The sequence below is a fragment of the Ostrinia furnacalis genome, unplaced genomic scaffold (genome assembly GCF_004193835.3).
Source record: "Ostrinia furnacalis isolate ACB-3 unplaced genomic scaffold, ASM419383v2 OfSCF1172, whole genome shotgun sequence".
In the NCBI taxonomy this organism is placed as follows: domain Eukaryota; kingdom Metazoa; phylum Arthropoda; class Insecta; order Lepidoptera; family Crambidae; genus Ostrinia; species Ostrinia furnacalis.
In genome coordinates, this window is record NW_021131411.1 from 1,145,123 (window position 1) to 1,424,372 (window position 279,250).

General features: G+C 36.9%; 17 protein-coding genes across 22 annotated transcripts; 7 read left to right on the top strand and 10 right to left on the bottom strand.

Annotated features, from left to right (window-relative positions):
• Window positions 1-33,857: 33,857 nt before the first annotated feature.
• On the bottom strand, window positions 33,858-56,684 carry LOC114351681 (ubiquitin-protein ligase E3C). The gene is made up of 21 exons (XM_028302974.1): window positions 56,519-56,684; window positions 56,285-56,409; window positions 55,895-56,098; window positions 55,590-55,709; window positions 55,071-55,197; window positions 54,844-54,997; window positions 54,225-54,445; window positions 53,762-54,143; window positions 53,120-53,394; window positions 52,521-52,756; window positions 51,906-52,104; window positions 48,290-48,404; window positions 48,021-48,139; window positions 47,828-47,939; window positions 47,479-47,611; window positions 45,639-45,851; window positions 44,930-45,024; window positions 40,556-40,716; window positions 36,695-36,825; window positions 35,690-35,861; window positions 33,858-34,454 (listed from the first exon to the last, which is right to left on the bottom strand). The coding sequence occupies exons 2-20, from the start codon at window positions 56,405-56,407 to the stop codon at window positions 35,691-35,693; spliced, it is 3,291 nt and encodes a 1,096-aa protein (XP_028158775.1). The 5' UTR covers window positions 56,408-56,409; window positions 56,519-56,684; the 3' UTR covers window positions 33,858-34,454; window position 35,690.
• A 209-nt stretch (window positions 56,685-56,893) lies between these two features.
• LOC114351726 (uncharacterized) lies at window positions 56,894-63,394 on the top strand. Its single transcript, XM_028303024.1, has 6 exons — window positions 56,894-57,164; window positions 57,263-57,448; window positions 57,547-57,676; window positions 57,752-57,900; window positions 58,369-58,473; window positions 62,869-63,394. The coding sequence occupies exons 1-6, from the start codon at window positions 57,117-57,119 to the stop codon at window positions 63,019-63,021; spliced, it is 771 nt and encodes a 256-aa protein (XP_028158825.1). The 5' UTR covers window positions 56,894-57,116; the 3' UTR covers window positions 63,022-63,394.
• On the top strand, window positions 59,952-62,079 carry LOC114351725 (insulin-like growth factor-binding protein complex acid labile subunit). The gene is made up of 3 exons (XM_028303023.1): window positions 59,952-60,348; window positions 60,467-60,709; window positions 60,895-62,079. The coding sequence occupies exons 1-3, from the start codon at window positions 60,127-60,129 to the stop codon at window positions 61,705-61,707; spliced, it is 1,278 nt and encodes a 425-aa protein (XP_028158824.1). The 5' UTR covers window positions 59,952-60,126; the 3' UTR covers window positions 61,708-62,079.
• Window positions 63,395-71,057: 7,663 nt separating the features above from the next.
• LOC114351704 (uncharacterized) lies at window positions 71,058-72,544 on the bottom strand. Its single transcript, XM_028303006.1, has 2 exons — window positions 72,326-72,544; window positions 71,058-72,112 (listed from the first exon to the last, which is right to left on the bottom strand). Exons 1-2 carry the CDS (start codon window positions 72,542-72,544, stop codon window positions 71,444-71,446), a joined length of 888 nt encoding a protein of 295 aa, XP_028158807.1. The 3' UTR covers window positions 71,058-71,443.
• A 399-nt stretch (window positions 72,545-72,943) lies between these two features.
• On the bottom strand, window positions 72,944-91,248 carry LOC114351668 (tyrosine-protein kinase Shark-like). Of its 2 annotated transcripts, none has more exons than XM_028302956.1 (16): window positions 91,001-91,248; window positions 90,376-90,472; window positions 90,216-90,292; window positions 89,700-89,908; window positions 87,413-87,611; window positions 86,767-86,907; window positions 86,414-86,519; window positions 86,036-86,157; window positions 85,744-85,851; window positions 85,279-85,419; window positions 81,914-82,253; window positions 81,471-81,577; window positions 81,024-81,146; window positions 80,405-80,604; window positions 79,132-79,309; window positions 72,944-73,045 (listed from the first exon to the last, which is right to left on the bottom strand). In XM_028302956.1, exons 1-16 carry the CDS (start codon window positions 91,034-91,036, stop codon window positions 72,959-72,961), a joined length of 2,271 nt encoding a protein of 756 aa, XP_028158757.1. In that variant the 5' UTR covers window positions 91,037-91,248; the 3' UTR covers window positions 72,944-72,958. The 2 variants fall into 2 exon arrangements, with proteins under 2 accessions (XP_028158757.1, XP_028158756.1); XM_028302955.1 differs by having other exon boundaries at window positions 72,944-73,080; window positions 78,996-79,309.
• On the bottom strand, window positions 77,813-78,900 carry LOC114351670 (tyrosine-protein kinase Shark-like). The gene is made up of 2 exons (XM_028302957.1): window positions 78,757-78,900; window positions 77,813-78,031 (listed from the first exon to the last, which is right to left on the bottom strand). The coding sequence occupies exons 1-2, from the start codon at window positions 78,856-78,858 to the stop codon at window positions 77,828-77,830; spliced, it is 306 nt and encodes a 101-aa protein (XP_028158758.1). The 5' UTR covers window positions 78,859-78,900; the 3' UTR covers window positions 77,813-77,827.
• Window positions 91,249-96,906: 5,658 nt separating the features above from the next.
• On the bottom strand, window positions 96,907-174,682 carry LOC114351758 (uncharacterized). 4 transcript variants are annotated; one of them, XM_028303069.1, is made up of 10 exons: window positions 174,256-174,682; window positions 162,803-162,860; window positions 108,401-108,551; window positions 104,029-104,178; window positions 102,710-103,438; window positions 102,186-102,422; window positions 100,773-101,004; window positions 99,845-100,077; window positions 98,872-99,287; window positions 96,907-98,704 (listed from the first exon to the last, which is right to left on the bottom strand). In XM_028303069.1, the coding sequence occupies exons 1-10, from the start codon at window positions 174,279-174,281 to the stop codon at window positions 98,408-98,410; spliced, it is 2,529 nt and encodes an 842-aa protein (XP_028158870.1). In that variant the 5' UTR covers window positions 174,282-174,682; the 3' UTR covers window positions 96,907-98,407. The 4 variants fall into 4 exon arrangements, with proteins under 4 accessions (XP_028158870.1, XP_028158871.1, XP_028158872.1 ...); XM_028303070.1 differs by lacking the exon at window positions 108,401-108,551 and adding an exon at window positions 110,661-110,811; XM_028303071.1 differs by lacking the exon at window positions 174,256-174,682 and adding an exon at window positions 173,124-173,208.
• A 90-nt stretch (window positions 174,683-174,772) lies between these two features.
• Lipt1 (Lipoyltransferase 1) lies at window positions 174,773-179,015 on the bottom strand. Of its 2 annotated transcripts, none has more exons than XM_028303072.1 (4): window positions 177,691-179,015; window positions 177,400-177,507; window positions 176,570-176,783; window positions 174,773-176,287 (listed from the first exon to the last, which is right to left on the bottom strand). In XM_028303072.1, the coding sequence occupies exons 1-4, from the start codon at window positions 178,234-178,236 to the stop codon at window positions 175,893-175,895; spliced, it is 1,263 nt and encodes a 420-aa protein (XP_028158873.1). In that variant the 5' UTR covers window positions 178,237-179,015; the 3' UTR covers window positions 174,773-175,892. The 2 variants fall into 2 exon arrangements, with proteins under 2 accessions (XP_028158873.1, XP_028158874.1); XM_028303073.1 differs by having other exon boundaries at window positions 175,714-176,287; window positions 176,570-176,771; window positions 177,691-179,014.
• LOC114351761 (uncharacterized) lies at window positions 178,224-178,721 on the bottom strand. Its single transcript, XM_028303075.1, has one exon. The coding sequence runs from the start codon at window positions 178,517-178,519 to the stop codon at window positions 178,367-178,369; it is 153 nt and encodes a 50-aa protein (XP_028158876.1). The 5' UTR covers window positions 178,520-178,721; the 3' UTR covers window positions 178,224-178,366.
• A 6,413-nt stretch (window positions 179,016-185,428) lies between the features above and the next one.
• Window positions 185,429-186,233, top strand: Uccr (ubiquinol-cytochrome C reductase complex 14kD subunit). Its single transcript, XM_028303076.1, has 3 exons — window positions 185,429-185,585; window positions 185,673-185,723; window positions 185,918-186,233. The coding sequence occupies exons 1-3, from the start codon at window positions 185,558-185,560 to the stop codon at window positions 186,163-186,165; spliced, it is 327 nt and encodes a 108-aa protein (XP_028158877.1). The 5' UTR covers window positions 185,429-185,557; the 3' UTR covers window positions 186,166-186,233.
• A 2,844-nt stretch (window positions 186,234-189,077) lies between these two features.
• On the bottom strand, window positions 189,078-194,402 carry Snx17 (sorting nexin 17). Its single transcript, XM_028303028.1, has 8 exons — window positions 194,130-194,402; window positions 193,836-194,025; window positions 193,405-193,759; window positions 193,071-193,233; window positions 192,208-192,429; window positions 190,968-191,120; window positions 190,624-190,773; window positions 189,078-190,043 (listed from the first exon to the last, which is right to left on the bottom strand). The coding sequence occupies exons 1-8, from the start codon at window positions 194,187-194,189 to the stop codon at window positions 189,897-189,899; spliced, it is 1,440 nt and encodes a 479-aa protein (XP_028158829.1). The 5' UTR covers window positions 194,190-194,402; the 3' UTR covers window positions 189,078-189,896.
• A 4,210-nt stretch (window positions 194,403-198,612) lies between these two features.
• Lis-1 (LisH and WD40 domain-containing Lis-1) lies at window positions 198,613-200,658 on the top strand. Its single transcript, XM_028303025.1, has 6 exons — window positions 198,613-198,788; window positions 198,933-199,249; window positions 199,338-199,554; window positions 199,765-199,897; window positions 200,005-200,169; window positions 200,289-200,658. The coding sequence occupies exons 1-6, from the start codon at window positions 198,724-198,726 to the stop codon at window positions 200,583-200,585; spliced, it is 1,194 nt and encodes a 397-aa protein (XP_028158826.1). The 5' UTR covers window positions 198,613-198,723; the 3' UTR covers window positions 200,586-200,658.
• A 64-nt stretch (window positions 200,659-200,722) lies between these two features.
• On the bottom strand, window positions 200,723-207,457 carry LOC114351705 (uncharacterized). Its single transcript, XM_028303007.1, is given in 19 exon segments — window positions 200,723-200,820; window positions 201,542-201,652; window positions 201,746-201,897; window positions 201,969-202,097; window positions 202,197-202,286; window positions 202,386-202,876; window positions 202,878-202,998; window positions 203,086-203,201; window positions 203,286-203,322; window positions 203,426-204,131; window positions 204,208-204,269; window positions 204,427-204,516; window positions 204,656-204,722; window positions 205,101-205,218; window positions 205,348-205,479; window positions 205,626-205,735; window positions 205,813-206,059; window positions 206,391-206,610; window positions 207,195-207,457. Coding segments are annotated over 19 exon segments (3,093 nt in total). The 5' UTR covers window positions 207,223-207,457; the 3' UTR covers window positions 200,723-200,754.
• A 2,630-nt stretch (window positions 207,458-210,087) lies between these two features.
• bwa (alkaline ceramidase) lies at window positions 210,088-215,889 on the top strand. The gene is made up of 5 exons (XM_028303054.1): window positions 210,088-210,419; window positions 210,505-210,661; window positions 211,344-211,443; window positions 212,408-212,545; window positions 214,905-215,889. The coding sequence occupies exons 1-5, from the start codon at window positions 210,327-210,329 to the stop codon at window positions 215,224-215,226; spliced, it is 810 nt and encodes a 269-aa protein (XP_028158855.1). The 5' UTR covers window positions 210,088-210,326; the 3' UTR covers window positions 215,227-215,889.
• A 1,234-nt stretch (window positions 215,890-217,123) lies between these two features.
• purple (6-pyruvoyl tetrahydrobiopterin synthase purple) lies at window positions 217,124-218,475 on the bottom strand. Its single transcript, XM_028302988.1, has 4 exons — window positions 218,076-218,475; window positions 217,849-217,928; window positions 217,613-217,758; window positions 217,124-217,455 (listed from the first exon to the last, which is right to left on the bottom strand). The coding sequence occupies exons 1-4, from the start codon at window positions 218,138-218,140 to the stop codon at window positions 217,252-217,254; spliced, it is 495 nt and encodes a 164-aa protein (XP_028158789.1). The 5' UTR covers window positions 218,141-218,475; the 3' UTR covers window positions 217,124-217,251.
• Window positions 218,476-221,723: 3,248 nt separating this feature from the next.
• On the top strand, window positions 221,724-227,954 carry wal (electron transfer flavoprotein subunit alpha wal). Its single transcript, XM_028303034.1, has 7 exons — window positions 221,724-221,879; window positions 221,988-222,128; window positions 222,267-222,531; window positions 222,704-222,919; window positions 223,479-223,630; window positions 224,181-224,291; window positions 227,756-227,954. The coding sequence occupies exons 1-7, from the start codon at window positions 221,838-221,840 to the stop codon at window positions 227,819-227,821; spliced, it is 993 nt and encodes a 330-aa protein (XP_028158835.1). The 5' UTR covers window positions 221,724-221,837; the 3' UTR covers window positions 227,822-227,954.
• Window positions 227,955-260,523: 32,569 nt separating this feature from the next.
• On the top strand, window positions 260,524-262,226 carry LOC114351764 (fork head domain-containing protein FD4). The gene has a single exon (XM_028303079.1). The coding sequence runs from the start codon at window positions 260,609-260,611 to the stop codon at window positions 261,371-261,373; it is 765 nt and encodes a 254-aa protein (XP_028158880.1). The 5' UTR covers window positions 260,524-260,608; the 3' UTR covers window positions 261,374-262,226.
• The last annotated feature ends 17,024 nt before the right edge of the window (window positions 262,227-279,250 follow it).

A 279,250-nucleotide genomic window follows, 5' to 3' on the forward strand; every position in this document is an offset into this window, starting at 1 on the left:
TCTGAAGAGTTATTACATTCCCACAATTACCACAAAGAGAGGGCGTTTGCTAACTAAACATTCACTCTGTATACAGATAATAAAGGCGGATCAAACATTCGGACGCACCATATCATTTTGTTTACAGAGTTTTCTGAGTAAAAAGTCGAGCGAGCTCGCCCCCGGCAGGGCGGCGGGTGCAGACCGGCCTTTTGATGTTACCGACATAAAGCGCCGCCAGCGGTGATTTAACTAATGAATTTATTTAGCGGGCATGCCGAGTGAGTGCCGTCGAGTCCTCCAAGCGGAGCTACTAGCGGCAGCTAGAGTAACTGCCTATCAATCAGCTAATCTAATCCACTTACTTGCTTTCATTTGATATTTGGTCCTTCAAGCCGGATATTTGCGTAAATTTTATAAATCTGGAAGATAAAATAAACGCACTAAAAGAAGAAAATAACATCTAAAATTGTCTAGTAGGTATTATAAAATATACGGATGACTACACACACAATCACATCATGCTAAACAATATTTGAATTTTATGCAGTTGTGTAAGATGTATGCAAAAATGTGTAAGAAGTCTGATGTGCTGTCGACTGTACATAACCATGATCACCTTTTAAACAGACATTGAAGTTATCTCATAATGTAACATACAATATAGATAATTTTATCAATTAAAACGATCATTGTCAAGTTGAAGAATTAATGTGGCACGATAAGAAAAGTCGCCGAAACACGTATAGCAAGCTGAATCAATAAACGTACGGGTTTCGGCTATACGCGGGCCGAATATAATAGAATGTAAAACAAAGAATTATACCTAAGTAATATCACTGTTTTATGGCATACTAAATCAAGTGTCTGCGCTGAAATTGTGTCTGTATTTTAAGTACCAACCTAATTTATGATCGTATCATTAAATTTAAATGTCGGATAAGAAATAACAAAGAAATGCCCTTCACAGATTTTTTTCTTGTATCATGTAGTTATAAATAGTAATTATATTGAAGCTAAAATATTTTTACTATGAAAGATCTAGGTAGAGCTTACGAGTAATATGACTTAGACCAAGTTCACAAACCCAAACTATCTCGACGCTAAAATTATTAGAGTTATACGTATGGTGATAATTTTACTGTATTCGGCTTTATTATTATTATTAGTGCGGACTACACTTTTTGTCTTTGCTACGTTTGCCACTGCATGAAAAATGGGAATGAAGATTAAAGCTTTTTTAAATAATAACTGAAAATAATTTACCTAATTTTAATTCAAACCATTACTTAAGTACTACGAAATCAGAGAAGAAAGCAATCTTAATCTGATAACCGTCTGTCAACCAGGATTGTATTAAAATGTACGTATGATGTGAAAAGCTCTCGGATAAATCGATTCTACGACAAAACTTTCAGATCGATAACCATTGTGTTGGGAGAAATCCGATCACTTAAAAAGTCAAGATTTATAATAGAATCGGACAAACGGATTAACATCTCATAGCACATCTGTCGACAAGTCGAATTCACCTTCCCGGAACCGAAAGAGGTGTAAACGTCCCTTTATACTACACTGTTCAAAACGCACCCATAGATCGATCGCGAGATATTACCGCAAAGGCAACCAATAAACTATCAATAAAACTGTACAATTTAACTCTAAACTTTGCACCAAGGTTATAAAGCTTACATTTGCGCTGAGCTTTTGGAATTAAGAGGTTTTGGTTCCTATGGGGTAGTTTAACCTGGCCATTTTGACACTTCGGGCGAAAACGCAGCGGGATATCGCTTTAGACATCTTCTTAGAACCTGTGTGAGGTACGGAATTGAGACCACATTGTGGAACATTTCAATTATAATTACTGGCCAAGTTAAAGCATAAGCACAGGTAGACAGGTCGAATGAAAAAAATGATGAAGATACCAACAAATCAATATGAAGGCAATTAAAATGATTTTTGAATTGGAACGTAAAGGCGTCAGTCAATGATGCAAAGTAATTTAAAGTTCACATAGATACTGCATTGCTTAATGTTTTGAAAGTAATACGTGAGTCATTAATAATTTATAATGCACATGGTCAGTGCCAAATCTTCCCCAGAACCTCGCATGCATTTCAATACGTTTTGGATGCGTAAGAATCCGTATCCAGCACGATGGAATCTTGGCATCCGCGTCCGTAAAATTCGCTACGTGAATAAAATTTAATAATTTAAGATTTCAGGAAATATAAAATATCTTCTGAAACAAAAAGCAAAATCAAGCTACCTGAAAAGGAATTTACCTTTATTTTATTTTCCTTACCTTTATTTTCCTACCTGCTTTCAAGTTACGAGCTCTAAAATTATAAACATAAATAAAATCACTTGCAATAAACAGTTCCTCAAATAATGTTGAATAATCTGTTGCTCAAAAATCTACAAATGTGTACTAGGTCTTCGTCTAATTTTATTTGTTCCATCTTCTTATCATTACATACTACGCTCTTAAATATGAAGAACTTACGTAAGCACTCGTGTAGAGACTAAATAAGTTAATTATTATCAAACGTTAATGGCAGGTTACTGGCACAAGTGAGTGGAGGTGCGATAAATATAAAAAATTCTCACGATTTAAGCATTAAACCACGTCAAAGTTAAACAAATACCAAACAAATGATTTCATGTCTCTATTTAATCACTCAAGACTGTTGCGGCGAATTTAAAAGCTAGAGAAGTTATGCGTTACACATGGCGCTTAGGGTTTAGGCATGCTGGTCAGTGCTGTGCTGTACTGCGGGGCACCGACAGCTTGACAGTGACGGATTTATGGCGGGACATCGCGTCACGGCGGCGACTTGAATTTTAGCTAGATAACCTTGTTTTAGTAGCCAATGCAATAAATGCTGGAAATGCCAATGCATTATAAGATACTAACATAGCCTAAGTTTTTACTAACATTATGGATCCATGTTATCCGAAATAAATATTTTTTATTTTTTTTTTTTTTTTTTTATTATAATGTATATGAGTATGCATTTTTCTAAACTGAATGAGGAATCTACATTAAATCGTGGGATAACTTTTCACTAAAGAATAAGTTTGGCACATTGACTGTTTCAGAATAGAAATTGGTATTTTATTCTTCAGTTGAGAGATATCTGATGACTGAAAAATAAGCCCTAAAACAATTGAAAATGAGATCAAAATTTTTGAGGACGTACTATTTTTTAACAGATCTTTAAGATCGTACTTTTATATTACTTCATAGTTTGTTATTTCAAGATACGCTTATAATCTTTTTTACTGACCAAATCTTTTGTATGACTAAATGCTATCATATGCTTACCAGACGTGTGTCGGTCCAACTTGATATCTAATATCCGGTCTTCTCTTGACGTGAGAAATTGGCAAATTGATTTGACACGATCGGACAAATGTGAGGTCTAAATTGACGTACAGTTTTCTTACTGCATAAATAAATACTTTTTAAATTGTAATTAAACTGTCACTTGTTTCAGTTTTGAAGTCTCGTTGGGCACGAATGTTAGTACGTATAGTAAACTAAGTTCTCGCAAATTCATCCATCTTTGTCATTTTCTCCTTTTGTAAGAGAGCCAGAATGCAGTCTCCCCTTTCTCATCAATTTATTTCCAGAGATCGTTTATGTTTTCTTAGCTTAACAGTTCCAGTGCCACTCGTACTTATATCTATGATCGATGGCACTCCAGTTGACGAGACGCGTCAGTCGGTTGCGCCGGCGCAAGACGCGTGTCGCAGGTTTTATTGCCATCGTAAACTCCGGAATGTGTCTAAGGAATATAGATTTTGAATCGTTGCTAAGACATAGGATCTGCGATTCACAAAGCTGATAACGTCGGAGTTTTGTTTGTGAAATACCACATAGAGACTTGCCATGAATTTTGGAATAAAATACTGAAGAATGACTAACGCATACGAGGAGGCTTAAAATTCTTCATACCGCCTTCTTTATATGATTTTTAATGGTAATTAAGTAATTCATGGTTTCATTTCTTAAGACACGAAAACAAACATAACATTTAGTATTTATGACACGTTATTGATGATCGCGGTATTTCATTAATTATGTCTTATTACTAAATGTGACTAAAGAATATCAAATTAAATACTTACGCTTTACAGGCAGATGTAAAGACTTTTGTAGAGCCTTAAAGTATCTTTAAAAACTGGTCGCTTGATATAGTACGGGTAGGTATCTGAGCAGGATGTGGTTGACTATTTTCCAGGCAATAAAATCTCGGTTTGTAATAAAAATCAAAAGCTTTGACAGAAGAAACGTTAAACCTGTGTAATACCTAAGAATATGATAGCATTAAGCAGCGATAATGCGGATTAGAGTTGACGCGGAAAATAAACCCCACGACGAATTGACATCCACCGTCGCGGCCGTGTATGAGTAGTAAAATGTGTTTACAGCAATATTAACAGGGAAAAGTACAATAAAAGTTGTCATGGTCTACAGACGGTACGACTTTTCGTATAAGCACATAGTATTTTGCGGATTTTCGTAGCACTTACGCCATGCTACGACTTTTCTACTCGTAAATATGTGCTACGTTAGTTTTATTTACTTTAACATGTATTCGGACACTATTTGGCATTATTGTTGACTGCAGTTATGAGTAATGTATTAATTTTTTTTCTATGTACTCACGTTAACATGTAGAGATGGACGTGTCGACAGAGATTTACGATTTTGAGCCATGTTTTGCGTCTAATTAAAAACCTTTGTCAATTAGATTTTATCCAATTTAGAAGTTCTTCCCGATGGTGTTTTCGAAGGGGTTAATAAATTGCAACCTTTTTCTTTCACTTTTTTCAGAATAGTCGTGAAATCTGAACGTGAATGGGCCGCGAGTGTTTTTGCAGACTCCCGCGCGGCGTCCACGCGTAAATCAATTCGCCGTGTTTTAATTGCGCTCTTCGGTTTTGCACCTCCGGCGACATCTGATAAAAAACTTGTCACGGGCTCGTTAAATATTACTGCAGTTGTCGCCGTAAATTGCTTGATTTAGAACCATGTCTTCGATTCAAGATTAGCCAATAGATGGTTTGGCACTTTAGTGTGTAGACGCGTCGAGAATAATTTGAAAACTGACTATAATAAAGTGTTTAACATTGCATATCTCATTTCTTAACTTATTATTTGTGTATCTTACTAAATGTTCAGTAATCGAAAGTTAAATATTGTAATGATACTCTTGACAGCAGCAGTCATACTAATATGTGTCCTAATTAGATAATCGTTACAATAATAAGTTTAATGAAGATGAAGCTATTAAGGTATAATCAAATCTTTATATCCACTCAAATAATTATTCAAAAATAAACCGTTGCCATAATTACATATTAATTACAGCAATAACATTCTTTTCCGCGTACCAAATCACATATTCAAACAGTTTTGTAGCCCCAGATCGTATGGCAAAGCAAATGTTACCAAATTATTTATAATTTATCTTTAATAGCTCACCGTCGTGGGTGGTCCGCCGCGAGCGGGGCCCTAATTGGATAAATTGCCGACTTAGACGTACGATAAACAGAATTAAACAATTTGTTGCCTCCGTCATTATGTAAGAGCTGGCGCTGTAATATCAACTTCTAAAGCTACTTGCAACTTAAGTGCGTATCACTTTGCGACAGCCATAGAGTATAATTACTTGTTGTTTTTTCCTAGTCTGTTTAAACTGTATAAAACTATATACTATAACTTAAACTAGCTCAAAGCGTTTATTTTTAAATTGCTTATCATACATTGGGTTATAAATACGGTTAGCAATAGAAAAAAAATCTACGAAGATGACAGTTACATTTTTGATAGATTGTATTCTACCGAAAATTAATGTGTTAAATTGTAAACAGTATGTTCCTGCTCACAATCATTCGGCAGTTACAATCAACAGATTGTACTATGTAATCTAACGTTCTTACAATCTTACGGTGACAGAGTAATATTTACAATCACACCTACTTAAGCCTTACTGATTGCGTATATTATCAAAATTTTACGCAGTAGGTATTAAATATACGGTGCCAATACCGTAAAAACGTAATAACGATATACGTATAATAATAACTTAATACGGTTTTTGGTGTAATATCCGACGAAATGCGTTGAATTACAGAAATTACAGACACGAACGAAATGGAGTAATATCAGTATTACTGCATTTAATTGCACGCTGCCTGACATAATTTAGCTACATGAGAGTGTTGCGTAACTTATTCGTAGTAAGTTGGGAATATGAAACTTTACAAATAAGCGTTTAGAATAAAAAAGCTCCGTTCATTTGTTTTAAGTGTATGGTTTTATGTAAGCGAACATTAAGGTTGAGTTGCACCACCTAACTTTGACCGTAACTATGACGATAACGTGGGACGTCCACCCACAAGGTGGACCGACGACCTGATAAAGGTAGCGGGAAGGCGCTGGATGCAGGCCGCTACCAACCGTGCGATGTGGAAGTCATTGGGGGAGGCCTATGTTCAGCAGTGGACGTCCTGTGGCTGAAATGATGATGATGATGACGATAACTGGTGCTTTTTATATGGAATTTGACAGATTTTTGACGTTTTTCAAAGTTAAAGTACGATGGTGCAACCCAGCCTAAATGTATTTTATAAAGATTTTAAATGTTTTTGCGATATATCTAATAGGTTCTCATTATATCTATGGTAAAATTTCTTCTTATGAATCATGGTTATTGATAGCAGCTTATTAGCGCTAAGCTGCGAACACGATTCACCACTTAGAGATTTCCTGCGAGTTTTTGCGGCCTAAATCTGCCAATCTTGGTAAATTTTTACTGTAGCCAGTTGGTAAAAGCTAATTTGTTTTAACAAATTAGTCAGCCAATGAAAGTCGTGTACATTCAAGCTTTTTATAAAAACTTTAACAATGTGGATAGAAAATTATAATGAATTTTACTGTATTTTTACATCATTTTGAAAAAAATTCAGTTTATTTTTTGTGCATATATTGTCAGACCTTGACATATACTCGTAGTACAAAATGACACAAATAAAGAGATTTCTAAAGGGTGTCCAAATACAAATAAGTCTTTCTCAACTGGAAGTCCAAAATACGAGGAAAAAATGTGATATAATATTGTTGTAGCTCTTAAAAGCATCGCAGTGGTGTATGATAGGTTAACAAAGGGCGTATTTTATTTTCATTTATCACTGTTACATCAACAGTAACAGCGATTTCTGAGTATCACAGTGTAGCGCTCCGTGGGTGGTCTGTGCTGGAGTGACGTCTCTATGCGGCTACGAGCGAGCTAAATATCCTTATAATTCACTACATCTGCCACTTTGGTCGCCGATACGGTCGCCATCACGTTTTTCGACTTGGGACATTAACATTACAGTTACAAGTATCTCTGATGATGCTAGATAAGGAAAATAGAACTTGTAAAATGTGGGTACAGTCGACAGACTACATTTTTGTTGCAAATCGCTCCAAGACTTGTAAGATACCGTATAGTTACCATATTTCTGTACCATGTTCTTATCCATATTCTTTTCTTGAATAAATTAACTAAAACCTAAGATACCTTCACATAGATGGTAGAGTGCGTACAATACAGTCAAATTGTAATACGATTGTCCGACAGAGAGTGAAAGTGGTGTCACCATGGTCCCGCGCGGCCCGCTCGTGAGACTGACATTGCCGTTAATGATACCCACAATTTTTTACCCCGGCCCTAATTAATACTTAATGTATGTTTATGATCCCTTAAGGTGTATCCGCCGATAGATTAATTATTTTAATCAATACTCGCCATAGCTCAGCCGATTGTATTACTAAGAATTATAATGTTCATAAATAATGCATGTAGAGTCAGTATTTTGCGAGTGTAGTAGCAGAATCCAAAACGAGTTTATGGTGCCGCTACGATAGCGTAACATGTTCATTAAATTTTATGCTAATTTTTCACAGAGCTGTCCTGTGCTGTTAGCAGTTTCCGTATTTTTAGATACATCTCATTATGATCTCTCACTTTACTGAATCTAGCTAGTAAGACGAGCCACACTCTCACATTAATCCAAATCCTTTATTGCTTTAGACTTTAGAGCGACACAACAGCGCCCGCCGATTCGTACTGATTCTGTATACTTAGAAAAGAGACACTAACAGCGTCGAACATATTTTTAAGATTTGAATTTTATGTAATCCTCCACGCTTCATAATAAACGCATGCTGGTGCTTACAAATCGTTCACTACCGCAACATTTATTGTTCATGAATCATCACAAAATCGGTCTGAGGCCTCAATGCGTGTCAAAGGTTGTAAACCGCTTCGTATTTGTAAACCACAAGAGACTTATAAACGCAATTACCTGCGAAAGATTACTAAAAAGTTAAAAACTCTTCGGTAACAAAAATACCCTTATAAATAAAAACATAAATAGCCATATGGAGCAATAAATTTGTTTATTGTACAATAAAATAATGTAGCGAGCGATCTGGGTGGTCCCGACAAAAAGTGGGCAGAGCAGAGCCGGCGCCGGCCGGGGCGCGCCTAGCCACCAGCGCCAACAACTTCATTAAGCACCCGCCATAAACATATAAAAATCTAGATTTACTAAATACTTAAATAAGCCATTAAATATTTATAGCCTTTTTTAAGGATTGCACCATGTATGAATCCATGACTAAAGCCTGGTGGTAATAAATCATGCAATAATAATAAACCACCATATTGTGTACAACATAGTACCTACAAGTTCCCTACAAATATTTTTTCAAATGTTAAACTTACACAGGAATCATTAATTAAATGAAAATTAATAATCACACTTACTAATAGATTAAGAGCTAGTGAACGCCAGACCTACGTCATTTTATAAAAGCTGAAAGTTTGTCAGCGTATGCTCCCAATATAGGTTAGAATGCTGGTGAATCATGAAGTTCGGGTCATCGTGGCTTTGGCAGCTATCCTAAAAAACTGTCTAGCAAGGAGTTGGAACTGTCAAAACTATCTGGCTGATGTGGAAACAACTTGAAATCATTGCCCAAATATTATGCATAAAAATCAGATTTTTTGGTATAACGTAAGAAGAATTACTAACAGTCTATTGAATATACAGAAAAAGCCGCCGTAAAAGTTAGGCTTAAATGTAAAATTGTTTTATTAATAAAAATCTCCAGCAAATTAAACTAACATTTTAGGCAAGACCAAGTACCTACCTATGTGTCAAAAGGGCGCTCACTCTGTTCTATGCGTCAGTTTCCAATGGGATATCCATCTGCATACACATAAAGGACATTGTTATGTTAAGAAATCTATCGTTTATTCTGAGGTTTAATACGATTTTTCCAAAGTTCATAACACGAAAATATTAATAAAAAATAACAATTCTCTAATAAAAGAGTTCAACGCGTTAGATCTCAGTTTTTCACTGAAAAAATAAAAATAATGATACTTTCGATTACTTGCATAATTATCATTGTTTAAACGATACTAAAGTTAGGTAAACATGTTTAATGATGTACCACAATTAATTTCGTTTTTAAAATGGACCTGATTAACCGCTGTTTAACCTATTCACCTTATAATATGGAAATGTTGATTGGATCGAAGAAGTAAACAGTAATTTACAGAAGTAATAAAAAAAAGTATGTAATAATATCAATACTTATTACTAAATCTTACGGACATGATAACAAATTGCATTTATGATTACTCAATCATTCCAAACGTAGCAAAGTGCTGTTTATTTGCAACATTCATGTCTTATTTACAACGTATTGCCAATCCTAGCTATAATTCTTAGTAGTGCTGTTTACCTCGTCCTCTTTTACTGGTTTACACGGATCTGTGTAGGCTTTAGTCTTGTAATGCTGTTCATTTAAGGGTTTGTCTGTGAGTTAGTGGGACCAGTTAGCAGTTATTACTATTTACTTTATGTGTAAGATAAGCAATATTTAACCGCCCGATTAAAGTCATAGCAACCGGTATCGATTGTGTAATTCGTGCAAAATATAAGGAAATCTCAATATGAAATCAATATCATAAATATTTATGGAATTTATAGTATTGTAATGTTAATTTTGACACCTGCAGCAATGAATTCGAATTTACTTACCGTGACTTAATACTAATCATAAATTAAGTTGTTTAATAACTTTTGTTCAATAAAATACTTTGCGAAATACGGTTGTAGGTATCAGTTGTATGGATTTGTAGTTATTGCATGCAATGTGATTGTATAAAAAAATAGAGACTACACCTCTCGACAACTTGACGAATATAATCAACCATGCTTGTCTTAATTTTCGTGTTAAATCAAATAACTAGATAAAGTAGTCTATGAAACACAAGGATGTGGCTTTTACCTTTGGAGTTTTAAAATGTTCAAGAACTTATTCTGGTGCATGATTTTACGTTCTAAGACGTTACTTTATAATTATTAAAGGGTTTTATTACTTCAAACCATATTTGCATTAAATATGACTAAACCTTATCTCTGAATGGGTATTTTATTTTCATAAAATGTAAACCTCAGTTTACTATCTTCCCTATCCCGGTACTAAATAGATTCGTCCTATTTTATTACAGAGCAGTTCGCGTAATCTGCCAGTAAAGGCGCATATCGCGGTAATCTCAATGAAGTGGGACATTCAAAGCTTGTGGTCGCCGACAATTGGTACACTCAGATCGCAAAATTCATTAAGTTGTTTTATATCAATGTTATTCGGATTAATTTTGTTGCGGGTCCAATTACAGTTTAACTTTCCCTCGGGATAAACTTGACCTTCACTGGTTGGGTTTTTATTGACCCCAGAAACCCTAGCGGTCAAGCTGTAGATCCTGGCAGAGAAGTTGCAGCGGTGGTGGGAACGAGAGATGGGAATAGTAACAATATTTCATATTTATTTACAAATACTCATCCTACTATCCTACTAATCCTTCCTACTAATATTATATATGCGAAAGTTTGGATGTCTGGATGTTTGTTACTCTTTCACGCAAAAACTACTGAACGGTTTTTGATGAAACTTTGCAGTATTATTGTTTATAACCCAGTTTAACATATAGGCTATAATTTATGACGATTTGTGACAAACTAAATTTCACGCGGGTGAAACCGCGGGCAAAAGTTAGTAATAATATAAACGTTTGAGTTACCGTCCAACCGACTTCTAAGTTTTCTAATGGTACCTAAATAAATAAGTCATAAGAGTTGCATTGCTAATGATATAATTTAAGTTTTCTTTTCTAATTAACTGCAGGCAACATAATGTGATTCAATCATATTGAACAAATTAAACGTTATTTTTGCTTTTACAGGATGTTTAAGATTTTGGATTCCAATATACTGTCACGTAAGAATACTTTAAAAGCTCTAAATTCGTTAGATGATCATTTAAGCTTCATTTTAATTACTGAAATGAACTGTTGTGAATTGAAAAATCGCAGCTTAAATGTATAAAATCCAACTGTACACGAATATGCATTTCTGAGACCACACCGCGCTCAATTAGTACCCGGCTATATGTTAACCAGTTTATTACATATCAATAAAGTAAACGTATGCAATTATCACTTTTCTGGAAATAACACCGATAACTTAGTTACGAGTGGGATTATTAGGTAGTAAACTTTTATTATTTATTTGGTCTGCTAAAAACTCGATATAATTACAGTAGGTATGTTTTACTGTGATTTTATTACTGTTAGTATATTAATGAATTTATGTTTAAAGTGTTGAAGCTATAATTTTGGTTTTATATACCTGCAGTAAATAAAACCTTTTGTTTGTTTTGTTTATCGACAACTCTTGTTAAACGATGTTATTAATCTTTATGGATAACTAAGTGAATATTCCGTTAAAATTACTGTCGTTTAGTTGTTTTAATTTATGTTATTTAGTCCAATGTCTTTACGCTAGGAACAGTAGGGTAATTCAAGTGCAATCTGTCATTTCAATCTATTCTATTTGTCATTTAGCTTGTTTAATCTGTGCTGAATAAAGTGCACAATATTTAAGCAGGATATGGTTGCACGCGGATTTTTAGAGAGTTAAATCTTTNGAACAGGAAGCACGTTCTTCGCTAATCGTTCCTCAAAATTCTGCCAGCTAATGTCTCTATAGGGCAGAGTGCAGACTGATGCGGCGATTGGGCACGCCCTGGACACAGCCTGGATAGAAAATCTTTACCACAGAGAGCAGGGTCCTGAGATAAAAACCATGCAATAGGTCAGATATTTTCAAGTATTTTTAAGTTTTTGTTCTAATGGAGCGTGTCCATTACAAGAGTACAGTAGGCTTATTCTGAAAATTTTAAATTATTCAGATGAATTGCTATTCAGCAATTTTGCCATGGTTTTTGCAATGAAATAGAGATGATAATGAATGAAGAAGTTTAATGTTCTATTTAACCTTGTCAGTAGCATGGATGTACTGATTTATTTTAACTGTGGCTTGTCCTTCTCGGTAATCGCCGCACAAAGAAGCCGCCGCTACATTTACGATTACATGTAAAGCTACAGCTGATGCCTTCAGGAACATGCTTTCGGGAGGTAAAGAATTTCGGTACGGAAGTAAATTCCATTATCTGTATAACGTATTTTAATGGTTTGTATAGTGTTATGCAGCATATTATCGCTTTTCTAGCATAATTCTACACAATTTGTCGAATTGTAATGCTTTTGTACTATAGATGATATCAACATACCTACAATAAATATGATAACGCCATCAAAATTATAGATGTACCTATTATTAAATTTTACTTAGGCTTTTTTTGTTAAAATGTAAGTAAGTGGGTATGTGGTAGATAACTGGGCATTTCTTCACGACTGAAACAAGACTACAAAGATTGTTGTGCTTAAAATTGCACTTTCGTAATATCACTATGTAAGTATATTCTTCGTAATCTTTCTTTTAGCGACCATCTAAGAGCGGAGATAATTATACGATCGGCGACGGACGAAGCTTACCCAGATTGTTTTGCTAATATGAATGGCGACATTCAGGAGTCCTATAATTGCATAGCTAACTCTACAAACAACCGTCATAAAAATTAATTGTATTGTTAACCACTTTGCTCCCAATTTAAATTCTTGCGATAATTTAAAAATCAGCGGAAGTCCGTCCCGAACTAACCGTCCGAAACTGAGTAATGTCTCTATAGGGCAGATTGATGGCGATATTTTAGGACACGCCCCGGCGACGCGGGTCTCAGTAGCAGGGCAAAAGACGCCGACCGCCAAAGGGAATGACGACAGAAGGTAACATTTATCCTGGTATCAATTATGCCTACAACGGACACGATTCTGAGAAGTTAAGAAGTTACTATTGTAACAATTTCTGTAGTGGGAAATATTAGAGATGCTGTAAAAGCTCTTGTAGCTTTGAAATGGGTTTAATTTGTACGAGTTTTTATATCTTCATCACAATCATTACGTTACTGAACAGCTCTACGATTACAATTTCATAAAGTTGGAAGCATTCAATAAATTAATTAAATCATCGTTTACTAATTAGAAAAAATAATACGACTCTCCTTTAGTTTTTAGAATATTAAATGAAAGTGCAGATATTCACAAAAATAGAGTCTAAACATGCATATTCCTGAATAATGAAATAAGTGGGCACTGGGCAGCTNTCTCACTCACAATAAAATTCCAACCCGATGAGTCCCAGTTTCTTGAAATTAACCGAGGACGCGTTCCTGGAAGACTTCTTTAGGGATTGGCTACAATACCAATAGGCCCAACTAGTTATTGCGATTGTTAATGATCGTGATAACTCTTGTTTACTTCGAAGAATAATCCAAATATTTATAGAACCCCATTCATCCGAGCTAACCGCAAATTTGCCAAACATTTATTGATATTGAATCACAACCAAACGAAGGCTCATTCTTTTGATCCCAACAAAATAAAGGATTCCGTATGATTGCTTGTTTACTTCAACTTTAAAAGCTAAAGTCGTATTATGAGTGCCAAGTGTTTAGTAATCTAATAAGACGGAACAGTCATGTAAAACCCATTTGTGAAAACAATCTTCTTGTGCTGAATGAAGTACGTTTTAAAACGATAACAGAGCAAGATTTTTGGCAATTGTTTAGCTTAAAAAATAAAGATTTTAACATATGTTTCCATAAATAAAATGATTGTCCGCTTCGACTCATAAAGCAAGCAATAACAAGATTGTGGGATTCAACAAACATGTATAAAGGTGATGAACTCGTTGCGCGGGTTTTCACTTTTGATGCACTTACGACGAACGCTTCAGGGTTATCGATGGAGATTAGATGATATTGAAGTAACTAAATAACTTTATAACGAAACTTATTTTGTTTACTAAATGATCATCTTGATAAAAAATTATGACCTAGTAGTTGATAAAAAACTACTATGTAATTACCTAGCATTTTTGAAGCAAAAGGTAAATAAAACATGACATCACCTTGGCAATATCATAGTTAAATTACTCGAGTGTGTTTGAACTGGCAAGTATTTTTTTTGTCAAGCAATGCTCACGTTTAATATCCCGAAGATCATAACATAATATCAAAGATTTTTAAATCATGCATTTTTTACTTAAATATTGACAAATTCATGAAATGAATATGATAATAAACATATTAGTTTACAGTCCGGATGCTAAGATAACCATCAAGATAAGGCAAGTTCTTTTGCAGCGAGTGCATTGAATGAAGGCACCTCAAGGAATTATAATGCTTGATCAATGTATGAATGAGTGCGGCGCAGGCGGCGCGCGCGCTCCAAAATTCGGCAGCGATCGCGCACGCGCTATTTCGCGTCAGGCGTTATGCAATACGGGTCGCATTCGAGATTTTCATTAGAAATTATAATTTAAATCCAATCGGTAAATACAGAATGCACAATATTTACGACTAAAAACATACGATGTAGAGTCTTTTTTTTCTGTCTTTCCACTTTTGCATAAAAAGCTCTATTAATTTGAAAAAGAAAATGATATGTTTTTGTCATAAAACAAGATTAATCACCCACTTGTTAGATTTAAGAATAATAAAGCGTAATAAATTATACATTTGTCTCAAGTAAACTATGCATAGCAAGTTTCTATAACAACCCATTAACATTTAAACATGAATAATGTGGGTCCATAGAAATAATGCGGCCCTACGACACTTGCCTCTTACGTCTGTCATTCTGACCTTTTGCCCACAGATTATTCAAATATGCAACTGTCCTCTTCTAAATGCGTGCTTCTGTAACTAAGACTTTTGACGTGAATTATGACAGAATGCTTAAATTCTCAACGTTAAACATAAATTGTATTTTAATCTTTCGTTGGAATCATTTCTACTTTACTGAATTGATCATAGAATAACATTCAGCAGCTTGTTTATTATTCCCATATCTCCCGCGGTGATGTAGTAGGCCTAATCCGTCCTCAATTAAATCGGCCGGATCGAGTGGCATGTGTCAATCAGTGCGCGTATCGATGTCCAGCAGTAGCGGGTAGCGGGTTTGGCAGCGTGATACGGCGATAGGGCTGCGGACCGCGGTGCGGCGCCCCTGCCACGTGGGTGGGCCACGCGTGTGGCCGCGCTCTGGGTGGCCACTGCCGCTCACACACCCGCGCTCACCAACACACGCGCGCAAATAAACACAATAATCAACTAGCGATACTTTACTCCGTCACCGGATAGAGCAACTGAGCAATCGCTCGAGGAGATTATTGCAGGAATCGCGGCGGGCGACACGCGCCGCGCCCGCGCATTCGCCAACACCACCGGACACTTTTTATTGTTCCGCGAATCTAGCACGCCCGATAATTTTCAAATGACATTGTAGACGCGAGAAACAAAGATTTGCATTTAAATGTCTTTTCGAATTCCGTAGGCGGTTCGTAGCATTGTCTAGAATAGTATTGTGGTGCTCGTCATAGCAATCAACATAAATCTGACTCTATTTTGTTTATGAATAAAATTATTTAAAACAGAAAAAGGTCGAAAAATATGTTTCAATCTTACATAAGTCACTGAATCAACTTTTATTTTCTACGGAATTCTTATCATTTTTCTTGCTCACTCTTAATGGTATTCTTATTTCATTGAAACTAATACATATAACTGAACAAACAATGACCTATCAATGTAGAGTTCGAGAACTATAAAAATCTTATCTTACCCACGTATTCCACGTGTTTGTACCATTACTTTATCGAGCTCGGAATACCTAAAACATAATGTTCCTGTTAACGACTCCGCGAAAAGGTCTACGAATCGAAATTACAGCATTACCAAGGATATGAGGCTTACATGAAGCCAAAGAATGCATACCTTCCAAAAATGGTGGCAATTTTACCATTTGGATGCGTTTAAGTATGGACAAGTTTGCAAACTCTTGTAGAAGGGCTTTACTTATTCGTAGCTACGAGTTTGAACACCACTCGTTTGAAATGCTAATAAATTCTTAACTACCAACGCAGAAAAAATGGCTCTTAAGTTAATATAACTTACTTATGTAATATTCGATTATGAATCGAAATGTGACCAGTTAACTTCCATAGATACTCAGAAACCTAAATAAAAATAACGAATTTTAAATTTTCAAGAAGCACTTTGATTTATCTGAAGAAACAAAAGCGTTTTAAAATTGCTTGTAATTTCGTTTTACTTTACCTATATTACGAGCCATTCACGATTAATAGGTAATTCTTAATGACTCTTAAGTTACAGCTAAAAAGTTGCAAAAATGCATCTCGACATCGCCACGTCTCTGCTGATTTACGTTTTCATATCCGATCGTAAAGCTAAGAGACATTTTAAAAGACCTCGCTAAGATAAACAACTTATATTAACGAAGGCTACAAGGCCCTTAACTCCCAGTTATCTTTATCAAAACAACGATTAAGATTATGAAAAGAATCATGACCGGTACATTGCAGGTTTAATACAAGATACGCAAGTAATAACACAAGCGGGATTTTTAAAGTCTTGTTTAGTGTTGAAAATGACTAAAGCGGCTGGATTTGACTGACCGTCATTTACGGTCAAATTGGTCAAAAACGGTCAAAAACAAGTCATAAACTGTCAAAAACGGTCAATTTCGGTTAATTTGATTTCAGTAGTAGTTAAGAACTTTTTTAGTTTTTTCTTAGATTTTATGATTGATAAAAGCCTACAACATCTTAACAGTGGCGTAGCTTGGGGGGGGCAGGGGGGGCCATGGCCCCGGGCGGCATATGAATGGGGGCGGCGGATAAGAAAAAAAACATTGCATGAACAAGAAAAAAAAATTTCTACGTTGCAAGCGTGCTTATCGTTGACCTGTGATCAGTTTCGAGCCTGTGTCAGGCCTTTTTGGAGTCAAATTCTATATTTTAGACGAACTGACCACTTGCTAACAGCTATCCTACGAATATTTTTGAGCTCTTGCTGGACTTCGATACCAGTCAAATGACGATTTCATAGAGAGGTTGACATGAAAAACGGTCATCCCTCTGCGATGTGCACCGGCGCTGTTCAGAACTTGGTCTCGAGATAAAGCCACCAGTCTCCCGAAAGCGTCCTAAAACTTTCGAAACCCAGGACTGGCTTATGTGGAGCTGACGTGCGACAGCCCGCTGGTTGAGCCCTTCTTGCAATATTGCAACGATTTGTGCTGCTTCTGAAGGTAGAATCCCAGGTAAAGTGTCAAAAGAAGCGGAGATGTGTATGGATCAACGTGTGAAAGCAAAAATCCGAAAACACGTGCTTTTATAAGGGGTAAATAGGCCGCAACTCGCGATGTATCAAACAGTTGATACATGTCTTTTTCCTTACTTCTTCACATCAACCGCGATATCTTTTTAAATACTGCTGTGATTTAAATGAATTTGGTATCAATTTAATGTTAAAAGTTTGATATTTAAAATGGTGCAACTTTTTTTGTTACTAACAAATTCGTTAGTACACAAGATCGCGTGGAAACAACTTCATGTAAGTGATTCCATACTTTTGCTCGCGAGTGTATAATTTAAGATAATATTTACTCTCAATTGACAAATAAATACTTTAATACTTGTTATTATTGTTTATTGTTATAGGTAGACCTAGTGTTACATAATAAAGCTGAGCTATTTAAGAAAATCAAACTTCCTGTGGGTTTTTTAAGCAATTGCTTCTCTTTAATGTATTTTCCTTCTGAAGCAGTGCGTGGTAGTTTATTTTGACTTTCAACAAATAAGGTGAATAGTGTACCTGAAGTCCATTCAATATAATATTTAAACTTTAAAATATTTATAATGAAAATAAAGGGCGGCGGATTTCCGGACGGCCCCGGGCGGCGAAAAGCCACGCTACGCCACTGCATCTTAATTGAATTAAAATAAAACCGACTCCAAAAAACCTACACTAAAAAGTTGAAAAATAATTACTAATTACCTACTTATTTATTAGGACGAATTAATATTTATGTAGGTATTCCATGAGTGATACTTCTGGAGTCGGTGCCAAGATTNTTTTGGTTAATTTGATTTCAGTAATAGTTAAGAACTTTTTTAGTTTTTTCTTAGATTTTATGATTGATAAAAGCCTACAACATCTTAATTGAATTAAAAGTGGTTTGTCTTATTCTCTCTTAATTTATTACAAATTAACTTATTTAAAATTGCATATAAATTAGGTAGTACAGTAATATTGAATGTGTATTGACTGAATTTGACCGTTTTTGACCGGTCATTTATGGTATTTGACCATCGTGACCAGTCAGATTCAGTCAATTTACATTTCTAGTCTTGTTACATTGGTCATTGCCGTAATGTAATCTCGAGCGACCATAACATTTGTTTACCCAGAGATACCCAGAGTCTACCGTTGGTTTTACCTCAGGAAGGTACCTATAGTTATGTCAGAAACTTTCGTGTTTCTGATGTTGGTTTCCGCAAATTAGTTTTTGATGTTATAATCAAATTCTTTCTCTTCCCATTTCCTAACATCACACACTTTTATTTTGGAATCTAACTAATGTTAAGTCTTCCGCTTCCCTTTCGCTACCGTTAATTGGATGTTTGCGGATATTAATTAGGTTTAACGATGTTATATAAGTTTTTTATGAACATAAAAATTGAAAATACTCGACAGAATCAACTTTTTAAAGACTCGATCAAAAGAAATCGGTCATAAATAAATGTTCCTCAGAAGGAATATCACAACTCGTAGTATTAGTAGAAAAAAGATGACCAAACTCATGAATGAGACCCGGAGCGAAGTCCTTAAAGTGTTTTCCTATTCGGACAGGAGTACGATGATATTATATTTTATATGGCATTCACATTCATGAGTAGCTAAATAAATATCTTATATTATAGTCCAGTAGCTAAGTGTCGTTTTTATGAGCCTGTAAGATCCTCAATCGAATTGATCGTCACTTTGCTGCGCGGATGTAAGCTAAGCCTTATAGCAAGTAGGACGGTAGAAGTGCCTAATAGGTGGTGTCACCACAAATTGCTGTGACGCTGTGACGTCAGTGCCCCCCAGCTCGCATGGTACAATGGCTAGTAAAAGTTGATGGCTGTGCCTGACGTAGGTAGACAACCCACTTGCTTTTGTCGCGTATCCTTTTATCTGATACTAGTATGATCAACTTTGTAACTTGGAAATACTAGCTTAAGATTATCCTTTAATATCAGATCAGATGAGATTCAATGATTATATTAATTACATGCACATTTTATTTAGGTATATGCACTTTTTATGAGGTAACTCAGGGTTATTCACACAGGTTGACTATGTTATGAGTGCAAGTAAAGGGTAGGACAGAAAACGCTATGACACAGCTAGTCTAAGCGATTACACTCACGTGCATATCAGATATTCCGTTATAAAACACATGTTCAAGAGCCTCTTAGCTGAAGCAATATCTAGTCAAGCACCACCGCGAGCTGAAAGGCTCCTTATAAGGAGTCCGGCGGCCGCGCAGGCATCCGAGAACTATCATTACAGCGCCATAACGTCCTTGCTGCAGCCCGCATGCGCGCGCGCCTTCCTTATTACCGCTGATGACACGCTTGCGCATCGCACGAGAGCCTTACACATTCGCGACTCTTGGCTACGATCGCTCAATTAACATAATGAACTGAGCATTCATAAAATTTGCTGTGTAATGACACGTTACAGGCTTTTAGGCGGACATTACGATATGTTGTGTTTGTGTGATGGATGATGATGACGTAATTAAAATCTGCATGAAGTATTTTAAAATGATATCTGACGTGTCATGTTTTACAATATTGTCTTTGAAATTCTGGTACACAATACCAAAAGACTAATTTAAAATCCTTCCAACACCGACATTGTATGTTCTGCGTCGATATTGCATATTGTCGATATGGCTATTGTTTTGCACCTTTCGCTACCTTTTGTCAACTCCGGCATCATTGTGTGCGCAAAATTTGGAATTTTTATTCGGTATTGTTTAAGTTCTTTATTGCCCAGTAGCCTCCCAGGGCGTCAGAACAAAAGAGCTACCGCTACGTTGAGTAAGCTCACAAATCAGGGGGCTTTAAGTTCCGTGCCTTCGTCCTTATTGGCCCTTTCGTCAAGGTTCATTAACTTAATAAGACTAAACACCGAGCTACTGTACTGTACAAACAGAGCATGAGGAGTTGTACATACGTTCACTACCATTATGGATATGCAAATACTCTTCTAAGATCATGGAAGTTTTAAAGTTGTTTTCATTTGATCAAAATAAAAGTTGGCCTTTTTAATTTCGGGGAAAAATGCATGAAATTGCATACATACCCCGCGAGGTATGTGAGGCTAAATAACCTCGATGCTCCGTCGATCGCCTTAGTGGGAAGGTCTATGGGAATCCGGGCAAAGCCTTCAACTGCCACATAATAAAAGTCAGCCAAACGTAACCACTACATATGTTCCAATTTGTATGTATCCAACATTTAGCATCCATCATACCTAGCACTTCATTTCATAACCTAGCCACCTATAAATTAAGTTGCGACGTGAACTAGGCCTGCTAAACAGTTAATTAGACATTACAGTCTATTAAAATGCCGTAGACAAAGTTGGGGCCAATAAACGATGGACCACCAACACCCGATTACAAAACCAATACAGGGCACAAAAAACAGATAGTCATAAAAACAATTAGGTTTGACCGCGATACCATAAAGGAGAGTACATGACCAATCCTGGAGCAATTAAGGATCTATAAACAAGAAAGGATTGCGCACGTGAGCTGCCTTTCCCTCGGGTGGAGCCTTCATGTTTATTCTATGACCCTGGACTACGAACCTACACGAAGTGTAATTTTATGACTATGTTACCTTAGAGGAAAATGTAGGTATATTTCCTTTACGATTGTAAAAGTCCGTTAAAGATGTTTTTTGTAAACAGCTTTGTTTGTAGACAAAATCTTATACTTACACATTTTTTTCTCTTACGACAAGTAAGATAAATGAAAAATAAGATGCTGTATGACAAAATATTAATTAATGTACCTTTTAAATTAAGCATGACTAACTAATTATTTGAAAGCGTAAATACTCTACAAATAAGCTTTGGTTTATTGCTTTGAAAGCAGCATGTAGACCAGACAGCTTTCTAGACTAGCGCGACAAAGCAACATTTCCAACTTTCTGGCATTATTATGATACATTTTTAGTAAGGCTGTGTTGCACCACTTTATTTTAACCGTAACAATAACATTAACCGATGCTTTTTGTATGGAGTTTGACAGATTTTTGACGTTTCTCAAAGTTAAAGTAAGGTGGTGCAACTCAGCCTTAGACTAGGCTTAGCAACAAATCCAATCAAGAAAAACTTTAATATCTCAAACAACAAGTAACGGTGACATTAATGTTTTTGAAAACAGGATTAAAAAGAAAAAGGGAAAACTTGTCATGCTAGATTTCAAAATCAAATAGGTATTGGAAGCTCTACATTTTTGGCTGTCGGGTCAGATCTTGGGCACCATAAATCAATGCTACCTGTCAGTGGAACGAATGTCTCGGCTACCGAAGCACACATAAAACCTTTTCGGACAAATGCCAATATGTTCCCATGAGAGATGCAATAGATCGCTCATACAACTGCCATCATACATTTTTGATTTCAATCAGAGTGAACCGTGAAGGGAGTTTGAATGTGCAGTACAATAGAGGGGCAGTTGCATCAGAGCTGTAGTTCTGCCGTCGTGGGAGGTCTGGTTGTCAGTCCGTCACCGCGCCGTAATCAATTTGTACGCCCTTCGGTGCGCCCGCGCCGCACCCCCCACCCCTGCAATATGGCGGATAGAAGCGCCTTTCGTCACGCACCCTGTCTGCGCATGACTTTTTTAATCTCTTTGTGATGCGAGATTAGAAATGGCGGCTGTAATGGCGTTATGATTATTTTGTAATTCATTGAGTTGATTAAATCAAACACACCGTAACTTATTACATCAAATAGGACAGAAAGAACTTACCTACCTCAGATCCTAGGTCCTTGCCATGCAATAATTCCGCATGTTCTGTCCAAGATAGACTTAGGTACATAAATCTCTCCAAATAGCTGGATAAAAGTTTGATTTATAAAAGATCTTATTATCTCCCATAATAAGTAGCTCGTGACCTGAAAATGGAATCTGTATCTATGTATCACCGATGCACAACGACCACCCACATCGGCTCACCGCTATGGCTGAGCCGTGCTCAAGTTTTGCAAACAATACCATTCTGGTGTAGGATGACTCAATTAGTAGGACAGAAGATAACAACGAACACAATGGGCTGTAAATAGCTCTCGACCAAAGCCTTCAAAAGGGAAGATTTATCTTTGTAATCTCGAGATAAAGTCATATTGCAAAAATTACATCATAGGTCTATAGACCCTTGGTCACACTTTCTTACATTGGCATCTTTTGAAAAGTTCTAATTTTAAGCCAATTTAATTTGATATGCAAGTATTTTAATGCACGTGGTGTTTTTAACATCTACTTGTGTAGTTTTGTACGATTGATTTTATTCTCGTACTTGCAAAACTGTCTGTGTTAAACTGCTTAGATATCAGTGATTCTTATTTTCGTAGCATATTGAAACATTTGATAATGCTCGAAGAACCAAACTTTATCGATAAACAAGATGACGACGCTTGACGATTAGGAACTGGATAGAATTGAGTCAAGAGCGGTTCAATCAACTCGGCGATCGCTAATCTCGTAATCGAAAGTAAATATCCGACAATCGATCATCGCCGGTAATTGTGTCAGCGCGGCTCCTGAGAAAACTGAAAGTCGATGAATGGGCAGGAAGTCTCAACTATGTTCCCAGATATTTTTTACCACCGCGGCTGAACAAACTTTGCCTCGAGCGTGACATCGATTCACTCTTCAATCTACGATTTATCTTACGATCTGTTTCCATTACCATTGACTTTAATTAATGCAATAAACTATCGGAATTCAATTAGCATAAAATCGATTTAGATAAGCAAATGAATTAAAATTACCTTTTAATGTTTACTTCTTGGATGTCTTCCTGTGCATACGCAACGTAAAATTAGTTTCGGAATTANTAGAATTAACATTTCATGATTAATTAGTTTGGTGTCTCATCATGTTAACTACACATGTAATTTCTTAGTGGGAATAAGGTATTCATTTATTTATTTCCGCTTATTGTCAACAAATGCATAATTAAAACTGAGAGATACGGAAGTGATATGTTAATGAACAACATGGAAGAGAGATCGATCTTTTCGATGGAAGAGAGGCCGAAAGCCTTTAAGGCTTTTATAAACTGAAGACTTATTCTTAACTTTGATGTATTGATCCCACCGCCGCTCGACTATTGTGGTGAGCCCACTCGTAACACAAGCTTATTTAGCTTACCACGAGGGGCTAATGGGACTATTACTAATTTGGGCAATACAAATTGGTAATAATCTTTTCAAAAAAAAAAAAAAAATGTATGCAGCAACTGAAACCATGTTTACTCAACGAAAGACCTTTAGTGCCGTCATATCTAGACAGTGGACACCGGTCAGCACATCACAGTGCAGTCACGGCAGTAGTAGTACCGTGNCGGAATTAACATTAATTTCATGATTAATTAGTTTGGTGTCTCAGTCATCATCTTAACAATACATGTTATTTCTTAGTGGGAATAAGGTAATATTCATTATTTGTTTCCGTTTATTGTCAAAAAATGCTTAATTAATACGGATGAACAACATGGAAGAGAGTTCGATCTTTTGTAAAGGCTTTTGAACTGAAGACTGATTCTTAGCTTTAGTGTATGCAGCAACTGAAACCATGTTTAAGTACTCAACGAAAGACCTTTAGTGTCGTCACATCTCGACAATGGACACCGGTCAGCACATCACAGTGCAGTCACGGCAGTACCGTGCTTCCTGAGTTTACGTCAAAGCGGCCGCGGGCGGTGCAGCGTGATATTTACATTAATCCGCCACGCCGGCCACTGTGACCAGCCAAACGCGACCCGAGGCAAGACCCACGATGATCACCGGATCTTCAATGACAGCTGTCTTTCTTACTCACCCCTACAATCTGGCATGAGAGACAGTGACAGGTAGAGCTAAAAATACAGACATTAAATACAGAATCCCAAAATCTTCCCGAGACGAATTGTCAAACAGAACCTGGTCAATGACAACTCTTTCACCTCTTTTTATCTATTGCGGATGACGATGATCATCTTCATTATTAAACGTTTTTTTTAATTTGTCTCTATAAAAGAAACCTTTCTAAAGGTACCGCTCTGTTTTCTTATTTAGCTTGAGAACTAACGCGATATTAGAAAATTAATAGATGGCAATATTTTTTCAATTAACAAATCCGACATTTATTCAATTAAACGCTTAGAGCGGTTAATTTATTTTAATTTAAAACAAATAACTCCAAGTCTTGTGTAAACTTGTCTGGCGCCGGTTATTATCTACATCATGGGTATCTAGGTTCACTAATAGCCCGTTTCAATAACCTGTCTCAAGACAGTTTGACGTTAGTGGGGCGAGAAAATGTATGACCCGCGGCAGAAACATATTACCAACGGCTCGACGCCCTAAATAAACGAAACTATTGGCGGACACGATGGCTTACTGTTCATATTTACATTAAACATGATAGCAATATCTAACTTACTAGACTTGTCTTTAAATATGAAAAAATCAAGATCAACATTACGAGCTTTCACGAAAGTTACATTTGTGGTCCAATTTGATTATTTTAAGTNTATTAAGTAGGTACTTACTTACAAATCTTACAATTCATAAAATATGCCAGCTCAAGTCGTCTGCCAATTTTCATTGTGAGGTGACATCTGCTAGCTCCATTTAAACTTGAAAGAAAGTTAGTTATTCTTGCAGCTGAAAGTAAAGGGTTAAATTGAGTTTTTATTATGGTTAAGCAAGAGATCTCGTATGTCAACAATGTGTACAATAATTGCATCCGCACTTCATTTTACAAGTAGCATTTCCCAAAATAGCATAAGCGTTTCTAATTCCTCGCATTTTTTTCTAGTCATTGGTAATCTCTTGTCATCAGTTTCGAGAAGGCCTCTCCTGAGTAAATATAGGGTGAAAAAAATATTAGTACACAAGAGTTGGACAGTGGGCTGTTTAAGCAAGCGTTTAGCAGGCCGTTGTTACTCGAGTGGCGCAGTTTAAACAACAAGCTTAATTCCTCCACGGAATTGCCCGGTATGCTTTTCGCAATGGTCACCATGATTTAGACTATCGTTAGGATAGTCAGATACGATTTCATAGCTTAACTTTAGGATTCAATAATGATACACATAACTTAATAATGATGCTCGGAAGTTTTTGATAAAAATGCAAGTTTAGAGCTTTTGAAATCAAATATTACCTGCACAAGATTTATCAATGGCATGATACTTTACTCCAAAAATAAATACTACGAAGTCCCGTTCAAACATATTTATCTAGAAGGCTCGACTCGATTTATCATCCCTCAGGCAGGGTTGCCACGTTTCATCTGACCTTAATACGGATAATGTTAATGTACTCGTAGTTTCATTAAACCCCGTGGGTAGTAGACATGATGTTTAAAAAAACATGTAAAACATATTATTATAATGAGACTTAACGTGGTGGAAATTAGCATATCAAGCAGCAACTGGTAAAATACTAGTTTGACAAATGTTGACAAGCTGTACAGAAATATACTGAATAAATAATTTATGTTATTTACAGTTAATTTGAATAAATTAATGAAGTAGCAGGCGTAAATCTCATTAATAAAATTTCCACAGAATTTTAGGACCAATCCAGCCAATAAAGAATGTCTCACCAAACTGTAGTGCCATGGTGTGCCTACAGCTTGCATTGTATAAGTAAGCTGTGTACTCAGGACGCGAACAGTAGCTGTTTGCGCTACCTGTGCTACGCCTTACCTGCGCACCCCACGCATACGCGCCTTATCATCCCGTAAAATACTAGAGAATCCCCAGACAAATACATTAAAGAAGGGTTCTGATCAAACAAACCGGTGCAATAAAAAATTAAGCATCTTGTAGAGCCTGCTCTTGACGATAGATTATTATATTTTTTAAGTTAACTACACTTATAGGGCAAAAAAACTTTATTTTTTAATAATTTTATCCATACCCATCCTATTAAATACTAGAATCTGCCTGCGGCTTTGGTGTGATTTCTGTTAATTTATTATTCATGCACAAATTACAAAATTTTATAATTTTATCAAATTCGGCCAGTACTTAGTTATCCTTATAAAATTTCATAGTTAGAATATTGTGCATGTAAAAGCTTAAAATATAGGTAATTCAACTGAAACTTTGATTAATTAATGTTGAAGAGCTCTACTATTTTAATTAAAACTCAAAAAATACTTTTACTTGACCACAAGTTCGGAAAGGGAACCAGACCATAAATCTTGTCCAGAGACATGTTTAAAGCGAAAAAAGTAACACATGTCCGAACGATGTTTTAGAGGGACTAATTTCCTTTGGGGATTTAAATATTTTTTGGTTATTTTGTGGGGAAACAAGAGCGATGCCACCCACGACGCGGCGACAGCCGGCAAGGGAGCAAGATACTGCTTGTGTACAGACTCCTCTATAACACTAAATCGCAGAATATAGCAAAGAAAGGTACAGTCGCGAGTTCGTGTTCAATACAGTTCTTGATTGTTATTACATGCTAATGACAAAATAGTAACTATCTTTACATATCGTAAAGGAAATCCTTTACGATGTAATTACACCACTTGAATTGATTTTAAGTCAATTGGTTTAAGTCTTTTGGGCTTATCACCTTGAAATTTAGACATGTCAGTGGTTAGAGCAGTCACGGAAAATAAAAGGTCATGAGTTCAATTCCCACCTAATTTTTCCAAGTGAATATGTTGTACGTGCTTTTGTATATCAAAACTAAAATAAAATTGTATAAACTAAGTACTGTAATGCAGCCAAATATAAAATGTATTTTAGAATTCCAACAATGATTACCAAAGTGGCGACCAACGTGCATCGTGTATCTAATTAGGTATGTCATGTTTCCCTTACATAAAATATTATTGTTACAACTGTTCTTAGTACGAACTTAAGATGTAGACTGGAAAAATGGTGGCAAGTACCTACACTATTGTCTGTACCTAGTCCTACTCTTAGCGTTTGTTATAAAGCGCAAGTTAACTGTTAAGTACATACTTGAAAGTGATAGCACACCACAGGCATTACATTGGGAAATCTAAATAATTGTATATTTTGTATTCATGTGCGTTACGTTGCCTTTGATATTAGAATTTTACATGTTTTTAATGATTTGAATGATTAAAATAATTTAACCCACAGAAACGAAATACGCAATGTGAATTTATAACTGTAATAATCATTTAAACCCACCCAGTCGTGAAATTACTCTCACAAGTCGTGACTAACCATGCATCTAATTTTTATTCGCCCTTAAAACTTGTTACATTAAGCACTTCTCGATCGACGTACACGCAATACAATACCCAATAATCACGGACAATTAAATTTTATTTCGCCTTTCCGCGTTGGCTGCGCCTGCGCACCACCACAGTGCGGATACACACAGTGCGCCTGATCCCGAGAAGATTGACTAAACAAAAACTTCTTGACTTAATACAAATTAGTTCAAATAATTAATACTTTATCATCGATTTCATTTAATAAATTGACTCAAAGTTATGTCAAAAAGGTATAAATATGCAAAAATCAAGCATTCTAAGTCCTAACGCGTTTGGCCATCATGGGCAGTGTTGCTACACTGGTAAATTAGAGAGTCCGTCCTCCTTCGGCAGTGGGGACTCTGACTTGATGATAATGAAGTGTCAAATATTTCTTGATCTTTTTAAGCTTGTATTATAGAAATTATCAAGTCCTTCATGGAACGGTCCAACTCTATGTTCCTGTATTGGAGTAAGTAACCCTATTTCTTTAAGTGCCGTCCTGTCGCGACGGATGGAATGACTGCCTTTCCCTTCGAATTTGCCGATTTCTTTCAATCCGGTTTAAAATCACATAAGATTACTTCATTACTTCGACCCAAACGTAAATATTAAAAAACAACACATTTGTCAACACGCATTCACGCAGTGAGAAATTATAATATTGAGAATCTTAAGAAACAAATAAAAACTTATTTCGTGATAAATATTTCTTCATCATCTGGATCGTAGAGAATATTATAACCGTTCCTCCTAATTTACGGCATGCTATAAATTGCTGAGATATTATACTGTCGAATATCAGACATTTCATTTAGACGTCCCATTGGATGCCAGCGGTTGGGAGTTTCGGGCCGCGGTCGCCTTGAACATGCGACCGCGACGAGCAATTCCCTTTGACCAGACTTCGTGAAATATGAGGGTCCGAAGCGCAAAATAAAAGCACTACATTAACAACCAAAATCCGTTTACAAACAAACGAGTAGGATGACAGACATACCTCATTTTATTACCATCTAAATTAAGTGCAGCAATGTTGTTTTGTTTGATATAGGGTGTAATAAAGTCAAATTTTTTCATATTATACTATGTACTTATATCATTCTGTACAATCTTCTCATCTCAACAACTCAATCTCAGTTCATCAGCATACCTACTACAGAGTAATTCCAAGAAAATACAGACGTTTTTACTAAGTAAGTAGGTAGATAATTATAGTTATCATCCTGTAAATGCACCCGAGTTATTGTTATTTATGATGACTTTTTTATTGCACACTCATTGCGCTTCATGGAGCGATCATCAAAAATGATGGCCGAAATAAGTGTTAATAAACGGAGCGAAATATACGTTTCCGATTTTCGTGTCTGTCGGAATCGGTCTTAGTATAAATAATAAACGGTTCTATGTTTAGAAACGACTTGGGTGGTCCCCGGGTCGGCGCGGCTGCGCGACTCTGATATTTGTGAGATATCGCTCGCTCCAATGAAATTGAAATAGATAGCAAGTGCGGATTTATCTTACGTCAGATGAAAATCTGGTGCAGCGGTGCGCCCGCGTCGCCTGGGTGCACTTTACACGCCGCGACTGCGGGGACTGACAACCGTAACTTGCTTTAAATTGTGAAAGCCATAACACCTTAGAGAAATCAGGCTAACATTGATTAACAACATTTGACTTTCAAGTTAGGTGTTGTTCGCAAAAACAGCATTTATCATGTATCTAAATCGTTATTATTATCAATGTGCTTGTATCTCTACTGAGCTATCAGCTTCTGCTGTGTTAGACAGAGTGAAAGGCAGTTCATTTCAAGACTGACTTTTGTTCTGAATCAGTTGAGCGTAACTAACCAATAGATACCTATTAATATTATGTTCTACACAGTTGCTATGGTAGTAGGTACCTATATGATTAAATACTTACATATTGTTATACCACATAAACCGTGTCATAAATTTTATTCGTCTGATTGATTGGCTTTACATTGTAGTCCGTAAAATTTATGAAACGAAATCACCTGAACGGTCATTCTAAGAAGCGGTGCCCTATCATTATGCGTTTCTATTTTCTATACTTAGGCCGACTTCCTCATGTGCGGCTGACTGAGCGCTGCCTATAATTATAGGCCTCGTTTACGATCCTAGGCAAAGGCTTTACGGCATACAGCCTACGTCTGGCTGACCTTCCGAGAAATGGAGCGTTCTGAACAATGTCGGTAAGCGACCACCCGCGTCGCTCATTGTCACTTAAATTTGTAGTTTGTAGGCAATACTCGAGCCCTCAATACGTGACAGGCCCGAAACAATTAGCCTGACTGCCTTTTTATGACGCCTTCGATGACAAGCTTAAAATGTTTAACGATCTCGTGCTACACTCGACTTGCAAATTAGAACTCACGAAGTTCTGGTTACACTGTTAGTGCAGGCTTTTGTTCTTTTGAGTCGAGATAACCTTCTTGAAACAATGGCTATGAGCGTTTCCAGTAAGCCATATTTAGCAGTAACCAGTAAGTTTTATTTGTAGGTATGGAATAAATAAATACTTCAAAGAAATTGTAATGAATCACCGAAATATTTATTTCCAATGCATAGATACAACGTCATTGTTCCATTATTGCCGCCTGACCCGGTGGTTTGCGGACTGTGTCATCACATGACATCAATTTAGGTAGCGGGTTCGAATCCTGCCTGTGCCGCAGTAGGAAAAAAGTATGGTAGGCCGATGTAAATTTTATAACTCTATTAATAACAGCAATTCCCTGTTATTTTGTACAACAATTATTTTTGCTCTTTATGTTGATTTGTGTCGTTTTATTTTTGGTAACTACCAAATAAATATTTTTTCTTGCGTTGCGGTGAAGCTCAAAAAGTCTCATCGTATATTCTATTGAGCTGTCAGAACCTAGTCCTAGTAACTTTCCACACATTTCAAACGGTCAATGTCGCAAAGCGAGCCTGTGTCCAAATTCGCGCCCGCGGTCGGTGCGCGTGAGTTGCCTGCAAACGCAACGATAAATTACTATAATGAAAACTTTTACAATATTTTTAAAATGTAGAGCGGTAGTAAATGCATGTTTTTCTATTATTTTAACTATATTTAGGTAGTTTAAATTGTAAAAATTGCTCGTTGAGTAAAAGTCACCAAAAATTCAGTTGTCTTGTCACTTAAAAAAATGCTTTACTGGCAAGTAAAAAAGAGCAAGCAAAAAACGCATGCACTGAAGAATGTAAAAATATCGCAGTGACTGGTGATTTTGAGCATCATCAATTAATTTATTTGAAGAACATGTCATAGCAGGGCATGCAGCGCCGATCCATCATAATGTGTCTTATTTGCCGTCACTATCTCTGAGTCGCGCAAACACAAGGCATGCAGTCGCTTAAAATAAAACTGTCAGTCCACCGTGTTCTCTAGGTAATGTTACGTTTTATTCTTTTTTATTTTATTCAATAATCCTGGCATAAATTAGCTTTAAAATTAAACCAAAGCTATATGAGACTTGAATTTTCATGTTATAGTTTTGATACGCAGCAATACCGACATCTAAACTAATATTATAAATGCGAAAGTAACTCTGTCTGTCTTTCACGCCTAAACCGCTGAACCGATTTTGATGAAATTTGGCATAGAGATAGTTTGAGTCCCGGGAAAGGACATAGGATAGTTTTTATCCCGGTATTTGAAACAGGGACGCGCGCGATAGTTTTTCTGTGACAGACAAAATTCCACGCGGGCGAAGCCGCGGGCGGAAAGCTAGTTACTAGATATTTAAACTTACGTAGATACCTACACATTCATGTACAACCTGCAGTCATTTATTTCGCATTACGAGTATGAGCAGTCGTTCCCCCATATCTACACTATACACAGCGATATCTACGTGCCTTAAAGAGCATGGTGCTCTAAAGGAATGCCTTTCTTCAAAATATGGGTATGGGGGTGGTCTGCCCGCCCTAATCAGCGATAGAGCTTTTCCCCCAAGACAAACAAATTGAAGAGCTTTCTTTTGTAATTCCAGAAATCCAGATGTATGATAAAATTTCTGTATTGCAGTTAAGTTCTCATGTAAAAGGTATCTATCATGAGCTGTTGGCCGTCGTCACTGTTCCATATCCAAGGCTTGTTATCTTCAGATTTACGGAGTTACACCGCCAATAGGGAAGTCACTATCAGTCTACAGTGCATGCATGTTACAGTGGCCATTGCATGCATCCTGTTACGTCACCTGGTTATATTGGAGGCTTAGTATGATAAATGCCTTGCGGATTGAGGACTTCGTCTATACCCAAAAAAGCAAATGGGTATCTCATGTTGTAAGGCAGGTGTCAGGAATACTGTCTCACGCTTCTGTAATTTATACGGCTTGGTATTTCAGCTTTGATTGGCTTAAAAATGATGTTTTGACACGACAACAATTTAAGAATTATTGCACATCGCTCACTTAAATGGTCTCTCATAAATAACTGAAGTTATCATTCTTCAAAGTTCTGTTCTTTCATCAAAGATAGGATTCTTTGCCGGATAGGGATTAAGCACCGCTTCTTTATGGGGCTACCGCACACGAGCACACGCACGCTCGCGAAACCCATTCATCAGCTGAGATTGATTGCAACTGTCAAAAGCCTAATGGCGGCGAGTGGCCGCCATATTGGGACCGATGAATGCACCTAAGCCAATATTAATGCACGTTATTGATGAGCCTCAACTCAAGTTCACGGTTAGGTACTTATTAGATATGTAATTTATTTAACATTGTATACGCGTTTAGAAAGAGGTAAATGAGCGAACGATAAAGTCTCGTTAGCAACTCGGCTAGGTACAGTCGCTGACAAAAGTATTTGGAGTTTTGATGCTAATTTTCCTACTAGGTCGACTTCGCTAGATGAAAACGCTGGCGTAAGGTCGATTAAGAAAGGCTCGTTCCTTATCTCTAAAGTATATTGATGACGTTTTCTGATTAATGTATCTGGCATCTTTTTCAACCAAAAACTGGGCTCCGAAAATTTCCCTCCGAAAAATCGTTAAAGGCTTAAAGGTAAATTAAAAAAAGTATGTTAAATAGGTACATTATATCCCTTGCTGGCAGTTGGTAGTGAATGTACTAGTTGATGCTCCGGTATATCGCCGAGGTGGCGCGGCAGCCGGGCATAAATCTTTAATTGAATCCGCATCGCCTATTCAATCTCTCTGAATGATTGACTCAGTCAATCAATGATGCGATTGCGTTTGCGGAGCTACGGCGTAGGCTCTAAAATAAGTACAAAGTAACCAGCGAAGTATTTACTGTAAGAAGTAAGAGAAATGATGTGCTATTTGTAAAAAAAATGCTTTTAGACGAGGCAATATTTTTTTGTTTCATACACTTGGTTCTCCATCAAAGCGGGTACCGGCAAATGCGTTAAACAGCATGTACCTAATATAAAATTAATAAATAAACGCTTACCCGATTCCAGCAATCTTTATAATGCCAAACAAAATGTTCAATCATTCAGGCCACCTCTGTAGTGGTATTCTTCGTGTCCTGTTAATTTCACTATTTTATTCTCGTTTGTCGGGCATGATTCATCTCGTGATCTTCGCGCGACAGACAACACTAGAGGAAGGATGTCAGGACGCATGAAGCGGAACACCGTGACGCCAGTGACGCGATAAACATCACTTTCTGAGTGGACAGAGTCTTAGTTTCTCATAATAATAATGACTAGTCGAACAGCTAATAAATACCTTTATTAAAATGCCATAATCACTTGGCGTACTCAAACAAAAAGACAGAACATTTGTTGCGTTTTGAGGTTTTAACAATTGAGCCGTTGAAGTAGTGTTTTGATCTTCAGAACATAGGCTTCATTTTGTTTTATTCCACTGTGTATTTAAAAAAGGGAAAGTTTCCCTTTTTCCTGGGAAACAGTAATATTTTTATAAAAATACGAAGAGTTGTTCAATAAAATACGAAAATCAGGGGTGGACAACTTTATTTATTAGGTACTAAAATATAAAATCGCAAATTTGACACAACTGGATTGTTCTATGCGACAGTACCTACAAGACCGATATTTATATGAGACAACACGTACCATTTACATAATAAGTAACTACTTACAAAATTCCGTAAAAACAAAAATATTCCATTTCATTTACACATTCGATTCACATCTTTTGAAGTACATAACTATAAATTCGACAACATTTCTCTATATTATTTACATTAGACTATGACATCAAAATATTAATTTTAATTATGTACTTACCGTATCGTAATTTTAAAATGATAAACAGTTCTGTATGGCAATTCACCACAATTTCATGAAACTATAATAACACGACAAATGATTTCATAGAGAAATAAATAGTAAATTTCATACGTGAACTTCATGCGATATAGTATGGTACATATAAATAGATTGATATTCATTTTTACAATAACTAATCAACATTATTTTATCACATTGAGATTTTTAGCCGACGTAATGATAATACAACGGTGGAAAAATAGTTCCTAAATATTTTCATGTAATAAATAAGTACAGTCTAATAACCACTTAACATAAATACCTGAAACAGAAAGGGACACACATATTAGAAACTGAATTTATGACCTTTTATCTGTATATGTGATTCATTGACATAATATTATATCATTATACAGGGTGGAATTTTGTAATGCCACCTGGAGGGAAAGTGCTCTTAATACTGTAGATAGAAAAATGTATTGAAAGAAAACATTCCTTTATTTTTGAAAAGAAAGAGAACTGCATCCCAAGATTTTCGAAAATTCACTACCATACCATACAATTTTCTGTACATAATTAAAATAATTTAAGATTTCATGGTTTTCCTTTCATTAGATTTATCAAGTTTGTTAGAGAGATTTCATCCTTATACTTAACCCTAACGATCGATGTAATAAAAATACAGGGTGTAATTTTTAGCAGATTTTGTTTGGTTCGATTCCCGGGTGTGGGGCAAGCAAATTTTTGGAAATCTTTGCAGTTCTATTTCTTTTCAAAAATAATGGAATGTTTTCTTTGAAATTTTTTTTCTATCTACAATATTAAGAGTACTTTCCCTCCAGGTGGCATTACAAAATTCCACCCTGTATGTATTAACACTCTTTAATTATAAATAAAATGACGTACCTATCTTAAAAAAATGCTGTACTTTTTTATAATAAAGGATGATGATTGCACGGCTATAAGGAGAAAACATGTTTTGACATAAATCATAAAGAGAGCGCCAATTAAGGCCTATACGCCATTAAGAATTAGCACAACTTTTCTGAACGTGTGCCATGGAGCTTATCTTAGTATCAAATGACGTAGGGTTTCTTGGTCCCCTCGAGGGCTATCGTTTTTATACTTAACAGTTGGCACCCCTGGCGATTGACAGGACCTTACTCTACAGTGGCGCCATCTTGATGAGTGCAAATGCAATAGTCCTCCTATCACTTTAGCGCTCACCAGTTGGTGTCACTGTCTTCGCTACTAGCAAGTGACAGGACCTTACTCTACAGTGGCGCTAACTGGTGAGCGCTAAAACGATAGCATTAGGCTGCGGCTGTGGCTGCGGGTAGGGAGACACTCACCAGAGTAAATACAAATGAGTAGTTCATCTTCATAGAAACGCACCGAGCGCGGTTTGTATGTGAGCGCGCCAATACGTATGCGGCGTGCACGCACCCACTGACAAAATTTAGTGTGGATTAGCGGGGTGTTGCGTCGAATGCGTGAACCGCGCTCGGTGCGTTTCTATGAAGATGACCTACTCATTTGTATTTACTCTGCACTCACTCTAGCTGAGCTCGAAGCCGGCACCGGACTGGATGGCGTAGAGCAGCTTCTCGGCCATGAGTGGCTCGTGCGGGATCTCGGGCAGCTTGAGCAGGTTCATGCAGGTCGACGACGACGGCAGCCGGTGCCCCGACGGGCCCGACGACTGGATGCAGAACGGCGGCTGCAGGTCCTGAGTGAAGGGAGTGATGTTATTCCATGATAGCGCGTTCATACCATAAAGTTAATCCTAGCGGAATAGAGCAACAAAGAACTGAGCGTCCGAGACGTCACTAGCAGCAACACTGCTTGATAAAAAGAGATGCGTGATGCCGTCGCCGTCATCTCAAACAGAAGCATTTTTTGCAACTATTTGACAGTTCAGAGGCACGCTGGATGTTTATGAGAAGTGTTTCAAACGTGGTGACTGGTTCAGTGATTGATTTATTGTACAAAACAGCGAAATAATCCTGAAACTGACACATAAGTGTCATCCAAAACTGGTTTCGTTAGAATGCTCGTGGTTGTTGCTTTATTCCGAAGGAATATAACTTTATGGTTCATACACTACGCCGCGGCACTGCTTGCACTAGCTTCCCATGCGGCGGCTTAAAACGCGTCGGTGTAGTATAGAAGGCCCCATACGAAACCATGCAAGCGGTGCACGGGCCACCACGGCCTAATGTGTAAACACACATATGAAATATGCATCGGTGTCGTAAGTTAATAAATTATTTTCATAAATAAATAAACACTTTAGTTACATCCTAGAATTTGTGTAAAAAGTAATTGAAATCAGAGGTGGAATTGTGTAAAGCAGTCGTAATCATTTGACAGTTCATAACGTACGATTATTCTGTCAAACGCTTTGTTTAACTGACTTTATCGTACGTTATGAACTGTCAAATGATTACGATTGCTTTACACAATTCCACCTCAGACTGGAAATAAAACAAACTTTTTAGTGAAATAGCTGAGCGTGACTTCACTTGAATTTACTAGCAACTACTAGGTAAGCGAACTTACCTTGAATCCAAGTAGTGGAGGTCTCGAACAACTGGTAACGAATTTTAATAGTTGTCTTCTTTGATCGTCGGTGAATTTCTCTACTACTTTCCAGAAACATTGGACGACGGGATGATTTGCCGAAAATCCACCTGTGCAACAATACAAATGAAATCAGTAAAACTTGTCAAATTTCTTTGTGTATCGCTATTATCTCATTCAAAAGACAGTTGCAATTATTGTCAACCTACGAATATCTAGCGACAAATCGTTGGCAACAAGTAAGTTTACCATCCCTAGACCGTGTTTCACCAGTGGAGTTTGGACTTTATTCCTCCAAAATAAAGTTAAAAATCGATGCCCCATCTGCGTACCAGTCAATGAACACATGGGAACTTTTGAGTCGGCCGTATTCCCTTACAATAAGGTTCAGTATAGATGACACCAGCAGTTGTAGCTCGCGGCTAAAGACCATGCGCAGCCCTTCCGCGTCACCCGCGCCTTATGTCCCCTCAATAAGGTTCAGTGTCGCGTCTCACCTGCGTACTGCGTGTGCGCGCGCAGGTCTTCCAGGTCGATGGGCACTTCTGCTCCGGACACCACCAGTTGCAGCTCGCGACACGAGAACATTCGCAACCCTTCCGTGTCCCCCGCGCCTTATGTCCCCGCAATAAGGTCCAGTGTCGCGTCTCACCGGCGTACTGCGTGTGCACAGGTAGGTCGTCCAGGTCGATGGGCACCTCTGCTCCAGACACCAGTAACTGTAGCTCGTGGCACGAGAACATACGAGCCATTCCGCGTCCCCTGCGTATGTCCCCGCAATAAGGTCCAGTGTCGCGTCTCACCTGCGTACTGCGTGTNCATGCCGTGAAAGATTGCATTGTCTGTCTTACCCTAGTCTATCTAAATTAAGTATGTTTTATAAAAAAAAATATCATCGCAAAACGCGCTTTACTAATTTCACGGACCAGCAAACTTAGCGCGAACGGGTAGTACGTATTTGGTATTATTAACATGCAGTCATAAAGAAAATTTTTATCAAAGCGAGTACCTTGCCGGTATGCGTCGATATCATACAGTAGGTACTTACACAATATGTTAGTTAGACGAAATGCCAACAAATGCTCGTTAATCTAAATAAATAAATAACGCTTACCCGATTCCAGCAATCTTTATAATGCCAAACAAAATGTTTAATCATTCAGGCCACCTCTGTTGTGGTATTCTTCGTGTCCTGTTAATTTCACTATTTTATTCTCGTTTGTCGGGCATGATTCACTAGAGGCAGGATGTCAGACGCATGAAGCGGGACACCGTGACGCGATAAACATCACTTTCTGAGTGGACAGAGTCTTAGTTTCTCATAATAATAATTACTAGTCGCACAGCTAATAAATACCTTTAATAAAATGTCATAATCACTTGGCGTACTCAAACAAAAAGACAGAACATTTGTTAGTCCAGTCAATGAATGCCTTAACGACGGTGTAGAGAGAAATTCGTGGAACACAATTTCTGACCTCGGGACTTTATTTAGCCTAGTTAGGTGGTGAACATAGCAAAAGTCCCCGCCCTTAGCCCTTGAGCCGGCGGGGAGAGGGGGGTTTAAAGGTACCACTTTTCGGTTTTTCGCTTAATCCTCGGAAACTATGCGTCCTAGTGACATGACTACTATGAACCAAAAAAAGCATATTCAATTTGCTACAGGTGAGACCGTCAAGTTTTTCTATATCTTGTATAGTTTTTGCGGCATCTGCTTTAGAAGGTCTGTAAAATTGGAAATTTTATTTTATTGATGGGGATGATTGTGAAATAAATATTTTTATTTAAATAAGTACTACCCCCTTATTAATAAAAAGTTACACATAGGAAGAACCTTGGATTAAAATGTCATTTCTACACCAAATGACAATTTAAGCCAGAGTTCAACTAGGGTGTAACTTTTATTAATAAAGGGGTTAAAGTTTTATTACTTCTTAAGGGTTTTATTATGGGTTGCTAAAGCGAATAAACCCACAAGACCCAACAAGTCTACCCACAAGATGGACTGACGACCTCACAAAGGTAGCGGGAAGGCGCTGGATGCAGGCCGCCACCAACCGGCCATTGTGGAAATCATTGGGGGAGGCCTATGTTCAACTGGACGTCCTATGGCTAAAATGATCACGATGATGATGATGAAAGCGAATAAAGGTCTAATAGCTTGGGTAGTTCATCGTAGGTATAATCCTTTCCTTTTTAATGCTTCTTTTAGTTATATTAATAGATTGTATTCATAATACATACTCGTATACATGGATGATTGTGTTATACTTTCATTATAATACTTAGTGGAATTACTGCTTTCAAAACGTGAATTAGATCTGGCCCCATAGCAGACATTTTCCTACAATCAACAGTTGCAGCTCGCGACACGATAACATTCGCAGCCATTCCGCGTCCCCTGCGCCTTATGTCCCCGCAATAAGGTGCAGTGTCGCGTCTCACCTGCGTACTGCGTGTGCGCGCGCAGGTCGTCCAGGTCGATGGGCACCTCTGCTCCGGACACCAACAGTTGCAGCTCGCGGCACGAGAACATACGAGCCACTCCGCGCCTTCATTCACCATCATTATCTCAGCCATAGGACGTCCACTGCTGAACGTAGGCCTCGGGACCAATGCTTTCCATGCTGCCCGGTTGGTAGCGGCCTGCGTCCAGCGCCTTCCTGCTACCTTTATGATGTCGTTGGTCCACCTTGTGGGTGGACGTCCCACGCTGCGTTTTCCGGTACGCGGCCTCCACTGCAGAACCTTGCTGCCCGCGCCTTATGTCCCCGCAATAAGGTCCAGTGTCGCGTCTCACCTGCGTACTGCGTGTGCGCACGCAGGTCGTCCAGGTCTATGGGTATCTCTTCTCCGGACAATAGTTGCTGTAACTCGCGGCACGACACCATGCGAGCCACTCCGCTTCCCCCGCGCCTTATGACCCCGCAATAAGGTTCAGTGTCGCGTCTCACCTGCGTACTGCGTGTGCGCACGTAGGTCGTCTAGGTCGATGGACACTTCTGCTCCGGACACCAGCAGCTGCAGCTCGCGGCACGAGAACATTCGCAGCCATTCCGCGTCACCCGCGCCTTCATTCACCATCATTATCTCAGCCATAGGACGTCCACTGCTGAAGGTAGGCCTCGGGACCAATGCTTTCCATGCTGCCCGGTTGATAACGGTCTGCGTCCAGCGCCTTCCTGCTACCTTTATGATGTCGTTGGTCCACCTTGTGGGTGGACGTTTCACGCTGCGTTTTCCGGTACGCGGCCTCCACTGCAGAACCTTGCTGCCCGCGCCTTATGTCCCCGCAATAAGGTTCAGTATCGCGTCTTATCGGCGTACTGCGTGTGCGCACGCAGGTCATCCACGTCGATGGGCACTTCTGCTCCGGACACCAGAAGTTGCAGCTCGCGACACGAGAACATTCGCAGCCATTCCGCGTCACCCGCGCCTTCATTCACCATCATTATCTCAGCCATAGGACGTCCACTGCTGAACGTAGGCCTCGGGACCAATGCTTTCCATGCTGCCCAGTTGGTAGCGGCCTGCGTCCAGCGCCTTCCTGCTACCTTTATGATGTCGTTGGTCCACCTTGTGGGTGGACGTCCCACGCTGCGTTTTCCGGTACGCGGCCTCCACTGCAGAACCTTGCTGCCCGCGCCTTATGTCCCCGCAATAAGGTTCAGTGTCGCGTCTCACCTGCGTACTGCGTGTGCGCACGCAGGTCGTCTAGGTCTATGGGTATATCTTCTTTGAACATCAGTAACTGCAACTCGCGGTAAGAGAACATGCGAGCCACTCCGCGTCCCCCGCGCGTCTTATGTCCCCGCAATAAGGTCCAGTGTCGCGTCTCACCTGCGTACTGCGTGTGCGCACGTAGGTCGTCCAGGTCGATGGGCACCTCTGCTCCGGACACCAAAAGTTGCAGCTCGCGGCACGAGAACATTCGCAGCCACTCCGCGTTTACAACCGACGTCAGTCCGCGCTTGAACGCGTTGCATTGTGACCGGATTTGTCTAAAAATATTAAGATGGCAATAATATTATTTATTTCAAAAGACGAGGATAAACCAGACGATAGCTTTAATGGAAATTGACTAGTGGCGTTAACAACCCTCAGAACTCACTACGAACTCAGAAAAACGATATGAAATGTTCACATACCTGTTTAACTTATAATCTGCGACTAGATGTATGTATTCTATCCTATTTTCGGCAGTAACAGGAATGTTCGATCCTCCAGGCTTCAATTCCTCTATCTATAAAAGGTAAAAACTAATTTTATTAGCGTGTAGTAAGCATTTCTCGCGCGACTTCGAGCGGTTGATGCAGGAATGTTGATAAAATATTTTCTAAACTATATTATTATGTAAGCAAGGACCCAAGATCTGTGCTAGTGCCACCACTACTGGCACCGTGATTCTTGCTTGCTTCTCTTCTGCTCGCCCGGGAAGACCTGTGCGCACCAATAGTCCCGCACTTGGGCTGGTTTTAGAATCGCGCTGATCGTCGGCGCTGACAAATCAAAATGTATGTAAAGCCTGACCAGGAACATAAAAACCCTCGCCATGTTGCGGAAAACTAATGGTACTAATTTCTTTTAATGGCAACAGTAACTGAAAACTTCATTTACATGTCACCTTGAATGTCAATAATCAAGCTGTCTATTGCTGTCAAAGTGTAAACAAACTTTATTTTAAATGTGTGCAATTGATTTTGTGAATTAAATTGCTAAAATCTTTTTATAGTCGTGAAAGAAAAGTGGTTCACAATGTGTTAAAGTATTTGTCGAAGATAAATATTAAGGGTTCGGACAATATTTTCATTGAATAATGTTTCCGACAAAGGTTGTCAAATTGACTGACATGTTTATCGTATAGTACAGTCCGCTATGAAAAATTAGCTGTGGTTTGTTTCAACTACCTATTTTAAAGTTATCTGTCACTTTCTAAGTGTTGAATTTTATAGAATTGGGTAAGAAGTACCGAGTTTGAAGCGTTCTTTAGCAGATATTGTAGTTCTGAATTTGATTATTGATGAATAATAAAATAAATCCTACTAGCTCGATTGATGGTTTCATTTAATTTATTTAAACCAGGTTACCTATAATATAATCTTTTTTCATTAATTTATGAGAATATCAAATTAGGCCGTAATCCTGAATCCTGATACATAAAGTTAGCCTATTAATTTAACACAGGTACGACTGTACTCAGTGTTGCACTATCAAATGCAATTGACGCGCCTCTATGCCAGGGTTTTTATGTTCCTGGCCAGGCTATAATTAAACGGAACGTTCCTGAGTGACGCTGATCGCTCTGCGCCGACGCTTTACACATTTCGGCTGTCAGCGCTGACGGTCAGCGTGCGTCAGCGTGATTCTAAAACCCGCCTTACCCTCTGCTCGCCCAGCTCATTGCTGACGATGGTAAAGTCCAGTCCGAGATCGGGCACCTCACTCCGGCCGTGCGCCTTGAGCATCAGCAGGCCCCGGTATAGCCCCGGGTCCAACGAACCTAGTGCGTGAACATCAGGCTCTCATAACAGCTGGCCTAGAGACCTGTGCTAGTGGTGGCTGCACCAGTAGTCCGCACTCACCCTCTGCTCGCCCAGCTCGTCGCTGACGATGGTAAAGTCTAGCCCCAGGTCGGGCACCTCGCTGCGGCCGTGCGCCTTGAGCATCAGCAGGCCCCGGTATAGCCCCGGGTCCAACGAAGCTAGTGCATGCACATCAGGCTCTCATAACAGCTGGCCTAGAGATCTGTGCTAGTGGTGGCTGCACCAGTAGTCCGCACTCACCCTCTGCTCGCCCAGTTCGTCGCTGACGATAGTGAAGTCTAGCCCCAGGTCGGGCACCTCGCTGCGGCCGTGCGCCTTGAGCATCAGCAGGCCCCGGTACAATCCCGGGTCTAACGAAGCCAGTGCGTGAACATCTGGCTCTCGTGAAGAGCACATTTTGCCCAGGAAGAACTCTGCCAGTGGTAACTCTACTAGTAAATTCTCGTAGATCGCCTGAAATTAGACAATGTTGGTTGGTTAATTGTTGGTCTTGTAAATTTTTAATGATAGGTATGTAGAATGTATTTGAAATGATGGAATGATGGAGTCAGATGAAAGACGGGTCATTCCGAGGTACGAATCAGTGGCGAAGGTTCCTGATCTAATAGGTGTTATTAACAATAGAAATGGTTGATCCATCAAAAATATAAAAGAAAATATTGACGAAAGTACCTTTCCTAACATCCTTCCGACGAAGAAGTAATGCATCGGGAAGTCATCGTATAATAAATGCACACCGGGATTGGGATACAACATGTTGTCTTTTGTCAGTCTAAATAAACCCCTGTTTGGGTCAAATGCAGATCTGAAACACACAACACATCGACTTTATAATATTGAAAGAAATAATGGAAAAATAAAGCCTTTGACTTCTTAACTTTAAAGACTTTATCTTCCTTGCAAGCCTAAGGTTCAGCCAAACCAACGTATGAATACGTAATGAATAACGTGTATGAATTTGTAGTGATGAATTCACATCAACGCGACCTGTCATCTATGCTCGCACAGAGATCGTCATCGCAGACGCGAACTAAACGCGTTGATTTGGCCGAAGCTATAAGGAGTTCAAATAATGAAACTTACTTGAGTAACTCTGATAAGAATTCCCTAAAGAGGCCGCCACCATCGACGCCTGCCTCTTCCGCGCCAGCTTGGTTTATCAACTGCACACGGAGTTTTAACTTCATATCAGGCTCTAAAACACAATAGATGTTCCCAGTCTTACAATTACCACGTAGATTTTTAAACAATTGTATCCAATAATATCTCACCATTGTCCGGTCTTAACTTATCGAAAGCGTCTTCGTATAAATGCGTGCGTCGAACACTGATGTTTATTGACGGACCTTCATTGAAGTTCGACAGTTCATACCAGTGATCGTGCTTTTCCCTAAAATAGTAAATATTAAACAGTACATAGATCAATCAAGTTTATTATGAATATTTTTTATAAAAACTATCAAACTAAAAATTTAAATAACTGAAAGTCGATTAACAATCTTCTCGTGTCCCATACTTAATAATGTAATTTAGTCTTACCTAACTAGAAGCCCTTGGAAGATAAGTACTCGCGTTGAAAAAGGCACAACAAATGGAATTTCTCGTAAGATCGTTACTGTTCGTAATTCTTTGATGGTTAATGGTGGCCCTTCTTCTGCAAGTAAAAAAAAAAACAAATTATTTAGATATAAAATTAAGAATCAAGTTGTTCGCTATCGAAACATAAAATTTGCGTCAAAACAACTCAACATACAACAAAAGGTGCTCTGAAAAAGTGCTAGGTATTTGACAGAAAGGATATCAAACAGCAAAATAGCCTCTAAAAACTAGTTTGACGTACCGTCGTCTGTACTACAGTGCTACGTATTCTATAAAATGGTCTACGTAACCTGCGATAGTGTTACGTAGTCTGCTACAATGCTACGTATCTTGTCGTATCTTGTAACATAATAATACGTACTCTACGATAGTGCTACGTAACTGCGAGACTGCTACGAACGCTACGATAATGCTACGCATGCGGACGGAGCGTTACGTACACTATGAGAGTGCTACAACAACAAGACTACTAGCATTTCGGGAGTGCTACGAACACTGCAAAAAATTACGAGCAACACGAGAGTGCTACCACAGAATAATAATAAGTACTACGTACACAAGTTTTACTTCGCGAAGGTATTTAAGAAAATATATGCTCAAGGTCATTAACAATATGGTGTAATTTAGCTTGTCTCAAGAGTCAAGCACCATTTTGTTGACAAACGTCAGTGATCGGCACTGCGCCGAAGCTATAGGGCTGACTTCGGTAAAATGATGTGACGTGAGGTGCCAAACTGCGGAAAATGGCGGAGGAAATACATGATTTAGCATGAATTATCATGNCTGCGTGTGCGCACGTAGGTCGTCCAGGTCGATGGGCACCTCTGCTCCGGACACCAAAAGTTGCAGCTCGCGGCACGAGAACATTCGCAGCCACTCCGCGTTTACAACCGACGTCAGTCCGCGCTTGAACGCGTTGCATTGTGACCGGATTTGTCTAAAAATATTAAGAAAGCAATTACATATTTATTTCAAAAGACGAGGATAGATTAGATGACAGCTTTAATGGTGGCGTCAACAATCCTTAGAACTCACTATGAACTCAGAAAAACGATATGAAATGTTCACATACCTGTTTAACTTATAATCTGCGACTAGATGTATGTATTCTATCCTATTTTCGGCAGTAACAGGAATGTTTGATCCTCCAGGCTTTAATTCTTCTATCTATGAAAAGAAAAAAATATTTTTATTAGCGTTTAGTAAACATTTCTCGCGCGACTTCAAGCGGTTGATGCAGGAATGTTGACATATTTTCTAAACATATTTTTCTAAGAAGAACTGTGCTAGTGCCACCACTACTGGCACCGTCATTCTTGCTTGCTTCTCTTCTTTTCTGTTCGTGAGGGAAGACCTGTACCCACCACTCACCCTCTGCTCGCCCAGCTCGTCGCTGACGATAGTGAAGTCTAGCCCCAGGTCGGGCACCTCGCTGCGGCCGTGCGCCTTGAACATCAGCAGGCCCCGGTACAATCCCGGGTCTAGCGAAGCTAGTGCGTGAACATATGGCTCTCGTAACGAGCACAGCTTGCTTAGAGACCTATGCTAGTGGTGGCTGCACCAGTAGCCCCGCACTTACCCTCTGCTCGCCAAGCTCGTCGCTGACAATGGTGAAGTCTAGCCCCAGGTCGGGCACCTCGCTGCGGCCGTGCGCCTTGAGCATCAGCAGGCCCCGGTATAGCCCCGGGTCCAACGAAGCTAGTGCGTGAACATCAGGCTCTCATAACAGCTGGCCTAGAGACCTGTGCTAGAGATGGCTGCACCAGTAACCCCGCACTCACCCTCTGCTCGCCCAGCTCGTCGCTGACGATAGTGAAGTCTAGCCCCAGGTCGGGCACCTCGCTGCGGCCGTGCGCTTTGAGCATCAGCAGGCCCCGGTACAGTCCCGGGTCTAACGAAGCTAGTGCGTGAACATCTGGCTCTCGTGACGAACACATTTTGCCTAGGAAGAACTCTGCCAGTGGTAACTCTACTAGTAAATTCTCGTAGATGGCCTGAAATGGGACGATGTTGGTTGGTTAGTTGTTGGTCTTGTAAAATTTTAATGTATTTGGATGGATGGAGTCAGATGAAAGACGAGTCAATCCGAGGTACGAATCAGTGGCGAAGATTCTAGATCTATGTAACAGTCCAGTAGAATTAGATTTTAAATCGGAAATAATTCCTACAAAAGATTTTATTGCTTTAATGGCTTCATTGGTTGCCCATTAAGACTCTCCTAGGTTTTCGACTTCGACGGAGTTGTGCTTAAGTGGTGGGGGCCCCCGAAAGGGGCGCTTTTTCGGTTTTCCGATTATATCGCGTAAAGGACTTACCCACCCTATCGCAAAGTGGTCTTCCTGACGGTTGAAGGGCATTTAATCCTGCATTAAATAAGACCAAATTCATATGTTTTGGACAAAACTCTCTCGTGCAAATGTTCGGCAAAGTAGAAAATATATGTATAATTAATGACCCTCTCCACGTCCAATAGCTCGTCACCCGTAGGCTCCCAAGCCTTGTAAAGGGTCGCCTTAACCAGCGTATCCCTGTCTAGGCTCACGAGTTGGATTCGCTTATCCTTGTTCGTTCCAGCCGTTCCTTAACTGCGGTTGCTGCACCTCTTCCTGGCACTCTCCTGACCGACTCTGTGTTACCTACTGTGGCTGCCCCGATGTACGATTGCATTGCTTAGCCATATGCCTGGTCCAAGGTTCGACGCCACAAAATCAACTTCGTACGCGTGAAAATAGTTTAAATACTATTTTCCGTGCTTGCAACATTTTTCTTTACTGCTTCGCCTCTATTAGTCGTAGAGTGATTGTATATATCCTATAGCCTTCCTCAATTTATGAGCTATTCAACACAAAAATAATTATTTCAATCAAACTAGTAATTCTTGAGATTAGCGCGTTCAAACAAACAAACAAAAAACTCTTCAGCGTTTTAATATGAACTTGTTGTTGTTGATTTTTGGCGTCGAACCTTAGACCAGGCATACGGCTAGGCAACGTAGTCGTGCAGGAGGACACAAGGAAGAGGAGCAGCCACAGTAGGTAACACAGAGTCGTTCAGGTGAGTGCCAGGAAGAGGTGCAGCAACCGCAGTTAAGGAACGGCTGGGACGAACAAGGATAGGCGCATCCAGCTCGTAAGCCTTGATAGGGTTACACTGGTTGAGGCGCTTCTTTTCAAGACTTGGAAGCCTGTGGGTAACGAGCCATTGGACGTGGAGAGGGCCATTGATTATACACATATTTTCTACTTTGCCGAACATTTGCACGATAACGGTTTGTTCAAAACATATGAATTTGGTCTTATTTAATGCAGGATTAAATGCCCTTCAACCGACAGGAAGACCACTTTTCGATAGGGTAAGTCCTTTACGCGGTATAACTGGAAAACCGAAAAAGCGCCCCTTTCGGGGGCCCCCACCACTTAAGCACAACTCCGTCGAAGTCGAAAACCTAGGAAAGTCTTTATGGGCAACTAATGAAGCCATTAAAGCACTAAAATCTTTAGTAGGAATTATTTCCGATTTAATACATTTTTGTGTTTAATTCTACTGGCCTATAATAGGTGTTATTAACAATAGAAATGGTTGAGCCATCAAATATATAAAAGAAAATATTGACAAAAGTACCTTTCCTAACATCCTTCCGACGAAGAAGTAATGCATCGGGAAGTCATCGTATAATAAATGCACACCGGGATTGGGATATAACATGTTGTCCTTTGTCAGCCTAAATAAACCCCTGTTTGGGTCAAATGCAGATCTGAAACGAAAAATGTCACTTCACATTGACTTTATGATATTGAGGAAAATAATAAAAAAAAATCCTTCGACTTTAAAGTCTCCAGCGCGAGTTTTGCCCTATACAATCAACAAAATTGCACACAAAAATGTGTAGTGAAACAATGTTTTTTGTTGATTGTGTAGGGCAAAACACGCGCTGGTGCCGGATTTAGGGAGTTCAAATAATGAAACTTACTTGAGTAACTCTGATAAGAATTCCCTAAAGAGGCCGCCACCATCGACGCCCGCCTCTTCCGCGCCAGCTTGGTTTATCAACTGCACACGGAGTTTTAACTTCATATCAGGCTCTAAAACAGAATACAATAGATGTTCCCAGTCTTACAATTACCATGTAGATTTTTAAACAATTTTATCCAATAATATCTCACCATTGTCCGGTCTTAACTTATCGAAAGCGTCTTCGTATAAATGCGTGCGTCGAACACTGATGTTTATTGACGGACCTTCATTGAAGTTCGACAATTCATACCAGTGATCGTGCTTTTCCCTAAAATAGTAAATATTAAACAGTACATAAATCAATCAAGTTTATTATGAATATTTTTTTATAAAAACTATCAAACTAAAAATTAAAATAACGGAAAGTCGATGAACAATCTTCTCGTGTCCCATACTTAATAATGTAATTTAGTCTTACCTAACTAAAAGCCCTTGGAAGATAAGTACTCGCGTTGAAAAAGGCACAACAAATGGAATTTCTCGTAAGATCGTTACTGTCCGTAATTCTTTAATGGTTAATGGTGGCCCTTCTTCTGCAAGTAAAAAAAAAACAAATTATTTAGATATAAAATTAAGAATCAAGTTGTTCGCTATGGAAACATACAATTTGCTTCAAAACAACTCAACATACAACAAAAGGTGCTCTGCAAAAGTGCTTGGTATTTTACAGAAAGGATATCAAACAGCAAAATAACCTCTAAATAACTATGTAGTTTCACGTGCCGTCGTCTGTACTACAGTGCTACGAATTCTATAAAATGGTCTACGACTCTACGTAACCGACAGTGATACATAGTCTGCTACAATGCTACGTATATTATCGTATCTTGTAACATACGTACTCTACGATAGTGCTACGAACACTGCGAGACTGCTACGAACGCTACGATAGTGCTACGCGTGCGGACGGAGCGCTACGTACACTATGAGTGCTACACCGCTACAAGACTACTAGCATTTCGGGAGTGCTACGAACACTGCAAAAAATTACGAGCAACACGGGAGTGCTACCACAGAATAATAATAAGTACTACGTACACAAGTTTTACTTCGCGAAGGTATTTAAGAAAATATATGCTCAATGTCATTAACAATATGGTGTAATTTAGCTTGTCTCAAGAGTCATGCACCATTTTGTTGACAAACGTCAGTGATCGGCACTGCGCCGAAGCTATAGGGCTGACTTCGGTAAAATGATGTGACGTGAGTTGCCAAACTGCGGAAAATGGCGGAGGAAATACATGATTTAGCATGAATTATCATGAATAATATTAACTACTTATTTACCTCTCAGTGTCTTGAGGCAACTTAAAAAAGTACATTCTGTGTTTTTATTATTATTTAGGCAGTTAATTACTGCACAGTATTTAGTACACCATTTTCTTTATTTTCTTCCATCATACACAAGAATACGCGTGCGTGAGTCAATGTTCGCTCGTATGTGAGGCCTTGTCGAATAGTATCCTGTAGGTGGGCCATCGTGCGTGTTTTGTTTTCGATGTAAACTCGCGGAGATGAACAGGCCTGGTGCTACGTAAGCTGCAAAAGTGCTACATAAACTGCAAAAGTGACACCATGCGAGCTTGCGACAATATTACGTTTAATATTTATTTATTGCTTGCAGTTTATAAACATCCTGCATAAGCGTTACGTTTTATGCCACGTGAGTGATAGCTACGTACCCTAGTGGAGTGCTACGTACCCATCAAGCGCGCCGCCCTGGCGGTGATCATCCTGGGCGGGCGGCGCAGCTGTTCCGGGTCGATGCCGTGGTAGATCACGAGGGGACCCCCGGGCACTACGTACGGACGACAGCACATCAAACTCAACACTGCGGCATCTTACACAGTTTGTCGTATTTATTTCTCCCGACAAGATGTTCCAACTGTCCAATATTATTGTAAAGATCCTCCGTACTTACTAAAGTTCCTCTATCAATTTTGTCCGCCACATAACTGGGTAAACCAAATGCTATAAGATCTATAAGTGTTCCAGTATCAATAGTTTTCCTTACTTCCAGTATCAGTTTTTCTTTTTTCAAGGCATAATCAAGCAATGAACCTGCTTGATACTTAAACGCGAAAGCATATCTAATGGGTGACCATCCTTTGTTTGCAAAAGTTTCACAAAAATTTCTCTCCCATTGTTCCCATTCTGATTCCACTGTAAATTTCATAATCATGCAGCTATACCAATCTATGCTGGAATTTTCCATAAAATTCTTCAATATTTCAATCTTTTTCCTATCCTCTTTTATTTGAAACCGTTCACATTCTTTATTAAAATTCTTAATCCACTGGTAGGGATTTAAGTTTCTGCCAGTGAACTTTTCAATGGTAAAGTCTCTTGCAATTTTCCCTAAATTCTGAGTTTCAGATTTAGTTTGTTTACTCTCAAGCAATCTTTCCAATAATTCCTCTAATGTTTTATTCGAACCGCTGGGCATAGGTTCAGTGTTATTCCTTTCCTCAGAAATTTCTTCTAAGTAAAAATCATTAAACTGTAAATTCTGTTCCTCATCCAAATATACATCTGAGATATCTTTCGTCAAGGTTATCCAAATTCTCCTTATTTGANGTATTTAGTACACCATTTTCTTTATTTTCTTCCATCATACACAAGAATACGCGTGCGTGAGTCAATGTTCGCTCGTATGTGAGGCCTTGTCGAATAGTATCCTGTAGGTGGGCCATCGTGCGTGTTTTGTTTTCGATGTAAACTCGCGGAGATGAACAGGCCTGGTGCTACGTAAGCTGCAAAAGTGCTACATAAACTGCAAAAGTGACACCATGCGAGCTTGCGACAATATCACGTTTAATATTTATTTATTGCTTGCAGTTTATAAACATCCTGCAAAAGCGCTACGTTTATGCCACGTGAGTGATAGCTACGTACCCTAGTGGAGTGCTACGTACCCATCAAGCGCGCCGCCCTGGCGGTGATCATCCTGGGCGGGCGGCGCAACTGCTCCGGGTCGATGCCGTGGTAGATCACGAGGGGACCCCCGGGCACTACGTACGGACGACAGCACATCAAACTCAACACTGCGGCATCTTACACAGTCGCAATAAGAGCGAGTGTGCAACAAAAATGTAGTCTGATGCGCTGTCGACTGTACCTTGCGAGGGTATTACGTACCCTGCGAGAGCACTGAGTACCTTGCGAGACTAACGCCCGTGTTCACAAACGATGCTTGTTTAAGTGAAGCAGCAAATTGAATACACNAATACAGCGTTGAATAGAGCTCTGTGATTGGTTCGTGTTTTACCCTGTGCGTCCACGCGCATTGTGAGTCCTACTCCTCATAGTATTGTGAATACGGGCGTATACGTACTCCGCGAGAGTACTAAGCACCCCGCGAGAGTACTACGTACCCTGCGAGAGTAAAGGTCGCGCGGCGAGAGTTGAGGCGCTCACAAAAGCAGAGATTTTTATCCGTATACTAGCTAAAGTCTTGCGTATTTTGACGGATTTGTGTATTCTGTATTCAAAAATTACATCAGGGAGATGGTTTTCGCATTAACTTTCGTTGCGCGAGCTATACTGCGTACCCAGCGAGAATATTCCCTGCTAAAGTCAGCAGATAGAATTTCGTCCAATGACCCCAAGCTACCCATCCTTATCACTCGCACGTAATTATATTTTGTCAATCGTGCGACGGGCGGCCGTAGTAAGTGTACGAACGCGACAGCAATATAATTACACGCGAGCGATATAGACTAAAGAGCTAGTGAACGCCAGACCTACGTCATTTTATAAAAGCTGAAAGTTTGTCAGCATATGCTCCCAATAAAGGTTAGAATGTTGGTGAATCATTAAGTTTGGGTCATCGTGGCTTTGGCATACTAAAAAAATTGTCTGGCAGGGAGTTGGAACTGTCAAAACTGTCTGGCTGATGAGGAAACTACTTCTAATTATTGCCCAAATATTATAAAATCATCTTTTATGGTATAAAGTCTAATAAGGATGGGTAGCTTGGGGTCATTGGACGATATTATATCTGCACGGCGACCGGACTTTAGAATGCTACGTACCCTGCGACAGCGCTCGGGCGGCGGACAGGCTGGGCGGGCGGCGCAGCTGGCGCGGGTTGGGCCGGTGGTCGGTGCCGGCGATGACGAGCACGGCGGCCGCGGCCTCGGGCACGGCGCCGGCCGCCGGCCACTCGTCCGCGCCGAAGAAGCGCAGACGCGAGTCGCGCACGTATAACGCGCGTAGGAGGTGCGTGCACACCTAGAAGAATATTGCGTTTACTTTGAACACTTTTGCGTCATATCTGATGCGAATTCGTCAAAATACAGATCTAGAAACTTTTTTTCTTCCTCTTAGTATCGGCCATCTATAGCCTTAATTAGATAGCTTCTGGAAGCGGATCTAGATCTAGAAAACTAACAAGAGAAATCCGATCTAGTGCATAAACTGCTATACATTATAAATAGTTCTACGGCTACTCCGGCTACTACGACTAGTCGTTGTTTGTAACTTGTAACATAGCATGTAATACTATCCTATTAAGTTTGTCATAAGGTTCAAAATCAATTGGTATTTTATCATCAGTTTATGTGTAAACTACTGTATATTTTTTTCGTCTATTATTCAAATGATATAATTCTACATGACATAATTCAGTAGTTGAAAAGGACGCTTACTTTAAACAAATGTGACCAAGCCGGTGTTTGTTTCTTCCCGGACAGCTCAATCTGATTATTTCCCACCGCGTCTTTGTAAAGTCCTCCGATAACAGGTCTGGTTTCTGGGTACGCCAGCTCCACGAGACCAAGGCACACTTGTCGCAGCGTCCGACACAGCCCACCGAGTTCAGAAAACTCGAATGCGTGGATCCGACCGCCGGTATTGTTTGAGATAACTGAAGGACTTGATGAGACTGGAAATGATAAAATACAATCAATATACCTACTATGTATAATAAAAATGAATAGCATAAAAAGGATTCGGACTACTTTACATTTGACACTTTTTCGTAATAAAAATTATGACTACATTTAGAAGCAATCTATACTAATATTATAAATGCGAAAGTAACTCTGTCTGTCTTGCTTTCACACCCAAACCACTGAACCGATTTTGATGAAATTTGGCATAGAGGTAGTTTGAGTCCCAGGAAAGGACATAGGATCGTTTTTATCCCGGTTTTTGAAACAGGGACGCGCGCGATAAAGTTTTTCTGTGAAAGACAAAATTCCACGCGGGCAAAGCCGCGGGCGAAAAACTAGTTTCTCATACTTACTATACGTCATTTTTATGTCTTCATCTTCAATGTCGCGGCAGAATTCCGTGTCATGCAGCGTTCCGATCAGCAACGAGAATAGCGCACAGAAAACAGCCAATGGCGCCAAAAGTCTATGGACCCCTATTTCCGCGTAGTCCACGCCCATGCCTCTAGAAAGAGCGGAGAGGAGCGGAGTGGCGGAGCCCCCGAAAGACGACTCGTGGCTCATGTTGCTGAGCCAACGCCACAGCCCTCGGATAAATATTGGCTTGAACGCCAATGTGTAGAGTAACCTGCGAAGTAACAGTCATCCGTGTAATATTCCTTTAGTCCGGTCGCCGAGCATGTAGAATTTTGTCCAATGACCACAAGCTACCCATCCTTATCGCTCGCGCGTAATTATATTGCTGTCGCGGTCGCACACTCACTGCTGCCGCCCGTCGGACAGTCGCGACAGCAATATAATTACGCGCCAGCGATAAGGATAGTTAGCTTGGGGTCATTGTACGAAATTCTACGTGCTCGGCGACCAGACTTTAGTTTTAAAGAATATTTTTACATTTATGAGGCAAATCATTTTTGACCATGATTTTGACATGTAAAAATCTACAGTCTCATGAAAGTTTTAAAACCAAAATTGCTCAGAACATAATAACTCACCTATATTTATGTAACGCCATCCTATGACTTAAAAGCAGGTTATGGCATATTTCTGACATGTCATCCAGAAATTCATCACTGAGGTCATTCTCTACGATCATACAGCACGTCATCATGACGCAGCGGTCAGGCTCATTCAGCATTTCTATGCACTTGGTCAGCAACAGTTTCTCTCTTACTGAAGTGGGGTTCGGTTCAATCTCACTGTCGCTGTCATTATCTTTATCTGCTGCGGTCTCTTGACTGTACAAAGAGTCTTCATATTCGTACGTTATTTGCTTATTACAAACGTTAACAGTTAACTTAGCTATTATTTTAAGGTAATTCAGTATGATCGGGTTGTTCGGTAGCTTTGTATTGTTCAATTGGCGTATATCGTCAACTGAAACAAAATATCAGATAATTTAGACTCAAGAGTTTAGAAAAATTAAAACTTCTAAGTAGTTAGTGGTTAGATACATACCAAATCCTGGAGGTTCTAGTGACAGTACAGAATGCAATAACCATGAGTCATTTATTAGTAATTTGCTATGAAACTTGCTCTCCTGTAGGCATTGTATAAGCGACAGGAATGGGAACTTCTTTCCCGGGTCGTCATGAAGGGCTGGTATTATGAACATCTCCACAGGCTCAGGGTAAGGGTTGCATAGGAACGCTGCAGCAAACTCCGACATCACTGTGTCCCTGGAATAAATATATAGACATAAAGTTGGAAAATAGTCACTTATGTCAAGTAACTAACTATGCTATGCTATTTTGACAAACAGTACAAGAATATTATGCATATTTTACTAATTTTTAAAACTAAAAAAAAAACTCATTTAATTTTGCAAATAGGCTTTTACAAAGCAATTTCATACGTCCCAGTATTAACCCTACCACTTCTTCGGGACAATAAATGGGCCAGTGCTGAGAAGAAGCAGCGCAAGAAACTCAGTCACTATTTCAAAAATAGTCCCCTCTTATTATATGTAGTAGGTTGACAGTTAAGGGTAGTTTAATCTTAAAAATAGCTTATTTCAATTTCATGTTAATCTAAATTCTTCCATGCACCTGTTGTTCATAAAACCTAAGAAACTTACTCATATTGAGGTGAGTTAAATTTTGTAGTCAAATTCAATGGTCTTTGGATTAGGTCCAGTAAAGCCCCACAGAGTGGTGTTGGAGGGTTGGGCGACGGTCCATAGAGGGGAGGGGTTTTTTGGCACATTAAGTGACATAAATCCTTAAAGAAGCCTGCAAGAAAAAAGCAATTTTAATAAAAAAAGCCAGTTTTAACATAAATAATAATGATTTTAAAAATTATCACCTCTTTTTATCAGGTACATAAACGTGTTTCCCACAATTTTCATGGCTTCCTCATTATTCATTACAGACTCTGCTAAGGACACAGAAGTGAACACTTCAAACATCCTGAGAGGTACTGCTAATGGGACCTAAAAAAAATTATCATAATGACACAGTTAAGTGATGCATACATAGGTCAGAAATAAATAGATGTAAAAGGCCTAACAAGGAAAAAAAATCAGTTTAATTTGTCATAAAAATGGTTTAAAATTATTACTTCAGTTCACACATGTGAATAAAATATTTGCCAGTCATCATGACTCATACTTAGCCATCATTTTGTTATTGTCTTTAAAAATAACTCAAGGCTATCATAAGATAAGACTATAATTTTGAAGCAATAAAAGAATAAATTACATAAATATAAACTTGTGCAAGTCTAGGTTGTGTAACAAGTATGTCATTGTATGTTATATAACTACTACATACTATCGGCTAAAATATCTTTCTAAAATAAATTCTACTGTATTGGTATACAAACCTCAGTATTGTCTCTCAACAATCGCAGATGCAGTGCCAATAGACGACGAATCTGAATGCATGAACCACCACTTTCAAATACTTTTTGCCATTGTTTTAAAAGCATTTGTGATATTGAAATCTAGAACAGTTAAGACATCATGGTTAATTTGTACTGGGTGCATAATTTGTAATAAAATACCAACTCAAAACATACAGATACAGATTCAAGTGTGAGAAGTGATGATGTGATGTGATCAGAAATAAAAAATATTTATTGTTTTTACAACTCTATGTTGAGCTGTACATGAGTGACATATATCTTACCAATCTTGAGGTATCTTCCCTATGATCATAAAAGAATAAAATCTTTACAATAAGGGCTGACATTGCAGTTTGATCCTCAGCTTTAGCCCCAGGGAATAAAGCATCAAACTGCTCTCTCTCATGCTGCTTGCAATGTTTGCGCACTAAATAGCTTCTCACAAATGCCTGGATCTTGACAGTGCTGTATTCTCGCTTCCTGCGCTCCTGAAAGAAGGAAACATGAGTAATTTAAACATATTTTTAAGTCTTGGTTGCTTATTTATATTGTACAAAGATATAACTTGGTCAGAGGGTATGCATGCTACAATATCCTATAATGCTTAATAGATCTATTAGGAGAGTAAAAGCCCTTTCATATTATGATATAACAAATATAACGTTCAATTTAACCTCCCGTTTCTGCCTTTGTTGCTGTGATTGGAGAATCAAAGCATCCCTTTGCTGGCGCTGGGAACTTGCACCAGCTAAATTCTGTTGTGGCTTACGCCTGAAATCCCCTTCGAAGGAATACATATCTGAAATCAATTAGAATAGTGATAATTTTAATAAGAATTTAACAACAAACAAGAAATAAACACTGATCAGCTGAACTATGATTACATATTAATCTAAGCTAATACTTACTTGATTGAAATCTTTATTCTTAACACTATAATATTATAGTCATAATTTAAGCTAACAATTCAAAATTCACAATTTATTGGCACTGTGATGCTCAAAATTCTAATGGAAAAGCACAAAGTGTTGTTTTTTTACAACAATGACAGCGTTTTTTTCTTCGAATGAGTGACTGACTGCAAGTGACTGATGATGGTTTCTGTCAGAGCCAAAGATATGATAATCACATGAAGACTACTCACTCATCTTTCTTTCCACAGTCCTTTGGAGTAATTAGTTGGAAACTATTTTCAATAGCGTTATTCAATAACCTTAAGCATTTATCGCTAGTCTGTGGCTTTGTCTGTCACTGTCAAAGTCAAACTGTCAATAAATGTCGGCGGTCAATTTGCTTTGTTTGTTGAATCGTTTTTCAGCAATATTTTCCAAATTTTAATCTAATTTAGCATCTTCTATTTGTTTGTTTTTGTCAGAATTAGTAAGATTTTGATCATACAGTGTTGTTAGATTTAAATAAGGAGGTTTTGTGTTATATTTATTACTTGTAGTTTACGTGTTTACATAAACCTATATTTACCTCTTTCTGAAAAGGATTTTATTAGAAATGGCAGAGATTTTCGTAGAATATGAAAAGACGGACAGTGGAAGTCGGGTAAGCTAGGTCATGTATTATCAAAAAACAAGTACAACATAACATTTCCTTCCATAACCCATTGTCCTCTCAACATCGTAAACTTGGGTTATTTTCAGGTCTGCAGGCCTACACTAGCACAAGTGAAAGCAGTGGTTGATTTTATGCAAAAGCACCCAGACTTAGCCCACCGAAAACTGAGGTATGGTGTTAGTCACCAAAAGTTCAAAAAACTATGGATAGAGTTAGCCAACATTGCTAATTCAATCGATGGTGCTGCTAAATCGACTAAAGGCTGGATCAAAGTAAGTATACTTTAGTAATTTTATGTATGATTTCATTATTTTCCTTCATAAATTTGTGAATTTGCTTAATTAATAATCTTGAATTCTTCCTTTTCAAGTTCTGGTCAGATAAAAGGCGAAGTATTATTAACAGACAAAAACAGATTGAGCAAGGAAAGATACAGGGCAAGCTGTCACCCTTGGAACAAAAAATCCTAGACCTCTGTGAAAGCAAAACTACATCAACTAGTAAGTAGAAATTAAACAACACTGAAAATTTTTAATTTGTTTGAAAATAAACTGTAACTTACTTAATTTTTTCAGGAAAGAAAAAAGGTGTAAAACAGGAGCCACTCAATGGTGATGATGATAATGACTCCCTTGATGATGACCTTTCAAAGGATGATGATGAATTGGACAATTTATTTGGGAGTGAAAATGATGAGCGACAATTAAATATGATGGAAAAACTGGTTTGTATTATCTTACTAACATACTTTTGTTTCGTCAATACTTTGGTTTATACTGTGAGAGAGGTAAATTCATTTAAATTAAATAAATTGCCTTCAAAACTACCTAACATTCTGGTGCCCACCCCAGAATGTTGGGCTACATGACATGTCAGGGGTCAGGCCCTCCCCTGAAAAATGACCTTAGATATGCCAATGAAAAGGCAATAAAATCCTAATTAAATACCAAACTAAAAACAATTACTGTTGAACTTTTATTTGACTAAACAAGTCAGAATTTATATTTTTTAACTTCTAATAATTAAATAAAAAAATAAATTATTAAAATTTACATGCTAAAATCTTGGCAATCTTGGCATCATCATCCTTATAAATATGTGCTCACTATCACAATGAAATGTAACACCTTTATAACATGTCTTATGCAAATAAACTTTTATCATTATCATACGATATATTATTTTCTTTCAGGTAGATGTGATGGGTCAGCAGGCAGCAGCTATGACGCAGATGGCCCAAGCTCAAATGGATAACTCAAAGTCACTAGAACGGTTGGCAGAAGCCTCACACATACAGGTAATTCACACATTCTTTATGTTTTCTATTACTTAGAACAGTATCTATGTATTACAATAAGAGAATTATGGGTATCTAGATGAGTCATATTTCATGATGACTAACGCCCGATTCCCATATTCAATCCTTGTCCAAATCCGGATTACAACTGTCAAATTGAATTCAGTTTTAGATTATGTTTCCAAAATTTTCGATGCATTTACACTTTAATATTGTTTAATAGTCTTATCCCAACTAATATTATAAATGCAAAAGTAACTCTGTCTGTCTGTCTGTCTGTTACGCTTTCCCGCTTAAACCTCGCAACCGATTTTGATGAAATTTGGCATAGAGATAGTTTGAGTCCCGGGAAAGAACATAGGATAGTTTTTATCCCGGTTTTTGAAACAGGGACGCGCGCGATAAAGTTTTTCTGTGACAGACAAAATTCCACGCGGGCGAAGCCGCGGGCGGAAAGCTATAAACAATATAAAAATGTAAAAACATCAAAAACCGCAGTTATTTTGGCCAAAAACATATTAAAATTTGACAGTTGACAATCCAGATCCGTATAATTTGGATTAGGATCACAGAATAAGTAATAGTACAGGTACAGAAGGATTACTCCGCACGACGATTTAAATAAATGCGAGTCTTGCTGCGACGCGATACAGTGGAATTCAGCTCGCACAGCACTACGTACCTACAATTTTATTCACCTACAAGTTTTGTCTCTTTCTATCGCGTGCCTCTGAACTCTTCTTACGCTGTTAGGGTTGCTGTCTAGTGAAAAAATAATTAATCTACTTATTTGTAATGAGGTACGTATGTAGGTAAGTANAATCATAGTTGTTACACTCAAATTTTAATATTCTAAATTTTTCGCACTAATTGTGGATTTCGCTGGTGGACTACTCAAATATAGTAATTTAAGAAAGAGTGTATCAATTATCTGAGCCATTGCAATAACAATTTATGTATTATTGTGATCATAATCTTAAATAGGTAAGAAGTTCTTATTATGTTAGAAGTTGTATTCAAAACACTTTCTCTGAAGTGGTTCTTGTTTATCATAATTACATACATAATTCAACATTCATTATAATCTTTGATGCTCCAATTTAAATCATTGCAGGCTCAATGAGCATTTGCGCGCCATTTTTCTTGAAATCATAAACAAGGTTCATTTCGCAATTATGTGAAGGTCGCAATCTCGTTTCTACTTTAACTTAGCACATTTTTATCAGTATGTTGTATTTTATCGTGATGTGTCGACATTTAAAGTAAAATTAATATTCGTTTTATTTATATCAAAAAGAACAAGAACATTTTACTTTTGACTATAATTATGTAAATAATAAATTAAGTATAGATTTAGTTATTAAAATTTATTTATATTTTAATGCTTAGCTTTTATTACTAACTTTAATTCTACCCAAAGTGGTCCATTAGATTTTAATTGGTACTTTTTATCAAAGACGTAGTTATCTAAGTATAACCATACAAGTAATACCTTATCAGGTGCACCTGATAACGCTCGTTTTATCAACTTCGCTGTCATTCAGTTGTTCTACTTAATGTTAGCATCAGTGCAATACGAATTATTAGAATCAGATTACTCACCACAATGCGAATAAACATCCCCAGTGAAAGTATTGTGCGAAATTGCAAAATATGGAGTTGAAATATTCCTACGTTCTAGTTCTGGTGGTTTTGGATTGTGTTTGTGGCGAATTGTGTCCGAAAAAATGTGACTGTGATCTATACTATGGCATGAATAGAGCAACATGCGTCGATCAGAACATTATCAGTATTGAAGTGGGAGTGCCCAATGCTGTGCAAATATACAGCCTTAGTCACAATATGATCAGTGAATTGGAAAATTTTTGTTTTAAGGTAAGAAATTCTCTACGTACCTTAAAGTGTAGCCATTATGTTTGCAGCAGAGAACCACCCACACACTTCATCATAATAAAGTCACAAGTAATTAATTATTTAAATTCTTTCTTTTCAGGAGGCAGGCTATTTATACATAGAAGTTTTGAACCTCTCGTACAATGTTATATATTGGATAGGTTTACATGCGTTCTCAGGATTAGACAAGTTGGCCCATTTGGACCTCAGTAACAATAGGCTGAGGTACATACCCTCCGATCTTTTCTGGGACACTCCAGAACTGATTTCGCTGGACCTATCGTCGAATATATTTGAAAATGATTTGAAAAATGAACCATTTATAATGCATGAAAAACTACAAGTAAGTTGCTAATTTTATAACCGCTAATATTATTTTGAATGTTACACTCGTATCTAAATAATTTATTGCACAAATAGCATGAAATAATAATAAATAAATATTGAAAACAATTGCCGGTCTTATTGCTGAAGACGTTTCCTTCCAGACATCTCTAGATTTTATACATATTATGTTAATCTTTACAGGTGCTTAACATGAACAACTGCAGAATCAAATCACTCCCAGACCGACTATTCATCAGATTACCCGAACTTAGAAAATTAGACATCAGTGAAAACAACATTATAACATTAAATACGAAATTATTAGTTCCTCTAAAGAAATTACAAAGGATAGAACTAAGAAACGATTACTTCCAATTAAGGCAATGCACATCCGATTTTGTAGCTGCCGAATCGTGGATTATTTCTAGAGGTATAACTTACCAGAAGCAATGCAGAAAAAAGGCCCCTAATATGTCAGAAAAAATGATATCCATGGTTCCAGAGGAAAAAGAAGATGTTGATGTGAGCAGGGTGTGGAATATAACAGGAACAACAGCTAAAAATGATACAGGTCCTGAGATTAGAGCAACAACTCTCACACCTTTCGAGAAGTTTGACAAAGAGTTTTCGTCAATGCAGGCGTTCGTCATAGGCATTGAACTAGGTTTAGCTATCGGTATAGTGGGGACGTACATATGGCTTAGAAAGTTCTGTCACTGTGGTCAATTAAATTGCATTCGGTCTCAAACAGGTCGGCAAAGGAGACGAGCTCAGAGAGTGAGAGAGACCGACATGAGGACGAATTTACTTTGGAGTAACATGATCAGTCCTGATTTAGATACGCCGCCATCTTACCGAAGGCATCCGTCGTTGCCTGATCGAAGCCCGCCGCTCCGTACTTATGGAGTGCCGATAGTAGAAGCGGCAGCGTTGCAAGTGGACGCTATAAGGCCGCCTGAACGAGCTGAGACTCCTCCACCACCCTATAATGAGTCGTGCCGCATCGTCGTATAAAACGGTCACTATATCTAAATAAACCAGAACAAAAACTGTTATCTAAATGGGACAAAAAGTAGTATCGGGAGTATGTTATCAAAATTGTGATACAGTGTTGTGAGACGATTTTTCGTGACACTATCTATGATTAGTATAAATTAGTCAAATATTTTTAGCACTAAGATTTTGAATTTGTACTCTGAGAAAAATGACTTAGGTACCTACATATTAATAAGGATAACATCCTCATGAGTGTATTAATAGCTAGCAATAAATAATAAAGGTTGTAGAATCTGTAAGATGTTTAACAAGATAAATTTTTATAGTGAAATGATTTTTTATAATAGGTGCACGATTAGTGTTTCCATTTTGTCTGTAATTATATTCTAATGTAGTGTCCGACCGAAACTAGTTTTACGACCGAAACCGAAACCGAATTTCGGCAACGGTGTCTATTTCGGCCGAAACCGAAACTTCCTTACAAGGCTCATATTTTTAGGGAAAAATAAAGAAAACGTTATTATAATCAGTCAGTCTTTATTGTTTTCTCTTTAAACTGCATTAAAATTAAACTTATAAAGCGCCTTTTTACTCTAAAAGGTCAAATTGTGTATTAAAAAAGAAAAATAAGGATTTATAGTCTAGATTTTTTTTGATTCGTCATGTCTGTCTGTCCGTATGTCACAGCCATTTTTTCCGAAACTATAAGAGCTATACTGTTGAAACTTGGTAGGTAGATGGTATTATGTGAACCGCATTAAGATTTTTATGCAAAAATAAAAAAAATAATAGATTATAAATATTGGGGGCTCCCAATACTTAGAACTGAAACTCAAAAATGTTTTTTCATCAAACACATACGTGTGGGGTATCTATGGATAGATCTTCAAAAATGATATCGAGGTTTCGTTAGTACCTATCTACTGTGTACTTGCCACTTGGATACCTTGGTGATAAATATTAAAATGAACTTTGAAACTCTGAATCCATAATATTATCACCAATGCACTATATTCATTACTAACTACCTAACTAATGTTTGTTTACGTATAGCATTTGCGAACCAAAAATTTTTTTTTAATGTTTACTACCCGCTCTTATGTTATAACGACATAAAACGAGATAAAACTTACCAAATTAAAAATAAATCACTCGAAAACTCGCTACCACATTCATCAGGCATTGGCAGTGGACAGATTGGCTGGCACATTCGAAACTATAACTTCGACAGTACATGATGTCAGGAATGCTCTTCTTGGCATCGACTACACAATGAAGAGGTGCTACCCTGCAACGGCATCACAGCGGCAGAATTCTAATATATTTAGCTAGAATAAAATCTACCATATTTATTTGGCAGTGATATGAACAATATGGGGAAATGGGTGGCCCTTGTGGTCGCCGTTTTATTTGTTGTAAGAATAAGGGTGGGTTGCACCATCTAACTTTAACTGTGACAAACATCAAAAATCTGTCAAACTCCATATAAAATACACCGGTTATCGTAATAGTTACCATTAAAGTTAGGTGGTGTAACTCAGCTTAAGTCATGATTTAAATAACAGTATTAGTGGATGATGTTAGATCTCTAGTCTCACATCAGAAAATCACAAATATTAGGTGATATCTAAGTAACTATCATAATATTCGAGTAGTCTACTTGCAATTCCCACTAAGTTAACAACTATGAAGTACAATCATAGTTGTATTAGGCTAGTTGCCTTAAAAAATTTTTTTAGTCCGTAATGTTTAATATCAAAAAATATTGGACACATATATTTTTATTTGTCAATCTAACAAATAATTACAAAGTTATGGTGCGTTGAAGTTGCGCACGACGTCACAACGTGCGGCATTTTTAAGCAAGCGTTGACGTCACGGGCCTCTTCTTATGAACTTTGGGGCGCTTTATCTCTTTAAATTTTCATTAGTTTGAAAAAGTGAAAAATACGTGTAGAGTATTTTTTTATAAGTTAACTGACGGACTAATTAAAACTCTTGCTCTTTGACCCAGGCAACATCCCCATTAACAAAACTAACAGCAAACAAACAAGCGAGCGAATCACGACATTGGCTCTGATCGGATTCATTCACTCTTTCAACGCGCCGAACATGACCGATAACAGCGCGGAAACTCCCGAATGCACATTCGGTTTCGGTCGTAGTTTCGGCAAGTTTGCCGCCGAAAACGAAACTAAACCGAAACTCGTGTTTTTACCGAAACTCAACCGAAAACGAAACCGAAACCGAACATTCGGTCGGACACTATTCTAATGTTATGATTATTTAAAAAATCTTATAATTTATGTAAAGTTTATTTATTTTTATAAATACCATTATCACATTTTGATTAATTAATATAATAATAATATGATCTGTCAAAATATAAAATTATCATTAAAATCATAAGCTAAAATTCAGACTCATGCAGAATTTAATATAAATTCTTAATAAAATAAACAATTTCGGTAACTATATAAACTTTTGTACATATCGTAACACAACCTCATGGCAATTAAATGTTTTAACTATGGCATGTAAATGGCCCATTCCCCAAAACAATCCGAATTGATTTAAATGCTGTTAATTAACTAATTTGTATTATTACTATTTTAAAGGTGAATAAAGTACAATAAATTTAAGCGGATACAGCATTTTCACATCTCATGTAATAATGCTACTATAAAAATGGAATGTAAAAATATAACTACTCTGGATTTTTATTCTAATAAAAAAATATTCAATTCATAATATTATTTTGGTTGTAAAGGAACAAAACATTAGAAATGCTCAGATTAGAGAGAGAAGAGAAAAATGCTGCTAATACAGTAAGAATCAAACTAGCCTAGGATGAGTGATACATGGAAATGCATTATCAATCTATCTATAATAAAATCTTATCATTATCATAAAATTAACATTGATTACAAATACATAATTTAAATATCTAAATTATATTTACAAGTGGTTGAATTATATTAATACTAAAACAATACGTTATCAGGCACATCATGGCATTCCAGCTTTCACCATCTCACCCATTCATATAATCAAAACATTTAAACAACACTCTAATGTAAATTATACAGCGTAATTGATGCGTCTGACAATTTTTGGAACTGAAAATTAAATGTCTGTGCATAGAAAATCTATGAAAAAATTTAGTTCCTAAAATTCTCATTTAGATCTCAATCACGCTGTACAATAAAAAATACTAGCGGGATCATTCATAAAACGAAGATAATAATTCACTGATGCATAACAGCCTATCATTGCAATAAAAGTAAACTAACTTCAGTAATTTGTTCAAATTCTGTTGGAAAAGGAAGCTCGTTAAGATATCTAGTATCAGTGTAATTAAACTATTATAATGTGAAATAAGCCCGTAGGTTACAATGTGTTCAATAAAATTACTTGCATTCATACACCAAGGCCCCAAGTCAAAAAATAAAAATTTCGAAAAGCGACGTTACACTTATTTCTAACAATGTTTTCAAATCAGTTTTCAGTTCATAAGAAGTTTGTATTTTTGCAGCGAATTAAACTGCACTCAAAAAAAATTATACATTACGTACCTAGGTAGCATAAAATATTTACTTGGCGTTAAATCGCCGTGTCAAACCACCTGTTATGTTAGATATCAACATACCTATTACCAGTTATTTAGCGTAACAACATGATATAAATCGGTCAAACGTCTTTAATCTGAACGTCGGAAGACCAGTAGTGGTATAGATAAAAAACTGTTACCTATGTAGATGTCTTTTCAGCGTTTATCATAATTTAATAAGTTATTTGATGTAAACTTTACAGGTCTCTTATTCACCCGATACTGTAGCAGGTTTTAAATTATGCTGGGACGTGTAAAATTTCTTTTCAAAAGTCCAATAAANATTTTCAAAAGTCCAATAAAGTCCCAAAAATAAACATTTAGAAAAAAACGATAAGAGCTCTTATGCCGTATAGTCGACACACATTATCGCACATCATATTACAAACAGCTTAGTGAATGTGCCGTCGCCTTTACATCAAAACGATATACTAATTGACTATTATGCTTCAACGACACCAACGCGTGCATATCGCCATCGTCGGCGCGATCATCGGCCAATGACAGGTCGCGCGACCCATGACAGTCCAATGAGGGTTTTCGCGATTGAAAAATCCGCCAGATGGCAATACGTAGATGGGAGGTCCAAATGCTGCATGATTGGTTATTTTTGACATGACATTGACAGATATGTCAAAATCCACCAATCACGCAGCAGTCAGACCCCACATCCACGTCCCGCCATCTAGCGGATCTTTGATACGCGAAAACCCTCATTGTTGTCCACGTTGGTGTGGTTGAAGCTTTATAACTTAACCTGTTCACGCGAGCGCGTCGTCGTTGTCTAGCGCTAGCTGGCTGATATTGACGTAGTCTGGGTGGCGTGAGAACACGTCTACCAACTCGCCGAAGGAGGGCCTTGCGTCGGGACAGTAGGCCCAGCAGTCCAGCATGACTTGGTAGATCTCGTCGGGGCAGTCTGCGGGACGTTCGAGCCGCTGACCGCTCTCTACCACTTGTATCGCCTGTGGGAAGAGGAATGGTTAACATTTGCAATGCTAAAAGTTAAAGGTAGTAATTGTTATTTTTGCGACTTTATCTGCGTGAAACTGAAGATGCTGTATTTTTATGATGTGGCCAGTCCTGCCAATATATTTCATGGAATAATCAGTCAACAAACAAAGTCAGTCTAACTTTGTGCAATGCACAAAGCAATGGAGATTCTACAAATCACAAACCACTAAAATTAATATAACAGAAATGACGTTATTTGTTTGTAATATTAAGAATCTATAAATGATTGCATGCATTTTTGGATTATCTGATATAGATAATATGACTGAATGTGGTATCATATAAAACGGATGTCAATGCAACTTTTTGAAACATGAATCCATTTAAGAGACTATTGTATCATTCATTGTCCCTAAGCAGTGGTAGAGATAATGTGAAAAAATGCGTTGAGACCTCTAAAGTGCTCTCCATCGTCAGCATACACACAGCCACAGGACGTGTTGTACTACTGTTACACACATCCTCCAATGATTTCCAGCTGAGCTAGGATGCGCGCCATGTTAAGAGAGTTTACGCCGTTTGGCGCAAAAACAGTACTTTTTCAACTCGTTACAATCATTAACCAGTAATACTACAAATATGTTATAGGCATAAATAGTTAGGCAATTTCGTCGTCTAAATAGTTAATTGAGAAAATATTGCGATTAGTTTAGTATTTAAGAATTCTATCAAGATAAGTCCACACAGGTTTTGTAAATTTCCACTTTAGCGTCAGTTTACAAGCTGATTTTTTTATAAAAATACTGTGAAAACGATTTAACAAACATTTATATCCTATAGCATAGATCCTTGGGCAAATAGTTATCTGAGAAAATTTTTAGATTTAAGCATTTTACAATAAGAAATCACAAATTAAAAGAACGTGAAATACCCAAAAATCAAAGTGATTTTTTCACCAATATTTTTTCTTTATTCAACATAAAAATAGCTTAATTTAATAAAACATCATCTTCTTTAAAATATTTACTTTGAAACGATATTTAATTCATTGTTATTGTTTTGCTATAAACATTTGAAAACTATTAAAAAACGCCGCGCGCGAATAATTTCCAATGATGCCCCTTGAAACGCCGCGCTTCGCGTAAACGCTCTTAAAATCTATCGATGAAAGCTTATCGCGGCGCGCATCAGATTATTCCACTTTGTTTTCGCATCTGTTCACCTGGGTGAATTAATTCCTGGGCGAACAAAGGGTGACCTGGGTGAAATAGTTACGATGTGAAATGAGGACACTAAAAATCCACCCAGGTGAACAAAGTGGAATAATCCCGCATCCTATTCTACTGGTAGCCTCTTTGGAAGTGCTCTTAGAATGAACATTTTTTTCTCTCACCTCTACGCCTTTTGCGTCTCCGTAAGACAGCTTGCCAAATGAGAACATCCCCCAGAGCGTGACGCCGTAGTAGGACTGAGGCGCGTACCACTTGAGCTTAAAATAACAGGTTTTTTCTGGTTGTCACGTACCTCCACGCCTCGTGCATCGCCATAGGGCTGCTTGCCGAATGAGAACATCTCCCAGAGCGTGACTCCGTAGCTCCACACGTCACTCGCGTGGCTGAAGGTGCCGTAGTTGTAGGACACTGATGCGTACCTCCTAAAGTTAAATAGAAATGTTTTCTCCTCGTTGTCACGTACCTCCACGCCTCTTGCGTCTCCGTAGGGCTGCTTGCCAAATGAGAACATCTCCCAGAGCGTGACGCCGTAGCTCCACACGTCACTGGCGTGGCTGAAGGTTCCGTAGTTGTAGCTAGTCCGACGCGTACCGTTTAACCTTTACAATAACTTTTCCTCGTGATAACATACCTCCACGCCTCTTGCGTCTCCGTAGGGCTGCTTGCCGAATGAGAACATCTCCCAGAGCGTGACGCCGTAGCTCCACACGTCACTCGCGTGGCTGAAGGTGCCGTAGTTGTAGGACACTGATGCGTGCCTCCTAAAATTAAATATAAATGTTTTCTCCTCGTTGTCACGTACCTCCACGCCTCTAGCGTCGCCATAGGGCTGCTTGCCAAATGAGAACATCTCCCAGAGCGTGACTCCGTAGCTCCACACGTCACTGGCGTGGCTAAAGGTGCCGTAGTTGTAGGACTCCCGTCTTGTACCACTTGAGCTCAAAATAAATGTTTTTCTTCCGGTTGTCACGTACCTCCACGCCTCTTGCGTCTCCGTAGGGCTGCTTGCCAAATGAGAACATCTCCCAGAGCGTGACGCCGTAGCTCCACACGTCACTCGCGTGGCTGAAGGTGCCGTAGTTGCAGGACCCAAGCGCGTACCACTTGAGCGTAAAATGACTTTTTTTTCGAGTTGTCACGTACGTCCACGCCTCTTGCGTCGCCATAGGGCTGCTTGCCGAATGAGGACATCTCCCAGAGCGTGACTCCGTAGCTCCACACGTCACTCGCGTGGCTGAAGGTACCGTATTTGCAGGACCCATGCGCGTACCACTTGAGCCTAAAATATCTTTTTTTCTGGTTGTCACGTACCTCCACGCCTCTTGCGTCACCGTAGGGCTGCTTGCCAAATGAGAACATCTCCCAGAGCGTGACTCCGTAGCTCCACACGTCACTGGCGTGGCTGAAGGTGCCATAGTTGCAGGACGCCGATGCGTACGGTCTAAGCTTAAATATAAATGGTTTTTTTTTCTCTTGGTACGTACCTCCACGCCTCTTGCGTCTCCATAGGGCTGCTCGCCGAATGCGAACATCTATCAGAGCGTGACGCCGTAGCTCCACACGCCACTCGCGTGGCTGAAGGTGCTGTAGTTGTAGGACAATAATGCGTACCTCCTAAACTTAAATATAAATGTTTTCTCCTCGTTGTCACATACCTCCACGCCTCTTGCGTCGCCATAGGGCTGCTCGCCGAATGCGAACATCTATCAGAGCGTGACGCCGTAGCTCCACACGTCACTCGCGTGGCTGAAGGTGCCGTAGTTGTAGGACTCCGTCTTGTACCACTTGAGCTTAAAATAACAGGTTTTTTCTGGTTATCACTTACCTCCACGCTTCTTGCGTCTCCATAGGGCTGCTTGCCGAATGAGAACATCTCCCAGAGCGTGACGCCGTAGCTCCACACGTCACTCGCGAGGCTAAAGGTGCCATAGTTGCAGGACGCCGATGCGTACCTCCTAAAATTAAATATAAATGTTTTCTCCTCGTTGTCACATACCTCCACGCCTCTTGCGTCTCCATAGGGCTGCTTGCCGAATGAGAACATCTCCCAGAGCGTGACTCCGTAGCTCCACACGTCACTGGCGTGGCTGAAGGTGCCGTAGTTGTAGCTAGTCCGACGCGTACCGTTTAACCTTTAAAATAACTTTTCCTCGTGGTAACATACCTCCACGCCTCTAGCGTCGCCATAGGGCTGCTTGCCAAATGAGAACATCTCCCAGAGCGTGACGCCGTAGCTCCACACGTCACTCGCGTGGCTGAAGGTGCCGTAGTTGTAGCTAGTTCGACGCGTACCGTTTAACCTTCAAAATAACTTTTTTCCTCGTAGTTACATACCTCCACGCCTCTTGCGTCACCGTAGGGCTGCTTGCCAAATGAGAACATCTCCCAGAGCGTGACTCCGTAGCTCCACACGTCACTNCTGATTTAAGGCATGTAAGTTCAGAATTTAATTTATTTGATTTGCAAGTGTACGTTAGTGTTTTTATGTTTTTCCACAGAATTTTATTGTTGTTTATGGAGTTTTCAATGAGTTGCCTTTCATATTTTCTTTTAAGTTTCTTTATTAGCTTGTTACAGTAATTTCTATATTGAGTAAATGTTATTTTTTTTATTTCGTTTAATGGATCATCTCTAGTTTCTTTTTGCAGCTTATTACGATTTCTAATACATTTCAAAATTCCATTTGTCATCCAAGGTTTTATTATTCGCTTGCTTTTAGGTATTTTTATCGTTATAGTATTTTCTGTGGCAACACTACCGCTAACAGCTGATTTGAACTTGTCCCAATTTATTTACTGATTTTTATTTAATTTAATATCATAAAAGGTCTCTAAACTCATCACTGTTACTGTTTTATGTAATTATAAGTGAAATAACGTTTAAATCTGTGTATTGCATTGTGTTTATGGTGCAAATTGTGCAAATACTTAGGACCGATTTGACAGTGCAATTACGAAAATATTACGTTGGATTTTGTTAACATTTCATTCATTCACATTCTTTCGAAACAGGTTGTTTTATATTTACAACAGTAGTGCATATTTTAGAAACGAAATACTATTATTGTGACCTTATACTGTCACCCGCGTAAGAGGTTATATTTACCTACATTTNAGCTAGATTCGTATCATATAAAACGGATGTCAATGCTACTTGTTGAGACACGAGTCAATTTACGAGACTTATCATTCGTTGCCCCGAAACAGTGATAGGGTTAATTATGTTGAGACGTGGAAAGTGCTCTTTATCATCAACACACATACAATCACAGGACGTCTACTACTGTTACCCACATCCCCCAATGATCTAGCCGGGCTAGGACGCGCGCCGTCATAAAATATTATCGATGATTTTAGACGTCAAATGTATGGGCTAAAATGGGCTTATCGCGTAATGTCGATAAAATGGCGCGTAAAAGCTTATCGCGGCGCGCATCCTAGGCCTAACTAACTGGTTGCCTGTTTGGCAGTGCTCTTATGAACATATTTTTCTCTCATCTCCACGTCTCGTGCGTCTCCGTAGGGCTGCTTGCCAAAAGAGAATATCTCCTAGAGCGTGACGCCGTCACTCGCGTGGCTGAAGGTGCCATAGTTGTAGGACTCGGGCGTGTACCACTAAACCTTCAAATAGATGTTTTTTTCTCCTGGTCACGTACCTCCACGCCTCTTGCGTCGCCATAGGGCTGCTTGCCGAATGAGAACATCTCCCAGAGCGTGACTCCGTAGCTCCACACGTCACTGCCGTGGCTGAAGGTGCCATAGTTGTAGAACGCCGACGATTGCTACTTTCTAAGCTTAGATATAAATGTTTTATCTCTCACGTACCTCCACGCCTCTTGCGTCTCCGTAGGGCTGCTTGCCGAAGGAGAACATCTCCCAGAGCGTGACGCCGTAGCTCCACACGTCACTCGCGTGGCTGAAGATAATTGTAGAACGCCCACGATTGCTACCTTCTAAGCTTAGATATAAATGTTTTCTCTGTCACGTACCTCCACGCCTCTTGCGTCTCCGTAGGGCTGCTTGCCAAATGAGAACATCTCCCAGAGCGTGACGCCGTAGCTCCACACGTCACTCGCGTGGCTGAAGGTGCCGTAGTTGCAGGACCCAAGCGCGTACCACTTGAGCGTAAAATGACTTTTTTTTCGAGTTGTCACGTACGTCCACGCCTCTTGCGTCGCCATAGGGCTGCTTGCCGAATGAGGACATCTCCCAGAGCGTGACTCCGTAGCTCCACACGTCACTCGCGTGGCTGAAGGTACCGTAGTTGTAGGACACTGATGCGTACCGTCTAAGCTTAAATATAAATGGTTTTTTTTTCTCTTGGTACGTACCTCCACGCCTCTTGCGTCGCCATAGGGCTGCTTGCCAAATGAGTACATCTCCCAGAGCGTGACGCCGTAGCTCCACACGTCACTCGCGTGGCTGAAGGTGCCGTAGTTGTAGGATACCGATGCGTACCCTCTAAGCTTAAATATAAATGTTTTTTTTCTCTTGGTACATACCTCCACGCCTCTTGCGTCTCCGTAGGGCTGCTTGCCAAATGAGAACATATCCCAGAGCGTGACTCCGTAGATCCACACGTCATTCGCGTGGCTGAAGGTGCCATAGTTGTAGAACGCCGACGATTGCTACTTTCTAAGCTTAGATATAAATGTTTTATCTCTCACGTACCTCCACGCCTCGTGCGTCGCCATAGGGCTGCTTGCCGAATGCGAACATCTATCAGAGCGTGACGCCGTAGCTCCACACGTCACTCGCGTGGCTGAAGGTGCCGTAGTTGTAGCTAGTCCGACGCGTACCGTTTAACCTTTAAAATAACTTTTTTCCTCGTAGTTACATACCTCCACGCCTCGTGCGTCGCCATAGGGCTGCTTGCCGAATGAGAACATCTCCCAGAGCGTGACGCCGTAGCTCCACACGTCACTCGCGTGGCTGAAGGTGCCGTAGTTGTAGGACTCCGTCTTGTACCACTTGAGCTCAAAATAAATGTTTTTCTTCCGGTTGTCACGTACCTCCACGCCTCTTGCGTCGCCATAGGGCTGCTCGCCGAATGCGAACATCTATCAGAGCGTGACGCCGTAGCTCCACACGTCACTCGCGTGGCTGAAGATAATTGTAGAACGCCACGATTGCTACCTTCTAAACTTAGATATAAATGTTTTCTCTTTCACGTACCTCCACGCCTCTTGCGTCGCCATAGGGCTGCTTGCCAAATGAGAACATCTCCCAGAGCGTGACGCCGTAGCTCCACACGTCACTGGCGTGGCTGAAGGTGCCGTAGTTGTAGCTAGTCCGACGCGTACCGTTTAACCTTTAAAATAACTTTTCCTCGTGGTAACATACCTCCACGCCTCTTGCGTCTCCGTAGGGCTGCTTGCCAAATGAGAACATCTCCCAGAGCGTGACGCCGTAGCTCCACACGTCACTCGCGTGGCTGAAGGTGCCGTAGTTGTAGCTAGTCCGACGCGTACCGTTTAACCTTTAAAATAACTTTTTTTTTCGTAGTTACATACCTCCACGCCTCTTGCGTCACCGTAGGGCTGCTTGCCAAATGAGAACATCTCCCAGAGCGTGACGCCGTAGCTCCACACGTCACNGAGTTGAAAAAGTACTGTTTTTGCGCCAAACGGCGTAAACGCTCTTAAACCGGTTTCTGCCGTTTTTTTTGTATCAGCCCAGTTGGAGCCAGTGAAGACGATTGCAGTATCATCGGCATAGGAAAATATTTTTGCATTGTAAAGATTTAAGTTGCATAAATCATTTATATAAATGAGGAATAGAGTGGGACCTAAAACACTCCCTTGTGGTACGCCACATGATACCTCTATGTCCTCACTCGTGCAGTCATCTATCTTTACTTTTTGCTTTCTATTAGATAGGTAAATTTCAAAAATCAAGAGCTGTCTACCTCTAATGCCAATTTTTTCTAGCTTTTTAACGAGGATAGAAGAGGAGACTGTGTCGAAAGCCTTTTTGAGGTCTATAAACACTGTGAGACATTTCTGACCATTATCTAGGGACTGTGATATTAAAGTACTTAGGGGAGGTAACTGCATCCTTAGTCGACATTTGCCGTCTAAAACCAAATTGATTTGGGGAGAGAATATTCTTAGCATCAAGATAGTTTAATAGTCTAATGTTTAACAACTTTTCAAGAATTTTCGCAAGAACTGGGAGAACCGAGATGGGTCTATAATTGTTGACGTTATCTTTTTCGCCACCTTTGTAAATCGGCGTGATTATAGATTTCTTTAAAGAGTCAGGGAAAATACCCATCTTAAAACAAACATTAGCCAAATGTGTTACAATAGGAATAATTTCATTTCTAACGTGTTTGATAAATTTTGTAGAAATGTTGTCCCATCCTGGGGCGCTATCTGATTTAAGGTTCGTTATTATACTGTTTACCTCCTTGTGGTCAGTATCCAGCAGGACAAAGGATTGTTTCTGGTTAGATAGGGTGTTTAGATAATTACTTATGTCATCATTATTTACAGATTGTTTTATTTCGCAAGCAAGCTGATTTCCAATATTTGCAAAAAACTTATTAATATAGTTAGCAGAGTCAAGAGTGGATGATTTAAGGCAGCTATACTCAACCTGCGGCCCGCGGGCCGCATGTGGCCCGCCGGGCCTTTATCAGTGGCCCGCGTACACTCAGAGATAATTGTATAGGTACTATTTTGAATTTCGCGCCCATTCGCGACGCGTCGGCGAAATAGTGCACGAGCAGCAGAGAAAAACAATAGGTAACTAGATAGCCGGCCGCGGTCGGCGGTGCGTTCCATCCAGTGAGTGTTTGGCAGAAAGGGAGGTCCGCGAGCGGGAATCCCTCTTCTACGTGAGCGCGTGTCGTTCTGTTTGCCGGTTGCAACTTGTTTTGAGTTTGACTTATTGAAGTTGTTCAGTGTTTCGTTATTGTTTTAATTTAAAAACAATGTCAGGAGTATCTTCTAAGTATAAACGAAAGATATCTGATGAAAATAGATTGTTTCAAGATGAGTGGGAAACTGAATATTTTGTTGTGCCTAACAAAAACAGTGCAGCTACTTGTTTGATATGTCGTGAAAGTATTACATTGAAGAAATACAATATTTCTCGTCATTTTACTACAAAACATAATTCGTTCAACGACACGTTTCCTCCTGGATCGTCTTTAAGAAATGAAAAATTGCAGTTTTTTAAGAGATCATTAAATCAACAACAGAATGTTATGTCTGTTGCATTGTCACAATATTATTTAGGCAGTTAATTACTGCACAGTATTTAGTACACCATTTTCTTTATTTTCTTCCATCATACACAAGAATACGCGTGCGTGAGTCAATGTTCGCTCGTATGTGAGGCCTTGTCGAATAGTATCCTGTAGGTGGGCCATCGTGCGTGTTTTGTTTTCGATGTAAACTCGCGGAGATGAACAGGCCTGGTGCTACGTAAGCTGCAAAAGTGCTACATAAACTGCAAAAGTGACACCATGCGAGCTTGCGACAATATCACGTTTAATATTTATTTATTGCTTGCAGTTTATAAACATCCTGCAAAAGCGCTACGTTTATGCCACGTGAGTGATAGCTACGTACCCTAGTGGAGTGCTACGTACCCATCAAGCGCGCCGCCCTGGCGGTGATCATCCTGGGCGGGCGGCGCAACTGCTCCGGGTCGATGCCGTGGTAGATCACGAGGGGACCCCCGGGCACTACGTACGGACGACAGCACATCAAACTCAACACTGCGGCATCTTACACAGTCGCAATAAGAGCGAGTGTGCAACAAAAATGTAGTCTGATGCGCTGTCGACTGTACCTTGCGAGGGTATTACGTACTCTGCGAGAGCACTGAGTACCTTGCGAGACTAACGCCCGTGTTCACAAACGATGCTTGTTTAAGTGAAGCAGCAAATTGAATACACAGCGTTGAATAGAGCTCTGATTGGTTCGTGTGTCTGCGTCCACGCGCACTGTGAGACCTCATAGTAATGTTTGTGAATACGGACGTATATGTAGTCCGCGATAGTACCAAGTACCCCGAGAGAGTACTACTTACCCTGCGAGAGTAAAGGTCGCGCAGCGAGAGTTGAGGCACTCACAAAAGCAGAGATTTGTATCCGTATACTAGCTAAAGTCTTGCGTATTTTGACTGATTTGTGTATTCTGTATTCAAAAATTACATTAGGGAGATTGTTTTCGCATCAACTTTCGTTGCGCGAGCTATACTGCGTACCCAGCGAGAATATTCCCTGCTAAAGTCAGCAAATAGAATTTCGTCCAATGACCCCAAGCTACCCATCCTTATCACTCGCAGTATTATAATGTGCAACCGTGCGACGGGCGGCCGTAGTAAGTGTACGAACGCGACAGCAATATAATTACACGCGAGCGATATAGACTAAAGAGCTAGTGAACGCCAGACCTACGTCATTTTATAAAAGCTGAAAGTTTGTCAGCATATGCTCCCAATAAAGGTTAGAATGTTGGTGAATCATGAAGTTTGGGTCATCGTGGCTTTGGCAGCTATACTAAAATAATTGTCTNACTTAAAAAAGTACATTCTGTGTTTTTATTATTATTTAGGCATTTAAATACTGCACAGTATTTAGTACACCATTTTCTTTATTTTCTTCCATCATACACAAGAATACGCGTGCGTGAGTCAATGTTCGCTCGTATGTGAGGCCTTGTCGAATAGTATCCTGTAGGTGGGCCATCGTGCGTGTTTTGTTTTCGATGTAAACTCGCGGAGATGAACAGGCCTTCTATTAGTTTATCGATATAAAAGTGTACAAACAAATTACTTATAATACCAATAGGCCCAATAGCTTCTCGAAACAAGCTAAATATGTATTTGCGAAGTGTGTTCATTACAACAATAATATTGGATCCAGCGGTCGACAGGAATCGAAGGCCTTAGAATCGCCAGTCTCATGCCCATAGATTCATCGGACTAGGTATTCTAGTAACGAGCCCCGCGAGACGAGCTTTTGTACCATCGCTACAGCTAGACCCTTGACAACACTAATAAACTCATCAGCTAGCTAACAGTATGTTCCTAGCAGCCAGGTCTCGATGCACGAACCGGCGGCGCTCCAGGAATCTCATGCCGGCGGCGATCTGACACGCCCAAAGCCGCAGTTCGTAGCCCGCCGAAACTTTGTCTGGATATCGGACTAGATACTCTAGTAGCGAGCCTAGTGGGACGAACTGTTGCACCATCGCTCCAGCTAGACCCTTGAAAACACTGATAAACTCACCAGCTAGCTAACAGTATGTTCCTAGCAGCTAGGTCTCAGTGCACGAACCGGCGACACTTTATCCGGGTAGCGGATTCGGTACTCCAGGAGCGTGTCGAACGGGACGAGCTTTTGTACAATACCTAGAGGTGCATCCTTGACAACCCTAATAAGCCTTTGACAATATAACCACAGAATAATAATAAGTACTACGTACAGAAGTTTTACTTCGCGAAAGTATTTAAAAAAATTTATGCTCAATGTCATTAACAATATGGTGTAATTTAGCCTGTCTCAAGAGTCAAGCACCATTTTGTTGACAAACATCAGTGATCGGCACTGCGCCGAAGCTATAGGGCTGACTTCGGTAAAATGATGTGACGTGAGGTGCCAAACTGCGGAAAATGGCGGAGGAAATACATGATTTAGCACGAATTATCATGAATAATATTAACTACTTATTTACCTCTCAGTGTCTTGAAGCAACTTAAAAAAGTACATTCTGTGTTTTTATTATTATTTAGGCAGTTAAATACTGCACAGTATTTAGTACACCGTTTTCTTTATTTTCTTCCATCATACACAAGAATACGCGTGCGTGAGTCAATGTTCGCTCGTACGTGAGGCCTTGTCGAATATCCTGTAGGTGGGCCATCGTGCGTGTTTTGTTTTCGATGTAAACTCGCGGAGATGAACAGGCCTGATATAACCAATAAACTCACCTGCTAGCTAACAGTATGTTCCTCGCAGCCAGGTCTCGATGCACGAACCGGCGGCGCTCCAGGTATCTCATGCCGGCGGCGATCTGGCACGCCCACAGCCGGAGCTCGTAGCCCGCCGATACTTTATCTGGATACCGGACCAGGTACTCTAGGAGCGAGCCCAAAGGGACAAGCTCTTGCACCATCGCTATAGATGAACCCTTCACAACACAAATAATAAACTCACCTGCTAGCTAGCAGTATGTTGATGTTCCTCGCAGCTAGGTCTCAGTGCACGAACCGGCGACACTTTATCCTCGTAACGGACTAGGTACTCCAGGAGCTTTGGTACAATACCTAGAGGTACACCCTTGACAACCAACACTAATAAGCCTTTGACAATATAACCAATAAACTCACCTGCTAGCCAGCAGTATGTTCCTTGCAGCCAGGTCCCTATGCACGAACCGGCGGCGCTCCAGGTATCTCATGCCGGCGGCGATCTGGCACGCCCACAGCCGAAGCTCGTAGCCCGCCGACACTTTGTCTGGATACCGGACTAGATACTCTAGTAGCGAGCCTAGCGGGACGAGCTCTTGTACCATCGCTAGAGGTGGACCCTGCGGAAATAATATGAATGTACTGCCTGTGTAAAATGAATAAACTATGACAGTTTGTGGCCCCAGTTGTTTCTTACACAAGATAGTAGTAGGTAGGAAGATTTAAAGAGCTGCATACCAAGGGTTAACACTGATGATATGGCAAAGTTTATTCAACTGTGCTGTTTCAACAGTCGATTTCTTTAAGGCTTCCACAGACCAATCGCGGGGCAGTAGCAGCGCAGTTTGAATGCGGGCCCGCGCAAGTTGTAATACAAGAAAATGTTTGAAGTGTGTCACACCAAATTTGAACGCGCTGAAGACAAACCAGGCGGCGCGGGAGCGGGACAGAAGCGGCGCGAACGCGGGCCCGCGCTGTTGTATTACTATGGCGGCCATATTAGCATGACACACCGGAGGCAGGGCGGTAGCAGCGCGTTGAAAGCGGTTTTCGAATATTTAAATTTTTTGACAACCGCCCGCGTTGCAACTGCGCTGCTTTCAGTGTGCCTCAGCCGCGCTGCAACTGACCCGCATTGCTTCTGACCTGCGTTTGGTCTGTGGAAGCCTTTACAGTAGCATCTCAAGGTGTATGAGAGACAGATAGAGCCGTTAACTTCACGAACTTGTGACAACATGAATTTATTGGTTATCCATTTATTGGTTATCTAACAGTAGCTAGTTTAAGTGCAACTAACATAATAAAAACACGTTTACACATTATTTAAACTTTTTGAATAACTTACCAAAGATATTCCAATCATGCGCACTATGCATCGATGCCTTAACGACATCATGGTCTTCGCTTCCGATAAAAATTCTCGCTTGTTAGTGTCTGTGTGCTGCATATGGAGTGTCTTCACGGCAACCTAAAACAATTTGTATAATCAATGCTGTGCTACTTGTAAAAACTTGGTAACTAAACTAAACAAAAAAATATATTGTACTAAGCGACCGCCCGCGNTGCCGTAGCTCCACACGTCACTGGCGTGGCTGAAGGTACCGTAGTTGTAGGACTCCATCTTGTACCACTTGAGCTCAAAATAAATGTTTTTCTTCCGGTTGTCACGTACCTCCACGCCTCTTGCGTCTCCGTAGGGCTGCTTGCCGAATGAGAACATCTCCCAGAGCGTGACGCCGTAGCTCCACACGTCACTCGCGTGGCTGAAGGTTCCGTAGTTGTAGGACTCGGGCGCGTACCACTTGATGGGCCACTTGCCGCCGCGGCTGGCCTTGTAGTAGGAGCTGTCGGTGGACAGCGCCCGCGAGAGGCCGAAGTCGCTTATTTTTGCTTGTTGTCTGAAAGAAATATGAGTTCTGTTGTAGTTGGAATTTTTTGAACGTATGATTGTACAGTCTTAAATAATACCACCTGGAAGGAGTTTAGACGCGTATAGTGGAAAGCTTAGCAACCCTAACTAAAAATTAATTTAACATAGTTTATTTGGCTGCTGTGTTATCGAGTCGATATTCTTATTAGTTTCTCGATATGAAAGTGTACAAACAAATAACTTCTAAAAACAATTGCCCTTCGAAACAAGCTTAATATAATTATGCTTATTAGAAGTGGGTTAACTACAATAATAGTCATAATTCTTTATCACATGGGATCCTGTCAGACAGGAATCTAACGCTCTAGAATCGCCAGTCTCATGCCCGTAGCTTTTGGGCTATTATGCGATCTGGCACGCCCACAGCCGAAGCTCGTAGCCCGCCGATACTTTGAGTGGATACCGGACCAGGTATTGCAGTAATAAGCCCAGCGGGACGAGCTCTTGCACCATCGCTACAGTTAGACCCTTGACAACACTAATAAACTCACCAGCTAGCTAACAGTATGTTCCTAGCAGCTAGGTCTCAGTGCACGAACCGGCGACACTTTATCCGGTAGTTTTGTCCTGTAGCGGATTCGGTACTCCAGGAGCGAGTCGAACGGGACGAGCTTTTGTACCATACCTAGAGGTGAACCCTAATAAGCCTTTTGACAATATAAATTTACCTGCTAGCTAACAGTATGTTCCTCGCAGCCAGGTCCCTATGCACGAACCGGCGGCGCTCCAGGTATCTCATGCCGGCGGCGATCTGGCACGCCCACAGCCGAAGCTCGTAGCCCGCCGACACTTTGTCTGGATACCGGACTAGGTACTCTAGGAGCGAGCCCAGTGGGACGAGCTGTTGCACCATCGCTATAGATGAACCCTTCACAACAAAAATAATAAACTCACCTGCTAGCTAGCAGTATGTTGATGTTCCTCGCAGCTAGGTCTCAGTGCACGAACCGGCGACACTTTATCCTCGTAACGGACTAGGTACTCCAGGAGCTTTGGTACAATACCTAGAGGTACACCCTTGACAACACTAATAAGCCTTTGACAATATAACCAATAAACTCACCTGCTAGCTAACAGTATGTTCCTCGCAGCCAGGTCCCTATGCACGAACCGGCGGCGCTCCAGGTATCTCATGCCGGCGGCGATCTGGCACGCCCACAGCCGAAGCTCGTAGCCCGCCGACACTTTGTCTGGATATCGGACTAGATACTCTAGTAGCGAGCCTAGCGGGACGAGCTCTTGCACCATCGCTAGAGGTGGACCCTGTGGACAATATAATGAATATATTTTTATGTAGGAAGAATAAGAAAGGCAAATGGAGCATCACACCAGGATTGTGGCCCTATTCGTTTCTTTCACAAGATGGTATAGTATTAATAGGTAGGAATATTTATTTATAAGGCTGCGCGACCGTTCCGAAAACTCAGGGTTGACACTGACATCGAAGTTCATTTAACCGTAATCTACCGTTCAACTATCGCCACTGTCAATTTCTTTACAAAAGCATGTCACGATGTGTGAGAGAGACGAAATACTTGAGGCAACAGTAATGTCTCAACTATATATTTTCCAAGGTGCAAGAAAGTCGCTAAGTATTTAGCCATTGATTGGTTATGTAACAGAAGCTATAAAATGAAACTGAAACTGATTTTAAAGTAACGTTAGCTTTTTGAACAACTCACCAAAGATATTCCAATCATGCGCACTATGCATCGATGCCTTAACGACATCATGGTCTTCGCTTCCGATAGAAATTCTCGCTTGTTAGTGTCTGTGTGCTGCATATGGAGTGTCTTCACGGCAACCTAAAACAATTTGTATAATCAATGCTGTGCTACTTGTAAAAACTTGGTAACTAAACTAAACAAAAAAATATATTGTACCTACTAAGCGACCGCCCGCGACTTCGTACGCGTGGATCCCGTTTTACCCCCATTTACATTTTTTTTAGGGGTGGAGTTTCGTAAAATCCTTTCTTAGCGGATGCCTCCGTCATAACATCTACCTGCATGCCAAATTTCAGCCCGATCCGTCCAGTGGTTTGGGCTGTGCGTTGATAGATCACTATGTAAGTCAGTCAGTCAGTCACCTTTGAGTTATATGTATTTAGATATTTAGTAAGAACTTACCTGTTGTGGCGGTTGGTCTGGAGGAGAATAAGTGGCGCGCAGCACGGAACCGAATTCGCCTTCGCCCAGAACCGCGCCTAACGTCAGCTCACTCATAGGAATAAATTCTGGAATAGAAGTAATTAAGACTTGTAAGACATCTGGAATCTTCCCCCGTTTCCTCATTATGTATACCTCGTGGTCATACTGGTATGACAAACTAGTATGACCACGAGGAAATGGGGGAANCGGGGGAATAAATGAAAACAGGGACTGGACGTCTTGATACTTGATGGTAACTCGATACAATACGTCTAATTTAATCCAACTAATTACGCGTACCTACATTATGCTTTGAAAAATGTATTAACTCTCAAGTAGGTACACCAATACCAAACCTAGAATCTTCTCTGTAATGATGATGAATAAGGAACTGACTTGCTTTAAGTAAATAAGGAACTAACCTTGCAACGTCGACAGCTGGCCCTCCGAATTGATCGATATCTCATTATAATTCTCCGCCAGCGTCACCACCGCGCTATTATTCACGGGCACTTTGTACGTATCGTTGTCATCTTGCGGCTCATCGTTGTTGTTCAGACTGTCGTTATTGAAGTCAGAAGAGAAGGACAGGTTGCGAGTGAGCAGTTCGAAGGCATTGTTGGTGGTTGGGATGGCGGGGATGGGAGGGGAGTGCGGGTGGGACATCTTGTCGCTGAGGATGTCGTGCTTGACTAGGGATAGCGTCTGGTTCATGGCGGCGCGGCTCGGCGATGGCTTCTTGGTCCGTGGCATTGTGGAGAACTGGAAAAAATGGTGGATCAAGATATTGTGTGCCAATATACAAATAAATAGGGATGTTATGGATATGTAGTTTCGGTAATGGATACGGTTACGGATATCAGATTAATATTATACCAGTTACGGTTACGGATATTTTTTTATTTCGGATAACCGAAAGTTTCGGTTACAGTTACGGATATCCATAACATCCCTGCAAATAAACTAATGCCAAGTAGTTTTCGACCTTGAGACAAGCTCATAAGGATTCGTTTTGTTTATGGGACATTGAAAGTAGTTATGTATCTGTAGTGTTGATAAATTCTGTGTAGGTACGTGTGTGAGCTTTAAATATAGGAAAGCAAATAAATTGTAAGTTTTCTGAACTATACTCACTTCTGGCAGAGGTGGTTTAGGCTTTGGGGGAACAGCGGTCATCAGGCGAGTCGGTAAACCATCAGGAACCGTGTTATAGTGTTCGATCAGTCTTTCAAGAGATTCTAGGTATGGGCCGTCGTCAATAAAAAGCCAATTGCCCTGAAACAAAACAAAATACTTGCTATTTCTGGTGGTCTACGAGTATATTAACCATGGTATAGTTTAAAAAAAGATTCGAACATATCAATTCGCCAGTCTAGCGACGCGATGGAATGTGGCAAAGGGATGGCACAGAACCAGAAATCTTGTGCTTGTAGCTCAATTGTGGCGGTATTTTTTTGGGGTTCACCAAAGTTCCACCTACCGCTCTATCAATACGCGCTGAGCTGCCCGAATCATTTATTTCAGTTTTTACAGTAGGGGTGGGCAGTGCTGTTAATTATTTGCATGCTATTTTACCTCTTTTCTTATAATGAAGTTATACGGCGTATTTTCGCTTAGCATAGTCAGCACGTAAGCGCCCGTGTGTCGCTCGCTGTAGCGCACTAGATACACGCCATCCGCCGCCTTGTCGCGGAGCGAGCGCTGTCGACAGTAATCCTCAAGCAGCTTGACGGCTTCGTCCCGATTCAGGGTGCCGTGGTACCACTGGCTTTTTGATGTTGAAGACGGCTCTGGCTTGTGGTTTTCTAGGAAAAAAATATGATTACGTCAATCAAAAGGTACACCATTAAGGTCAAAGCATATTTTAACATTGTTGACTAAAAAAACATAATCCTTCTTCTGCCGCAGTCGGGTAAAAAACACATTTTCGGGGGGCTTCTCTTTAGAGGCGTGTCTATATTTTCGAAGCGAGTTAATGACGGTCGAAGATAATGTATTATTAATTAGAGAGCAGACCTGTAGAACTACATGCCAAACATACATTTCCTAATAATGACTTACTCAATAGCTGATAACATTCTACGTGTCCGTAATGCTTTGCCAGGTCTGCTGGGGTGTCCTTTGCTAAAGTTCTCGGGTGGGCTGGTGCTTTCAGTTTCAGGAGAACCTACAAAAACAATACATAATATGAAGTATATAGAAAATCCAAGAGTAGTGGTAAAAGACCCACAAAAATTGGTTTCAAAACAGTTGTGTAGCTGCCGTCCTATCAATGCCCAAGCAACTGCACTCAGGAGGATTTGATGAGTGCTACTGACAACGCCACTCTTGTGGCGGAGTTTTGGGCTGACATTGTGTAGGTTTGTTGTCGACACGAAAAGAAGAAGAATGAACCGTAACAAATTTTGGTACAGGGCTTTTTTACGGCACACTACGCCTTGTCTTAAAATTTGAAGCTACAGGGAAGTAATGTGGGTCCTCTAATAATTATAATTAAAAATGAATGTTTATTTATTTATTTATATGAAAACCTTGTTTACCTTGATACAGTCGATGTGTCCCCGCTGCGCTGCATCGTGTAGAGGCACCTTCCCGGTAGGTGCGTGCCGCATCTGATAGTTCGCGTTCCCCTTTGTAATCAACAGCTCTGTCGTACTCGGCAAGTTGTTCTGGCATGTGTACTGTAGATAAAATAATTTATTGAGCGACTGAATTTGAAACAACATATTTTATATAGTTGGCGATTCTAAAGACAGACAGTAAAAGTGCTTTTTTAAGCCTATTTACAGAAATAAATGAGTTTTATGAGTTTTTTTATGAGACATCCCCTTTGTGTCATTGATGAGGCAAACGCGCGGAGCGGCATTTCTGCATCGTCTTACATAAAAATATCTGTAGCATGTCACACTTGCAACGGACCGCTCGTGTGCTCTGGCGATACAGTGAAATCTTTGCGGTACGGCACCGCAATGCATCGTGTGCTCTTACACTTAGGTGTTAACCCCAGGCTAGGCCCAAGCAGAAGCAAGCTCATTTAGAATTCGTTTTGACTCAATTGACGCCACCATTATTCTACCTATTATATTCATGGTACTTACGTGTAGAGGCGTGTACCCGAAGGAGTCTCGCACGTTGACAGCTGCAGTGGCACCGCTCTCTATCAACTTGGCAAGGATGATGTCGCGACCGGCGCGGGCGGCGATGTGTACCGCAGTCTGTCCGTCTTGGTCCTTTGCGTCTCGGTTGCGGTAATTAGTTCCAGTATTGTCCTATATTCATAGTACTTACGTGTAGAGGCGTGTACCCGAAGGAGTCTCGCACGTTGACAGTGGCGCCGCTCTCTATNTACGTTTGGACGGCGGAACCCTCGGTGTGAGAGCCCGACTCGCACTTGGCCGGTTTTTTTTTAAGATTATTAGCAATTGGTATTGCACAAATTACTAATAGTCCCGTTAGCCCCTCATGGTAAGCTAAATAAGCTTGTGTTACGAGTGAGCTCACCACAATAGTCGAGCGACGCGACGGTGGGATTCGAACCCGCGTTCCTCGGATCTCGAGTCGGCCACTCCGACCCCTTCACCGTTCGGCTATCGTGGCTATAATATTGTGCCAATATACAAATAACTAATGCCAAGTAGTTTTCGACCTTAAGACAAGTCAATATGGATTCGTTTTGTTTGTGGGACGTTGAAAGTGGTTATCTGTGGTGTTGATAAATTCTGTGTACATGTGTGAGTTTTAAATATAGGAAAGCAAATAAATTGTAAGTTTTCTGAACTATACTCACTTCTGGCAGAGGTGGTTTAGGCTTCGGGGGAACAGCGGTCATCAGGCGAGTCGGTAAACCATCAGGAACCGTGTTATAGTGTTCGATCAGTCTTTCAAGAGATTCTAGGTATGGGCCGTCGTCAATAAAAAGCCAATTGCCCTGAAACAAAACAAAATACTTGCTATTTCTGGTGGTCTACGAGTATTAACGAGTATTAACCATGCTATAATAGGTAGTTAAAAAAATATTCGAACATATCAGTTCGCCAATCTAGCGACGCGATGGAATGTGGCAATAGGGCCTACTAAAAATCTCGTGCAGTTTCACCGCATTTCTTAGGCTCGATTGTGGTGGTATTTTTGTGGGGATCACCAAAGTTCCACCTACCTCTGTCAATACGCACTGAGCTGCCCGAATCATTTATTTCACTTTTTACAGTAGGGGGTGGGCTGTGCTGTTAATTATTTGCATGCTATTGTTTACCTCTTTTCTTATAATGAAGTTATACGGCGTATTTTCGCTTAGCATAGTCAGCACGTAAGCGCCCGTGTGTCGCTCGCTGTAGCGCACTAGATACACGCCATCCGCCGCCTTGTCGCGCAAAGAGCGCTGGCGACAGTAATCCTCAAGCAGCTTGAATAAATCGCTTAATTATGTCGTCACTTACCTCTTTTCTTATAATGAAGTTATACGGCGTATTTTCGCTTAGCATAGTCAGCACGTAAGCGCCCGTGTGTCGCTCGCTGTAGCGCACTAGATACACGCCATCCGCCGCCTTGTCGCGGAGCGATCGCTGGCGACAGTAATCCTCAAGCAGCTTGACGGCTTCGTCCCGATTCAGGGTGCCGTGGTACCACTGGCTTTTTGACGTTGAAGACGGCTCTGGCTTGTGATTTTCTGTGAAAAAATAATGATTACGTCAATCAAAAGTTACATCATTAAGGTCAAAGCATATTTTAATATTGGTGATTAAAAAAACATAATCCTTCTGGCGCAGTCAGGTAAGAAAAACAGTTTTGGGGGACTACTCTTTAAAGGCGTGTCTATATTTTCGAAGCGAGTTAATGACGGTCAAAGATAATGTATTATTAATTAGAGAGCAGACCTGCAGAACTACATGCCAAGCATACATTTCCTAATTGTAATGACTTACTCAATAGCTGATAACATTCTACGTGTCCATAATGCTTTGCCAGGTCTGCTGGGGTGTCCTTTGCTAAAGTTCTCGGGTGGGCTGGTGCTTTCAGTTTCAGGAGAACCTACAAAAACAATACATAATATGAAGTATATAGAAAATCCAAGAGTAGTGGTAAAAGACCCACAAAAATTGGTTTCAAAACAGTTGTGAAGCTGCCGCCTTATCAATGACAGGTGCCCCTAACAAATTTTGATACAGGGCTTTTTAAAGGCATATTACGCCACTGTCTCAAAATAATGCTACAAGGAAGTAATGTGCTTCTAGTAATTATACATATAATTAAAAATGAATATGAAAACCTTGTTTACCTTGATACAGTCGATGTGTCCCCGCTGCGCTGCGTCGTGTAGAGGCACCTTCCCCGTGGGCGCGTGTCGCATCTGATAGTTTGCGTTCCCCTTGGTGATCAACAGCTCTGTTGTACTCGGCAAGTTGTTCTGGCATGTGTACTGTAGGAACAATGATTTATTAAGAGACTTAACGTTAAGTGATCTCACTCGATAATTTCTAAACTATACAAGATATCAAAAAACTGATTACTGATTCTGAAAGTGCTTCACAAGCTCTTTCAAACGGTACCAATAATAGGTTACAGAATAAACTGGATCTATCCGAAAATTCAATGTTTCAGAGCTAGCGAAGCACTTTCAGGATCAGTAACCAGCTTTTCGATATCTTGTCTAGTTTAGAAATAATCGAATGTGATCACTTATCGTTTCCACCCTGTATACCTACTATGTAGGTCCTACTTCATGTGCCTCAGGATGGACATAAAAATATGAAACCAGTTTAGACATTGATATCACCAACAATAGAACCTTTTACTTGATAGATATTACAGATATCAAATTGCGCGCGCGGCGATGTGTACCGCAGTCTGCCCGTCTTGGTCCTTTGCGTCAGTCTCGGTTGCGGTAATTAGTTCCAGTATTGTCCTAGCCTCATAGTACTTACGTGCAGAGGCGTGTACCCGAAGGAGTCTCGCACGTTGACAGTGGCGCCGCTCTCTATCAGCTTGGCAAGGATGTTGTCGCGGCCGGCGCGCGCGGCGATGTGTACTGCAGTCTGCCCATCTTGGTTCTTGGCGTCTCGGTTGCGGTAGCCGCAAGCGAGCATCTGAGACACTATGTTGAAGTCGCCGGCTTCGGTTGCCCTGTTGGGTAGAAATCGGTGGTTAGTTAATTGACGCTAGTGTCAAAAAGGCCGATTTTTTTAAAAGAACGAATATAAAGCTACTATAATTCTGGATTAACACATCGGGTCTTGTACCATGGGCAAACCCAGATAGTCGTGTTTTCTTAAGCGGTCTGTATTCATGACATATCAATGCCAACCGCACCACACAGGAACTGGTTCAGGGGTAATTAGAATTTAGATTAAGGGCTATACTTCACCGGGACACCATGGCGGCGCAACCAGTCGCCGCTACCAACAAAATGTATAGAGCTTTGCGCAACCAAACGGACACCAGGTGAGTAACTCTTTATAGGGCTGTATACATTTTGTTGGTAGCCGGCGACTGGTTGCGCCGCCATTGTGTCCCGGTGAAATATAGGGCTAAACCTCAGACTATTCTGTAGGCTTCATCCTAGTATGGCAGGGTTTATTAAAACTGTGTGAAATTATACTTGGGGGGGCACATGACGAAACGGTAGTCTACTACTTCTAGTACCCACCATAAGTATAATTTTACAAAACAATAAACTATCATTCAATCATCCAATGGAATTTGCTTTCAGATAAATAAATAATACAATTAGAAATGATAATATTTATATTCAATGAATCACTAATATAAACAGTGATTCATCTTTGCCAAACACAGATGTGTCTTGAATGAATATGGTTGCTATGATATTTTGTCAGCTACATCTTCAAAACATTCTTAAGTATGACTAGTGTTACTCATCGTGTAATTAACATTTGAATAAATATTAGTTTGTAAGTTAATAACAGTCGTATCGTACTAGCCTTAGGCAAAATTGTACGTGCGTCATTTGTCTTTTATCAAGGTTTTCTTATTTTTCTGAACTTAATTCCTTTGTAACTTTCCATAAAAATTGGCCAAGATAGAGATTCTCAGATCACGAAATGAATGTTACATTCGTATTTTTTTATCGAATGAAATCGAATATTTTAAAGGACAGTCGACTCGATTAGTCCGCAACAAGTGGTAGCACTGGAGATGTGTATTTCACCCAACGCAACGTTTATCTCTATGTATTTTGTGATAACGCAACGCTAATGTCTATTGCAAGAAAACACAACTTGATGCCCTTCAAGTGCCAGCTTCCCGCATTTGAAATAGCTCTAAGTAGCTCCTAATTAAGATCTAGTTTTATAATTACTTCCAAAACTATGATACCTACATTTAATTGTATCATTACGACCACATGGCATTATAATGAACATGCGTGTGTAAGTAATTATCACACTTTAGACTCATATGGTATTCCAATCAGAGTTCAATGCAGTGACTAGTCGTGTTTGGTATTTTATGAAAGGAAAAATATAGTAGCTACATACATTAGTACATAGTATTGTATTATTGTCATCACCCTGTCTTTGTTGCACATGATTTAGTACAAAGTTTGTACAGTGGGGGCTTTCAAATTTATCCAATAAATGCATTCAACAGGAAATCGTCCATAAAGTGTTGTGTATTATGTACTTGTGTGGCTGCGCTGTACTTCAATGCAACATGAATAAAACAATGAGTTCAATGACCCCAGAAGAAATTCTATTGATTTGAGTTTGAGAAAATGTATTTAAGTATGTGACATATATTTTAGCAAAATCTAGAAGTATCTAATCGAATAAGTTTGATACAAGTATTTACTTCTTAGAAATTTAAAAAAGCACAATAAAACAGTACAGTAGTAAGAAAAAACACAACAACAAAATAATGTTAAAAGGTATTTGTAAGATGCTTTGTATAGTCTGTCTAGGTATCTTCTGTTACTCAAACAACGAAACACAAATGAAAAATTAAGGGCAATTTGAGTTGCTATCATCTTAATAGAACTTCCTACTTCAACTGATAAGCCCTATTGAGCGATGAGAGCTGGAGAATAACAAAAACATTGTCTATTATGGTTGTTGATTGAAACTTATTAGATTTGATAGCATGAGAAATACTTTCCGTTTAAATAAATCTCTCTTTTATAACGGGTTCGACTAAAAAGGTTAAAGAATAAAAATAATAGTAACCTAAACGTAATAATCACAATTATCAACTCACCGATGCAAAAGATTTGTTGTTCCCTGAGTACGAGACTCGTGAGGTGGAGGTTGCCCTTTGCAAACAACAGACAGTCGGGTGACGAGCCCATTGGAGTCCCCACGGTAATGTTGTATGAGAGTATCCAGTCCGTGGACTGTTGTGTGCTCTTCGATGGAGAAGAATGCATCTTCACCATGTCTCCGAATTTGATAATGCACTACTTCCCCCTGCAGCAAATGTTTTATTTTTAATCTTAGTATTTTTAATAATAACAGAATAGAATCATAAGGAAAATATAATACTAAATCTCAAATAAGAGGATAATATGAAACAAAGCAATTTTTTAATTTAACTATGAATTATTATTTTTTTTCCTTTCTTCAAGTACATAAATATTATGCTAGGATTATTATTATATTAAACATTATTGAACAGTTTTAAAGATTTTTAAAAAATAGTTGGAAGAACTGCCCAACACAATGAAAACTTTACTCTGATAGACTTTGAGGTTATAACATAAAGAAAACTTCTTACTTGATGTAAAACAGAAAGCACATAATCTCCAGGCGAAGTGTTGCTCTCACGTACCAAGAAAACACCATCCTCACCTTCTACAACCAATTTAAAATAATGTTTAAATAAAAAACAGGCTCAAGTAAACAAACAACTTTTCCAAATGATTAACATCACTTACCTTCCTTTAACAAGTTTTCAGCAGTGTCTCGTGATATTTTCCCATGGAACCAGTTCACGTTATCCTCTCTGTTCATCCTCAATAAGAACGAATTTGTCTGAAAAGTTAATTGAAAACTTGTTCAACAAGTATCAGATGACTGACAAACTTCTCCTTGAGCATTTCATAGCGCGGAAATGACAATTCACATTAAACTAAACTGTGTTTGAGACGATTGAATAAAGCGTCACTCATTCACAAACCCATTTATGAAATTAATTTAAAATATTTTATTGTGTTAATTTACGCGTAATCAAACTTTACAAACTACTCGCCATATTTCATTCTATTTCTTTCTAACACTATTATTTACACGTTCAAGAAACCAAACAAATCGTAAAAACAGGAACAGAATATTGCTATCTCGTTCAGCAGAAGCGTACTTAGTAAAGGGAAAAAGAGACAGAGATAACTTTGCTGTCTCTTTGTATTAGTCCGATTAATATTGTAAACGTCACATACTACAGAACTCAAATAAGAAACTGATAAGAACTTCAATGATGATTCATTTATTATAAAACCTAATTAATAAGAGGTAATTAATTAATGGTTTATCGTTAATAAATATTTTAGAAATATTACTTACCTTCAACAATATGAATGACGTCATGGTTGTTATCATGATATCCACTTCACAAACACCAAAATATTGACAATATTTAAATTGTTCTAACTTATTTATTTTCCCCGCGTTTATTAACACACATTTTCGTTGATAATTAAGATTAGATTTTTAACACGAATTATTCAGATTTAGTGGTGGCGGTAAGCGGAGTGCGTCTAGCAAGCAACCGGCAGACAGGCGCGGTATCCCCGACTCTGCCTTCCAGCGAATGACTCATAGCAAGGTCAATTCCGAGAAATGAATCACCAACGTACTCAGTTCTACAATGGTATATGTAGTACGACGCATTCCCTCAGTCACAGCACAACTTCATTATTGTATAGTGGCTTGTAAATATAGCCATAAATTAATAGAACACGAGGTAATAGATGTAACTATTAGGAAGATAACTGTAGGTTAGACAGTTGGTTAAATTTAATACGTTATGCTAGTTATTTAAGTATTTATTTTAACACTATCTCTCACTGATGACTTCAGATACCTTTTAAAGCAATACCTAATTCCTATTTCAGCAGCAAAAAGGCGGTCTTAATGATTTACTAATGGTGCATCATGGTTATGTTTACTTACTTTAGTTAGAGAGAAGTACTTAACGCGTGATGGATCTTGTAAGAATCCTTTTGGATACGAATAGTTAGTTATTAACATACGTTTTAACTATTGTCATCCATAACATAATGGCTTTCTGTGTTGGAAATGTTCTACCACCTTACCTACTGAGTAATGCTAGGTTTTACATTACTTTAGTTGCCTTCATTTAGAAAATTATGGGTTATCTTATCTTAATATTAATTGGTAGTCTATCACATTATACTGTGGTGGATAGATGGACGGACTTGGGGAAGGGAATCCTGGATGCTTTGTTATTTTAAAATGTAATCTTTAAAGGCTTTTACTTAAGTCCAAAGGAACCCTAACAGCCGTCCGTATGACTGCGCAATCAGATACTGGTGACTCATTATATCTCTACCTATTTCATTAAGTCTCGCGAATAATAAGATCTCGTGTGAATAAGCTTTATAATGCTCAATAATCTCAGTGGTTACCTAGTTACCTACCTATATTTTGAAATATTTGTGTGCAAACCTTACAGAAAAGTTCGTGCTTTTATCGTTTCTAATTTCGCTACTCTATTTATTGGCTGCTCAGTGTTTACTTTTTGCCTTGTTTAACGTAATATTTATTTCTTAGTGTGTAGCTAATAGCTATACTTACATATTTCTTTTAAAACATTATTTATAACAATGAATAAGAAATATTATTCTGTGAAAGTTTGTAAGCGCCATGCGATCAAGTAACGATCAGTAAATGGCGACTTTTTTAGATCGTTCGAAATGCGGGATAAGGCCATTTTATGGATCAACATAGGCACCTCTTTAGAAAGCATTCCCCAGAGTTCTAGAAGCGGTGGACAAACCAGTCCCCAAGTTTGTTTACCTCACGAATGCTGTTTATTTACTTTCGTTCGACGTTCGTCCGCGACTGTAACCTGTCTCTATTCTGTGTGCAGGCGCAACCATAAAGCGTTCTTACGTAAATGTTAGTCGTTTTGTTTTGTAATGGCCAGGCTATTGCGCTTGATCGGCTTCTAAGACTCATAAGTAGTATTCTTATAGTGTTTCAAAGTAGGTTAGGTAAGAAACTGCGACTCTATCTTACGTGAATTCGAATTAAAATGGGTGTGTAGGCACGTGCCCATAATGCCCCTTTGAAAATCTGTAGGTAAATGTCCAATTAACTGTCCTAGACAAAACAATTGAATTTTCTAATGTAGGTAAGTAAGTAATACCTCTTTTTTCAATTGTTTTCTAGTCAAATTAGGAGAGTTGGCGACGGGCATTAGGACATGAGCAATCAATATTTTTTTGCAATGAATCCAAGTCAGTAAGTCATCCATAAAATAGACTTCTGTACCTCCTAATGCACAGACTGTTCTGCTGAGCTATTGCTGACTAAGTTTGTAACACCATGGATTTAATATAATTAACATCATCTCATCATCAGCTCACTTAGTCGATTGTGAGCTAACGAGAGGAACAGACTGATGTGTTTGGCACGAGCTGGAAGGACGAATAAGTCGACAAACTAATAATAACGCTCATATCAAATTCACGCCCACGCTTTGAATACACTTTAATTAGAATTAGATGTCAACCAGTCGTAAAAGATAAGCACTCTACAAAATACTTAAAATATTTTTTCCAAACCGGTTGTCGCAAAGATGACTTTAATTGGTATTCTGCTGATGAAAACGCTAATACCTATTTGTTCTATTAAAGTAATAGTTCCTAGAAAACCACTACCATAATGAGTAAGATAGTTTAGCTTGACTACATCGTAGTATCTGGTAGATGGTATTTTACCGTGTATGGATGTCGGATGTAAACATAATTTGTAGGTACCTAGGTACTTAGTTAATACTTACATAAAGGTACATCATACAAAACCTTTTCTTGTCATAAATTAAATTACATAATAGTTTTTTTGTGATGTTATCATGCGATAAATAATTAAAAACTATAAGCAGATGAGGCGAGTTCTTTTCGTTTCGTTTAGTGCACTGCTCCCAGCGGAGACATGCCTCTCGTTTTCATTAAGTTCAGGTTTATTTTCAGACCCTATTAGGGTCCTATTATACTTAGCTTAAAGAATAAATACACCACCACAAAATAAAATGTTTCTACATAATTAAAAGTAAAAAAGTAGGTATAATTTTGGCATTCCAAACCCCAGTTAGTCCCTCCCTGGCATTCGATATTATTCCCTCCCTATTATCAATATTTTCAAACAGGTATTCTATTATTGTATTATATGAATCAGACACTTATTTTTATAATAGAAATTAATCCGGTTTCTCACGAGTTCGTAATTTCTGTCATAAACTAGACAAGAAAAAGTTAATTAGCTTCTTGAGCGGAAGTTCTGGATCAGACATGGTACTCGTACATGCAGATACGATTAGAGAAAACTCGTTATATCTCATTATTGAGTATAAAAATATATTAAAACGAGACCAACGCTTTGCAGCGCATGGACCGAAGCTGTAGTTGTACCTTAAATTAGGGGTGGGTTTAGTTATAGGTACGTGTAAAGTCTATTTTCTAAAATAGAGACTCACATTATCTATTCACGGAAAATCGTACTAAGTAATGATGTAGGTAAAAACTTACATGTCTCTCTATTAAGACCTCTCATTTTAGAGTTTTGCATTCAGCAGAGGGGTCTCATCTCAGCCCTACATTATTTAATTTGATTTAAAACGTAAGTACCTACCTACTCTACATTTCAAGATAGGAAATTAGTGTAGGATTCGAATAATGTAAGAATCAAATATTGTACAATTATCTAGCTGAAACATTTTCTACATAGGTACTCTTTATACCTGGTAAAAGTTGATAAATTCTTAGGTGGACATACAACAATTTTAAAAGATATTTACAAATAATGTTTTCTTTTTTCTTTACAGAAACACTTTGACATATTCAAAGATGATAAGATGTCCCCAGACTGGCGAAAGTAGCGGTCGTGACGTTTAAAAATAAATTTCAAAATGAGGGAAATTAGACTATCGCTAGACCGTTTAATGTGAGATGATTATGAGCACGAGCAAACTCGTATTGCATGGCTAGTCCGTCAAGGCAGCTTGGAGCCACGTCGCGGTGACTCACTCCACTTTCTACGGCAGTGGGTAGCGGTCGATGACACCAGCCTGTTTGCTCCCGATACCCGTACTGGGCACATACTATTGTGAACTGCTGATCTAATCGATTATTTACCTACCTACTTACACACATATTAAGCTATCCCATGTATGGCTGTCACTGATTAACGACGTCAGTACGTTTCTTATGCGAAAAGAAAATACTAGAGAACGTAGACTCTACATTTATGTTAACTGCGTATTCGCTGCATAGTTTGCTGTGTGTACCCAGGAACATGTGTCTGACGTATTTGAGTACACGATTCAACACGTGCTATAGTGCATATTAATTAGGTAATTCATATACGTGACTGAAAACTTGATAAATTTCCATGAAATTAAATTTTTATGCTATGACTCAGGCATTAGGGTAGCGCGTTTTTCGACTGTCTTAGCTTGTAAAACGTATCGTCTTTAATGCCATTGTTTATGCGAGATTTAAGATAAAGACATTGACTCGACCTCACAACCAGTGCAAAACGAGCTTCACTAAGCAACGACATTGAGCTTGAGTCAGAGATCCGATTGTTTGTGCAAAAACTGAACGGTAGCGCCGATGAGGTAATCGCCGGATCTATGAATGAAAAAACATATAAAAAACCCACCGAATATAACTGTAAGCTTAGCAAGAAACGAGAAAGATTAGTTTTGCAACAATAAACTCTATAATAGAGGTCCAAAGACGAGTTTTAGTAATCATCGCTAAGACGCCATTTGATTTTGATAGATCTTGCAGATACGAATAGAATGAGTCACCTGCACTTCTAATGCGTAAAATTGGCTAAAAAAGCTTGGCACCGGCTCTTAGTTCTTTCAAAAAACCTACTTTTATTTATTTATTGAGATTCTTTTTGAGACTTCTTACTCCTAAGTACGAACTTTTAAATGTTAATAACATTAACAAAAACCCAAGGCTTCTGTGTGGAATNGTGGAATTCTGATTTTTACGGAACCATGCAATTATGCATCAGCGGTGCAAAGTTTTTTTACAGTGGACGGAAGCACTCCTTTAAAAAATAATTCTAGATAATTATTCACACGCGTCTTAATTTTGGCGTATCATCATCAATCAATGAAATCCAGGCTATGCACGGCTGGAACAAAGAGCTACAAACAGATGACAAAGATTTCCCACCGTTTTCAGGAACTGCTACTGCCAGCCTATTCCTTCTTCACCTTTTCACCCAAAGTTAATTTATAACCAACTTAAGTGTTGTAACGTACACACATAGGGAGAGGTTAACAGGTCTTTAAATAAACTAATTACAGCTTAATTACAGTTTTATTTTAACATGGCATAATATTGTTTAATCATGTACAAAAAACGATAGCTAACATGGTAAAAACATGACCATATAGTAAACATTTCAACGTAAAAAATAATATTATGAAATAAGCAGTAAATAATAGCTTATTGAGATTCTTAAGATATAGAAATCGTTATATAGTAACTAATTACTTATACTATTATGTATCGACGCAATATCTACGTAGAGTAGATTTTTAATACATAACTCACTTTATTATGACATTACTTTGGACTTACATTTAAGCGATCATAATTTGTATGAAATAAAATGTATCATTAGTAAGCATTATAAATTAGTTTTNTGTGGAATTCCGATTGTCACGGACGGAACCATGGAATTATGCATCAACGGTGAAAATGTTTATTTTACAGGGGACGGAAGCTCTCATTTAAAAAATAATTTTACGTAATATTTCACACGTGTCTTAATTTTGGCGTATCATCATCAATCATTGTAATCCAGGCTATGCACGGCTGGACATAAACCTCAAACAAAGAGCTACAAACAGATGAGACAAGATTTCCCACCGTTTCCAGGAGCTTTCTGCCTATTCCTTCTTCACCCACGGTCAATTTATTACCAACGTAAATGTTGTTGTAAAATACACACATAGGGAGAGGTTTACAGGTCTTTAAATAAACGAATTACAGCTTAATTACAGTTTTATTTTAACATGGCATAATATTGTTTAATCATGTACAAAAAACGATAGCTAACATGGTAAAAACATGACCATAAAGTAAACATTTCAACGTAAAAAATAATATTATGAAATAAGCCGTAAATTATAGCTTATTGAGATTCTTAAGATATAGAAATCGTAATATAGTAACTAATTACTTATACTATTATGTATCGACGCAATATCTACGTAGAGTAGATTTTTAATACATAACTCACTTTATTATGACATTACTTTGGACTTACATTTAAGCGATCATAATTTGTATGAAATAAAATGTATCATTAGTAAGCATTATATTTTAGTTTTACTGTCCAATATAATTTGAATGTAAATACCTTAAATACAGCAGCAGTACAGATTTTAAGTTTGATTGATAAGTTTTTCGATAAAGACCTAAACTAAAAACATTTCACTTGATTAATAAATAGGTACAAAAGTATTTAAGGTGAAAAAACTTCGTTGTACCTAAATATAAATACTAAAACTAATTTAACCTACCGCTTATCACAAGCTACATATTTACAAATGCTTATTTATATGAAAACAATAAATTTTGAGATTCACTTGTAGAGCATTAATACTTGTTCATATACTAATCTATTTGGACATAAAAAATCAACGAAGGGTGGTATCACTAATTTATTGACTTTCTGTAAGCCAACAATGCGAAGAGATTATTCTGGTTTTACTTGATTTAAGTGTTAAAGCTGAAAATGACTAAACAAATACGTTTAAAAAGCATTTATAATAATAAAAGTAATGGAATAGGAATGCTAATGGTAGTCATATTGGATACAGGTACATTTAATTGGACGGAAATATTTTTTAATCTAATATTTTTATACACTGAGTTTGTAAAATGCGAAGATTAAAATCAAAGGAATGAGTATTCAAATGTAAAATTAAACAGAGTAAAAAGCCTTAATTACTTAAATTTCATGCATTGCTTTATCACAGCATAAAATATACCTTCAAAGTCATTTCATTAGCATTTGCCTTTTAAAAATAAGAAGATAATAAACAACTTTTCAAACCAATTTTCGTACGATTTGCATAAAATTTTAACGAATCTGATATAGATTAATAAATTCAATAATAATAGGCAAGTTATTACGAAGACTTTTCAGCTCGTATGTATTCTTAAAGTTACCTTATAATTAACTTAAAATACCTACGTCATTCGTAACTAAAGCTACTGTGCAACTAATTAACTCGTGACAAATAGGTTTCGGAAATAATAAGCCAAAATGACATTAAGTAATTAATTAATCATTAACTAAAGATAAATATTTACATCACTTAAACTACGTATTCGTAATAAACGGCATATTTTTGTTTTGATATAAACATTTTATCGTACTGAATTTGTCATTTTTATTACTTTTAATTTTGTTTCAGGAGATAGGTACCAAAGAAATAACCAACATAATTTTTGAGTGTTCTGAATAAAAATATTTCCTCTTGCGATGTGAGGGGAGAGGTCTTCATTTTCTGTTTTCGATGTTCACGGCATGATTCTGATTATTTTGTAGCTGATACATTCGATCATTTCAGCGATCACGATTTGAAAATTTAGACATAAGTCGCGTCGTTCTTATTCTACCAATAAAGATCAATTCTCATTTGTTTTCATAACTCCCTATTTCTTAATCAATAACTTATTCGCGTGGTGGTCACGTGTAGCAGTTATCCTCGTCAGCGTGGTCGAAGCAGTCGATGGTGCCATCACACAGCTGCGCGAGAGTGATGCAGCGTCCGTCCACACATCGCAGCTCTCCACTCGGGCAGGGGGATGCGTGGGAACTCATAGACGACATCCCACCAGGCGCACCAGATCCTCCTGGAATACCCGGACCGTTGGAATCGCTCAGTCCACTCGGCCCACTTTGTGGCGGGGAATAATCATCCTCTTTGTCTATGGTCGTGCCGTTTGTTTCGGGAGAGTCTGGTGGGTCTTGCTGAGCTGCTTTCTGGAATCAGAAACATTATCTTATCTTATTAGATACCTAATAATTTTGAAATTATGTAATGTTGCGTTAGTTGGATCTTAAATCTCTTTTAAATCTTAAATCTCTCTTAGATCTATAGGTACTCGTACGTACATATGAAAAGATGAAAATATAATCGAGATACTCACCCTTAATAACGCTGCACCATCGATGACCTTCTCGAGTTTGCTTATCGTTTTATCCAGGTGCGTGAGCTCAGGTTCGGCTTTGATCGCAGCTGGTTCGTTTGCAGGCGCCTTCCGCGTGCCTTCGTCTCGTTTTTTCTCGTCTCCCTTATCAATATCATCGAAGAACCCTAGATCCCCGATGTTCACGTCTTCCGCTGATTCCGTCTTTTGTTTCTTTTCTACTACTTTTCTGCCATACTGAGGCTTCCTGGTCGTTTCAGGTTTTTCTTCTTCAGGGTTTTCTGGGGGGCGAACGAAGCTGACCTTTGGTCGGGTGTACGGCGTCAAACGGGAGAGCGAAGGACGTCGAGTAAAGTTCCGCTTGAGCGCGTTACTGCTGTCACTTGTGACCAGAAGCTCCTTACTGCTTTCTGCATCTACAGACAAAAAATAATAAAAGTTTTAGTGTGATTTTTTTTAAATTTTCATTGGATAACAGCGCGTTGAAATCTTTTGTATGGAGTCGAATTTTAAAATATTTTTTATCCTTATTTACTACTATTTATTTCTGTGTGACATGTTGAAACTACAATATTTATGTAATGCACATGATGTGTAATATAGTAATAATTTATTTATCACTCTGGCCAGAGCCATCTTTCTCATTCTTTCAGATTATTTACTGTACTGCGCGTTTTTGAGATAATAAATTTTTGCGTTGTTTATTGGTCCCTCAAATAAAGGATAAGTGGAAAAGATATAAGATTTTAAACTTTCGCGTTCCATTTCGACTTAAATAGAAAGACACGGGTCCTAAAGCGATCCAAATGCTGCAGCCGTGGTCACAAGCAGACTGGCGGCTCGCGGCGTCGTCGGCAGCATAGCAGCCGAAACGTCAAGCCGTGAGTACATAATGTAACTCATTAATAAATGTCGCTAGGACCCGTGTCTTTCTATTTAAGTGGAAAAGATGTTCGAGTGAAAATACTTGTACCTGATCGGTCTTTGGCCCGTCCAGGAGGAATCCGGAATGGTTTCCTCACAGCTGGCGCGGGTGCGGAGCCAGCGGACTCCTCGCCCGGTTCACTTCTCGCAGCCGCAGCGTTACCACCTCCTGTCTGAACTCCTTGGGCTTCACACACTCCTTGCGCCTCATCCTCGCCGCCGGGGCAGTCGGTGTAGCCGTCGCACATCCAACGCTTTAGAATGCATCCTCCAGAAGGGCACCTTAAATCAGATATAGATTGTTTTTCAAATGTAGCCTAAACTGCTACCCAGTTTAGTGACAATAATCTGCATGTGTCCATTTAATACTATTGTTGTTTCAATTATTTTTTTATGGTTTAATACGAGTAAAATAATAAAGCTAAAGCATTGCGATCGGTTCTTTCTTATTAAAACTCCTTTACGAACGTTTATAGCAATGAGTCTCCGACTAAAATATTGCACTGCTTTTCGACAAAATGAATATTGATATTACGAAATGAATCGTTTACGAAGATTAATGCTCAGACGAAGAACTAGGGGCTACTGAAATTGTTTAAATAGCTGGTCTATAAACAGTTCCTTATTCAAGGTCTAATTAAGGGGAAAATTTTTTTTTCACCATAACGAGGAAGCTCTTGGCCTGTAATCTCACCTGATGGTAAGTGATGAAAAGGCCGAAGGTGGAAGCGTGCTTCACCCGGAATCCTCAACTACGGAGGAACTGGCTATCTTATCTCTAACTGCCGGAACACAACAATGCTGTTAACATTGTTGTTATGGCGACAGACTTAGGTAAGATGGTGGTAGCTAGCCAGGCGGACTTAGAACAAGCCCTACCACCATCCAAACCGAACAGAAATATCTGCTCCCACTGGGAATTGAACCCGGGACCTCTGCGTCTGAAGCAGGTGAAGACCACAGAGGCGGTTACTTACTTAAACTCATTAGCTTCACACGTAACGCATCGATCTTCATCTTCCCCGGCGGGACAGTCCGCAGCACCATCGCAGATCCAATCGCGGGGTATGCACGTGCCGTCGCCGCAAGGCAGCTCTCGAGGGAAGCAGGGACTCTTGGCCGCCACGCAGTTGGATGACGAGTACTGGTTGCAGTTCAGCGCTGCCGTCAGCTCGCGAGGTATCAAGCCGTCGCAACCGTCGGAGATTGCTGCAAAAGAGAAGAAAATATATTATCATAACTATATTTTTGTTATCTTTGTTGTGCTCCACACACAATTTATACTTACAGAGTATTAAAACAATTTTTGGTCTTGTATTTACGACAGATAGGCTCTTCTTGCTTTTGGTAGCACCACAGAATACATAATAGTAGCAACAGTAATTGCACTCCTTTGTGTAGGATCAGATGCCGACATTTTAACGGTAATAATAATAATGCAAAATATCCAACGCACATGGTGCATTCGAAATCGCACCTTACTACTACGCTCACAAGAGCGCAAATTTTTTGTGTTCAGAATTGATCTACCTCGCAGCTCAAGCGTCAGGGTTGTATAAGCAAAGTTAAATAAATAATAACTTAATTTTAAGAAGCATTTATTGTATTTACGATTGGTAATCTTTAATCTAGTGGTGTTTGTATAATCGTACCATCTCTAAAGTACCTATTAATAAACTTCAGTGTTGCAATAATTCGAAATTGGACAAATAGTTTTAAAAGGTGTAGTGTCGGAAAATAGACACGGTGAAGTAAGTTAATGTTTATATTAGCTAAAATAATTTTTTTGCTACAGTTTTTTGTCATAAGTATTTCAAAATTATTTAAAAAGTGTAGTTTTTTTTAATTATTTAAATTAGTACAGTTAATTATTATTCCTAAATACTACGATTTTACATTAAAGAAGGATAATAGTGCTGTTGGAACAATAAACCTTGATTGTGACGATGATCGACCGAGCGTGTATAGAAATACGCGTGTGCTCACAGGCGCGTGGCGGTCCTGACTGATTTGCAACTTGAAGTTGTCGCGCGCTGTAGGTAATTATCTCGGCCGGCATAGGCGAGTGACGGAGGCCTGGTAGCACGTTAACCATATTCTCATGCTTCAACCACACCGACGCATGCAAATCGCCATCGCCGCCGCGATCACGGCGCAATTATAGGCCAGTGACAGGTGGTCGCGCGGACTGTCATAAGTCGCGCGCGCGACCTGTCATTGGCCTATGATCGCGGCGGCGATAGCGATCTGCACGCGTTGGTGTAGTTGAAGCTTAACTTATGTAATGAGTAAAATCTGACAGGCCAGCTAAATTAAGGGAGCGTTGGCAGGTGAATTTTTACTAAGGCTTTAATGATTTTATACATAATTTAAATCGTTTAAAGATTTACCTTTGCAAAGACTGTAGCAAGGCATCTTCGCCGGGTACGGTGGCGGGCTGCACTCGGGCTCCAGAAGAGCGCACATGAAGTGCTGCACGCGCTCACTGCAGTTGGTGGACACCAGAAACTCGATCTGGGAGAGGAGGGATGTGATCTCCACTCCGTTCACATGGGCAGCAGGACCAGCCAAATCATAAGGAAGGATCCCTCGGCACAGTGCTAGCCGAGTTGAACGGCATTGAGGTACTGTAAACACATCAAATTGCTAATCAATTTCAAGCTAACTTAATTTTACAAGCAAAATTATTAGTACAAGCATTAAAGTAAGAATAATAACATTCAATCCCAGAGTTAGTCACATCAATATTACGAGTGGGTATGACGTGTGAACACATTGTAAGTGTGCATACGCATGAAGTAGGTATCTTTCAATGAAGAGAGTATGAGTATTAGGTAAATGAGATGAATCGTAGTATTACTGACCTTCCGGTGAAGCCGCATGCCCCGGGTCGTAAAGAATATCTGAAACTTACCGTCATAATTAACGTTTACTGGATATTTTTTTGTAGTCGAGTCATCGCCGTCCCGCCACGTTGGGAGTGTGGGCGACACTCGAGTGTTATAAGCAGAACTTTGGGTGGTAGATCTCATCTTTTCTGCATCCTCAATAGATATACCAAAAAGTTTAGAATGACCTGAGGTGAAATTCACATCCACGTTCGTAGGTCGGCGATAGAAAAATTCTTGGATTTCCGGTGGGATATCATGCGGTTTTTCATAGACTTGAGGCACCATTTTCACTTTGTGTGTTTGAGGCACAGGATGTTCTTTGTAAATAGGCACATGAGGTTTAATGCTTGGCTCTTCGACATTCTTTGTTGTGTACTTTTCTCCGTAATTAGTAAAGTCGTTAAGAGTCTCCGCTTTTGCTATAGTTTCTGTGCTAGCAGTGATCGTTATGCCATTTCCGTCTTTGAAATAAACTGCGAGAGGTTTTTCCGGTTTTTGGGTAATATGCGGCTTAAGAGTTGAATCATCGGGGAGTGTGTTCGATTCATCCAGGGTTTTAGGTGTCCTGAGTTTTTCAGAGTCTACTCTCTCATTACCGTATTGAACTTCTGGTGTAATATGAGCAGGAAAAACTGGTTGTATTGGCAATTTTCTATTCGCATTAGTTTCTATAACGGAGTCTAATACTGATGCTATATCATAATTTTTGTCTGTATCTGCATCGTAGAAATCGATTTCCGAAGTTTTTGTACCTGCAATTATTGTTTAATACAACAGACAATTATATGGATGCGCGTGTTTACAAACACAAATTGTGTGAGATTATTGATTGTTAATAACAATGATAAATAAACATCCCATCAAACTGTGCGTTCAACGTGAAATTGTGTTTTTCTAAACAAACAAAAGTATGCATTAAAGGTTCTCGTATGACCAACCAGACGCATACAGTAATAAAAATAATATTGAGTTTTTCCCGCTATAGAGCGGTTAACCCGTAAAAGTTAGTGTATGAATATGAGATGATTCGAAGAACTTCTTAACTAGGTACTTTCTGTTTCCATAAAAGATTTATCGATATTAAACTAAAGAAAAGACATAGTTACAAAGGCCGACTAACCGTATTGACTGTCTACGCCAGTAATCTCTACACAATTTCTCAGGAATGCTACAATGATTAATGAAATCACAAGAACAACGTGCTAAATATCAAAATAATTTCAAAAATGATTTTTAAAAACATTAAGTGAAGTGCTACAAACAGTGCTGATTGCTATGATGACTACACAATGAAAATGTGATGGTGACCATCGCCATCTTGAATTAATTATGTGCATCATACCCGGCATTTGGGGCAAGACGGCCTTGCCCTTGCTGTCCGGTATTTGTTCTTTCTTGGGCGGTAGTCTTCGTATTTGGGCCCCAGCACCAGCCGACACCTGCTCCCAGTAGGTAGTGCCATTCGCTGCGTCTAGGCCAGCCTCTATGTTGTCTGAAATGAAAAAGATTTAGGTTCAGGTAAAATCAAATATCTACCTTCGCGTTGTTGAATTTACAGTAAACTGTTGGTGTACATTTTTTCGTAATGTAGTGTAATAATTGTATGTTGTACCTACAGCTAAACACACAGCAGTCTCATCTATCTGTTTTACAGGCTCAGATAATAAATTTGACAATTTAATAAAAAATAATGGCTAATAAAAATTTAATTAATTAGTTAGCGCGTTCGCGGAGCTGGTTTTGCGACATTTGTGTCAAAGTTATTTATTAATTTATAATCAATCTTAATTCGCTGATAATAATATGCGCATGCACATAAATAAATTATTTTGATTACATAATATTATAACAAGCCGCATTGTTGAATTTTCATTGTGTATTCTAACCAAATGATGTAACTCTAGCTAGGAGCACTCAGCGGCTACTCTAACGATGCGCTGAGGTGGTGAAAGCAGAGTTCAAGATGTCACGAGGGTACGGGCTCGGATTCTACATTGGCCTGGTAACCATTAATCCTGATCGGGTTGCACAACAACACGACTTACCATTTGATAGGTTCCGACTATCATTAATTCGTGCATTTGCAAAACGGTCGTATTGAAACGTGATATTTGAATTAACATCGTAGAAAACGTAAGATTACGATACTTTTTTAAAGTGAGATTTAGTTCAGTCAGAAGGAGAGATATAAAAATATCTAACATCTCGTTATTGAACTCTATCCCTTCACAGTATTCGAGACCTGTAAAAATGTAAACTTTCATCACGTTTCGTTCGAGATGCACAGTAGCTACTTTACCTTACAGGGAAGTGGATTAAGTTGTACGTATTTAGTCTTACGTGTAATTACATCTAGGTCTACTTAGAAGAGATTCTTTTCTGAAGGTATAAGAAATTATTTCACAGAAATGAAAACTGTCTTAATCAGTGGAGCAGGATGCAATTTAAATCGTGCTCTCCTAGGCTGGTCCCCTACTTCTAAATAATTAAACATAATTATATCTTTACATAACTGACACTCGAATCGCACCTATATGCATGCAGCGCAATTTACAACCAACTAGCCACAGGAGATTATTAAATGCTGGTGTTATTAGGTAATTTACCTGGTAACGACTTCGTGTACCCTCATAAGTGTTTAGCCTATGGCAAAATTCTGAGGCACGTTATGTGCTTCTGTGTAAATGGGTGTACAGTAGCCGATGCTATTTGGTCGTATCACGCTCTAACGCCATTTAAAGTGCAGTAAAATTAATGTCAAGTGTTCCCCGAGGGTGCAGTCCAATAGTCCTTCGTTCCGAAGATCACGAGCGCGTATTCACAACAGCCTATTATACAATCACAGTCACGACGTAAGATTAGCTCATTGCTGTGTCAATGAAGACTGTTAGGTGTAATTGTTTGCATTGTAAATATTTCAATGAAAACGTTCAATGTTTAGACCTCAGATGAACCGATGACTTTGGGCAATTAAGCTTATTAAGTTACTTTAAAGCTACATTCGTAGATCTATGTATTGTATTACGTGTACTTACAGTAAAGTTAAGTTTAAGTATAAAATATGGTACATTAAAAAGCGCCGCTCAAGTACAAATCTACTATCAAGAACAGATTCAAATATTTAGGTAATTATTGAAAACTTCAGTGAAGTTTGAATAGGGATTGAGTGTCTTTTCAAAATGCAATCCCCAGCTCTAAGCCTGTCTACAGCTGAAGTCGTGTCTATTAAACTTTAAAATCACACATAGGTACATTAAGCAACACTTAGGTATTAGAAATCTAAAGGTTCTTCAAATTGCCGTTTCTTTCGTGATTTTACGTGTAGTCTGATGTTCATGTTGAAGAATACGTAATTACCTACGTACCGTCGAAACATTACAAGGAGTACAAGGTCTGAAGTCCTAGAAAAGAATATAGGTATTTAATAACAAAGTTGCTGGTGTCACAAAAAAAAGATAATTAATTTTCGGACTCTGTACCGAGTGACAATAATAAAATGAAGATTTAATTTCTTAAGTGTAATGTGCACTTGTCCTTATATTACTTGAAAAGAAAATGCATTCTGTGAAAGTGAATGCAAAATATGTGGCCATGCTAAAAATAAACTCAAATGCATAAAATTAAACTACAAAGCGCAATATAGGAAGAGCACAATGGCTGAAGGCGATTCAACTTTCGATTTTAAGAATACTTTACATATAAAATTCTGATAATAAGCGTCAAAAGATACAAGTTCGCGCATCGCATCTCCATTACAAATGAATTTACACTGTCCTGCATTTCTTTTTTCGTTTTTTTATACCCAAAGCCAGGTGAGATTAAAGGAATCTGTCCGAGGTTAAAAAAGTAATGTCTTGAATCATACATTTTCACCATTTTTGATGCTTAGTAACGTTGGGTGTATTTAGTATTGAGCTTGAAAAATTCTCAATGTGGTCGGCACGTGTGGTGTCAAAGGTGAGACTTGGATGCAATCATGCTTAGAGTGGTTGAGTTATAGTGATTAGGCAACTTTGACTTTGTTTGAGCTTAATAGAACCGATGAAAAGAACCGAGTCTAAACTCATCAATGCGTTACCTGTTAATAAACAGAGATTTAGTTAGGTACTTTTTAATGTTATTACAACACAACATGCGTTATATTATCTAAACTCAGAGAATAGACGTTCAAAAATTTTTTTCAGCGTTTCTGAATTAACAATTTTCATCGCCTATGAGCCAAATCGGTAGTTGTTTGCATGAGTGTGTATTTTGTAACGAAACTTTTGCACTCTAAGTAGGTACTTTGTTTATTTGCGTTTCATTACACCGGTAGAGTCCAATTACTGCCAATACAAAAACCAAAGAACATAAAATAGGTAACATTACAAATTATATTGCAATCATATAACAAGAATGTAAGTAATTCACGAAATACTTAACCAGCTAAAAATATTTGCAATCCACCCACCGCCAACAATTCTTGAATACAAATCACTTTGATCAATGAAATGGTTAAAAAATCGTTTTTAATTGCGATAAAATTTACATATCGAAAGCCAAAAAGGTTAATACGCGCGTTAAAAATTCCGTAATTATCCTCGAAACGGAAGCGAGAACACCATAAAATAACTTTCATAGCAATTATAGTCCTTTTCATGTGCAAACTTGTACTTTGATAAAGGAATCGCGTCGCAGTCTTCATAAATATGCAGACGCTTTCACGCGCCTCAAAGGACTTTAATAATGGCGCGCACTTGTATGGCAGGTCCCGCCCGGGGATGCGAGAGTTTACAATAAGTTTATTGAAATAGTTGACAGTCATGATAACATATTGAAGACACCAAAAATTTCAGCATTTATGCAGTTTATAAACAAGTCTTGCAGAGGTAAAAATGTCTGTAAACNTTGTAAACTTACTTGTTTGTCAAAGAAAATCTAGACTACATTGGATCACAGCTATTAACGCCAAGATTATTACCGACTTATTTTATTATGAGGCTACGTAATATCCTTCATGCCTCAAAATAAGCTTTAGATTTTAAAATTTACTGTTTTATGCTTGCATAACGTATTACACAGAAATAACACCGATGCTATCTCTTGTCAACTACTGATCTGAAAAAAAAAAACCTAGGACAGCTGTGAAAGTTGGACAACATTCACTGATTTGAAGATAATAAATTACCTACATTTATTTATAATTTTAAATTTTGTTTGCTGTGTATTTAGTTATTTTTGCTGTTGCTTAGAAAGCCAATTCTAATCTCTGGTTCACATCTTCTAATAAGATTTATTGTCGTTTTGTTGCCTCGGAAACTACTGTTTCTGGAATGAAATATGTGAGAATCGATATCTATTTGCCTTTACTTGTTCATCCAATCAGTTTTCATTTTTTAAAGTAGTTTTTTTTGCAATCAGTGTTAATAATTTCTTGTAAGTTAAATTTTCTACGTTAGAATTCCTACACTTAAGTATGCGTCTGAAAACTTAATTAGCTACCTACTTATCTCTTCTTTTTTATTTCGGAGACACAATTCATTTTCTCGGAAGAATATGGTATTTTAGTAATTGACATTTTGCTTGTATGTTATACACCTAACTTATCACTAAAACAACGTTATTTTCAGTTAATTATAACGAATTTTTACGCCCACTCTGGCCTAATCATCATTTTCCACCAGGTGAGATGAGCTTTACCATTGAGGTGAAAAAAGAGCCAAGTTGAAGCTTACCTGGCATCAAGAAGTATACGAAGACAGCCAGCGCCACGCAGACGAGGATGAGCGCGGCCGGCCACCGCATGATGCGAAGCGCGCGCGCCAGCTTGCCTGCGCCCACGCCACTGCCCGCTGACACCCGGTATAGGCTGTCAGGGTGCGAGCCCTGTAACAGAGGAAAAAGTATTTCTGTAAAAATAATGAAGAATCGATCTACTGGGACGATTTTAAACAAACATTTAAAAGTCAAGAAAAATACACATTTTTGTTTATCAAAGTTTTAGTAACTTGACGTAACCAGTTAGGTACTTTTACGCGTTTTTATTCTATAACATTACACTATCACTGCTTTGGGACAATGCCAGGAAATTACTTACACATGCCTGTAATTCATGTTGGTCAGTTACTCATTCAAATGGACTCAGAACTTTCGCCATAAGTAAGCTCATAAATGACTGATAGATAACAAAACATTTCTTTCTACTAAACTACATTTATAAGCAAAGTAAATTACCGATCAGCTATTGAACGACTATTTTATTAGTATCTCAGTACAGCTATTAACGAGTAATTACGGCAATAAATTAACACCATCGACACTTTACATTACGAAAATGGCAACTATTCAACGTGAGTAACAACGCGACATATCAGGCTCGTTCTGAGAAGATATTAAGAGAATACGTTTAAAATGTGACATAGTTTTTCTTAATAAGCAGAAAAAAATCTTCAAAGGAATGCGGCGTATTTTAATGGTCGTCTATCTATTAACATAAACAGCAATATAAACGTCCACACGAATAATTTGTAATATTTATTTACACATGCCAAACGTATTTTATAAGCATTCAAATTTAAAATCGCATACGAAATCACAAGGCCGAACAGTTCCGAATCTCTAGCAATTCTGCAAAGTTTTTGGGTATTGAATATACCCAAAAACTTTGCAAATATTTCGAGACTTAAGAGTAATTGAAAACTACTATTAATAACTAGCACCCATTGTAAGATTGGTGCTAATTCCAATGCGAATAAGAATTCGAACGCCTCAAAAATACGTATCTTCTCAGCTTTATACATACTTACTTGATATTTTTTCTTATACTTAGCTTATATTTTGAAGTCGTTTTGAGTAGAAGAAAGCTGCCGTTTATAGTTCAGAGTTATTGTACACATGTGTGTTAATTTATGCGGATTGGCGGTCCGATTCCTATCTCGATGAGTTATGCAGGTCTAAACGAGTGTATAGCACATCCCTCAAGGTTTTTGCATAAAGAAAAATGTTTGACGTATCAAACACAAACATCACCTTCCCTATTGTTGTATAACTATTGTTACATGACGTCTCTAGCGATGATACCAGCGATCTGCTTTATTAATTGTGATTTATGCCATCGAATGTTGTGATGAGTAATGTGGTGGTATTCATTTCATCATCATCATCATCATTTCAGCCATAGGACGTCCNCTGTAAACGTACCTACTTGTTTGTCAAAGAAAATCTAGACTACATTGGAACGCAGCTATTAGAACGCCAAGATTATTACAGAATTATTTCATTATGAGGCGACGTAATATCCTTCATGCCTCAAATAAGCTTTAAATTTTAAAATTAACTGTTTATGCTTGCATAATACGTATTACACAGAAATAACACCGATGCTATCTCTTGTCAACTACTGATCTGAAAAAAAAAGCCCAGGACAGCTGTGAAAGTTGGACAACATTCACTGATTTGAAGATAATAAATTACCTACATTTATTTATAATTTTGTTTGCTGTATTTTACGATCTTTTTGCTGTTGCTTAGAAAACCAATTCTAATCTGGTAACACATCTTCTAATAAGATTTATTGCCGTTTTGTTGCCTCGGAAACTACTGTTTCTGGAATGAAATATGTGAGAATCGATATCTATTTGCCTTTACTTGTTCATCCAATCAGTTTTCATTTTTTAAAGTAGTTTTTTTTGCAATCAGTGTTAATAATTTCTTGTAAGTTAAATTTTCTACGTTAGAATTCCTACACTTAAGTATGCGTCTGAAAACTTAATTACCTACTTATCTCTTCTTTTTTATTTCGTAGACACGTTTCATTTTCTCGGAAGAATAGGGTATTTTTAATTGACATTTTGCTTGTATTTTATACACCTAATTCATCACTAAAGCAACGTAATTTTCGGTTAATTTTATAACGACTCTGGCCTAATCATCATTTTTCATGAGGTGAGACGAGATTTTCCATTGGGGATAAAAAAGAGCCAAGTTGATGCTTACCTGGCATCAAGAAGTATACGAAGACAGCCAGCGCCACGCAGACGAGGATGAGCGCGGCCGGCCACCGCATGATGCGAAGCGCACGCGCAAGCTTGCCCGCGCCCACGCCGCTGCCCGCTGACACCCGGTATAGGCTGTCAGGGTGCGAGCCCTGTAAAAGAGGAAAAGTATTTCTTATATTTTTGTAACAATCATGAAGAATCGATCTACTGGGATAGAAAGGGGAAGGGAAAGAAAAACACACATTTTTTGTTTATCTACGAGTAAGTTTCAGTAATTTGACGTAACCAGTAGGTATATTTATTTTTACGTTTATTATTCTATGGACATTACACTATCACTGCTTCGGGACAAAAACGTAGGTCAGTGCTAGGAAATTACTTACACATGCCTGTAATTCAGTTGGTCAGTTACGCATTCAAATGGACTCAGAACTTTTGCCATAAGTAAGTTCATAATATGAATGATAGAAAACATTTCTTTCTGTACTCAACTAGGTACATTGAAATAAGCAAAGTAAATTACCGATCAGCTACTGAACGACTATTTTATTAGTATCTCAGTACAGCTATTAACGTGTAATTACGGCAATAAATTAACACCATCGACACTTTACATTACAAAAATGGCAAAAATTCAACGTAAGTTAACAACGCGACATATCAGGCTCGTTCTGAGAAGGTATTAAGAGAATACGTTTAAAATGTGACATAGTTTTTCTTAATAAGCAGAATGAATTCTTCAAAGGAATGCGGCGTATTTTAATAGTCGTCTTTCTATTAACATAAACAGCAATATAAACGTCCACATGAATAATTTGTAATATTTATTTACACATGCCAAACGTATTTTATAAGCATTCTTTAAAATCGCATACGAAATCACAAAGCCGATCAGTAACGAATCTCTAGCAATTCTGCAAAGTTTTTGAGTAGGTATCGACCGCCATATATTTCGTGACTAAAGAGTAATTGTAAAAGAGTAATTAACTAGCACCCATTGTAAGATTGGTGCTAATTCCAATGCGAATAAGAATTCGAACGCCTCAAAAATACGTATCTTCTCAGCTTATACTTACGTGATATTTTTTCTTATACTTAGCTTATATTTTGAAGTGGTTTTGAGTAGAAGAAAGCTACCGTGTGGTTTATAGTTCAGAGTTATAGTACACATGTGAGTTAATTTATGCGGAGTGGAGGTCCGATTCCTATCTCGATGAGTTATGCAGGTTTAAACGAGTGTATAGCACTTCCCTCCAGGTTTTTGCATAAAGAAAAATGTTTGACGTATCAAACACAAACATCACCTTCCCTATTGTTGTATAACTATTGTTACATGACGTCTCTAGCGATGATACCAGCGATCTGCTTTATTAATTGTGATTTATGCCATCGAATGTTGTGATGAGTAATGTGGTGGTATTAATTTATAATGCATAATTTTAGTGTCGATTTAACTTTGGTTTATTGCAAAGACCTTCGCTTAATCTATTTTCTAACTGTTGGTAAAATATACTAAAATATGCATACTTTTTGGAGCATTGAAACGTTTGAACACTTTTTTATTACAAAGTACAATAAATAGAAATCTTATCATCGAATGCATTACATGAAGCAATGATACATTAAATCCTTAATTAGGTATTGTGACTAAGATACATTTAAACATTTTACGTTCAGTGCAGTAATAATCCTCCGAAGGACATAAAATACATAATTCCAATTAGGACAGTCTTATGAAAGACTTTAGTAATCGATAAAAGGACGCTTGCAACATGTTCAAATATACTTAATAAAGGTAGGTAGCAAGAGTTTGCTAATATGTATGTATATGCAATTACCTCTATAAAGCTATTAATTTTTAATAGTAAAGCGTCCAGTAAGTTTAACAGCAGTGGAAAAGTGGAGGAATATTTAATATAGCTTTAAAGTATCAGGAGAAAAAAATGTACGAATGTACAAATAACTACCCTAATATAAATACTTCATGTAATGATTTAGAACCAAATACATAGAAAAAAGCTCTTCATGTGGTTTGTTTGGAACTTTAACTCATTTAAAAGTATCAAAGAAGAAATAAATGAACTTCTAAAACGTCAAGGAAATATTTGTACTAAAGTCATTGAGTTATAATGTACTAAGTGAGGCATTTCCCCAATACCACTTTCACTAACTCCGTCGGAACAAATTGGATCTTGTACTAGGAATGTTGCGCGTGCGTGTAGCATTAACCCCATACGAGCAGGGCGTGCTACGGAAAGTGAGATAGGCTTGACAGGCGCTTTTAATTAGCGTACGCGCATATAGGATGTCAAAGATTAATTTAACTGCCTGATTCACGTTCAAAGTTATGTACTTATTGGGAAAGTTATCGAAAATAAATTATTAAAGTTAGTGTCCACGGCGCAACTGGAAATGAAAACACACTATTTTGTGTCATTACACACGGCTGTAAGTAACTATTATCGCTATTTATGTATCTTCTCAAACTTACGGAATCATTTTTAGTCGTAGAGTCAATTTCTGTGGATTATTCTAAAAATGTTTTGTACTTTGTTCCTGTAATTATTCAGAATTTCAAAAATGTTACGTATTATTGTTATATCACTCATTCCTCGTATCTTTCTATATTATTTGTTACTTATTATTTCATAGATAGGCACTGTATGCTACTAGTGCCACCCTGTATGTAATTTACTTTGAGCAATAGGTACCTACTGCATATCCTAATCATATTTACAACTGCACTACAGCGATATGTGACGTGATACGCTAGTAATATGTAGTACCGACTACGAAATCAATTGCGAAATTATTAACAAGTAATTGCTTTACGAAAGAACGTTTAGGATGAATAAATAAATAGGAGCGTAGATTAAAATGTAGAGTAGTGAAATAAATATAACATAGTCCTATGTTGAAATTGTAGAGAAAGCAATCGGAAGATTACATCGTAATCCTTCTCTTAGTTGACAAAAGTTCTGTCTCAATGTATCGTCATTCGCTTTTAGATTAATGCCTCTTACAACTCGAATTAATCTCTTTTGGACATTAACAACACCAACGACAATATTTTATCGCACGCTAATAAGTCCCCAAGCCACAGCTTGGGGACTTATTAGCGACGCATTAATGGGATCGTTTCTCTTTTGACAAATTATTTAAAGACTTTTGTTTGTGTTACTATGGATAAATTATCTTTAATTTACAACTCAGGTGGATACATTAATTTTGTTTTTAGTGTGTCACTATTACGAAAGCCAACCAAAGAACAATGCTCCAATTTTGCTTAATTAAGCATAACTATTTGTTTACACAAGTGTGTGCGAAGTAAATGACTAAATTTTTTGTTAGACGCAATCTAAACTCGTTGAAGAATTTTTCTCAATAAACTACCATTAACATTCATTAATTCGCAACTTTTTGCGCAAGTAGATTCCATGAAGAGTGAAAGAAATTACAAGCAAACATTTGATAAATTTTTTAAATACAAAAACAAAATGTACCTATTCTCTTAATTTAAATAATGATTCTGAACTCACATTGTAGCTTACCTTGGCCGCGAACTTTTTCACCTCCCTGGGCTTTGAGAAATATTTGTCCAGCTTCGACTCGTAGCCCGACATGATGTCCTCGACGGTGGGGCTGGGCACGGGCCGCACGCGGTACGTGCCGTACTGCTCCGCGTGCTCCGATATCGTGGGCAGGTTGCCGTTCGGCGAGCTGCAGCTACTACTGGACCGAGAATACGCGTAATTCACCGAACCGTCCGCCGGGTTTTTCGGCTTTTTCGTAAACGCATACCGACGCGGCCGCTCCTCATTCGCCGGCTTCAAATCGTACGTCTCGAATTTATCCGAGACGTAGTGCTCCTCCACATCCGTCGTCGGCACGTACCGCAACAACCTCGGCTCCTTGATCCTTTTCTCATATTTTATTGAATCAGTCTCGTTGTCCAGCTGAGCCATGTTCAGCGTGGACTGCAGCTCATTGGCCGTCCTGTGCGCTTTTCTTCTGTTTTTCCTTTCGGCTGTCTTAGCGTGGACATGGTCGTCCACGATCTCCGACTCGGAGGACGGCCTGTCCCCATACAAAACATAGTTCCCGTTGACCATTTCGAATTTATTTCGTTTTCAATACAGCGATACTATTCGATATTTTTCATTTCGTACGAACATGTCGTAAATTTGCGGTCTTCACTCCATTTGGAAATCACTTTGGGAGGGAGGATCAAAGGGAAGGTCACAACTGAATGTTAGTTTCGAACGATACTGTCTTAGCACTGTGAATGAGGGGCGCGATTACGAATGCGGTTTGTTTGTTTGTTTACGACTCAGTGTTTGTGATTACAATTGAAGAAAAGAAATTCTTTAGCTGTAAAATGTTAACAATTTACATTGAATACACACAGCGGATAGCCGTAGTAGAGCACGATTTCCTATTGTTTTCAAAATAAGGTTGTATTAATGTCAGCCACTACTGTATTACAAGCAATACAACTGCTATATCTAGCAGATGCCGTTACAAGGTAATTAGAAAATTAATTAATGTCGATCACAACTAATTAACACAATATTAATGAGATTATTCGCATCTCAGTTACACAACTGAGATTGAACCTAAACGATAACCATCCAATTTAGATAAAGTCAAGCACAATCTGGATCTCAGCAGAAGTATTTTATGTCAAACTAGCTGACCCGGCGAACTTTGTTCTGCCTTAATGGCAATAAATAAGCAGACTTTTTTGTTATTTCGAACGGGATAAAAAGTATCCTATGTCCTTCTCCTGGCTCTATACTACCTCCCTGACAATTTTCAGCTAAATCGGTTCAGCCGTTCTTGAGTTATAAGTGGAGTAACTAACACGACTTTCTTTTATATACAGTAGAACGCCGATTATCCGAATTAATTGGGACCGGGGTCGATTCGGATAATCGAAAATTCGGATAATCGGACATATACAGGTAATAAAGAAAAAGCATGTTAAAAACGAACTGTCACACATAGAATAAACTTTAATAACTGTGTTTACAGCTCTACAATAACGCTCAGTTGAAATATATGTAGACTCCTGCGAGTTCCAACTTGTTACACCAATACAAAACAAAAATTACTTGGTTTTAAATTTTTATATTACGCTTAGGACCGATTCGGATAATTGGCGATTCGGTTAATCGGCGTTCGGATAATCGGCGTCCTACTGTATATAGATGTGTTATTTTATAATTCGGACGTATGTAACATACAAAGTTAATTGGCATTGAATCAGGATACTCTGGAGACAAAGGCCTTATTTGTTTACGAGATTGCGAAATAGGCCGTCCAAGACAGGCAATGAGAACGCGCGCGATGTTGTAAACCCGAGATAACATTCGTAGCGTTATGTCGGCCGATTGTCGGACGGTTCCCAAGCTTTTTGCGCGCGCGGGAACGTTCACAGCGCGTGCGACGCCGCACAATGCCCAACTCTACCGATAGCGAATTGCTCCGATTGTGCAACGATCTTTATGCAAGATGTGCCGTTGCAATGATGCACTGATAACTCGGGTCGACTGACAGCTTCCTCGAGGATGTGTCGCGCGGTCGCTGAATGATGATGTCCCCGACTTGGATATGCTAGTTACACAATACCGGTCGGTACGGTGACGCTATTTTGTTCTCGCCAAATGATATTATCGTATCGTATATAGCTTTATGTAGGACTAATGTGAGACTAGGAAACAGGTTTTGTATTTTTTTCCTTTACCTAATGAGCTATGTTATCAAACTATCTTGTGCTTTTACAGCGACTTTCATTAGGCAATGAAGCAATATGTTTTTGTGGGACGCATTCGTGTCTCCTTCTATATTTTCATAAGGGTTCCTTGTCAGGACTACGGAACCCTAAAAATGGCGTTTTTGCAGCATATCTAGTTATATAGCTTTTAGGACTTAACATGGCAATAACAATAGTTATTTTAACAAATTTTGATTAAATTTAAATAAAAACACGTGAAAAGCCTACATACGCGTAGATTACACTATCACAAACATTATTTTCTCTGAATAAGCTCATCATAATGGCAGACCAATGCCAAACGCATTTTCACAATTATCTCCGTGATAGTTCACCAATATCATAAAATAAATGCTTGCAGTCTGCAAAATTTATTCATCTGATCCCTATAATTATGAAAGCCTAGGCAGTGATTCGGATAATTGCTCGCACCACTACCTGCGGTATCCATTATGCCCGTCCTTGATCTATGGAGAATTAAGTTTCGCAACACATTGTAGTAATGCATCGTCGAACCCTGGTTTAAAGTTCATCTTCAAGTTATCGGCAAATCTGTGACCCAATTTTACATTAATGATTGGCTTGGATTGTTAGACATTAAGACAGTATAAGAAAATAGCATAAAAGCTAAACCAGCTAAACTGTAACGCTGTAACCATGAGCCTGTCTAAAATGTTGTAGTATTAAAAGTGTAACACTTGATTTTACATTTTAGAATAGTATTAAATTGTTAGAAGCCACTTTACACCGATAAAATTCTTGGTGAAGTACTCTCCAAAATATGTATACGTAGAACTTGGTTAAAGGATCACAACCCCGTAATGTACCTAAGTAAAATTTTCCATTTTGCCTACACATTAACTGACTCCGCATACTCGTATAACGAATGCACCTGCAGATTCTATGCTTTTTCAGCGTAATATTTTACGATAACACGCTAACTACAATCAATCAATACTATCTTTGTTATTATGACACAAATTCCTTTGAATCTGATTAAAGTACCTACATATTGCATTGATAAGGGGCTGAGTGAGCTATTAACAAGTGTTTCGACATGAAAAAGGCTTGTATTGAGTGATTCATCGTCTTAAGATCTGACTCCATTCATCTTAATACTTGCATGAGATTTATCTAATTTGCAAGCCGCTTTAAGTACAAGATAATTTATCAAAGTGCAAACCGATATGTTCATACATCATTTAAAACAGGTATTAATGAACCTTGTGTCTATTGAATACGAAGGAATTTAATAGACAAAACTAAGGTTGGGCTTGCCAATTATTACCAAGTATAAAGCTTTTATTATTGTAAATTATTTTAATTAAATACTTCAGTATTCCCATCGATTACTTACGTATATTCAAAATAATATCTAACATAAACCAGAGACAAATAACGAACATTTGCAATAGTAAACAAAAATAAACGTCGTCAATTAATATGTATACGGTTTGAAGCGTAACGGACTACGCATCATGTGCGCAGGCGTTGAGCAGTCTATAACGCGTAGCGGGATCCATTGAGACTACGGTAACGTGGTCTCGAGCTAGCGAGCACGGCGGCCGCAAGCACTGCCCCATCGCGGCATTCGTGGCCAACCTTTGGCAAATGTTATTGGCCGTAAATCGGCACTGACAAGCAAACCTAAATGATTTATTAGGCATAATATTGGAATAATCTATAATATAAAAATGAATCGCAAAATGTGTTGGTAAGCGCATAACTCAACAACGCCTGAACCAATTTTACCATTTTTTAATGTTCGTTGAAGTCCAAGGACGGTTTTTATGGCGAGGAAAATTCGAATAATTTCCGAGACAACCCCGGTCGAAGCCGCGGGCGGAAAGCTAGTTCCTAAAAAAAACTAAAAATCATGATGCGATTTTGTTATTAATCTCTTGAATAAACAATACCTACTTGACCTCAACAATGTTTATTTACTGATCATATTATTGTCCTCAATGCAAACAAAAATCAGTCTCATCGTGTGAGAATAGAACATTAAAATAAAGCACAATAAGTGTGCACTGTTGGGAAAATCTAAGCTCAATTGTATTTGCAAACAATTAACAGCTGTGCTGTTGTTTTAATGAATTTAGCTGTAATAATTTAAATTGCTTTGTGTGCATATCTCGAGATTTTAATATTAATTAGGAGTTTGCAAAACATTTTAAAATTATACTGCAGTTTTCATGGAAAAAAGTATGAAAACATTACTCGGTTTCTTAGTTCGCTTTTTTAGAAAACTAGGTATTAGTTACTCAATTAAAATTTAATGGATTCACTTTCGCCAACTGGAAAAATAACGTTTTAATTTATAACAAGACTGTGAACGTTTGGCAAATGTTGGTGCAAATCTCTGCATGTGGAATTTCCTACGCATAATCGCATCTGCAGTCATTGGGGCCAACGTTGGTGCAGCGAAAGGGGTAGCGCACCAGTTGGCGCAAGTGCAATTTGCGTATCATTAATTGATGCATAGTGAGTTAATAGAGCATTGAACTGTGACACGTTAGTATTAGCATCAATTGACCGTTAGTTTGCAGTGGATGGGTTTGAGGAGAAATCGCTGGGCGGTCGATGACTCCGAACAATTAAACGGGAGTTATTTACTAATAGACAATCAATTATTAATTTAACGGGCACACGTACGTGTCCGCCACATTAGTATGTGTTACGTAATTATACTCGTATAGGTAGGTATTATTATTAAAATTATTATAAACACGATGCAGTAAAAAAACCGATAAACACAAATATTTCTAGTTTATTCATAATTTTATTCTTATTTAGATAATTAATTTAATAACGGAACGAATATTTCGAAGTTTCTATTATACTCGTAAGTTTCAATATTATCGAATATTCCTAATAATCTAAGAGATAAACTCATAAAATATATAAACAAGTTCTTCCCATCACTAAAATCAAATAACTAACCAAAAAACAATGTAAATAGACCTTCAAAGTTAATTACGACTTAACGCATTTAGGCAACGCGCACCGCCCGCCCTCGGCGCCTACAGCCTTAAAGGCCGCCCGCCTACTCTGTTATTATGGGACGTTAACAAATTTCATAATAACTCCGCTGCTCATACCGCTCGTCTCATATGTACAATAGAAAATAAATAGCAGTTAATTAATAAACGTCTTCACGAATGGTGTTAGTTAGACGGTTATTTCGGCCTTGACGTCGTAAACAAACAATCCGCATGGAGGTTACCGTAAACAACACAGCACTGCACAAATGTCCCCTCAGTTGTAAGAACTGAATTAGAGTTTAGAGCACAACAAATGCACACGCGCGTATCAACACAGCTCAGATCACAATTGAAGCATGAGGAGTTGACAGTGCAAGGCGGCGCGTGCGACTGAGCCACCGACGCCATCGTTGCACCACCCGCATTGTCGACAACCACCGTGGAAACTTCGCTTTACGCAACTATTATAATATGGAAGATACAAGATAATTCCGGCGACTTACCCACTGACTTAGAAAACAATTGTGAAGCAATGGACGGGAAATTTGAGTATTAATTATCACGTCAACCGACATCCTTGGAAAAGCAATTAACGAGATTTATTTAACGCACCTTACAATAAAGATATCTCGCATAATGTGCGACCTTCGGAACTTTATTCAAATTCATAGTTCATAATTATTCGTACACAAAAAGCTTTATATGTATGAGGCGATATAAGACTAACACGTGAAATTGTCTTGGATGTTTATACTCTTGTGAAACACACAACTAGTAGAAAATTATTTTTTTATATCACAGAAAATATAAACGGTACTTTCTTTTGTTCATCAACGCGTTGACAGGCATCCGAGCTCATTGCACTTCCTTCGTGCACTAATTGAAGCAATAAATGAAATAATTGTTATATCAAATTCGATCATAAGTAATATTTTATATAATGCTTACTTCAGATTGCTAATGCATTTTTTTAATTTAATTAACTAATTAATAGTGATAACTCTTCACAAACGTACAGAGATATTCTTGGTTGGATATACGTTACGTTGCGCGTTAGCAGTCAATGCATCTTCATTTGTAGGAAGTCATCTGACATTTGTTACGCAAGTGATGTGCAACGAGAAAGATTATGAACGAGCCGTTTAATTGAGAAGACACCTCGCGCACCAATTCCCAGCGTACGTCCATTGCGTTAAGAATGTTGAAACGCAATAGATAGTGCACTTCTATTGATCACAAAGATTTATAAATTGATTGGTAGGTGATAATTTCTACCGTGACTTAACCTTTGCCACCGTAAACATCATACAATGACGTGTTTGGTAGCGAACGATTGCTGACCGTTTAGCGTAACAGACACTATCGGTAATTACTTCTAACAATGGGGTAACTGAAAAATTCCATGAATGATTGATTATGGTGTATGATGAGGCTATTTGTGCGTGGGGCTAGGGGATAAGGCTATTTTAGTATGGAATAATGAAGAAATTTTAATGACAATACTCGTACCTTCTTGATCTTGATGTAAAGTCCGCCTATTTACCTTTACATTTTCCGATGTAAATCCAATTCGTTAATTATTCTGGCTTACCATAATAACTCTGAGGAAATATTACAGCACTGTATCTTTTCTTACCGCAACCCTTTCTGCGATTGATTGCATTGCCGTTAGCATTCTCACCGAGTAAATCATACGTGAGTTCTATTTATGTCATTCAAAGAGGTTTTTCTAATAACATGGCACGGTAATAGACTCCATTAGCCTAATGGAATTTGCCTACAAGTTGTTCGTGCACCTGTGAGCCATGTTCCGCGTGGTCTTGTCTAAATAAAATTAGGAACGGAATGAGAAGGCCATATAGTTCCCACAAATATTTGCAATGTTAGTCATATTGTTTTTGTCCTGTAATTACTGGAATGTGTTTGGGGAAATGTTCTAGACGTATGTATTAGTAGACGTATGCAGTGTCTACCTCGAAATAAAAGTACTTAACGTCCACCATTGATGACGGCAGTCATTGCATAAAAAGAAATGATAACATTTTTTTACCAAAGATAAGCTGTATATTTTTCAATTAAAGAAAATAAATAAAAATAGAGAAGAGTGAAAATTGTAAAATAGATCTAAAAATAGAATTGCATCTAGAGTTTAGGTAATATCAATAAGTTAACGTATTATGAAAGTATTTTAAAAAAAACATCGGTTTCAATTATCGTTTGTAATTAACTGACCGAATACTCTATTGCAAATACTAATTATAATCTTGTGAACTTGATTTCATAATATGTAGTAGTACAGGTCAAAATTTAATGCAAAGGTCACACGAGCAGCAAAAACTGGAGCCTCTGTAACCTTTGGCCTAACGTTCATCATTTTTGTAAAGGTATGATTACGTTCAGTTCAAATAAGTAGGTAGCAGTTTCATAAAAATGAGAACAATCGTAGCAATCTCTTAGATTATGTTACGCAAAAATGTCTTAATGGAATTCGGATGTACAGCATGTAATATCTGAATAAAATATAATATAATAATCCACTTAAAAATAAAAAATAAATTGATTGTAGTACGCAATGTTGTAATTTATGATCATTTTCCATTTTCTCAAAACTTAACGACGTAAAATCAAAATTAATGATGGATTTGGATTATTTACATAAAACAAAATGTGTACTAGTTACATTAGTGTACAATTTGACTGATTTGGCGAGTTCATACAAAAGACATCAACGCGTTAGCGGTGTGCGCTACGAGATTTGCATTCTTAATTATTGCAATTTAAAACCCTTTAAAACAAGAAATATAACTAAACTCAACTGATTAACTATAAATACATATTCTAAACATAGTTTGTAAGCGCTATACGCCACTTTGCTCACATGTTATTTTCCTAATTCAAGCATACCTCTACCCACAGTGAAGACATTATTTACAAATAACTTTATTATAAACCTCACATTATAACCAACCAGTTAATCGAACAATAGGATAAAGTCGATAATTAGCGTAAATGTTCTCATTCGTCCGCTCAGATTGCGTAACACATACGAGGCTCGTTTGCGCTTATGCATCGAGAACAATCCACGTAATATTTATAATTATAACCAATATTTCATAAAAATACGTGTCGAATTTCAAATATTAATATTGATTACATACATCGGTTATTTATTATAAAGCAAAATTGTTATTTAAACCTATAAAATATATTTTTATGATAAAATTTATTTATTTCCTTAGCCATCATCGTATACTCTAAAAATTTGGTACATCGCTAAAGATTTCTATTTGATATTCATCTATAATTATGTTAAATTGTGCGTCAAACAACTTGTTGTAAAAACTAATTTATCCAATTTTTTTATAATCCATTCCTTAAGAGCGTAAAATTGATAATTATACTATTGTCATCCATTAATTACTCAATGCTATTCTCAGATAAATGCCTAAACAGATTATGAAATATACCAATTCAATCATAAAATTAATATTCGACCTGCAATCATTCATCTTGTGAATTATAGTTTTATAGCGTCTAATCTAGCACCGACGTGCATACATCAGCTTCGAACCTGCGACCGGTCCGCGTGAGATATATTAATTGCGGCCATTTATAACTCTCACGCTGATTACTGATATCGAATATTAACAGCCTGAGGCCATGTCTGTCGTTTGGGTTTTTCATAAGTCAATAATATTTAACTTAACTAGATCTGAAACTTACTGACTTTGGGTTAATGCACAGAATATGTAAAACTTATTTTCACAAAGTTAAGTGAGTTTTCTTTAGAACGTAACGTATTTTGACACAATTTATCATCATTTTAGTCTATGGCAGTCCACTGCTGGACCTAAACCATCAAATTAAGTCACTGATAACTGATAAGGTACTAAAACACAGTAATGTAGGTTCACCTGTTAAGTCTCCAGTAGTTCACAAGAAACACGTTAACCCATAATCACGGACCGTGAAAGTAGAGATGGAATCTTTACCTCGTAGAAGATATAATTGGTCAGATAATAAACAAATAAGGCTTACTTTAATAGACCCCGTAAAAACTATATTTAGTGACGCTCATGAATTTGCATATTTTTCTATTTACGAAGGAGCCCAAAACAAAATCTAGACCATACTTAATACCGTTACATAGCTGTGCCAAAAGTTACCTAATTGTCCAGAATGGCCTGTCAAAGAGCAACGGCCACGACCTCTACAAGACCATCGCTATAAATCCATGAATATTTATTGTTAATTAGGTGCAGTCGAATGATTATTTATTTCGCAAGCAAGTCGTTACGGCTTGTAAAAATTCATCATAAAAGATCTTAAGCTTTCATCTTATTTTTATTGATGGCTCATTATTAGCTTTAAAATGGATGAACTTTATAACAAAATCAAATATTACGTCAATGTTATGACAGAAGTATCTAAAACGCACGTGAAATGGCTAATTGGATGATTATTACAAAGCCATTTGCTTATCTATTGGAGACGCTCGCGCAGAGTCAATATTGATTCGCTGTAGTAACAAAATTATCATAATCGATGTGTCACTCCCATTCCGCGATGCTAAACAGCACCGAATTCCAATTAAGACGGAAACGAAAATCTTATAAAATGACGACAATGTCAAAAGTCACAAGTGATTCGGTGGTGGTGGACTAGAATGCGGTTACGTAATAGGAAGCAGCAGCTCTTATCTCTCGCCGCGACGAAGAGCTGCGCAAGCGATGATTTATGGCTAAGCCCCAGGAAACGTACCCCACGTAATGTTTATAGATCATGAATTATCCGTGAAGATACAATTTTCTGCAATTTACAACTAACTCGTATTCACGAAAGATTCACACGAGTATCTGGTTTATATGGCTCGGCCCACAAATTAATCTGTTCATTTTATAATAATGACTTTTGATGGCGAACGTAAGAAAGAAGCGGAACTAAGTATTAAATTGTTCGGCTAAATCGATGTTGCTTATCATAGATTCTAGAAGCATATTTTTCGAATGAAACCATTTACGATTCAAGAGCAACTGAATAGTTTATAATACAATCGACAGATTAATCACATAGATCTCTTTTGTCTAGTCACGAGGTTATACTAATAACGTGAATCGTAGTATCGAACGGTACGACAAAAGCCACAACCATCACGACCTTTGTCTGACATTTCTGTGCGCCTTGTACACGGATTCTTCAGTTAAGGTTGAACTTTGGTATCGAAATTAGGAATGCCGAAGGCGTCCGCATATTTGCTAGGTCAGATCCCAATACACGGGAACAATCAAATACCAGGCGTAAACAATATTGTTCTCGAAGCGCAGATGTTGCGAGAGCTTCTAATATTACAGTAGTGAGAGAAATCGAAAACAATAGACTTGCGTGGATTATTGTACAGTAATTTTGAATTTATATCCCTTTATAGCTTATTTTGCCATTAGATATAGTGCAATATAAAATGCTAAATAATAGATAGACTAATTGAAAACGTGCATAATCAAACTCTTGATATACCTACTATGCACAACCAAAGTGAAAAGAGTATTGGGAACCTGAAACACATTAAAAACTAAATACTTCAGATATTATTTTCAAAAGCTATTTACGGCGGTGCCTGAATTTTGCAATAGCATTTGTAAACCTAAGTGAAGTCATGCATTGCCGTGAGATCAAACGCCTGCAGCACAATTGGAATCATTATCGATTACTGCATTCACCGCTTTTATTGATGCATGTGTAACTACAGACTGAGAGCATGACATTATCTGTATAAACACATCTGAAAGCACTTCAAATTATGAGGGATCATACCTTTACTATTTTAAATATAAGTGTTGCAAAAAGCGTAACGCAATTGAACCTCTGTCAGCACATAGCAATATATTTCGAAAAGCTAGCTATAGGTCACGTCTTCATTTTTTCTTTTTATTTGATTACATTTTTATCTTTTCCAGTTTCGTCATCGCATCTCGTTTGGATGGTAGCATAGGTGATTTCATTACAGCCACCGATCTTTGAAGTGGCAAGTCACGGAGCGGCGCTAGTTTGCATGAGCCGCGGATCGTGATTCAATAAAATAACGAGAGCATAATATGATTCTCGTTGATGTATGAGGTCAACGTGTCCCGCACATCCGGTTAGTAGACTTAATCCATAAACGCGAGCAATTATTAATTTTAACGACAGCGAAATAAAGTTTAATTACATATACGGAATCACTTCCACTCGAAATTGGCCTCTTCAAATAAATGGAATGATGCCTCGTCCTCTAAATGCTCTTATCAATTAGTTAAACTGACGCCGGAAGAAAAATAAACATTGTATTTTATGATAGCTGAATGTAAGGAATTAACATTTACCTAACCATTCGAATACACTGCTGCAGATAAATCTTATTTACAAAAAGGTTGCATGCTTACATGCTAGTAATAGCACACCATAAATGGACTCTCTAAACTAAACAGCCTCTGTAACATTTCGTTTGTTCTCTAAATAGCTGCGCAAATCCACTTTAACGAGATTATCTGTCAAAATCGTCTAATAAGCTGCTTAACCTTCACCTGAAGTGTCAACACTGAATATTATCTGGTTAACCGCATTATGTAAATACCTGTGCGCATGCGGTCATATTATAAATCATGATACCTATTGACATTGTGTAGCTAGGTATCACGGTGATCTACATGTAGTTATTTAAAGTTCAAGTTTTAAACGTATGAATCATGATCAACAAACATTGAAGTAATCGATCTGACATTCAGGAGCTCTGAACTAGTTTTCTGGCAGTGTCCACCAAAAGAAGTCATTATAAAATAGTTGCTAAATGTAAAGGCCTATCATGCAAATTCTTGTAATATCTTCTGATGCACATCTGCTCATATCTCTATATCTCTAATTAGGTACGAGTAAGTTATAGACCACAATACCTGGTAGATATTATCATGTATCATTCTGCGAATAATTGATTTTAATCCTGATCTTAGTCGCCATTTTTCACATAAGTATAATGGTATTACCTAAGACCTCCGAAAGCTTAGCCTTATATGTTTTGGTTTAACGTGCTTAGCCTTTATTTAGCTTGGAAGGCGTAGCTCTCAAAATGTCAACTTGAATACAATCACAAGGCTCGAGACTTGAGGAGCAGCCTAGCACTTCTCGTTGCAACATGCTCAGACCCTGACATGCGCCAGCGCAGTCCCAGTGCGAAGTAAAGCTTCACACAAATAACTTGCACAAATATGTTATTTGAAGCCTCCAGAGGTCACCGTTAAGTGGCTCATTATCCCGGCAATCATCATTATAACCACAAATACTACGGCTTACAATGCTCAAATATTTTTTTACGTAATTCGATTGTTTATTTGTAATGTTCTTTTTGCATTGATAATGTTATTGAAAATCATAAATTAATTTAATTTACAACTGTTCTAATAAAAATATACCTACATTCAATAACGTTTAATGGTATCTGATAATTTTGTATGGATTTTCTACAACACACTTTACTGAAACTGATTAAACTAATACAGACATAAATCAATTGCGTGTTTATTTCATTCAACTTAGTTGTGTCATCATTGTGTGCATATCTACCTGTAGGCACTAAATAAATCACTGTGCTTCTTTTCAAGACTAATCAATCCATATTCATAGAGTCGGCGTTTGCAATGATATCAAAGAGATAAATATTGATGCTCTATTGCTTACAAATGAAGCTTACTTGCTTTACTTAACTGAGATCTACTGATAAAATATTTCACTTGCGAAACGATTCAGTTCCCAATAAGTTAAGAGCGAAAGAGATTTTTGCTCAATCCGTAATTAGGTACATATCTGGAAAACAAATTGCCGGAGTTGTGTGTTTCTTTGACTATTGCGAAAGTGCACAACAATAAGGCTTTCGCATGTAAATAGCCTGTAAGACAGACAGCGCAATGAGACCTAAGCAATAAGAATGCTCTCAGACATACCACAAGTGCCGGCTAATTTTGTGTAAGTCTTGTAGAGTAGAAGGTAAAGTTTGTGAAAGAACACAGTTAACCGCATTCATTTGTAAAACAACAATCTAAATTCTAAATAGAATCATAGTAAGTTAAATAGTATTGTAACTGTATGTTTCCTGAAAAATAAATAAATTGTACATGTATCAAATCAGGTCTTTCTTTCCCGAAGACTACAATCCGGGTCTTTTCAAGGCGAGAGTGAATAGGCACGTACAGGGCAGATATGTACCATTCTAGACTGTATCCCACTTAACATCAGGTGCGATTGTGGTCAAATACCTGCCTTGTTATGCATAAAAAAAGAAAAAAAAAGGTAGACAAATAAATTAGCAGACTTGCACATCTTGCAAAATGTATGGAGCTACGACAGGCAACTTAAACGCCATTCAATAGGTGTAGGACCATTAATATGCCAATCTGACCTATGTAATATTCGACATGGTCACATTAGCCATGTGCATGTTTCCACATGAATACAACCATAATTAATTCATACGTCATACGGATTTGGAATGTTTTTAACAACAGTAACACTCGATAGATATCCAAATACGTGTACATGACCTGTGGGTCAGGTGGCGCTCCTTAACTTATCATGCAGACCGAAATATCAAAGCGTGCCATATTGAGACTTAAAAAGCTCTACTTAAAGTAGCTAATGCTTCACAATATCAGCCCGAAGGTCTTCAATAATATCGTCAAACTAAAGCGTAAACAGCTATTAGATAATTCGACTGGCGTGTAACCAAAATAAGTAGCGGCACAAGTAGGTAAGTGTGGCATGTGATTGGTTGTGGGTAAAATTGCACAAAAGCTTAAAAATAACTAAGTACGTTACCATAGTAATTGATTCTGCAAAGTTAATAACAAGATAGAAATGAATGAATGTTTATTTTATATGTTGTTAGAGTTTGAATATTTTAAAGTGCATTATTGCAAAAAGCCCATGAAAATTCCTGAAGAATAGCTAAATTTAAATTCCGTCACTGTTAAGCTATAAAATGTTTAAGCTCGTTTCATTGACGTTTACAAAGTTGTTGATGATGTACCTACTACCTGACGAGTATTCATAGTTACCTAGCGCCTTGTCATATTTGCCAGCAAATACAAGTAGCGTTGTTTGAGTGACTATTGTCTGATAATATCGTGTTGCCTACTCTCATACTACGATTCTGCAATAGAAGGTACGAGAAAAATATTGGCTCTAAATGTAAGTTTCATGTGATCTAATAATTCAGGTATGGATTCTAAGAGTTGGCGCACACCGTTGATTTTTAGTTGGCCGATAGTTGTACCCGATTTTAAATTGTATGAAGAATCTGCCAAATCGAATCGGCGTAGAGTGCGCACTCCCATACATGCCCATACTAATCAACTGCCCGACTAAACTATCGGCCGACGAAAAATCAACGGTGTGAGCCTACTCTAAACCTATTTACTAAATTCTGACATAGGTAAGGTATGTCTTCTCAACACCATGCCAATATATTATGTTGTCCCGAAGTGGTTAGGGCAAGCTATATTTGAGACGTGTATTGGCGCCCCGCAAAGAGCGTAAGTACTGAATAAATAATTAGATTAGATTTGGTCTATATACTTTTCAGTTTTTACATTACTTTCAATATGCACGTTATTAAAAATTGTCTCTTTTGTGTTTATTTCTTTCCTTTCATGTTTTGTTATATTATTCTTTACATAATATTAATTATACTGTTGTCGGAACTGAACGAGTCATTCAATTCCAATTCATCGGGCACAGTTGCATATTTCCTATGTGTAATGATTCATTCGATGCACTGTAGGCGCAAATTGCTAAGCTCACGCTCACCTGCCGAATCCGGCGGTTAACAATGGGAGGCATTGTCCTCCCACGCGCCGGGATGATTCAGTGGCATCTTGTATAAGTATTGCCTTGACACCTCCTTACATCCCTGAGGCCGTAAGCAAGATGCACGACTGAGAAAAACATCAAAACATAAGACATTCCAATAAAAGCACAGAGTTAAAAATTAAGACACGTGTAGATGTAATCCACGCGCTGCACGATTTTGTGCAAAATGATTACATAATAATTTCTACTTGGGTAAATATTTGGAAGCTTAATACTTCACTTTCGCTTCTTTTATCTTAAGCCAACAAAAGTCTGTCTCAAGGTATCTTTGAATAAGCCAATAATAACTAATATTTAACCTTCCTCGACCTTCCTAAAGATAATTTGACAATCATTAAGGATTAAATTGTATTTACCTACTTATGTACGAGTAGTAGACTTATGGGACGGGACATGTACTTGGATCATTGTTTAAGCTCAAAAATACAACAACAAGTAGATACTTTTCCTAGCCACTTGTCCTGTCCTGTATTGAAAAGAATGAAAAAAAAAATTAATTTACACACCATATACCTATCAATTTATTATTCAACAAGTTGTTAAATGTTAGCAAGAACATACATTGAAATGATTTTTTAACAGTCATATTTAAAAGCTTTTTGTAATGGTCATCCCAGCCCAGACAGTGCATTTAATGTTGCAATGCAGGAGGAATTCGTGTCGGTGCCTTCAACTGCACATCAATGAGCGATCACTTCTTGCGCATTGTCAGATGTTTCTACACGTTTTATGGACTTGCTAGACAATAAAATAATGATTGGAAAACAGCGGAGCTTAACCCAACCCGTAGTTAGAGTTTTCTCGTTAGTTGGAATTTCCATTAGTTGTATTTCGAAGTTATAGAGAAGTTGAAGTACAATTACGAGTATGTCTGAGAATACTTGGGGCGTGTCCTACCTAATTATAATAAAGAGAATGTACAATTTTGTAGTTTTATTTAATGATAAGAGGTGTCGCTACTATTAACATAATGTTGTTACATTTTACTATAGTAGGTATTATACCTACTCCTCATTTAGTAAGTAAACGGAGCTAGTTAATATACAAACAAGGAGATCAAATATTTTCATAGCTAAACTGAAGGTATAAAAATGCAGTTTTTAAGTATTTTGCAGGTTTACTTCCTTTTTTCAATATGCTTATTTTTATATCAATGAGTAGGTACTAAAGTGCCCACTTATAAGTATGATATAAAATATATAAATAAATTAATTGGCCACACACTAACCGATAAAGTGAGAAATAACCAGCAAACAATGTTATTGACAATGGAAATATTCAACAATCAGCGCAATTAAATAGGACCCCACCGCGTGACAACAAAACTTATCTCGCCCTGGATAACACAGTAAACAAGCAAATGTACCAATTATAATTTTTATCTCGCTTCTATAAAGACACACTTAGGGCTATCAGACAGAGAGTAAATATTTTGCGCGAATATACTACGAACTCTCTTATCGTGCATAACGCTGTTCTATTTTCGGTACGAACATTTTGCATTTGAAAAGTCAGATAAGTGCGAGTAGTATTAAATACACGTATTCAGTAGAAGTTCAGTAGATTCAGGAAATTTCATGAACCCGGTGGGAAAAGAAGAACAATTAGTTAAATAGAGTCGTGGACCTTTGGGAATAAGCTGAAAAACCACTACATACTTTTATACCTAAAATGTATAAAATAAGTAAAAAATAAAATAGTAATTAAATATAGTGATTTGGAGTGGTCAAAAATTCCATAAGTAGGCCTAGGATGCGTGCGGCAGGTCACCCAAATTAAGATTATTATTAAGACAAGCTTTAATAAATTGATAATGATTCAAATTATATACATATAGTCCAAGATACAAACGTAAAAAATATTTACCTAACAAATTCATAATTGAATGCGGAATTAAAGGAAATTATTTTCAATTTCATTACGGATTCCTAAGCACGGGGATGGCGAGTGCTCATGCGACCTCTGTTTACAAACTTTACTGGAAATAGTTAATAATACATATAAGATAGTTAATAAGTCAAATAACACTGTTTGTTTTCCTAGTAAAATAATATAAAATTAATATTTTTGTTTAATCTGAATTATTACTGAGCACATTCATTCTAAAAAATACCTTAACATGTAGATCATACATTTTCTTCCAAGTGGTCGTAAGTTTTATTTTCAGAAGTATGTTTTATTAACCTTGTCTTAAAAACCAATTCAACTTTTAAGTCTATTATTAGAGTTAATCGGCTTTTATAAATGGGAAGTTGAAAGTTATTTTTCCGATGCGAAGATAAAAGAAGATCGTAATGCTTATTCATAAAATAAATCGAGTTGAAGACAGGTACTAAAATAAAAACAATGTATTTTGAATTTCAAACGATGACGTAATCTCGTGTAAAGAACAATACACATTCATAATTGTTACACAACATAACATTTCGCTTTTACTATAACAATCGCTATCGTAGCAGTTTCGTGAATTATTCAGATCGTAAACTTCGTCACAGTATCACGCATCTGTATTTTACGAACAAAATACTACGCATTTTGTATGGTCGGCAACAAAAATACCGACACATAGTCATTTTTCTTCAAAACCAATAACATTGATGCACTGGCAATACCTACCTAACTTATCAATAGAACATGTAACTCATGTAACTTGTACCATTTGTTAATAATGCAGACTCTACATTCGAATAATTCTATAAGCATATACATAGGTAGAACTGATTAACATGTAGTTATCAAACATTACTGTTCTCGACTGTACTATGCTAGTTTTATTATATTGTTGTGAAATTCTCAAGTTAAAAGCTTTTCCATCACCATAAAACATCAGAACACATGCAAATGTTCTTGTATCAGCTGATGGACATTTAATCCGAAGGTGTCGAAATAAATACCTATTGGGCATGGTCATTTAGAATTCGAAATATTGTACCGGTAAAACACAACATGAATTGCAAGGCAGTTAAATTTTTAAGGTATCGATTATTTACGCAATAAGATTGAATTTTTATGAAGATGTATCAATTCAATCGTTTTATAACCATAAAAAGTTACCCAACACTGAATCAATCTGGCTAATGTTTTATTTATTTGGTGCGACAGAAGAATAGCTAACAATGCCAGGAATGTGCCCGGCTCTAACTCACGACAACAATCGAAGTCATCGGCTACTGATGGACAAGTCAAGGCTCCCTTTCCAGCGGTTCTAAAAGTTTTGGAGCTATGCTTAGTCGTTATTGTCTGTCTTTGAAACAACTTGTATAATTTGCCGATGTTTCTAGTTTTAAACTATTAATTTAGCCATTTTCATCACAAATATATGAATATGTATATCGGATCATCAAATACAGTACAATCTCCATATCCTTTCATTAGACTTCTCTGATCTAAACGGTTTCACCGACCCACCAAGAGTTGTAATAGTCGTCGTAAGTAATGTTTAGTCACAACATGTACTCGTTTAAGGAAGTAATGCCCGTTTTCACCATCAATCCCTAATTTTTAAGTGACCCCTATGAAAAGAAAATTCCTGTTATGCACTTAAAAATTAGGGATTGATGGTGAAAACGGGCATAGGTCTTCCGAAAGTCAAATACTTTGTTTCACGATAACTAGGAAGAGTCGAACAGTCAGTTCTAGTTGTAGGCAATGTTTGAGTCATATATGGTACAGTTTGAGAACTATTGGCTGAAGACCTAAAGCCGGTGCGCACGGGGGCTGCGCTGGCGCCGCAAACAATACGCTTCGTCTTTCGCAAGCATATCGCACCTCGCACCGGGCGGCATTCACGCCCAGTTGTCGGCGCGGTGTATACTCTTGAACTTCTACTCTTGCCTATTGACACTTCAAGGCCGCAAGACAAATGAAGCGGAATATTTTAGAACCAGTGGAGATGGGGAGGCATTTGTTTTATTTTTGCCACTCTTGTGTGACCTCAATTGAGCCTAATGCGTTATGGTTTGGGCTTATTTACTTTAATCACAGATGTCTAATGGTGTGAAGAGGTCGTAAGTTATAGGTACTTATTGCTTTATTAGCTGTGATGTCGATTACTAAACAAAAACCCAAAAAAAAACTAATATACTAAGTAGGCATGATGAATTGATGAATGATTTTAGTGCTTAATGTGTTTTGTATGAAATTGAAAAAAAAGCTATGCCTGTTCAACGACTATTACCTACACTACAACCAACATAAATGATCTACATAAGTTAAGTAATGCAATACATTATTCATAGTTTACTGAAGTCACCTCCAATATTGGCACAAGTTACTAGAGCTCTCATTCGTCTTTGTGGATCTACTGTATGTTGCGTCAATGACTCTCTTAATATTTGCCCTGTGGTTGTAACATAGATACCGCGTTCAATAGTGCGCTAGGTTTTGAAACCGAAATGCGCAGGCGGTGATGCACATCAGTTGCGCCCTGCATATGCTAATGAGACGTGACTGTGGCATAATACTTCTTGGAATGGGGGCAGTTATTGCCTCGTAGTTTCGGAGTCACAATTGCTTTCAAATCGCAGGTTACAGCAATATTTTGACAGACTAAAAATGAAGCGGCAAATGGTACCCATTGAAACCGGTGAAAAGTAGAAGTGATTATCTTGAAATTAAGAGAACAAAAATGACAATTAAAAAGTACACAAGATAGTTTATCGATTTTTAATGGAGGTCCCATAACTTATTCACTTTTTCAACAATGAGGGTTTTCGCGAATGAAAGACCCGCTAGATGGCGGGACGTGGATGTGGGGTCTGACTACTGCGTGATTGGTGGATTTTGACATATCTGTCAATGTCATGTCAAAAATAACCAATCATGCAGCATTTGGACCTCGCGTCTACGTATTGCCATCAGGCGGATTTTTCATTCGCGAAAACCCTCATTGGTTATTAATTAATCGTTCAATGTACTTTGATCCTTTTTTGAGTTATTAATTATGAAAAACAAGTATATCCGGTTCATAGTACCTCCTTATCTATACCCCCAATACTATGAGACGTGATAACGAATTAATCTAATTTCAGCACGAGGTAGAGTCATGATGATAAAGAAAAATAAGCCTAAAATTATTTACTTAGATACTGCATAAGCTTCTATGATAATATCAACATTTGAAATAAATTAATTATTGAATATTAATTAATTACTACTAATTCGTTATTAGCATCGGCATAAATCACACCAACGGTACGAGAATAACACATAATGCTAGAGGCAATCCACCGTAGACTTTGAAATAGAGTCGAACAGTGAATTGCATTCTATGTTGTATTCTAGTGTAATTAATTAGATTTCATAATAGTGAAGACCACTAAACCACTAGATATTCTCATAACTAAAAGTCCTAGTTGTGTAACTAGGGTAGGTATATAAATTGAGAGCCAATGAAAGTTAGTCACAAGCTAAGTTAGTCACAAGGAAAAATTAAGCTCGTATAGACGTGCAATAAAATAAAGCAGCTGAAAAAGTATAAGGAAGCTTGAAGCTAGGAATCGATACTATCCTGTATTTTCGCTAAGCGTGATACCTAAACTGACCTGCCCAAAGCTAATAGGTATGCCCGATAAAGATCGCAGTCGCAGGTTCCATAATTTATACCAAAGTGCATAAATAAGCAATTTAATTGGCAGCATAATCTAACAATTCAAATTCTAAACCAATAAGCCCAAACAAATATGGTTATTTGTGCCGGCTGAAAAGATTTAATTAAGTTAAAGTCAGCTGCGGTCAGGTCAGACGTCAAGGTTGGTTATTCAACAGTTAGATAATCGGGCCCTTTGATGAAGAGCATGTTAAGGACGACTGCATGCTTGTGTGCCATGCAGGTGCGCGGGGTCATGTGCCCTCGGCAATTTGGCACACGTTAAAATGCGAATGTATAGCCGACTCACGCGAAATCATCAGTGGTTTACCTGGAAACACAGAAAACGGTAATTAATACATGCGTTAAATTTTAATGTGGAGGCTCTAAAATACCCATTAGAGTTAAGTACATAGTAGGTACTTAACATTTAAACGATTTAGGTGCGTGTATAACAATTCCAGCAAACAATGATGGCCAATACCTCTCATAACTCGACCTTACAACCTCCAACTATTCTATTAGCTGTGTACGAGTATAAACAAACTGTACATAGGTACAAATCCTACGATTAATTACCTAAAGTGAGCTTAGAAGGACACTCCAAAACAAGGTCCGTGGGAATTTCGGAGCCTTTCCGTCCCCGGCCGCGATGCAGCGAGCTTGCGCAACGTCGGCGTCGGTCACGGGCACCGAGTAGAGATGTGTCAAATTTACATTTTTATCGATAAGATAATATTCATTTCATAAAATACATAATAAATAAATCACCTTAAGTCAATTATTTATAGTTTGTAAAAACATATAAAAGATGACTTACTAATGATTATACAATTAGGCTTCTGCTGGCAGGTTCTTTTCAAATCTTAAACTTAGGTAGGTATTTAGCTATCATCATCAAATTACATTATAGGTACTTTACAGACATTATGATTATGTCTAGAATTTCCAAATTCTAGAAGATCTTATGTACAAATCGATATCATGTTGCACTGGCGTGATTTTTTATGCGTCAAGCACCAGAATTGCAATTACTTATTTTAATGAGATTAGGTTATTTGTACAACATTGTATTAATTATGATGATAAGATATTGATACGGTCAGCTGATGTCTATCGATATTTAATAATATTTAATAATATCGATACAGCTATGCTATCTTTAACACATCGGTGCCAAGCGTTGCAAGCGCAAGGCGTTTTTACGGCGATAAAATAATTACCATCAATCATCGTGTACGCTGCGGTCAATCACGCACACTTGTTAGTACACTGCATGTCAACATTGTAACAAACGATTTCAATTTAATTTGGCGATTTTTTCAGGAGAATTACNATATTACTTAATCTTGTATAAATCCGTAGAACTGGGAACTTATTAAATATTATTCCTATATCCGTACCCGTAATATTAAGGCAATACTAGGCCTCAATACTTTCGTATCCAAAATATTGCCATATTGACAAAACCAACTTATGATTTTCAGTTTTCCAATGGTAAAGAATAAGATATAGATTCATACTTTTCTAAGTGACGAAAATGTTTTGCCCAAATAAACTAAGTAAAGAAATTAAAATTGCGTCATAAACTTGATATCAACTACCTGCTAGGTACTTATAAGTCCTATATAATAGTTATCTAATGCAATCTAAATTATTATTTATTTTATCTAAATATAAACATTCCAGCACGCTCAAATAAAATGCAGCGCATGATCACATAAATTTAAATGTCAACACACGATGCAGTCGTGCTTACGTACATTGCGAACTGTTACTATGTAAATCATTTTTATGTGACGTACTACATCTGATAGTAGGTACATAGAATGTTCTGGGTTTGGTAGAGTTCTACTAATTACTTTATATAAGCAACAAAGATAATAATGTTTAGTCATACGTCTTCAGTCTTTTTCTATTTTAGGCTTTTTATGGGTAAGACGTAAATATTTTTAATACAATTTGGGTTTTTCAAATATTTAAGTTTATTAAAATCCTTATCTTCAATTTCACAAATTACTGCTATGACATTGTAAATAAAGCTGTATAAAGCTCAATCATAATAAAAGAGAAGTACCTACTACCTAGGTACACCACGTATAAGATAGGCTTACTATTGATCATAATCATACCAAAATTGCACAGTATATCTACTTTTTCCCTGTGCGATGACTACCGAGGAGAGCTGTCCAATGGAGGGTATCCTGAAAGTTTCTATTAATTCAAATTAAGAGCTTAATGCGAATACCTACGAATGGTGCGAATACATGTCAATCGTTAATGTCAGTAAGTTTATGGTCACTTAAATTGCTATCTATGAGGCAGATCCTTAAGCAACTGCATTTCAGCGCCAAGCCCAGAGCTTGCGCCACGGTAGGAGCACGCAAAACAAAACGTGGGTCTTGGGTCAGACGCAAGTCCGCCACTTTTAATTGCAAAAGCTGCCTTGTATAGCACTTCTTTGTTTTTGTATCCAGTTTTTTACGATGACTGGCTTTGAAACGAATATGATTCTTGATAGGTAAAGTCTAAATAAGCCACCAACCGGCCATTTTGTGGAAATCATTCGGGGGAGGCCTATGTTCAGCAGTGGACGTCTTGTGGCTGAAATGATGATGATGATGATGAAAGTCTAACTGGACATGACGACGTCAAAATTTTAGAAACCATTGGATCCCGAGCACAATATTGTATGCAATCACATCTGAGCACAAAATGTCTTTTGTGGATTATCGCTGTACCTGTGCATACTCATACATAGCTACCACGTGTTTCATGAAATAAAATTCTTTACATTATACCTATTATAGTGGAGATGAAAGTCAATTACTGCATTTCCATAAATGTAAAACAACTTTCGCTGACTGCTAAATACTCGTATTTAAATGCGTGAATCACTTTTAAAAGTCATTGTTTTATTTCATGCATAACATAAACATGTTACATACCTAAAAAACGGGTAATATACCTGCTAAAACCCAGTCTGTCTGGCTACTGACGATTATAGGTATTTCTTATCAGTATCACCTAAATCAAAGCCAGATTATTTCTGTTATCAGTTAATTACTTACCATTTCAGACAAGCGTGAAACACATTCGCTAAAGGGGTGATAGAAATTACCTGACATTGTTTGTCTTGACGATAAATTGATAACATTATGTGCGGTGTGAGTGTTTTTAACATTCCGTGCACTATATCTTGAAACTAACAATCCATTACATTGTAATGCATAGACGCGTGCCATTGCAAACAAAGAGCAAACCGAGGCAGTTTCTAACCTAAGCGGTTTAGATATGCATTAGCAACAGATGGGTTCTATAATATTGTGGTGTATATGACCTAGTCTGCTAGTGGACACCAGGTCTTAAAATTTATTTAGTGCAGTAACATTGATAATAATGTGACATGAATAACTTTATAACATTTGACTTAGCATTCGATAAAAATTATTGCCAAATATTCAAACAATTTTTATAATAATTATGTCCAATATTAATGAGCGATTGATTGATTAGTCCGCAATTTTTTTTTTTGCGAAAACAATGTCTTGTGCTATGTACAACATAATTATGTTATGATGCTGCGAATATTACTACGCTAAGTTACTACGACGACGACTACGACGAAATAGGCGTGCCCCTGAGATTATGAGCCTATAAATCATTTTCAGGGAAGATCTACTGATTTTTATTTATGTTAAAAAAAACCTTGAAACAGATGCTATCCTTATGATATCCAGTACAATAAGCGCTCAATATCAAGCCTTTCAGACATTTCACGACGATCGATGAATGAGGTCGAAGGCAGAGTTCGCGTGCGCGCGCGCGGGCTTGATCACAAATGTCATGACATTCATGTCACCTACATAGACATCGCAAGGGCGTTCCCGGCTTTGACTGTGAAGCTGCAGCATAAGGTTTAGTTAGTTCATCGAATAGACAAATACACTAAGTACATAATAAACCCAAATCATATTGGTTTGTGATTCTCTACTCTCACTTTATCTGAATGAAAACACTTCAGGTTTTTAATCACAACCTACATTTTCAATTATTCTCTTTTCATAAAATGTCTGTGTGTCTTGTCCCGATTCTCGACTCTTGAATCAATTAACGATTTGTCAATTGCTACTTATCACTAAAGTGCCATTAAAATTGTGGGTGCATTTTGCAATTTTACAAGAAGGTGTGCAAAATGTCACCTGCCAAAGTGATACCCATTAATAAATTATTGGCATCGAGTTTGTTTGCATATTGAGGTAGGTTTCGGTCTCTCTTCACAAGGTCGTTTCTTTAAGCAACGTTAAAATCTCTGTTTTCAGTTTTAAAAAAATCACTGGATTGATCAACCACCCAAATCTCTGTGAATGTACCAAATGAAGTTAATCGATTAGGGACGCTCTTAGTAGATACTTATTGGTGATGACGACATGTTTTTTTGAACACAGATTTCCTTTTAAGTTGATTGCAAGAACATGCTGGCAGGCAAAAAATTTAAAGTGCCTTTATTGACTAATCAGCTAATAGAGAAAAAAATACAATCGTACTATGTGTTTAATGTTAATCTGTCTTATTAATATGATCGACATCGTTAGAACTTTGTGGACTACGACATTTTACCGAATAGTTTTCCTGTACACTGGTATAAGCAACAACTAAGGAAGGCTTTTTCCTACAACACAAAGCTACCTACATCACTACACTATCTATGTAACTTATAAGAGTAATTCTACATAATCACATTAAATATTTCTTTCTTGCAACCCCGTTCGTGATCCCTCACTTCCGCAGCGTTGCCGGCGTCATGCAAACAATTGAATTAGGCGGGACGAGTCTCTTATTATGATCATTTATCAAAGATCAGATCTGTGTTTGTTTGTGCCGGTAATATTTTATGATAAGACCCATGCTTACCCGGATCCATTGTTCTTTTCTACTTTCTCGCATGCAGAAGATGTCTTCCAAGATATAGAGATCCTCATCAGGAACACAATGACAGTCAATATATGCTTATTAGTGAAAGATCTTGATTGGCATTAATCAATTGTGTTGCGTAAAACTTCAAAGGAGCTGTTGTGCATAATCTTTATTGATTTATGGTTAGGTTATATCATAAAAGAGCTATACATGTGCCATATTGAGATGGTTTAAACAAACGTCACGGATGGCTACACACAATTTACTTTATCACAGTTTCAATCAGCTTTACAGCTGTTTCACACATCATCAGCCTTTGTCAGTCAATAGACTTCAACTTCAATCAACAAATTCAATCAATTTCAATTCTATCGTCGCGAGAAGGGCTTTCAATTTCATTTCAAGTCAAAGTTCATTTCTCTAAATCAAGATTTTTTGGGTAGGATAAAATAATGTTTATACAGATGTCATATTACAAACACTTAATGGATGTAACACGACAGCATTCACGCAACCTATCAGTTATCACAGAGCCCCACATTTCGATTTGACTTTGCACTTTATAATGAGGGTTTAAATGCTTTAACGATTCATAATCAATTGCTTATCTGCAGTCGCATAGTTGTTACTGGTCGTTGTTACACAAGACGAAGGAAAGTCTTATCTTTATTCTCATTGCGTCAAAACGGATGGAAAATTCTAATAAGATTAGCGCATCATCCGATAGCGAGAGTCGGTCCGTGGAGCCCTACCCTCGGATCAGCGATATCTCTGCCAATTAAGACTTAATTATTACACTGCAAACATAATCGCACCGCGCATAATGCATGACACTTCGTGTTGTCTTAGCGATACAAGATTTATTTGCTTGTTGGATTTAGTGGTCGGCTAAGATTAATAATAGAGACTGTTATGTGAATAGACAATAGAAAATAAATTGTCTGAAGTGACCGGCCAAGGTATCGTTTAGGCATAGGAAGTTAATTTTCATTTAATGTGCAAAATATCTTCATTTTTCGGCATTAAATGTTTTATTCTCCTTCTCTATTTCGCTTTGCTGTTCCTTTCAATGTACATCTGATGTTGAGTTTTAAATTAGCCTAAGACATGTGCAAATGTGTAATGTAAATAAATAAATAATTTAATCTTTGTGCCCCGAAGGTATGACATTAGCATGTCATAACAAACAAACACTCGATTCGCCTCCCGTTCCACCTCCACACCATTCCAAATCGCAAGTACTTACAATGTTAGGTTTGCGAAATGAAATACTGTCAGCGCATATGACAACGGGCGGTTTTTATTAACGCAAGAATTACTGGTTTGTTAATCATTTATCATCTTACTCGATGATTATCTTTTCAGATGCTATCGTCAAGGATCCATTTCACCAATAACCTTTACGTGTAATTTATGCACCGGTCGTAAATAATACATTGTTTTGAAATAATACATCCATAAAGCACAGTGTCGTCATCATTATTTTAGTGATTCGTGTTTAGATACAGTCTTGCGACAATTATCAGCATTTGAACTCACTGAACACAGCGACAACTTAGTCACGGGTGACATCAATGCTATTTTAAATCAAAATCCNAAATAATCCTGTAATTAATCGGCACCCAGTGTCACGAGACGTTTTGCAAGAAGCGTTGTGGCTGACTTTTAATTTAATCCCCGTGTCGAATCGCGGCCCAAAGGATGGAGCCGGGGGTCAACCGCGGACTCATGACGTGCCCTCATTCGGACACTGCCTTGCAACACTTTACACTATAAAATCACTAATTGACAGCACCAGGACCTTATCTCTCGATCCTGGCATCAGATAAAAGCCCTTGCGAAACTTTCACGTCACATTTAAGTACCCAAATAACACCCGCTGGTTATCATATTTTAATGACACAGTCTTTTGATGAGGTCTTTATAAATTCATGATTAAACATATCACGACAAGATAAAAATTTTGCAACTTTTCAATTATGACGTTGATGTAAATATCACGATACGAGTATCACAACTCACTCGCAATGCACTTGAACCGCCTAATTTGGATGTTTTTATGAGTTGCAATCTTGGATTACCTGCAAAGCAGAAGTTTATTACTGCAAATTCTTTTGTTATGCATGTCAAATGCACCGACAATAGCTAGTTATGCGTGGAATATATCTCTACATCTGTTTCACCTAAGACTACCAAAAAAAACATATTATTTGCTTAAAGCTATCTCTTAACACATTTAACTCTACGCGGATTCATTAATCTATTTGGAACGCGTAGTGGTCACAGTGTAACTAGTCGCACTGGTAAGCAGGGGTCATATAAAGTTCAGTGAAGCTGCGCCCGCCACACTCTTTCGACATGCATGAAGCATAGAGCAACCAGCGAAATGTACTTAAACAGAATTAAATACACTATTCAGGTGGTAACTAAGTTATTGTAAACCATATTAGTACGAGCAACACCTCGTAAACACAGTGTATCATAAGAAGTTTTGCTATGCGATTTTGCAAATATAACAATCCTAGATTTTGGAAATATTTGAGTTGAATTAATTAGAGATCAAAAGTATTATACTGTAAGCAAAATTATAAATAGGATTATAACATTAAATTATGATGGATAACATAATAGATAGTTAATTTTCCTATCTACATAAAAATGACACAAGGACTGTTGAATAAAATTATCATAAATAGTATATTTTAATAATATATTTATCGTCATGGCCATATTGCTATGATAATAAAACTAATGTAAATTAACATTAGCCTAACACTTGCGCCACACAATCATAAAGACCCAACGGTTTATAAATAAAAAAAATAAGTTTGCTCCTTCATTCATAAAAACAGACGTACCTACTACATAGAAGACAGACACCGATTGATACAAAATACTGATCCAGTGTGAAATTGACAGAAAGTGGCAAAACATTAATTAGTTTTACACGGGTTTATTGTTTTATGAATTAGAGGGATATAATATGTATGTAAACCAATGATGTACTTGTGGTATCCGAAATTCAAAGTTATTTAATGTTTTAGGTCAGTAACTAAATAAATACATAATAAACACCACTTGGCAACACAACTACATTGCAATGAGACTATCTAATTAAACATTGCCAATTTATTGTCCTCGAAGATAAGCGATTCGGTTTCTTCCACGTATGATAAGAACAGAACATAAACAGACCGGTGGGGTTAGGTTAAAACCGCGTGGCAACTGGTTTCTATGAGACCCTTACTTATAAAAATATAGTTTCTATGAGATCCCCCTATTTATAAAAACATCTATACCTCTACCAGTGGCGTGCGGTGCAATAAAGCAGATAGGTAAGGCAATGACTGCCGGGAAAACTAAGTTTCATTGACGCCAGCAAAACATTTGCATTTTTTTTTAAATACAAAATACTTCTCATCGAATACAGCACTATTTTAGGTATTCGTGTTGAGTAACGTCCTACAAACGTCATAAAGAACGATATCTCTAAAATATATTTAACCATATTTCAACAACAAACTGTATCTTGAGTTCACAGACTTATACCCGTTCATTCGCAAACATAGTGCACAAAACTCACAGCGCAGATATGTAAAAACGTTTTGCCCTTTATGACCCATCTTGCGGTTTAAACTAATCATAACATAAGATCATGATATCTGACATTACATTTATGTTTACGTAATTTATTCATTAGTGTTGTTTAAAGCTACGGTAAGGCAAGTCTTTTTTAAGGTTCCAGTTCCGGTACAAATAACAATACGTTATATGAAAGGAAATGTTCATTGAGAAGGTTAGTTTAGTTGGGTCAGTCAGCAACCACAAAAATGCTTTTTACAATATTATTATTACAATACAGGAAAAATTATGGAAAGAGCTGAATTTTCCAAAGTACTGATACGAATTTCCACATTTTCATAAATTATAATTATACAATCCACAGAACCTTCGGAACACCGGGTATATAACTTGCACTTGACCGGTTTTTGTAACAATAGTGTATCGCAATGGTCAGAGAATAATTGAAGCTCATGACATTTTGGAAAGAGAGCGGTCAACAGCACGTTATCTATCAGATTGTGCAAGGAAACGTTACGTGATTCGGGCCATGTACTCATCAATTATTCTTGTTGCTTCTTAAAACACGAAGGTAGGCGGGTCAGTGAAGACAGTACTAATAAAGTGTTGCTGGTTTGTCTAATGATGTGCAGATGGCCTTATTTCACAGGGTACCATCGATTAAACTAGTTATGTCACTCACATTTAAAGTGTAGAGCATCATGATATGTTACGCATTACCAAACTATTTTTCAATAGCACGGTCGAATTGCTAAATGAGGTAGGTACGCTACTTTTGTGGGATGTGCACTCATCCCTTTATAACTTACTGAAACCCACTCTAGAAAATAATTATGCGATCCAAATGTAAATTATAATTCACAGTTAACTAAAATATGTCTCTACAAACAATCGGTTAATTATATTATCGATTCTTGTTAGACTTTGAGCACTGAATCAACGATTTACTTATCTAATACAAACAAACATTACAACAAATAAACATAAAATAAACACGCTGATTAAATATTTAAGTACCAACTAAGATTTAGTTGCAAACGCCTACGGACCTTTGGTTTAATTAACTGACCTACTGAAGAATGTTAATGGCAATTAACATAATTTAATCATCCATGTCTCTTATTAGTTTACCTAGAGCCTATTTATTGTACCTATCTATAAATAATGATATGGTTTACTATTTAAGTACAACATTAAGGCTGGGTTGCACCATCTTACTTTTACTGTGACAAACGTCAAAAATCTGTCAAACTCCATAACAAAAAGCACCGGTTACCGTTATAGTTACGGTCAAAATTAGGTGGTGCAACTCAGCCTAAGTGAATCAACCAAACTATCAAGTCATCTAAAATAGAGACATCCATAATTTCTATAAATATTAAAATCAATTCGGACTTGTCATCGCAGTTGCGTTAACAAACCGCGTAATTTGTAACATAACATTGCGCAAAGTAATCTGTCCACGCAAATTATGGTCATTTTCTCATGTAATGGCCCTCGTGTAATCACTTAGCGGTTTTGATGTGTGTAAAAGCTTGGAGTTAGCACAACAAACACCAATCACATCTCAGGTTCATTAGAGAAACTTCTGAATCAGAAGATGCTACAGCTAAGCGCAGTTGCTAAAATCAAGTGACAGTGAGCGGGGCACATAGCTCGTAGAGACGATGGCCGTTGGGGCAGAAAAGTTCTCGAGTGGCGACCATGGGCTGGAAGACGAAGCGTGGGCAGGCCTTCTACTAGGTGGACCGACGATCTGGCAAAGGTCGCGGGAAGAGCCTGGATGCGGGCAGCGCAGGACCGTGCATTGTGGAAAACCTTGGGGGAGGCCTTTGTCCAGCAGTGGCCGTCATTTGGCTGAAACGAACGAACGAAAAAACGAACAGCTAAGCGAGAGCTGATAAAACAAATCACAGATATCAGATAGGTTTCTAAAAGTAAAGGTTTTACGTAGGCTTGTGCCTTATCTGACGAAAAGAGAAAAATAATTCCTGCTAGTCCTATATAGACATTAATTAAACCAGGTAAGATTTGTTTGTATGATGGTAGAATTGAAAGTATTTTTACCAAATAGGTTCAAATCGATATAATGCAACATGGAAGTACATTAATTTCAATCTAAACCTACATTTATTGTAGGTATGATGTGTTTTTATCGTACGTCATTAGTTAGTTCCGGTATCATTAGTAATTTTTACGTATGTAATCACCAGTAGGTACAGTTCTTTCTAGCTATTACAGTGAAATGACCATTAGAAATTGCAACAAGTACAAACATAGGTACTAGTGCCGGTTCAGTAAGGTTAGCAACAGTTTAAACAAAATGTTGCCGTTTGACTTCATTGCTATCAAACACGTGAATTCCATGCCAGTTGCGCGTAGAGTGACATATCTATAGCAAATAGTGGCATTAAGTTCGAGTAGAGTCCCCTCCATTAAATTTCCGTTTAGGACATTACTAGAGATATAAGAATAAGAAAACCTTTATTTGACACAAAAAGAAAACAAAAAACAGAACAAAGGGACTTAAAACTATACACGCATATTTTGTGCCAAAAAGGCGCTCGGCATTAATCGAGATATGACAACGTTCAATGTTAAGAGAAGCTTGTAAGCATTCGGCCGCCTCGGTGGTGCTTAGAAGAAAACTATACATACCTTACTGCTATTGACTGTCGCATTATAGTAGGAACAAATTAAATATTTTTATTACATTGTTTCCAGAGTCATTGCAGTCGTTTCAAAAGTTACAAGAAACGAATTTTTTCTTTTCAGTTGTTATACTCATGACAGAGTGGTGGACATTTCTGCCCCCTTAGACAAAACGCACTTTTTGATCGAATCGAAAATCGAATCCGTCAAAACTCCATACAAAAAAGGGGCTTTTCGACCACTTTTCGACTGGTTTGCGATTATAATTTGCACTTTGTCTAGACCCACAGCTACGATTGGTTGCGGTCGCATTGCATGACACACGTCTTACGATGCGCCATCTTTTTCTTACTGTTGATGGTCATCTCCGTGCACGTGTAGGGGACCGTTCACAGAGTAATGAAATGAATAAATTATTTACTGCGTTGCAAAAATGCGTGTAGAGCATGGCCACACTACATAAATGGGTCGGTGGTGGTGGAAGCTGCCCGGGGGCGCCTCTATCAGCCGCGATAACCCCTTAAGGAGGCCGACACTTGCCCGCGCGCCGCGAGGTCTTGTTAGCACGCCACTGATATCTATACTAATATTATAAAGCTGAAGAGTTTGTTTGTTTGTTTACTTGAACGTGCTAATCTCAGGAACCACTGGTCCTCGAAAAAATATTTTTATATTTGATAGCCTGTTTATCGAGGAAGGCTTTAGGCTAATAACATCACCCTACAGCTAATAGGGGCGGAGCAGTAAAGAAAAATGTTGCAAAAACGGGAAATATTACTCAAACGGCCGTTTGGTGTAGTGGTTCAGAACGGACTACTATGCCGAGAGGTCCCGGGTTCGATTCCCGGCCGGGCAGAAATTGAAATGATGAATTTTAATTTCTGTGACGGGTCTGGGTGTTACTATGTATGTGGGAGTGTGAAACGGAACGCANATTTTTATTACATTGTTTCCAGAGTCATTGCAGTCGTTTCAAAAGTTACATGAAACGATTTTTTTCTTTTCAGTTGTTATACTCATGACAGAGTGGTGGACATTTCAGCTACGATTGGTTGCGGTCGCATTGCATGACACACGTCTTACGATGCGCCATCTTTTTCTTTCTGTTGATGGTCATCTCCGTGCACGTGTAGGGGACCGTTCATAGAGTAATGAAATGAATAAATTATTTACTGCGTTGCAAAGGTAAACTGGTCGAGAATGCTTTAGTGCATTAAGTTCGCCTTATGTACAAATTTATTTTGGCATAAAAGTTTAAATAAATAAATAATAAATAAAAATGCGTGTAGAGCATGGCCACCCTACATAAATGGGTCGGTGGTGGTGGAAGCTGCCCGGGGGCGCCTCTATCAGCCGCGATAACCCCTTAAGGAGGCCGACACTTGCCCGCGCGCCGCGAGGTCTTGTTAGCACGCCACTGATATCTATACTAATATTATAAAGCTGAAGAGTTTGTTTGTTTGTTTACTTGGACGTGCTAATCTCAGGAACCACTGGTCCTGGAAAAAATATTTTTTATTGGATAGCCCTACCTACAGCTAATAGGGGCGGTAGTAAAGAAAAATGTTGCAAAAACAGGAAATATTACTCAAACAATTTTCACGCGTACGAAGTCGCGGCGGAAATTTTAACTGTTTATACGTATCATAATTCATAAATTTAAACTATAAGCGTTGTTGTTGGCCATAGAAACTTAACCAATCTCTTTGCTATCAATCTATTAGACCCCCCATTAGATTTTCTTATCTCCTTCAAACACTGCTGGTGAGAAAATTGTTCCATCGGGCATAGAGAAAAGACTTAATATACTAATGGGTGCGTTTGTCGCTCTAGGGCTCGTAATAAAATGGCACTCTAGTATACAAGTAAGTAAATCCCTGCTATGTGTGAGCTAAATATTGAGTTTGAGGATAAATACAGTTATCTACTTATTTACAAATTACAAGATTGTTTTGACTGTTTACATTGTATCCAAACAACAACAGTTATCCAATTCTTTCTGATTATAACTGTCACGTAACGGATAAAGCACAGCCCAATTACACGTTTAATGCAAAACTGAGATACCTAACTCCATTTGTTAATTTAACGCGTAATTAACCGTGATAACGATTGTAGGCATGTGATAGAGCAACTGCGTAATAACAAAATTATCATTCCTCCGCTTGTAATTGTTTTTTCTTGATTGCTATTTTTAAGTTTTTGCCAATGCTTGGAGCGTTAACAGTTGACCTTTTTATTTTTATTCATATCACCTACATTACCTAATACATACATAGGTAAGTACAGCTTTTTCTAAACATACAAAGAATACAGATACACACTCGTAAAACTCAGCGCTTACTTCATTTGTTTGTTTAAAATCTGTGCAAAAAACAACCAATTAATTTTATCATTTTGTTTATCAAGTGAAAAAAATATACACTAGGGAGTAATCATTGAAAAATAACTATTAAACTTTGATCACATACGTACATGTTTTATTACTAAATCATTGAAATGATTACACCGTGTGTACTGTACTGACAGATTTCAAACGTGGTAGTTTCGAAAATATTGCACGACATCGATGTTACAAACGTGGAGTTCGAAGTTTAGCTTCATTGGTCAAAGATCCACCAAACACCGTGTCTGACATCTAACAATTATGTCACAACGATTTCATGTTTCATACATTATAGCTCTAGGCCACATTGTCCACAAAGAAGATTGATCGATAAGAATTAGGTATTTGTTAAACCGCGCTGACATCACTTTTAAAAACATCATAGATGCAATCCAGACATAGATTGAATGAAAGTTTGCTGAGCTTACGCAAACATTTTGCGAATCAATTAAATTACAACACGTACAGACTGCTTCAAATGATTCGCATTAATTTCTTTATCGGACCGCGACATAAACTGAGGCAAGTTATCGGCAAAAAAGAGTCCTCTGATATGGACTTCCGCAAGGCAACCAGCTTAGCGCAATTGATGTCATTAGTTAGTGGTGCGTCAATCGTAATTGAGATATTATGGAATTCTATCAGAGCAGTAGAGGAAAAGTGACCAAACTCGTCGTTAGCAGCGTCTCAAGGAAAGTTTCATTCTTGAACGAGTTTCGTCGGTTGTCATTTGTCACATCCATGTGGTAGAAAAGGGCTGGTCTGCTCGCATGAAATAATGAAAGTGATAGTAATTCGATTCTGCGATTGGCACTTTTGATTTCAGTTGGTGGGCAATGGACTTAACCACAAACCACACGGAGGTATGGACTTGTAAACATAATCTCTAATGAAAACAGATGGCTCTAATAGAGATGTTGAATGTCGATTTAATTAGATTTACTTTCGAATATAAACCGTTTCACGAAGTCGAAGCTATACACCACTACTATACACAATAATACACATTAAGAAAAAGTATTGTTATTTTAATTACTTGAATAATATGTATTTAAGTAAATGATAATTAGCTACAATTTCTTGCAGTATCAATACATTAATTAAAATAATTATAAGTTGCAACTGCTGAAAAAGACAATGTTTTCTAGCCTCTAAAAAGTGTTCAACTAAAAGAAAGTGGACGTTGTTTACAAATGATGAATATTAACACAGAAGAACAGGCTTCCCGGCCTGATTCACCTACTAGTTACTTGCTCTATTCCTGTTTCCTAGAAATCGTTAATCTCTGTCAGTATGTTGTGTAATAACTCTCATACACTCTTTAATGTATGTAATTACTACAGTGAAAATTATAGCTCTACATAAAGTCTGTTACGGAACTGCCCGTCCACGATACTCTTTACGGATCATTAGCGGAAGGACACAGATAATGACTATATTAGTAGTGATTACAGCATTATTGTGAATTTATTTATAACATACAATGGTGCAGGGATTATCATCAAGCAAATACATAATCGTAACGCAAAGCACTTCAGAAATAGGAAGTATTAGGTGCATTATTATTCAAGAACAAGAATGTTAGTCTATTTCTTCAGAAAACTATTTTTACTATTTTAAAATTAGACGTAAAGGCCGGTAAGTTCTCTGTTTTTCTTTGTAATTCACAAATAAGTCTTTTTTATCTTGCCAAAGTTAATGGCTCACATCAAAATAATCATAAGTCAGTTAAATAGCATCATAATGCTTTCTTCACGTGTGGTCAGCATTTCGCAAAGTTATCTGTCCCATTAACATGTTACTTGTCGCGGTCGACATACGAGCCTGCGCCAGGTGTCCCGGCCACGCAACAGTGTTTATGGACACAAGTGACATTAAATTAAAAAGTACAAACACACGTGCAAATTACTACACTCAACCCTGTCATATGCATGAATATAATTATGCCACTAAAATGAAAAAAGCAGACTGATCTTGGATTTTATTATAGCAGCATCGCCTGATATCCATGCGATGTCCTAAACATTTATAACAGAGGTCAGAATATGATAAACGCATGCAGTTATGTAATATAGGTACCTAAATATACATCATAATTTGTATAAATTTACATCAGATATGCGTGTCTTGTATATAACTAGTGTCAGACTGACAGTACCTAAAGACTAATTGCTAATTAGTAGGTAGGTACTAAAATATGGCACGTTTTACTTACGAGAGTACCTACTATAATATAGAGTACTTAGTGTTATCAAAGCAGTTAAATTCGAGTAGCATCTCCGTTACATAATACCTACAAGAAATAATAGCGATGTAAAATAAGCTTAAAAACAGAGTTTATAACTTTATTTATTTAGTATTGCATGTTTCAAGCATGTAGAATCGGTTATGTTCTCACTGAATGCTTGAGACTAATTTATTTAAGTGCATCTTAGAGGAAGTTGTCAGTTCGGATTAATCAGCTTGCAACCTTAACGACTACAACGCTTGCTTAAACATACGACACGACACGACTGATAACAGCGTCTGCCGAATGTAGGCCGCGACAGCACGTGACATGCGCCGAGCTGATGGCTGATAACGTATCACATATCACAAGAGGAAACTGTTGCTTTTCATATGCGATGTTGCATTAACTTTCCATCGGACGATATTGATAATGTTTTAGATAATGTTTACTTAGAAATTGGCAATGACAGATAATAATTGTATTAATGGTTGTTGCAGTCTCTAAAGAATTTTAATGAATATCTACATAATTCGAACCTACCATACAGTCGATATTATATCATCATTTGTACATACAATTACGACAGTTACCTACCTATAAAACGTGTCTCGACTCTCGAAATATTCATAGCCAAGGGCCTTATATTCTTGGAATGTACTGAATATCCTTCGAGGTTTTCCTTCCACTTTACTGTAGCAGCGTAAAAAAGCCAGTATCTTAAGCGTTTGCTCCGATCAATACTTTTAATTTGTTTTTCAATCTTGACTATTCTTGGTATCTATAACGTTTTTATCACTTCCAATCTGGTTTTACTGTCGAGGCCGGTGTTCATCACGTTCTGTTTTTTATCAGGTCAATGTGGAGAAACCAAATTCTACTTCATTCGAAACTGTGAACATTATTCTAAATGCACTCTTAAGATTAGATTTTATGGTATCATAGATAAAGCTATTCTACGAGTATCATAGATTTATAGAGCTATTCTAGTTTCGAGGTTAGTGTCTCGATTAGGTCGCCTAGCTTTCACATCACTACCGATACCGACGTTCTTTGATGTCGTTTCCGTGTGAGGTGGCTTTCAAAACCACGGGTAAGGTTACTGTTCCACCAAAGTGAGGCTAATTTAATGTTAGTTAGTGGTGCGCTTGTGGTGTATCTGAAGTATTAGAGCTTCGTTCCGCTATACCACTCATCTTTTGTGTTTATAGATACATAGAAGGCAAAACCTCGCTTACCGCTCAGCTACCTCGTTCATCTTAAGTGGAACATCTGCCTTAATACTCCTAGGTATTCGAACTGTTTTAATACTAATTGACACTTCAATGGCATTACTTTTGTTTGCGTGTTTCTCTGATAGGTACTAATACGCATTTCAAATATAATATTTAACCAATATTGGTAGCTATTTTCTATTGCTCTTGGTTTTATTTTATTTGTATGGAAAGTACGATTTGCATATTAATAGAAAAAATGCAGGCTCTATATTGTATGTATTGGTATAGTAGATCAGGAACTCCATAATTCTCTACAAAGTAGAGATTTGCTCTTAATTAATAAAATATTAACCGTGTTTGTATGTTACTTGTTGACTACTGTAGAGTTTTTATCGACTCTAATACTTAACTACTCGGCGTTATAACAAAGGTGTGGAGTATGACATCAGATTACAAATATGTGATAGTAAAATCAATGAGTACAAATTACTGCTACAAGTAACACACCTAATAAAAAGGTTATTACGCACGAATTAAATCTCTTTAAATAGAATACGTAGGAAGTAAGTTATAAAATATTCATATAAATCCTTGTAATGGATGTGTAATGACAGCAGAAAAACAGTAGAGCTGTTATTGAAAAGTAACATTCAAATAACGCCTAAGGTAACACCTGAAAGGGCACACTATTCTCAGAAAACCAAAAAGTCAAAATACCTAAACCACGAAATGTCAGGGGCGCACTATTCGTCTATTGTATAGGGAATCTAAGTATTAAAATAAAATAAAACTAGTACAGCACAAAGCTGACATTGAGAACTTTAATAGTACGAACGTGACTGATGCCTGCATTTTACAAACTGACAGCAAAGTCTTCATTAGTAATGTTAATTATTTAAACATCTTAACGAGCGAATAACTCGAGACAAGAACTCGCTCTTTGTTGTTTATTCTTGTTGAAAGGAACAATAAGATGGAATCATATTGAGTTTATTCTTTCCAAAATGCGCCCAACCTTGAATTAAGTGCAAGCCATTAAGCGGGTAAACTCGACGAGGTGTGTCCGAGTGTAGCCGACAAACCTTCGAAAAATAACATTTTAAATGTTTTGTGTTTTAACACGCTGTCTTTGTGCAAATAATCTTGCACTTTGACATTATGAATGGACGTTCTAATAATACCTGTTATTTAAACCGACAAGTCATATTATTATGTAGAGATCGTTGTCTTGATAAAACAAAAGAACTCTACATTTCAAAATGCAGACTGTTCAAATAATACGAAAAAATTAGACAAGCTTCGTACAAATACCTAATACATGACGGTCGAAGCAAGGACACCTCCAATTAATTTAAATTCAATAAAAAGCAAGTTATACATTCAAGGTTCACGATATCAGGAAGCACGCTAGGGGTTATTCCGTATTCGACCCACGACAACTCAACCCACTTATTATTTTTTCCTTACTCAACCCAATTTTGTTCCTCACTCTACCCACAACAAATTTTTAATTTTATGTTCCTTATTCACCCCAAAAACATTCCTAGCTCAACCCATTTTAAAACCACTTAAAAAATATAAGATTTTTATGTACGGTCAGAATAAAAATATAGTTTTTAGAAATTTAAGCTCAGTTAACTTTTGTGTTAATATCGTTCTATTAAATAAAACTGCAGGAGTTCTGATACAATAATATATTTGAAAAACGTTTTTCACAAATGGAGACAAATCAAATAATGACTAATTTGACTCTACTATAAATCCACTATAAATCTACTATAAATCAAACGACTTTGATTTTTTATTAAATCAGTATAACCAAGCGTATGGCGTATAATTTTTTCCCCAGACACTTGTTCATGAATGTACAAATATTCCAAATAATACAATGTATTTTTTTTTTTCAAGCGGTATGAGATGACAAAAGAAAAATAATAAAAGTATTCATGTGGACAGCTAATCCCGCGGTATAAGTTTTGAGCCTCTAAATTTGTTTATGTATTTACCTTAAAATAAAATAAAATCTTTGATATATTTTAGTTAATCAACATACTCATTGGGGTAACCTGTAGTGTTAGAGCTAAGATTGTTATTAAATAAATAAATATCTATATTTTTTCATGTAGGTGATGTTTTTTATTTTTTTTATTTAATTATAAATAAATGTACATACTAGTATGTATTTATCATTATTAAATTTCTGAAAAAACAGTAAACGTTGTTTTGCTATCCATACTTATTTTTGGCATATTTACTTTGGGTTGAGTAAGGAATGCATTTGGGTAGAATAACGAAATTATGTAATGGGTTGAGCTAGGAATACTAATTTGGGATGAGTGAAGAAATGGGTTGAGTTGTCATGGGTCGAATACGGAATAACCCATACCAACTCATCAGAATCACAAATGGTTATGACATGTAACGAGCGGTGCCACCGCCTCAGCTTTGTCGAGATCCGTCGTGACAGAGCTAACCTTCGCTATCCAGGCTAAATAAATTAGAATACAATAGACCTGATATGTGTACCTTACAAATAATTAATATGCGACAACTACCTGTGATTAATACCCTTTAAAGAATGCTCTATGAACTTTGGCGCAAGGCACTCAGGACCAGTTTCGATGATAATAATATGGGCAACTAATGGTAATATGCACATAATTTACTAGCACAAGCCCGCGGCTATGTTCCCGTGATGATCAACTACAATCTGCCAAACAAAAATACAGAAATCAGGTAACGCTTTAAACCTTTGAATGTTTGATTTTTATACTAACTCTTAAGCCTTCTTTGGGGTTTAAGATTAATTTCTCATTCATTTGGTTCAGCCGCAAAATCTGTAACTACCTCTACATATAAGATTTATTTTCATAGGTCAAGTAGATTATAATAAGCTTTTATATAATAGATTAGCACTTAGTTTCAAATTATTATTCTGTTGGAACAATCTAGCAATGGCAACTGACATTTTACTATTATTAAGAATCTTCATAAGCTTATTAGAAATCAAGTTATAAGTAGACAAAGACACTATTTAGTTTCAGAAAACAATATTTTGTTTCTGGTTTGAATAACCTCTGCTCTTTTAGTCTGTCGATTTTAAAGATATTTATGTATGTAACCAATTGCTTCTAAAACAAACCTTGAGTCTAGATTGAAGTTATGAATCGACTTGTCTGTTATTATCTATCTTTATGCTTCATCTATATTTTTCAAACATTACTTTATTCATACGGAACTCTTTGTAGAGACTGTCTGAAGATACTTTGATAAATCAAGAAAAAATATAATGAGTACTTATTTTTGTATGTTTAACAGTGCACAAAAATGCGGATACTGGTTAAACCCGGCGTGTATTCTTGTAATACAAGCGCATAATAGATGTAATCTGAGTACGTGTCTCGACAAAATATTAATTTAAATGGGCAATAAGAAACCCATCAGTCAAGTTGACGGGCCCGGTGAGGCGTCGCGGCCGTTGCAAGACGACCAGATGATTTGTTTGGTGGATGCACACGACGGTTATTACCAACAGATTGCGATAGACATGAAGACGAGATAAATTAGAGTTGACTGACCACGAAATCGTGGCATTGTAGGGTTGACAGCGCTAAATAGTCGCACAATATGTTTATTTACTCGAATCGATTTGCGAAGTACCTAATCTAATCAACATAATCATTTCTTTATCAATATTTTGGTGAATCCATGCAGCCCTACAAACGACGGACTTTTAATTACTTTAGCAATTACCTTGGCATCTACAATTACCTGTTGACTCAACACAAGCAACGGCCCTACCTAGTCCATTAAATTAAATTATCTTAATTTAAAACTTTTGATAAGTAACCCTCCAACAACCCTTAATAGCCTGACTAATCAAATAACATGATCGTAACAATGTAGCGTAGTAGCGCGTAACATCATGCCGGATAGTGCCACGCTCCGCTGGCCACGACAACGACACTGATATTTTTTTGACCTGTGTTAATAAGTTATTGTACGTAATGTGATATTTATTATTGTTGTCTTTTCCTTTAAAATTAACTTTCAACATTTTGAATTAGCAATTTTTAAGATGTTGAGAAACATAAAAAGCGTAGCGTACAGTCAGCGTCAAATAGTTCGTGACACCCAAACTGGCCAAAAAGTTGAAAACACAACCTTATTCCCATTGTAACAAAGATGTGTTGCTAACTTTTTGGCTACTTTAGGTGTCACGAAATATTTGACTTTGACTGTACAACTACATTATGGCATAATGTAAATAAAGGAGAGTCAAAGAGCACATTGTGTCTGTCCACAAATCGCTAATGTCCGATAAGCACTTGATCGATGTTGCGTGAGAAGTGTGTCCGCTCCAAGAAATGAGAAGTTAATTGGCCCATTATACGTCAAAAGCCGCTGGGCCGAGCCTTGACCCGCGGAGGGCCCTGACAGCGAACCCGTTTGAGCACTCGAGATGCTCTCGCCAAGGCGACGCACCTCCTGCGAATGCCTTTGCTTGCTTAGCAAAAAAAACAATCAAAGAATGATGCACCAATAGGGATGTTTCCTGGGTAAAAAAGCAAGAGTTTTAATTAGTCCGTCAGTTAGCTTATCAATACTCGACACGTATTTTTCACTTTTTCAAACTAATGAAAATGTAAAGATATAAAGCGTGCCAAAGTTCTAAAGAAAAGGCCCGTGACGTCAATGAGTACTTAAAAGTGCAGCACTTTGTGACGTCGCGTGGAACTTCAACGCACTATAACTTTGTAATTATTTGTTTCATTCACAATTAAAAATATACGTGTCCAATATATTTTTATATTAAAATTGACGGACTAAACATTTTTTTTAGGAACTAGCCTACTCTACCAATACCCAAAATTGGGTGTAAAAGTGAATGATTTGTTTGAAAATTTTCTTGGAGTTAGTCACTCATCATACTTGAAAATGCTGTACCAGTCCATGAATGCCTTAACGACGGTGTAGAGAGAAATCCGTGGAACACAATTTCTGACCTCGGGACTTTATTTAGCCTAGTTAGAAGGCGAACATACCAAAAGTCCCCGCCCTTAGCCCTTGAGCCGGCGGGGAGAGGGGGGTTTAAAGGTACCACTTTTCGGTTTTTCGCTTAATCCTCGGAAACTATGCGTCCTAGTGACATGATTACTATGAACCAAAAAAAGCTTATTTAATTTGCTACAGGCGAGACCGTCAAGTTTTTCTATATCTTGTATAGTTTTTGCGGCATCTGCTCTAGAAGGTCTGTAAAATAGGAAATTTTATTTTTGTCTTACATGTTCCTATCAGGAGATAATCGACTAAATCAACATTGAGCAAACACTANTAGTGACATGATTACTATGAACCAAAAAAAGCTTATTTAATTTGCTACAGGCGAGACCGTCAAGTTTTTCTATATCTTGTATAGTTTTTGCGGCATCTGCTCTAGAAGGTCTGTAAAATAGGAAATTTTATTTTTGTCTTACATGTTCCTATCAGGAGATAATCGACTAAATCAACATTGAGCAAACACTATAGACATGCGGGAGCATGTTAAGCCTAGTTCCAGGGAGGGGACTGCACCGTGCGTATATTTAGACGAATCAATTGGAGCCACTTTTGACTCCTCATCATTCAAAAACTACTGTGCATTAACACTTCAAATTTGGCTCATGTATTGAGACTTGCAAGATATACATCAGCTTTAAATTTCATAAATATACCTCAAACGGTTATTTAGGTATTGACGTTCAAAAATCGTCATTTAGAACACTAAAATATATCTATCACCTGTGAAATGTTAAAATTTACTGGTTTTTTATTTGTTCCTTTGTATTTACATAACTACCTTTCTAGATGCCAAATTTGAACCTTCGAGGTCATCTGGAAATGGTTAGAATTTGGTCTATAGGTCAGACATGTAGATTTTTGGACGTCAATACCTAAAGAACCGTTTGAGGCATATTTATGAAATTTGAAGCTGATGTATATCTTGCAAGACTCAACACATGAGCCAAATTTGAAGTGTTAATGCACAGTAGTTTTTGAGTGATGAGGGGTCAAATGTGGCTCAAAGTGGTTCGTCTAAATATACGCACGGTGCAGTCCCCTCCCTGGAACTAGGCTAAACATGCTCCCGCATGTCTAGAATGTTTGCTCAATGTTGATTTAGTCGATTTTCTCCTGATGGGTACATGTAAGACAAAAATAAAATTTCCAATATTACAGACCTTCTAGAGCAGATGCCGCGAAAACTATACAAGATATAGAAAAACTTGACTATTTCACCTGTAGCAAATTGAATATGCTTTTTTTAGTCCATAGTAGTCATGTCACTAGGACGCATAGTTTTCCAGGATTAAGCGAAAAACCGAAAAGTGGCACCTTTAAACCCCCCTCTCCCCGCCGGCTCAAGGGCTAAGGGCGGGGACTTTTGCTATGTTCACCTCCTAACTAGTCTAAATAAAGTCCTGAAGTCAGAAATTGTGTTCTACAGTTTTCCATCTATAATGCTTTATTGACTGGACTATAGTTACAAGACTTACATTGTGTGAATGCTTGAGGCTACCAAACATTAATTAATTTATTTACCACTTTTTTCTTCTCCGCAGATTTCGATCAAAAGTAGCTGATTACAGCCTAGGTGATTGAATTTGTATGAGCTTAATAGTTTCAAACTTCCAGCAAAATCCATCTACTTTTTTGTGTGGAGTGACAAAAACTTTCGCGTTTATAATTTTAATATAGAATTTATTAACGAATAAAGCAGTGACATTTTGCTCATGAGGCAATATCATTTTGAAAAAATTATAAACATTAGTAAAAAAGAGAATGGCACCAGGCATTGCAAATTAAGTGCTAAGAGTTCATGTATAAAGGTTAAAATAATAAGAACAAGTTTTTAATTGAATAAAGTAACAGTCGTCTTTTACTATCACATAAAATTCATTGTTTATTTGCTAAAATATTACATGTTCACCAAACCACGACACGCACGGTCATAAATTAATATTTATCGCCTTTATCACTTTCGCATTTAATTACAAATGAATACCTACCTACCTACAAACAAATTAAAACGTTCTTTTATAAGTTCCACCACAAAGAACCTGTTAAATAAAAGGGGGAGAAGAAAAAACTCGTGTTTGCTGAAAGCTTTTTGCTTTTTTAACCAACTTCAACAAAAGGAGGAGGTTCTAAATTCGGTTGGTATATTTTTTTACTAAAATTAGTATGTAACCGTTGAATATTTGTTTGCTGTATAGGCCTGTACCATTTTGGATTGGTAAGTATTAGTTTTGTTCTAAAGGCTCTCGGATTTCCCCAGGCAAGGGATGAACAAGCACAACTAACAATACTAGGGAAAAGCAATGCTGAAAACTGGTATCTGAAAATAGTAACTATTTTTCAACACAAATAGAGATCAATTTACCTTTTCGTAATAAAAACAGTTAAACTATGTACTTGACTGACTTTATAAGCTTGTCAAAGCCACAAGCTGGCAGGTGTTCTTTCATTCAGAATCACATTAGTTATACATAATAATGTGCGTACCTAATGAAATGTCACAGAAACAGGGTAAAAACTATGTGGGGCAAATACTTTTCCCAGCAATCATCGTCGTCTAACACAAAAAATGTGAGAAAGAAATCGCAGCGCTACCGCACCGCTTCGACATCAATATCCATGCGACTTGTATAGCTACTTTCATTTCACCATTGCTAACTGTCATTAGGTTTTCTAGTGTTTTCTGTGTGTCAATAGCATTAGCACCTACGACTACCAGAGGAATTTCTAAAAAAAAATAGAATCCTACGTCCGCAATGTCGTAATCGGCAGAAGATATCATAATTTGAGATTTGTTTACCCCAGATATATAGGTTTCAATTCAATTCGTGCTTCCATTCGCGAACCCGCTGGGTTCGTACAATCAATATCCTATTGTGCCCTCGTATGAATGTCATACACCTTTACCCTACCTGATTGATCAGCCGAAATAGCAACATTAGGCGAAGGCGAGTGACACGAGGGTAAATACGCATGAAGGCGAGCACCACAATGGCAGGAACCTTGGCCGTCCTAATGAGCTGGAGGCGCGAGGAATGCCGCAGACTCACGACATGCCCTACAATGCCTACAGATCACGTGTAAAAAGGACACCTAGTGTGGTGTCAACACGTAACCGATCCCACGCGGAAATCTCAGATTTAAAAATGGGTCAATAATTTCAGCCACAGGTAAATATGGAAAAAGTCGATAAATATGGAAACCATTCACTTCATAGTTGCTAGCAGAAAACAAGAACTCAATATTTTGTGTTAAATTAACGTGCTGTAAGTGATAAACTATGTATTTGGAGCAAGGAATTTGAAGAGATAAACTAAATTAGTTTAATAAGTATAAACAAAATGATCATTGAAGTAAACGGCCAAATTATACTACAGCTAATATGGGTATGTAAGCGTTTATATAAAACTAGCTTTCCGCCCGCGGCTTCGCCCGCGTGGAATTTTGTCTGTCACAGAAAAACTTATCGCGCGCGTCCCTGTTTCAAAAACCGGGATAAAAACTATCCTATGTTCTTTCCCGGGACTCAAACTATCTCTATGCCAAATTTCATCAAAATCGGTTGCGAGGTTTAAGCGGGAAAGCGTAACAGACAGACAGACAGACAGACAGACAGACAGACAGACAGACAGAGTTACTTTCGCATTTATAATATTAGTTGTGATAACATTCAGCTTTAAGTAAGTAGCCGGTTTTCTTTGGGCTTTGGCATTGATGACTTGCCGCGGAATTTCACACATGCCAGCCTGGGACATGTCACCGCGACGCATTCACGCTTTTTACAGAAGCCTCAATTAACGGAGGTAACCTTTAATAACGGTTACGGCATACCTATTTTAGTTTTACAAGTTTATTTGGAAACGTCTATGAACGTATTTAGGTATTAATAATAATAAAAAATTTAACGATAGAGCACCTAGTTGGGCGCCAAAACGCGTAAGCCTCTATCTTGAATAATAGCTTTTTCATGAACCGGATCCGGTTAGTTAGTAAAACTAAATGAGTCATCCAATGAGCTGTTTGCATTTGCAGTGGGTGACCAGTGTAATGGTGACATTCATCATCGTGCCGCTAATGCGGCCGGCCTCCGCCTGAAGCGTTGCAACACCAATGTTCACACAATTTGCGATTGACCATTCAAACAATGTTTCAAAACAGACCCTTCATCAAATTATTGATGTGCCACAAATGGCTTCTTATGTAATAGCTGGTGGTGTGACATTGGCAATTTGGTTCACAGCGGAAGACCCAGTCACGCACGCAACTAATATACAAATGATTTGATTACTACCACAGCCTATTTTTATGGGAATCAGATGTTGTTGCAATTGAGAGCAAGAAACCCTACTTCAGTAGTTGTAGCAGGCAGTAAATTTATACGGATCAAAGGCTCTACCATTGTATTGAGTCTCAGTGATAAAGCAATAATCGTGCAATAAAATTTGCATATAAACCGCGCTATTGTTTGTCCTGCGTTTTGCCAAGTCTATGAATTTCTGCTCCGGAGTGAGTTATGATTTCCTAATTGCTGGGTGTGTCGAACATATGCACACACGACTGGGAACCTGAATATTTATTACCTGCAGAGCGACTTGCATTTTGTATCTGTCTAACGAAACATAAAGTTAGAACACCTACAGAAATTGTAGTGAAATATCTATGTATGACCTTTCTCTCAAGTGTCGCGTTAGCTAAGATTATAGTCCTTGTCTCGATGTAAATTAATAGAACATTAAATGAAGATTTCGCAAAACCTTAGGGTCATCTGTTGCCGAGTGTTTAAAAATATCGATGCTTTTGCTATTGACATAAGACCAAAAGTGAACGCTCAGAAATGTGTATTGATAAGGACATTGTGGCGGAATTTTTAGAGGCAAAAAATGCGGTTGGTGCAGTGTTGTGCATTGGTAAAATCGGGTCAGTGGTTCAATGCGAGCGACACAGGGACAGTCACTTCCGCTCCTTTGTAGCTTTGTCCGGTGTTTTCGCAAATTGTAAAAAGTCCTGCAAGTTTTTGTATACATATTCGGTTTACAGACGGAAAAGATTGAGAAATGTCTGTTGCTCCCCATTAAAACCATTTCAAATATCTGAGAGTTCATTCCTTACGTAATGTAATATGTGTTTTTTGAATTGATGCTTAAAACTAAGAAGTAATTTAATCTAACTCGCATGCAACATGCATGCCTGACAAGCGTTAGAGCGGGTAATTTGTCATCGCGGTTCGTGCGCCGGCGACCGCCGTCACTCGTCACATCCGACATAGAGACATGCGTACCTATCGTGTAACAACTTGTCTACAATCTATTTCTACATTCTCTATATATTTATTAGATGTCACTAAGTTCCAAGTATCTAATAAATAAGTTTAATTAAATTAACACTCACGTTTGACAAACATCTTACGAGTATGGTAACAACGCGAACTTCAGATGCGCAATTCCTTGTCCGAAATACAAACTGAAACTGAGATCTATGGATGAAAATGTGAGGTTATTTTAGGGAAGTTCCAAAAACGTTTGATAAATCTAACATTACAATAAATAAATTATATCTATTATTACATATAATTGAAAAAGGAAAATGTTAATTAACTCCATGCAGTTGCGTGCGTGAAATACATATACTATGTTCACTATCGGATCGACGAAACTCAATTACGAACATAGTTATTATTAATCTACATTTTACTGTTTTTGTACAGTTTGTCTGTGTTCGTAAAGTTTCGCAAAAAACTTAAAATTATGTGCCACTTGAATCACGATTAAGAATAAAATAATTATTGGTGGTATGTTTCTACTTTTATTTTTTCCTGGTTGAATGGCTGTGGTGGTATGGTGAAACTGCTATTGTAACTTACCTTAAATACTATTTTGTCCTTTTCCATTGTGAAGACTGTCTCGTGAACTAGGTGAGTTCTGAAACAACAAACAAATATTATTTTTACATAGTACCTACTTTAGGAAAATTACTCCAAATACAATAATTAAATTTTCAGCATCATTTCAGCGGTTTCCCGCTTTTTCATCCACTTAATAACAGTGGTTTAATAATATTCATCAAGCTTAATAATATTAAGTGGGTATACGAGCTACTGCTAGAATAATTATATTACATAAATTCAATTAACATCATGACGCCTCACCTACAATCGACTTCCAGTTAACATTGAACTGTGACTTAAACCTTGTTAAGCATAAGATTAAGCACGTAATGGTAGGTACTTAGGTACACTACGACATAAATTGATAGGCTGTAATAAATCAGGGTCTACTCTGCAAAGTGATTTCAATTTGCTTGTTCTATTGGCTTCTGACCCTCATGCTAGCCTACTAAAACAAGTGAATGAAACGTATAGAGTCGAATATACACATCGTTCGGCTTTAGATAGGACCCCAACTATCAAATTCAATTTAATGGTTGACAAGTTAAGAAGCTGTTTATTGAAAGATGAGGCTTATGAGAAAGATAATCTCTATATTACCTACGTAATTTTTATGCATATCACAAAGAAGTGTAATAGCGTGGTAGGCGGAATAGGAAAATACTTAGGCTCGGTTGCACCATCTTACTTTAACTTTGACAAACGTCAAAGATCTGTCAAACTCCATACAAAAACCACCGGTTATCGTTAAATTTACGGTTAAAGTTAGGTGGTGCAACTCAGCCTTAGAAGACACGGTGACAGAAATTTTAATTTCAACTGAAATAGTTTTGTCTTCCAATATACCTACCAATCTTTTTCCGAGACGTCAGACAAATCAACTAGGTATGCATAAAAAACTATACACATCATTTTACGGTTGAGTAACTTAATTCCTTGTACTTAATAATCACGGACATACTTTTATAAAATAGTTAATTAACAGTAATCGATATTAATGACTAATTTGTTAAGTAAATAATCATTAATTTATTTTATTAGAAAACATTTTTATTACGTGAACAATACCATTCACTGAGCTAAATAATTTTAATAACTAACTACTAAGTTATACTATGAAACTTAAATGCACTCGTATTTTACCTGAAGCGTGTTCAGCTTTTATAATGCCTTCGCATAATTCACATACCTACTTGTTAGTCTATCAATTATAATTAGCTAACTTGAGTGTACTTGAACTTAACGTTCACTCATCGTGATGTAACCACCAGACCCAAGTACAGCAGGTATCTGATGAGTCTTTTGACTTCTAAACCGAGCAAATGTCACAATTTTCAAGCAATTTAAAACCAGCTTTTAGTCTGGTTGCCTCTACATAGAGCAAGTTTTAAAACAGGCTTTTATCAAAATTATGTTATAACGTTACAGACGCACATGCAAAATAAATGCAAATGGAATACGTAAGCATAATAAAACGATATGAAGACACTCCTAACTCGTAATGCTTAGTGCGAATATAGTTCACTTGACCTCTCGACTTGACGCATCGCAACCAGTCTCATTGCCAAGCTTATGAATATTTAAGCCTATTTGTCGTGATTCGTGACACCAACAGGATTCGCCTAGAATTCCATACCTACCCGTATGTCATATTCGCATTACGTAAGCCTGTAAACAAAAATAAATAGAAGAACCATCAATGATTGACGTAGAGTCGTTTAGTTCACTTTTAGTTTTTGCAATAAATAAAATACATCCCGATTACATTGGTTTGATCTTAATCGAGTGATGTGTTCTTTTTTTAGTAGCCTTGATTCACTAAGTTGATGAGCAGTGATTGTGGTGACGGGCTATAGTTTTATTTTGAATAGGCATTATTTCACATTTTGAAAAACGTCGAAAAATGTTTTAAAGAGTTACCAGAACCTTCCTAAAAGTGTATCGCTAAATTATTATCAATGTGTGTGTGGTTTAATGAAAACAAATTCTTTATCTCCAGACATGTAAAAAAATTAAGTCCATCGCTGATTAATAATTGCCTGAAATATTCATAGCACCAATAGCACTAATATTCGCATATCAATGTTCTGAATATTGAATCTATAAATCAATTAATCAATCACTACCAGATCACAATCATTTATGGCAGCAATAACAAATTACATGCCGACTCCCGCCAAACTTAGGTGTGGCGATAGAAAAAACGCTTTAAGTTCCATTTGAAGTAGGTACCTACACAAATTGCTTCGCATTGTAAACTGTAATAATACGTTCCAAACGTAATATATTTATTTATGGAAATACGGATGGGGCACTTATGTAGATACATTCCCTCTTCCCAAGTGTTGGAAGTCACGAACTCACGACAAGCATCACTTAAGAAGATGTACCGACAGCAGAGAAAGCGAGAGCGACCATCGAATTTTAGTTTTATTATCGCACTTCTACAATGATACGAAACTATTATGATTTATGTAACTTAACAAATAGGCAATAATAGCTAAGTATGAACATGATATCTAAACATTCTTACATAATGATATGATATCGCTAATTTCAAGTGATAAAAGGTAGGCAAATACTATTGTTGTTTAAAAATAACTTCAAGAACGTAAAACCACAGATAATATAATACTAGGTAAAACATTATGTTACTTAAATAAATTCAATTTTTAATAACTGACTGAATTACCCGATTTCAGAAAATGGCAAGACTGTTCAAAATTTCAGGACCTGAAAGTTTGTCCTGACACACTTAATCAGAAAAATCTACACTTATTGCCTTCAAAAGTGCCTACATAAAGAATTGGGATTTCAGTTCACCGGATAAATATCTAATTTGAGGTAAATAAAGAGCTAAAAAATAGTACCAACTCTTTATAAAATTATTAGTGTTAAGTAGGTACTGATATCCTATCATACTATAATCTGACTAGATTATTTATTACCTGCGCAGTTTATTTATCAATTGCACTATTTCTAAAAATAGTTATTTAAAATCTTCGTAACAGTATTACATGGCGATACTCAATCAAATACTTTTCAGCATTCCTCGCTTCACCAAACACGTAATGAAAATGTTTGAACAAGCAGCGTATTGAGCTAAACACTGTAATATCGTATGTAGTTGTAATAAATGCGAGTTTGCAATCAAAATCTATGATCTAATGTGCAACACTGAACTACGGAACTGCACCATGTACTACGAGTATGACGCTGAAGCATAAATCCTCAATTAAGTAACAAGCAGCCCGACGTAAAGTGATCGATTGCTGTTAAGTGCATAACCACTGCAATAAGTGTAATAATTGCAGTGCGCACTGGAAACGATTTCTGAATTAACCTTCTGAAAGCAATAATTCATGCAGCACTTCAAATGTGTGTGATTATGCGCTTCCTTTATCTTTTAGGGTGACTTAGATATAAGAATTTTATAGGATTTGGTACTTTGGCAAGAGAGTTATACATATTTATCGGAAAATACTTACTCAGAAAGTTGGGAAACTAATTTTAAAGTTGATTTGAACTACGAGTGATACCTGCAGTACCTAAGTACAAGATTCTAAATACTTATTTCTTTATTGTCCAGAGATTTATATCTCTTCGTAAAAGGTTATTGTCTCGTATCACAATAAGTTAATAATAATAATATTATAAGTCAGTAGGCAGTGTAGGCACACACTTATGACGTAGGATAAGTATTATAGAATACCGGTAATACCGTCTCAATGGTTTATAAACCTTGTGAGTATAAGAAAATTTTAAATTTCACGGTCAGCTTTACCCATTCACCTTTTGTTAAACCTAACCTCGGTGTTAAAACGCTTCTTCTTTTAAATAATATTTTCGGAACAATACAACTATAACCAATTTTTATCGTATGTATGAAACTAGGAAGAGACCTTGTATTTGTAGGAGCCATTTCTATGTCTATAGTAACTAAGGTACCTTAAATACTACACATAGTATTCCGCAATTAAAGTTACAATAGAAAATGTATGAATTAGCGTGCAAAGGGAATCTAATATTGTAATCTCATTGTTGATAGATCGTTAACGTAAGAAGTTATTGGCGCAAAGTCCTGAGCGCATTGGGTCACTGGTTCGATTCTTTTCTGATCTGATGTTTCCAAAAAATATCTATGATTCCGATAACAGACATTTCGTAGAGGTGAACTAATAAAGTAAGGCTGAATTGCACCATCTTACTTTAACTTTGACAAATGTCAAAAATCTTGCAAACTCCATACAAAAAGCACCGGTTATCGTTATAGTTACCGTTAAAGTTAAGTAGTGCAACTCTAACAACTCTCGTAAGTAAGATGGTGCAACCCACCCTTAGTGTTCGAAACCATTATTATTGGGTTTCTATGTATTTTTCTACCCTCAATGGAAGGTATTAGGTCTATATCCAAGGGCTCAATTGAAGACCTCCATGGATCGCATTGGGTGTAGACTGTAGGTCTCAATAAGCGAAAGGTAAAAGTGCGCTGACCGGCTAGGGCATTACATAGTGTGGGAAATCAATGAACGCTGTAGGTATATCATGCTACAAACTAGGGTTAGCATATACGCTTCATTTTGAAGGAGACCATCCCGCCTTCATGACACGAAGAAACACGAAAAACTTAGACATTTTACAATGGAAAACATCAAAGGAGAAATACAAAAAAAAACTGACTTCAAAGGAAACAATCAAATTCCTAAGATCAATTCTACCTAAGTAATCGACTACGAAATAAAGGACAATGGGCAAAATGGTACCTGGCTCCAATAGATATGTGTCTAGTATCGTTTGAAAGGTCTTACCAAGATGAACAACTTTTGCTATGGCCACCAGCCTCAGATCTGGTTGCGTTCGAAGATAAACATACTTTTTTTGTAACCTAAGTATCATACAGTATGGAAGGAAGGCAGACGCGCTCGGGGCAGGGCACCGACGAGATGGTCGGACGCGGTGAGGAAGACGGTGGGCGGGACTTTGCATCGTGCGGTCCACACAGCTTATGACCGCAGTCTGTGGAGGAACACTATCTATGGTCGCGATCCTCATCAGTAACGGACCGAGGAAGAAGAAGAAGAAGTATCATACGTGTCTTTCGTAAGGTACTTAGGTTATGCGAGGCAGGAAGGGTTTACTGCTCCAGCATCCTTCCTTAACTCTACAATTATTGATGGGGATAATTTTTTTTTTTTTGAAGAACTACTACCCCCTTATTAATAAAAAGTTACACCTAAGAAGAACCTTGGATTAAAATGACATTTCCATACCAAATGACAATTTATGCCAGAGTTCAACTAGGGTTTAACTTTTATTACTTCTTAAGGGTTTTATTATGGGTTGCTAAAGCGAACAAACCCACAAGACCCAATAAGTCCACCCACAAGATGGACCGACGACCTCTTAAAGGTAGCGGGAAGGCGCTGGATGCAGGCCGCCACCAACCGGCCATTGTGGAAATCATTGGGGGAGGCCTATGTTCAACGATACGTCCTATGGCTAAAATGATCATGATGATGATGATGAAAGCGAAAAAGGGCTAATAGCTTGGGTAGTTCATCGTAGGTATAATCCTTTCCTTTTCAATGCTTCTTTTAGTTATATTAATAGATTGTAGTCATAATACATACTCGTATACATGGATGATTATGTTATACTTTCATTATAATACTTAGTGGAATTACTGCTTTCAAAACGTGAATTAGAACTGGCCCCATAGCAGACATTTTCCTACATGTAAAGGCCTTTTAAAATATANTGCATTATAAAATTTCTTAACTAGTAAAAATTCCTTAGAAGAAAATATTAGTGACTTTAGATGAAGTAATTGCTTGCTTCTGAAATAGGTATATTGTAATAACGACGAACAACTACGGAACCCTACACCTGCGCGTGCCACGACATGCACTTGGCTAATTATTCTTTCTTATTTTGTGTGTTTAATGTAATATAGTGGCTTTTTAGGGTTCCGTACCTCAAAAGGAAAAAACGGAACCCTTATAGGATCACTTTGTTGTCCGTCTGTCTGTCTGTCAAAACCCTTTATCTCAAGAACGCGTGGACGTATCAAGCTGAAATTCACATGAAATACTCAAGTCTATTGTCCCTTTAGGCTGTGAAAATATAAAACTTCTAAGCCAAGCCAATCAAAAGATACAGCCGATTATGTCCATATTTTCAACAAATTTTCGACACTCGCAAAGGAATCAAAATCTACAGGAAACTTCCCGTAAACTCAGAATCTTGAAATTTGGCATGAAGCATTGTCATATAATGCAAATATAGGAAAAATTGCGAAAATCACATTTTTTTATATCGGTATACACCACTAAATTTTAATCACCGAAAAAAAAAATTCTGGGTAATGAGTTATTGATACTGATCCCATTTGTGCAAAAAAAAAAGTAAAATAAAGTGACTCAAAATATCCTCCTAAAATTGGTAATTTATTGACACACGCGTCGCTAGCACTATTTACGTAGGATAATGTAACACTTATTAGAATTCAACTTGGTCTAAGTTAGCTAAGTATGTAATAATAACACTGGAAGCGTGGTCAAGGCGTGAGCGAGACAGATAGATCGATGCGACGAGCGAGCGCGTACGACTACTCTAGCGAACAGCGGAGTGACCCAGCTGTGACGCGTAAAATACGGACTAAAGAAAATTTAATAAAAAAAATAACTTTATGAAAAACATTTCTTTTTCTTTTGTTTTAAATTTTTCACACGTTTCTACATAACCTGTTAAAATTTTTTCGGTGATAAAAATTTAGTGGTGTATACAGCAGTTTATACCGACACCTTAGACGAATTTCCGTCACACGCTAGGGAATCAAAACCTACAAGGTACTTCCCGTGAACTCAGAATATTGAAATTCGGCACGAAGCAACGTTATTTAGTACAGATAAAGGCAAAATTGCGAAAATGATAAAGGACNCTTAGTATTACATAGCGATACTCAATCAAATACTTTTCAGCATTCCTCGCTCCACCAAACACGTAATGAAAATGTTTGAACAAGCAGCGTATTGAGCTAAACACTGTAATATCGTATGTAGTTGTAATAAATGCGAGTTTGCAATCAAAATCTATGATCTAATATGCAACACTGAACTACGGAACTACACCATGTACTACGAGTATGACGCTGAAGCATAAATCCTCAATTAAGTAACAAGCAGCCCGACGTAAAATGATCGATTGCTGTTAAGTGCATAACCACCGCAATAAGTGTATTAATTGCAGTGCGCACTGGAAACGATTTCTGAATTAACCTTCTGAAAGCAATAATTCATGCAGCACTTCAAATGTGTGTGATTATGCGCTTCCTTTATCTTTTAGGTCTTCTATCTTGTGACTTAGATATAAGAATTTTATAGGATTTGGTACTTTGGCAAGAGAGTTATATTTATCGGAAAATAGTTACTCAGAAAGTTGGGAAACTAATTTAAAGTTGATTTGAACTACGAGTACATACCTGATACCTGCAGTACCTACCTAAGTACAAGATTCTAAATACTTATTTCTTTATTGTCCAGAGATTTATATCTCTTCGTAAAAGGTTATTGTCTCGTATCACAATAAGTTAATAACAATAATATTTAAGTCAGTAGGCACACACTTATGACGTAGGATAAGTATTATAGAATACCGGTAATACCGTCTCAATGGTTTATAAACCTTGTAAGTATAAGAAAATTTTAAATTTCACGGTCACCTTTACCCATTCACCTTTTGTTAAATCTAACCTCGGTGTTAAAACGCTTCTTCTTTTAAATAAAATTTCGGAACAATACAACTATAACCAATTTTATCGTATGTAATATGAACTAGGAAGAGACCTTGTAATTGTAAGCCAATTCTATGTACGTAGAAGTAAAGGTACCATCAATATTCAATACGACACATTGTATTCCGCAATTAAATTCAATAGTTGCAATAGAAATTTTTAGATTTAGCGAGCAAACTAATCATCTCATTGTTGATAGATAAAGTTGGGGCAATGAATCGTCTTGAGCGCATTGGGTCACTGGTTCGATTCTTCTGATCAGATGTTTCCAAAAAACTATCTTTAGAATTCCGATAACAGACATTTCGTAGAGGTGAACTATAAAGAAGGCTGAGTTGCACCATCTTACTTTAACTTTGACAAATGTCAAAAATCTGTCAAACTCCATACAAAAAGCACCGGTTATCGTTATAGTTACCGTTAAAGTTAAGTAGTGCAACTCTAACAACTCTCGTGCAAACCTAAGTGTTCGAAAACATTACGTTTATTGGGTTTCTCATGTATTTTTCTGCCCTCGATGGTATTAGGTCTATATACAAGGGCTCAATTGAAGACCTCCATGGATCGCATTGGGTGTAGACTGTAGGTCTCAATAAGCGAAAGGTAAAAGTGCGCTGACCGGCTAGGGCATTACATAGTGTGGGAAATCAATGAACGCTATAGGTACCTATATCATGCTACGGACTAGGGTTAACATACGCTTCATTTTTAACGAGACCATCCCGCCTTCATGACACGAAGAAAAACGAAAAACTTTAGACATTTTACAATGGAAAACATCAAAGGAGAAATACAAAAAAAACTGACTTCAAAGGAAACAATCAAATTCCTAAGATCAATTCTACCTAATCGACTACGAAAATAATTTGATGGTAGATTTTAAATGAAAATTGTTTTAATTGTCTGACTATTAACTTTAATGTATGGAAAGATGTGCAGACATTCCTAAGACACAAGTCTGTGAATTAATTATCCTAATAATTTGGTATTCAATTTTAAAGTAAATGAATTACCTAGGTATTATAGCTTTGAGGTAGCATTTCATGGCGAAGCTCGTGCCCAGCATTACATAACGCGACGGTCGACAATTATTCATTGTGCAACGGAGATGCACAGGCACCTTCTAAGTATTAAGTAAACTCCTGCCTGATCAGGCTATCACTCAATTTTTCTCTGAAATTGTTTTAAACAAAACGAGTAGGTACGTTCTCGCTTATGTTTTCTGATTAACATGTAGGTAAACATGTTAGTAAACACTATTTAGAAATTATAAAATTGAAGTTGCGAAAAGTTTAAATTATTTCCTAGTGAAAAAAGAATTTACTGTACCTCTAGTAGGAAAAACTTTCGAGTTCGTTTCGTTGCGTATTCAAAGTGTCATCGAAAAATTTTGTATGAAAAATTAAACAGCGCCCCCTAGGGCGGCTATAATATAGGGGGCGCTGTTTAATTTTTCATACAAAATTTTTCTGGTCTCATGGCTTAAGTGCCTAGTGCTACTTAAGTCTCTAGTTCTTAACATCCCATACGTAAGTCTTAGCTTAACCATTTTGTGGTGGGTAGCTGAAATCAACCAACGCACTATGGANGACCCATTCTATCCGCCAAATTATTTTGGCACACGATGCGCCAAACACCCTGTATATTGGTTATGGCTATTGGAGCGGGTACCACTTTCCATACATTTGTGCCCATCATCCTTTCATGGTAGATTTTAAAGTCTAATGGAAATTGTTTTAATTGTCTGACTATTAACTTTAATGTATGGAAAGATGTGCAGACATTCCTAAGACAAAAGTCTGTGAATTAATTATCCTAATAATTTGGTATTCAATTTTAAAGTAAATGAATTACCTAGGTATTATAGCTATGAGGTAGCATTTCATGGCGAAGCTCGTGCCCAGCATTACATAACGCGCGGTCGACCATTATTCATTGTGCAACGGAGATGCACAGGCACCTTCTATTAAGTAAACTCCTGCCTGAGAGAACTATCACTCAATTTTCTTCTGAAATCATTTTAAACGAAACACGTAGGTACGTTCTCACTTATGTTTTCTGATATAACATGTAAACATGTTAGTAAACACTAAGTATTTAGAAATTATAAAATTGAAGTTGCGAAAAGTTTAAATTATTTTCTAGTGAAAAAATAATTTGCTAAATTGTTATGAAACTTTTGGAAAGGTAGAGTCGTAGGTAGTATTAGTGACTTAATAATTTTAGTTAATAAACAGGTCATAGGTAATAAGTACATGTAATGTAGGTATAGTTAATTGATACATGACATTACACCATCTTTTATGCATGTACTTACACGTACCTACAGACACAAATAAAGCTCACTCGCCTCCGTGAGTTGCAAGAACTATAAGGACCTATCACCTACCTATCTAACGGTACTTATTGGCATAAGATTATATTAGATAACATTTATTTCTTTATTAATCGTATTACTTAATACACGTAAGTATCTTAATTACGCTCAATAATGTCCCAACTCACGCGATGAATTGAAGTCTTCCACGTATGCTCAGCCCCAGGATAATTCGCGTGTTTCGTGATAATATCTTCAAGTAAGTATTCCCAATTTCAGTCCTACAATCGAAACTCTAAAAAGTTATGAGCTAATAATAATTATTTTTTCCGGCACATCGACTCCATTTCATTGCAACAAATACTTTTTAATTTGCTCATTAACACTACTTACACATAATTATGTAGGTAGGTAATATGTTACTTTACTTTGATATGCCGTTTCCGTTTCGTCGGTACAATTAATGTAATTTAAATAAAGGAAATATCGTAATGAAATATAGAAAATGAAATGAATCAATCATTAAAAGGTATGCTATTAAAGATAAGCATAAAAATTCATGAGCATTCAAAACGCTGTATTCTGTAAGTATTTCTTACCTACTGTATTACGTGCTACTTAAGTCTCTAGTTCTTAACATCTCATACGTAAGTCTTAGCTTTACCATTTTGTGGTAGGTACATAAAGTTAATATTCCTTCCGAAGGAATATTAACTTTATGGGTAGGTAGGTGAAATCAACCAACGCCACAAATAATAATTACCTACCAAGCTCCTGGACCACCGGGAACTTTAAAAAAAAGAAGCAAGAAGGGTGCCTAAGCCTATACTATAGTGTAGATAGTAATAGATATGAGTTTGATGATAAGTTTATAGAAAAGTTGCCCTAAATAAGAAGTATTGGTACAGAAGTTCAGACAAACAGCTTGCGATATGAAATAAAAATGTTACTATTAGGTAAGCGGAATTAATTCACGTAAAAAAACGTTAGGATTTAAATTCTAGTAAAGTACAATCTACGACGATAACTACTTGTATGTAAAACTCTATTTTAATTTATTTTATGGAACTTCTCATTGGAGTAATAAATTATAGAGCATTTGGTAGAGTCCTCAATCCTCATGTTAAACATAAAATTGGAGGCATCTGTCCTTATAAGTATGTAACGATTTTCTTCAATTACCTACCTACATAATAAATCGACAGTCGGTCTGTCTGAGGAGGAAAGTACTTTGTACAAGTAAGCTTAGAACCAAATATACCTAAGTGTTTAAAGATAAAAGAAGTATTTGATCAATCTTAATTAAGTAGTCATACTTACTCGTCAGCTTTCCGCAATGGAAACATACATGTAACTTATACCACAGCACTAGTTGTCCAAAATTTGTGAAACAAGAAAAGCAATGAAGCCGACGATCACGATAACTTCGCGTTGTTTACGCGGTTGTCATGACAACCCGTGGAGATTCAATATGGCGCACGGTGCGCGCGCGCAGTGCACGGTCGCGGACTGGCAGCGCGCGCGGCCATCGACCACCTCTCCGAAAGCGAGAGGAAGAGCTCCAAGCGGGTTTTGCTCTGCGAGGACAATGCGCTTCTGCTAATCCGACATTCGTTTAGGCAAACCCACGCCTACCAGTTTGTTACCGGTACACCTCTTCATTTACGGCCCATAAAACAAAAGTCAGTCTCGAATCTTTTATTTATGGTATTATAAGAATTAATCACACATTACCTTGAGCTATCAACTGAACGGAAAGCTCTATCTACCAGGTAGGTAATTGGCAAGTTAATAAATTAATTTTTTTTGGGTCAGTAAAAGAAAGAAAAATGTTAGGTAGGTATATTAACTTTATTCCACATTCAATTAATCTAAATAATACACGATCAACTATTTACTTTGCCACAAACGGTGTAAGAAATTAACATAGCAGAATAAATCATTACCCTACAACTCAGTATACCTTCATTAAAATAACTCTAACAAAAATATAGAAATTACATATTTAACTAAAATTAGTTATGAATGTAACGATATTAATATTGTTGTTAGACAAGTCAGTTCCGATATACAAATAACTATAATGATTGACGACCTACTTATGACAAAGAAGTGACCTCAAATACATACATCTAACACACCAGAAACTAAAATTATTTTAAAATCCATTTCATACAAAAAAGTTCCCGTCGCGGGCAGATCTTATGAAAACCAAAGGATTGTTATGAAACGGTCTTCGGGGTACAACGAAGCTTAAAATAGATTACATGCTACGTAAAATGTCGATAAGTAACATTACATGGGTAGTTAATCCAGTTATAAAAATTATAATTTAATTAATTAAAACAAATGATATGATGCATTCTTGTAGCGTTCAGCACAAAGGTGCGACTCGCGTGTTGATGTCGTATGCCTCAAACTTAATAGTGCATTAAATTGTTAATCAACGTGTTAATTTATACATCGAGGCCCTGCCTCATCATTCAAATCAGATTAGTCATTGTACTTAATTGTGAAAATTCTACTGATGGTAGCAAGCACTAACGGACCTTGAGCTAGTTGTTGTTTTCACGTAAAACAATGAATGCAATTATTAAGTGTCAGGAATACAAATAACATAAAATATAATTCTAAACTAAAAGAACACAATGTAATAAGCAGATTGAAAATTAATTACAAACAAGAAACCAAACACCTTTGAAAACACGAAAAGGATAATAGGCATAGGAAGCGACAACATACAGGCACATAAGACTATTCTGAAACAGCTAGTTATTGTAAAAATATAATTTTGTACATCACCTAAATATTATATTTACACTGTAGAGACACTAGCAGCTTATCAATTTATTTCATTAGATAAACATATCCTTGTACAGATAAATGTCTAGTCTAAGTATATTTTACATTGTTATACATATTAGATAGCACCTTTACGTTTTTTTTACAAAGACTGTTTAGATGGTATTGACCACTTGATCGAAACATTTCGCGACGAATTGCTCTTTCTCGTCCAACTGCTTAACGTCAGAACTCAAGTGACGAGTCAACATCGCCTCCTGGAGCGCGGTAAGGGCTTCGGATGTGAATCGCTTCCCTTTGAGATGAGTGATTACGGAAGCCTCTCCATGGAAACCTGATTCTATTAGACCCGGGGGAATTTTAAGAGTGACGTCATTGATCAGACCTTTCACTACGCTCATGTTAATGACGAGCTCCTCAGTGGATGAGTAGATCTTGGACGGAGCCAAGAGTTCTGCAGGTACCGGGAAGTTGCGACTGACGGTGAAGTCCGGAGTCCTGCCGAAGCACCAGTCCCAAGTCTGAAGCTCGTTCTTCAATTCTGCAAGTCCTGGTAACAAAAACAAAACAAACTTAATCACAATACAAATAATATCGCGCCTATGTTATTATTATTTCAAACACTCAAATGCAAGTCAACGCCCTGTAAATAGCTGATATGTGGTAACTATCACCCAGACTTTAGCACAGTCTGGGTTATTTATGTAAATAATGATAAGATTATTGTGCATAATTTTGTGTTATGATTGGAAATGTTCCAGAAATTTTAAGTAGGTACTTGTAGATACCACTTGAAGACAAAAGACAAACAAAGCTAAAGTTCGTAGCTCACCTGGGAACCAATCATCTGTAGGGTTGACAAACTGGAATCCTCGCTGCTTTGAAATCATGTCCTGGCCGCCGTCTCCAAGGTGTAGGGCTGGCGTCCGAAGGAATTCGTAGCCCACAGCTGTCTGCAGGCTGTCCACAGTCACCCGGTTGTCCATCTCTGCCAGATTTGCCACCGGGGAACGCGTGGACGGAGTCGCGTTCGTCTGTATGCCATGCTAAATAGAATTAAAAATGCCCTTAACTTATGGATATGGGATGGGTTGTTAGTGGCACAAAGGTGTTAGTATAAAACAAATACATAAAATAGTCACATTAGGAAAGAGCATGCTATGAATATGAAATTACTTTCTGAAGAAGAATGCTAATGAANGGCTTAAACACTAATGAAATTACATCACATTAAAAAACATTGTGTTAAAAGAAACAAAGCCCTAGAAACAAATGCATTATTTTGTATGCACAAACTATGCATTGGTACTTGGTGGTAAACAATGAGTGATCAGAAACTTGTGTGATCTTTGACATCAATGCATATGTGAAAATGTTCATTTGCCTAATTAAACAATACTGTTGATCCATTATTGCCTAATATTTAGAGGCCCTTGATGATTTGTCACAAATGTAGAACAACAAAATGATAAGTTCAATTAGAATATTTTTTGTTAAATGCAATTTTAAATTATTTTTATGGATTTACTAATTATGGAAGACACAAAATGAGAAATGGATTAAAGAAGAAAATAAAGTTAATCTATATATACAGGGTGTCCCGTANATAAGTATAATTGTACAAACTATGATATTCCTGTCTCAATAGGCTTTGTTACTCACCTCTCTTTTAGCCAGAGCTTTGCTGAGATCTGCCTTATTGGCGTTGACTAGAAGGGTGCAGTGGTGGTACGCTGTCAAACGGCTCAGCCTTGAAGCAGTGCCAGAAATCTAATTTTGCAATTCAGGAAATTATTCCAGACACCAATATAAGTTGATAAGATTGTAATGACTTAAAATCAAGACAAAAGATGAGTGCAACAATAAAGAGAACCATGATTTTGTAAAATAAAAGTAAATTCATACTAAGTTTGAATAAATGCATGATTTAAATTTCGTTTTTATAAAGGATACTTTGTATTTGTCTCTGACAATGAGATCTTGTCGCTCATTGATGGTGGACTTGATGCCAAAGCCCCGGAAAAGTGCTCTCTTGATCAACTCCAAGTTGTACTTCCTGTCATACCTCTCACGAGGTGTGAAGAATGTAATATTGAGGTTTCCGCGATCATGGTACACGGTGCCGCCGCCGCTGTTCCGGCGGGCTAAGGCAATTTCCCTTTCAGCTAGATGTGACACGTTGGCCTCCAACCAAGGATTCTGATGTCTACCAACCACAACGCATGGCTCATTCCGCCAAACCATCATAACATGGTGGTTAGAGAAATCCATGTTACGGTACATCCAGTCTTCGAGAGCCAGATTGGTGTAAATGTCAGTAGATTGAGACATGAAGACTGACTTTGTGATCTCCCCCTCTGCCGGCAACTCACGCTCCTTCTTCTTGGAAGAGAGACATTGTCCACTCGTGGCCAGGGTGCGGGCACTGGCTCTTCTGGTGAGGCCAATCATAACGCAAGCACTGCTCATGGCGATCTTCTTCATCATTGCTTGTGCCATTTTCAAGTAAGTGGATAAAACGGAGACTTTTCTGTATGAACCTCTTAACAACTACTTTGATTAAGCGTCAATTAGTTAAACTACTTAAAGTTACGATTGAAAAACTGTTCTAATAGTCCACACAAATACACTAGTGCATACAGCAACAAGCGTCAGTATCAGCCGAAGAGAGGGAGATCAGATATTCGTGTAGAGCGATGGTCTGATGCAGCCACTTCCAGGTCTGGTGCAGGGAATTAATTCGATAACGAATACCCAAACAGTCTCGACAGTCACTTGGCATTCCTCCTCTTGAATGCAGGATGAAGGAAAAAATCACAAACAATTAATATTAACACAACAGGTACTTAGAACTTTTCAACTAAAAGTTACAGACAGGTTATAACTCAAGAACAACCAAAAATCTGAGCGCGTATGCAAGAAAGTATGTATTCCGTGCGTGAATGCGCGACAGTATCTGGTGAATTAATTACCTTCCTTCTCATTTTATTGTGCTGATAACGATAAGCGGGGCTGGGAGCTAGGAGGTCGAGGGAGGGCATTCGAAGTTCACATGAAGCAAACAAACAACTTGATAAGAAGCACGAACGAGCCACGCGCAACTGAATTATCTGCTGGCTGACACACGTAATGGTAATCGTAAATTTCGACTTGGCTCTTGCCAAAATATACAGTAAAACTTTAAATACATCTTTTAATCTAAAAGTGGTATTACAATTACAGTTTATTTCAAGTTTTCGTTTTGCGCATTAATTAAATTTTTAAATAGAAAAAAACAAAGTTCAATTTTATCTTTTGCTTTTGACTCAGTGACGTTGAAATGGCTGAAAATGACACTTGTGATGACACTAATGACAGATTGACAGATTTGAGATGTTCCGATATGCACTGCGATCGCTACTCATGCTATGCTACCACTCAGTACTTGTATTACTTTTCTCTATGCAGTACTCTACTTTCACTGGTGTACGTACGAGTACGAGTACGTACGTACTGTGAACCGCAAGGCTTTAGGTAGGTGCTCTCAGTACTTTCACATGATCTAAAACTAAATACATAAACTTGTTTAGACATCAAATTTTAAAAACAACAACTACCTAAGTAAGCAAGCTGGGCCCCGATTGCGCTAATTTGTAATGTCTCCAATTCATTCGCGTTTCATCACTAGTCCACACTCCACTCAATCCCATTTTCATTCCAGCTAATGTGCAATTCGGTATTGCGGTAAAGTTCACGAGCAAAGAAAGACGAAACAACGGATTTAAGCACTTTCCAATAAAAGTTCGAACACCTTATTTTTTCACTAAAACACAGCAAATGTTCGTGAAGCGTGACTTGCGTTTGAGAAAAAGTAGCTTTCACACAAAGACGCAGTTGCGATCCGTTTACTACGTTACAGCTTCTTTTGAACTATCTGTCAAAGCGAGCGAACACCGCGATACGAATTTGTGCAAACAGCTGAATTACGTTCGTTGTTCAGTCGCGTTGCAGTTGAAAATATTTAGCGCAATATTGGAGCGCTGGGTGGGCGCAGCGTCCCAAAGTGAGTCTTGTTGCTGGCCTTCAACATTAACTTTTTCACCGCCACGGCCACGGCCAGTGGTGGACATTTACCAGTAGGCTGAGTAGGCTGAAGCCTAGAGCGGCAAATTTTATGGGGCCGCAGATTTAGTTCTTAATTATTTTTTACACACACAATACGAATTATTAAGACAATAATTATCTAATCACAATATTGTTTTTCTGGTAAAATACATAAACAAATGTTAATTTGTGCGTATTTTTACGATTACCTGCCCAAAACAAAAAACTTACATTTATATTATTTTCAACTAGCGTCCGCGGAAAGTCCATCACAGATTCACAGAACTTTTTTTTTTTTTTGTAAAAAAAAAATTTGGTAGCTTGAGGAGCTTTTCCAGCTTCACCGGGCAGAGTGGCGAGTACAGAAGGTACTCTAGCCGTTNATTTTAATCTGTGGCATCTGTAAATTTATTTGCAAACGAAAGCGAGCTCGTAAATTACCATCACACTTGAATCGCGAGTGTGAGTTACAATTTTGACAGTTTTGACAGCTCGTTTGAGAAACGCGCTCATGTAAGTATAAGTTTAATGCTCACTGAAAAATCTTTAGTGAAAGCCTTGTCAGCGCACAAATGTAACATAGTTAATTCCTCTATTATTATGATTAGTAAAACTAAAGCTTAGCTATATCTACAGTAAATTGATAGGAAAAACATGTAATTATTTGATTATAATTTTAATAGCTAATAATTTTAACTTTTAAATGGGTTATTTAATTATTATTAAATGTGTAGCTCCTACTTAATTTTGTTTATCTACTATAAATAATTAATAAAGAAGTAGACATCCTGTAAAGAAATATTGTGTTTATATTTTTAGATATAAAGTTTTAAATCTTAACATACACATCATAACCTACCTAGATACCATACAATTATTGTTGTCACTGTATTCTACTCATCAAAATTTATTATTCATTACAGGTATCATTTATGGCCTTCTACAATCACACCTAAACCTTACACAGATCCAGATCCGGATACACTTAAGAAATGTACCATTAACACTTGCGGGCAAACTGAAATTAATGGGATTAAAACAAAATGTACTTGTGAGAATTTATTTAATAAAATAACCTTACTTACTTATCTTAATAAACATTTTAATTAATCAGTATTTTGACTTTCAATTGAAACCTAATAAAGTTTCAAATAATAAGTAGAATAAAATGGTTAGTCAAATTGCAGAGTTTCAATTTGTCTGCTCATGGTTTCATCTGGCTACTGGGGTTATCTCTGTAAAGAAAAAAAAATATTTTTCAAAAACAAGCTTTTAATGCTCTAAAAAGAATTAAATAAAACAAACCCATCAACTTATTACTTTACTCAATTTATATGATTAAAAGCTTGTCGCGAGATTTACTAGATGTATGTATTTAACTATTTGATTTTTTTTTTTTTTTTTTTTCCACAACNAACTTCTGGCCGAGGGGGAAGTCATGCCCAGCTTATGACCTTATGGGGAGAGGAGTGGGGCGGGGGAGTCATACCCAGCTTAAGTCATAACAACACTTATGAACACTTTATTTGAATAAATCGCCAAATATACCACCGCGGAGACCCCAATCGCGTCTCCGCGTTCCATTGAATCGTATGAGCGTGTGGATTTTTTGCAATATTTTTCACAATTTCTATTTTTATTTATTTATTTTATTTATTTATTTAGGAAAACCAGGGTTTTACAGTGTGTAATAATGACATAAGATAGGCAACGAGTAAACCACTTATAGGTTCCCACTAGAGGTGGGCGCCACGCCGGCGCGCCGCCGCCGCCGCGAATTTTTTCACGCCGCCGCCGCCGACGACCAGCTGTCGGCGCGCCGATACTGATACTGTACAAACTATTTGAAATTTATTCCTCTCTTATACTGTACTAATATGTGTTTCAAACGCAGAAGAACTATTTTTTTATTGAGTTGAGCGGCTATTCTAGTTCAATGAAGTCCTAGTATCACTGCGACAGCGTTGCCAGTTTTTTTTTTCGCCAAGTCGGGACTTTGGTACTTTTTGAGTGAAAATAGCGGGATTCTTCCGTCAAAAGCGGGACAAAGTAAAAAAAACGTATATAATCAAAGGTTTTCAAATATTTATATTTTTATTTTACTTAAAATTACGTTTACGTGACAATAGATAGCAAAAGTAGCCATAGAAAATGTATTTCAACAAAAAAAATATATTTTAAATCAGGTTTACTCTATCGTTAAATTCGCCTTTAGAATAAAAAAAAAAAATTAAAAAAGTTTTATTTTTTTAGAATAATATGGCGTTTCAAACAATAGTCTGGTGAAGTGAGTGTCTCTCTCCGAAAAGCGGGACAGAGCCTGTCCCGCGCGGGACATTTAAATTTGATTTAAAAATCGGGACGTCCCGCCAAAATCGGGACGTCTGGCAACGCTGCACTGCGACCAGTACCGATCTATTGTGATCGCCGCTATTTTCCTTACAGTTCGCCTCCGAGTCCTGCATCCATTAGGAATTGCAGTATCTTTTGGGGGGCGATATGTTTTACATCTTGTGGGCTTAGGATGTGTTTGCCCAGGTGTGAGCTCCGCTTGCGCATCAAAGGTTCGCAGTCCGTGAGAATGTGTAGTGGCGCTTCAACTGACTCTTGGCACATCCTGCACGTTTTTGATTTGGACAGTCCCATAGTGGACAAATCTGTTAATCAAGTACATTATTCAAGTTACTGCTTGGTCTAGTAAATAATTGATAGCGAGGCGCCGGTCCCTCTTGTTGTCAAGAAAAAAATCCCCGCCTTCGTCTGGCAGATAACCCACACTATTGGACTATAAGCGAATCACTCACACAGAGATTGGCAAATATGTCTCGGAATGCAAATGGGAACCACAACCTCTGGAAGGCAACAAAGCACCTCCCTCAAAGTGTTCTCTGCTTATTAGGTCCGGTAATACATGAGTGCGAACTGACAAGAAAAATCGCAGACCTTTGCTACATGACGAGCCGGTTTATTTAAACCAAATATCCACAATGAGGGTTTTCGCGATTGAAAAATCCGCCAGATGGCAATACGTAGACGGTCCAAATGCTGCATGATTGGTGGATTTGACATATCTGTCAATGTCATGTCAAAAATAACCAATCATGCAGCATTTGAACCTCGCGTCTACGTATTGCCATCTGGCGGATTTTTCAATCGCGAAAACTCTCATTCAATCAAAAAAATAAGGTCAAGCATTGGACTTGATCCGAGACTTGCAGCTATGCCTGCCTTTGATTCCTACTGATGATGATGATTCATCCGACCAATTTCGGTCATGGTGACCACTTCGACTTAGCTGTCTTAGCGGCGCTGGTGCGCCCGAAGATGGCTTACATAGCCGATCTTCGCGGCAAACTCCTCGCATATTGAGAGTAATTATCCGCCGCCAACATAATTATAGTGAATGGCGGCAGATGGACGGGATTTACATCATCGCGTTTTGCGTCGAGTTCGTTGTGCGCTGCTCGTTGAATTCGCGGACTCGCCTCTACACAACACAATCTCCCGCTATTCTAGGTGTTGTGCTGCCAAACCTTCCCATTGTGATTTGAAAGGACTCATTTTGCATATTTTCGTATGCTGCTTTTGGATATCTTTGTACTTGACTATCTGAGGAGTTAACGGCCATGTTTCCGCTTACCCTCCTCAAGTTCAAAGTAGAAGATTGATTCCTACTACGCTAATTGAGGACGAAAGACGCAGGAGGACAAAGTGACTGACATAGCCCACAGAATCGCTAAAATCAAGTGGCAGTGGGTGGGGCACATATCTCGTAGAGCTGATGGCCGCTGGGGCAGTAAATTTTTTGAGTGGCGACCACGAGCCGGAAGACGTAGCGTGGGCAGGCCTCCCACTAGGTGGACCGACGATTTGGGGAAGGTCGCAGGAAGAGCCTGGATGCGAGCGGCGCAGGACGTCTTTCGGCTGAAACGAAAGAACTAACGCTAAAAGAGATGGCTAAGCTAAAGAAATAGCCAAAATGGACCCTCGTAAAGCACTTGCATTTGATCTGATCACCATGAAGTCCATGGTCTTGACAATGACCACACTAAGTGAGAACCTCGCAAGTCTCTTAACTTTGGAAATGATCCATAAGGCTGGCAAATCGCCTAACGAATTCTCTTATCGCTCAATTAATCTGACATTTGTATTATTAAAATTATGGAAAATGATCATTCTTGCTCGTTTATTCCCTTGCCTAAGTATGACCTATGTAATATAGTATACCCGACCATAAATTTTGGCAGAAACCATACCAACCATAGTCAGTACAATGTTTGGAAAAGAAAGAATCCTGTACGTCTGCTTTCGCTGCGGCTTCAGCTGGGTTTATCATAAAGGACTACTCTATGAAATTAAAAAGTACCTTCTAGCACACTTCTACTATCTGCTGATGGATTCTTATCTCAGTGACAGACAGTTTTAAATCAAACTCGGTGACAAAATCTTCTCTTTTTAGCTGCAGAGCTGGAGTACCTGGACCGTAGGATGACATGGAAAGACCATAAATATAAATAAAACAGAACTGAATATAATATTCCACCGACAGTCAGCTAATCCAACATTAACTATGTGCCTCCAAAGAGCTCAAAAATACATGTTAAGGGTACTTTTATCGGCACATTGGTACGCTCGCCTTTAGGAAATACACGAGAACCTGATCTCAGTCAAACCCACTATCCAAATATCAAAGTATATGATCAAGAGAGCTAATTTACTACCACCACCACTAATATCACCACTGCCTTAGTGTGAACCACTGCTTTAGTGGTTCAAACCCCAACCAACTGCAAATCACATGATTAGTCTTGACGGCAGATACTAAAAAAGCAGATTTAAAAAAAAACCTAATGAACAAAGGTCAAACAAGGTCACGCCGCCGACGCCGCCGCCGCCGAGGTCAAAAAGTCGGCGCGCCGCCGCCGGCCAATTTTATATCGGCGCCCACCTCTAGTTCCCACAGGTAAAAACAATTTAAAAAATTTAGTGAGCCTTTGCACCAGGGTTACTACATACTACGTACTACACTATTTTTAATAATTACCTATCGATAGCTTACTTTATTCTGATGAATAAATGTCATTACAAGTTTTTCTCTAAAACTGATAGTTTGGCTAGAAAAAAAGATTTTCTATCCACGCAGTACGCCGGCAGCGTTCGGAATTTCGGATCGGATATAGTGACGTCATCGCTCCGGGCGGTCAGTGAACTTTTTTAGTAATTTGGCCATAACTTCGTCAATTTTTGTCGTAGAACAAAAATTTTTGGACTGAAGGATTTCTTAGCCCTATCAATCTGCATTCACACATTCACAGCTAAAAATCGAAATGATCCTCATTGGATCCAGTACATATCGGAACATACCTTAAGTAAATGCTGGCATCCACCAGGTCACCAGGTTAAATAACCGAATGATGTACAATCGCGTGCAAGTTAAAAAAGATTGACCGCATTGGTAGAATAATTATGGAATAATATCACTGCATGAAAGTTATTTTATGTAATTTGATGTAAGATAAATAATTTTGTGTGACGAATCTATTTGGTGACCAAATGAAGACGCCCAAAAATTTACATTTATTATCTGTGTTGAAAAAAAGTTTCTGTCAAGTGTCAATCTCAGCTGTCAAATTCCATTTTTTGTGTGGCGTGAAATTTTTCATCACTTGACTGGACGAATAGTTGCTTTGCAATAAAAATTGTGTTGGTGATCTGTTTCTTCTAATTGTCTACAAAAATGGCACTAAGAACCACTGCAGTTTTGTGTAGGAATATTGATGAATTAATTTAAAACTTAAGTTTTATTTATTGCATTCAGGTTATGTAACTCATTGTTTTTGATGATTTTTCAGGCAATAACATGAAGAAATGGGCTTATAATCTCTCAGGGTTCAACCGTTTAGGTACGTACCAAAATATCTATTCCAAATGCGACTTACTGAAATGAAGAACCGAACATCATGTACTTTTGTATGTTTTCAAGTATCCTGATTCTGATAAAGTGCTACGCAAATTATTAAGTGATGTCCTTTGCATGATGTGACTGTGGCCTATAGTAGTTACTATGAGTTAATGATTTTTTTGTAACATCTTTCAGGTTTAATGCGTGACGATTGCCTTTACGAAAACGACGATGTAAAAGAAGCCCTACGCCGTCTCCCTGACCACGTAATCGACGAGCGCAATTTCCGCATGGTCCGCGCGATCCAGCTCTCCATGCAGAAGACCATCCTGCCCAAGGAAGAGTGGACCAAGCTCGAAGAAGACAAACTCTACCTCACACCCATCGTCGAACAAGTCAAGAAGGAAAGGCTAGAGCGCGAGGAATGGGAAAAGACCTATTAATTATTCTGCCTGCCCTGCTGTTTATAGTTTTATCTATTTAATTTAATAAATTTAGAAAGTTAATTTAATGTGTTCTTTTTATTCACTATTTCTTAACACCTACCATTTCCATGTTTTAGTACACAAATTATTAATATCTTGTATAAAATTGGTAGGAACTCCTTCATTTAAAAAATGATGTAAATAATTATTTTTTATCATTATGTAGATGCAGAAATAAGTAGATTCCATTTAAATTATTAGGATATCCAGTGAGATTAGGTATAAATGGAAAACAAGTATGTTATTTAAAGAAAACATTTTATTTAAACCTAACTACAATGTTTAAAAAATAATAATAAAATAATTGACCTTAAAAAGACCAATGAGTAAAGGATTAGAATAAAAATATATGGCAAATAGATGGCCTCTGAGAAGTGGGGCATGTCTTTTATAAATATTGTATATTATATTACAAATACAGTACATAACAAATGGTCCCTTTAAATAAATTTGAAAATCACATAACCATAATAACAAATATACATTTATAATAGACAACAGTGTAATAAGAACACAAAGTTATTACATCATAGTAGGTAGTAAAAATTGTAAGTAGTAGGTAATTGTAGGTACACATAATAATAAAATTTATCTACACATCAAGATTTTGAGCCTCTATTGCCTACAAGGAGGTCAGACAATAATTAGTGTCTGTTAAGTTAATATAGGTTTAGTATAATATTGAACAGTAAACTGCATTTCACAAATACAGTCGTGGTCAACTAATTAGGGACGTTATATGACTTAAACACAAGACCGTCTCTCCAGTCCGAAAAAAAAATCTTCACGAGGCTTTGTAGCTTGTGCCTATTAATAACAAGTAATTTGGCTAGTATTCTAAATATTTAAAGGCCAGAAAAGAAACTAGCTAGTTGCGATCAATATTTTTAAAATAAATCAATCATTGCCACCTACACATTTATTGACCTAGGGATGGACAACTAATTAGGGACACGTAACACTTTCACTGTAAATGTAAATAAATTGGAAATTATTTAAGTGTTTATTACATAAAAAGTTTTCATTAATAAATATAGAATACAAAACAAAATCATCAAACGTATTTTTATAACCAATATGGTTGGTTTTGTTGGTTATAACCATTTGACATCGGCGCGGCATGGATGCAATCAAATCATTACAGGTTTCTAAAGAAATATTATTCCAAANATCACTTGGTCCACTTTTATTTAAAAGTAGGTATCAAATATTTATTATCATCAATCACTATTATAACATTCCAATACTATTAATACCTACATTGAACCAATAGTTAATTAAGCAATACTCATTATTTTAATGAACGTAAATCATACTTCATAAAAAGAAATTCGCGCGCAACAGTGATGGCACTGCAGCGCTTCCTCATGAATTGTCTTTAATTTAAAAGGTCCTACCTAAATCAACGAGTTGTCATGGAAACTCGTATTGGTAACCGTTTCAAGCCTGAAAGTTCGGAAATAATTATGAAGGCATCAAAGGCAACGTTGGAATGTGGGATAATGTAATATTTTTACAAAATGAAAATTGACATTTACATTTAAAAAAAAAAAAAAATACCTATTGAAAATTATAAATGCGATGTAAGATATTCCTATTCGACAATTTTGTGAACACACTTTCAAAGGGGGCGTTATTTTACAGTGCTATTTTACCAAGCAAAGATAATATAACAATATTGTCTTTTATTCTTAAGCAATCATAGCCAATCAATAATAGTATACCTTGATTTTTTAGAATCCAGCAGAGATGTAAACAAACGCTTTCATACACAATGAGGATCAGTACTGTTGTAGAAAATTCAATAAAACTAGTATCTACGTTAATCTTTAAGACATAAGAAAGANGTATATTACCATAAACAAATTCGTCGAAAAGATATTTATGGATAGGGTATAGACCGGATTGTGCAAAAAGCGGCAATGTAGAAATACAAATTATACATACCTCCCCTGATTACCGTATAATACAAACTAAAAGAGATTTACAGACTAGCTAGGTGGTTTTAAATTCAACTTAATAGATTTAAAAATTATTGTCATAAACTTAACGAGAGAAATTAATAATAACATAAAAATCGCACAAACATTAATGAGAGACAGATCTTTGAATGAATGATTTATAAATGTTGCGAAAAATATTTTGCGAATAAGGAACTTTTAAGCATAATTTAGCTATTCGCATACCAAGACAATGTTTTAGTACTTAGTCCAAATCACAGATAAATTTGTTGGAGCATACATAATCTAATTTGATTATTTTTGGCCACCACTGGCCAATATGTGCTTGTTAAATAAAATTCTAACTCAATTGCTTTGCAGACTTATTGATTTTCAAAAGAAATATAATTATCCCCTACTGCAGAGGGCACATATGGTGTGTCGGTCCCATTTAACCATGTCAGACCGTTTATTAAATCTGACATCAGGGTCCCGATTACGCTAATTTGTAAAGTCTCCATTTCATTCACGTTTCATCTCCAGTCGCGCGCGACTCGCGCTCCATTTTCATTCCAGCTGATGTGTAATTCGGTATCACGGTAAAGTTCACGCGCTAACAAAGACGAAACAACTGATTTATGCACTTTCCCTTAAATGTCCGAACACTTTATTTTTTAAACTAATATTATTAAAACAACAAATGTTTGAAAAGCGTTTCAGTTGAATTTTTTTAGCGCAATCGGGGCCCAGGGCTTCGACCACACCAGCTACAACCCACACTTTAAAGACCAATCAGTTCGCATCCAGTCGACGCTTCCAGCGTTATGTCATCATAAAAGAGAATAGCCAAACACCACATCCCCAAACAAAAAAAGCTCGCATTATACGGACGCAACTTTCACAAATTCTCGAAACATTTCTAAATCGTAATCGCGATGTTTTACTATTCCCTCTCACTGTGGCAATACAATTAGGCGGAAATGTTGCCAATTACGTTACACTTGTCTAAGTTATCACAAGTTATTACAATATTATAAACCTTAACCTACGACAAGTTTCTAACTCTCTTATTCTAAAAGTGGTTCGAGGACCAACAGGGGTCCATTCTTAGGACCCAAATGTAATAATTAAACAGTACACATATTTTTACTTATTCTTTTCTACATTCATGATTAACTGTGATGTAGGTAAGTATAACCACAAAAGTAAACTAAAATACCTATTGTATTAGTGCTAATGTGTTAACTTATTTAACTTAATGTGATTTGGTATCATTAAATTAAATGATTTTCTTCAAAGTAATGAATTTACATCAGAGACAATAAACACATAATTATTAAGTAGTAATCTTTCGCATATTGGTACCACTAGTGGCACATGATAATGTATTTTATTCTTATTAATACAAGATTCTAGTAGTATGGCAAGTCAATTAGTGAAAAGGAAACGTGTTTCCTTAAATAAATATACTTTCATTTTACGATACTTAACTATTGAAAAGTTAATGATATTTTAAGTGACTAATTAAGAGACATTTGCTCAATATTAAAACCAATTAGTTCAAAAGACTCTTTGATCATCTTTTAAATTATCGTATAATTGATTTCGATCTAACATTCAAGAATTATAATCATAGACGCTGTACATTAAGGTTATATACAATTTACGACTATACAATATTATTGGCAACTTTGATTCTCACATACTAACCGGTCTTTGGAAGGGTTTCGATTTGTTTCTCATTCAACATTACAGCTCTTCGTCTCCTATAGCTTCGAAGGCATTGTTCTCGACGCAGTCCCGGCCGGACTTAAAGGCGACCGACGAAAACTTTTCAGCCAACTTCTGCACTGAAAATATTTCCCTTGAACTGCCTGATGTGTAGGAATCTCCATTCTGAAAAGACAATAATGACCTTATATTACTAAAGCTGAATATATTAGATACGTATTTATAATAAACTTCAATGATCCACTAAAACTAAAAAATTACGGTTTAAAAAATGTAGTGTTTTGAATAACCAATCAGATTTCCTGGTTTCCTGAATAATGAAATCTGATTGGTTATTCTAAACACATCTCCACTCCGCTCTGCCTTGGTGGAAACCGGCCCTAAATGAGTAATTACCTAAAACGCACGTAAGTGCTTCTACTGCAGCAGGTTAGAATCGCAGCGCGCGGGATCATTGCTTTCCTCTGGCATAAGGTTTATTTGAATAAAGCTGGTCTAGTGCTGTAGAATACTAATATCACTGCAACCGGTTTGGATTTATTGTGAAATCCGCTATGTTACGTCACTACATAGTTATGGGATTAAGATGCGTTTGCTACCCTGCTACGCTCGTGACTTTATGTACAACCCGGTCGAGTAAACAGCGCACCTGGCGGCTGTGACGTCACGTCGACGTCAGTGCGAGGGAGAGTCGCATTCCAGCGAGTTGCGCAGTTAACTTGACCGGGGTTGTAGAATTACTCACCGCCGAGCTAAGCGTGTCGCTAGAGGATGACGGCGTGATGAGCTGGCTGGAGCCATCGCGGCGCACGTACGTGAGGCTCCCGCGTTTAAAGTACCGCGGCGATGTCGGACCCGTGCCGTTCTTTTGACGCATCAACTCGTCCACTATCGACTGCGGAAAATAATTAAATATGAAAAATTAGCCTCATAATTAAATATAAAAACAATTAAATTCAACGTTAATTGTAAGCTACTCTATAAAAATAAAAACCCTGCCAGATATAAGTAAACTTAAGGAAACTCCACTTTTTATGAAAAAACTTTGGTAAACTTTGTCCAACCAAAATTACCGCCAATATAATATACCTGCAAGCACACGCTAATAAAGGTTGCGTGCTCCGTCTTCAAGGTTATCCATTTCAAGTTGTCCTTACTGACGAGGTACTCGAACGATAACTCGAAGTTTTTATTCGATTCTTCGAGCAAAGACCCGTGGCCATTTGTTTGCGGCCGCTCCATCTAAAAAGTACACAAACAACAAATTATTCATAGTTTATTAACAGTGATGTCACCTACGAGGTAATATTTCATTGATAAACGAATGTAACGGCCCGGTGTTTTATTATTTTGTAAAGTTTCACAACAAAAATGCGAATTGGTTCAATCAAAGTATGGTCACGACATCGTTGCTCACACACTTGTTTCTATCGACCACACAAATAAATTACGATGTGATGATGAATGGAATTTGATAATGTTCTATAATTATGTCAAAACGTTAACTGTCTGAAAAACTATCATGAAAACTAATTTTATTACAAGAGCCTAGCTTTTTCCCGTGACCTCGTTTGTGTTGATGTCATTAAAAGTAACTTAGGCTATTCGATTTCAAACTGCAGTTTGCTCATAGCACCACCCATCGATTATCCTTAATAAACATCCTAATCAGTAGGTAATGTGCAATAAAACCATAATTATGGCTTCAGTTTTTTGATGGGCCAGTGTAGTCTGGTGTTATTTAATTACAATACCTACGTCAAAACAATGTTACATTGTTCGATTATAAAATAACAATAGGATGCTTTTTTTAACCAACAATATACAGTTTTAGACAGGTATTATCAATATTCATTTTCCTGATGATGATAACCGCCCGCGATGTTTCCAGAATGTGTCATTTTCACATGAACTTATTGACATCACATTCATTTTTCGTCATTACCTCTTAGGTCATATCTTTTTTGGATGTGTAATGACGCCAACAGTCGAAGTTCTTATAACCCTAGGCGCAGACCACCAACTTTTAGTTGGCCGATAGTTGTGTCCGATTTTAATTTGTATGAAGAATCGACCGATACCAAATCGGTGTAATGTGCGCACTTCCATACATACCATACTGATAAATTGCCCGAATAAATGCCGACGAAAAATCGGCGGTCTGCATCTAGGTTGAATATTTTTAAACTGCTATAAAATTCACGTGAATAGCACCTTATGGCGTGCTTCGTACATTTGAATGAGAACGCGACGATGCAATTTTTCAGGAATTTTGCTGCAAATTAAGTATTTTTAAATTACAAAAATAAATGCTATTTCTTCTACTTACTGGATGCAAAGTTGTGATTCGCCAACACCTCATTCTGGTCACTTTGAACTTCTGTTCGCGGGTCGGATGCGTCACACTAGTGACGGTTAGTTCTTTGGACGCGAGGGAGACCCTCACTCGGCAAAGGCCTTCACTGCTGTCACCAACATTGGAGGAATCAGTCATGGCCTCGCCAGCTGGTATTCTACCATAGTGGCGCAAAGTTCGCGCCAGCTCTATGTACTGAAATGAAGAGATCATCATTTATGGAACAGGGGCTAAAATTACTCTTGAAGCTGTGGTAGTTAAGTAGTAAGATAAATTAAAATGTAAAAACAGCTTTAAAAAAAATTGTAGCAATAATTAATTACTTTGACCTTTGACTAGCTACTCTCAAGGTCTATCTAACATTGTATTACATTAAATAAAGATATTATCTTCACTTGGTACACATATTTAAATACCTCAACTGTTCCGTAACTTTCATAGTTCGCATTTTAATTGGCATCTCTTACTGTTCATGGTTATTATTTTTAATAATGTATTAATGAAAATTATTCAAAGCATAAAGCATTAAACTCTGACCTTGATATTTACAAGATAAAGAATGGGTTGATTGACTGACTTATTATTCTATGTACAGTCATCAGCACATCAGACTATACATTTTTGTTACATAATGGCACCTAGTACAATAATTTAAAAAACCATAATGATTAGCTTCATGTGCCGTCATTTATACATAATAAGGCAATTATTTTAAGCAGCATTCAAACTATGTAATAGAACAGTAAATATTATTAAGCATAGAGTAAATATGCCGTATAGCTAAAAATATAATGTGGATAATAATATCATAATTATTTGGTTTATCATTTACTTACTTCCCGTTTCTGCTTTTTGGCCTCGTAAGATGAAAGAATGTCTTTTGTTTGAGAATCTGCCACAATCCAGCCTAGATCTAGCTCCTCAATAACTTGTAGGTACAAAAGATCCAGTGATACTCTGTCTATCATGAGATCAACATCATAGCATGAATCCCAATAACTGAAATAAAAAAAAATTTAAAAAGTTTTAAATAAACTTCTGAGTAAAAAATTTGAAGGATTCTCTGGATTAATAATGAATCTTTATGTTTTTAATATTAAATTAGCTTGTAATTTGATTTATAATCAATATAAACTTATTATTTATTTTATTCAGAACATGATACAATACCTTTTTCTCAATACTATTTTATCTTCAGGCCTTACATACTTTTGTGAGATATAAGGAGATTCATAGTCTTCAAGCATTTTTAACGAAGGCTGGCCATCTTTAGCACAACTCCAATTGAACAAATACAATGAAAAGTACTTTGTCAGTTCCTTTGGCAAGTTGATGTAATTACATGCAATGTCCAGTATGGTACTTGAAGTATCCGTGGAAGACACAGAGAGTGGTATTCTATAACCATTCATCAATGATATTTCTATATCCACTTCATGCACTCGCACACAGTGAGTCTCTTGCTGGGCCGAGAACAGGAAAGTTATCAAAATATCTGATTTGGCTAAAATTGGATTTTGGCCAACTGAAAAAATAAATAAAAAATATAATACCCATACCAGCTAACAACCTATAAATCCACTAATGTGCAGCATGCTTACCCAACTGTATGTACTTTTCCAACGAAACTCTTCTCTCTTCTAGTTGAGAGCTAGTCAGGAATAGTTTCTTTGGAGGGAATTGTGGTAATTTTAAGAAAGAATTTTGAGCCTGCAGCTGTTCATGCAGACTGAGAAGTTGCTTGTATCGCGCCGTACAATGAAAAAATCCATCTATATGAATATTATAGCCCTAAAAGATATATTATTGTTATTGACAGCAGAACATTACAGTAAACTGATTACACCTTGAGTGTAATAAGACGAATAATTTGTAGACGAAGTTAGATTACTTACTGTGTACGAAATCCCGTTGTCGTCATGAAATTGCTGGAGATCAGGAATTGAAAAATGCATTTTTGTATTGAAATTCAATGCATCATCACTTGCACAAACTTAAAAGAACACTAAGTAAAGATCGAATTCATGGAGATTCGTGTTGATTTATACCGCCCACTTTTCACTAGAACAAAACAAATACACAATTTTTTATCTCCTTTCTTCGCCAAGCGATAAAAATAATGAATTGAAATGAAATGAATGAAGTCTCAAGAAGGAGAGAAACGTCAACAATTTGACAGCTATGTAACTTTAGTGATGCTTACAAATGTGAAAGCTATCGATACTTTTATTATTTATTTAGGAAAACAAACAACTGCACAATACAATACTTATATTATGTATATTTTATAACTGCAAAAAACAAAAGTAAGTATGAGTGAGAGACAAAACGTGAGTTGTAATTTATATGAACGTTTATTATGAATGTTAAATTAATAAAAATATTCGCTCTGTCTGTGAACGTATTCGATTTTCAAAGCGATCAAAAACAAGTAGCACTTTTTGATTTTACTACTTGGGAGGTTCACAAATATTCATTTATTTGCAAGTCCGATATCGCTTCAAAATCTTTTTTTTAACTACATACTTCGCTCTTGCTTCGTTTCGTATCGTGATTTTGAATCTAACCACAGATAATATAATACTAGATCTAGCCTCAGACGATCTAGCTATGAGCTGCTGCAGTTATGATATACAGTGTGAGTCACGTTAAAGTGTACATATATAAATAGATGAAACTAGACCTATTTTTATCGACAAAAAATAGGTCAAAAAATTTTAGAGATTTTTTTTTAATTAATAACTAAGTAATAACTTTTAAACTAAGCGGTATAACCTGATAAAATAAAAACAGTAATAATGCTAAATAACAGGCGATACCATGAAATACATAAAATACACAAAAAAAGGCCAAAAAATAATAAAAAAATATACTTTTTGAAAAAAATCTGCATAAAAATTCGTGTTTTTTTGGTTATTTGATAAATTTCTCCAAAAAATGCCTCTATAACCGGGGGTTTTTATTACTTTGTATTATTCTCTATCGTATTACCTTCGTAAAACCAAAAATCGCATGTCTCTATCCCTATCACAACGTTTGCAATGATCGTTTGAACAAAGGCCAGCCACAACATTATTCTCCGCTACAGGTAGAGACAATTTTAATTGTAACTAAAATGCTTATTTTACTTCAAAATCTTTTGTTTTTATTTGAAATCTAACTTGTCTTTATCAAAATTACAAATCTAGAGCCATTTTCAGTTTCGTTGTTAACGAATCGTTGAATGGCGCGCCCGGAGAGGCTTAGTTCAAACGATCATAGCAAATGTTGTGATAGGGATAGAGACATGCAATTTTTGGCTTTACAAAGATAATACAATAGAGAATAATACAAAGTAATAAAAACCACCTGTTATAGGGAACTAGGCAAAATTTTTATTTTGAATTTTTTTTTGGGAATAATGTTTTTTTTCATCCAAGCTGGAGCAGCTGGTTTTGTAATTTTGATAACAATTTAGAGAAGCATTATTCAGGGTTACATAACAAAAAAAAATTTTGGAAAAAGTGAAGATTTGTGGCAACACGAGTAAAAGGACCGTCACCTGGAGTAGAATTTTTAGATTTTTTTTAAATGCCTATTATTTTGAAAATATGCCACATAGATTTTTTTTTATATTTTTCTGATAACCAGCACAACTTGCCTCAACACCCAGTTCCGGCTTGACGTTACATTACGGGACACCCTGTATAAATGGTATGGTGAAGTCAAAAAATAGATATCATCATTTTAATAATTTTAATTTTCATATAAATCTGATTTTATAAATTTTGTTTTGTATGAAAATTTTAAAAATGATATCACTGACTTCACCATACCATTTACATGCATAAATGTTAACATGGGCTAGTGTCGACTTATAAACCCAGTTAGGTACCTTACACCCTGTATAAATAGGTACTTGTAATTATTTTTATAAAAAAAAACTTACTCTTTAAAAAACAACACATCGTCCGTTTATTACTGTGGCACATTCGCGACACCCCCGACTTTTGCATGTCGAGCGCATACCGAGATTTGAATTTCGAAGGAAAGCTCGCGTTTCGTCCGTTTATATGAAGTTACAATACTGTATGATAGTATTACCGTGATACTATGGTACAGTCAAAACTCATAATCGGTGAAAACCACTTTTGAGTGGAAAAATCAGTCAAAAGTGATATTGACCAAGGCAAGGGCGTTAGTCAAAACCACTTCTATCTGCAAAATAAGTCAGTCAAAAGTGGTTTCGCCTGATTTAAAATTTTACCAATTAGTCAAAATTCATCAAAAATGTGTTATAGCCTGACCAGGAACATAAAAACCCTCGCCATGTTGCGGAAAATTAATGGTACTATTTTCTTTTAATGGCAACAGTAACTGAAAACTTCATTGACATGTCACCTTGCATGTCAGTCTATTGTTGTCAAAGTGTAAACAAACTTTATTTTAAATGTGCGCAATTGATTTTGTGAATGAAATTGCTAAAATCTTTTTATAGTCGTGAAAGAAAAGTGGTTCACAATGTGTTAAAGTATTTGTCGAAGAGAAATACTAAGGGTTCGGACAATATTTTCATTGAATAATATTTCCGACAAAGGTTGTCAAATTGACTGACATGTTTATCGTATAGTACAGTCAACTATAAAAATTAGCTGTGGTTTATTTCAACTACCTATTTTAAAGTTTTTTGTCACTTTGTAAGTGTTGAATTTTATGGAATTGAGAAAGAAGTACCGAGTTTGAAGCGTTTATGAGCAGACATTGTAGTTGAATATTCAAGTTCAGAATTTGATTATTGATGAATAATAATAAAATCCTACTTGCTCGATTGATGGTTTTATTTAATTTACTTAAACCAGTTTACCTATAATATAATATTTTTTTGTAAATTTATGAAAATATTAAATTAGCCCATAATCCTGAATCCTGATACATAAAGGTATCCTATTAATTTAATACAGGTACGACTGTACCCAGTGTTGCACTATCAAATGCAATTGACGCGCCTCTATGCCAGATATATAAAGGGTGTCNGTAAAACCAAAAATCGCATGTCTCTATCCCTATCACAACGTTTGCAATGATCGTTTGAACAAAGGCCAGCCACAACATTATTCTCCGCTACAGGTAGAGACAATTTTAATTGTAACTAAAATGCTTATTTTACTTCAAAATCTTTTGTTTTTATTTGAAATCTAACTTGTCTTTATCAAAATTACAAATCTAGAGCCATTTTCAGTTTCGTTGTTAACGAATCGTTGAATGGCGCGCCCGGAGAGGCTTAGTTCAAACGATCATAGCAAATGTTGTGATAGGGATAGAGACATGCAATTTTTGGCTTTACAAAGATAATACAATAGAGAATAATACAAAGTAATAAAAACCACCTGTTATAGGGGCATTTTTTGAGAAATTTATCAAATAACCAAAAAAATACGAATTTTTAAGCAGATTTTTTTTCAAAAAGTATCATTTTTTATTATGTGTTGGCATTTTCTGGGTATTTTATGTATTTTTTCAGTATCGTCTGTTATTTAGCATTATTACTGTTTTTGTTTTATCAGGATATACCGCTTAGTTTAAAAGTTATTACATTTTTTTTACAATAATTAATTGGAAGAAAAAAAATTGTTTAAAAAATTAAAAAAAAAATATCAAAAATTTTTTGACCTCTTTTTTGTCGATAAAAATAGGTCTAGTTTCATCTATTTCCATATGTAGGTACACTTTAACTTGACTCACACTGTATAAAATACCTAGTGTTGCAAAAAATAACTGTTTTTTCGGGCGTAATTTTTTATAAAAAAACAAACAGATAATAAAAAAAAATATCAAAAAAAATGCAAAACTGTTAAGGTAGTTTTCGGTTTATTCTTAACTCTGCTTGGTCTATTCTTACTTTTCAAGTTGAATGGTACTAAGATTTTATTAATCTAACCGCAACGTTCATTGACCTCAAAAAAAGTTAGTCATGTGTGTTTGTGTGTGTATTTTCCAATATTCACGTCAATGAAGACAACTACAAATTGATGTTTAATCAATGCACAATATAAATAGAACTCGATAGTTTGTACTCGATATTTCGGCAACACTTTGCTGTCATGGCTGCAACTCTTTTTTTTATAATAATTTTACGGCTTTGGGTACAAGCTCTTTTAATTCAATTTATTTGTTCGTTGTTAACAGCAGCAAACATAGGCAGCAAAGACAGCAGCAGAAGCAAAGAGCTCACAAAATCAGAAATTATGCCAAACTATGGGTCAAAAGAGCGGATTGTACGGGCTTTTTGTTTTACAGTTGCCTACAGCTACAACCACAGCTTTGGCCTGAACATAGTGATTATACACTCTTTGGCTTTTTTGACATTTAACAACGATTTTCCCTGTGTAATCTGTGACACAAGTTTTGAAAAGTCATTTTCGCCGAAGTTTTTGCTTGTTGTTGTTTTTTGTGGTGTACCTTGTATTTACGAAATAATTCAACTGCAATATTTGTAGTAAAAATAACATAATGACTTCTAATAATCCCCTCGTACCAGTTATCACTATTCAATGTGACTGGAACGATGTAATAAGGTATATTTAATTAAGTATATTATTTTGGATAGCTCATTTAATTATTTGAAGATTTCTTCTTTCCTTACTTTTCACAGTACCTATCCAATAACTTTATGATGATGCTGAACGATATGATGAACTTTACCCACAATTTTTTTGTAGACTACCCAAAGAAGAGGCCTGGATTTCATCTAAGATTTTGAACCAAACTAGTGTTCATGATAAACTGAGAACATCAGTAAATATGGCTGATAAGAAAATTAAAATTGACTTTACTGATAATTACCAGTATATTTCTCATGGAAACTTGAATTTAGTGGTGAAACATATTCCCTCTGGCTTAAGAGTAGCTTTTGTGGCTCCTACGAAGGTGCATAACATTCACAAGAAGGCTGTTTTATCGGTTGCGGCAGCAGAAAACTCTTTAGCTGTGTCATCATGTGAAGAAGACAAGCTTTTAGTCTGGGACAGTAGGACAAGTAAGCATTTTTAATAAATCAACTATACTATTGTTATTAATCATACATTGACTTTTTAGTTTTCTTCTGAAAACACTCATGTTTCCAGGTGAAATCTTGCTGGACCTCAAAGGTCATGGAGGGCCTGTATACAAATGCAGATTTTTTCCATCTGGCATTGTAGTGCTTTCTTCCGGAGCTGATGGTTCCAGTAGGATTTGGTCTGCCGAGACTGGTATAAATCCAGTTACTTTGAAAGGACATACAATGGCTATCACTGATGTGTGTATTATTGACAAAGGTAGAAACGTCATCACCGTTGGCAAGTAAATACTAGGCAATTTTTTTACTATATTAATAATAATTTTACTTTAACCTGCTCAAAATTACAGGAATTCAAGCTCTAAATCTTGTAATTAGTGATGTCATAAGACACCAATAATCCAATTGGATAAGAAAACTATTATTACCTATCCACGTTTTGCATTAAAACCAAATCAAAAATTAAATTAATTCAAGTTATTATTACTTTCTAGGGATGGCACAGGAAAGTTGTGGGATGTTGGCCAATCAAATTGCCTGGGTAACGTTTTAGAAGGCTATGGTCCAATCAATTGCTGTGCTTTAGCAACTACAGAAGAAGTAGTTCCTGTAGAAAATGAAAGAGAGGTAAAGTCGTAGCGGGATAAGCTCCCAATAATTCCGTTTGTATTTATTTATAAAGGTATGTATTTTTTGTTTTAAGTTTTTTATTTCAAATATATTTTTGTTTCTAGGTAGGAACTGGCAACAAATTGCTGTTGGTTGGATGTGAAAGAGGTTTGATAGTATGTGCAAATGTAGCAAAAAGAGAAGTAATCTATTGCAAGCAGTTTAATTCAGCTTGCAACTCCTGCATAGTGATGGATCAAACAGCTATAGTTGGTTGTGCTGATGGAAAGGTATAATTTTTTATTACCATTTTTTTTAAAGTATAGTTTTTTATTACCAATCTTACTTAATAAGTAACATGTATGCGACTGCATTTTGACGTACATAACTTTCATTTCCTCTTCTTCAGGTTTTCCAGATGACCGTCAAAGAGGGAACCATCCTCAAAGAATGGCACGAATCTGCCAATCCAGTGCTAAGCATTACTTCACTTCCCAACCAGCTTTTTATTGTGGGTCGCCAAGATGGAACCTGTACCGTTTTTTCTTTGTACGAAGCCCACAGCAAGATTCGGGTTTGCCTTACGGGATCTGATTGCGACGGTATTAGAGACATCACATTCAACGGAAAATGGATTCTGACTGGATGTAGAGACTCCAACATCAGGAAGTATGATTTCAATCAAATCACTGTTCATTACAAGTAAAATATGAATTAATTGTTAGTTAATAAATATTTAAGTTTATGTATTTAACGTAAGAATAAAAACCGAATAACATTTTAAGACTTTTTTAATGTCACAAAAACAAGTAAATTGCCTAATATTGATTTAAAAACGTTTTAAATTTTTTTTACACATTTTACTTGCAACTTAACTAAAAAGGTTTTCTTTTTGTAGTGTTCTTGCAATCACATAACATACAATACTCGGTAGACACGATCTGAAATCAAAAGCGTGATGTAGATAAATAACTAACTGCATAAAATATTATGTTAAAGTCGAAACTTAATCGGTCAAAATCACTTGACTGGAAAAATCAGTCAAAAGTGATATTGACCAAGGCAAGGGCGTTAGTCAAAACCACTTTTAACTGCAAAAAAATCAGCCAAAAGTGGTTTCGCCTGATTTAAAATTTTACCAATCAGTCAAAATTCATCAAAAATGTGTTATAAAACATTGCATGCAACTCAACTAAACTACTGACATAGATCTATTTTTCTAGTCCGACGACTTCGCGCTTCCGCGACCGCTTTGCGGTGGACAGACAGTGGCGGGGACAAGGTAGCACTAATAGCACGTTAGCAACACAGATTAGAGAGTATGTAATTGCATGCGTTGCCCTTCCCCGCTACACCACCCGCTACCCGTTGACATCTTGATACCTTGTCTCCGCCTCCGCCACCGTCTGTTACCCCGCAGGATGGTCGCATACGAAATTGCCGGTCTATGTGCCTGTATTCCACCGCGACGAGGAATAAGGGTGAAGTAGTCAAGATAATAAAGAACTTTCTTCAACTTGCACACACTGAGCGAGCCATTTGTATTCGGGAGAAGCGCATGTTATAAAATGTGTGCTTATTTGCGATCGTAATATCTGCTCGCGGTGGAAGGCAGGCATCTAGTAGTGTCACTGTAGAATTACAAAAAAAATGTGATAGTACCGTTCTATGCATCCACAAACATATTCTATCGATATCTTGCACAGTTTTTAAAACCGCTTCAATGTTATCATCATTCATATTCAGAATTTCGGATTGTGCTGGGCTTTGGTACTGTTTAGTAAAAAAATAAGAAATAAAAAACAAACAATCAGTATTATCTGCTATTCAACTTGATTATTTACATTAGACCTAAAATAAACTGACCTTAGTTTTATCTTGATAAGTTTTCAGCCTTTGATAGGCTTTCTGGTTTAGTTTAGTCCACAAAACTGTGTCTTTATCAATGTTTTTCTTCAAAGTCATCCAGTCCCTTGCATCTTTTTTACGAGAATTTGGCACAAATAATTTATTCATTTCTGAAATAAGGCCAGCTGTAAAGTGTCTGCTCAGTTGTAGTACCGTGTGACAAACGTAATGTCCTACGAACCTCTTTTTTGCTTGAGATACATTATATTCTTACACGTTGTATCAACCCAGTTATTCCACATTTCCAGATTTGCAAATATGCGTTCCAGATCCCTGCACCAATTACGAATTTCTGTTTCCTTGATTTTTTCTGGATATCGTAATAAAATTATAATAGTAGTTGTTAATAATATTATTAGTATCATGGGATTCATAGGCACGTACCTACTAATAACATCTAAGTAAATACCTTTTGATTTGTCTCCACGAAAAGAGTCCTCGCTCGGTTCTCCTTTTCCGTGGTCATGTAACCACGATGGTGCCGTTTTAGCATGAACTTCTGTTGATTTTGAAAAAAAAAATGCACATTAGACATTTACATAATTATTAGAAGAATTACACCCTGAGATGTCAATAAATACAGAACAAAATTACTTACTATAATCATGTTTCGGTTCAGCTATAGCATACGAAGACTTCATCTTTTGTTGAACAGCTTCATAAATAACATTTGTGTCGCTTTCGAGATTCTTTATATCTTTCTTTGCTAATGGCTTTTCTGCTATTAATTTGTTCTCTTCAAGAGTATCGTCATTTATTGTTATTTTGATTGGACTTGTGCTCGAATCTAAACTCAATCGCTTGGTTTCTGGTTCTGGCAAAGCATTAGCCTCCACTGTTTTCTCCATCATAGTATTATCCTGTTTTGCTTTTATTGTGTTAACAGATGAAGAAGTTTCATCTGTTACATCTTGGTTTGTGTCATCAGTAGAATCAACGTTGGATTTATCTTTTACGATGCCTGCTTCTTTAATCTCCTGCTCGTTTCGTTCTTTATTTTCTTCGCCTATTAGACTTCTTACTATGTTTGTTGGTTCTAATATCTCCTCTTCTGCGTGATGCGTATCCTCCAATTCATTAATTTCATTTTCTAATATCATGATCGTCTTTTTCCAAAATCTTCCCGAGTGATGTAACTGACCTGCTTACGCTAGCGCTTGGCTTAAGTACAGGAGTTGCTATGTCATCTGGCCATAATTCATCTGCATCACCTATGTTTTTGAGACAAAATTTAAATAAGTGAATCATAAATAATATAGTTAGTTTACAATATCACATAATGTTTTCTAGTTACGTACTGAGTAAATTTTCGTTAGGCGGCGCAAATACCATAGCATGTTTTATACTGTCTGATGATGAACGCCATGATACCCTCTCTTTCTCACGGCCGGTGTGTCCCAACGATTGTAAGGCACTAAAATAACATGAGTATTAGTTTGATCCGTGATAATGATAATATTCCTTTATTTTTTATAGAATTATTCATTAAAATCTTTACCTGTCACTGTCTAGTTTTCTGGTGGTTCCTCGAATGTCTGGAAAAACATAATTTTATTAAAAGTTTAATTAATTTTATAGGTGTCGCTAATCTATGGCAGAGCTAATACTAAATGAAAAAAGTAAAAAAAAAGTTATTACCCATGTCTACATCGGAAAACTTTACTTTTTTGTTCTTTTCATCAAGAGACTCTTCGGCTAAGAGCTCAAATGCCTCACTCACATTATTTATTTCTGCATTATCATTTTCTAAGTTAGGATTTGGTTCATCCAAGCTGTCTTCGAAACTATTGTTAGAACTTAAAACTTTATCTCCAGCGAGTGCTAAATCGGGTACACTAAGAACTTCATCTAAATGAGTGGTAAGTTCAGAGTTTCCGAGTGATTCGTGCAATTCAGCATTGTGAATAGTAAAGTCTGTTTCGTCTAGCAATTGGTCTTGAGTTTCATCGTTGATATCTTTATTGTTTGAGAAATAAATGTCTTCTATGTTATCATCATAGTCGGCGGGAATAACATGATCAACAATCTTTTGTAGTTCTTGTCGTATGTGGTCATTAATATCAAGTTTAATACCTTCTACGTCACCGCTTTGATCAAATGGTTGATTGTCATTGTTTGATGCAGGAGGATCTTGTAGCTCTAATTCTTTGCTTTTGTTTGAAATGGAGTCACCCGTATCGTTATTAATATTTAATTTTTCATCTAACGTTGAAGGATCAGCCTCAGTGTTTCCAATAGAATCTTGGGACGGTATACTATCATAACGTTCACCGCTTCCCTTTGATGTTGTTTCAGAAAGATTATCTATTTCTTCAACATCAAATTGTTGTGGCTCGCATATTGTCTGCAATTGTATTCGTTTCGTAAATAGAAATACTAAATAATCGATTTGGGAAGAAGTTTCAGAGTAAGATACTTACCACCACGTTATCTACTAAATCATCAATAAAATCTAATACTGGTCCTTCTTCCTCTTCTAATTCTGAAAAAATCAACTTATTACCTTAGATAATGTGTTGTACAGTAGGTGGTTAAACTTATCAATTTTGTAAAAAAGAAGTGGGTACAAGTAAGTGGGTACATATTTTATGAGCTCAATACTATAGTAAGAAAACAAAAAGAAAAAATACAAAAATAACCTGATGTTTTTTCTTGGTTCTGTAGTTTTCCTATAAGAGTGACAAGTTGCTCTTCTTTAACGTCTACTTCCCGTTCAAATTGCTTTTTTACTAAAATAAAAATACGAAAAATAAAAAAATAACATTATCCACAGTAAAAATAGAATTTGATGATAGACCCATAATATGATTTATGATCTGTCTTTGTTCAACATCACATAGGTACCTACTTAATTTGAAAATTTCTTACCTCTTAAATCCTCTTCTAAAATTTTGTACGACGTATCTTCTAGTATTGATGAAATCCAAATTGCAATCTACACAATATAAAATAAGGTTGATCAGGTACAAACTCGTATATTATTAGGTAGGTATATCAAAGCTATACAGGGTGTTAGGTAAATGGGTATATGAGCCGACACTAGCCCATGTTAACATGGGCATATAAATGGTATGGTGAAGTCAGAAATTTGATATCATCATTTTAATTTTTTAAATTTTCATACAAAATAAATTTTAAGAAATCCGATTTGTATGAAAATTAAAATAATTAAAACGAAGATATCAATTTTTTGACTTCACCATACCATTTATATGGCCATGTTAACATGGGCTAGTGTCGGCTCATATACCCATTTACCTAACACCCTGTATATTATTATGGTTTCGGTTGGCAATTCATATAAAGCGTGAACCTTATCTGCTATATCGGCTTGAATCTTCTTGTTAGTTACATCATCTAGGCTGAATTTCCTTCGGTTTTGAATGATGTTTGTTATTTCATCCGCTACAATTTTCGATATTTTCTCCAACCTGAGAATGGACGTACATTTTCTTTCATTACTATTATCACTAATTACCTAATTGGGCCAACTGAAATAGCATTATTGATAAAGACGACCAAGCTAAGCCAATCCTAATTAAATAGGCAAAGAATCTTACTCTGGAGTAAGTTTCAAATTTTGCGACGTGATCAACCGTTGAGCAATTTTGTTGGCGAAGGCCGCACACAAGTTTCTGATCTCTGCCATCCTTTCGTTCTTCAGTTTTGAGTCACGAGCCCCCTTTTTAGTTCTGAAAATAATAACTTTAGTCTCATTTTCATTACTTTTTTCCATTTATAAGTACCTACTATGTGGCCCACCACGGTCCACCATTCTACGTCTACCATACCTACGGTCTTAAATTCTGAATGTACTCGTATTAGATAAGTAATTTACCTCTTTACAGATTTAATTGATTTAGGTTTTCGTCGTTTAAAACAACTTATTGCTTCTGGTATGTGTACAATCGGTCTTTCATCCATTATTTGCTGTCGTAATCTCTCCACCTATCAATTATTGGAAGATTTTTGAATATTTGTATAACTGATAAGGAAAAACCAAGACGTAATGTAACTTGCAGTACCATAAAAGCTGGAAGAACATCGCATTTGTTTCGCCAAGTATCAATGCATTGCCGTTTGGTGGGTACAGCCAGCTCGGCGATCCTCATGGGACATCTTGAGGCACATCTAGCTTTGAAACTCGGTGTGTTTGGCCGAGAACACGTAAGCGTATAGGCTCGGGATGAAGAGTTGCCTCTGAAGAAAGGGGAATTCGATCTGGGACTACACGAGCCCGTCTTCATTTTAGTTCTTCCCGGTGAAGGTTTTCTGAAACACATGAAAACATTTCAATATTACACTGACACTGACTACACAATGACAGTTTGCTTGTAGTTAAAGACAAGAAATGGCAATAAAGAGCGGTGGTTTTGGTGCTGAATGATAGCGCGTTAAATATGCTCTCACTACCTATCAGTTTTAATCTTCTAGACTGAATTAGATAGCGATTCCTTTATTTGAATTGGATAAGGATTCCTTTATTTAAGGCGATACGCTCTAGCGTAGTAGGTAACTGAGAATGTCATGAACTTCGTTTGCCCTCTACTTTCTGGCAAACACTAATATTTAATCATCTGTCTAAATTAGGCAGTAATTTTACCTGTAACATGGTGTATTATTGGCTGGTGGTATCAAGTTGACGTTCCCAACATTATACTCGTCCGACAGAGGATATGACTTGACTTTCTCTTCCCGAAGCTTACAGCCTCTCAGTACTTCTTTTTCCACTGTCAAATTGACCCAATGGTCTACGAAATCCAACTCGTTACTTGCTAATGAATGAAAGTCACAATTGTCGTAGGTTTCATTAACATCCGTTTCTGAAATCAATTGTAAATAAATAGGTATCTACAAAATGACTCGGTTCATAAACTTAGTTTAAAAAAACTCGTGCCACAACAGAGCAGAGGAATTCCTTAGATGTCTACACGTGCTCTTTAAAATTACAATATGAATTTGTATTATTATTTCTAGTGTCTACATTCCCCTCGACTCATACAACCTTAAAGCTTTAGAGCAACCACTGCTAGCTATCTTCTTGATGTCGCCAATGAGGGCTATCGTTTTTATACTTAACAGTTGGCACGTACCCCTGGCGATTGAGAGGACCTTACTTTACAGTGGCGCCATCTTGATGAGTGCAAATGCGATGGTCCTCCTACCACTTTAGCGCTCACCAGTTGGTGCCACTGTCTTCGCTACTAGCAAGTGACAGGAACTTACCTACTCTACAGTGGCGCTAACTGGTGAGCGCTAAAACGATAGCCCTCATTGCATAAGCTGGGGGACGTCCTACACTGCATTATTTGCCGAAATGTGGTAAGAAAGGTGGTAACTCGAGATACCTATATGGAGAATGCTATCTAGCTTTTTAATTATTTTTAAGCGAAATTTAAATAGGTACCTGAACCGGGATATGTAGTGTTATCCATTATTTTAATTATATGCCGGTGATAACAATGAATTTAGTGAAAATAAAACGACTTCCCACGGAAATTTTTGATTTAAACTGTCATTGTCATTATGATATCAAAGCTTTCAAGTTTCGTAAATTAAATGAAGCAAATACGAATAGGAAAACTGCTGTGGGTTCTGTACATTATTCTTTTATTAAGTTGTTATGGTCATGGTGAACAATTTTTCGCGTTCTAATAGGTACTAAACAAGATCGCCTTAAAAGCTCCGGGTTCGATTCCTGGTTGACCAGCGCCGCGTGTGAAGCTATTTTTTTCAACATAGAATGTTTTTAATTCTTGTACAGTATAATCGCGTCTGGGTGTGCTTCCGGCTTATTTTCGCAATCTACCCTAGGATTAATCTACGGTGTAATAGCCGCATATTAATAATTTCATTTAACGTTTAAGTATTTTAACCCAAATAAATTAGACGATTTCTATATGACCATGCCACTGACGACACGACAGTGTTTGTGCGGCACCTACAAGCTAAGCGTCCACATGTCGGTATCGTACGCATCGGACGTATCGCACGCAACGGATCGTAGTATTATTTATATGGAAACTCATATACAGTGTGAGTCACGTTAAAGTGTACATATGAAAATAGATGAAACTAGACCTATTTTTATCGACAAAAAAGAGGTCAAAAATTTTTTGAGATTTTTTTTAAATTTTTTATAGAATTTTTTTTCTTCCAATTACTTATTGTAAAGAAAACGTAATAACTTTTAAACTTAGCGGTATATCCTGATAAAATAAAAACAGTAATAATGCTAAATAACAGGCAATACTAAAACAATCAAACCCTACAGGTTTCCTACTGATATGCTCTTCCTGACGTCGGGCCTCCTTAGTGTACGTAAGCTTTATGTGCTCCTGATTGCCTTAAAAATACACAAATACTTTCCCTACGACATCAAACTTATAAATACTGATAGCAGAAGAAAGAAAAATGTTGTTCCTACAGCTATGGTCAAAACTACTTTTGCTAAACGTCAATACGGTAGACTGTCATCCTCTATTTATAATGTCCTTAACAATGAATTAAATATTTATCCGTTGACTATCCATGAGTGTAAAAACAGAATCACAGAGTGGCTTAAGACCAAAAACTATGACGATATCGAAAACCTAGTCAAACCTTATACATAGTATTCACACACACACACACACACACACACACACACACACACACACACACACTGACACGCGGTACAATAGAGATTTGAATGAGTTCTACTTAAATATTGTTAACACAAGAGCGGTGTTTCCTAACACAAGCAACTGTATGCTTAAAAGGAAACTCCAAACCCTGTATGTTATTTAATGTACTTTTGTAATGAAATAAAATATTTTGTATTTTGTATTTGTATACATAAAATACACAAAAAAGGCCAACAAATAATAAAAAATGATACTTTTTGAAAAAAATCTGCTTAAAAATTCGTATTTTTTTGGTTATTTGATAAATTTATCCAAAAAATGCCCCTATAACAGATGGTTTTTATTACTTTTTATTATTCTCTATCGTATTACTTTTGTAAAACTAAAAATCGCATGTCTCTATCACTATCACAACATTTGCTATGATCGTTTGAACAAAGGCCTGCCACCACATTTTTCTCCGCTACAGGTAGAGACAATTTTCATTTTAACTAAAATGCTTATTATACTTCGAAATCTTTTGTTTTTATTTGAAATCTAACTTGTCTTTATCTAAATTACAATTCTAGAGTCACTTTCAGTTTCGTTGTTAACGAAGCGTTGAATGGCGCGCCCGGAGAGGCTTAGTTCAAACGATCATTGCAAACGTTGTGATAGGGATAGAGACATGCGATTTTTGGTTTTACAAAAGTAATACGATAGAGAATAATAAAAAGTAATAAAAACCACCTGTTATAGGGGCATTTTTTGGAGAAATTTATCAAATAACCAAAAAAATACGAAATTTTAAGCAGATTTTTTTAAAAAAGTATCATTTTTTATTATTTGTTGGCATTTTCTGGCTATTTCATGTATTTTTTTAGTATCGCCTGTTATTTAGCATTATTACTGTTTTTCTTTTATCAGGATATACCGCTTAGTTTAAAAGTAATTACGTTTTCTTTACAATAAGTAATTGGAAGAAAAAAAATTCTATAAAAATTAAAAAAAAAATCTCAAAAATTTTTTGACCTCTTTTTTATCGATAAAAATAGGTCTAGTTTCATCTCTTTTCATATGTACACTTTAACGTGACTCACACTGTATAAGTGCGTCCACCTGTCCGCATCGTACGCAGCGCACATCCGATACGATGTGCTTCGTACGATGCGTCCGTTGCGTACGATACCGACAAGTGGACGCTTAGCTTTCATCAGGTAATGTTCAGCGGAATGCAAGTGGTGGTGGTGTGGTGATAGGAGGATGCGTTCATCACACTATCACGTTCGCAAAATTCTACCTACATTACAGACCATCTACCTACCAACTTACAAGTACCACCTCAAGCTCAAGCAAAGTTTGTGGTGGCGGGTAGAAGAAAAACTTAGATCAATGGCAGTTAGATAGGAGTCGCCCAATGTAATGGAACTAAACATGTCTGCACAGTGGTATATCTGTGAAAAGATTTTTTTGTATAATTTTTGGGTTAAATATTCAATGTGGCAAGAAACTTAAAAACACTTACAGAATCTAAAAAAACATTAGGTTTAACATAAAGTTAGTTAATAATTTTATGTTCAACTTTAGATTTAGTTATACACTTTTTTCAGGAGGCCAGTCCATAGATTTATAAGGTGATGGGATACGTCAATTGATTTGTCATGCACGGACTGTCAACTGCGAGCTGTCATTTTCATTCAATCAATTTTCTTCGAATGGACTTGACATGTTTTTCTTTTTCGCTGACGCGTATTTACTGAAGTTTTAAATAACAATTCAAATTATTTGTTCAAATTCAGATAGTAATACACTGTAACTTTGGACATGCTTTGTTTCGTAGGTTAAAAGCTCTACTAAAATTAATGTAAATTTTTGCGTGCGTTGTAATTTCAAAAACTTGACCAAGTCGGAATTTGTAAACAAAGAAATTAAAAATGTGGTCGCACTTGGAACGTGGAAGTTCCCCAGTGGATTGGTGTGAATCAAACTATTCTATTTCTCCCATGGTCGCGGAGTTCGTAAATACTGTAAGTTAAAATTTGTTTTTTCATTCATTATTTCTTGTAAGAAATTTTCGAAGTTACAATTTTAAATAATACTTATGTTTAACAGGTCAGCAACGTGTTGTTCTTTCTGTTCCCACCTATTCTGATTCATCTCTTTCAAGAGTATTCCAAGTTTGTAAATCCTGGCATCAATGTACTCTGGGTGCTCTTGATGATTGTGGGGCTCAGTTCAGCTTACTTCCATGCAACATTGAGCCTTGTGGGTAAGTCGATAAATTATCAGATAGTGTATCATAAATAATAGAACATTTTTTAATATTATCATAGGATAGATTTTTTTATCTTATCAGAAACTAGATTGCACAATCAGAACCTTTCAAAAATAATACTACCTACCTAACTGTTTTCATATATTTTCATCTGAAAAGCCCTATTCCATAGAGTATAATGAATTAGGTGCCTGTTGTAGAAATAATATTTCTCAATGTATGCAGTCTCAAAGTAATATGTTTTGTAATATGTTTCATTGCATCAAGGTTGAATATGTAATAGAAGTTGATTTGCCAAATTTTGTTTATTATAAAAAAGTTTTATTAACTCTTAGGTATATGCATTAATTTTATAGCTATCCAACTTTTCGGTGATAACTTGGCCATGTATTATATTAGTATGGAGTAATAAAGTAATTTGTATGGCCACTTTCGAAAACTTTAAGTACAACAAGGTGCACAATAAATATGAATATGAACATTTCTCATGGTGTAGAAATTGTAAAAATCTACATAACTTCACAAAATAAAATACAGTAATTTATTTTGTGAAGTTATGTAGATTTTTACAATTTCTACACCAATGCTTTACCACATTTTTTCTGTGTTTAAACAAGTTTAGTGTGTAAGTTGTAACTGTTAATTTTAATGATTAATGTTGTATTTAATATTTCAGGGCAGCTTCTGGATGAGCTTGCAATCCTTTGGGTATTCATGGCAGCTTTTGCGATGTTTTTACCTCGGAGATATTTTCCAAAATTTTTGGGAGGAAATAGGTGAGTAATATTAAAATCTATTTTTATAGCTTAAACAATAACTATTTAATTTCTTAAATAATATTAATATTGCATTATAAAAAATCCTGGACCAACTTATAGCTTTCCTGTTTACGGTCCCAACAAAATCAAATGACTAATACTATAGAAATTTTCTGATTAGATTTAATTTCATTAAAGACATTTATACTATTATTATAGTGGTATTAATCCATTTATAAAATGTTTTATAAACAGTACTCCTGATTCTCATCTTCAATATGTTTTCAGTATGAATAGTTTAATCAATTCAAGACCATTGTTAAATCAACCTTGGTTATTATGCTACAGTTGATAATTATTTCTTAGCATGAACAGCTACTGCGTTTAGTCATGCTATGTTAGCGCTAATGAGAAGGCTCGCGGTACTGGTTAATTAGTATTATTATTGGTTATAATGAATTTCGCATTGTTATTATTAAGTTGAAATGAAAAGAAGAATAAAAACATTACGTAGGTACATAAAATATGCTATCGATCGTAGAGCTTGATGTTGGTGACGTGTATCGGGGCTTAAAAACTCTTAAATCACACGTTTGAGTCGTAGATAATGTACCTATCATCGCAACATAATCACATATTTACGTAGCTAGCTAATACATTTTTGTGTACGCGTACGCGTAGATACCAGTTGCCGCCACCCACACATTTGCGAAAATGCCAACATTTAATCGAAATCGTAAATTTTCCGAGAGTCATAAATAAAAACTAAAAATCCTCCACGGACATAATAATATGCAACTTAAACTGCGCCGATGTAAAATGGTTTTAATACAATTCGTAATTAATAAACTGACATAGTAACGATTCCGATAAAATATAAACATGTCAGTTGAGTGTATTCAGTGCAAGTGCACCAGAACAATGAATAATATGTTTACTACTCTATCGAACTTTGATAAACTTTTGTTTGTTACTATTACAGGAGAGTGTTGGGATTTTATTCGAGCGTTTTCTCCGTGTTTTCCACCGGCTTCCTCGTCATGCATCCTGCCGCCAACGCGTTCGCTCTAATGACTTTATCGTTGCCTGCTATTGGATTTCTTTACATAGAGCTGCATAGGTAAGATATTAATTAAACTCCGAATAGATATCCGAAGAACGCAGGTTCGAACCCTGTCGCCGTATTGAGGTGAACCCACTCATATACCTAACACAAGCATATTTGACTTACCACAACCACGAGGGGTTAATGGTCTACATATTAACACCCGATCGAGTTAACTGCGCATCTCTCTGATTGCGACTCTCTCGCACGCACCCACACACAGTGTTGGCACTAATCAATTATTTTTTTAATCAATTAATTAATTTGATTAATTTTAATCATGATTAAATTAATCCTGATTAAAATAATCATGATTAAAAAAGTAATCATAATCATGATTAATTAGTTAATCATTAATCAATAATCATTAATTTGATTAACTTGATTAACTTCTTAAATGTTCTCTCGAAAACAATGTTAAAACATTGAATTCCAATATTAGATGTTTTAGGCTACAATTCTACGACAGGTCATACCTAGATAAATATAAGGTAACCTAAGCTGCCCCCCGCCCCCTTCCCTCGCTGAAACTTCCGGTGCAGTCTTCCGACCTCCCGTAGGAGGATATCAGTCCACTTCCCCTAACGTTCCAGCACTTACTTGCTACCCCACACGTGGCCTGCACCTCCCCAACACGAAAAACCTCCTAGCTTAGCAACCCCACCCTTCTATAGAATTGCCCACGCGTGGTTCTCCCCCCGAAACTTCTGGTACGAACTCTCCAGCACCTCCCCAACACGCAAAACCTCCTAGCTTAGCAAAACCACCCTTCTATAGAATTGCCCACGCGTGGTTCTCCCCCCGAAACTTCTGGTACGAACTCTCCAGCACCTCCCCAACACGCAAAACCTCCTAGCTTAGCAACCCCACCCTTCTATTGAATTGCCCACGCGTGGCCCTCCCCCCGAAACTTCTGGTACGAACTCTCCTGCACCTCCCTGCTAGACATTTTATAAGTCGCAGGTACCTTTTCATACACCCCCAACCCTTTTCTTATGAAAATAGTAGATAGTTAATCAAATAATCAAATTAACGATTAATGATTAGGTATGATTAATTAATCTTAATCAAAATTTTTGATTATTGATTAATTAATCATAATCAAAAAAATTTGATTATGATTTTAATCATTAATCAGATTAACTTTTTGCCAACACTGCCCACACACCACCACGCCTTCGCCCCATCCTTGAGCGTTGATGTGACGTCACAGCTACCAGGTGCGACGTTAACTCGACCGGGTTGTAGTGTAGTTTAATTTGTATGTTGATGAAGTAACTAACAAATCTATACTTATAATAAATCTGTAGAGAGGTCAATTCTGTACATGAAATATATTTTCAAAATAACTATCAGGGGGTGATTAGTGATCGATACTGATGCCAAAAATGCAATCAGTAAAATTTTTGTCTGTCTGTCTGTTTGTCTGTATGTTCCTTATAGAAACAAAAATTACTTGACGGATTTTAACGAAACTTGGTACAATTATTCTTCATACTCCTGGGCAGGTTATAGGATACTTAGGAATTCCCACGGGAACGGGAATTAGCGGGAAAATCCTTTTGTATGAAAAATCTAAAGGGGGGGGGTTTCGACAAATATCACGTAAAATTTTTCAGCAACAAATAGTGTTCAATTAAAATAGAAATCTTACAGGTTTTACATTCTACGACGAAACCAAAAATATATTCTCATTATTATGTTACGAAAGATTACTACGCTAAGAAAGGTTTTCATGTATGAATCTAATGTAGGTAGGTACTAACTAATCGAAGCATAGATAAACTCATTTAGTTACGTTGCAATTACGCATTTTGAAAAATCTCACGTGAGATTAGGGGGAGGGGGAGGGGGTCGAGCAAAATCTCACCAAATCTCACCAAGGGGGGCGGGGGGTTGAAAAACTGCCAAAATTGTCTTACGTAATTAATGGACGCCCCCTAAGTAAGTAATTTAGACTTAAATATAAAGGCACTGGGTCTCTATCAGAAGGAACTCTAGGGGTGGAATCTCCATTGGCGTGGGTTAACGGGCAAGGAGATAATATCTTGGATGGTTGACAATCACTTTTCCTACAATTTAACGTTCCACCAAACTCAATACGCTTTCAAAGATAACCTCGCAGCCGCCTGCTCACACTTGACATGACACAACTGATTGACAGTTATCTTTTTCTGCGCATCAGTCGGGTGTTACGTTTAGGAATCACAAACCTTCCGCTCTACAGATTTATCAGATAACATAATATTAAGATTGGTACTATTAATCATCAATAATAATTTGCAGCATCTGTGTCCGGCGCCGACAAATAAATTACTAAACTTAAGAAACATTAAGTGCGTGTTATTTAATTATTGTTGTCCTTCATTTCCAGAGTAAAGTGTGCCCGGGTTTATCGTCTGGGGCTTCGCTGCGTCGCCGTCAGCTGTCTCGCGGTATTCTGCTGGATAATGGATCGCTTGTTCTGTGACGCGTGGCTGTCAATCAATTTCCCGTACATGCACGGCGTATGGCACATCCTCATCTTCATAGCAAGTTACACTGCCTTGGTCCTTTTCGCTTACTTTAATGTATTGGAAGAAAGACCAGAGCAAAAACCCCAGCTTAGATATTGGCCCAAAAACGACTTCGAATTAGGCGTGCCATATATCACGATCAAACACCCGTGTAAAGGAGACAAAAATATCGCAATCTAACAATTTAAATACTGATATTTTTGCCGCATTTTTTAAAAATGTTTTGAATGTTATGAGAATACTATTAGGATGGATACAATTGTATGTACGCATATTAAATTTATATAAATTGTAATGTAAATATTTTTAAATCTATTGTGACAAATATTTATTATAAGCAGATTTTATTTTAACATAGCAATGTGTTAATTCAGTGAAACATTTAATTATTATCAATTAAAATCTATTGTGATGCAGCATCAAAAGTTATAAAAGATTATAGTAAGTACTATTATTCTAGTGCCAATCTGTGATGTAGGTATAGTATTTAATTTTCTTTTTTACAAGTTTGTATTATTCTTATTTATGGCTTTTATGGCAACCATTTATTTTTTCTTAATATTTCTATTTACTCTTTTTCTAGCTTTTAGGAAGCTGTATAGATTTATTTTGAATAAAAACATTATTGTGTGATACTAAGATTTGTATGATGTAGTTATAAGAATTACTTATAATTTTTAGAATCATTTATAGGTATAGGCTACCTAATCAAAAATTCAGTCTTGGAACCTATTTATTGTCATGACATGCAAACAAAAAAAGTTTGTGCACAAGTACTCAATGTACTCAGACTCAGATATTCCTATCACAAACAAATAAATTATATGTGCTAAGAATTTTTAATAATAAATAATAGATTATTATGCTTTGCTCATAAAATTTGTGAAATTGATAAATACCTACTTAATTAGGTAATTACTAAGATTATATAACTTGATTATTTATTTGCAACTTCATTGTCTATTGATCTGTTTTATAAATAACCCGTGCAAAAGTTTACTTTTATGTATTTAGTGTTTTATTGTGCCAATGTATTGAATATTTTGCTAAATTAGGACCTGTATTTGTTCAGTGTGCAATAAACAGATAATTATCTAACTTTTATTTTTATGATACCATTAAGCCCAATTTTGTTTAAGTATGAATTCGAAATATTTTTTGTTATATTGGAAAAGATATTTGTATGCTACCATTAGTGAAGTGCGGACAAACATTAGTCTGGCTCCCAAACGGACGCGGTTTTTGTAATTAATATTTTTATAATATTATAATATCAACATACAGACTTTTCGCCTTAGCGGCAATATCTCAGCTCCGATAGGAGACTTGGATTGGAGCAAAGCTGAGGTAGTGAATTAGATGTGTCACTTATAATGGCCATATAGTAGCTATTGTACCTAATAAAAATACCATAACATGGACATATTCTCTAATCTGTGCTTAATACTAGCCACTATAAAATTATGAATGTTTCTGTTTCTGCTCTTAGGTAAACAAATGTTCAAAGATCATGGGGTCAATCAATAGGCAACAAATTACGAGCTTCACACAAAAACATTACCTACTTACTGTTTACATAGTTGTGGTAAACAATAAAATCGAACTGCCTAATAAAATCGATCATTCACGATAACAACCACCTGTTGGAATAATGTGTTTTGAGTGCCATTGTAGGTATTTATTTTAAAAAATGGTAGAATTAAAAAAAAATGTTGCTCTCCATTGGACTGGTAGATATCGGGGAATATTCATCCCATTTATTTTACTTAATCAAAGCTAGGCGTATTCAACCCATTGATAATGAAATAAAGTACTTCCTTCCCAAAAATAAGATTCAGACATTGTTAGAAACTGCTCTACTAAGTATTAATTACATAATTTTATTACACAACATTATTCAAGATGTTTCCTTTCTCAATGTCATTTTTTTTATCAAACCCATTCCATTATCTCAATAATTAGTCAAGTGCTAACCAACAACAATCATTATCTCTGGACCTTTGAATACATTTTTTGTCATGTTGAGGCCTACAAATATAGTTAGGTAATAGACTGGATGGAAATGAAAGAAATATAATATGTTTTGGAATGATTTAATTTTAACATGCGGTACATTGCTTATAAACGTCAATAATAAGATAATTTTATAATGTCCATAAAAATAAATTCGAGATTATTGGCAATATAAAAATGTCATTAAGTTAATCAGTCTGAGTCAGAAGATACATTGTGGTTTGTATGTAAGGTAGAGCTATCAAACTTCTTTCTAGGATAAGTGGATCCACCTCTGTAAACTACGTGATTCTTTTCTGTCTCCAATATTTTTACTTCATGAAGTAATTGCGGTTTATCCATAACTTTCTGAAGTTGATCCCAAATAAAAATGGCAAGATTTTCTGTTGTGCTTACCTATAAGAAATAGAAAGTAAAATAATCATTTGCAATAAACTAATGAGTCAACCATGCATTAGTTACATATTAATAATGAGCGTCCTATGAAATATAATTCTCAGTTGTGAAATATAGTTCTCATGTTACAGTTTGTGGTTACATTGCATTCACTCACCACAGTTTTGAAATATGGCACATCTTGGTCCAAGTTTTTGTGGTCTAAAGGATCCATAATAGCAGAATGCATGTATGTCTTGAGATCATGAACATTCATCACCATGCCGGTGTGTGGGTCCACTGGGCCCTTTACTGTGACCAACACTATAAAATACAAGGAAAATAAAAAAAAACAGTTTCAACAATGATTAAAATTTAATTAAATTAAAAAATAAAAATATTACTTAAACTTACCAACATAATTGTGCCCATGTCCATTAGGGTTGTTGCATTTTCCATATAATTTTTTATTCTCTTCATCACTTAGAAATGGGCTAAAAAAGAAAACTTTAGTTACAAAAAAAGCAAACTTGAAACAAAAGAAATATCATCAGGTGAAGTCTCACTACTAATTGACCATTGACATAAATTATGTAGTTCTTGAAATCATTAATTTAACTTGAGCAGCCTGAATAATATACCTGTGCAATCTGTGACATGAACTAAAAGTTTCTCTTCTAGTAATAGAAACAATAGGTAAGGCCATTGCTGTTTCTTCAAATTATTCTGGGTTTTAAAATTTAATTTAGATGATTACTCGTCAATATGTAATAGATCTATTCCTATGATCTATTCTATGAAGACAATACTCGCACTTGCCAACAACACGACTTTTCAGCACTTTTCGGCTTTGTAATTTTTTTTGTTGTACGCTGGCTGCTGGCTGGCTGACTGGCTGCTTGCAGAAATATTTTAACGTTCCAGTCAGTGACATTTAACTGACGTTTACTTTTTAGTACAAAACAATACAAGCAATGAGCAAATTTCTGATGAGTCAATGATACTTAAATCCCTGCTTGTTCTACTTTTTTGTAATGTAATTTAAAAATAAATGATTAAAGGCTTTAATTTTGTACCCGATATTTAATTAATTACAAAAAACCAAGAGAGACGGTAAAATAAGAAAAAGTAAGTGTCAATGTCATTGTCATTTTTATCCCATATAGGGATGTGCATGGTGGAAGCGGTGGTGATAAACGCCGATTGTGATAAAGGTGGTGATAAAGGGGTGACTATGAACAAAATAAGAAGAAGAAGAACTCATGTTGAAACTGATATAATTTTACTTGGTAAAGTTCCATTCTCCACTAGACGAATGGCAAAACGTGACAATTCCTTCATTCCAATCCGGTGTTTTTTTTTGTTTGTGCTTAATCTCCTAATTGATTAACAAGATTATAACCCCCTTACTAATAAAACTTACACGCTCGTTGAACAGTGTTTTAAAATGACATTTCCATACTAAACGTCACTTTAAAACACTGTTCAACGAGCGTGTAAGTTTTATTAGTAAGGGGTAAGCAAGTACTGAAACGCAAATTCGAGTCTATGATCTAGGAGTTGATGACAACAAGACTTGTCTCGTCCTATACAGTGTGTCCGGGCATGTAGTGATCAAACTTTAAGGGCGTAATCTATGGGCAATTTTATCGGTGAAAATACTTTAAATTTGGGGCTTGACCCATTTCTCGCATATTTACAAGGATTTAAGTTTTTAATTTTAAGTTTTCACCTCTTCCTTCAAAAACAAGTGATAACGTGGGTAGTTTAACATTAATAAGCAAAAATTTTATATCATGCGATAGCCAATAAAATTGACTATTAGTAAAAGTAGAAAAAAGATACAAGTTTTATACATTTTAAGGGTGTAAGAATGGATTTAATTAGAAATAAACTCGATTTTTTTCACACCTTTTTCAGTTATTTCCCAACACAAGAAAAACCAGGTCGTTAAGGTATGTTTTATTTGCATTTTATTATTAGTATTTGAGCTATTCTACAAAACGAATGTAAATTTATTAGTTTACATCTATTAGTTTCGACGTAATTGTTGAACAAAGATACCCCTTCCCAGCGGTTTCCATAGCGCACGCGACATGCGAAAATGCACTGCCTGAAAGAATTACACAACATATTCCGATTATGTCAGTCAATTTGACAACCTTTGTCGGAAACATTGTTCAATGAAAATATTGTCCGAACCCTTAGTATTTTTCTTCGACAAATACATTAACACATCGTGAACCACTTTTCTTTCACGACTATAAAATATTTTAGCAATTTAATTCACGAAATCAATTGCACACATTTAAAATAAAGTTTGTTTACACTTTGACAACAATAGACTGACATGCATGGTGACATGTGAATGAAGTTTTCAGTTACTGTTGCCATTAAAAGAAATTAGTACCATTAGTTTTCCGCAACATGGCGAGGGTTTTTATGTTCCTGGTCAGGCTATACTATGGAAACCGCTAGGAATGGGTATCTCTGTTCAACAATTACGTCGAAACTAATAGACGTAGACTAATAAATTTACATTCGTTTTGTAGAATAGCTCAAGTACTAATAATGCAATGCAAATAAAACATACCTTAACGACCTGGTTTTTCTTGTGTTGGGAAATAACTGAAAAATGTGTGAAAAAAATCATGTCTATTTCTAATTAAATCCATTCTTACTCCCTTAAAATGTATGAAACTTGTGTCTGTTTTCTACTTTTACTAAAGATAACACTGCGGAACAAAAAAAATTAAAAAATCTGCGGCACCTATTTTGTTAATGGATTTTGTAAATACTTGTATAAAACATAAATGGTGTGCATTTACTTTCTTTTGATTGACTCTGGTTCTTGAGATATACGAGACACAAGAAATCAATGAAAAAAATTAAACGACCCTCCCTAAACTTATATTAATTTGATTATACCCACTAAGTTTTATTTTCTACTCATGTATTAGTGTAGTTGTAGTTACAACAATTTAGTAATCAGCTACTAGACCTTGAAATTAACAGTTTGTGTCTTTTAAATTAATTTTTAAAGAGCTTTTTTGTCTCAAAAATATGAGTTCATTATGAAGACCTTGCGTTTACAATCCCAACAGTTTTTGTTAATATTTGGCTTCTAAACTTACAAAAGCAAAGAAATAAGATCACGGAGGTAGTGATAAAAACCTACCAAGCATACTTTCTTATAAAACTTCCATAAAATAATAAATATTGGGGGTCCAATATCGTCTGCAAGACTCGTGAAGACTCTTTGCCATACTGGAGTCAAGCTCGACGTAAAGGACTTCAATTTGGAAGGCCAAAGATATGAACTGAGCTTTCTAATCACTAAAATAATTCTCCCATAATCTGGGTGATTACAGTGATAATAATAATAAGTAGAACGGTTCTACCAGAACATCAGGATAGTGGTAGAATGATATCCACGGTCAATGGGACCGCCAGATGATGGTTGATTACTGTTGCCATAATTATGGAATTTTCCTGACCAAAACCATAACATAAAAGCTTACAGAAAAATCTTTTTTTTATTTTGTTTTTCTATTATTTGATGAAAAGCAAATATATTTTTAATTTTTATATCGTTCTTAAATAGAATCTTAGTGTAAATATTTTTTTTATACAGATTGGTGTTTTTATTTTAGTTTTTTTCATATGAATAGTTAATAGTATTTATCTCAAGATCTAGAGTCAATTTGACAAATCTAATATTTTTCTAGTATTCAGCACACTAGTCCCATACAGAATTTCTGGTCAAGCCCCAAATTTAAAGTATTTTCACCGATAAAATTGTACATAGATTACGCCCTTAAAGTTTGATCACTACATGCCCGGACACACTGTATATTACTTTACTCTATGGTCTCAACTCTCAACTCGACCACAGCACAGAGTACCTCGACTTCTTGAGACTCATCGACTTGTCAGTAAAATTATTTAACAAACTTCCAGATTATACAGTGTGTCTTGTTGATAAAGTGCACATATGAAAATAGGTGAAACTATCTTGAGAGTTTTTTTTATTGATTTTTTTTTCTTTTAAATACTTATTGTAATGCAAAACGTAATAACTTTTAAACTAAGAGGTATGTCCCGATAAAGTAAAAACATTAATAATGCTAAATAACAGGCGATATTAAAATGCCCAAAATTGTCACTTAGTAAGCAATAAATAATTTGAAAAAATAAAATAAAAATGATGTGAAGTGGTGAAAGAAAAGTGAATTTATCGAAGGAACATCTCTATTTATTGTAAGTTTTTGACATTGACGTTTGTGTGATGAATGTGTTTGCGTATGTGTGTGTCTTTGGATTTGGACAAATTGGACTTTGTAACCTTTTTGAAAAGATAATTCCCGATTGAAATAACTAATATTCGGACCTTTTCACACAAAATGTTTTCTCAGTCGAGCAGGCAGTTGTTTTTATCAAGTCAGGTAATTAATTAACCATTTTGTTAATTGGGAATGCTTACAAACATTACGAATATAACCATAGGTATCCTGATTCCAGTCTGATAATAATTATTATTTTTGTTATTTCAGCTGCGCCGTCTGCAGAGCACTTTGGTTATAGCTGAACACAATAATGAGACACTTTCGGCTGTTACACAGAACACTTTGAGTGCTGCCAAGAAAATTGGTGGTGATATATCTGTTCTGGTAGCTGGTACCAAATGTGGCCCTGTAAGTAAAAATTCAGTTGATACCTATTCTAAATATTTGCTCAGTATGATTATCTTAATACTTAACCCATTATAGACTAGCGGTCCCATATGGTACCACTTTTTAGTGTGTTTTAATTTGGNAATTTTTTTTATACAGGCTGCAGAGAAAATTGCCAAAGCCGGTGGTGTATCCAAAGTCCTTGTGGCTGAAAATGAAGCCTTCAAGGGTTTCACAGCAGAGTCTTTGACCCCTCTGATCTTGGCGACTCAGAAACAGTTCAACTACACTCACATCTTGGCCCCCGCCACTGCTTTCGGAAAGGCCCTCCTGCCAAGAGTGGCTGCCAAGCTTGATGTCTCACCAATCACTGATATCATTGGTGTTAAGGATGCCAATACATTTGTGAGAACTATTTATGCAGGTAAAATTTATTCAATGTGTATGTTAACAGGCCAATATACATCATCAGAATTTCTAGTGCCTTGTGAAAGACAAATAAGTTAGCAAAAATAGCAGTATTTTTCCATTCAAAATCAGACTAGTCTTGTAAGATTACAACTGGAAAAAGAACATCATCATTAATATTTTTTTAGGTAACGCAATCCTGACATTAGAAGCCAAGGATGCTATCAAGGTGATCACAGTCCGAGGGACTGCCTTCGCCCCTGATGCGTTAGACGGTGGCTCTGCCGCTGTGGAGAAGGCACCTGAAGGTGACTACAAGACTGACCTCACTGAGTTTGTGTCACAGGAGCTCACCAAGTCCGACAGGCCTGAACTCACAAGTGCTAAGAACATTGTGTCTGGTGGTAAGCATTCCATTACTTTACATTGTAAGAAAAAATCTCAAAATATAGAAACAATTTGCTGGTAGTTTTGATATTTTTTATTAAACAGTACTGTACCGTTATTCGAAGCCTTTATAATGAGAGTAGTGTCTGTCTTTTCCTGTTTGAGTACTAGTTTTGACGTATAATCTGCCCACGTGACTTCCGCTCCGGTCCCCCACCGCCTAAGCACGCCTCAATTAACGACACTAGCGCCACCAACGGTAGCTCGAAACTNAATTATGTTTCTGATTATGCTTGACTAAACAAGCTACTCTTACTAAACATAGAAAGAATACTTAACTGTTTGGTGTCTAAATAATTTAAAAACTCATTGCTGAACTAAAGTTATTAACTCAAATGACCAACATGATTTTGAAGGCATTTAGTTGCAGATGTTATTGTCTAATAAAGTGATGATAATAGATAACCATAAGCATTGCTTATAAGAATTCTAAGGTTTGACATCTACTTTCATTATCACTTCAACTTTTTTGATTTCATCTGTTTTTGCAATCAAAATCTCGTTAACCTACCACAGGTCGCGGCCTGAAGTCGGGCGACAACTTCAAGCTGTTGTACGACCTAGCCGACAAGTTGAACGCGGCTGTCGGCGCCTCTCGCGCGGCCGTCGACGCAGGTTTCGTGCCCAATGACCTCCAAATCGGGCAGACTGGAAAGATCGTGGCACCTGTAAGTAGAAAGAAGGAAAGAATGTTTATTTAGTATCAAAATAAAAATAAAACATTAATATCTATAAGATTGGAAGAGAATTGATCCGTCTGCTCTTTTGCCTCCTGTCACATAAAAAAAAAACTTATTGTGAGGCCTATGAGTAAAACCAGCTTTTTTCTTTTCTCAATGCACTCGGTAGACTGTGAATAGCTTTGCTTGTGCTCTTCTTCTTCTTATTTTGTTTATGGCCAGGTCTGGGATATTACGGCCCGCCCGAGATTGACCTTTCCAATGAATTCCGCCAATTTCACGTAATTATTAATTTGGTATCTATCGGAACTTGACACCACTGACCGAGTGACGTACTTTTTATGAGCTGTCAAAACGGTATTTTACACAGTTTTTTATATGGCAATACAAGCCGTGACGTCACTTATTTCCACTATTTATCAATTTCAAAGCAAATAAAAATCAAAATTAACAGTATTTCTTTTTGACCTGTATTTTGGTGCAGTTTATGCGTCTATTAATAGTATTTACTGATGGAACAGCTTTGACATTCTTACAGGATCTATACATCGCCGTCGGTATCAGTGGTGCTATTCAGCATCTCGCTGGCATGAAGGACTCCAAGACAATCGTAGCCATCAACAAGGACCCTGAAGCACCTATCTTCCAGGTAAATAACTGTCATAAAATAAGTCGAAAGTTACATTTTGAGCTGTCACATCCTGCAATTCCTATTGGCAATAATGTATTTCCGCGATTCGAAACATTGTCTATGTTGTACATGCTGGACTTAATAATATAAAAATAAAGTTATTTTATATTTTGAACCGTAATTTAGCAATAGTCACGATTGTGAGCGGATTTTACTAAAATTGCTCATACTTGCTCAGCTGTACTGTAAATACAGGGTGTTAGGTAAATGGGTATATGAGCCGACACTAGCCCATGTTAACATGGGCATATAAATGGTATGGTGAAGTCAGAAATTTGATATCAGCATTTTAATTTTCATACAAAATAATTTTTATAAAATCCGATTTGTATGAAAATTAAAATAATTAAAATGAAGATATCAATTTTCTGACTTCACCATACCATTTATATGACCATGTTAACATGGGCTAGTGTCGGCTCATATACCCATTTACCTAACACCCTGTATAATAGCATACAAAATGAAGAAAGAAATCGGTTACAGGTAATTAATTAAACAATTTTCAGTACCAGCACAGAACAATAATAAGTACTACGTACAGAAGTTTTACTTCGCGAAGGTATTTAAAAAAATGTATGCTCAATGTCATTAACAATATGGTGTAATTTAGCCTGTCTCAAGAGTCAAGCACCATTTTGTTGACAAACGTCAGTGATCGGCACTGCGCCGAAGCTATAGGGCTGACTTTGGTAAAATGATGTGACGTGAGGTGCCAAACTGCGGAAAATGCCGGAGCAAATACATGATTTAGCATGAATTATCATTAATACTAATATTAACTACTTATTTACCTCTCAGTGTCTTGAGGCAACTTAAAAAGTACATTCTGTGTTTTTATTATTATTTAGGCAGTTAAATACTGCACAGTATTTAGTACACCATTTTCTTTATTTTCTTCCATCATACACAAGAATACGCGTGCGTGAGTCAATGTTCGCTCGTATGTGAGGCCTTGTCGAATAGTATCCTGTAGGTGGGCCATCGTACGTGTTTTGTTTTCGATGTAAACTCGCGGAGATGAACAGGCCGTACCAGATACTAGACTACTAAATATTTTTGCTTTGCATTAGCTGAAATTAAAATGGATTCCCAAATCCCAGTTTGTTTCTGATAAAAACAATATGATGCAATATTTAATTTACCATAATGACTGCTCTTGACGTCACTAATGTTGAACACGCCCGGTTAAAGATAGATTAAAAGACAGTCGGGATTACGTGATTTTTAGTATCGAAAGATTATTAGCCTGATTTTGTGTTATCTGATTGATACATAAAGTTTTTGCTTCGAATTTTTTTTATGATTTGTAGGTATACCACTTAGTATTTCGAATAATTAGTTTCTTCTATTATACATAGCTAAAATTATCACTTTTAGAAATTTTATGACATATCTCGGTCAAATTACCTATGTATTACCATTAATAAAATTTATCATTGAATATTAAAACGTGGAATCTTCGTTAGAAACCACTTATCAAAAGCCAACAAGGTTCAAGGCTGCTTATCTGCCAAGATATAGTCAGTTCAGTTGTTTTGTTTGCTAATTAACTTGCGTAAGCGTAATGAGGGAATGAATGATTGGAACGAAATGTTTGAAGCTAGAAAGTTAAAGATTTCCTATTCAATTAACTGATTCCTGAATTATTTGATTAAGAGTAAAAGTTAACTTTGACAAAATAAAATATCTTATTTTTTTTATCAATTACAAATATGTAGTTTACTGTTGCTGAGTCAGAGGTAAATGTCGATAATGTTATGTGGGTACCTAGTACCTACCTACATACCCCTGACAATGATGAGCCCAAATTGGGTTTTAGATAAAAGTTACGTCATTTATGTATATCGAAGCGTGGCTTCTTTCGCTGATATTTTGCTGACATTTTTGCGTTAGGTCCATCCCCTTGCCTTACACTGTTGTTAAATCACTTATCTGTTTTTTATCATTCGCATATGATTCGCTTTGCTTTGCTTTCGAAAATCCAATGATTAGTTTATTTGACTACTGCATTATGTATTGTTGTTGTTTATTTTTACAACTTTGCGTGCTCGCGTGTTCGTGAAGCACGCTAAAACGGTAGTATGATCACAATAGGCCATTACTATCGTGCTAAATTCTTTCCTTTGAAGTGCCAAAAACGCCGCCACCCGATCCATCTGAGCTGACGTCTTGTTACAGACACATTACGGTTTAATTCCGTTAATTACCACTGCAGAATTTACTCTAGAAATGATTGACATTATTGATGCACATGTACTAATAGTTGTGTTGTGGAGATTTATTAAAATAATCTCATGCAACCTTGAATTCCGCATGTTGACATCTAAATTCTAACATTTACCAATTTTACATACTAGCTTGAGTGTATGCGTGTTGTATGGATTTGAACTTTGATCGTCAAAAGAACGGAAAATCTATTATTCTTTGTATTTTATTGTCGTCTTCTCTACGTGCTAAAATAAGTACGCGCTATTTGTAATTTGTGCAAGATTTCTTACTCAAGATCTGGTGGGGCCTAGAATAGTCGTCTTGTTTCCTTGTATTTGATTGCGGACTTTTAGATTTACATAATTATACACAACTTAATCGAGATTATTCGAGTTTCGAGATGTTTCAAAAAGTAGGTAGGTACATTTAAATTGTATCGCGATCGTATTTATGACAATAAAATATATAGTTTCATACATGGTTCATCAGATACTATTGTTTGTTTTTAATAAAAAGCAAATACCTACATATCTCACGTATTTTTTCATGTCACTTTTAACATTGCTAAATTTTCATACGTTACGTCACTGTTAAATGGAATCAGTCTAATAAAGGACAATAAGCTATCTTATTGCGCAAGATTAAAATTACTTAAATCTAAGGTGGAGTGAATCCTTAATGCATAACATTAATTGCATGGGAAACTCATTATTAATTGCTTACCTAGGTATATTAGCGATATGGAAACTATGCAAAACCCACTTACCGCCTAGGCAAATATAATATACTTAGACAAGTACCATAATATGTAATTAGTATCATGATGTAATTAAATAAGTATCACTTACTAAGTTCGTAATTTATTTAATTAGAATATGACGTTGCCTTTTAGATCTAGAAAGTAAAATAAGTGTTTTTGGTTTTGAGTCTTTATTACAGAGCAAAGCTCAAAATTAAATCTCGATTTATTTTCAAGCATTTAATTTTATTGATTGAGGCTTTTGATTAATTGAATTCTAATATTTAGATACAGGACTGGATTGGGTCAATTGAATCGAGTTTTAAATGTTATTTTGTTATTACGAACCTTAATACGGGGTGGACAAAGTCGCATAGTCTCCATTGATCTCCTCTTCTTTAACATCCCTTTCTATAAATGTCAAACCTGTTTTGAAGTAAAGGTTTTCCTATTATTATTATTTTGTTCCCAGGTCTCGGACTACGGTCTTGTCGCTGACTTGTTCAAGGCAGTCCCTGAACTCACGGGCAAGCTGTGAAGAGCACAACAATTAGTATAAATCAACAACTTCACGTAGCTATCTCATCCACTTGTTTATATTGTCTTTTGATATTATACAACTGTTGATGGAGTATTTTGGAAAGATATTAAATAAATGTATAATACTGTTACGGATTTTTTTTTATTTGGCGTAATTCAATGATGTTCCCATTAAAATATGGAATGGAAAATAATGGAATGTTTACAATGAAATATCCTTTAAAATAATAAAGGAAATAAAGTAACAAATTACAAAAATTCTTAAAAAAAATTAAATGTCTTAAAAACTAAAACTTTATTCAATCTCTTGTTCGTTTAAAATAAGATTCAATTCAATTCAATCTAGGTACCTACAAAATTTCATAGAATTTGAATTTGAAATCGCAAAAATGTTAATATGGAAAAATGAATTTTCGTCAAATTCTCCATACTAAACCCTCGTACCAATAATATAAAGAGGAAAGATTTATATTTTTGTATGTTTATTAAGAATAAACTCAAAAACTATTAAAATGCTACATTGATCCTGAGTAACATACACTGCAACTTACCGAAATTCACGCGGGCGAAACCGCGGGCAAAAGCTTAGAGAAAATCAATAATTTTATTGCATTACCTACTTTTTATATTAATTTGAAAAAGGCTGTATAGAATTTTTTTTTATTTACCTAAAATGTGAAGAGCACGACAAAGGAAAATATTTTTGTGTTGGTGTCCACTAATTTTTGCGGTGTTCACGAGATGGCGCTAGAGGTATAAAAGTTTTCCTTTTGGCTTATCCTCAGATGTAAAACAAATGATAAATCAGTTAATATCATTTGATTTAGGTAGTAAGTAGGTATATTAAAAGTATATTTTGAATATTTTTTTACAAGTATTTTCCAAAAAAATATTTCATACAAGTTTCATAAAAATAAAGAATAAAATTTTTGGTTAAAATCTCCCTTTGTAGAAATGCTTTTAAATTTTAGTATTTCACGCAGGACATTCCAAGTAAAAATAAGCGAAATTAATTCCCATCTGTAATAAATGCGTAAACCCGCGCAGATGATTTAAGCCGCACATTTATTTATATTGAAGTTTAAGTAGTTAGGTATAAAACTAACAGGCGGTAAGCGCAGTCAATCACATTGGTAACGACAGTAAAGATGCGGTTGCCGCATTCTCGTTATCGAGCCTCCGAGGAGGGCGGGCGGTCGCAAGCCCCGCCCTACTACCACGCCCGGCGGAACCAGCGACACTGGCGCGACACGGCACTTTGCGGAACTAAAACTAAAATAACTCGACTGTTTCGGATGCGTTTTGGGAAGGTCAACGCTAATTGATCTACATTTGTAAACATTGTTGAGTGTGCAATATAAAGATTAATTGTTTTTATACATGATTACATTTTTTGATTTCGATTAATTAAAATGCACAAGCCGTGCGAGCCACAAAAAAAATAATAATTAAAAGTGAACCAACGAAATAGTAAAATAATAATTATACAAAAATACTTTTCTCTTAGATACGATAAGCAAGTATTGAGGTAATTTACCAACTCAAAAGTTGTGCTACTCAACAATTTCGTTGAAAACAACATTGTAATATTTCATATTTTTTTTGAGGAAATAATTTTGAAAACAATACCTATTTATGAAGAGTTATCGACTTAGGTACCTTATTAACTGGGACTATATAAATAATTAAGTACCTATTAGACAATGTTAACATTTAATAAACTGCATTTAATGAAAAGAGAGTAATGTTAAGTGCTTTCCTAACAAAGCGTCTATTGCTGTGTTGTGACAAACAGTTATTGCATTTTACAAAGCCAACTATTTTTAGAAGGTTGAATTGTTATTTAATAACAAGGAAAAAGTCCTATCGATCTCCATTTTTATTTAGAATTTCAGAATTAATTCTAACTGACAAGAAGCAGGCGTTTTTTTGTAGTCAATCCCCGATGTTAGCAGAAACAACTTAATTTTTTGTTAGTTTACGTTGCGGTAGTTGAATGAACTTCTAAATCGAGTAACTGGATTAATCGATGAAGCGTCTTCGATGCTAATCTTATCTGTTTGTTCGCAGGTTTTACCCGTTTAATTTTGAACAAAATTGAATCGTTAACTATTTAATTTAACATAATATTAGGTACCTACTAACTAAGGCTGAGTTGCACCACCTACTAACTTTAACACTAACTTTATCGACAACCGGTGTTTTTTGTATGGATTTTGACATTTTTGACGGACTTTTGACGTTTGACAAAGTTAAAATAAGATGGTGTAACCCAGCCTAACTATTAACTAAATTGTTATTGACTTCAACTATGAATACTTAGGTATTTTATGTAAGTACGAACGAGTACCTACCTAATAGGATAACTTGCGTACAATTCCTTCTAAGTGGTAGATTATGTTTCCACCGGTCTCGGTGTCAAGACGATTAACCAGTCAATAGGTTAGGTCCTGTCAACTGTCATGTTATCGTACTGTTAACAAGACAACTTGAACCCTGTTCCTACATTCATTTTGTGATGAAAAAGGCCACATCACTTTGTCCTAATTTCCAAAATTGTTCATGTAGGATCGATTGGGCAATTGTAAGGTCATCAACTAGTGACAAAGACTTAAGTAGGTACCTACTTAAGTGCTTTGAACTATTAATTTTTACATCATCATCAGGTCATTTGGTCTCGACTGCAATTGTAATGAAAATTTGGTTTATTTGCATCATTAGAGACATACCTACTTAGGCATTTAGTAAATCAGCTGCATTCATTAGCTTACCTAATTATTGTTTTCGAAGTTGTAAGATTCTATCTAATGGCGGCAAACCTCAATACTCCTTATAATCGAGTAAATAAGTACGTACCTAGTTCGATANCAAGACAACTTAAACCCTGTTTCTATATAATTTTGTGATGAAAAAGGCCACATCACTTTGTCCTAATTTCCTATAAATTGTCAATGTACCTATACCTACCTATTATAAGTAGGATTGATTGGGCAATTGTAAGGTCATCAACTAGTGACAAAGACTTAAGTACCTACTTAAGTGCTTTGAACTATTAATTTTTACATCATCATCAGGTCATTTGGTCTCGACTGCAATTGCCATGAAAACTTGGTTTATTTGCATCATTAGGGACCTACCTACTTAGAACTTAGGCACTTAGTAAATCAGTTGCATTCATTAGCTTACCTAATTCTTTTCGAAGTTGCAAGATTCTACTTTAATACTCTTTATAATCGAGTAGGTAAATAAGTACGTGCCTGTTCGATAACATAAAAGTGCAACGATGAATGCTACGTGACTCGTAAACAATAATCTCTATGGTAATAGCTGAATGCGTGCAAAAAGTAATCTCTCCACTGCACTGTCCATTCTGTGAGAGCGTTGATAGCCCATTAAGTTTTTCAATTGTAATTTAATTTATATCTCGGAAAAAATAAGCGAGCGCATTGATAAACACTTTTTCAATTTCCATGGGCAACAATTGACTAACAAAGGCGTTCAACAAAACACGGGGCAGGTGTTCGAGCGTTTATATGGATTTACACGAGTTGAAATACGATGTTACGTTTTAAAATGTGATAAATCGGTTCCCTTAACTCCAGGCGAGCATCGAGGGGCGCGCTAATGTAATAGGTGGACGCAACGCGCGTGACGAGCCGGGGTAGATGCTAGATGCGCGTCATTTTTTGTTATTTATGTTCAACGGATCAGGGGCCGTTTTGGTAATTAATATAGAGAAATTGTTAAATTGAGCGCCGTTTACCCCGGGGCGGGCGGCGAACACCTTTTGGGGTCGCTATCACTGGAAAATTGGCTTTGATGTCGACAATTAATTTATGCGACTCGCGGGGACCCACACAATGTGTCAAAAAGTTGTTAAAGTTTTTTGAATCATTTGTAACAAGTAAGTACTTATAAACATTTTGTTAGGCGTGTAGAAAAATATCCGTATTTAGGTAGGTAGGCCTACCTAGGNTGTAAAATGCCTAGTGGTAATGTAAAACGGCGGATTATACAATCTGACTGCGACAGCTATACAATGTTTTGTCCTTATCTGTCAAATTCAAATGTCACAATGACAGATAAGGTCAAAAGATTGTATAGCTATACCACCGCTATACAACCATTATTAGTAAAACTAAGGGGGAACGTGTGCTAATTAAAAAATGTTGACAGATACTTAATACTTTGGTTAATGTTGATTAATGCCTATTGTTGTAATAAAAGCTCCTTTTTTCTACCTTTAATAGTTTTTCTTTAAATGTCCCTGTCTGAGTCCCCACACTTATGGCAACCCTAACCTAGGATTATGAGTTGAATGGTGGTGGTGATTTGCGCTTATTGAAAACCTAGGTAGGACCTATCACTTGGCAGTGAAGAAGTTGATAAACACACAAATTTTATAGTTATTATTAGTTCCTAGATAGAAAAAGTAACTACTTTTATGTAGACTCGATCAAGTTGTTCGTTAACATCGAACTACTTACGAGTCTACATAACACTTTAAAACCAAGACCATTATCAAAATTGTTTCGAAAGTTACTTAATGCTGTCAAGCCTCCATTTATCCCTAATGGGTGCAGAACTTTAATCTAGATGACCTATAGTCCGCGCAAATAATCGACATAAACAATCTACCAAAGCTCTATAGTTGCCTAACTGTTAGACCCTAACATTGACTCCGAACTTTCTACGGATCTAGTTATTTGAGTTAAGCCTATCCCACCTACTTAATGGCACAGTAAAATAGATGGAACAGTTCAGTTGGCGGTCATATTGATACTGGTATACAGGAGTTGCAGGCTGCAGCGGTGGGAACGAGAAGTGGGAATACTCTCGAAACAGTTTAGTACCGGTTCCGTACGATTACTACCATAATATACCTAACTATTGGCGCGGAATACTTACCTAACTGTACTTATATTAAGGAGTCAGCGTCCACAATATGTTTTTTACAATACAGGGCCCGTCGCCGGCACCTCACAATGAAGACAGCATCATGGTCCGGCCAATAATACTAATCTGCGCGACGCGGCTGCTTTCCGCTAAATTGAGTATTATGTCGGCGATGAGCCAGTGTGATGCGCTGTGCATAGTTAACAATGATCGAAGCCGAGCTACAGGGTGATACTATAGATAAAAAAGCAGACACGACTGAAACAGCCAATCAGCATTGAATTTTGGTTTGATTTAAAGTGACGATGTGCCAATAACTATGTAATGTAAGTACTTAAGTACCTATAAGATACTTAATAGTACCTAAATAGTATAATGTAAGTAGGTAAGTCGAAAAAAGCCGAAAAAGATGGCACACTGAAAAAGCTGTGGTATGAGTTGGTTGTATTTTCATTACAAAAATGATCACTCAGACTTCCTTGAAAGGGTTTCTTGACTGATGCAGGGAGCACCCTTCGTTTAACCACTGAATTTCCTGCGTAACAGGTTTCAAAACTGACCCTCAATCAAACCCAATAGTAACGGTGTGGGGTAGTTCAGGGGAATTTAACGTAAACCTATGTGTAATTTTAGAGAGACTACAAGGTCTAGGGCAACAAAAACAAATTAAAAGTGACTTATCAAGTTGTAAAGGCTAAGTTGTTCTCTTACATCGATTCATTTGAGTTTCTCAAAAACTCGTATTTAATTACGAATGGGGTTCTCTTAACTTCTAGACACTTGAAGCCTGCTATCATTACTAAGCCGTTTTGGATAAAAACTATCATCAAGATTAAATCGCGTCACATCGTTTTTACATAGTAAACTACCTTTCTCGATTTATGATCAACGGACAATAGCTATTTCACGAGAACACCGGATTTGAAACCACTGGTATTTTGATTTTGAATACTACTAAAGACAACAAGTAGGTATTAGTGTATCTTTCATCGCGTTTGTCCAAAATTGATTTGGAATCACCCTGTATCGCCGACTCGCTGACTGCGAGACGTAACGAGCGCGTTTTATTGGCGAGTGACCGACGCACAATGGGCTCTTGCGGTGCGCGCCCATAACAAATATTGAGCCTCGACCTTCCTGCTCGTGACAACTACGCGACTGATACCCTGCCATTTGTCAAGGACACTGGTAGTCTACTTTACAGTGAAGGAGAATAAAATTACTTTAGTATAGTGTAGAAATGGGCTCTTACGGTGCGCGCCCATAACAAATATTGAGCCTCGAACTTCCAGCTCGTTACAACTACGCGACTGATACCCCGCCATTTGGCAAGGACACTGGTAGTCTACTTTACAGTAAAGAAGAATAAAATTACTTTTACTTGTCAAGCTTTGACTATTAGTTGTGTTAACGCGGATAAAAAAACTGGTCTTCAATGCCCAGCAGGTTACTAGTCGAAGTGAACAAAAATATAGATTAATTTACCTAAAGTGTTATCATTTGTCTCAATTCCTCAGAAATAGAACAGAAAGTCAATTAAAGGAATCTTGCATCCCAACCCTCGCCACTTATCTACGCACTCCAATATGTAGGTATGATTTTACCTCTTACTATGAGAATTATGGCAAAAACTGAAACAAGTACCAACATTTCCCAGCTTTTCGAGCACCATGGAGCACAGGGTTTTCTTTCAGGGTTGCAAACTTGAGTGTAAATTACTCAAGTGATGAACTACTATGAAGTGTTGATATTGAATGGCCTAAGAATACATAAAAGACTTAAGACTTAAGCCACATAAATAAGTACGTAAGGTAAACATAATGCTTTAAGCCATTCTCTGTAAATCTTAAATATTCAAGTTATATCCCTATTTACATTGTCCAGCTACCAGTCTAGCGTTTTACCATTATCTAAAATTCCGTATTGCCTCGCAATACAGTCTCTATTCAGGAGCACTTACGGCAACATTCGAATTCTGAATCATTGTGGTTGGGTGTTGGTCAAAACATTGGCTTCTGCGCTTGCAACACAAAGCCACAAAATTTTCCTTATTTACTAGACTCTCAAGTATAAGACAAATAGCATTTACTCCGGTTTCCAAATCCGCTACTTTGATGGAATTGTCACGGGCCAGTGGCGGCGCGGGCGTGACTCGGATGCGTTTTTTGAATGTAATGACGCTTTCTCAGCCGAAATTCGCAGCCAGATTTGTTGATAGGGCTGCCAATGGCAATACTTAACAGTTGGTACCACTAGCGAGTAAAAGGACCTTACTTTACAGAGGCACCATCCTGGTAAGTGCAAATACGATAGTCCTTTTACCGTTTCAGCACTTACCCGCCTTACCCGTTGGCGGAACTCTCTTATCCACTAGCAAGTGACAGGACCTTATTCAACAGCGGCATTAGAGGGTTTTCCCTCTCCCTAGTAGGAAAAACAGATACTTGGCAATTTCAAGGCGGAAAACTTCGATTATTACGTTAAAATTATGTTGTAATATAATGCATTCACACGTGTCAAACATTTAAGGTCGCAGATTAAGATAGTAGCAGGGTTAGAGCAGATAGTTATCTTTTATTCCATTACCAACTTGTTTCTGTTTTAAGCAGTTTTTGGTACAGATGTTTGGTGAGAAGAAATCATTCTGGAAATTCACTTACTTGCAACAACAATAGCCAACAACAGCTTTTCCTCAATGAGATCAAAATAGGTAAAGACTCTACCTACCAAGATTCATTTGAGCGTTTTGGATTATCTTGCATTGTTATTATAACAAATAAATAAATACATTAACCAACTCGATGTCACCCGTTTCATCGTTGTTACTACGATCATTTATTGTTTGATATCTGTTTATCCAGATTTGTATGAAATATCAATAGATATTTCCAATTATGATAAGTCAATGGAAGGCAACCCTCCTTACTTTACTGGAGTTTTTCCAGTATTATTGGTCTCGGCAAATGCTATTCTCGTTACCCGTACAAAAAATACTCGAGATTACACTTTCAAGGGATTGCGATTATAATTTTAAATAGCTCCGTGGACGTGATCTTTTTAGCTAAACAAGTGGACAGAGAAATTCGAGGGAAAGGTTGGTAAAAACTTAAACAATAAATTGTTCTTAGGTTGAAAATGTGTGAAAATTTTCAGGAAAAGTTAAGATTTTCCCAAATTTTAGCCCGAATTTTCCGTCGTTGTCTTTTGATAGTGTAACATTGTTTTTATGGATACAAAGAAGTAGGTATATTAATATAATATGTAATTGTTAATCATGAACTAGCATTGTAAGTCACTGTAGGAGTGCGGAAACTAGGTATACCTACTAAGTCTTATGATGGACGGAAATGGCACATGAAGCTCAACATTGCTCACATTATGTAGTTGTAACATATGCGATTTAACAACGAAAATCTATCAACTACAATGTCTGATGACTATACAATTAAAACTTAGAAAGTTGTAAAAAACGCTGAAGTCCGTCCTGAAAACGGTATTAAGTAGTAGTAGTGCAATGTTTTTCAACTAACAATTTTTTTATTTAATATTTTTGTAATTCTGAGAAAGCGCAAAAACCGAAACCCACCAGAAGACATTGTGAAATGTAACCGGTGTTTGGCAGCGGGTATTTGAATGAAATCGTTTTCCACGATACGACACGCGCGTCGCGTCGTCGCATCGCGCACAAAAAGTTCGGTAGCGGCCATGGACCTATAAAAAAAGTCGGACGGATTCTCATCAACAAAATACTGTGACATTAGGATACACCAGCTTGCCTGTACGTACAGCCGGCACGCACACATTCACACCCTGTTACACCACTTCGAGTAAAAACTTCACACAGTTGACACATTTAAGCAGCGAAAAAACAACACGAATACATTGAGTTATAATGTACCACGAATACGACATGTCTTGTGTGATGAAATTGTGTAAAAACCGTTCTGTTCGAACAAACAAAAATTAAGGAATCACATTTCACAGGCAAAATAATAATCCAATCACTTATTTCCCGACATTAAAATATTGACCCCCTTGTCACACTTTGACAACCCCCTCCCCCCCTCCTTACGTGTGACGTACTTTATGGATGACCCCTTAGTTGCTTTTTCAAGTTCTACAACATTAAAAGATAGAGGTCTTAAGATCATTCCTCTGAAATGAAAATAATTTTATTTGAGTTACATAAAAATAATTGATTAATAAACCACTGAAAGTCCTATAGAGCTTTTGCAACCACTTTTATGTATATGTCTATTATTGTTTAGGCATCTTTAAGGCTTTCTAGGATATCTTGTAGTTTTTCTCTAAGAAAACGATTTAGAAACCCAGAAGATCTTAAACTTACTAATAACTCATATTCTGTATACGTAGGTATTTCATGATGAGCCTATTGAATTTTTTTTTTTTTTTTATCCACAACGAGGAAGCTCTTGGCTTGTATCTCACCTGATGGTAAGTGATGATCAGGCCGAAGGTGGAAGCGAGCTTCACCCGGAATCCTCAACCACGGAGGAACTGGCTATCTTACCTCTAACTGCCGGAACACAACAATGCTGTTAACATTGTTGTTATGGCGACAGACTTAGGTGAGATGGTGGTAGCTAGCCAGGCGGACTTAGAACAAGCCCTACCACCAACCAAACCGAACAGAAAAATCTGCCCCCACTGGGAATCGAACCCGGGACCTCTGCGTCTGAAGNTTTAAAAAAAAACTAATAATAAAGCTAAGTAACAGTCCAGATTGAGAAGCATGACACTATAACATTTGAGAAATTATTATTAGTTTATACATTACTTTCCATTTTAATTATTTTTAGTGCGAGCATGAGAGGACCATAATCCTACTCCCAGGATGACTTATCATTAAGAAAATCTCGAGTTGTATAATAGGCTTTTTTAAGCATGTGATCTTTAACTATACCTTTAAATTTATGATGAATGAGTAATCACAAGATAAAAACATCTTAAAAGATATCTCAAAATCTTCACCGGCCACTGTCATAATATCATACTTTTTGCACCAATAATATTGAGTAGGATTCCACCGAACACCAGAATCCATAGCCACTTTAGCGGTTTTGATGTGGGCTATAACCTCCAAAACTCGGTCCCTTGTTCACGGATTTTGGACTGTTCCACATTGTGAAGAATAGAAATTCTACAATTGCAAGTTAAAATTGTTCTTAAACTCACTGTCGACACACATATTTATAACGTTTTCCTTATTAGATTCAGAAATAACTCCGTAATTTAGCAACACATTTTCTGCATCCGATGCCATTGTTGTTGTTATGTCAGGCAGCGCCACGGTATTGAAAATGGGAACTAAAAATTGTCAAAGCGGCGGGTAANCCAAATTAGCGGACTCTCTCCCTTACAATGTTTTTCAACTAACAATTTTTTTTATTTAATATTTTTGTTATTCTGAAAAAGCGCAAAAACCAAAACCCACGAGAAGACATTGTGAAATATAACCGGTGTTTGGCAGCGTGTATTTGAATGAAATCGTTTTCCACGATACGACACGCGCGTCGCGACGTCGCATCGCGCACAAAAAGTTCGGTAGCGGCCGCCACCGCGGGTACAGTCAAACGCAGAAGGAGAGTGGGTGAGTTCGACTTTTCGTTTATAAAAGACAACAGTGTAACATAAATACCTAGTATCAATATTAGTCTGACAATAAAATTAAGAATACCAGAATGAATTCAAATAGGTACGCATTTTATTTTATGTGTTTTTAACAATGTTTCAACAGTATGTAGATACATGTGCATTGTATTACTATGAGAAATATTAAATAGTGTTATCAGTAATACCAAAGGTCTCAAATAACGTTAGATATTGGTTTTTTTTTATATTAGGATTTTAATGCTAATATTATCACTCATTTATTTATTCTAGAGTTACTAGTTTTTTTACCAATCCTTTTATTTTCAGTAATAAATCCGTCTGAAAATAAATCAACAGGTAATTAATATCATAGACACCGACAATGGTAATTATTGACAGAAAAAAATCATCGGGATCTTTGCATTGGGCTTTAAACGATATCTAATTAAGTGCGTTTCGATTCCAGTTGGCATTACTTCCATTCATTATTTACTCGTGTATTCAGTTTGTTGCAATATATTACGATTGCTTCTCTACTACGGTAATGAAGAAAAACCGCTACGAAAATAAATTGGTCATCTGAGAATAACTTGAGTGAAATTATTTGAAGGTTAGCTAAGTGCTCTATAACGTGGCATTTCCTTTCCGCTAGTCAGCTTTGTTTTTTGCCACTTCCTTTTTGTTTACGGTGAATGGAAATTTAAAGTGCTCGGCTGTACCCCGGCGGTCGCAGCTACTGCGTGCGTGACTGATCCACTCAGCATCGAATTCACGGCAAGTCAAATGTTTAATTTGCTCTATAAATCACGCCATTAAAAACATTTCAAGGGTGTCATCGCGGCACCGATCTCATTGGAAACGTGACTGGCCGCTCGCTGTGTGGTCATCCCGAGCGCGCGTACATTAGACGTCACGAAGGAACTTTCTTTGTGGTAGAATCCAATATTTTGAGATTTTCAGTTGTATAATAAATAGTATTGTCGGCAGACAAGGTAAATATTGCCTATTTCAAATTTAAATTCGTTTACTTTAAAATATTTTGACATTCCCATTGAAGGTTAGGTTTATGGGTGGAAGGTGGAAGAAGTGTAGATGTGAATTGAAACTATGTGGCTTTGGCCCGCGACTTTATCAGTACCTAGATTTCGATAAAAAGCAGCTCACAGTAGCCCATTTACTGTACTGATAAATAGGCCAATAACATTACAAACTTTCATCAAAATCTATAGGGGAGTTTTTGCGGGAAGATGTAACGAATTTCCATCCCATAAATAAACTTTCACGTTCTAATAAGTTTAGATTTATGGACACGTCAAATAACTCGCACCTTTAGTTTGTTATGCAGAAGCTACTCGTAAATAGGTACCTAACAATGTCGTATCGTGACCGCTTCCACAATGGACACACTTCCAACCCGCTCAATACTGTTGGTATTCGGGCCATTGTTGATATACATATTGTGTGCCAAGAATGCGCCGGCTCCCGTACATCAAATTCAATTTGGTGAGAACAAATTGAATTGGACATTCAGATGTTTTCTGTGTGAAGACGCCGAAGTAAAAAACGTTATTGTAACAAAGATGTGCTGGCGGTGTCTTTTAATTAACATAATTATTGTTAGTTAGCTTTCCGAACATTGTCTACTCTCTCACACACGATGAATCGAGATTTCATTGCCGAGAATAATTGCTTCCTACATTTAATTTAGCAAAACAATATTTCTTTTCCCATCGCACTGGTGTTGCGGGACTATTCCCACTTTTCGTTTCCACTGCTGCAATTCCTGTGTAGCCAGAATCAACAGGTTGATAGCCAAAATCTCAACCCCCGGGTAAGTTACATCGAGCATCGCTCAAGCATTAGGTAAGCTGTAAGTTCTGGATTCAAGAAGGGTCTACACTGGTGGTTGAATTATATCAAACCTACTATGAAATTATAGGAAAAAATTACAATCGACTTCCTCTACTTCAGCGCTACATTACCTAGCAATTTGAAATACATTCAAATATTGTTACGCAAATTCACTATGCAATGTCGTAGAGTAGGTATATTTTTATTTCTTTTTATTTTATTTTGTTTCGCTTCTAAATACTGTTATTATTTCGAGGAAGAAAGGAAATGTATCATGGTGTTTAACAAAAATATCTGATCTGTTACTCCTCCACTCCTTAAAGGCTTGAGAAAGACAAGCAAAACTACTTTTACAAGTTCTTTATTTTACGTTGAATTCAATAAAGTTTTTAAGTGATCATTAGCATATAGACTCGTAAGTGGCCAGTTACATTTAGTAAAATAATAAATATTGTCATAATAATTTTACGATTTGTTACGAACGAGCAAGCACCCATTTATTTGGCAAATAATTTCAGCTAGCAATTCATTACTGACTGAATGATGCAGATTTGTCGGTATAATCAATTAAAAGAATGGCCCAGTTTGTACATAAATGGGTGTAGCAACCGCTTAAAGGCTACGATAATGTTTTGCGAAGTGGCTTAACAGCTTTGTATTTAATTGCAGGCGGATTAATAAATAAAGTAATGGACTTGTAGGCAATCAGCAATAGCAATGTTGACCCAACTTAATTGCTTACCTAGTTACGTACTCAATGCGGTACTAAGTAATAAATGTGGTTCTAGTGGCCATTTGAATAAATTATACATGCGCAGTGCGTCGAATGCCTAATGTTTACAAAAAAGTCTATATATCGTGTACATTATAATTGCTAATAACAAAACATTTCAAGTGTTTGCTCTACATTTAGAAAGTCGTCAGCAAAAATGATCTCGCTTGATTAAAATAAAATAAATAATGTATTACTATTAAATTTAATAAGTATATACCTACTTATCGTTAATAATTCGGTATTGTTTACCTCCTTCCCGTTTTATATCAAAACTGTAAATAAATAATTTAGTTTTTTAAATCAATTTAAGCTTTGTTAGTCAACTTCAACCTTTCGAATGAGGTCGCGAGCATTCGAATGGCAGGTAGGTATGTAGCGCAATTAATTTTATGTTGCGTCTTGAATTACTCAAGAGTATATTTTTTCAGGCCACTCAATTGAAAGTCTTAGTCGTAAGGAAGGCGGGCAAGTCGCTGTGCACGTCGGCGGCACATGCATAGTTTCACGTGCTTGACATTCTTGGAAGATGTGACTGTCACCGCAGCGTGCTAGCAACGCTCACGCTTTCACAAAAACGCTACGTTCAGATTTAGATGCTTCAGCGTCTATTATTTCACAGAAACACATGGTTAAATAGGTTTTCAAAAGCGCTTTTTTAAATAATAGGTATAAGATTTATCTTTTATCTTTTTTTTATTCAGAAACCGATTATACAATATAATATTTACTATATCGAACTGCCTATCTGTAACATCTATAGATTAGCCTAAACCGTGCGTTTAGCATGTGAATTTTACATCCGAAACAATAAATTTAACAGAAAATATGATTGAATACCTTTTTAATACATACTCCAAATACATCTAGATGTATAACATGACCGTAATCCACTTATTTATGCGTCTTCCTGAAAGTGATTGCTTGAAATAACATTGCGTCTACGTTGCGTGACCGGTCGGAGGAAGCCGCCTAAATTAAATTAGATTAAATTGATTTATCGGTAGGAGCGTGTCCCTCCGGCCGGGACGAACCGTCACAGATTCTAATTAATGCTATTCGATTCGGAAACCCGCTGGAAAATGACCTACCAAGGAGAGGAGGATGTTTTTTACGTGACTTGAAGCGGATAAACTATTCATCCCAATTTTTGAACCAGTGAATTATCCATTCTGAAATAAGATTTGGGATTTGAATAAGTTCTGTTGTTCGACATTAAATAAATTCAACTGGTAATTTAATAGTACTTAATTAGTAGGTACCNTACCATTAGTGAAGCCGATGATGATCAAGGACCTTGGACGAAATTCGTCCAAGTCAATGGCTTTCAGCACTTGCAAATGCGAAAACATACATTATTATATTATTTAGTAAATCACTATGGATGAGCCATATAGTACAAATTGAGTCAGTGGCGGTTTATATTCGTCAACCAGCCTGTTTGTGACGGCATTTAGTTACAACGTTTACGATTTACGAATACGAAGTCGACTCTATATTTATTTCGAGTTTTTAGTGCAATTGACGTGATTTCTTCTTCCATCACACTACATGCTTTGTGATAGATTCAATTAATATCAAAGTACTTATATAGGCTCTGAAGATAAAGTAAATGGTATTATATGAGAATAACGATCAAAATATTGTACTTAGTCTTAAATAATTACCGGTGTGACATGGGAATCGGGGACTAAAGACACTATTGTTCATCAGCAAGTACTTATCTAATTATCTTTTGTTTCAAAAATACACAAGATTAATTAAAAACTTAGACAAGTGGATATTATGAATTGTGTTTATACAGCAACTATAATAAAATGGCGTAACTTTTATGACCCACATAGTAATTGTTATATTATAATTAACTTTTAAAAAAAATAAAACCGACTTCAAATGCGTGAACACAAAAAAAAACTAAAAATTGAAAATATTGCGTATAAAAAAGTTCATCCCCAATTTTCCACCCTTGGGGGTGAAATATTTTCTTCAAATTCGCATGAAACCACCCTTTTGATAATACGTATTCACCAAAAAAAATAATCGTTCAAATTGATTTATAATCGGCGGAGATATTGCGTATAAAAAAGTTCATCCCCAATTTTCCACCCTTGGGGGTTGTTTTTTCTATTATTAAATTTAAATGGGACCACCCTTGAGGTATTACCTATACGCAGAAAAAAGATTTGTTCAAATCGGTTCATAATTGGCGGAGTTATCGCGTAACAAAAAAAAAAAAAAAAAACATACTGGTCGAATTGAGAACCTCCTCCTTTTTTTGAAGTCGGTTGAAAATGGAAAACACGCCCAGTTGACGTTAACTTTATGAAGTTATTACGAAAACTATAATCTACATCTGTTGAAATATTGGTTCGCCTCAAAATTAGCGCTTTAACTAATAGAACGGTTGTAATGCTTTGCACAATTGTAAACATACAACGAATCGTTAGTTCCACTGTGGAAAAGGAAACAATTGCTAATAGTACGTGTTTACTTCAATACAAAACATAGCGCGTTGTGTTCTTTTGCTGAGAAATCAAATTTTCACAGAGTGAGACGTTCTGCTAGATTATTTTTCCATGCTCCATTAACTAAATTCATTTCAGTGTTGAGAACTTAATTTTCTACTCTATACTTTTCTGTACTGTGGAATTGTAAAAAGCAAGCGGTTGTTTGAACCGGGCACGGACAGTTAACCAGTGTCCCGGGTCCACTGAAACCACCGTGAATCGCGGAACGAACATAACCAGGCAAGAGTGAGTTGGACTCACTCATGAAGAGTTCTGTCTGTACTATCGATAAAGATTGAACACCATGTAGTGTCTATCTATTAAATACTTTTGTAAATCGAACCGAATCGATAAACCGGAATCACAATTTTTTTTTCGTTATGTATTTTTTTGCTTTATTTAATTTTTGTTATTTATTTATTGTTGTTTAAAATACACTATTCTGTTAGAATTTCAACTGTCTATTAACGAGGCAGACAAACAGGTAAGTATATACATAAGTATGGTACCGCGGTTTACGCAACCCTTTGTGTACGCAACCCTAAAAAACGCGCGCTGGAACGTGAAGCCGCGTATAAAGCGATTTATACGCAATAATACCGATACATAAAAGATTTCATTATAGTCAGTGGGGCCATTATTCAAAGATATTTATTCATGTCGAATGATTGCCTTTCTTTTGTGGATCGACAATGGCGTCGTAGGTTCGTATTCCATTTGCGAGGCATCGTTCACCGCTCATTGTGGACTCGCGTGCGTTTTGTTTCACGCGGCTGGTCGGACCAACGAGAGTCTATTCTTAAATTAAATGGAGCTGAGATTGATGGGTTTAGACACGACCTATGACACGCACTACCGAACGTGCGCCCGCCGCTCTGTTTGGAATGCTCTTTATTTCACCCTGTAATAAACGGTAATTATTGGGAGCCTTGTCTGTTTTGAAGGTGGATATTGACCCGCCTAACGCTGTACTCACTCGCCCGACTAATAGGATTTTTGTACATTCCAAATAGTAGCAGCATTAAAGTGATGTTAATTTATCACTCGGCTTCGTTACCAAGCATCCATCAGCGTCACTGCTCACACGTCGGTGAAACTACAAACATGGCTTTCCGCCTTCTTCGTACGCGTAATTTGTAATGAGGTTAATATCGTAACTAATTATAATAAATGCGTTCGGATATTTGATCGTTTGTTAGTTTCTTTATCACGAGATATTGTATGGGAAGCTAAACCGCTATTTGTATTGACGGACGCTTATGAGGGTTCACTGCCTCCATGGTAGCTGAATAGTTTTGACGTTAAAAGATACCTCTACCTATTAATACTTCAAAGCAAAGGCGATTTTTTACATAAGTTCTTATTACTTTAGTAATTGATGAATGCTACTTGGTACCTGATGTTGTAATTTTCATAACCAGTGGTGTAAGAATGTTCCCTCTTTTAAGGGTGGATATCTATGTATAAATTTTAGTATAGATTAAAATCTTTATCCTTTAAGGCAGAAATGCACATATTCAAAAATGCCTATTCGAGTTAGAAATCAATACTTATCAGATTAAATTCGACATAAATGCTCTACTCTATGGAATCCCAAAATATAAAAATAAAACACTCCTCTTGTTTCCAATTTTGTGTATCGAACCACAACCAACATAAAGCTTACTAATACCGATTCTATTGGGGTCATTATACAATCTAATTGGAATGTTTGGGCCAACCCGGCCCGTGAAATTGGGCCAAGTGTGGTAGTTACCGGGCCCTGTAATTTGGGCGACAGTGCCGCGTCGCTTCTCGGAAACAACCTATCTTTATTCTTTCTAATGGCTTTTGTAAACAAAGGAAGGTCACAAAAATGAAAAGCAAAGATTAAACACGAATTACTGGTTTATTATGATAGGTTGTGCATAGAGAGAATATTCAAAACGATGCTGCGTGTACCTTACAATCACGCATGGCTAATCTTTGGGGTTATTTAAAATATAAAAATAGCTGTATAAAAATCGTAAGGTTCTGTTTAATTTGAAATTGTAGGTTTTACTCGAATTACTTATTACCTAGATATTATCGTACAATTATGGCTTTGAAAATTAGTGTTCCTGAATTTATGGGCACTAAAGTTTTCATAATCTTTTACTTGGGTAAGTAAGCGCGTCCGAATAGTCTAGAATTATTTTTCAATTACCAACTAGAGCATCATAACATTTGCATGTATAGAGCTGGCGATACAAGCGTTTGATTATACAAAAATAAATGTTTAAGTTGTTTGTATGAAAGGCTGCAATTATTGAGGGCAGCGCGGGAACGCGAGCTGTCCGTGGTTCGTCCGATTTTTATCTCAAACGGTAAGCCGACGTTTCCATTCGCGTAATTACAGAGTTTAGAGTATAGAGTGAATTATTAGACGCGGCCAGTGCGGTAATCAACGGAATAATTGTTATTCACGGGCGCGGTGTTTGGTGTTTTTGTGGTCGCCGCGCTGCGCCCGCGCCGCTTCTAATTGAATTTGGTACGATTGCCGCATAACGGACGCCACTCTGGCGGCTCTTTGTTTACTGTGCTAATAAATCGCAGGTTTTTTGCTGATTGATTGATTTGTAGTCCACGTGAGTGTACATGACTCGCAGAATTATTAAATTGATTTTGGATCGGTTCAGAATTTCAAAAAGATCATCATACATCATGATATCTGTTATTGTTTTTCGTAATAATCTTGCTTTTAGAGCAAATGAAATAAAACAGTTAAAAGTAATTACTTTTCACTGAAAGGTTTTCGTAAAAGGTTGTGGCGTTTTTCTTATCGCCTAAAAGAAAAGTTACAAAATGAAATCTATTTTCAACAAAGGTTAAAAATGTTCAAATAATACAAAGAAAACCTTTTAGTGCTATTTCTAGCAAACATAGATTGTAAAGTTAGATTGTGGAAAAAATGCAATAAGAAATCGTGCAAGAAGTGCCGTGCCTTACCCACTAACCCATTACTTACTCAAGTCAAACTATTGTTTTGCAAAACAAAACAGAAACTACGGGGCAATTTATTTTCCTGGGGCGGCGCCCGCCCTCGCAAATTCATTACCAGCAGAACGTGGCGCTTCCGTTTCCTCAAACTTGCACTATGAAATCACTTACGGAACGCTAAGCAAAGCGACTGTCACTTGTTTGGATATCCATTACCGAGTCGGTTTAAAAGTTTATAGTTTGTGATGGATAAAGCGTTCGATGGAAGTTTGCCAACTTCAAATTTTCTGAAACACACGTGAGTTTAAATGTGTAGGTGGTTGTAGTACGATCGAGATTGCGTGAATTTGACGTGACTTTGGCTTCGTTTGCTCAGGCGCTGTTAAGGGAAAACTAACATTAACTTTGATGCACGGTACGGTGCGACGGCTCCGATTTATGAACCGATGTAGACTACACGGGGTAATGACTTTCATTACGACCATACACGCTAGTGTATCGTGAACAAAGAAGTTTCAAGAAACAAATAATAATCTATTTGTAGCGCGTGTTTCTATGAAATATTTTGTATGAGATCAACTTAAATAAAAGAGTATAAAGTTATTGTTATTTCGATTCTTATATCATTTTCAAAAATCTTCAGCAAGAGATGATTCCTGAAAAGATTTTCTAGATAGATAGACTCATTTTATAGATCTTTAAGATAAAAATATCTCATTTCGTCTATATGTTTTGCAGAAGATTAAATTAATATTTTAAAAGCATTTTCTGCAGCGCAAACTAAATAAAGATTTCATAGATTCCTATAATTTATTATTATGGCTAAGAAACATTATTATGAGAACATTAAATACTTTACTACCTATTTAGTGATGCAGTAAGTTTGTCGGTATAAATCCACGTTTACTGGCCCAAGTCTCTGACTGCATTAATGATATCGTTGGGTTCTGTTCTGCAAACCGGTAATCTGCAAGTGGACGGTAATTTAATTAGTATGTCCGCCTGTAAGCGGCTAGGTTAACGGTGATTATTCTAAGCAGTAATTTTTGCACGGAAATTAAAGTGATTTGATGAGGTAATTAAGACGGATAATCGCTTTTTGTACAAACAATCTGAAACGATGAATGTCGCTAAAGCCAGGTGTTAAAAACATAAAATTTAATAATGATTTTCTCGCTATTTTCATTATGGTATCTGTGTCTTTGCTCTTCTGTCCTGTGTTTCGTGATTTTGAAATATTTTTTATTCATAAGATAATTAATCATCAGTTAGGTGCTAGATATAGGAACAGAATCACTTAAATAAATACATAAAAGTAAGTACAACATATTTCACCAAACACATCCTATGTAGAGTCGCAGATTAACGTCTTCTATTACACACTACAGGGCGTTAAAATACTCTTCCCTGATGTGAATGGAGTGACTCACTCGTTACATGTTAGTATTTTTCCCGAACACAATCTGAAAAGTGAAAGAATACGCACTAACGCACAACGTGTTTCTAATTAATCAGCGCGGCGTGTGATTGTATGAAATACCCGACGATTGCTTAGTGAAGTATGAGTCACTTACACTTTTACCATGCCATTATTAAAATGGGATCAATAGGAAGAAAAAAATCTCATGGTCTCACGGTACATGTCAAATGCAGTACATATTCATTAGAACATTCTGTATGAGGAGATCCTTCGTGCATCTGGTCCTCGTGTATTTTTTTCGTAATAAAAATGTAGAACATGATGTCTTAGGACCAATTTGCTAGTTTCATTTAGATTTACCTCTGTGTGCGGAGTGGTGAACGATTTGCACTTTGCGGTCGACTTACACTACCTCAGTTAAGAATAAGTAGAGACCGATAACACATCAGACTTAACGTATGTTGCAAAATTGTTCCTATTTACAGCTACATAAGATGCTTCAGTGTTAGCTTGATGTGCCGTCATTTGAGTGAAAGCTACAACTACTACAAGCAGGCTGCCCAATCGATCAACATGGAAAGAACTTTGTTCAGCAGTGGACGTCCTATGGCTGAAATGATAATGATGATGAAAAGCTACAACTGGTTACATAAGGGTACGACACTACTGCTATCGTCTGAAATCCCGAGCGTAAATAATGCAGCGGTTGTGTTGCCGCGCCGCTCGCAGGTGGACCCGCCATGCGAAGCGCCCACGCCGCCACAGACTAAGCGATGCTCAGTATCCCCATTCCAAATGAAAAAAAACCTGTGTTTTAGTTTCCAGTTTGAGAATAATAAGCAAACACGACAATAATCAAAATAAAGAGGAATTTTATTGGTTCATTAATAATTCATTAATAAGTCATTAATAACTGTTTATAAGTTTAAGGTTCAGCGAAACCAATGCGATCACACGCGATCAGCCGGCGTGCAGCGATGGCGATCAGACTTAAATGCATTGATCGCCATCACTCCACGCCGGCTGATCGCGTTAGTTTGGCTGAACCTTTAGAGATCTAAAGTTTTTTTGGGTTTGGGTTTCTGCCCTGAAATGTTTGGTTAATGGTGACAATTTTCCAATTGGAAAGAGCCCCTGCAGTCACAAAGCATAGTATCACTTTAGTGCTTACAACCGTTGTTCCAAGATTTTTTGTTGTTCTCCTTACACTTTATGATAAAAGGGGTCCATATTTTTTATATCTAAATTAACTCGGTAAATTAAATATCGTTTCATGGTCAGACAACCAATCAGAAATGTAACTGTTTTATCTAAAACGTTGAAATTTTTTTATATTTGAGTAATTCTACAATGTGCTACGAGGTCACGAGATAAAAAACGTAAGGAGTATTTTTCTTCGCGAGACTTATATCATTATTATACTGTTGTCTGTTTTTAATGAATTCAAAGCAGAATAATATTCTAATGCTACTGATAATCTCTACACTACGTCTCGCGCTCAGATATGTAATTCAATAACAATAATGGGATTCTCTTTAACGCCGACTTGCACGCGGTGTCCACTCCGAAACGCCGTACGACTGGCCGCCATCAAATTAACATTGGCTCTACAACGTCAGAGTACAGTCGATATTCGCTGAACCGGCACGGCTCGGCATGTAGAGATCACAGAACAGTTTGGTGGTAATAGGACGGCTGGTTTGAGCTTGCAAGTAACGAGTGTTACGTGAGCATCTCGCATGGGCCAAGGCGCATTGTTCAACCAAGCTTTTTATAGCTCTATGGTTATGATTTGAGAGCTTTCGGGCTAGTTTGTTCTCTACCCGCACTTAACAGTCGTAAACAAAAGTACAATTTAAAAACCAGCTAAAATCTAATTTTCGCGTCTGTTCATATTTTTAATTTTTGCGAGAATTTAACATATTGAAAACTAATGGCCTGTAACCACGGTCATAACCCTGTTTTTGTACAGCAAAAAAGAAGCAAATAGCGGATTTAGAGCCCGCGGGCATTTTCCACCATTAAAACCTTTATAGACAGCGAGGTTCAGATGTAACATGAAAATTAAATTTAATAGCCTCATTAATTCATTAAAGAAAGCGATAATATTACGAGCATTGAATTAATATTAATTTTTGATAAATGTAACCTTGATATACCTACATAATACGGAGTGACACTTTTTATTGTACGGAAATCTGCAATTTTAATTTTCAATTTTAATTAATAAATAATGACGGGCGTAGACTACAATAAAAGTTTACGCTTGAGGTTTTTATTGGCGAACTTTATTGTTTCAAGCCTGGGCTCTTAATTAAATGCGTTTGCAAATGAATGAAATGAAGAATATGGCATTTTGAAAGGATCAATAAGTAATTGAGAGTCAAGGATGATAATGAAAGCCGATGAAACATCGCCCGCGCGGACAAAGCCGCGGGCGCAGCGCGAGTGGGAATTAGTTCTGTCGCCGCATAAGAGCTACCTACAGGCTCGCCGCATAACTTCGCCTGTTTATACATCCAAATTGCGATCTTACCGATTTGCCGATCGGAGATAAGAAGCAATTAAGCGAGCATGAATATATGACGCTCGAACATTTAACTCGGTACATATTTCGTCCCGGTTAATAAATAAAATCTCATATTTGCGCTCGCCCACTGCCCGATGATATATAACGTTTGTTAATTAGGTTATCTCACCGCCGGCATCTACAAAGGAGCAGGCTTAAAAGGCTCGTTGATATTAAAAACGCGGCTTATAACTTTTATCATAAATCACCCTCTGGCTAAGGCGGGGGGCACGCGAAAACCGTCTATTCGAGAACAAAAAATGTGCAAGTAATGACGCGCCCTGAGAGCTTTCGGGCCTGGGCGCGGGCTAGAATTAATTATTCCACTCAGTGACTGCGGTGTCAACGCAACACCGCGAATCATAATACCAGATGGTTATCTGACACTTTATTCACCATATATTTGCTATAGACTGCACTCTGAAACACGACGCTATCACGATAGTTATAAAACACGTTTAAGAGATTTGATTTAAGATAAGAACGCTGCATAATTGTGTTTTTTGTATTAAACACTATATTTGGTGAGGCGATTTCAGTATAATTATGTAGATAATATCTTATTAAAATGGTATAGAGAGAAAAAAGATTTCACTTGATGTGGCCGATTTGAAAAAACATAATGGACAGACAGATAAAAGCACTGAGAGAGTAAAAAGCGGGTTTTCTATAATTTTGCTGTACTCCCTTGAGTGACATGCCGTCTATGCAAATATTGTAATGAATGTGAAAAAAACTAGTTTTATTATTGAAATTATATTTTTTCCGATTTTATTTTTAGATTGATTTACATTTCATGAATAGCCAGTAACATAGTCACTTTCGTTTTTGTATAAGTACTTACATGACAAATTTTATTGCCGCGAAAACTCAAAGGCATGTAAATGCGACAGCTTTTTGTATGGGATCAACATTAAAATCTTAAATAAATTAACTTCCCCATACGAATCATGATAGTGGTTCTGGCAATTTAAATTAAGAATTTTATTTTCTTTCTTTTTATTTGAAGTTTGTTCTAAAATATTTTATTGCAGGCTTACCTACCTACCTACCTAACGCTATTGATTTTGAGCAGCGAAGCACCTTTTGATGTTTAACTAATTACTTTTTGTGTGTTGTGCCAATATTTTATTCCATTAATTAAATAAGGAAATTACTAGGGTCTAATTATTATGTAGGTTTGATATTGTTTGACAGTAACATGCCAGAATTGTTTAACAGCCAAACTAGTTTTAAGATGCATTGAGTAGAGTAGAGTGTACGATAGTTGGCGGATACCTACCTACTAGCGATAGGATCAGTAGACTATAACTTTTTTAGTGAAAAATAGCACTTTTTTATCAGTGCCAAAGTGTTTAACTTGCTGAGCCGTTACGTGTAGGTTTCACCATAATACTTCAGCAGTAGACTGAAATCGAACTACTCGTAGCGTCCTTTTGAAATGGAGTCTGATGCCCTAGCATAGGTAGAGCTTTCAACATAAAGATATCATAGGATTAATCAAATGTAAGATATTTACTATTATAAGCGATATTACTACTCGTAGATAGATATTTGTTTGCGCTCTATATTTTAGGAATTCGAAACCGTAACTTTTAAGTTCAACTTTAAAGTGGTTTATTCCATAAAGCTTGATTATCGATTGACCCCGTCCCTAACATATTCAGTGCCATATCTTTCACACGCGCGTCAAAAATTACGTGTACATCCCAGAATTTGTTCATAATTTACAACGAGCGAGACATTAAAAAGATCAACATAGAGTATAATGAGCGCCGTGAGAGCTTGTCGAAAGCAGAGCGTCGGCCAGTGATTACCGCGCCTCCTGCAATAATAAAACATCGACATGCCTTTATCGGCTGCCTCCTCGATAAGCATCCGTGACGAATTCGCACCACTCGCACTATGCCCGCATGCACGATACAACACCTACAAAACGATCCTCGTACCGCTCACTTCACAAACCAATATCAACCGTAAAACTACACAGCTATGATTTAATTTTACGTAAGACGAAACGTGGTTTAACCGCTTTGAGTGTTTTCAACGGAAAATGGTCGAGATATTCGTATCGATATAAATTTATTTCCAATTATAACGCTCGACGATTCTCAGTTTATTTCAGAGTTTGTGGGATTAAAATTCAAATTTTACACGTATTAAGGAAAGAAGCGTATATATTCGAAGTTAAATCAGAAATTTAAATGTAGACAATTTGATTACGATGATCTAAGTAACTGTTCTTGAAATCTAATTAACTATAAGATTTTAAATTTAATTTTATGGAAAGCTTCAATTTTAGATAACTTTTCAGTTGATAGCGATAGATCATAGTCCATTAATATTTAGATGGTGGCAAAGTGGTGAGCTGGATCGACATGTGAACTTTGTGGATCCCAGGTTTGATTCCCTTAGGAATCATTTCTGAGCTGGTCTGCGTCTGACTCTACGGGTTTTCTAATACTACTTCACAACGTAGGTACTATTCTAGTTTCTTACTAGTCATCGAGACCAGAACTAGGTATACCTAGGGTGTTGCCTGATAGTCTGAGGTTTTTTTTACTTCGCTAAAAATTCATAACTACAGAAGGGCTTGATAAGAGGGAGATGTGTCCATTTACAAGCTTAGTAGTAGAGTTGATGTATTTTAATATATTAGAACTTTTTAAATTAATTTTCAGATTTGGATCTGGAATGACGTAAACCCGGCTACTGATAAAACAGCATGACTAATTAAATACATAGATTAAATATACACCAATGTGTTACACACTCATAAATATGAAAGAGTTACGAAGGACCTTTAAGAAGTGAATGAATTCAAAGATAACATCAGCCGCTCTACTTGCATTTTATTATCTTTTTGAAATGATCCTGTTGGTTTTTATTCGATTTATTCAAGCATATTATTATGTTTCGAAGAATAAATTAAATATTTTATAACATTATGTAATTTAAAACAATTGTTGTATGTGTATCATTTTTTCACGTACCTACTAAAACATTAAAAAAATGGAGGTGTTAAGATCATTTCTCTGAGATGAAAATAAATTTGAGTTTAAACATAAAAATAATTGATTAATAACCACTGGAAATCCTAGAGCTTTTTCAACAACTTTTATGTATAGGTAGACTGGTAGATACGTCCCAAATGTAACATTTACGAGTAGGTCTATTTTGGTTTAGGTATCTTTAAGGCTTTCTAGGATATCTTGTAGTTTTTCTCTAAGAAAACGATTTAGAAACCCAGAAGATCTTAAACTTACTAATAACTCATATTCACATACGAGTAGGTATACATAGGTATTTCATGATGAGCCTTTTAAATTATTTGTGGGGTAGTAAATATGAGCCTAGCCTAGAATATGTGATTGTTGGAAGTTCTTAGTCAATAATTCTACGTGTTATGTTCCATCTTATTTCTTTTTTAATTTTAACCACCTCTGTGGTTTAGTGGTAAGTCCACCTGCTTCAGACGCAGAGTTCGATTCCCAGTGGGTGCAGATTTTTCTGTTCGGTTTGGTTGGTGGTAGGGCTTGTTCTAAGTCCGCCTGGCTAGCTACCACCATTTTACCTAAGTCTGTCGCCATAACAACAATGTTAACAGCATCAGCGTCGGACTGGCCATACAGTTGGGGTGGCATTTGCCAGCCGGGCCCCAGCCTGCGCGGGCCCCCCACGGGCCTGGGTTGCGGGGCATGCGGCAACCGTAGCACAGGGGGCCCGCGCAGCGTGGCCCCTGTGCTACGGTTGCCCGCGTGCATGTCTCGGAAACTATGCGTCGTACAAAAAAAATTTACAGTCATAATTTGTAGAAAATTGCTTTGCCTACAAATATGTTACCTAATATAACTTTTTGCCTTAAATTAAAGATTGAAGAAGTCATAAGCAAAAAAAATCCTTTTTGCTTATGTATAACTTCTCCAATTTAATTTAGGACAAAAAGTTATGTAAACACAGGGCCGTCTTTAACCTACTAGGGGCCCTGGGCACTTACGGATCAAGGGGGCCCTTGTCATCTAGAAGAAGGTATTTTGAGACGGACAGACGGGGGCCCCCTCCGTCGCGGGGCCCTGAGCACGTGCCTAAAGTGCCCAGTGGGAAAGAGGGCTTTGACCATTTATGTTTCTTTCATCATGCCCTTGCCTTCANTTAGAATTGCTTGTGGGGTGATAGATATGAGCCTAGCCTAGAATGTGATGTGATTGTTGGAAGTTCTTAGTCAATAATTCTACGTGTTATGTTCCATCTTATTTCTTTTTTAATTTTAACCACCTCTGTGGTTTAGTGGTAAGTCCACCTGCTTCAGACGCAGAGTTCGATTCCCAGTGGGTGCAGATTTTTCTGTTCGGTTTGGTAGGTGGTAGGACTTGTTCTAAGTCCGCCTGGCTAGCTACCACCATTTTACCTAAGTCTGTCGCCATAACAACAATGTTAACAGCATTGTTGTGTTCCGGCAGTTAGAGGTAAGATAGCCAGTTCCTCCGTGGTTGAGGATTCCGGGTGAAGCTCGCTTGCACCTTCGGCTTGATCATCACTTACCATCAGGTGAGATACAGGCCAAGAGCTTCCTCGTTGTGTATAAAAAATGCTGGACTTTCATATATTTCACATCATATTAGGTTTGACTGAACTATTGACCATATCGGCTACCTGTGTTGTGAAGAAATCATTTCGATGCTGCTAACCTAGTACGAGTAGGTATTTATGAAAATGTCACCTCGGATTCCTTCTGAAATATTCAGAAAGATAATAATAAATATTCATATTAATTTAGTCGGCGGTCTTAGTTAACAAAGTTCACATACACATCACATATCAAAAATCTAAGGCTGAGTTGGACATTTTACTTTTACTTTAACAAACTTCAAAATTCTGTCAATTTCTATACAAAAACACCCGTTATTATTATTAGCTACTGTTAAAGTAATTTGGTGCAACTCAGCCTAAGTCTTATGAAATCTGGGGGCACGGCAGTGCCCCCACCAAGTCGAGTAAAAAAGCGGCACGGCCATACCATCCTTTTCTCGAAGCAATTCAGGCCATTTTCGATATCTTTTATTTAGAAACTAAACCAACCAATGCAATTGTAAAAATATTGATTGTTGTTACTATTCGCTAGTATTTATTTTTGATACGTATTTTAAGACTTGCAGCCTAACATTATTAATTTTGTTTTTCAATCTTACTAGTACACTGTTAAGTCGTGGAAAAAGAAATAATTGATTCTTTCATGTGCGCCCTGGGCTTCAAATCCCGACACCGCCGTGGCTCATTTATGGAGCATTTGATTTTTTGTAGCATAATTAAACATTATAATGTGTCGAGTGCCCCCTTTGTTAATCAAATCGCAGGTGGTGTCCCGCGACGCGGCGCACCTCAAAAAGGAGTTCTGGTGAGTGGGATCCGACGTAACTGTTTCCCTGTGGGCATGTTCCCTCGTATTATACAGAGGCAGAATAAATTTAAAGGGACGACTCGATAATTCCATGTGAGGTGTTACATACGAATCGACAAAAAAGGAGCCGCCGTTGGCTGGTTCAAAATTCTGAAAATCGCACTGATGTTAATGAGAAGGAAATAATTAATTTATTGTTCAGCAAACTCTTTAGAGGAGGCTTTTGCCCGGCGGCGTATTGAGAAACACTTTCTGAACTATTGTCATAATGTTTAATAAGTCTTATAATTATTTTGTAATTAGATCTTATCTTGGAGCATGATTATTAATTTCATTACTGAATAAGGGTGTACAGTAATGATATCGTACTCAAGTTTCTAAATAGTTTATCGCATAATTGGTTGCATCTGCGTGACTTGGAAAAGTACGAGAAATTAAGTTTCAGTCAAACGACTGGCGTGAACTTCGCGTGGAGAGAGCGCCTGCTATTTGCCAGATACTTTATTGTACTAATTGTTGTAATTAAATTAAGTTATATTTATTTTTATCATTGAGACATTATTGTAGTTACTTGAGAGATTGTTTAGGAACATTTATTTGATGACAAGATACGTTGTAAATCAGTTCGTATTCGGTAGAGTCTTAACATTTAGCATGGACAGAGAGATAAATAAAAAGCGACGGGGCACGATCACTTTTTATTTATGTTTGGTCGTGAGTCGGCAGCGTATCTGTGAATCAGAGCTTTGTGAAGTGAGTGACGAACTTTCTTGTCTACAACTTTTTCTTTACATAGTGTCGGCACACTAGGTACATACAAACTATTATAAATAAATATATATTTTCATAGGAGGACATTTAAATATTTATATGAATTCAAGTAAGCCGCTCTGACCTTAAGTTTGTTGATTTAAAAAATATAGAGCCATATTAAATTGCAGTTTAGCACTATTTATAAGCACGGTAACTGAATAAACTTTTTTTCAGGACTTTATCGTCCATCATTTTAACTCAAATTTATGTATTCTACAAAATTATTGTTCTTTACAAAATTACAAAATTATCCTTGGCAATCCATTATCAACTTTATATTTAGTTATTTAATTTTTAGCGTTAAGAGTCGCATCTCAAACTAATTTGAAAATTATAAATAGGTAACTTGAAAAAATCGAACTTCCCGCCTTAGGCAGTTCGATTTTTTCAAGTTATTTATAATTTTCAAACTGTATATTTTTTTTAAGTCCAATTCTAAGTTGAATTTTTTATCGTGGTTTGTACTTTTATTAAATTTTGGCGGATCGTGATTAGCTATCCAATCATTATCTGGATCTGAAATTTATTTTATTTGACTATAGACATATTCCATATTAATATCAAATAAAAAAGCGGTTGAGAACACACGACAAAAAATTAAGCAGGTTTCAAGTCAAATTTCGGAAAACGTTTAATAAAAAATAACTATCAATTAAAAAAAAGTAGCTCACTTAGGGTCAAATAGGCAATGTATTCTTAAAATAACCTTACCTATAAACCCACAAAGTTTGTCTAACCTTCCGCCAAACACCCTGCATATTATTAACAGCGACAAAATGGTAGAATAAAATTTCGAAAAAAAATTTTTTGGGTAGCTCCCTAGATGTAAAGTGGGGATGAATGTTTTTTTCTACTTTTACCCCATCGTGTGGGGTATCGTTGGATAGGTCTTATAAAATGGTTTAGGGGTTTCAAATACTTTTTTCGATTTAGGGATCCGTTCGCAAAATATGAAAGTTCAAAGTGCCAATTTTTGTTTGAGTAGGGCGTCCCCCCCTCTAGAAACTAAACTGTTGGCTTGAAAAATCTGGAAAATTTCATAATAATAGTGTTTTTATGAACTTTCAAGGAAAACTATAACGGTTAAGATAAAGATCAGTTATTTTAAGAGTAATAGTTGTTTATCTCATGTATTAGAAAATTTCATATCTAATAAAAAAAACATTGGAAGAAAATATGAAAAATGACTTTAGATGAAGTAATTGCTTGCTTCTGAAATATACATATTGTGGTAATGAACCCTACACTGCGCGTGGCACGACACGCACTTGTTTAATTTTGTTTAAGGTTCTCCACCTTTATGTGTATGCTATTGCAAGACCATTAATAGGTATTATACGCAATCAACACTGGCCTGCAAAACTATCACACCTTTAAAATTGCTGTAAAATAAGATAATAGGTATGTACTTATCTACCTTTGAAATAAAAAGGACTTGAAAAAATAATATTTTAATATACTTTCTAGGAAAGCATTTTTTGTAAACTTTGGTTTACAATCTTTTTTATTTTATTCTAAATCTCTAACTTCTATATGTTTCTTAATTTTGCAAGCCAGTGTATTTGTGTTTTTATAGTATTTTTTATTTCTAAAACTAAAAAGGTAATATATTAATAAATAAATAAACTTTCATAAATTTAATATTTTTGAAAGGTTGAAGTTTTTATAGCATAGTAGCTTTTTCTTTGCTTTGGTAAACTACTATGTAGTTCGAATTTGTCACATCCTATATTTTATTACTATGAAGCATGCAAACAAGTGCTTTATCATAAAATTCAGTTAATTTATCAAACTTAGCAAACATTTAAAATAAAGTTTAGTGACTATGAATGAACAATTGTACATAGTTTGCTTTGCTAAAATATAATATTTTCCATCATAATTTTAAGATCAGTTATAAATGTGTGAAAAACTCAATTTACTGGTAGAGTCAGTGGTTGTTCAGGCCAATAGCGAGCACAGCCTACCCTTGCCTCTTAAAAAGCTTACGCGAGTTGTTTTTCTTTGCAATTAATTGGAACGTAAACGCTAATTATCCACCCATTGATCTTCTAGTCTGCTGTATTGACGCTGTCTCTTTTCTCTGAAGAATAAAGGAAAGAAAAGTACAATGACTGACTTTTTTCAGTGTGTTTTTGTGCGACAAGCTCAAATATAGTGGTTCGCTTCGACGTCGCGATGTCGGCGACGGTCGTTGTTATTGCCAGCCATTGGTTCGGCCACCTTTACTCAAATTCAAGAAACGGTAACCAAGTAAAAAATGTGTTCGTGACCGATGTGCTACACTTTTTTGACTTTTCGAAAGCCAATGCCTAGTCGAACGTAATCGCGGTTGTTTTTTAAAGTGCTTCCATTTAGGTTTAAGTTCTTTTAAAGATTTTAAACTAAGTAAAAAACTACTGCTACTTCCTACTAATGTTTACAGGCCCGTATTTTCATTGTGTGAATTTAAAGTGTCTTAAATGATTGTTATTTTTTAACAAAAGGAGAAGAACACAAAAATCTTAAGAAACTTTTTATCAACCCAACAATTGTAGTATATGAAATGACGTTTAATATTAAGTAAATATGTACATAATTTTCATTAATGATAAATAAAAGTTGGCGATTGTAATACTAACAGTGATCAAAAATTTAAACTGGCAGAAACGCGGATAATATTTATTTTTAATATAAAACAGTAGGGTTTGGTGTAATATTCAGTAAGTACTCACTAACCATTGTTAATGGATTATCGAAATTAAACTTTTATGTTAGAGTCAGCTGATGACATGGAGTCTAGAATTAAACTTATTTGTATTTTCATTTATTCATCAAAATAGTAGCAGTAACATTTTTTCAACTTACAATCATATTATTTATAAGAATTAATTAAAAACGGCTTGTAATACACTTCCAGCCTTATTTATCCTGATACTTACATTACATTACTTAATACTCATCCGTAATATACAGAGCGTTCAATTTATGTTTGAAATATGAATTTATACGAATAAGTTCAAAATATTACAAACAAGCATCTTTTCGGCCGTTTGGTGTAGTGGTTTAGAAAGGACTACCTACTATGCCGAGAGGTCCTGGGTTCGATTCCCGGCCGGGTAGAAATTGAAATGATGAATTTTAAATTCTGTGACGGGTCTAGGTGTTATCTATGTAAAATATGTATGTATTTACAAAAAAAAGTATTTAAGTATGTTTATATTGCTTATATCCGTTGTCTAGTACCCATAGTACAAGCTTTGCTTAGTTTATCTGTCAAAAAAAATTACAAGGATATTTATTTATCTGATAAAAATGACGTAACATGGTGTATAATTACTTAAATTTCAATAAAACTGTTACAAGACTGAATATATGCCCGACGTAACATCCTGTATAATTACTTAAATTTCAATAAAACTGTTACAAGACTGAAAATATGCTCAGCCAAAATAGAGCATCCAGTTAAGTGTTACAATAACCCACGACTGAAATTAATAGGCAAGTTAGTAGGTATTAGGTAGGTAAGCACCTCATTTACAATTTAAACTTCCCTTACGGTACTGTGTATCAATTTGCCGTGACTGTTTCATCTCGCCGATAAAATTACAATGCTGAGAATTTTAATAACACTCATTCATTCTCGAATTGGTGTATAATTCAAATCTCTTTTTCTGTATCATCGTAATTTACATACGCTAAATAAAAAGCGGTGTCATCACAAAAGATATTTGGAGGCAATATAAACATAATATCAATTTAAATTCCTTGTTAGTGGAGCGAAAGCCGACATTATACCTGATACGGCGAGGCCGCGATTGGTGCGCCGGCCGGCCAATGGCGGCGCGCGGCGCGGCGGCCGCGGGCCGGCGGGCGGGCGGGCGCGCGCCGCTCTCCGCGCCTCAGTTACTCTCCACACCTCGCTCCGAAGTGACGTGCTCATTCATACGTGTTTTGTTTTCTATCAACTCTCAATACTAACTCTGTTCTATCATCGGTGGAAGTGACCATGCCGCGACCGTCGCGTGAATCTTACGGTGATCAAAAACCACCTTATTCATATATTTCGCTTACCGCTATGGCGATCTGGAGCTCCCCGGAGCGCATGCTGCCGCTGTCGGAGATCTACAGGTTCATCACCGACCGGTTCCCGTACTACCGGCGCAACACGCAGCGCTGGCAGAACTCGCTGCGGCACAACCTCTCGTTCAACGACTGCTTCGTGAAGGTGCCGCGGCGGCCCGACCGGCCCGGCAAGGGCGCCTACTGGACGCTGCACCCGCAGGCCTTCGACATGTTCGAGAACGGCTCGCTGCTGAGGAGACGCAAGAGATTCAAGCTGCAGAAAGGGGAGAAGGACAATTTGAATGCGGAGCTGGCCGCGCTTGCGAGTTTCAATAGAGCGTTTCTTGCGAGGCAGGCGGGCGCGCCGCCGCCGCCGGCAATGCCGAGCGCGAGCCTGTACACGCCGCCGATGTGCCCACAGCTGAGCCCGGAGCCGGCGGAGCTGCCGGAGGCGTCTATGACGATGCTGCCACGGGAGAGGCCGCGGCGGGCGTTCACTATCGATGCTCTGCTGGAGCCGGAGCCGCCGCGCTGCTCGCCGTCGCCGCCGCAGCCCGTGATGCCGCTGGCCAGCCTGCCGCGGCTGGAGCTGGCGATGCCGCCGCCGTATGTGCTGGCTGCGCAGCGCTACCACGCCGAGCTGCTGCAGGCGGCGGCGCACGCGCTGCGCCCCTGCTACCTGCCGCCGCCGCCGCTGCCCGTCGCGTGACATCACGGCGCGCCCTGCTCCGATAACCCGTGCAATGCTAGATTGTAAGTACAGAAATTGTAATATTATTACGAAGCCTACTTGTTCACGATCGAGTGAGTAAATAAGTCAATAGGAAATGTGTATGCGTGAAATAATCATAGTTGCAGTTTGCAAATATGTACATGGACTTTAGCAACTACACCGGTCTGCAAAACTAAGTAAACTATACTTTTAAAATTTAATATTTTTCTAATTTATAGAAGTTTGATATTTGAACTAATAACGTTTTATAGCAAATCTGATCAGCTTTCTTCTTCTTCTCTTTATCAAGTCTTTTATTTTCGAAACTATAACTTGTGTGCTTAAAATGTTATTGCAATTTTAAAAGTGTGATACTTACTTTTGTAGGCCAGTGTATTTAATAGTAGGCCTATAGAGTAAAAGCATTTGATGTTTTGCTGAAGAAACGCATTTAACTAAAACCTTCATAAATAACTTGTAAATAGTTTACAACGTAGGAAAATTGACCTCAAAGCATTACAAAGATCAATTAAAATTGTCAGGTGACTTATTATGCGTGTATTGAAAATTTAATCATGATATTAGAGATCTCAGTCGTAGGTACTCGTAGTTAATATTATAAGATAGTAATTATTATATTTTTAGTCGGATATTTATTGAACAAATAGCAACTATGTTGGAATTCTCATTATACATTCCGTAACCTATTAGTATAAATTGTTCAAATTAGTGAATAATACAGATATACTTAACGTGAGACTATAAATTTAGATTCCTATGATTGCGTAACAATCGTTATGTCAGTGTTTGTAAATACGCTTCTAATGATCGTAATCATTAAATGTTATTGTAGATAGGATAATGTATAAAGGAATGTTGTTGTACCTACATTTAAAAGTGTTATTTATTTTAGATAAGGATAATAAGGTTTAATTCTATTGTTTATTTTTTTTTTAATTCCTACATTTTATCTTTGTAAATATTGTTTTGTTGTAATTATATTATTGAGTAGGTATTAAATGGAACAATTATTGCATAGAATAACTTGTTTTATTGATATTTATTGACGTCAACCTATTTTCCTTATTTACTATAGCATCTTTTTATTATAAACATCCATTAGCGGTATTTATTTACAAGAAACAATTCTTAGATTAACTGAATTGTTATTAAGGTTCGATTTTAACAAAACATTTTATTTTATTTCGAGAGACATGAGTTTACTAATCGATAGAATAACTATACAACATAATAAAACCTTAATCCTAGCTACAATTACAAAATCAAACGGTTCATCCGACAAACAGGCGATTAGACCACAGTCGAATCTTCAAAATATTTTTTTACTAAATGGTAAAACAGTAAGAAGTTCAAATAAAAAGTTATATCGAGCCAACCAACGTTTGTAGATCAAAAAAATGCCGGTAGATGTAGAAGCACTTTGCAATTGATTGGATTGGTGCTGTAGATTGTTTTAACTTTTTATTCAGCAAAACAATGAACCGTGGCGTCTTGTACTTGTACTTTATGAAAGCTTTTTAGAGCTTATAGAAAAGTTTAAGATACACGAACTACAATATTAATTATCACAAGATAATACAAAAAAGCAAAGATAAAGACCTTCAAGCTTAGAGCCTTGAAGATCTTTATCGTAGCACTTAACTTGTTTAGATCAACTATGCTCCAGTTATAATTTTGTTTTAATTGCTGTAAAATTAAATTAGTTATTCATCCTTATGACCAATACACAGAGCAGTAAAACTATAACATATTTCGCTGGAATTTTCTGCAGAAGCAAAATACATATCCAAAAGTTCAGTCTTAATAGCTATACTAAATTTATATACCATCAAAATTTTTCTAGTGCTTGTAAAACTTGTAATTATGGGATGATGAGTAGAACCGGTAATTTGTCGTATTGGAACAGATATTTCACTGGTATTTTTGAGGATTGCAAAGCTTCGTGGGGGGCGTGTAGCCCGAGTTAGCCCGAACGGTGCTACTCATTGTGGCGTTTGATAAAAAGCGGTCGCGATGGTGGTCTGTTTCACGCTGTAACGCGGCGCGTCAGCCGCGTTTGTGTCGTAATGGCTCGTGATATTGGATTGTGAGGATCGCGCTGACTCATCCACGTCCTTGTTAGACTGCAGGACGTGCCGGGATCGCCTAATAAATTGAATCGGTTAGACGTTAAAGCTTTCGCTTTTTGGTTTGGGCAAGACATTTTGATCAGTTCATGTCATTGATTAATTTCAAGTATAAATCGGCTTGTGTATCCATAATCTATAGAAAATAAAATGACTATATCCACATTATAATATACTTTGTTCACGCCTACACAGCAGATCTAATTTGATAAATATCCCGTTAGACTGGATATGAGAGATTTAGCTTGAATGTCTTGATACTGCCTTATGTTACGCACTATTTTTTGTAAAATAATCTTGAAGGGGTCAGATAATAAAGCTACACATGTATTATGCGTGTGGATTTAGCGATTTTCAAAACTCGTCAAGTGAGATAATTTCGATTTATTATAATTTACTTACACGCTATGTTTGATAGGTACCTAGTTACATAGATGAAACTTTAAATTGAACTAAAAAATTAAGAAACATTCGAAGTAAATTATTTTTCACAAAAGTCGCAGATACCACCATATCCAGTACTTTACCTACCTACATAAGTTATAAACAATAAATAAAACAAAATTTTATTATGAATAAATGAACCTCTCAAAATGAAATGCAAACCTTATGTAATAAAATAAGTAAGCCGTAAGGCTTTTTACTAGTTTTATTTTCACTAATTACAGAATTTTTAATTATTTTAATTCACCAAAGAAGCCCAACTGTTTCCGGTTCAATTAATTATGCTTTACTTTAATATTTAAATACGAATCTATTTAAAGAAGAAAATAATATTATTGGCTCAAGATTGTACCTTCTGTAATAAATGAACTTTCAACATCAAAAAGATATAGAAAATAGATCATAAAGAAAAAAAATAAGTCGTCACAAAACAGAAAGCTAAATATTTGGTCAGCTGATAAAAAATACTGTAAATACATTATTTCAAATAATTCTCAATTGATAATATTGTCTTGTTTATACTGCACTTGACGTCATTGGTGTGAAGTTATTTTAAGATAAAACAATGACACTAATAAATAATGAAACTTGTAGGTCACATAAGATACTTACTTGTACTTGTTGATCTTGCTTTGATGAGTAACCGAACTCGGAAATGTCACTGCAAACATGATCGGATACAGGCTACGAACAACACATTTAGGCTGGGTTGCACCATCTTACTTTAACTTTGACAGACGTCAAAAATCTGTCAAAACCCATACAAAAAGCACCGGTTAACGTCAAAGTTAGGTGGTGCAGCTCAGCCTTAAGGTTGATCGCGGTTTGGAATTAAAATTTGTTAAGGCTGAGTTGCACCATCTTACTTTAACTTTAACAAATGTCAAAAATCTGTCGAACTTCATACAAAAACACCGGTTACTGTAATAGTTACGGTTAAAGTAAGTTGGTGCAACTCAGCCTAAGCCTTTGTTTTTTTTTTAAAGACCCGTCTGAAGTCCGACATTATTCTAAAACTTTATGATTATTTTGGAACTTTTGAAACCTGCATCCTAGCCATTCCATCTTTATTTAAACACTATTTTTTGTATTTATTTACGTACTTACATAGGAAGATAAAAATGTAGATATTCTTTCTTTACATAAGTGAGATGATTGATGATGATTGATGTCACTAATTTTGATAATTCTGTGATAGATCCTACTGCTGAAACCAATCTTAGGCTCGAGTCGAGTCTAAGTTTAAGTTTTAATCAAACGAACACCGTTTTAGAATACGGGGTCTTATTTCATATTAATCTTAACTAGACCTACATGGTGGCACTTAAGGCTGAAACCCAAGCATCCCATAGCATCCATAGCTTATCCTACTTTATATTTTTTATTAATTAATTAATAAATTAAATACGCCATCATAAAATTATAAGTGGTTTTAAAATTAGATACTATCTTCACTCATTCTTATCATTTATTCAGCTCTAGTTGAAGATATAGTGAATATATGAATGAATATTGTTGTTGCAATGGAAATAACTCGTTTCGCGCACTTTTAATAGGTTTATTTATTGATCTGTGATTTATTATTTTAATAATTCAAGTGGTAATTGATTAAATAAGTTTCTAGTTCGAAACGAACCTTCTACTGTTGAGAAGTTGGTTGTTGTTGACCGGCACATTCATTTGATATTAACTTTAGGTCAACCAGAAATTATTACAACAATTTATTGATTCATTAACATACAATACAACAAAGAAAACAAAATATAAGAAGATATTAGTACTCATAGATAGATAATATTTTATTTTTATTTAATATTTTGATTTTATAATAATTGTAAGTAACATAGGTTAAATATTTATTTAACAACATAATGATTATTTATTGTTTGGATTTGACCTCACTAAATTACAGTTATTAATAATATTAAATAAGTTAATAATTTAATTAAATGAAAATCTTATTAATTTATCAAGCCAAAAACAAACAAAGCTGTCATAATAAGGTCATATATCTATTTAGTACTTATTTTTTGCAAGGTTCTGTAGTATTTTAGATAATATCCTATTACAAAAGATTTATTTAGTACGATTTCTAAAAAAAAAGTGATTACAAATTACTTGTTGTTATTTGAGAAGCACCATCTGTGGGAATTTCTTTAGACGCTAGGTCTATGATAAGTATTAAGAATTATTTGCCCAAGTGGGGCTATTTATAATTAGCGCTCTATTGCGTCATTAGGCGGTAATTGTGTGCCGACAACAAACATTAGTCCTACCTCTTATTTATCCACGACACCTGGGTATCTGGATCATAATAGCATGGAATCACTTTAACTAGATGTTTTAAGTATCGCTAAGTGATATTTATTTAATTTCAATGTGAGTCACACTGTAATTAGTTTGTTAAGTTGTAATGTTACAATTTCACTCTTGCCCAATTTACAAATGAACTACTTAAATCAAAGGTTTAATTTAATGATTAAAATTAATTAGTTGAGTATGGTAATTAATTTGTGACAGTTTGGAATGTGGTAGCAATGATGGTGCTTTGTTTTTAGGGATACTTAGGTACACCTTAGTTAATGTTTTAACTAATATTTACAATATGTAGATCTACGAGTAAATAGTGTTTAAATATTGTTTAGTACCAAATATTTGTTTCCAAACACGAGTTTGTTGAGTAAAAAACATAATGCGTTTGGAAAACACATTCAATCTTGAGCAAATAATAAATATTTGTAGAGGCAGCTGTTTGAGAAGGGTCATTACATGACCTAAAATAATAATCCGGTTCTCTTAGCACTTCTGTTGACGTTTTTGCTCCGAACACCTTTGCACGAAACGCTGAAGCCTATAATTTTGAAATTAATATCTAACACATTGTGCCTATCCGTTCGTCCCTCGATTTGCCGTTTTTATAGCTTTCCCGACACCGTAACTGGTAATTATTTCCACCACGATAGCGCCTCGAGGCTTATAAAACACTTTAAGTTATAATAAACCATACCATCTCAAACATAGAGTCGATATTTATGGTGTGTTTTGCCAAAATATTTTTTAAAATCTGGTTCAGACCCATGTTGTTAGGGATTAAGGTTTTGCCGCTTTGCTCTTTTTAACAGTTTAAAGTTATAGGATGGTGGTTGTCTTTGATCTAATTTATGCTAGTTTTAAATTGTTTACCTGAGCCTGTGTTTAGCTCGAAATTTAGATTAGTTTAGTCAGAACTGGCACAGAATGCTTTATAGAGCCTAAAGATAGGCGATNGGCACGGTAGGCGATTCAAGGAACCATACGACAGAAAACATGAATTATATGTATCAAAATGAATCGAGAATGTAGGTTTACATGAGTAGACATAAAAATGAATAACTGTAAACTGGTGTATTCTAAAAAGATTTATTAATTATTTCATCATCATCATCATCATTTCAGCTACAGGACGTCCACTGCTGAACATAGGCCCCCAATGCTTTCCATGTTGATCGATTGGTAGCGGCCTGCGTCCAGCGCTTCCCTGCTACCTTTATGATGTCGTCGGTCCACCTTGTGGGTGGACGTCCCACGCTGCGTTTTTCGGTACGCGGCCTCCATTCCAGAACCTGGCTGCCCTATCGGCCGTCAGTTCTGCGTACTATGTGCCCTGCCCATTGCCACTTCAGCTTGCTAATCCGTAGGGCTATGTAAGCGACTTTAGTTCGTTTACGGATCTCCTCATTTCTGATTCGATCCCGTAAAGAAACACCGAGCATAGCCCGCTGTGCAACTTTGAGCTTCTGTATTTAAGGCCTATAATGAGAGGCCACGTTTCCGAGCCATAAGTCATCACTGGTAACACACATTGGTTGTAGACTTTCGTCTTCAGGCACTGATTAATTATTTGGTTTAGTTAAATTCAGGTAAGTAGAGCTTTTGTCACTAAAAGCTCTAGGCAAACTGTTTATCTTAACTACATGTTCAGATGTTTTATTTTCTAATTACCACCTATCTCATACCTTCATAAAAGTTTATTTTGTTGATGATATGAACGATGGCATTTTAATGTCTGTCCCGCCTTGTTTTTAATGCGATAAAAAACAATTGACGCGCGGCCGCTATCGCTCCAATGTCGCACTTTGCGGACGCAACAAACAATTGACAATCGTATTTACGCATCAAGAATGTTTCTATTCTAAATCAATCGCTCCTCCCATCGAGGAGAAACAATGTCGTCATGGGGATCAATGTCGGTGTCGGCGTCGGCCGGGCTCGAAGTGTCGGTGTGTCGGTGAATGAAAGACGGCGACCCGCTGAGTGGTTCCGGCGATTGTCTGCGGGCCCGCCTCCCGCGCCTGTAACCTAAAACCTGACTTACAACCTTTAACAATTGTCTTGATATCTCTGATAGAAAGGATTGCGGTTTAATAGCTTACAGAAATAATATTTGATGTTAAAATCCTTTGTGGAACAGAGGGCGCAGCTCGGTTTTATCATCCGACAAGACTTTCCTGTGTGACAACTTCAATTCAATTCTCATTTTACTCGTACTTAAGTTTGTTGTTAACATTTAACATTGTGTCTTATCATTAGTTATTAATATTATATTTCAAAAATATTTACAGAACAATAGTTATTTTGACAAAGGCTTGGATCATAAGTTTTTAATATAAATTTTAGGATTTTCAATCCCATTGATTCTAAAAAAGAGACGCAGAAACTTTAAGGCTGTGTTGCACCATCTTACTTTAACTTTAGCAAAGGTCAAAAGTCTGTCAAACTCCATACTAAAAGCACCGGTTATCGTTACATAGTTGCGGTTAAAGTTAGGTGGTGCAACTCAGCTTTTCAGAAGAAAACCAAAGGAAGAATGAAAGTTAGAACTTAGTTTCGTCACCTGTTTATCAAACTGACGTTGCTGTAATCAATGCCTGCCAAATGCCGTGATAATTACAACAGTTCGCTATGAAGCCCTAGGTCTATAGTTTATTACACTGACCGTCAAAGCTTATAAACGGTGCGTTGTTTGTCTTTCACTGTCTCGTTATAAAGGAAGGCGTTTAATGAATTACATGAATGCTCTCTGACGTTAATTACAGTCTTGATTGCACGATGCAGCCCCGTACCTGGCATTTGTTCTTTTATAGAACAGCCGATGGTAAATTACATTAGTTACTCTATAAAATTAAGGCTTAACGATTCATTAGCTGTAACATTGATTTAGAGAAATATCGTTTGAAGTAAAACACAGGTATTGAGTCTTGTGAGCTAGGTTGTGGTGCCTAACTTTATTAGGGTCAACCATTTGTACCAAGTGGTATCATAAAAAATAACGCTGACGTATAAATAGCGGATCTTAAAAGGAATCTCACGCATTAGAGTACAAAAGGGAGATGAAACCATATGAGAGATTGCTCTACATATTCAAGTTTCCTAACTACAAGCACGTTTGCCTGTGAATTCTGTTCTTGACTTTGTTGAATCAAGATTTCAGCGACGTTTCATAATATTGGCCTTTTTATCAGTAAAATTCCATTCCATCCAGGTAGGCTCTATCTAATTGCCTATATGCACCGCACGACCCATCTCGGATGTAGCACATCAGACCTTACATTTTTGTTTGAAAATCACCCCTATTACAAGTATGTAAGAGCCTAGTGTTTAGTTTAACGTGCAGCATGACTCAGTGAAGGCTGTGGGGAGGCGCGGCGTCCTCTATCATGCAAAAATTATTCTCTATCAAAATCGCGATAAAAACCCAGCCGGGTCCTTATGAATTATGCCAGGGCCAAAATACGGTTTTATCCTGATTTTTGTCGTATACAGGGTGTTTTTAGACAGAATACTGATCTTATTTGTTACGTTAGTTATGATGATATATTGTAAATATAATTGAACCATACCGTATGGTTCAATTTTTCTACAAAATGTATGGAAAAAGTTTTTTGGAGAAGTGCTTTACATTAAAAACCCGACAGTAATTTTATAAACTGTATCAATGCGGTTCAAAATATCTTCAAATGTAAGAGAATGAGTAACTTGGACGGTTTAATTTAATTAAAAATCAACCTGTATAGATTTGTTGATCTCAATGTGTGTAATATTTACGGAGACGAAAGTACTCATCCGTACAGTCAACTTTTATTTTGGGATCGAGACCGAAACTTAAAAAGATATTAACATGCTCCAAAAATATCTTCGAACTAGATCGTTCGAGTATTTTTAAAGATTTATCTTTTGTTGTTTTTATGATGTTCAAATAATAAGAGTTAAAATGAACATTCTGTAAAAGATATCTTTATTATTTTGAACAAAATAGTTTTAAGTCTAAGACAATGTGTAGGCAAGATTTTAAAATCCATTAAACTTAGTACGTATTAGTACTTATTTGGTACCAACTAAATACTCTTATACCGGGTTATTTGCGGACAGAGTTTAGTAATAGATAAATATCTCGTTATCTCCATGCAGCTAAGACGTTCGGAACGTGTACAAAATGTTGCGGCGGCGCCAACCGGTCCCACTAAGTCGGCGTAATGTGATAAATCGTAAGCATAATGCGATAATGTCACGCGCATCCGACCGGCGCGCTTCCGTCAACAGCCAGTGATTGAAGGACTTATCATTCAATTTCTATGCTAATACATCGCTTTAAATTAATCGGGGTTCTTTCGGAAAACGGGTTTTAAGATTTTGAGACTTTATCACGACCATATCAGAGACGATTCGATCTTAACCTCCAGTTATAAAATTATTAGCTCTTATACCGATTTTTTTTCTAATTGCATCTTGAACACGACTGTGAAAAGAAGCTTCATTGTACTAGCTAATGTAATACTAATTGTATGCACGGAAAGGTGAAAATCTTTTTCGCGATTCCAATGATGCTCTTTAAAAGTTGATCGTTTTAATTAGCATATTCTCCTCGTTAAAACGGCCAATGACTAAAACCACCCTTTGTACAAGATAAAATTAAAATATTAAACGCTGTCGGGTTTTTAAAATTGCGAAATCAACTTGTTGCTCTGCCGAATGAGTCCGTGCTAAAATAATCCGATCTTTGGAGGTGCCTACCTGATGCAATTAAATTCCACTTCTAAGAGAGATCCATAACATTTTTTGTCATAAAAGTGAAAGAATAGACAGTTGGGCTAGTTTAAATCCATTAGACTCAATTGTTTGCTAATAACTTATTTTTTGCGTAAATTCTGCATTGCTAGTTGCCGGTTACGATACGTGTTTCGTAAACGTATATCGCATTAGACCGTTTAGGATATGGGGTTTTAGTTATAATGGCATAGAGTCGAGATTGTGTCGAAAGGTTGAGAAGTTAACGTGATATATCGTTGCCGAGCCGTCATTAGGTCACGTGTGGAGGGCTCTGCGTGATGGTGTGAAATGAGTGGTCTCCCGCGTTTGATCTCGCCGCCCGATACCGTTTTGTTTGGCCACTTTTTGTGACGTGCGTTTAGGATGTAACCACTTTTTGTGGCGTGTTTGTAATGCCGAATGCGAGGGACTTGACACGTAGGTAACCATTGTTAATTCATTCCTGTTTGTTATTGTTGCATTCCTATCTCCTAATAAGAGTATTGTGCTTATGTGTTTGGTCAGCCAGCCCCGCGTTCCGTGACTAAGGTTCTCAGAACACATTGTTAATGTTGCACAAGCGTAAGGAAGTGAGCTCTATCGGAGTCCATTAGACAAATTGTAAGCGATTTTGAGTTTGTTACTCATAAACGATTTATTTAATGTTTGCACGCGAGGTAATAAAGTGTCTGGATATCAATTACTCGAATGAGACATTTGCATAAAATTAAATATAGCCATTGGATTTATCGCTTACGATTGAGTAAGTTTTTTAGATTACCTATTTCTTCATGATAATCTATTTTGGTTTTTATATGGACATTTTATTGCGGGTCATAACTACCGCAATGGCTGTATACCATTTAATTGCTAGGTTTATTCTCACGTTGCTTTACAATTACAGACTCTACTTTCTTATATATTTATGTACGGCTCACAGACTGCAGCTGAAAGGTTATTTATNTCATATAATAAAAAGCGAGTGTTTTGCAACAAATATACTGGATTGTATTTTATTTAATAACCACCAAAAGCTCTCCTTGTCTCTATTTGGACTTATCACCGAATAAACTTAATAAGAGACACATGCTGATTCGGTTTTAAGTAGGTAAAAAAACGATGGCACGATTAACCTTGTTGACCGTTTTAACCCGCTTAAAAAACGAAGCTGATGACACATTGACAAACCAAATTCTACCCAAAGCTTCGCACCCTGCCTTTATTTACACATTACATATTTTTTCTGACGATTCTAAGCAATGATAGCACGGGTGTGAGGGTTAGAATTTATGTGTCATTTGTCACATCAGCAATCTGTGATCTCTTGGTTCAACCCTAATTTCACATTCAAGATTAACGGATGTTTTACTAAAAAAGCGAACCGCCGAAAAATTTACCTACTTGAAAATGTATTTTTAAGTGCTCAGTAGTTTTTTAAACATAATTTCTAAACATACTATATAGTTCTGCTTGACAGAACATCTAGGAGGTTATAAGAAATGCATGAAAGCTTTACTTGTCACATTATAGAGAAATTGATACGCTATAAAAACTTGAAACTAAGTAATAGATCTGTGACAAAAAGTAAGTAGCTTTATAATATTATGTTGTTCCACTAATTAAAATTGTTTAACATAACAATTATTAAATTAATTGCGTGAGATTCATACCATAACCGTTATTCAAAAGTGTTTCGAAGATGTGAAAAGCTTAATTTGCTATAGAATGCTTCATAATTTGAGTTATGGACGTAACTCCTACTGAAAGGGCGCGAGCGAAAAAGAAGTGAGTCCGTGAACGGTTCTTAAAGAATTACGTGCCATGAACAGCAATTCAATTTTCCCGGCGGCTAAAAAATGAAGGTACGAACAACATTAGTAGCTTCTTTGTCGTGCACTGGAACTGATTTTGCATCATTACAAACGACGCGAGATTGATTCTCGCACAAAGCCGCTGTCAAGCCGAACGCCGGATGAGCGCGGCAACCATTGTTGTTACAACAAAATGAAGTCGTAATGAGTAGGAGTCGGTGGAATGTCGCGATTGAATTAAAATTGCCTCAATATTGTGGCTTTAAAATGTTGACATTTGACAAGCGTCGCTGACGGCTGTCAGCGCGGGCACGGTCGCCGCAACCGCATACTAATGTGTGTCGCCTTATTTTAATTGCACTTATTCATGATCAAAAATTCGTGAATAATATCGAGGGACCTTTTATGAATACAAGACTCTTTAAAAATTTGTCATGCTTTGCTGTGGTTAAATGTAAATATTCCTTCGTCCTTTTATAGAGAATTTGTATGTTACATTTACACTTCTAAAATAAAACTTGGTGATAGAGTTTAAAAACCATAAAAACACAACCTTGGCGACTAATATTATAGGTAGGTATCATGTTATTTACTTCTTATGAACATTAAAATCAAGCACGTGTACGTGCTTGATATTAATGTTAAAAAATACACTCCTAAAGTTAATACTAAAAAATCTGCAGGGTGAGAAATAAATATATTATAAGTAAATAACATGTAAAAATACTATATTCCTTACCAGCTTCTCTATACTAAGTTAAAATACCTTTTATAATAAAAGTTAGGTAACAGCAAGCATTAAACCAAAAGTTTTATTTATGTTTAATGTGCAACAGTATATTTATACGTAAAAGTTAATTTAATTTAAGCTTTATAGTTCTGCTCTATGGTATGCCATTTAGGTATTGTTTTAATAACTATTATTATTTATTTAGTTGTTAGTGTTGTCAGATTAACAACTAGTGCAGACTCTACCTACACTGTAGCTTCATATGCAGTACCTATTTATTTAATATCTAAAATTCGATTGCCAACCTGACAGGGTTGGCTCTGATTACAATAAAACTCTATTTCAACCCCAATTAAAACTATTTACTTCAATACAAATCACAAAAATCCACAAACGGTAATATTGAAGTTTTTTGTATCCGAAGTTGGTTTTAATAAATGGCGAGCAATAATTCGACAACGACAGAAGCGGATAAATTGATAAAATAAATTGATGCTCTGCTATTAGATTGATCGATCATCTGGCTGGCGGCTAGGATTTTATTGTAATGGCAAGACCAAAATTAGATATTTAAAGGTTACCTATCTACTGTACGACATTAATTGGCTCGTCTGAACGATTAATATTATTTTTTGTGTAAAGCTGGTTCAGTTTTATTTCACAATTATAAATACAATGTGACTCTAACGAAATGTTTGTAGAAATGCTCTTTCAGTTAGTTGTGATTGTGATACGTCATTAGAGACATGCGGCGAGTGAGTGAGAGCGGCCAGCGAGGGTAAGTCGAAATCAATTATACAATTTCTTCTTTCTTTAAGGCCGGAGTTCATAACAGAAAGTTAAAAAAAATCAGATGTCAGTCAGAGTCAGAGCTAAACATCCAAACATTTTTTGTAGAAAGAATTTTTCACGGCGAAAGTCTGTTGGTGTGTTAAAAATATATTTTAAGTCTGATTCTAACCTCTGAGATGTAGTTTAATCTTTTTAATGACTATTGCATTATATTTTGGATTTACGAAACTAGTTTTTAGGGTGTTATTCATTCGATTTTAATTATTATTCGACTTGACATAATCCTTATTTCTATTATGTTGGTCAGTGATATCAATCAACATATTTTAATAAGGAGCACAAACATTTATAAGTGTATTCTAGCATTTGCCGGTTAGACTCGTGTCTTCAATACTTTCAGTATCATTACCGTCTTCAAAATATGTATAATGTGACATAATGTATTCGTTTTTGGCTTTAATCGGTGCCGCTAAGCATATACTCGTAATTTACAGTAATAGGTAAGATCACGTTGTAAATACGAATATATAGAAATGAAACTTCTACAGTCAGTAAAGTGATCTATTGAATTATAGTAACGAGGCATAGAAATAAGTTTGTTTGTATTTCGTGTCGTAAAAGTTCCTACTGAATTTAATTGTTCAATGACGTGTAAGAGAACTTCAACATACGCAGTGGGTGTTTGTGTATTTGAAGAGGGGTAGAGTTGCTAGTAGTATGCAATTGGCAGAACATCATTGTTAGCTCCAGAATGTCATCTTAGTATGCACCTACTTACCCTGAATATAACTATCATCAGAACATCAATCCATGGTGGACTGATAATCTTAAGATAGTAGGTAGCAGATAAGCGATACACTTCTTGCTAAAGCGTTCTCCAATCGGGATTCTTTTGCTCCAACAGCAAACAGTTTTTCGCTTTACAACCAGCAGGCTTTAACTTGTCAATCTGAGCATCGATATCGATGAGTGTGATGACGCTGCTATGATCCATTTCTATTTTGATCATCAGATAAATTTCAGGTCCTTTGATCTACTATAACTTGCTTGTACGACCCCAATAATTGGAGTAAGAGTAATTTTATATAATTGTTAGTGATATAATGGGTTCGGAGATTTCACAGACCTAAAAAATATTTAGAAAGAAAGAAAGCCGGTTCTTAAGCAGGCGTGTAAATACTCGTAAATACATTTACAATGAACTAAGTTTAAGAAAACAAAACTAGTTATATTCTGAATTGCTCAAGACGACTAACCGGCGAGTAAATAATATTTGTTATTTGCAACAAAGTTAGTTCTTGCCTGTATTACTGTTCATTAGCAGGGCATTACTAGAGCCTGGCTCACGCGTGTGAAAGACGTAAATGTCCCCGAGCCATTCCGTCGGCAGAGCAGGCTTTACTTGTTTGTTATTATAACAATGTGCCGGCCCTGGCGGCACATCATCACTTCCACGCGATGGGGTGTTTAACTCATAATGTACGATTTATAAGTCCGGTAATTTATCTAGTCTAATCTCGTTTTATAGTCCAGTTGATGTAGAGTAGGTAAAGTTTGATCATTCGGTATAAAGAAATGAAGCTTTTTAGTCATATTAAGTTTTCAGTTTATTTTGAAAACGTGGAAAATTTTCTTCAGATGTACCTAATGGTGACGCCATACCACAGCCTACTTGAGTGATGACAGCTATTCTTACAGCTGGCTGAAAAACTGGTCACCATCATAGGCTTACGAAGCTCCGATTATCAAGCTAAAATGTTCACTAAAAGTTCCGTTTTTTTTAATCGGACTTTGGTTTTTTGGTTTGCAGGCTTCTTTTATCTCACCTGGAAACAAAAAATATGACCATTTTTTGATGGAATTATTACTAGTAATATTTACTGTTATTTTACATAGGTACCTACTTTTGGGTAGATTGCAATTCATTGTGATGACAGCTTTTTGTTGTTTAACCTTGATGACCATAACTGCGTTAATATTTTGGTAAATGTAATTAATAGTCGCATTCTTGGCTCGTATCATATCTCTGAGCAGCCGCAGCAACGCTCGGACGCAGTTAGCGGCTCGACTTTGTCTTGTTTGTTATTAACAACAATGAGCCGGCCAGCCGGCATGGGCGGACGAAAGTACTGTGCATAGCGCGCGTAACTTATAAGGCGATTCTTGATTTTCGTTATGTTGGTAAGGTTTTCAAAGGAAAAAAAAATTACGCAGTAAATAAGACCTTGTCAAGTAGCGTTAGTACTTTATTTTAAAGCTTAGGCGCTGCTGTAGATAACTAGAGTTGTTAATAGAGTCTCGCCTGCCTAATGTAAAGAGTTCATCGCCACCCATAGATTTGCTATTCCAAGGGTAATTTCAAAGCAATTTATATATAATTTAATTAATGACTCGTGTAAAGAGTTGTTTATCGAGCGAACATTTCTGCCGGCTGTACCGGATCGCAGCCGGGCAGGGCCGTGTAGCGGGAGTGATTAGCTGCGCGCAGCCCTGTAATCACGCCTCTGCTGCCCGAGCGTCTGCGCCGACGCATCTTCCTCCCCCTCCCCCCTGACACCCCCCACGCCCCAGGGCGAATATCTCCAGAGCAAACAGAAAAAAACCCAAACACAACGTTCGCCGGCGTGCGTACACGCCGTCCACCGAAAACCACACATCACAGCCCTATTGCGTCAGCGCAGAGATGAAAATTGCAAGATAAGATACATTTAGCCTTGTTTGACGGTACGCTGTTAACGACCCGACCTGTTTTCGATGCCGTGTGGGAAGATTTAGCGAATTTGAATTTCGATTGCCAGTCGGGTCCAATGGTCCATCCATCACAAGAATTGATGGATTCGGGGCCAAAAAGATGCGAAAGAGTTCGCGAGATGAAAGCGGAGCGTTTCGTGAGGTGTATTAGTAAGCGATGCTATTATGTGGACCTATTGTTTTTGGTTTTAAGAATCTAATGGTGTTAATTTATTCTTCGGCCTTTGTTTAATTTAGCGTAAAAATAATTTAAACCCAACTACGAGTAATAAACGAACTTCTGATAGGATAGCACTGGCTGCTAAATTATTATTTCGTAGGTTTCATGCATACATTATGCATTAGGGATCTCTTTTTTTGTCAAAATTTTCGATTCAACATCACACTTCGCAAAGTATTCTTTATTTTTAGTCTGTTTTCACGTGAAGTGAATTCCTACGTCAAATTAATTTTATTTTGAGTCGAATGGTCGTCATCTCTCGGTTTTTAATGATAAAAGTTACTGCAGGTATTTATTATAATCGTGCTTTTATTGTGAAAGAAAATTTATGCACTTCTTATCGTAAGTTCAGTAGTGAACTTATCATTGACGAGTGCGATTAAGTTTCAATTTCCTTTAATGAGTGTGTACGAATTTATAATGCTCATTACCGGGGACAGTCACCTGTTGGGATGCGTGGTGTCTTCCTCGTTGGCGATAAGTGTGCAAGTGAGAAAAACCTCGGTGCCCAGGCGTCTGCGCGGGCCCGCGTGCGCCGCCCTGTCTGCCGCCCGTTGTATTATCACTACGTCAAATTGCACTCCAGAGTACCACGTTTTTTGTTCCCGACGTACTCTTGATGGCAGTAAAAAGGTTAAAACTGAGTCTTACCTGCTTTTCCATTATTCAGCAATTATTTCACGACGAAAAAATTCAATCCAAAAGTTCTAAAGATTGATTTTCTTGTTAGATTTATTTATGACTATTTTAAACAGGGTCTTGTTGCTCAGATCATGTTCTTGTTACGAAGTATAAATCTGAAATCATTAAATTATTAGTATCGTTAATCATTATTACACACCACCACCATTTGTAACACCGTTACAACAGTCCAGGCAGTTTTAGTCTCAAGATTTTCTTTTAGCATTATATTTTACAGGAATAATAGTTTCCTAAGGCGTTTTGATTCCTAGAATAGAGCTCGTTCACAATTTACCATTGAATTTTTATTGATTTACTTTAATAAATGAAGAAGTGAATATTGAAAATTGAAATTGTATTTCTTAATAAGTAGGTATGCTTAAAACTGGCTTGATCTACCCGTGTATCTAGCTAGATCTTACTTTCGTGCTGAGCTTTCGTCATATAAATGGAAGTTTAAGCTTATATTAGCAAGTCCGAAAATATTAATCTTTCCACACGTTCCTCGAAGACAAATTACAAAACTATTGATTTATTGTCATAAAAAGCTTATTTCTATTCCCTTTTGTCGGAATGCGTTTCAAAGAGCTAATAGTTTAACCGGGCGAGGCAACTCGGGGTAGGTCCATGGTTTTTGTGTCCATTAGGCTTTGTGGTGTGATTGTCCCTTTGTGCGCTGCGATGCGGCGCCTTTGAGCCTCGCGGGGAGCGCAGGTGCTATTGAGATCCCTTGTTTACTTGACTTTGTGTTGATCCACTTTCTGTTGTTGTTGATTGTTGCTTTCAAGTCAAAGTCAATATGAGTACAATGTTTCATATTTAAAGGACGGTGATATCAATGAGCGTGTGATAGCGATGGCGTTCGTTAACATGAACATTGTTTCGCAAATTACTTTTCAAGAATAAGTGATTTATTACTTTTTATCAGTGTTATGGAATCCAAAACAGCTCTTTTATTAATTAAAAGAGCCTAACATTACCAGGCCTTTTCAAGGTGAGAGTGAATAAGCACTTACAGGGCAGATTTGTATAGAGAGCATCTCACTTACAATCAGGAGCGATTTCAGTCAAATACCTGCCTTGTTCTGCATAAAAAATATGATACCAAATATGAAGGTGGTGCAATTTACCAACTGGTTCAATATACCACACTTTCCCCATTACAACAATAAGGCTGAGTTGCACCATCTTACTTTAACTTTGATAAACGTCAAAAATCTGTCAAATTCCATA

Excerpts from the sequence above, each read along its gene's own strand:
- bwa (XM_028303054.1), top strand. The coding sequence starts at position 210,327 with ATGTGGTCGCACTTGGAACGTGGAAGTTCCCCAGTGGATTGGTGTGAA. Across the intron at positions 210,420-210,504 it reads TCGCGGAGTTCGTAAATACT|GTCAGCAACGTGTTGTTCTT; the intron begins GTAAGTTAAAAT and ends TATGTTTAACAG. Across the intron at positions 210,662-211,343 it reads TGCAACATTGAGCCTTGTGG|GGCAGCTTCTGGATGAGCTT; the intron begins GTAAGTCGATAA and ends TTAATATTTCAG.
- LOC114351758 (XM_028303068.1), bottom strand. The coding sequence starts at position 114,774 with ATGGTCAACGGGAACTATGTTTTGTATGGGGACAGGCCGTCCTCCGAG. Across the intron at positions 100,078-100,772 it reads TGTGAAGCTAATGAGTTTAA|GTGCCCTTCTGGAGGATGCA; the intron begins GTAAGTAACCGC and ends ATCTGATTTAAG. Across the intron at positions 99,288-99,844 it reads ACGGGCCAAAGACCGATCAG|ATGCAGAAAGCAGTAAGGAG; the intron begins GTACAAGTATTT and ends TTTTGTCTGTAG.
- LOC114351761 (XM_028303075.1), bottom strand. The coding sequence starts at position 178,519 with ATGCCAAGTGACTGTCGAGACTGTTTGGGTATTCGTTATCGAATTAAT.
- LOC114351764 (XM_028303079.1), top strand. The coding sequence starts at position 260,609 with ATGCCGCGACCGTCGCGTGAATCTTACGGTGATCAAAAACCACCTTAT.
- LOC114351668 (XM_028302955.1), bottom strand. The coding sequence starts at position 91,036 with ATGATAACAACCATGACGTCATTCATATTGTTGAAG. Across the intron at positions 90,473-91,000 it reads CGTCATTCATATTGTTGAAG|ACAAATTCGTTCTTATTGAG; the intron begins GTAAGTAATATT and ends TTAACTTTTCAG. Across the intron at positions 86,520-86,766 it reads GACACATCGACTGTATCAAG|GTTCTCCTGAAACTGAAAGC; the intron begins GTAAACAAGGTT and ends TTGTTTTTGTAG.
- Uccr (XM_028303076.1), top strand. The coding sequence starts at position 185,558 with ATGGCACTAAGAACCACTGCAGTTTTGT. Across the intron at positions 185,586-185,672 it reads AAGAACCACTGCAGTTTTGT|GCAATAACATGAAGAAATGG; the intron begins GTAGGAATATTG and ends ATGATTTTTCAG. Across the intron at positions 185,724-185,917 it reads CTCAGGGTTCAACCGTTTAG|GTTTAATGCGTGACGATTGC; the intron begins GTACGTACCAAA and ends AACATCTTTCAG.
- LOC114351704 (XM_028303006.1), bottom strand. The coding sequence starts at position 72,544 with ATGTTCGCATTCGGCGAGCAGCCCTATGGCGACGCAAGAGGCGTGGAG. Across the intron at positions 72,113-72,325 it reads GCGACGCACGAGGCGTGGAG|CAATCGTCGGCGTTCTACAA; the intron begins GTATGTAACTAC and ends CTTAGAAAGTAG.
- LOC114351725 (XM_028303023.1), top strand. The coding sequence starts at position 60,127 with ATGGAGTTGAAATATTCCTACGTTCTAGTTCTGGTGGTTTTGGATTGT. Across the intron at positions 60,349-60,466 it reads TGGAAAATTTTTGTTTTAAG|GAGGCAGGCTATTTATACAT; the intron begins GTAAGAAATTCT and ends CTTTCTTTTCAG. Across the intron at positions 60,710-60,894 it reads TAATGCATGAAAAACTACAA|GTGCTTAACATGAACAACTG; the intron begins GTAAGTTGCTAA and ends TAATCTTTACAG.
- LOC114351681 (XM_028302974.1), bottom strand. The coding sequence starts at position 56,407 with ATGTATTCCTTCGAAGGGGATTTCAGGCGTAAGCCACAACAGAATTTA. Across the intron at positions 47,940-48,020 it reads TAAGTTAAGACCGGACAATG|AGCCTGATATGAAGTTAAAA; the intron begins GTGAGATATTAT and ends ATTCTGTTTTAG. Across the intron at positions 45,025-45,638 it reads ACGAGCTGGGCGAGCAGAGG|ATAGAAGAATTAAAGCCTGG; the intron begins GTGAGTGCGGGG and ends TTCTTTTCATAG.
- purple (XM_028302988.1), bottom strand. The coding sequence starts at position 218,140 with ATGGCCTTACCTATTGTTTCTATTACTAGAAGAGAAACTTTTAGTTCA. Across the intron at positions 217,929-218,075 it reads TCATGTCACAGATTGCACAG|CCCATTTCTAAGTGATGAAG; the intron begins GTATATTATTCA and ends TTTCTTTTTTAG. Across the intron at positions 217,759-217,848 it reads ACATGGGCACAATTATGTTG|TGTTGGTCACAGTAAAGGGC; the intron begins GTAAGTTTAAGT and ends TGTATTTTATAG.
- LOC114351726 (XM_028303024.1), top strand. The coding sequence starts at position 57,117 with ATGGCAGAGATTTTCGTAGAATATGAAAAGACGGACAGTGGAAGTCGG. Across the intron at positions 57,677-57,751 it reads AAGCAAAACTACATCAACTA|GAAAGAAAAAAGGTGTAAAA; the intron begins GTAAGTAGAAAT and ends TAATTTTTTCAG. Across the intron at positions 58,474-62,868 it reads CAGAAGCCTCACACATACAG|GCATTGGCAGTGGACAGATT; the intron begins GTAATTCACACA and ends CACATTCATCAG.
- Lipt1 (XM_028303072.1), bottom strand. The coding sequence starts at position 178,236 with ATGGCACAAGCAATGATGAAGAAGATCGCCATGAGCAGTGCTTGCGTT. Across the intron at positions 177,508-177,690 it reads TTGTCAGAGACAAATACAAA|ATTTCTGGCACTGCTTCAAG; the intron begins GTATCCTTTATA and ends TTGCAAAATTAG. Across the intron at positions 176,784-177,399 it reads AAGCTCTGGCTAAAAGAGAG|CATGGCATACAGACGAACGC; the intron begins GTGAGTAACAAA and ends AATTCTATTTAG.
- Snx17 (XM_028303028.1), bottom strand. The coding sequence starts at position 194,189 with ATGCATTTTTCAATTCCTGATCTCCAGCAATTTCATGACGACAACGGG. Across the intron at positions 194,026-194,129 it reads ACAACGGGATTTCGTACACA|GGCTATAATATTCATATAGA; the intron begins GTAAGTAATCTA and ends TATATCTTTTAG. Across the intron at positions 192,430-193,070 it reads CCAAAAAGCAGAAACGGGAA|TACATAGAGCTGGCGCGAAC; the intron begins GTAAGTAAATGA and ends TCTTCATTTCAG.
- wal (XM_028303034.1), top strand. The coding sequence starts at position 221,838 with ATGTTTTCTCAGTCGAGCAGGCAGTTGTTTTTATCAAGTCAG. Across the intron at positions 222,129-222,266 it reads CTGGTACCAAATGTGGCCCT|GCTGCAGAGAAAATTGCCAA; the intron begins GTAAGTAAAAAT and ends TTTTTTATACAG. Across the intron at positions 222,920-223,478 it reads TAAGAACATTGTGTCTGGTG|GTCGCGGCCTGAAGTCGGGC; the intron begins GTAAGCATTCCA and ends AACCTACCACAG.
- LOC114351670 (XM_028302957.1), bottom strand. The coding sequence starts at position 78,858 with ATGCAGCACACAGACACTAACAAGCGAGAATTTTTATCGGAAGCGAAG. Across the intron at positions 78,032-78,756 it reads GCATGATTGGAATATCTTTG|GGTCCACCTCTAGCGATGGT; the intron begins GTAAGTTATTCA and ends TTATTTCCGCAG.
- Lis-1 (XM_028303025.1), top strand. The coding sequence starts at position 198,724 with ATGACTTCTAATAATCCCCTCGTACCAGTTATCACTATTCAATGTGAC. Across the intron at positions 198,789-198,932 it reads GACTGGAACGATGTAATAAG|ACTACCCAAAGAAGAGGCCT; the intron begins GTATATTTAATT and ends ATTTTTTTGTAG. Across the intron at positions 199,555-199,764 it reads AACGTCATCACCGTTGGCAA|GGATGGCACAGGAAAGTTGT; the intron begins GTAAATACTAGG and ends ATTACTTTCTAG.